The following is a 288,358-nucleotide window of genomic DNA, read 5'->3' as shown; positions in this document are numbered from 1 at the left end:
AGCGGCCAAATGACTTCCCTCAAGTTACGTGTGGGAGCAAGTATTTTTTTAAACTAATTTTTGTTGGAGTATAGTTGATTTACAATGTTGTGTTAGTTTCTGCTGTACAGCAGTGTTTTTGAACCCACACACTCAGAATGAGGAGTCATCATAGTCACTGCCCAAACCCTGTCTCTTCTTCACCACCTGGTTTACAGCTTTTTCAGTTGGTGTTAGACTGTTGGGGGCGAAAAAAAACTGCTTATGCAGAGTAGTTTACCGGATGCCAAGTGAGATGACTTGAGGGCACTTCTACCTCTGCCACTTCCTTCACTTTGCACCCTAGCTTTTTAGTTAAAAACAGGCATTCCTGTCTTGGCCTGTCTTGGATTTCTTGTCTCCAGAGAAAACTTTAGAGCGGCCCTCAGTTTGGAGCCAGTGCCACCCAGCTTTTTGCCTATTAATAGCAGGAACTTGCAGTTGGGAAACAGCGTTTGTGTGCCAGACACTGATGCGCCCTTCACACAGGTGCTCGTTTAATCCAACAAAGTTTCAGAGGTAGAAGTAGATACTGTTATTGGGGGAGCTAGGATTCCTCTCCAAACTCCAGAGCAAACGTTCTCAACCACTATACTGAATCCTGAATAATCCTCAGGAATTTTTTTCAGGCATCTTGTTTCAGCTGTTCTGTGTAAATCAACTTTTTCGCTCTAACTTGCACAAAAAATTAACATCTCATTTAGTTGGATAGTAAATGGCCATGGTGTTTGTTCCTGCTAACCATTGAATTTGGGGGGAAGAAAGAATGTAGGCTTGAATGACTCGTACTTAGAAAAGAAACATAAAGAATTCTTCTGGGGGAAGGTGATTTTTTTTTTTTTTAATTATTAGCACCTTTAATTATTATTTATTTATTTATTTTTTGGGGCTGTGTTGGGTCTTTGTTTCCGTGCGAGGGCTTCCTCTAGTTGCGGCAAGCGGGGGCCACTCTTCGTTGCGGTGTGCGGGCCTCTCACGGTCGCGGCCTCTCTTGTTGCGGAGCACAGGCTCCAGACGCGCAGGCTCAGTAGTTGTGGCTCACGGGCCTAGTTGCTCCGCGGCATGTGGGATCTTCCCAGACCAGGGCTCGAACCCGTGTCCCCTGCATTGGCAGGCAGATTCTCAACCACTGCGCCACCAGGGAAGCCCTGGAAGGGAAGGTGATTTCTTAAATCACTATGTCGTGGCCTGTCACTTAAACCAAAGTAGTTCACCATTACGCTTGTATAGTCTAAGCTATTCAGTGGCTGCAGGGCAGTATCTGCCATCATGTTCACAGCATCCACAAGGCAAATTTGTCTTACATTTTAACCTGTTCTCAGAATTCCCCCTAAGGATTGATGGCCTAGTTTGAAACTTTCTCCAGGATTTATGAGGCAGCCATTGTGCACTTGCAACATTTCCCTATAATAAATTAAGCAGTTTGTCCTATAATCAAAGCTAAATGGTTTTCTTTACTGTATTTAGAAAGTGTAGATCTGTATAGGCTCTTTTTTTTTTTTTTTTTTTTTTAATCTAGCACAATACTTAGCACGTAATAGAAGCTCGATTTTAACATTTGTTGAACTGAACTGAGGCACTCACACAGGATTATTGTTTTCATGGCTCTCTTCCATCAGGTGCCTTAGTCCACACTGCACTTTCCCCCTGCGGGAGGTTGTTAGGAACAGCTGGTTGTAATATTTCAATCTACTGAGGAGCAAATGCAACATATTGGGGTTAGATGTGGAACTCTTTAACCTCTGATCGAAATGAAGTCATCAGGTGTTCAAGTTTAATGAAACCTTAAAAAGCACAGGTCCAAACCTCCTTAATGCCAATTTGCATTTGGAATTTGTTCTGTGCTTTTCAAAAGACTTTTACATCTGTTATCACGATGGACTTTGACATAACCCTGTGTGTCATAACTTAAAGTGTGTAGTGTAGGAATAGATGTGAAATTCCAACAATCATAACTGTGAATATGGCCTGTAAAAGAATGAAGGCTATAGTGTGAATAGAAGGGTATCTTTGTCCCAGTTTCATTAAATTATATGTTAAAGAACTCCTAAACTTCTAAAGGATTTTTTTAATTTGTTAATTTCTCAAAAATTTTATTTATTCTGTGCCAGCTGTTCATCCAGGCACTGGGGCCATAGTGCCTGTCCGCAAGATAGGATAGGCGGGATCCTACTCCTTGATGGTCTAGGAACCTGTTGACTGGAGGAGACGCCACCTCCTGGTGTGTGCCTACTACATGTAGTGCCTGGCACAGGGAGAGCCCTCACTAGATAATTTTGCTGCTGAATAACGTTTGGGAGCAGGTCTGTCCTCTTAGATTGATAAGCAGATCTAGTGGCATTTTATCAAGTGCAGACATATGTCTGTTCATTTTTTAACATCCTCACTATTAATTTTACTGAGAGAGCCTTGTTTGGAGAGAGCTGCTAAAACAACTAAGATCCTGTTCTCAAAGTCATAGAACTACAGATTTTTTTCCTTTAGCAATAGAAGCATTATTTAAGTAGACTGAACCTCTGTACCAAAGTTTGCTTGGGGCATTCTTTTTAAAAATTAAAATTGCTGAAAGTTTCTAACCTCGGAAGGCTCTGGACTACCATTCATACTTTGTTAGAAACACGTAAAGCTGTGTGCAGGCAGAAGGAGAAAACCCTTTGCTTTTATAAAACACTTTGATGAAGAGACTGTCTTTTGTCAGAGGGCTGAGTTGGCACAGTGAGGACACTGACAGTGGTCTCTGGGGGTGAGATCCTTTCTGGGACAGCAGGAGCCTCCTGTGCAGGTAATGATGGTGCTAGCTCTGAAATGTGCCCCTGAGAACAAGGTGAAAAGACTTAAGAGACTGGGTTTTCTTTTAGACCAGCTGCTATTATAATTGTCATTTGGTGAGCTGTGCAAGCTTAGAGTAAGGATTTGGGTTTCTACTATATGGTTCAGCAAATGAAATCTTAGTTTAAAGGAATCCTAAGATTTCTACTTCTTTTTAAGAGGAGTACATTTTCCATGTGAGCAACTAATTTGCTGAATCACTGGTCCTTAAAACTGACACCATCATTTTTCTTGATGTTTATATTCAGGTTTTTCGCTTTCCCAATTATAGTAACGTTGGCAACAGGGGTTGCACAGAAGCATCACCAAATGACGCATTTGGTTTAGCAATAGGGAAAGCTTTCAGCCTTAATGTTATTGAATCACTGCTAGAGACTACAGCTAACATGGGAATATGTCGTCCTCGTATTTTTTTAAAAACTGAAGTAAAATAAGAAAAATGTAATAGCAGTGGGATTTAAAGATTTCAGAATTCTGGAAGGAAGGTCTTTTTTAAAAAATCACTTTACCGCTAGAGCTAATTTTTTGCCTAGAGCATAGGGCTGAGTAGAATATCTGTTTAAAGCTAACAGTTTACACTGTTAAAATAGATTATTATCACTTGCAAAGACTGATTAGTGGAAGAATATTAAACATGAAGGTATTGAAAAGTTGCGGTTCTCAAGCCTGCAGTTAATCTGTGGTATTTTTAGTGGCTGCCTATGCCAGTTCAGTAGGATTTAGAAAAGGCAACCTCTTAATGAAAATCCTTATTGTAAGGTGAGATGAACAGGTGCATAAGGCTTCAAAACTATATTGTTTCCTTTTCTTTTATGTGTTAATTAAAAATAAAGGACATTTATTCTCCCATGCCCCCCACTAATTTGTTAGAAAACCTTCTTGGGCTCACTGCCAGCTTTTGGCTCCTTTTGGTTATGGAAGCCAGATGCTACACAACAGGAAATAAACTTTTTTTTTTTCTTAAGACCAAAAAAGACTCTTGTCTTTAAACTAACAGATGAAGTAATATCCTGTTATACAGTGTGACTTCACAGACACTTTCTTGTAGTTGAGACTTGTTTTGCCAGAATTCTGTCCTAAACATCCCATGAAATATTCAGGAGACTGAGACTTCAGGTTACTGAGCCAGGCTGGGGCTTTGTTTAACTAGAAATAAGGATTGCGATAAGGACAAGTCTCAAATTCTTCTCTGTTTGCTATTTACTGGAAGAGTGCTATACTTGGCATCTCTTTCTGCAGCAGCAGGAAAAGGAAGGCTGCTCCTGGCTGGTACTAAGTAGCATGGGTAGTTTCCTGACTGAGGAAAATAGCTGAAGTGGTCTCAAGTTAGTCTTTATTCTGGAAGCGGTTTTGGCTCAGGTTTTGATTGCTAGATAAGAATATCTTTGGTGAGTCTCGGGTCCCTCCCAGTGAGGAATTACTCACTCCTTTACAGCAGGCCAGGAGAGACTTAAGTAATGTCTAGGTAATGTTTATATGCTTTGTCCTTAATAATTCAGCGTGGTGGTTCCTATGTGGGGCTATGTATACACATTGCATACCCTCTGAGTACAAAATAATTATTTCTGGAACGTCTCAGCTGTACTTAGTTCCTTTTTCACTTAATGAAAACAAGATATTAACTTGCTTGGGGTTGTATATGCTTTCACTGGCAGCGCAGGCAGTAAAAGCCAAAGAGCTCAACTCTAGTTTCTCATTGCCATCCAGGAAAACAAGTGAAAAGATTAAGTACCTCAACTAGGAAGATTTGTACTCTCTACCTTAAACAAAGAAGTATATGGACATCTCTGTCAATAGACTTAAAATTGTGTGGATATGGATAATAGAGAATTGTGATGAAAGTTAGAATTGACAGTGGTTTATCTTTTGCTTGTGACTCACCACGTGGATTTGGTCAGGTTGCCTAGCATCTTTGTGCTTCTCGTTTGAAAATCTCGGCTAACTACCTTGAAAAGATATAAAAAATTAATGTCTCTTAAATGCTTTGAATGGTTTGTAAAGGGTTTTATATCTTGTGAATACAAGATGTTATTTCATAGACTTGGTATCTGAAGTCTTAAGTACATTAATAGACATTGTTAATATTTAAATCACAAGAGAATGTATTTTAACACCTATCTAACAAAAGTATAAGGTTTTATTTTAAATGGGTGTAAAATGTTTTAAAACAGTGGTGTTTGGCGGGTTTTGCTGCTTTGTTTTTTCCTAAGGAGGGAAAACTAACCAAGCACAATGCTAATTATGCACTCAGACGGACAGCACCAGGTAACAAAAGTTGTTGCTTTTCTTTTACCACTTATTCTAGGTTACGTTTTAATATTGGTGTAATGAATAAATGTTAAACCTTGTTTGTCAACCTCTAAAAATTGTTTTAAAATCATATGTGGCGAGGTTCACTGTTTTCATAATGAGTAATAATATTTTTCGACACTAAGTGAAATGACTTTCCATCATACTTAGAATAAAATCTAAACTTTCTTTCCCATGGCCAATAAAATTTTGTGTGATCTGATCCCTGCGTACTCCTCCAACTCCCATACCACTCTCCCGCAGTGTGCTTCCGTCACACTGGCTTTATGTTGGGCTGTGCAGTGTGCCAAGTTCTTTCCCGTCTTAGGGCCTCTGCCTGGCGTTTACATGGTGAGATCCTCCTCCTTCAAGCTTTAGCTAAAACATCTCCTAAGGAAGACTTTCCTTGTGACCTCCCTTTCTGAAGTAGATCCTTTGTACATTATCACCACACCCAGAGGTTGTTTCCTTTTTCTCTCTCGCACACCACATGCCTACATTCAAAACATATCCAGAATCCTACACCTCTATTCATCTCCATCTCTGCCACTGTAGCCTAAGCCACCACCTTCTCTCACCCAGATGATTGCAATATCCCTGTCACCCTCCCTCCACCTTCGTCCCTTTCCATCTATTTACTCAACAGCCAGAGAGAGTGATCCTGTGAAAAGCCTTCACTGCGTTCCATGGAGCCCCTCTTTGTCTCCTACTGCCACACACACACACACACGCACACACACACACACCCCTACCCCTCAAGCCTCATTGGCCTCCTTATTAGCCCCAGTCATGTTTGCCAGGTTTGCCTCTGCCTGGAATGCTGGTCCCTAATGCCGGTCCCCTAAGTAGATCTACGTGGGTCACGTATTCAGTTCCTTCACATCTTGAGTCTTATGTCACCCTTGTCACCTGTTCTTTTTTTTTTATATAAATTTATTTTTGGCTGCGTTGGGTCTTCACTGCTGCATGCGGCCTTTCTCTAGTTGTGGTGAGCGGGGGCTACTCTTCATTGTGGTGCGCGGGCTTCTCATTGCAGTGGCTTCTCTTGTTGAGGAGCACGGGCTCTAGGCGCACGGGCTTCAGTAGTTGTGGTGCACGGGCTTAGTTGCTCCGCGGCATGTGGGATCTTCCTGGACCAGAGATCGAACCCGTGTCCCCTGCATTGGCAGGCGGATTCTTAACCACTGCGCCACCAGGGAAGCCCTTGTCGCCTGTTCTTAAATTTCAACCTCCCACATCCATACTCTTCCTGCCCCCTTCCTTCCTTTTTTGTTTTTTCTTTAGCACTTTTTGCTATCTAGTATATATTTTTTTCATGCTGTTTCTCCCAATAGAGTATAAGCTCCATGAAGGCAGGGAATTTTTTAGCTGAGTTTATTCCTATATCCCCAGAACAGTGTCTGCTATTATTGAATTATGCATACATGTATGGATGAACAGTGTTTATCACAGTTTGCAAGTTTATTTACTTACTTGCTGTCTGCCTTCCCCCATTAATCTGGGAGTGTCAGGAAAGCAGGAAATTCAACCATTTATTCATCATTCTAGCCAAATCTTAGCATGGTGCCTAGCAACAAAATCATTCATTTGTGAATCAATGAATACTAATAATAACTTTGCCTGTGTATTGCAGCTTAGTTTGTAAAGTACTGCCTTATGTATTATTTCATTTGATTTTCAGAATCATATTGACAGGACAGTCATCTCTCTACACAAAATACTAAATGTAGGGACTATATTGAAAGTGTTAACCTGGTAAATGGCAATCAGAACTGGACCCCAGACCTTCCTACTCAGTTCAGTGCGTTTCCCACTATATCAAAGGACCTCTCAAAGAAATTTACTATGCAGATAAGTGTTTCAGTCACCTGTGTTAGAACTATTGTCCTTTTTTGTATCACTAAATTTTTATTTCTGGGATTTATAACAAACAAATCCTGTCTTACGTGCATATACGCCTAAGAAGAGAGAGCTTTGAAAAATGAGGTTTAAAATAGAAATATGGTTCTTTGCTAAATGAAAGTATGAGCTATGACTGAGTTACCACACAAACTGTACTGCTGCTTTGCTTATCTGGTTTCCTTATCTTGGGGAAGGACATGAAGAGAAACAGATAAAAATGAGAGAGACCTTCGGCAATGTTCTTATCACTGATGTATCAATAGTTTTCCTTTTTGTGACTTAATTTTTAGTCCACTTAGGAGGCCAGGATCTGTAACAACACACTTTGCTTTGACAGTTGCATTCACAGCAGCCAGATTCCTGGGAGCTTTAGAGACTATTGAAAGGTTTGCCTGTACTTTGGCTTAACAGTCCATCCAGAAAAGTAGACAATCAGGATATGATTAAGTCCAGTCCATTAGCAAATAATTATGATCTTAGATGTCACAGTGCTGAATGATCATTCCTAAAGAAGTGAATATCACTATTCTTCACGTCTTACAAGTAAGGGTACATCAAGAGTACATTACCTGGTAAAAGGCTCTAATACAACTGAATTTTAAGTAGAATCCAGGTTTCCTTCTGTGCCATTCCACCTTCCACTGGGATCTGACTTAAACTTTATATGTTGGGTTGGGTCTTGTTCATTCTTAAAATAAAGGACTGGGTTATATAAAATGTTAAAGTGAGATCATTTGCACTTTTCTAAGATTTACTTGTTGTGCTAGATCTCCAACTTGCTGCTGAGCTTGGGAAGACATTACTGGATCGGAACACAGAGCTGGAGGATTCTCTTCAGCAGATGTACACAACCAATCAGGAGCAGTTACAGGAAATTGAGGTAATTTACTCAGCGGGAGAGTTACCTTTGAGGTGTGGTCTGTCGCTGCTCTGGCGCCAATCGTATTAAACTAAAATAACACTTGGAATTAAAAGCAGGGTTTAATTTCTAATATACACTTTTTTTAGAATAAAGAACCATTGGGAAGTGTGTGGAGGTTGACTTTTACTTTCTTTAAGCTTTCCCAACATGTAAGTCTGCTATGATGAAAGAAATTTCTCTCTTCACCCTTGGTGAAGTGTACTAGAAGTAAATGGTCCAGTACTTACAAGTATGTGAAGCAAAATAAAGCTGTGAATATTATACTTAGTTTTTCACTTTTTTCTTTTTAAAATGAATGATGCAGTATTTGAGATCTGCGAAGAGGTACAAGAGAATAATGCAGTGAACACCCGTGTGCCCACCAAGCAGATTAAGAAAGAAAACCATCCACATTGTTGAGACTCCCTCTATAACCCCTCCTTGGCTGGATCCCTTCCCCCTAACCAAACACCATCCTAAATTTGATGAAAAATTTTAAAATTGTAGTACCTCATTTCGTAATATGAAAGATGCTAGATTAAGGCTTTAAAATGGAGGTGCTGTCTTGTAAATAGTCCCATTAAAGTAGCCCAGTTATGTGTAGGCCAGGTGACTGTAAAGATGCTAGTTATGGATATTAACCAAACAATTGTCCATTAGAACACTTCATGCCCCAAACTACCCTCCCACCCCCAAAAAGCATTGCACTTAAACTACAACTCCTTCTCCTCAAATTGGTACAGTAGGGGCTTCCCTGGTGGCACAGTGGTTAAGAATCTGCCTGCCAATGCAGGGGACACAAGTTCGAGCCCTGGTCTGGGAAGATCCCACATGCCATGGAGCAACTAAGCCTGTACGCCATAACTACTGAACCTGCGAGCCACAGCTACTGAGCCCACGTGCCACAACTACTGAAGCCTGCAGGCCCCAGAACCTGGTCTCCACAACAAGAGAAGCCACCGCAATGAGAAGCCCACGCACTGCAATGAAGAGTGGCCCCCGCTCGCCACAACTAGCGAAAGCCTGCACACAGCAACGAAGACCCAATGTAGCCAAAAATAAATTAATTAATTAAAAAAGAAAAAAGAAAAAAAAATTGGTACAGTAGAACCAGGACTCTTATGTCTATGTGCAGAAAAATATAAAAGACCTTAGAACACAGAAGCCATTCATCATGATCAGAACTTACTGAGTTTTGATTATATATTGAACCAGGTGCTAGAAATGCAAAGACGTGGAATAACATTGTCCTTGACTTCAATCAAAATTATACAGATTTCAGTTTTTGAATACAAATAAGCCTATCATCAAAACTAAGACAAATTTATTTTCAGTATCTTTAATTTTACATAGTAGCCATAATTAAGATGCATACAATAGATTCCCCTCCCACCTTCATCAGGATTTATGAATTTAGCCAATGATGTGACTGAAATAGACCTTTATAATTCTCGGAAGGTGTATCTTGTAATGGTATTGAAGTCACCAGCTATCATTTTTGGTATATTCTATATCAGAAGAGCATAGAACATGCCATACCCAAAACTGAATAGAATTGGGCAGAAACCTAAAAATGCAGGAAAACCAGGCATTTTAAAACTATTAAAGTAGCCAAATGTCATACATGATCAAGGAACTCATCCCTGTTTTGCTTCATAGACGTCGTTTTTCAACTCATTGGAAAATTTCATAGAGTGGTCCTAGGGCATATAAATGGAGATTACCGTATACCATGAGGTACATTTATTTGTATTTGGGTAGAAACATAGTCTTAATACATTGTATTGATGTTTTCCATGAAGGCACCTATAAATCACTATAACTGAATACTATAATGCTTATTTTAGCACATTTTCCAAATATAGATGAAAAAAGTCCAAATATTTGTATAATTAGAGAATGATGCCTATTTGTTACTATAGGAGATGACAAACACAGTTACTTTATGATCTAAGTTACCTGTCTTTCTACCTTTATTTTCTTTTCTGTGGTATTGAAGATGATTAAACAGTTGAAACAGATGATTGACATTCTGAAAAAAATCCAAAGATCTTTGAAGAGTCTACAAATCTACAAATAACACTACACTATCTAAAGTCTTCTGTAAGATTTTTTTTTCCTTAAAAAATGTTTGTAATCAAGTTTTTACACGGATGTGGTTCCTTGGCCCCTGCAGTCACCTCTCCCGAACCCCCAATTCTTATAAGATGTTGAAAAGCATAATAGAAATGAAGTATCCAGGTCAGACCTTAATGATTAAATAAATATACAATTAAATATATGTATAAAGCTAATTAAATAAATTTAGCCTGGATTACTTCCAGAAACATTTCCATGGATCTCTTGTTTCTGTAATAGAGCACGTGGTCCACTGGTTCATAGATCCAAGCATTGTAGCCTTCAACATTTCACTCTTTATCCAAAGCTATTTTTGACTAAGAACAACACTGTCTTAGATTTCTTCTCTGCCATTACGGTTGGCTTTCTTCTTTCTTTCTTTTTATAAATCACGTCCTGAAAGTCAATAGGAATGGGATGAAACAGGGAGATGAAATGGCAGTTCTGGCTAAGCCCGCTTACCAGCCAGAGGCCTCCCACAGACCAGCCTTACTGCCTGTTTGGTTCACACCTGGGCCCAGGCAGACTTGCAGATCACAACAGACTTCCAAGGTCTCCCTCCAGTAGTCTACAACAAGGAAAGCCTGACGCTCTTGTAAAAGTAACCAGGCAGCTGAAGAACCTAATTCTGTACTAAAAGATGACCCTTGCAATAGGTATAGTGCCTCTTATCATTATATCCTTTCGGAACCCCCTAAACTTTATAAGGACTCTTTCCTTAATTCAAACCTTATGTCTTTTTTTTCTCTTTAAAGTAAACTTTTTTTTTTTTTTGGAAATAAACATACAGAAAAAGGCACAAATGCTAAGTATATAGTTCAGAGAATTTTCATAAACATACCCATGCAGCCAATACCCAGATAAGAAATGAGAACATTATCAGCTCTTCCAGTCACCACCCTAAACAGCACTCTAACACCCTAGATTAGTTTAGCCTGTCTTTGAACTTTACACAAATGGAATCACTTGTACAAGTTTTAAACTGACTGTTTAGAATGTTTATTGGGAGTTTTCCTGATTCAAAAAGTAATACGTGATCATTTTTTAAATTTAGCAAAATATAGTTGAAAACCAAAAAGTAAGCTCTTATCCTACCAACCCAGAGAAATTTTAAATCAGCCAGAAAATGGTCCTGGAACAAGCTACTCAGAGTAGATGAAGAATGTGCAGAACTGGTGAAAACGCTAGGATAAAATCCCCAAAACTATACAAAATTAATGCACAGAAATCTCTTGCATTCCTATACACTAATGATGAGAAATCTGAAAGAGAAATTAAGGAAACACTCCCATTTACCACTGCAACAAAAAGAATAAAATACCTTGGAATAAACCTACCTAAGGAGGTAAAAGACCTGTATGCAGAAAACTATAAGACACTGAGAAAGAAATTAAAGATGATACAAACAGATGGAGAGATATACCATGTCCTTGGATTGGGAGAATCAATATTGTGAAAATGACTATACTACCCAAAGCAATCTACAGATTCAATGCGATCCCTATCAAACTACCAATGGCATTTTTCACAGAACTAGAACAAAAAATTTCACAATTTGTATGGAAACACAAAAGACCCCGAATAGCCAAAGCAATCTTGAGGAAGAAAAACAGAGCTGGAGGAATCAGGCTCCCTGACTTCAGACTATACTACAAAGCTACAGTAATCAAGACAGTATGGTACTGGAACAAAAACAGAAATATAGATCAGTGGAACAGTATAGAAAGCCCAGAGATAAACCCATGCACATGTGATCACCTTATCTTTGATAAAGGAGGCAAGCATATACAGTGGAGAAAAGACAGCCTCTTCAATAAGTGGTGCTGGGAAAACCAGACAGCTACATGTAAAAGAATGAAATTAGAACACTCCCTAACACCATACACAAAAATAAACTCAAAATGGATTAAAGACCTAAATGTAAGGCCAGACACTATAAAACGCTTAGAGGAAAACCTAGGCAGAACATTCTATGACATAAATCACAGCAAGATCCTTTTTGACCCAGCTCCTAGTGAAATGGAAATAAAAACAAAAATAAACAAATGGGAACTAATGAAACTTAAAAGCTTTTGCACAGCACAGGAAACCATAATCAAGACAAAAAGACAACCCTCGGAATGGGAGAAAATATTTGCAAACGAAGCAACTGACAAAGGATTAATCTCCAAAATATACAAGCAGCTCATGCAGCTCCATATCAAAAAAACAATCCAAAAAAAAAAAACAATCCAATCCAAAAATGGGCAGAAGACCTAAATAGACATTTCTCCAAAGAAGATATACCGATTGCCAACAGACACATGAAAGGATGCTCAACATCACTAATCATTAGAGAAATGCAAATCAAAAGTACAATGAGGTATCACCTCACACTGGTCAGAATGGCCATCGTCAAAAAATCTACAAACAATAAATGCTGGAGAGGGTGTGGAGAAAAGGGAACCCTCCTGAACTGTTGGTGAGAATGTAAATTGATACAGCCACTATGGAGAACAGGATGGAGGTTCCTTAAAAAACTAAAAATAGAACTACCATACGACCCAGCATAATCCCACTACTGGGCATATACCCTGAGAAAACCATAATTCAAAAAGAGTCATGAACCGCCATGTTCATTGCAGCACTATTTACAATAGCCAGGACCTGGAAGCAACCTAAGTGTCCGTCAACAGATGGATGGATACAGAAAATGTGGCACATATATACAATGGAATATTACTCAGCCATAAAAAGAAACGAAATTGAGTTATTTGTAGTGAGGTGGATGGACCTAGAGTCGGTCACACAGAGTGAAGTAAGTCAGAAACAGATAAATACCGTATGCTAACGTATGTATATGGAATCTGAAAAAAAATGGTTCTTATGGACCTAGGGGCAGGACAGGAATAAAGGCGTAGATGTAGAGAATGGACTTGAGGACACGGGGAGGGGGGAGGGTAAGCTGGGACGAAGTGAGAGAGTGGCATGGACATATATACACTACCAAATGTAAAATAGATAGCTAGTGGGAAGCAGCCACATAGTGCAGGGAGATCAGCTCGGTGCTTTGTGACCACCTAGAGGGGTGGGGTAGGGAGGGTGGGAGGGAGACGCAAGAGGGAGGGGATATGGGGATATATGTATACGTATAGCTGATTCACTTTGTTATACAGCAGAAACTAACACACAGTTGTAAAGCAATTGTACTCCAATAAAGATGTTAAAAAAAAAAATCCCCAAAACTGACTCATTATGGAAATAGACAACTAGGAAACTGTGAAAGGATATTTTCTCAGTAGAACTACAAGTATGCTTTCAAAGACTGTTAACGGGTTTCAAACAGTCCTCATAAAAATTAGTATTTTGTTAGGCATTGTTTTTAATGTAAAAAAAATGATTAAATAAACGTTGAAAGTAATGATTGGCTTCAAAGATGCCTATAGCCTGTGTGGCTTTTACTCAGCATCTAATTTTTCAAGATTCCAGAGCAAGTTTTTCTCTCCTGAATGAGGGGATGGAGAGAAGCTTTGGAGAGTAATGAGATCTGACACATCAGACACAATCGGATTCTCGTAAAGTTTTCTACAATTGTGTGAGCAGCCCACAGCCTTGTGTTTCTGTTGCTTCTCTGCTTGGAAACCTGCATTATCCCCACAGGAGTCAAAGAAGTCTGGCCTTAGAGGTGTCCCTTCTTTCAGAAGCTCATGTCTTCCTTGGAAATTTTAAAGCATTTTGTGCTTCCCCTATGACATTTATCGATATTCTACTATATATTACACTTATGTCTTGATTTGTTTTATTCTCTTTCTCTCCCCCTGCCACCTCCCCATTTTCCGTTGCAACATTGAAGGCTGTTGTTGTGTTTATTCATGGTCTTTGGAACATAGTAGGTAATCACTGAATACTCGTTCAAATCAGTGTCTTAACAGAGGACAGGTAAGCAGTTTACGAAGCACTTCCAATAATTCCTAAACTGTGGGTTTCCACCTCTGGAGATTTTGAAAGGAGGTGGAAGGAGCTCTGGCCTCTGTTAGAATGTTCCGACTTAAGCCCTTAATTCTATAGCAAATAGCTGGACTTTAAGCCTGTGAATTACCTCTCAGATCCTGTTTGCTCCGCTGTGTAATTGTGGTAAGAATGCTTGCATGACATTGGTACAGAGTTGTTCTGAGGTGATGAGATTATGTGTGTGTATATATTTTGGACAGTATAAATGGTTGCACAGTTTATCCGTGTTTTAAGAATTTTAGTAATGAAAATCTTAATTCTGAAAAAAATAAATCCTTTTCAATTATTGGAAAATAGATCTTAAGAACAAGCCAAGCTTTTAATAGTGAGATTATAGGTGGTTTTTATTTTCATATTCATACTTTTTAATTTTTTCCTAAATTTCCTTCAGGGGCAATATAATATTTTAATCAGGGGAAAGAAGTTTTTCAAAGGTAATGGGAAATATTTCTTCAGTATTATGGAAGGTCATTTCGATACTAAATTCAGAGGATTTGGGCTGTAATCCTTAATATAAGGATAATCCCAACACTGCATAAAAGCTGAATTTCCATTCCATTCTTATGAGTTTTTAGTTCGGTTGTGTCTGTCTTTTCCAGCATTCCAGGTCAGGGTTCTACAGTTGCAAACAGGTGTTAATATAATCCTGCTGGCCTTTTTCAAAAGTTTGCCTCAATTGTAAAGGTGGCCTATTTATAGCTTTTTCACATAACCTGAACCTTTTACTCCTAGTTGAGGTGACATTCTGTACAAATTCTAAGACAAGTGGGAGATAACCCACGGAACTTAAACTTTGACACTCTTGCCTATAAGTTGACATTTTTGCCTGTGTTTTTGCTACCCCCATGTTCCCCTCCCTCCACTGTTTAGCTTAAATATCCCCTCATCACCCACCCCTGTTTAATATGACAAATACTTTTGTACTCGATCTCTTTTTGGCACTTGAATTTTGGGATCTTGGCAATCCAGACAGGTTCATTTGAGGCTATGATCAAAGATTCTGAATTGAGAAAACCAGAACATGAGAAGCATAGCCATACCTTTAAATGAAGGGTAGAAAATAAGCTAACCCATTTCCTTGTAGAATCAGAAAAAATTTGATTAAATACTAATTTGAAGTTTTGGAGGCCAAGCCTTAAAGCAGTGTCTGACTACATGGATTCTGATTCTCTGGCCTCACATCAGTACTTGCTGAGAGAGCTAAAAATTTTTCTTTTAAGTTGCTGACCAATTTAGTCAGATTCCTTTGTTAGGTAACCTATCACAGGTTCGTGGAGAAGTGAAGGGCTTTTCTGATTAGTTTTGATTTAATCATAATAAGATTAAACTCCTACCACGTGAAAACAAGCTTCCTGCCATTCTTTAGATTGTCCTTAAAACCAAGTCCTCTAAGACCAAAATATCACAAGTTCTTCCTAAATGGTTTCATTGTGTTTTTTTCCCCCTACAGGTTTTTATATATCAAATAAGGGGGACCTACTGCAGTTTTCTAAACAGCCTCTTTGTACTTATTTACATATTGACTTATTTCCTTTATGTCGGCCATGACTCTTAATTTGAATATTATATCTTTAAAAAGGGACATATCTTGGGGCCCATGTAAGAGAGACTGGTAAAAAATGTCTCTTTCAGATTGCTGAGGCATACCTGTGCCATGGGAATAAACACAGAGAAATTGTCCATAAATGGAGCAAGAGGGGAAAGAATTAGTATCTAATAGGGCCTTTTCCCAAAAGGGCTATAGCCAAAGCCATTCTCAAACTCTTTGAAAGAAGGCTCTCGACATTCCAGCAGTCTGAGTTGTGGTACCAAGCATGAGCTGTTGTGAAGAGAGGTCTAGAAATGGCCATTAGCCAATATTTGTTTAGTCCCTACTGTGTATCAAGAATTGTGCTAAATGGACTAGATGTGTAAGAGCCTTCCCTTCTTCAAGGAGGGTTAGGAAGACTGTGACGTTAACAAGTAAGCAATTTGGTTGTTTATTATTAAGTGTGAAGTGTTTTGAGGGAAATTAATAGAGTGCCTTGGGAGTGGTGTTGCTTTAGATGGGCTGGTCTAGAAAGGCTTCTGAAGCCTTTATGTTTGCATGGAGGCCTAAAGGATAATCTTGAGTTTTTTGGCCACCTTTGTGCTGTCGATCCCTTTGGCTATCTCGTGACTCTAAGATGGACCTCTTAAAATACATGAAATACATAAAATTACAGAGGGAATTGGTTATATTGAAATGACTATCAAAATATTGAAAAAATAAATTTGTGATATATTAATAGAAGTGTTTATTAATTCATTAAATACCAAGATCTAATAGCAATCTAAAAACTGTCATTTCAAATAGTGATGAGATAAATCAAGATTTCTGCAGCCACTATCATGTGCTATGGAAACATCTGTGATTCCTGTAAGTGATGAGGTCCTAAGTACTCCTCATACTACTGGTGGTTTGTTGCCTCCATTCATAATTGAAGAAAATGCTAAATTTCAATTAGAAGTTAGTGAAAATGAAGGTGTAACTTTTCTCCCATCCAAGTTCGTGGACCCTGTCAATTCAACCCGTGGACCTCAGGTCAAGAGCTGCTGGATTAGATGGAGCCAGCCAGGAAAGGCGAGGCCCCTGGGAGAAGGGAGATTGGGTAATAAAGGCCCTAAAGGAAGGGGGAGCTTGCCTTAAAGGGAGGCAACTCCGCAATTTCAAGATGAAGGTACCCCCTGAGGGTGAAATAAGGACTACAAATGAAGCTGGAAAAACCATTTAAGAGATGGGAAAATGTTAACACTGAAACATATTAAGGAATTGTTGGGGTTTTTAAAAGTGTGATTGGAATTGTGGTTAAAATGAGGTCTTATCGCTTAGAAATATATAAATATGTATACTTAAATTAAGATGTCTTGGATTTGCTTTAAATTGATTGGGGATGAGGGGAGTGGAAAAGTAGAGATGAAACAAGACTGACTGTATATTGATAATTGTGAAACTGGATGATGGATAGATGAGGGTTCATTAAACCATTTTTCTGCATTTATATATGTTTGAAATTATCCATTTTAACAAGTTTTTTAAATGCAGTAGATAAGATTAGCCATCTGTAGAGAATCGGTATTTGTGTGGGCTGAGAATTTAGGAAGGAGCACTCAATTATATAAGTAGTAAATACCTTCAGGGAATTATGATTGTAGGAACATGTCAAAATATAACATGATAAAGAATGCTGTTGTGATACAGTTAAAATATAGCCTAATTTTTGTGAATAACTGCAACTAAATTAAGTCTTAAGAAGGGAAATGGTATACATTAAGCGTAAGAATCATTGTCAATCCAAGTGAATGTTTATGTCTCCTGGACCCAAGAGAAAGAGACATTGGGTTGGGGGAGGGGAGGCTTCCAGAATTTTCCATGTCCAAGATCAACATTTCTCTAGTAAGTGTGATCCATGGACCATTTGTACTAACATCACCTGGGGTTTTTACTAAAAATGCAGAATCCTGGCTCTACCACAGTCTCATTGACTCAGAATTTTAGGGGAAAGGGGCCCAGATTCCTATACTTGAATAAATCCCCCAGTTGAATTTTAGCACATGTAAAGTTTGAAAACGCGTAACTGTAGATAAGGATGAAATAGCTACTCTTATCGAGCAATTTTACCATTTGCGAGATACCATGCTGAACCCTTCCCTCATATTAACCTCACAGCAACCTTGTGAGGTAGGTGATGAGGAAATCTCACCTTAGAAAAACTGAGTTACTCACGGGAGGTCACCCAGTTAGCAATGGCAAAGTAGGACTTCAAACCAAATTCCAACCCCACAGCCTGTGCTCTTAGCTTCTGTACTGCTGCCTCCCATCAGGTCATCTCTCTTCTCTGATCCTGTGCCCACCAAGACTTGCATGGGAATTGGCCTCCCACCTGCCCTCTGTGGGGCAGATGTGTCCTACGGAGGATGCGACTATTCCAATCACTAGGCAGACCCAGCTCCTGTGGTAACTTAATAATTAAGTGTCTGGTCTGTGCATTAGACTTTTTTTAGGTTGTTGTGAATCAGTCCCAAAGAATACTTGAGATCTTATACTTGACATAAAGTAGCTTGCAAAATTTCTGCAGCTATTATATACATTCCTATGTTCTAAACCTTTTTCTACTCCAGTATTCCAAAGAGATTGAAAACATTCCCTACCAGTGACAGGAATCTACCAGGACATTGCCAGCCAGAGGGCAGGATTACAGGCACACTTCTAGGAGAAGCTGGTGGGGATTGAGGGAGTGAAGAATAAACACAGGCTTTTACAGGGGCTATGCTGTGTGCTCACTCCACCTCATTTAATACTTTCAATCCTACAGGGTAGGTACTAACGGATCCACAATTTATTTTCAATTCTGAACCCAAAAAGCTCTATAAAAACAAGATTTTTTTCTTAAGTAGGCAACAAATTCATTTGACAGCAAACCCTGACCTGAACTCATGTGAGGCTGTTTATAATCTTTATTTATACTTTTGATGAGAATATTAATGCTTGATAACAGGTTGCTACCCAACCCTCACTGGGATGTTATAAAGTGTGTGTCGTCTTCCTAAAATTTAAAGAATTTTCCAAAACACTCTTGGCCAAGAGTTTCAGATGAGAAGGTATGAGAATTAGGTGTTTTCTCAACACATCGCTACCGAGCTATGTAACTAGTTTGAAAAAAGGCCTCATATACTTTTTTCAACTCTGCCACACCACTGCCATTTAAAGAGCCCATTGAAAGTCATATAGCCCTTTCTTTGAAAGAAGTCTGTGAAAGAAGTCTGTTAGCTTTGCAAATACTTGTATAGGTATATAAGAGAAGCCTCAAGAAAAGTATTTTTAAAGTCATGTCTGGTCTATTACCATTTGGTCATTGGTAATGCTTCAGACCTACCTTTTTCCTCTTTCTGGTTGTGCCCCAGAGAAATATTGTGACTATTTCATTTGGAATATATACTGTCTTTCGTCGTCTTCAGGTGGAGTTGAGTCGGAGGGGAAACAAGGAAACGTAACATTGAGGCATTAAGGTTGTGACTATTCCCCTTTATCCTTGGCCATTTAGAAAGCAGTCTTAGCAGTACCAAAATAAATAATCTGGCAAGTTTCTCACAAATAAGGAGGATTATGGTGACAACATTCTCACAGAATTAAAAATATCTTTGAATAATACTAAGTTAAAATATCTTTTTCTGGTTAAATCAATATTTTTTCCCTGTTCTTTGTCCAGGATCTCTCACCCAGAGGAAAAAAAATTAAATTTTTTTCAAGCGAAAATCATCTAAAATCCTCCTCTTTAGGCTTTTCTTATGTCTATAAAACATATTTTTGTTTAAACATTGATCATGTATTCCATGCTTTTTCTCTTGTGGGATTATCGTGTCTCACTTAGATTTTCCTGTCAGATATTAATTTTATGTGTGTTTTGTGCTTTGTAAGAGTAGAACAGCCTTATGATACACGAGATGTTGGTGAGCTTTAGGGAAACTAAGCATATAAAGGATGGCTTGTACTCAGTTCTTATTAAGGAAAGTAGTTTAATTGAGATTTAAAGTTCTTTTCATAAAATAAACCTGTGGTATTGTGGTATAATGAAAATCATATATTTGACCTTTGTCCCCATGTCCTGGTGTAGCGCTCCTAAATCCCTTGGAATTTCCTGAATGATAGGATGGAGACTGGTTGCCAGAGGGACCAACCACATGATTAGAGGGTTAGAACTTTCAGCCCAATCCCCAGCCTCTGGAGAGGGGTCAGGGACTGGAGATTGAGTTCACTCACCAGTGGCCAGTGATTGAATGGATCATGTCTGTGCAGTGAAGCTGGGTTTCCGGGTTGGTGAACACGTGGACGTGCTGGGAGGGTGGTGCATCTGGAGAAGGCAAGAAAGCCCCACACTGCTCTCCACCCCCATCCCTGCCCTGCGCATCTCTTCCCTTTGGCTGTTCCTTAGTTGTATTCTTTATAATAAAGCAGTAAGTGTAAGTAAATCCCTTTCCCGAGTTCTGTGAGTTGTTTTAGCGAATTACTGAACCTGAGGGGAGGTCATGGGAACCCCCAAATTTACAGCTGGTTGTTTGAATGTACGGGTGGTGCCTGGGACTTGCCAACAGCACCTGAACTGGGGGCAGTTTTGTGGGACTGAGCCCTTACAACTCCAGGCAGTTAGTGTCAGAATTGAATTGAATTGTGGGATACAGTTGGTGCTGGAATGCTGCAGGTATCTTATCTGTTTAACGTGTGAACTGGTCACAATCATCTCTTCCAGTATCTGACCAAGCAGGTGGAGCTTCTGCGGCAGATGAATGAACAGCACGCAAAGGTTTATGAGCAATTAGATGTCACAGCAAGGGAACTGGAAGAAACAAATCAAAAGCTCGTTGCTGACAGCAAGGCATCACAGCAGAAGATTCTGAGGTAAAGTTTTTAGAATCCATTGAAGAAGCCCTAGGAGAAGTCATGTAGTATAAACTAGAATAGAACATGGCTGTAGTGGGTTTGGGTCAATATGGGGTAAGGTTTAATTTAATTCTCTGTGGAGAATAGAGATTAAATAGAAGTCTTTTCCAATTATGGAAGCCCAGTTTGAGTGGCTGGCAGCTAATCTCTCCTCACTGCTTATGCCCTTAATTTAATATGACAAGCAGCAATTGGCTTCTGTCTTTTCCTCGCAGTCTGACTGAAACAATTGAATGCCTACAAACCAACATTGATCACCTCCAGAGCCAAGTGGAGGAGCTGAAGTCATCTGGCCAAGGGAGAAGGAGCCAGGGGAAGCATGACCGTGAGAAATCGGCACCCAGCTTCTCGTCTCTGAAAGAGCTGTATGACCTCCGCCAGTAAGAGCCTGCCTTTCTGTGGCATTTGCAAGCAGGAGAGCATCTCGTGTCACTGACACATTCTGGATTCCAGTAGATTAAAAGTACCCTTTTAGGAAATGCCACTTGGCTCTTAGACCACCGTTGGTTTGAACAAAACCACTTAATTTAAACATACAAATGATTGAGTTATTGGGTATTAGTAATTCTGTGAACACTTATTTTTGAAAGTCTCGTGAGTATTTATTTTAGTGCTTTTAATGTGTTAAATCTTATTTTAAAATAAGGTGCAGTACTTCTGATAGACTACAGATTTTGGGGTTGTATTTCACATTCCAGTGAAGAAAAAAATTGAAAATTCAGTAAAACAAAAATCCAGGCAAACAGAAGGTTTTTTTGCCTGCAGAAATGCCTTTACAATATAGAGTTCTGAGGTTGAATCTTTATTTAAGAACTATTTCTTTTTTTTTTTTAATTATTTATTTATTTTATTTATGGCTGTGTTAGGTCTTCGTTTCTGTGCGAGGGCTTTCTCTAGTTGCGGCAAGTGGGGACCACTCTTCATCGCGGTGCGCAGGCCTTTCACTGTCGCGGCCTCTCTTGTTGGGGAGCACAGGCTCCAGACGCGCAGGCTCAGTAATTGTGGCTCACGGGCCTAGTTGCTCCGCGGCATGTGGAATCTTCCCAGACCAGGGCTCGAACCCGTGTCCCCTGCATTAGCAGGCAGATTCTCAACCAATGCGCCACCAGGGAAGCCCTAAGAACTATTTCTTGAGCACCTGTTGTAAGGCAGGTGCTAATGCCAGATGTCAGGAGTGGTGAGCAAAACAGACAAAGTTCCTGCCCTCGTGGAGGTTTCAGTCTCATGAAGAGGCAGATAAGCAAATAATCACACAAATAAGTACAGTTACAAGTTGCCTAGGAGTCTGAAGAGGTGAGAGACCAGCCTGTGCGTTTGGTGGTCCTCAGCGTCGACCATTCACCAGGTCACCTGTGCGGCTTTTCACTGCCAAACCAGCGACGCCCTCAGGCCTAATCAGAATCTCTAGGTGTGAAGAAAAGGCTGCCCAGGTGTTTCTGATGTGTTTGTGGTTTAAAAATCACTGCAGCAGTGGTTCTGTCTTAGCTGTATATTATGAATCACATGAAGAGCTTTTTAAAAAAAAAAAAAAAAAAAAAACTCAAGTCCAGATGGCAGACCGGCTAGGTCAGAATCTATGTGGGCGGGACCCAGGCTTCAGTATTTTTTAAGACTGCCCAGGTGATTCTAATCTGCAGCCAAGACTGAGCACCACTGGCTGTTCTGATTTCCTCGAACAGTATCAGTCGTACAGCTGGTCTTTGGGAATGGATGTTCTGTAGTATTTTTAATGTTCAAAAAAAATTAGTCACAGAATGTGTGTTTTCTCACATGTGTTCACTTTAGCCACTGCTCTGGTGCGGAGCAGGCAAAACATCAGTCACGTCACGGCTCCTCAAAAATAGGTAGTTGCAAAAAATCATCAGTCTCCCTCTTTGCATTCTCAGTCGACCTGTGTAATAGATTCTTTCGACATTTTCCCCAGGCACTTCGTGTACGATCATGTGTTTGCTGAGAAGATCACTTCCTTACAAAGTCAGCAAAGCCCTGATGAAGAAGAAAATGAGCACTTGAAGAAAACAGTGACAATGTTGCAGGCGCAGCTGAGCCTGGAGCGGCAGAAGCGGGCGGCCGTGGAGGAGGAGTGTGGGCTGGTGCTGAAGGAGAACAGCGAGCTGCAGCGGCAGCTGGGGGCCGCGGACGCCTGCCGAGCCCGCGCGCTGGAGCTGGAGGCCGAGGTGGCGGGCATGCGGCAGATGTTGCAGTCGGAGCATCCTTTTGTGAATGGGGTTGAGAAGCTGGTGCCGGACTCTCTGTTTGTCCCTGTCAAGGAGCCCAGCCAGAGCCTGCTGGACGAAATGCTCCTGACCGTGCCCGAAGCGCACAGAAAGCCTCTCAAGCGCAGCAGCAGTGAGACGGTGCTGAGCAGCCTGGCGGGCGGCGACATTGTGAAGGGCCACGAGGAGACTTGCATCCGGAGGGCCAAGGCCGTGAAGCAGAGGGGCGTCTCCCTCCTGCACGAGGTGGACACACAGTACAGTGCCCTCAAGGTGAAGTACGAGGAGCTGCTGAAGAAGTGCCAGCAGGAGGAGGACTCCCTGTCCCACAAGGCTGTGCAGACCTCCAGGGCCAAGGACCCGGCTGCAGTGAGCGCCCAGCCTGAGCCTGGCACCCTTGGCTGGGAACCGGCCTCTGTCACCCCAGAGCCCATCAGTTCCCCCACCACCTCGACGCCACCAGAATACAAAGTGCTTTTTAAGGAGATCTTTAGCTGCATCAAGAAAACTAAACAGGAAATAGACGAACAGAGAACAAAATACCGATCTCTCTCTTCTCATTCCTAAGTGAACCGCCAGCTCCACTACTAATTGGCCTGTTTCCTATCACCTCTCTCTCCCACTCACACAAGTGTGTGTAGACCCCAAAGCCTGATGCTGCTCCTGACGTTTGCCTCATTGCTTTGCTTATTTAGCAAATGCATACAGCGAGGGAGGAAGGTGGCTACCGGTGGCAGTTGTATAATCGAGTTCCATTTAAGCTCCTCAGTAAATCCCATGACAAACTGGCCTCTGGCTGGCGTGATAATTAGGTTGTGATTCCTTGAAAAACCCCAGAACCAGTGGAGGGAGAATATGTGCTCCTGGAGAAGTAGGCCTGGAGTAACTGTAGTATATAGTGTGTGTGTGTATATATATATATATATATATATATATATATACGTAGTGTATATTATATAGGGGAAAGGGCAGAGCTGAAACAAAGCTAAGGCAATTCCTACTGCCTCCTTGCTTAACTTCTCAAAACTATGTAGAAGTCAGATGGCTGCCAAGTGAAAATATCTTTTGCAAACACTGTTGGATACTGTGAATTCATTAAGAAGAATGTTCAGGAGAAAGCAGGGGTCTAATCCAAAATACATGGCATTAACAAATACTCCAAGCCTTTGAGTTTGTTACATGGGCTACCAGTTGAACTGTGACTGACAGGTAATCCTAATACATTTCAGTCTAACTGAATACCAAACTAAAAGGGCAGGCTCTGGTTGGCCCAGTTAGCTTGTCAGAGCCCTGGAGGGCCTCTTCCCCACATTCAAATGTTTCTACTCAAAGCTGTAGTGGTTAGGATAGGCAAATCATTCTTTTCTTAAAGTCAGACTAAAGGGGCGAGACGAAACCCGTACCCGCACTGTGCTGTCTGAGCTGGCTCGCCTGCCTGCCAGCCTCAGGCCGCTCCGACTCACTTCTCAGCATTCCCGTAAATGTTTGTGACTTGCCGCAGGAATTCCTGTCCGCCACTTTATTAAACAGTGTTGCTGTCCTGACTGTGGAAATAACGCTCATCCTCTCACTTGCGTACTTTTAATTTAAAACTATTTAAGAGAACTGAGGTTCCATTTATTGTGTATATTTTTCTAAAAATCAAATAAAACTACCTATGAAAATGAACAAATGGATCAATTGCTTGTTATTTTAAGCTTAAGCCATTTCACTGTTATTACCAACTTTTCTTCTTCCAACAAATCTCTCTGGGAAGAACTGATTTTTTTTTCCATTTCCATTTTTTCCCATTCCTTGGAATTGTGTAATAGCACAAATTCTGTTCATACTGATAAATGTTCATTAAAATTACTATGTGATTGAAAAACATTTTCAAATTTATATGCTGTATACAATTTTCACTATTTTAGAAATGTCAGACTTGGTTCTGAATTAATAGCATTTGACTAGGTAATTCTCAAAACATTTGATCATCAGTCATAGGAAAGACATTTTACAGTATTCAGATGTTAAAATGAGCACTGAATCTAATTTTGCTCAATGGCAAAATTGGATTAATGGGTAAAACATTATTTTTTCAAACAGTACAAAGAGTTTGTAAAGTAAGTTGTCTCATCTTCCCTGACCTCCCAACCTTTCTCCCCAGAATCAACTAGTTACCGGTTTGTTGGTATATCCTTACAAGTGTGCTCATTATCATCCCTTTTTTTTTTGGCTGCGTTGGGTCTTCGTTGCTGCGCATGGGCTTTTCTCTAGTTGTGGCGAGCAGGAGCAGGGGCTACTCTTCGTTGTGGTGGCTTCTCTTGTGGAGCACGGGCTCTAGGCATGCAGGCTCAGTAGTTGTGGCTCGGGCTCTACAGCTCAGGCTCAGTAGTTGTGGTGCACAAGCTTAGCTGCTCTGCGGCATGTGGGATCTTCCCAGACCAGGACTTGAACACGTGTCCCCTGCATTGGCGGGCGGATTCTTAACCACTGCGCCACCAGGTAAGTCCCACCGCATATTTTTAAATAGGAGTATACTATATCTTCCATTTTTACTGAACCATGTATCTTTTTTTTTGAACCATGTATTTTATTTATTTATTTATTTATTTATTTATTTATGGGTGGATGGCTGTGTTGGGTCGTTTCTGTGCGAGGGCTTTCTCTAGTTGCGGCAAGCGGGGGCCACTCTTCCTCGCGGGGCGCGGGCCTTTCACTGTTGCGGCCTCTCTTGTTGCAGGGCACAGGCTCCAGACGCGCAGTCTCAGTAGTTGTGGCTCACGGGCCTAGTTGCTCCGCGGCATGTGGGATCTTCCCAGACCAGGGCTCGAACCCGTGTCCCCTGCATTGGCAGGCGGATTCTTAACCACTGCGCCACCAGGGAAGCCCTGAACCATGTATTTTTTTTAACATTAAAGTATAGTTGATTTACAATGTTGTGTTAGTTTCTGGTGTACAGCAAAGTGATTCAGTTGTACCTATATATTATTTTTCATATTCTTTTCCATTATGGGTTATCACAGGATATTGAATATAGTTCCCTGTGCTATACAATAGGACCTTGTTGTTTATCCATTCTATATATAATAGTTTGCATCTGCTAATCCCAAACTCCCGATCCATTCTCCCCCACCCCCTTTCTCCTTGGCAACCACAAGTCTGTTCTCTATGTCTGTGAATCTGTTTCGTAGATAAGTTCATTTGTGTCATATTTTAAATTCCAATATAAGTGATATCAAATGGTATTTTGTCTTTTTGTGACTTACTTCATTTAGTATGATAATCTCTAGGTCCATCCATGTTGCTGCAAATGGCACAATTTCATTCTTTTTTATGGCTGAGTAGTATTCTATTATATATATATACATACCACATCTTCTTTATCCATTCATTTCTTGATGGACATTTAGGTTGTTTCCACGTCTTGGCTATCGTAAATAGTGCTGCTGTGAACATAGGGGTACATGTATCTTTTTGAATTAGTTTGCTCCAGATACTTGCCCAGGAATGGGACTGCTGGCATATGGCAACTCTTAGTTTTTTTGAGGAACCTCCATACTGTTCTCCATAGTGACTGCACCACTTTACTTTCCCACCAACAGTATAGGAGGGTTCCCTTTTCTCCACACCCTCTCCAGCATTTATTTGTAGGCTTTTTAATTATGGCCATTCGGACTGGTGTGAGGTGGTTCCTCATTGTAGTTTAGATTTGCATTTCTCTAATAATTACCAATGTTGAGCATCTTTTCATGTGCCTATTGCCATGCCAATAAATTTTATGACCATTGCCAAACTAATAGAAGAAAAATGGTGTTTCCTTTTAATTTTGCATTTCTTTTATTAATAAGGTTGAATAGCTTTTAATCTGTTAAAAGCCATTTTTGTATTGTCCTTTGCCTCCTACTTTTCTTATTTAAGAGCTCTAGTATTTAGGAAATTCACTTTTGCAATTAGAAATTACAAATATTCTATTTATCTTAATTTTTACCTTGTTACTGGCATTTTGCCAAGCGATAATTTTATGCAGTTATATTAATCTTTAAAAAACACTTTCTTTTTGTGCTTGACGATTGTTTGAGCCATCTGAACTTAAAGTTTTTTGGTTTTGTTTTTATTGTGGTAGAAATGCACAATTACCATCTGGACCATTTTTAAGTGTACAGTTCAGAGGTATTAAATACATTCATGTTGTTGTGCAACCATCACCACCACCATCCATCCCGATAACTCTTCCTCTTTAAAACTGAAACTCTATACCCATTAAACAATAACTCTGGGAGGCGGGATCAAGATGGTGGAGTAGGACCCTGGGCTCACCTCCCACCACAAACACATCAAAACTACAACCACATATAGTTCTCGTTGAGAGCCATCTGAAGACTAGCACTGTGGCTCTTCTACAACCAAGGCTGTAAAAAAAAAAAACGAACCACACAGAGTCTGATAGGGAGAAGTGATGTAGTCCAGGCCTACACCCATAGCAGGTGACCCAGAAGAGGGGATATCACAGGGCAGGCTCAGGGCTCTGCCCTGGGGAGTGAGGTGTTCAAGCCACATATTAGGCACCCCAGCCCTGGGGTCTGACACTGAGATGAGCCCCATTAGCTGGCTTGAAAACCAGTGGGTCTTACCAGACGGCTGTAAGTAACCAGGATTCTGCTCTTGAACAGCATGCACACTTGCTTGCTCCCAGTCCCAGTGTGGAGGCTATAGATTGAAGACCACCTAGTGCTGTGGCTGGCCTGCCAGGACCACCTCAGGGCACCCCCGGCTTGTACCAGGCTCCTGCTCCAGCACCTCCTGCTTTGAATAAATGTCTGCTCAAGTCCTTTGCCCATTTTTGAATTGGGTTATCTTGTTGAGTTCTAGTTCTCTATATAATCTGGATATTAATCCCTCATTAGATGATATGATTTGCAAGTATTTTCTCCCATTCTGTGGGTTGCCTTTTTCCTCTGTTGAGTCTTTTGATGCATAAAATTTTTAAATTTTCACCAAGTCCAATTTGTCTATTTTTTGTTACCTGTGCCTTTGGTGTCATAGCAAGAAATGATTGCCAAATCCGGTGTAGTAACGCTTTAGTTGTTTTCTTCTAAGTTTTGTTTTAGATCTTCCATCAAGGTCCTTGATCCATTTTGAGTTACCTTTTTCTATGATGTTAGGTCAGGGTCCAAACTTACTCTTTAGCATGTGGATGTCTAGTTTTCCCAGCACCATTTGTTGAAGACTGCCCTTTCCCATTTGACAGTATATATGAGGGCTTATTTCAGGGCTCTCTATTCCATTGGTCTATTTGCCTTTATGATCACTGTAGCTTTGTAGTAAGTTTTGAAATCAGGAAGTGTGAGTCCTCCAGTTTTGATCTTTTTCAAGATTGTTTTGACTATTCGGTGTCCCTTGAGATTCCATATGAATATTAGGATGGGTTTTTCTATTCCTGCAAAAAACATCATTGGGATTTTGATAGGGATTGCACTGAAACTGTAGACATTTTAACAATATTGACTCTTCCAATCCATGAACATGTGTTTCCATTTGTCTTCTTTAATTTCTTCCAGCAATGTTCTGTAGTTCTCATTATACAAATCTTCTACCTCCTTGGTCAATTACTAAATATTTTATTTTTTTGATGCCATTGTAAATGGAATTGTTTTTGTAATTTCCTTTTTAGATTGTTCCTTGTTAGTGTGTAGAAATGCAACTGATTTTTGTATTGACTTTGTTTCCTGCTGCTTTGCTGAACTCATCGGAACAGACTTTTTGTGAAATCTTTAGTTTTCTACATATAAGATCATACCATCTGCAAACATAATTTTACTTCTTCTTTTCCAATTTTTTTCTTCTTCTTGCCTAATTGCTCTAGCTAGGACTTCCAACACTATGTTAAACAGAAGTAGTTATGGTAGGCATCCTTGCCTTGTTCCTGATCTTAGAGGAAATGCCCAGATATCACCCTTGTATAGACATTTTATGGTTGACTTACTTACTTCTTTAACATGCCATTGGAAGCCACTGCTTAGGATTTTTATTCATATCATGCTATCTTTGTCAGGTTTTTAAATTAATCCTTTGATAAGAATTTGGGGGCCTATTACATGCTGAAGTTTAACCCTTGTGTTACCTCATAAAGATCTGATATAATTCAACTATGATAATCCCTGGCCCTTTTCTTCTCTAATAATTGCTCTGTTGCAATTTCTTTCCAACCACTTTTAATAATTTATATTTTCCTTATAAATCATCTAACTAACTCCTCTAACTTTTCCCATCTCACTATCTATACAAGCTTGTGCCATTTTTCTTCACTGGTAACTACTGATCTATCTTACTTTACATTCATTTTTTTACCTCATTTTGTTTTTAAACTTTTCCTATGTTCTTTATCATTTTCCTAGCTATCTGAATTCAATGTTTAACTCATCTCTCTTTATTAGTGTGTAAGGCTTTGACTCCCCACTGAGCCTGACCCCCAACCCCTGCCAGTTCTGCTCTGATCAGTCTCTGCTGTACCACAAGGGGCCTCCCCTTGGTAGTATTTATTATATGATAGCTGGACACACTCCAGAAAAATTCTGGAAGTTTTTTTTACTCTACTCTTTTCAGACTCATATATGTTAACAATTAGAACCAAGAACATAATATACAATCAGCCTGCTAAACTACATTACCAAATATTAGATGTTTCTCTTTTCTTTCTTTCTTTCTTTTTTTTTGGGGGGGGGGAGGGGTACATACACATAGACCATCATCTAAACCTTCAGATAGTAGTGGCTCTATTGCCCAAAATAGACCATGGCAAACGTCTTACTGTAGCAAAATTTCACATCTAGCCCAATCCAGCTTACTCTTATTTTTTCATAATCCTCTAAGGGCTGCACTGTCCAGTAGTCACTACGAGCCACATGTGCCAAGTACTTTAACTGTAGCTAGTCCAATTGTGAGCGTTGTAAGTATAAAAGATACCAGATCTTGAAAACTTTGTACCATGAAAATATTAATATTTTGTATTACATGTTGATGTTTTAGCTATATTAGGCTAAACCAAATACATTAAAATTTAACCAGTTTCTTTTTACTATCTTAATGTGTCTACCAGAAACTTTTACAATTACATATGTGACTGCACAGCACTACCGGGCAGTGCTGCTGGCTCTCTTCCCTCTGGTGTACACACAAGGCTTTGAAACCACGGAGAGCATTGCCTTGTAACCATTTGAAGATGACAGCACCATGATGCCACGTTAGTGTTAGCATTTATTTTAAAAATACACAAAATATAAATTCTTTACATCAAAGTGTGATGACCTCACTTATACATTGTTCCATACTTACCTGGTTTTGCTTGCATCCTTATGCAAACATTAAGAATAAATGGATTTGATTCTGATTTTTTGCTGTGGTTCATGTAAACAGTTGAGACTGCTACATAAAGTAGGTTGTTTTAAAAGGTAAAATGGCCACAGGAAACCAACAGTAAAACAATTCAATTTGGTTTGTTTAACGAAATTGGCAGAAGTCTTAGCAGATAGATAGATAATTGAAGACAATATTGGCTTCTAGGCATTTTAAATATTAAAAACCTTGAGGTTTTCTTGTAAACATAACTTAGACCTTGTTGGCATTAAGTTTGAAAGTAAAATATTAAACCATGATTTTCATCATCCTGCCCATGTCAGTATACACTCTCTTTATTATGAGAATGAAACCAAATAATAAACAAAATACATCAGGAATTTCAAACTGTACTGCAGAGAAGGTCCCAGCTGGTCTCTCCTGGGGGCGGTCTAACTTAAGCTGACCCTGCCACTGGCTGGGTGTGATCCCCTCTGTCCACTGGACAGTGCAACGCCACAGGCCACGAGATGGTCAGTTCCTCTTGCTCCAAGTCTTCGGAAGCAATTGAGACTCTACTTCCACCTCTGCTGGCTCTGCCGTCCTTCCTTGGGCTTGAATTCACTGGGTTAGTGGTTTGCAACTATTGTCAAGACTGTACTGTCCCTTTAAGGTACCACATGCCACCATAGCTTACACAGCAGTCCTATGAATAGAGAAACATGTCAAGGGCGGACTTTAGCAGGAAAAGGAGCTACTTACATTCTGTGCAGAATATCAAAACTTGATTTATGATTAATGGAGAGAACACAAATGGGAGATCAAAATCTGCCTGACCACGACACTGTGGTCACCGCCCAGCCTCCTCCATGTGTGGGCCTCAAGCCCCTCCTCTCCTCAGGGGTATCTTAAGAGTGAGGGACTATAAATGAATGTGCTCTATAAACACAAAATACAAAAACTGAATAAGCTGACCAGAACAAAAGTGCTTCACAAATAGCATCAGCATCTATGGACCTGGAATATAAGAACACTAGAATATAGGGAATTTGTCATCAGCTTTCAGTGTTCCAATGCTTCTGCAAGTATGATATTTGTACCACACAGTCAATTCATAAAGGCATTAGGTAATGCTTAACAGGAATTAAGTATTTTCATATACTAGACAAATGATATATTCCTTTTTAAACTAAATTTTATTAAAAAATTGTTCTACTAAAAGCAAGTAGCACAAGAGTTAGTATGTGGCTATGGCAAAAACCATGAAAGTGGTACACTATTCAAAGGAGTGGGGTAAGGATTCTAATCTAGGCCCTGTCACTGTAAAGGATGACTATATTTTTTTAAGATGGAGCTTACATCTTATTCAATTTAGTCCTTTTGCATATACCAACCACACCGATGCCAATTATCTGTTGCTGAAGACCCGACTGGCTGGGGAGGAGTCCAGAGGAAGCCTGATTTATAAACACAGCAGTAGGAAAGGCACGAGACTAGGTCCCTTTCCACACACTGTCAGCCTCTATCTAAGACAGGGAGGAGCCAGTCGTGGGCACCCTGGTTCTTAAGCCTCACAGTCAGTCAGCAAAAGCCTGGAGCCTCCGGATACTATTATACGCAAAATGGATGTACCTTTAGCACTTTATCCAACTCCTGTTTACTCAGATCTTCTCCACACTCTTGAGTCAGCCGAGACTGGATCATGTTCCGGCGTACCCGGTAATTTTTGGAAAAAATTTCAAGCAAAACCTGTCGATGCTTTAGTAGCAAAAACATGTTATTATGGGAAACAATCACCTAAAAGAGAAACATCCCCAAACAAGAAACCCAAAGGCTATGGACCTAACTCCACGCTGCAGTCTTTGATCAAAGTCCTTGCTCAGGACTTCTGGTTAAAGACAAACACATTTGGCCAATTTGTCACCTCTTAAGACCCCAATAAAATGAAGAAATAAAGGTATATGCCCACAAGAACAACCCAGTGAAGCATTGGCAGAGGATGAGTGATTCAGACATACTTTTTCATGATTAAAAACAGGAGTGGTAACTGATTCAGCAGGCAGGTGAAGCCGCCATCTAAACTGCGTGAAGACAGAGACCAGGACGAGGAGTGAGTGGCTTAAAGTCCTGACACACAAACGAGACAGGATGCCATGAAAAGCATTACGTCCCAAAGAAAAACTAAACAGGAAGGATAAAGGATAGTCAAAATCCCCACCCCCTGCAAAGTACAAAAGGTGTTAAATGAGAGAAAAAAGATTTGATCCACTAGGTCCAACATATGACCTAAGAATGCCGGAAGAACAGAAAAAAACAGGTACAGGAATTACGAATCTATCACAGAACTTCGTAAGAATGACTCAACTGCCCAGTACAGTAATAATCCACACCAGGGTGCATCTGGAGTTGCACTGATGTGCTATATGCGGAGTGAGGAAAACCGTAAGTTTGGTTTAAAGGAAGGGTGTGGATCAAACTGAAAAGACCAAGGAACAGAGCGTCAGTGCACGACAACTCTGAAAGCTTGAATACAGTGGAAAACGATCTTAAATTCAGAGGAAGATGATCTGCCCTCCAAAATCCTAGTCCCAGACAAATAATAAAACCTGAGGACAAAAGAAAGCCATTTTAAGACATGGAAGAATGCAGACAACTCCTCTGTGCCCTTAGAAGCTAAAATTAAGCAACAAGGAAGACAAAAGGTTGCAAGCCAGCAAGAGACACGGAGCTGGTCCCGCCGGGGAGGCATCCGGGGAGTCAGACTCAAGAACGGTACTACTGTTGGTATCCATGTGTTCAGAAAACCATGCAAGTGAAAATAGGAAGCAGTATAAAGAAGAAATGATGTCAATTATATTTCAATAAAGCTGGAAAAAAGTGCAAAAAAAAAAAAGAAGAAATGTAATCGTAGATACTACTGGTATTTGGCTCTACGATGAACAAATTTCCAGTCATGATGCTATAAGCATTGATATATGATTTAACAAAAAAACTTGTCGTAACACATCCCACACCTGTCTACATTCTCCCATAGCTGAGAACTAAATCCTCATCCACCACAACAGGAAGCCCATTGATAACATCAAGTTGAGACATCAGAGAGCAGTATAAGCATATTTTGCATATATATAATAATTTTTAAAAATGGAGGAACTCTTTTGGTGGTTATCTTGTAGTTAAAAAGTGATTGCCTCTGAGGAGTGGGAATCAGGTCAGGCAGGGCAGGAGATGGTTTCCCATATAGCTTCAGTCTTACTTATTTTTAAGAACATGCACTTATACTTTTTTCCTTTTAATTATTGGAGTACTTCAGGAGTAGGAAACCCAGATGCCACCTATTCTGGCCAAAAGCACACAGAGACTGTTCCAGTTTGCTCTCCATCTACGGCACCATCACAGAAGGCCCTGCCCTTTTGGTATTCTCAGCCTGCCTGTCAGTCCCCTTCTAAGAGGTAAAAGGGGACACAGAACTCAGTGGGGGCCTTTGCTCACTCCCCTTCTCCCCACACCTGAGGGATAGGACCTGGAAAAGGACAGATCGACTGGAGTTTAGCAATTAAATCTTAATCTTTAAAACTCAGGCAAGCTCATGATTTAAGGAAAACTTCTGGACCTCAGGTGCTGCTGGCTGCATTCATACTCTGTTCACTGGACACCCGTGACCCTTCCTGTCTGGGTGTGACTAGAGGCAAAACTACCAATTTCTCTAACCTGAGATCTGATCCAGCACCTGAGATCTGATAAGGAATCCTTTTAATTCCTACCGCCATCAGCCACCTGAAAAATGTGGTCCATTACAGGTTCACAAGCCTGCCTGGGCATCAGAATCATCTAGAAAGCTTTGTAGAAACTTAAATACCTAGGACCCTACCCCATTCCTATGGAACTGAACTGAATCTCTGGGGTCAGTCCTGGGAATCTCTGTAGTTTTTATAAGGCGATTTTGATGCCGATGGTCCAGACTGGCATTTGGAAACCACTGGTTTTGGCTCACACTACTGGCACATCCAGCACGTCTGAAGTACACAGAGACACAGAGCCAGAATACTTAAAATTGGGAGCGGCTGGAAAATCTGAAGTGGACACAGCCGCACTTTGGGCCTCCCCAAAGGTCTAACCCTCTGCGGAACACCGACAGGCTCCCGGGGAGGACGGCAGCAAAGGTCACCTCACCTGGTCACTCATGTCTCCAGACTCCCAGAGGGCGAACACCTTCTGCTCATCCGGGGAAGCAGCCGTCTGTGGGGGAAACTAACCGAGGCCCAGGTGTGAGCTGGCCGATCGTGTTCGCCACCTGGGTCCTCCCTCCCCCGGGGCCCTCACGGTCTGCACCCGCCCAGCTCCTGCCGCGAGCAGCAGCACGCGCCCGGCCCGCGGCCTGCGCACGTGCTCGGGGAGGCGGGGAGGCGGCTGCTTCCGTTTTTCCCATCGGCCTGGCACGATCTCTCCTCTCTGCTTTAACATCCAGCGTCCTCCCACCCTAATATCAACCCTCCGATGTGTCCTGAGGAGCACTCCCGGCCCCGTAACTCCTTAGGAACATCCTGGGGATTCCTTTCAATCCCCCCAACAAGGGCCGTGCCTGTACGGCTTACAGGCCCTGCCCGACCCTAAGCGGCCCGTGCCTCGCAGTTCAGCAGCATCCGAAGGTGGGCCGAGGAAAGGGTGGCCCGGGCTCCTGGTTCCCGCAGGAGCAGGAAGGGGCGCCTGGTGGAGTGGCACCGCAACACAAGCAATAGCAACAGTTCCTACCACGTAAAGTCCCAGGGGGGGCTCTAAACATACAGTCTCGTTTGCTACCAGAGAGGAAGCGAGGTGTTGCTGCCTCCACTCTCCAAGAGAAAAGCCCGGTTCGGAGAGGTTCACTCAATGTCTGTGGTCACACAGCTAACAAGTGGCAGAACCAGGAGTTAAACTCAAGTCTTTGCGAGTGTACTTGCTCTCCCTGGGCCTCAGCTCCCTTGTATAAAGAAAAACAAGGCTGGACAGGTCTGAGGAACATTCCACCTTGGACATGACTATGACGCAGGATCCCGGGTCCCGAGGGTGGCCCACTCCATGCCCCTCGCCCTCTATCCACTCCAACAGCACAAGATGGCCTGGCTAACATCAGGCAGGCGCCTCTCCCTTGCCTGGCTCAGTCAGTCAGCCAAAGGCGAGCCTGCAGATAACCGGACCCGTTTGCTACGTGGACAAGGGTGGCTCCAAACAGGGCAGGGCCCCCAAACCCCAGTACCTTCTGTGGAGAGCTCACCAAGGAGGCTCCCTGCCACGAGGGCCAGATCCCCCGGGACACCCCAGCCAGCCTGGGACCCAGGGCCTCTTGTCCTAGTTTCTGCTCCTCACGTACACAGGGATGGGCCTTTGCCTCAGATCACCCAAGGCTGCAGGTGCTTCTGACCTTAGACTGCAGACGTCAGCGCTCCCTTGTTAAGAGGCAGACACAGCCCCACCTCACCCCACGTGCCACCAGGTCTGGACAGAGCCTGGGAGAGAAAATGACGAGCACAGCCCCCCTGGGGCCACAGCCTGGCACGCTTCACCCTCAGCGCAGGGAGGTGGTCTCCAAGGGTCCCTCTGCTCTTGCACTTCCTCCCCTCTAGGGCCCCTTCCAATGACGGGACAAGAAGCCCAGAAGCCGGGGGGTGTGGGGGTGGCCCGCCCTGCACCTGCAGGCTTGGCACCAGAAATGCTAATGGAAAGGCCACAGAGCCACGCTAGTCAGCCAGCCTCCAGGGCAGGGAGGCCCACCGGCAGGAGCCCAGGCACAGCTGGGGGCTCTGGTGAGAGGGCCAGCTCATCTCAGCTGAAGCAGAAAGGATTTAAGACTTGGTTGGAGCCACTGTACAGAGGTTCAACTTCCAGCTCTATCACTTCCTGGGTATGTGACCTTTAAACAAGTTCATTCTACTTCTTTGAAACTCGGGCTTCTTCATCTACCGTTGCAAGAAGATCAAATGATACTAGAAGTGAAATCATCTTGAAAAACGGCAAAGCTGACAGGAATGAGGGAGGTGCCGGCACAGGAGGGGGCTAGACCCCGGGACGGGGAGCTGGCGTGACCAAGGAAGGCCCTGCTGTGTGCCAAGCCAACGGGTGACAGCCTTCAGACTCCCACTCAGCCCTCACCAAAGCCCCGTGACACAAAAACTAACATTCACCCACTTGAGATGAGGGTGCAGAGCCGAGAGGCTGACCGGCCCAAGGTCACACCCAGCAACCACGTGGGAGCCGAGATTCACACCAAGGCCAACAGTCTCCCGAGTGCCCCTGCCCCGTGCACCCTACAAACAGCTGTTTCCCCAAAGCCGGCAGGGCTCAGGCCACTCTGGTACCAGCTTCTCTCCACAGCCACTTTCAGCCAGGAAAGATGCTACCTACCCAGGAGCCCTCCGAGGGGGCGTGTGCCGCCCGTCCAGCAGGCGCTACTTACAGGCACCAGTATCTGCTTGCAGCCAGCGGCCAGCACCGTGTCCTGCAGCATGCGGTCCGAGATGCCGCTGAAGAGCATGTGGCCGGGGGGCAGGCTGGCCAAGTGCAGGTTGAAGAGGCGCTTGAGTTCGCTCAGCGTGAGCACAAACTGTCTCTGAAAGGTGGCCTGCACGAAGGCCCTCAGTTCCCGGGCCACGGGGGTGCCGGCAGAGCCTGAGGGCGGGTGCCCGTTGAAGCCGTCCCCGCCTGCCGCCCGCCCAGCAGGCAGCCCGTTGGCCAGCCTGCCGTGGAGGCCACCGCTGGGCGAGGTGTCCATGGGCTCCTCGGCCTCCTCCGCGCCCCGCTCCTCCTCCTCCTCCCCCTCCTCGCTCACGGGCTCCTCCTTGATCCGCACACCGGGCAGGACCGAGGCCGCCCGCAGCTGCTCCTTCCTCCGCTGCAGCTCCCGCTCCAGCAGCGCGTGGTTCTGCTGGGCCTGTCTTTTGGCGACTTGGACCCGCTGGTCCCCAGAGACCAGCCCGGCAGGCCCTGCGGAGAGACACAGGGCTGCTCAGGACAGTAGGGACCGTGCAGGGAAGGGCCTGAGGTGAAGTCCCACGGCCCCTCTGCCCCACAGACGTTCCCTTCCATCCTGATGGGGACACCCTGCTGACCAGAGGAAGGGGACAGGGAAAATGCAAGCCAGCTGGCACAGAAGCAAGTGGCCCAGCCTGCCGTTCGCCCCCATCTTACCCAGAAGGAATGTGGCTACCCCAACAATGAGGGAAGAAATAGAACCAGGAAAAGCAGATTCCCACATTCAGAGACCCAAGCCAGGGTGGGTTACTGCTGAGTCCCTGCCACCAGCATCCCTGCCAACCCAAGCGGGCGAGAAATCTCAGCGGCCTGGAACCCAGACACAGCCCTGGAACCCAGAAGCCTCAGTCCCTGAGGCCAAGGCTCTGCCACTGGACAAGCCTCCAGCTGAGGGAAGAGGGCACAGAAGGGCAGCCAACAATGAGCCACAACCCCTCATATCCCCCCACAGGCTGAGCCCTGACAAGTTCCAGAAAAGTAGCCCTTCTGGAGCCAGTGTCAGGGTTAGGGGCCCACCCAGCCGACACCCCTCCACACCTGATTGTCCATCCGGCTTCTTTGGCATGGTTTCCTTCACAAGATTATAAACTTTTTCTAATCTGAAAAGAAGAGTGAACCCTCTTAACTTTAAACCGTGTCCCCTCACGTCACCTGCCTCCCAGCAGAAACACCCCCTTAAGCCCTGGACATCCTAGTCCCTAAGACGTCGCACGCCTGGAACTTCGACGGTCTCTCCCCGCAGCTCGGAGCCCCACGGCGGGGGTGGGGAGTGGTGGGCCACCCTCCCTTCCCCAGCGGGTCTCCCGCCAGCCTGCCTCGGGCCACACAAGCCCCCGCTCCTGCTCCTGAGCGCTTTCTCCCTCCTTCCCGACCCCCCAGAACAGACGCGGGTCAGTTCGAGTCAGCTCGGATCAGCAGGCGTGTCTGTGCCAGGTCTCTGCCGGGGGGATTCTGGGATCGAGCAGCAGGGTCCACCTGAGTGGAGGAGGGGTGCACACAGCCCCCAATTTGCATTCCCGCCCCGGATGCAGCCGGGCTGCACTCCCCGCTGGAAGCAGGTGGCTGGGGACAAGCTGGGGTGCCTCTGCCTGGCTCCCCTCACCCCGCCCAGCAAGCTCTTACTTGGCCTGGATGCCCGTCCACAGCATGTGCTGCCGCTGGACCACATCTGGGTGCTTCTTGATGAACTCCCCGTCATAAGGCAGTATGAACTCCCAGCCCTTGTTGATCCTCACTACGGCCATGTGCTCCAGAAAGTCCTTCACGTCTTCCGCGCAGAGCTGGCGAGAGGGGGCCAAAGGTGAGGCACACCCAGCCCGAAAGCCCCACCCAGCCCCCATTCCTCCAGTAGTGGGGCCGGGCCTCGGATCAAGAAGAACTTCACTTACTTTAGTCACCGCTGCCACCTCTTTCCTTACCACCCACCGGCTCTGCGTGAACTTCCACATCTAAGAGAGAAAAAGAAGCCTTGTTTCCAGGAGGCAGGGATCCTACTAGGACTGTCCCCAAAACCCCTGCTGTTGCCCTGGGAGCCTGGGCTGCGGGCACAAAGTGGCGGCTCTGAGCCGGCCTGGGTGTCAGGCAGACTGGGTCTGGGTCTGGGTCCTGGCTGAGGGCAGTCACTTCAACTCTGAGCCTCCATCTCCTCCTCTGCAAAGGACCTCCTGGGCCACCTCTTCCAGGAGGGCAGCTGGACCCACTCCACACCACAGAAGCTCCCTGGGGTGGCAGACACCTTGCCCGTATGTCACCTACAACAACTCAGATTTGACTAGCCCCTCTCCCAGACCCCCAGATGTGACGGTGTCTCACGAACAGAGGAGGGCTGACAGGCAGCTGAGGGTGAGTGGCACACGTGTGGAAGGCGAGCCTGGGAGTCGATGCCACTGCACCCTGACCCCCAGAGACGAAAATAAACCACACAGGCATCTAGACGCTACGTACCCACAGGAGCTGGGACAGCCAGCTGGGAAAAGAAAAAACGGAGGCACTCTCTGAAACAGCTTAAGGGCTGCCTGGTGTGATTAGGTCTGCGCATGAGCTCACCAAGGTCACCACGGACAGCTCCAAGGAGACAGACTGCAGCAAACTCAAAGCACACTGCCAAGGTCAAGGGAGGCAGCGCAGGTCCCAGCAGCTCAGGGGTCAAGCCTTTGGGAGGGACGCCTTGGCTGGGACTTAAGCTCTGGATAAGGCGGCGGGGGCGGGGGGGGGCAGATGGGGTGATGGGGTGGAGGCATGAGCCAGCTCAGGAGCTGCAAAAAGCCCACAGCAACAGTGCAGGAAACACGCATGAGGAAAGCGGTTGTGAACTGGGGAGCGTCAGCCCCACTCAAAGAGGGTGCTGTTTGGGGGTGTGGGTCCAATGGTACCAGACTGTCCAATTATTCATGACAAGACAGAAATCTAGTTTGAATCATGACTGTGATTTGTAAAAATAGACAACTAAGTCAACATTTTAAAAACACCACTCAGGTCAAATGGCTCCTTGGCCAGAATCTACCTATGGGACTCCAGTTTGCAACCTCCAGGCTAGGAACTCAAAGGTTCTTATGAAGCTGAAGACTCCAGGGTCTGAGAGGAAGGAGAAGAAAGGCCAGAGTCCAGAGCCCTCCACTCCCCCCAGCCCCACCCTGGCCACACATACCTGCCCTTTGCCCGTTGCCTGGGCGAAGGTCCGGGATACTCTGTGCTGCCCCAGTCCTCCTCCCATGATGCCCCAACCCGGGAGGCCAGAGAGCCTGGGCACTTACAACAAAGTCTCGGCCCCTGCAGAGCACCTCAGCAGGCACGCCGCTGTGAGGGCTAGAAGAGTCCTTGGGGTACAGGATGTCACTGCCAATGAGACAGGGTGGCAGGTCAGTCCCTGTCCTCAGCCCCTCTGCCCCCCACTCCCTCAGGCTCCGGGTGGAAGCTCAGGCCTCTTTCCAACATGGGAGGGTGCCGGCCTGGGCCCCAACCGCTCCCCTCAGACCCTCCCCTTTTCCCTGGGAGCCTGGCTCCAAGAGTTCTTTCTCCTACCCCTTTCCCAACGCCCCCCTCGCACACCTGCCCAGCCCCAAGGCCCCTGACATAGTCGGAGGGGCCCGGGGCTCAGAGACAGACAAGGTGAGCCCAGGACGCTGGCAGACAGCAAGTCCCGCCTGTAAAGCAATACACAAGGCCTTACCGCTGGCTGAAACGGAAGGGGGGAGCAGTGTGAGCTGAGGCAGGAGGGGTCAGGGACTGGGATGCAGACAGACCCCAAGCACGGGTGAGGCTGAAGCCTTTGGAGAGAAAGGGACCAGCACTCAAGGCTCAGGGACCTTCAAGGGGAAATGAGCAGGCACCAAGGCCTAAAAGCATCTCCTGACCCCAAGTCCAGACACAGACCCTGTTGCCCAGGAAAATACACACGTCCCCGGCCATCCATGCCCGGGGTGCCTTTGCTCTCCCTGCCCCACTCGCCTCCTCAATCCCACCTGGCAGCCAACTACTACTTTCCTTCAAGGTTGAGCTCTGTGTCCACTCTTCCTGTAAAGCTCTACGGGACAGGGCCCTGGCCCCATCTCTGCCACACGGAGAGGAGGTACCCACTAAGTACACAGTGTGGTCCGTGCACTGGGCTGTAACGGTGCCTGCCCCACCCCCATCCCCCCGGCCCCCTTTCCTGAGGACAGGGACAGCACTGAATGAGAGCACAGTGCAGGGCACAGAACAAGCCGTCCAGACACATTTACTCAACAGATGGGAGCATCCTGTATCACCTCCTCACAGGAACACAGAGGGACAGGGCATGGAAGGACCACTACCCAGGGGTGTGGCAGAACACACAGGGCCCAGGAGGGCCTGCCTTCAAGTCACAGGGACAGGCAGACCATAAGCTGAACGGGGCAGCAGCACCAGGGCATGCGCGGTGCTGGGGGAGCTCAAACCCCAGCTCTGTGGCTGCCCGGCTGCCAGACATGTGGCAAGTCTCCGTGCCTCCTCTGGGCGAGCAGCCTCAGGGGGCTAATGGGATGGTCCCTCCTGGATTTCATCCATCCGCAGCGTAAATACACATAAGTGTCCCGTTTAACAAGTGATGTGCCATCACGAAGGTCCTCGTAATTAAACACTTGTGTCACATAAGACAATAGCTGCAAGGACCCACAAGGCATGTTGGGCATCGTTTCCCAGGGAAAGGCCATCACCACGTGGCAGTGACATGACTTTGCAGTTTACCTGGCCAACCAACTGTGAAATGATGGAGTTTTTGCAATGAATAACTTTTTTAAAAATTTGGAACAATTTACATTTTGACAGATTGTTCACTTTACATCACACTTTCTAAAAAGTGAGTATTCAAGTATTTATATTATACAATTTAGAAGTAATATAATTCAAGTGTGCATAAGACATAGCCACACCGTATTTACCAAGGGTCTACCATTTGCCAGGCATTATACTGAGTACCAGGGATAAAGGGAGAGTCAAAACAGACAGTCCCTACCCCTAAAAACTGACAGTCTAGGGAGGAGGCAGGGTCTAGAGGAGGAATCACAGGAGGAGAGAAACTACTGAAGGACAGCAAGCCACAGATTCAGGACGTATGAACCCCAACAGGATACATAAAAAGAAATTCCCACTTAGGCCTATCTTAACGAGCGCTGGGAAGCCAAAGCAAGAGAAAATCTTAAATGCAGCCAGAGGGAAACAAAGGAACATGTATTAGACAGACAATAAAAACAATGGAAGTCAAACTGCAATGAAATTACATCAGTGTGTGGAAAGAAAATAATCAACCTAGAATTCTATACTCAGTAAAAAAATCCTTAACACAATATTGTAAATCAGCCATACTTCAATAAAATTAAAAACAAACAAAAATATCCTTGAAGAACAAAGGTGAAATAGACATTTCCAGGTAAAGAAAAACCAAAGAAATTCATCACCTGCAGACCTTCACTTTAGCAAAAGGAAATTATCACAGTTAGGAACTCAGAGATGTAGAAAGGAATGATGAGCAAAATAAAAAGGCAAATACGTGAGTAGATCTAAAAAATATTGACTGGATAATATAATGTCGTATGGGGTTTAAAATAGAATTAAAATATATAAATACAATGACACATGAGTTGAGAGGAAGATAAATATAAAATATTCTAAAGGTCGTTGAATCGTCATGGATGAGGGTAAAAAGCGGCAACTAATAATATTAAACTGTGAAATCTGCAGGGTAATCGCTAAGTCAAGAAAGGATAACTTCCAAGTTAGTGGGGAAAACGGAATAACAAGAAAAGAAGGTAAAAATGAATATAAAATGCAATGTAAGCTGGACAAATAAAAAGCACTAAGGTAGACTTAAACCCAAAACATCAGTACTTACATTCAATTTAAATGGATTAAGAGCTCCCAACTAAGGGACTAAAATGAACTTACCTCTTCACCACCCAGTTTCCTTGGACTAACATCGCCACCTTCTGGATGCCACGCAGAACAGCCACAGAGTCGATGGAGGGGCCCAGGAGGCTCATCAAGTTGGCAAAAGGCATGACCTTCACTGAGGAGGGCACAGGAGACATCAGACAAGGCAAGAGGGGCCTGGGCTCACATAACAATCCCAGCACGACAGTGCTAACAGTAACAGCTGGCTGGCTGGCTGCTTACTCTGGGCAGGCACCCGCCTCTCACTGAGCCCTGGAGGAAACACCCACTGGAAGACCAAGGCGTGCCTCATGAGGAAGACTCAGCCCAGGAAGGTTTCAAACTTCACCCATGATCACTTGGCTAGTAAGTGGCACGGCCAAGACTTGAACCCAGGCCATCTGGGCCCAAAGTTCATGCACTTCATCACCGTGCTCTGCTCTCCCCCACCCGAGCCCCTAGCCCGAGAGAAGGGGCAAGGCCTGGGGAGGCCCCGTGTCTTCTGCAGCAAGGCCAGCGGCCTGGCTCCCCCCGGGAGCCCCCCTCTCCACTCAGACCCCGGAGCCCCTGGTGCTGGCACCTCAGAAGAGCCCAGGGCCTGGGACTCCGCTCTGAGGTTCAAGGCTCACGTGCACTCTAAAGGTTCTGGCCTTCAGCATCCCCACGGTGAGGAGCCTGGCGAGGGTGCCACAAAGTAGTGCAAGTGAACGCGCTTCGTTGTGAAAATGAACGTAGCTCACGTTAACATGCAAGGCTCTGTACAGTCCCTTTAGAGGCCTCACCTCTGAATCCTCACCTCAGCCCCATGAGCTATCTTAGTCCCTTTTCACAGATTAACAATCTAAGGCTCAGGAAGGCCAGTGGCCTGCCCAGGCTCACACAGCAGGGGAGTGGCAAAGGTGGCAGGGACCCGCAGCCCATCTGAGGTAGCCTGCCACCAGCTCTAGTGCGCCTTCCAGACAAGGCCAGAGCTGTAAAGTTGGGCGGGCTCTGGGTAGTGGGGCCTCTGGTCTCGCCCCTTGGTCCTTAAGTCTGTCCTAACTCCACTTCCCCAGGAGGTGGCAGGGCTGGGGCCCCCCAGAGGGCAGGGCAGGGCTGCCCACCCACCATTCTTCATCAGGATCTTGATCTGATCAGCTAGGGGCAGGGTGCGCAGCTGGGCCATGGACAGGACATTGCTGGGGGCCACGGGTTTGTCTCTGTTGAAAACAAACGCAAAGGGTTAGGAGGCCAGGGGCGCGTTAGGGGTGGGAAGGGGAAGCGGGGTGAAGGCGTTCAGCCCCTCTACTCACTTCTCCTCCTCCTGGCTGGGAGGCATCAGCATCATGAGGTACTCACTGTGGCAGGAGAGAACGGGGTCAGCAGCTCCCAGGGCTCTGTCCTCGCCCCACCCAGCCCCCAACCAGGCTGTATCCAAGACCCCCCCCAAGCTCCCACACCCCCTCCTGGCCCTCTCCAGAGGATGATGGGCTCCTCCACATCCCTCCCCCATGTTACAGAAGGGGCCAGAGTCCCAAGGGAGGACCCACAACAGAGGGACCCTCCTGGGGCCAGTGTCGGGCTCAGTAGCCCTCAGCAGCCCTGGGCTGGCCAGTCTCACCTGGGTGATTTGACAAGCTCTGTGTTTTCAACCCCGCTGGAGCCCTGGCACAGCAGGTACTGGCGCTCATGCTCAGAGCGGCTGTCCTGTTGGGGAGGAACAGGGTGTGAGAGGAACCTCAGCCAACATTCCAGGCCTCCCTCTGTGATCCAGTTCTCACCCCTGCATCACCTTCTGCTCCAGCCACCCACTGTCCTGCTCTGAGGCCAGCCACAGGATCAATCCAACCTCCTGAGCACGGCACTCAAGGCCTCTGCGACGTGGCCTCAACCAACTACCCTCCTGCCTTTATGACTACACAGCCCCAGCACCCACACCTCAGTGCCCTGTCTGATACAGGAACAATGAAAGCAATGATAAAAATAACAACTAACATTCACTGAGCATCTACTATGTGTCAGGCTCTGTTCCAATGGCTGTATACATACTCTAACTCATCTCATCCCCAAAATAACTATGAAATCAGGTACTGTTATTATTATTCCCATTTTACAGATAAGGAAACTGAGGCTCGGAGAGATTAAGTAATTTGCCTAAAGTTACACACTAGGAAACAGCAGAGCTTCTGGAAGTCTGACTGACCCAAAGTGTAAAGCTCTGTCAACACAAATCTCTTTCAGGAAGGTTTCAGAATAATCAGGGGTTGCTCCTCCCCCAGAAAAACGCTGGGGAGCCCTTGTCTATGGTGTCTTTGTGAGCTAATATTCAATTGCTTCCCTTACTCAACACACAGTTTCGAGGACTGCGCTCTAAGTCAAGTACAGTAGAAATCACCCTTGGCAGGTGCACAGTGAACTCAGCCATCGGACAGATTCTCCATGGAGCAGCCGATGAAGCGTCTAGCCTTCATTCAGGGCCCACGATACTTAAAAGTACGTAACCAAACACAGCCTCACTGAGCCTGGCAAGATGTTCACACTCAGGGAGTGCCCGGGGGGCCACAACCCCCACCAGTGACGTGGCAGACTCACTCCCTTGGGGCACACACTAGGTGGGAAGGGAGGACAAACTGCTCACAGGGCTTGACCTCTCTCCCTGTGGCACTACCAAGTGGCTACAGCTGAATCTGAAAGAAGTTAGATGTGAGACAATGAGGCCACCAGGTAACACTTCCCAGGACTGCCCCAGGCACTGGGGCTTTTCTCCCAGGACCCCACCCTGGCCTGTGTCAGCACCGCCCAGGGACCCCAGCTCACCCTCAGGCCGTAGTAGTGCAGGTGGACCCAGGGCTCCTCAGCGTGCTTCTTCTGCAGGAACTCATAGGACTGCACGCGGCGCTGGCGGGCCTGCTCCGACTCAGGCCGGGAGAACCGCACCTGGTTGGGGGGCGGGGAGGGGCGGGTCCACAACCTCAGGCCTGGGGCGTTTCCAGGCTGCTGCCCCAGCACCCACCAGGAGGCCAGAGAACCTCACATCTGGGGCATTTCTCACTGCCACCCAATTCAGGCTGGGCAGAGGTTAGATTATCCCTCCAGGTAGCCCAGCAAGGAGGCTCTAAGGCATGGACTCTGTTTCTGTATGTTTCACCCCAGAGCCCACGTTCTGTGCAGACCCTCCCACCCCTTGCTGCTTCCAGGAAGCTGAGCTACAAAGCTGGCCCTGCTGCCTCCCAGGCTGCACTCTCTCTCGGGGCCAGAGCTCACCGTGATCTGCTTCACATCTTCTTCTGCCTCGTCCTGTGAAGAGTCTCCCGCTGCAAAAGAAAAAGCCTTGCTTGCAGCCTCTGTTGGAGGCTCCTCCACCCCACCCACCAGGCAGGTCTCAAGCAACGGAGCCTGTGAATTCTCCCTCTGGACCGAGGTAGCTGCGTAAGTCAGTGGTTTTCAATTAGGGGCAATTTTGCCCCCCAGGAGACATTTGGAAATTCAGAGACATTTTTGGTTGTCAAAATTGTGGGGGTGGGTGCTACTGGCATCCAGTGGGTAGCAGCCAGGGATGCCGCTAAGGATCCTGTAACCCGTCCCTTTAATACTTCTTCCCATGACCAACCTCTCCTGCTAACATATACAGACAGACAGACAGACAGCAGGGCTGGGGGTCCACAGCTCACCCTCGTTGGCTGCCTCCCTCTCACGGTGCTTGGCATCTGCCTTATCCAGGTAGGAGAAGCTGGGCCGCAGCTGCAGGATGCCATGTAAAGGTGTCAGGTGGAGCTCACCTGGCAGAGGAAGAAGGGCTTGGACCTGACTCTAGGAGCTGAGGCTGACCCACACAGCTTGGCTCAAGGGAGCTACCAAGGGCCCCAGACTCCCCTAAAGGCCTCGGCTCACTGCCAAACCGCCTCCCACCTCTGCTCTAGCCCCCAGTCCTAGAGCCTTGGGACCACCAGGCCGATGGCCATTCCCAGCCCGATCTGGCTGTGCCGGACACAGGAAGCACACAAACCAGATGAAGACATGAACGCAGACCCTTCCACTCAAAGTCACTTCCTTAAGGCTTGCCTGCAAAGCCTCCTCCTCCAGCATTCAAGGGCCTCCCAACCCCGGTCCCCACTGCCCTCCCGCACTTGCTTGTTCCAGCCACGCTGGGCCACTCATCCACACCAAACACGCCCTGCTCTTTCCCCCGCCAGGCCTCTGCCAGACCACCCTCACCGCCTCCCTAACCCCACACACACCCAGATCTCTTCTCCTCCTCATCCTCCCACCTCTTCCTGTCAAAATCCCACCCGTCCTGTTAAGAAGTTGGCTAGTGCAAACGGGGCTGGAGAGGAGGCCTGGCGGAGCCCGGTGGAGGAGTGTCTACGCCGTCTCTGGCAAAGATCGTGACTTTCTCTTGTGAATCAGACCTGTGCACTGGGAGGCAGTGCAAAGGTAATCAATTTCAATCAAGCCAATGTAGCCTTGAAAGAAAAGAAATCAGACAGACACTAAGGCTCTGCGGAAGCTCTCTGGGACTCCAGAGGGAGCAGAATGCTTGAGACGAGAAGTAAGTAAGTGACTAGGCCTGGCTACAAGGAATGTGGCTTTAAAGAACTATATCCTTGAGACTTGGGTTCAAAATAGAAGAGTATAGTTATTTGACATTACTTTTATTCTATCACGGTTTATTTCCTAAGTGCTCAAATTTCATTTATTGCTTTATAAACTCTAAATACTTATAGAAACCTTGTACTTTTTAATAGGTTTACTGAGATATAATTCACATACCATATAATTTACCCATTTCAAGCATACAATTCAATGTATTTTAACATATTCACAAACTAGTAAACCAGCACCACAACCAACTTTAGAACATTTTCATCACCCCAGAAAGAAACCCTGTACCCATCATCAGCAGTCACTCCCCGTTCTACTCTCCTCCCAGCCTCTGGAACCAATAATCTACTTTCTGTCTCTATGGGTTTGCCTATTCTGGACATTTCATATGAATGGAATCATGTAACATGTGGTCCTTTGTGTCTGGCTTCTTTCATTTAGCCTAATGTTTTCAAGGCTCACCCATGTTGGAGTGCCTATCAGTACTTCTTTCCTTATTACGGCTAAATAATATTCTAATGTATGGTTATACCATATTTTGTTATCCGTGCATCAGCTGATGGAATTTGGATCATTTCCACTTTTCACTACCATGAATAATGCTGCTATTAACACCTACATACAAGTTTTTGTGTGGAGACGTGTTTTCATTTCTCTTGCGTAGATGCTTTCTAGGAATGGAATTACTGGGTCCTAAGTACCTTGTATTTAAGACAAAAGTCTACCCTGTCCAAAAGGTTATGCTGTGTGTGTCTGTGTCCCAGGAGGACAATGACCTTGGACCTCCACCCCATCAGGTAAGGTAGTGTCAAGCTAAAAGTCCCTTGAGGTGGCCAAATTCCATTCCCCTGACAATCTGTCATTTCTACAACCTGTCTGGCCTCTGTGGGTATCTAGCATTCGGGGTGTCCTCTTCCTGTCCCAGCCCCCATTCTGCTTCCCTCCCACCCACTCAGCCCTCACAAGCCATGGCAGCCAGGGATGTCCAGCATGGGTACCTTGCCTGTAGAGCGCGGCAGCATAACGGGACGTGTTACTGGTGGTCTGGGAAGAGCAGAACGTCTGCTTGTCCATCAGCTTCCTACAAGCACAGGGAGGACAGGCATCAAGGGGAAGGAAGCTCCAGGCCTGGGCCTGTAGGCAGAGCCCGCTCCACCCCAGACATCTGAAATCCAACTGCCAGAGACCAAGGCCACAGGACAGGCCACAGGTGCCGCAGGAGGGGAGCTGGGGATGAGGAAACCTCATGTGCAGCCCAAGAAACAAGCAGTGGGTGGGAGCTCCCGCTCCCGTCGAGGGGCCAGCTTGCCTCTCAGCCCAGGAAGAACTCGGTCAGAGGAGCCATCTCGGGAGGGAAGACGCTTCCCACGGGGACGAGTCTGCGGCAGGCCCAGCCATGCAAAGACGGGACGCTGGTGGGGAGCCTGGCTGTAGAGCACAAGGCCTAGGCATCTCTGAGGGCTCTGGAAGGCTCCTACTTGAAGAACGTGAAGCTCGGAGGCCTCGGGGAACTCACGAGGAGTAAGTGCCGGTCTCGTCAGCGCAGGCCCCGTCCACGTTCAGCGCGATCTGCTCCCCTTTGCTGCGGCAATAGTTGGGGTTCAGCGTGTCGATGGCCATCTCAAGCTCCACCTGGAGGCACCAAACACCCCCACCGGCTATGAGGACCCCAAGGCACAGCCCTCAGGGGATCCCCTCAAACCCACCATGCCCACCTCCCGAACCCCAGTCCCTGCCCAGAAGCAGGACTGACACCATCCCTCTCCGAGGGCCCTTACGCTTCAGTCCACACAAAAGCCACAAACCCAAATTCCAACAGAAGAGCCAGAGTGCTTTTTTTTGGAGGGGTTTCATGTAGTTTTGCTTGCCCGCACCCACAATTCCACTCCCCAAAATCTAAATTAGGTGCCAACATTTAAAAATCAAGAGCTTTTCTCTTTTTCCTTATTTCCAACTTCTTTTGAAAAGTCAGCAGAATTGGCAATACTGGTACAGCTTTTTACATGGCAACAGGGCCTAGAGCTGCAGGTGCCCGAGGGAAGGCATGTCTCCTGTTCCCTGTCACCCTAGCCCTGAGAGGCACTAGATTCCCCATGTCGTGCCCTCTTCGCATTGGCCCTGCCCTGTCCTGTGAACGTGGGTCCACCCCACCCCAAGTTCTAATTCATCTCAAGCCTCACTCCTCCCTGGCCTCTCTGGAGCTGCCCACCCCCCTTCTTTCTGGAAGTCTTTCCTCCTGCAGCTTTCAAGGCCCTGCAAGCTGCTGGTTTTCTTCCTAACTCTCCAATCACTCCTCTGGGCTTCCACCCCCAAAAGGCCTGTCTCCTGGATTCTTTCAGCTCCCACCCTATCACCCCTCCCCTCCCTCTACCTCCATCCAAGAGGGTAGCCCCACCTTCTGCTGCTTGGGCTTGATCCTGGCTGAGAGGTGCGGAATGTCATCATAGGTCATCGAGACTGGACGCACAGGGTACTGGGGAAGGGAAGGGAGCCATCAGTCCACGCTGCCCAGCCCCAGTGAGAGCTGAGCTTCAGAGGCGCCGGCCAAGAATGAATAGCCACCCTCCACGCCCACCCCAGACCAGAGGCCCTCGCTGGTCTCTGCCTGCATCCCTGCATCCCATTCGCACTGGCTCCACCTAGCCTCCTTCCAAAGAGCAATTTTCAAATGCCCAAGGGACATGCCTAAGCATCAGACAGGCCCCAGCATGCATGGCCCCATGGGCCCTAGGAAGTCAAGCGCACTGCCATGGGAGTCAAGAGTAAGGGTCCGAAGTCTAACTGCTAGTTTACAGGCCAACCAGGTGGAGAAGGACAAGGGAAATGAGACCACAGGAAGCAAAGAGGGAAAACAAAACTGGCGAACACTGCTCACTGCTAAAGCCTGATGATGGATCTGTGGACAAAGGATGTCACCTGCCACAAAGGATGCTGTGGCCTTCAAACCCTCTGCCGTTGCAGCCACTCCCCCGACAGCGCACCCTAAGGGGACTCAGGATGGAGAAAACAGGAGACTGGCCCTAGATGGTTAAGGTGCATAACAAAGGAATGATTTCAATTAGCCCAGACTCTTGCCACTTCCCATACATAGAAAAGTGCTAAATTCTTTAACTCCAGAGTCTGGTTTTCTTTAACACACAGTAATCTTCTGATGTTCTGACTCCCTGGGGTTTTGCTGTTGTTTTGCAAAAACTCCTGTAAGTCCTGACTCCTCTCTTATCTCTTCAGAATAGTTCCTCAGAGCTACCTGAGAGGCTATCTCCCGGACTTAAGTCCTCAGTACGCCCGCCAAATAAAACATAATTCTCAACTGTTAGGTTGTGCTTTTTTTTTTTTCAGTCGACAGATCTATGGGAATCACTATCCCATTCTCTCTCCTTTTGCTGATGTGTGGACTTTTCCATAATAAAAAGTTGATGACAGAGAAGGGAGCTGGTCTGCCACTGACCTGCTCAGAGAGCTCTCTCTGGGCCCCAGTGTCATCAGGCGTGAAGTTATGTCACATCTGAGCGTACTGCTCCGAAATCCCTTCTTTTCTCTGAACAAAGAAGGATGCAGAGACATCCTTCCCCACGGAAGCGCTCTTCCTTTCTTTCTCCCGTGCTTTACGTATGCCACTGGGTGGATGGATGAGTCATGGTTTGGACTCACTCACAAAAGGCCGTGGCCATCGCTATGAAGGAGCCTGGTGGAGGTGTGGCAGTGCATAAAGTAACCCTCCTTTGGAGGCCATTTGAGATCAGCTGCATTCTAGCCCAAGGAAATGGCTGTTTCCTAAAAGCTCACTTAAAACAGCAATACAGTGACTCCTCCCTGCTTCCTGGGCTGAAGCTTGGGGCAGGAGCTTGGAGCTTAGGTCCAGGAACGGCCTGGAGCACAGCTGGTCTGGGCTGAGCCCTGAGCTGGGACAGGCTAGCCCACGACAGCCCGGGAGGCCCCTGGTCTGCCAAGGTCCAGGGCAGCTCTGTGATCTCCTGATCGCTGGGAAGGGTGGTGGGGAAGGGTGCCAGTTCTAGAATCAGACGGTCCTAACTCTGCCACTTGCTCCTTGTGTACTCAGGCAAGCTCCTCGCCTCCCAGGACCATTACGAGCAGGGAATGAGGCAAATGGAGCTGACACCCGGCACAGGGCCTGGCACACCATGAACACACATGGGTCACTGTCACCACCATCCGTTCCATCACTCTGCAGTCAGTCAAGGAAGCAGGTGCAGACAACAGCCCCCAGCACCACGGCCTGTAAAGGCAGATGCCAGGGGCCCAACACCAGGCCTCTTCCCAGCATATGCTTGGAGGGTGCTGCCACCCTGTTCCAGGCCCCTTGTGCAAGTTACTAGCCTCCCTGGGTCTCTTTTTCTTATATGCAATGTGGGGACAAAAATACTTAACAACCTTACTGCTGGGAATGTAAAGTGGTTCAAAAGAGTCTGTCATTTCCTCAAAATATTAAACATAGTTTCTATAGGACCCAGCAATTCCACTCCCAGGTATATACTCAAGAGCAATGAAAAACTCTCCACACAAACACTCGGACAGGAATGTTCATAGCAGCATTATGCATAATAGCCAAAACATGGCAACAACCTAAATACCCATCAACTGATGCATGGAGAAATAAAATGTGGCATATAGGTCCATACAGTGGAGTATATTCACCCATAAAAAGAAATGAGGTACTGATACATGCTATAACATGGAAAAGCCTTGAAAACATCACGTTAAACAAAAGAGCCAGACACAAAAGGCCACATATTACATGACTCCATTTATATGAAATGTCCAGAACAGGCAAATCCATGGACAGAAAATAGGTTAACGGTTGCCTAGGACTGCAGGGAGTGAGGGCAGAGCAGCAGCAGCAAACACTTCCTAAAATAGACTGCCGCTGGCTGCACAACCCTGTGGACAGACTAAAATCCACTGCATTTACACTTAAACAGGGAAGCTGCATGGGCGTGAATGAGATCTCAATAAAGCTGTTATAAATTACAATAGTAACCACCACAGGGATATTGTGGCAGGAGATGAGTTAACATATGCAAAATGCTTTGAATGGTGCCTGCAGACAGTCTAGGGTTAACACCTGTGAGTGACTTAGCCCAGCTAAGAGGGGAGGGGGCAGGGATAACAAGTGGGGGGATCACAGCTAGCAGGACAGAGGCGCGCCAGTGCTGCCTGGAGCTGCCCCAGAAGGCCGCTCCCTGAGTCTCGGTTACAGCGGTGGCAAGCATTCGCGGCGCTAACTCTGCACCAGGCAGGTGGTGTCCTAAGCACTTTAATATGGACTCAGCTGATCCCCGTGGGGACCCTATCAGGCAGGTATTATTACTATCACCACTTGACAAATAAAGAAACTGAGGCACAGAGAGATTTTCTTTTTTTTAAGGAACTTGCCCAAGGACTCACAGCCAAGCCTCAAGGCCGGGAGACTGTCCCCAGGGCCCAAGCTTTATCCACTACACTGTTCTGCCTCTTAGGGTTGCCTTGGTTTTCCCATCTTCAAAATGAGAGATTACTATTGACCTGCCCATAAAAGCAAAGAGACTGTCTACCAAACACCCTCTGTGCCAAGAATTCTAAGCAACGTGGAGGTTTCAAATTGTTCCTGGCCTACCACTTACTGTGTCTCCACCACCCACCAACACTTGCTTTTTTTCCCCCTTTACCTTTATGTCCTATAATTACCTGAAACAGATAGAGCTTCTCTGCCAGACTTTTGGCCAAGTACACGTCGATCTGGGAACAAAGGAAGAAGAATTAACCAGGAGACAGAACCCAATGCCCAACCTGCCCCGGGCACAAGCATGCTCCTCAGATTTCAGGGATAATGGTTCTGAGGCCATTTGGGGAAGAGGAAATAGCTCAGCTGATGCTAAAAATAAAGGGAACCAAATCTCCAACCTGGATATGTCCAGAGCCCCCTGCCCAGGTTCAATGTAACCCAGTAAAAATGTATTCCGAGGCTGCCCAGATCAGGATGCATCCCAGAGGGCCCGATTAAACGCGTTTCTGATGAGGATGGGGCAGGGGAGGGCTTCCTCCCTGTGCCCTCCATCACCTGTCCTGGATTGGCCTGTCTTCAGGTGATGTGACCTGGCTTTCTTCTCAACCCTCACCGCCCCGCCCCACCTCGCAGTTTACCTTCCTGCTTCCTAGCTCTTCCTGTGAACCATGTTCTCTCCCACCTCCAGGCCTTAAGGATGAGTGAAGGCTCAGCAGGCCCAGGGGAGGCATATGTGAGGGAAGCAGCATGTGCAAAGGCCCAGAGCCTCTAGGATATGTCTTGGTCTGGGCTGACTCTGGAACCACCGTCTGCATCTTGAGACCCCTTCCTTGTCAGTCTCGCCTCACAGATCCTAAGCTTCCCAAGGGCAGAACACCGCCTGGCTCCCTGCTGTCACAGCCCCCAGCACGTCAGGGATTCAGTGAACAACGGCTGAATGACCGAATCTGCATAAGCCCATGAAGAAGAGGGAGCTGTCAAACCCATTCATTCATTCAACAAACAGTCACTGAGTATCTATTAATTGCCAGGCACTGGACTTGGCTTTGCAGACACAGTGGTGAACAGGACAAAATCCCTGCCCTCATGAGGCTTACACTTTAGTGGAAGGAAACTTATGTGTAGGGGCTGAGAGGTGTTGTGGCCAAACGCAAGGTATGGCCAAGGTAAGGGGCTAGGGAGGGTGTGCAGGAGAACGTCACGTGAGGCAGGAGGGCCAGGGAATCCTCTCTGACAAAGTGATGCTGGATCAGACACCTGAAGGAACTGAGGGGTCAGCCAGGCAGGTATGAGGACGAGAGGACGCCAACAGGTCCCAGGCTGGCCTGAGGATGGAGGAAGGGACCCCGCCCCGGCAGAGGGTGGCGAACAGCAGTTACCTCCTGTATGACTGGGTCATCCTCCTCATTGGCCATACTAGGGGGGAGCCAGCCGCGCGGTCCTTGGACTCGATCTGCAAGGAGAGCAAGAGGCCTGGACCGTCAGTCAGTTATTCAACCAACACACCTAGGTACCCATTCTGCAAGCAGCCATGCTCTGGGAGGCAGAAGCCTGAAGCAAACAGAAACTGATCTTATTTCTACATCTATCGTAGAGTCAAAAATGGACAGCCCATTATACACCGCATCGGCCAAAAACCAAAAAAAGCAGGCAGAAACCACCAAGCAATGGGTGTAAATAGGTGGACCCAAGTCACCACATGTCAGCTACACCCATGGGAAAGAATAAATGACCAGTTTTAGGGGTTTTCTGACCACTCACAAAGAATTCACCACCAGGCAGGAGGATGGAGGGTGACTGGTCCACAGCCATGATGAAAACACTCGAGAAGTAATCGGGGGCCATGGGGAATCTTTAGAGGATAGCCTGATGCACAACAGGAAGAGCAGACAGTCCCAAAGACTTGGATTCCAGGGTGACTCCGTCTCTGATATTTGATTTTCAAGCTGACTTTAAACCCAACCCCGAGTGAGATGACCTCCTTTCTGTGGTTTTCTCTGTGTGCGTGTGTGCGTGCACATGTCTAAAAATGACCCTCTTCACATACATACTCTTCTCTTAATTGTCCCCATTTTATAACGAGGAGACTGGAACTCAGAGACGCTTTTGTGTGTTTTACCCAAAGCCACACAGGAAGCAAGGGGACCCACTGGACCTCAATGCCAGGCTATCCAACTTCAGGTCGCAGTTATAGGTAGGGGAGTTCAGAGGAAGGAAGGGCCTTCCTGCTGGGGGAAGGGGCATTTGGGCTGGGCCTTGAAGGACAGAAGGATTTGGACAAGCCAGGATAGCAGAGGGGAAGAGGGTCTCCAGGCAACAGGAAGCACTTCAAGTACCCGAAGGAGGGAAGGCGGCAGGTCGCCATGGTGGAGGGTGAGTACACCGTCCCTCAGGATCAGTGGGGAAGGGGGGGATTGGTTCCAGGACCCTCAAGGATACCAAAATCTGTGGACGCTCAAGTCCCTTACATAAGATGGCACAGTATTTGCATATAACCTAAGCACATCAATAATATACTTTAATAATATACTTTATTTACAATAATATACTTTATTTTTTTCAATAAAAAAATTTTTTTAATTGGAGTATAATTGCTTTACAATGTTGAGTTAGTTTCTGCTGTACAATGAAGTGAATCAGCTATATGTATACCTATATCACCCCCCTCTTGGACCTCCCTCCCACCCGACCCCCCCATCCCACCCATCTAGGTCATCACAGAGCACCGCGCTGAGCTTCCTGTGCTTTATTTACAGCATGCTCCCGCTAGTTATCTATTTTATGCATGGTAGTGTGTATATGTCAATCCTGATCTCCCAATTTGTCCCACCCTTCCCTTCCCCCCCCACACGTCCACACGTCCGTTCTCTACGTCTACGTCTCTATTCCTGCCCTGCAAATAGGTTCATCTGTACCATTTTTCTAGATTCCACGTATATGCGTTAATATACGATATTTGTTTTTCTCTTTCTGGCTTACTTCACTCTGTATGACAGACTCTAGGTCCATCCACATCTCTACAAGTGACCCAATTTCATTCCTTTTTTTAAAAAAATTGGTGTATAGTTGTTTTACAATGTTGTGTTAGTTTCTACTGTACAGCGAAGTGGAGTTCCCTGTGCTATACAGCAAGTTCTCATCAGTTATCTATTTTATACATATTAGCGTATATATGTTAGTCCCAATCTCCTAATTCATCCCACTCCCCCTTACCCCCTTGGTGTCCATACGTTTGTTCTCTACATCTGTGTCTCTATTTCTGCCTTGCAAACCGGTTCATCTGTACCATTCTTCTAGATTCCACAGATGTACGTTAATACACAATATTTGTTTTTCTCTTTTTGACTTACTTCACTGTATGACAGTCTCTAGGTCCATCCACATCTCTACAAATGACCCAATTCCGATCCTTTTTATGGCTGAGTAATATTCCGTTGTATATATGTACCAAATTTTCTGTATCCATTCATCTGTCGTTGGACGTTTAGGTTGTTTCCACGTCCTGACTATTGTAAATAGTGCTGCAATGCACATTGGGGTACATGTGTCCTTTGAGTTATGGTTTTCTCAGGGTATATGCCCAGTAGTGGGATCGCTGGGTCATATGGTAGTTCTACTTTTAGCTTTTTAACAAACCTCCATACTGTTCTCCACAGTGGCTGTATCAATTTACATTCCCACCAACAGTACAAGAGGGTTCCCTTTTCTCCACACCCTCTCCAGCATTTATTGTTTGTAGATTTTTTGATGATGGCCATTCCAAAGCAATCTACAGATTCAATGCAATCCCTATCAAATTACCAATGGCATTCTTCACAGAATTAGAACAAAAAATTTTACAATTTGTATGGAAACACAAAAGACCCCGAATAGCCAAAGCAATCTTGAGAAAGAAAAACGGAGCTGGAGGAATCAGGCTCCCAAAATTTAAACTATACTACAAAGCTACAGTAATCAAGACAGTATGGTACTGGCACAAAAACAGAAATATAGATCAATGGTACAGGATAGAAAGCCCAGAGATAAACCCACACACATATGGTCACCTAATTTATGACAAAGGAGGAAAGAACATACAATGGAGAAAAGACAGCCTCTTCAATAAGTGGTGCTGGGAAAACTGGACAGCTACCTATAAAAGAATGAAATTAGAGCACATGGTATACTTTAAATCATCTCTAAGTTAATTATAATACCTAATACAATGTAAATAGTTGCCAGGCACAGGGCAAATTTAGTTTCTGAGGTTAGTTGAATCCATGAATGTGGAGGGCTGACTGTAGTTCAGCTGGGATGACCCTTCATATTCCCAAAGGGAGGGGATGGGCACAGTTAAAGGCACCTGGGCACCCTCGAATCTCAGCAGTTCCCAGACCTCTGCTTTTAGGTAAGACCAGCTCGATTTTTGTCTTATCTACCTAACATTTGAATTGTTTAATATTTAAAAGAACATAAATATTTTCACCATGGGATTCAAGGGCATCTAAGCCCCCTGCCCCGGCCACCGAGCGGAGTCATCTCGCTTATTCCAGATATACATTCCAGACGCTGAGAATGCTCAGGCCAAAACAATGGCATCATCCTCAGTGCTTCTCTTCCTCTCGCCCCACACCAGCAAATCCTGTCAGCTGTGCCTTCTAAGTATGTCGGGAATCTGCCCACCCCCTCTGCCACCTCCATCTCCTGCCCACCTTAGAGCAGCAGCCTCTGAACTGGTCTCCCTGCTTCCACCTTTGCCTCCTACGGTCTTGGCTCACCCCACAGCCAGCAATCACATCACTCCTCTGCCTTCAAAGTCTTCCCATCTCACTCAGAAATAAAAGCCAAAGTCTTTTTCATCCCTTGTGAGGCCCTAGACGACGCCCTCCCTGACCCTTTTCCTTTCAGACCTCATCTCCCACAGGCCTCCTTCCCTCCCCGGACCCTCACCTCTGGGCTTTTGTAACTGCTCTACCGGCCCCCATAACCTCATGGCTCCCTCCTTCACCTCTTTCAGGTTTTTGCTCAGATTCTACCTCATAGCTAAGACTTTCCCTGTCCACCCAATTCAAAATCACAACACCCCGCCCCGCCAGCTCCTTCCCTGCTCTGGTTTTCTCCATAGCATGTATCACCATGTGACAGTTTATAGCTCTGTATTTATTATCCATCCTCACCCCCACTGCCAGTAAGTGGTAAACTACATGAAGGCAGAGATTTTAGTTTATTTTGTCCCTTGCTGTCTCCCAGTGCCTAGCACATAGCAGGCACTCAATATGTACGTGTTGTCTGAATAAGTAAACCACAGGAATGCCATTTAATAGGGAGCTACCATAGGACTCTGAGCAGAGGAAGAGAGTAGAGGGAAGCAGGCTACCTCAACAGTTCGGGATTAGAAGACTAGATGAAAATCATAACCCCCAAATGCCTGTTACCGCCCAGACCGAGGGCAATGCATGGGAGAGCCCGAGACCCCACCTCACCTGCCAAGGATCATAAACGTATGCGAAGTACCTACCTTCTCTCCAGCTGGCTCTGTGGACAACTGAGAGACTGGGGACTTCTGGGTGAACCAGGGAACAGACGTAGGTACTAAGAGGGTATGGCCTGGGAGGACCCCAAGACAGGCTTTCTCAGCTATTTCTCTACTCGCCTCTCCCCAGTCAAGAAGGAGCTCGGGGAGGATGGTGCTCCTCCCTCCAGATAGAATACACGATTGGGTTAATGCAGGGATTATCACCTCCCTTCATCCTCCCAGGCAACATCATCCAACTCAGGGGCTTTCAAATTTTTCAGCCTAAGGCCCACAGTAAGAAATCCATTTCATATAAATGACCCGGAATATACATACAATTACCTAACTAAAACAAGGTTTCACATAACCATTAATTGTCCCTACTATATCTGATGCAGTGATGTTTTTTATCCTCACTCATTAAAATTAAAAATACTGGTTACAACCCCCCTAAGCTGATTTCACATCCCACTAATAAATCTTGATCTGCAATTTGAAAAGTACTGCTTCAACAAGTCTTTCCTACCTCCAATCCTCCCAGAAACACCCAGAGCTGTCCTTGCAGAAAAACAGATCACATCATTCCGCTGCTCAAAACCCTTCAACTGTCACATAGAATAAAATCCAAATTCCTTTCCATGGCCCCAGGGTCCCATACAATCTTGCTGGGCCTACAACAAGCTAGGCCCCAGCCTGTCTCAGGACCTTTGCACACCACCTATTTTCCCCAGGTCTTTTCAAGGCTGGCTCCTTTGCACTAGTATCACCACCCCCACCCTCTCCAGGAACAGACAGGTTCCCAAACTATCCACCTTCAAGAGCCCCGCACCCATTTCCAGTCACTACCACATGCCCATTTTATTTCCTTCATGGTTCTTATCACAATCTGGAACTACCTAGTCTATTTGCCTATGTGTCTTCTGCACTAGAATGTAAGCTCCATGAAAGCCTCTCAGTGCTTCAACCATAAAATGGAGATGATTATATTTACTTCATCAAGTTGATATGGGGATTATTATCTTTTTAAAAAATTCATGTTGTTCTCCCGATATCTAGAACAATGCCTGGCATGGAGTAACACTCAGTATAGTACAAAGAATAACTGAGTGAATGAGTGCATGAAATCAGGCAGTTACAGACCCTTTACCCAGTGAGCCTAACTCAGCCCCATCCAGAGACTAGTGGTCTCATGGTTTGGGCCTTGTGGACACTTGAGGACAGAGGTGTGGCCTATCCTCTCAGGCCACAAGGCAAACTTCCCCAGCAGCAGTGACCACCTTGGCCTCAACAGGGTGTCCTGTGGCCACAAGGGTACTCCATGGCAGTGGCTCCACGGCACTGAGCACAGAAAACATCCCCTGCCAGGCGGCTGCTCAACAAACGGAAAGGGGACAAGAACACCAGGTGAATCTAAGGAGGGGTCCAGAGCAGAGGAGGTGCCTGAAAGCCACAGCTGGGTGCATCAGTGCTGCACCCAGCAATCTAACCTGTCCGCCAATCAGAAAAGCAGAGGCAACTCCAAATAATCTCCAGCTACTGGTGGGAGTGAGACAAGGTGAGGACAATATACAATGTGAATTAAGAGGAAAGGGCCCCAGGGCAAACAGTCTCAAGGTCTGGATTCTTATTGGCTGTATCCCCCCCCCCCCCCCCCCCCCCCCCCCCCCCGCACAAGGCATCTCCCTCTTTGGGTCACCTCAGTTTCCACCCCTGTTAAAAGGAGAGATGGCCTAGGGGCGGGAAGAATGAACTCAACTGAGTCGGACCCTCCCTTCTCTAAGGACTTAATATTCAATCTCATTTAATCTGCTCAAGAGCCCTATAAATCAAGCTGTACCATCCCCAATTAAGAAAGGAGGAAACTAAAGTTCAGAGAGTAAGTAACCTACCCAAGGTCACAGTGCTGGAGAATGGCGGAGTGAGGACACAAACCTGTCTAGCTGATGTCAAAGAGCCTTATGCTCATTCTTAACGACTATGCTGAAAGCTTTCTTAATAGAAGGCAGGATGGTGTAGTGGGTAAGAGCCCGGACTCTAAAGCGGAACTGTGCAAGTTCAAATCCCAGGTCTGCTGTTTGCTACCCGTGGCCCACCCGGAGTCGTTTGCACTTAGTACTAGTCACTACTTTTATCCCTAAAATGGGGATAACAAAAGTACCGACCTCAGAGGACTGTGGTGAGGATTAAAAGTAAGGTATAAATAACCCATGGGAAGGTTTGTTACTACGTGGCCCAATGTTTTCTTCCAATATAAAAGAGCAGGAAACACAGCCACGAAACTAACTGCAACCTGGGACTTCTTCCGTCTTACCCTATTGGGCCCTCACCACAAACCTATGAGGTGGGTAATTCTATTATCCCCACTTCACAGATGAAGAAACTGTGGCGATTGCTAAAATCTCCTCTTTCTGCCCCCAAGCCCAATGATTCTAAAGGTAACACAACAGAACGACCTTTTTTATTTATTGGTTTACGTGCTTACTGACACCTCCTCTGATCAAATGATCAGGGCCCTATCCGCCGCACGTAGTTGGCTCCCAGTTAGCCCTGAATGGTGGCTGGAATAAATGAATGAAGAATTCCGGGCCTAGCCGGACGGAAGCTAATCTGGGGCGAGAAGGGGGCCCGGTCACCCTCCCCCTGCCCATCAGGGCGGGCCGCCGGCCCCGAGCCACACTGTCCAATGGGTTTCGCCTCCCTCGCGGGTGGTCAGGCCCCCTTCTCACGCCCACCACGCAGCCATTGCCACGAGCCGCCACGCCGGCAGGACATCGGCTGCCTTCGGACAGGTGCTGCCGTAGGAGGCCCGCCTGAGCCGGGCGGAGCAAGGTGGCTGGACCCTGAGTCACCGCCGGCAGCCTCGGCCGCGGCCTCACCGACTGCCGGGCCGAGGCGAGGTCGGAGCCGGCGGCCAGCCCGGGTCTACTGGGCCAGGCTGCCCGTCCTTCCCGCCCGAGTCCCGGGAGGCCGCCGGCTCCTTGGCACCGGGCGGCGCGGGCCTCCCGGCCTACGCGGCAGCCCCGCCCAGGCCCACCTCGAGAGTGCGGCCCGGCTCCAGCCCGGGCGGGCGCTGCCACATCGGCACTCACCTCTCCGACGGGCCCGCGCGCGGGCGGCGGCAACGGCCCAGGTACCCGCGGGCTACACAGGCGGCGGCGGCCCGGCTCTCCTCTCAGGCAGCGGCCATGTTGCTTGTGGAGAAACTCGGCGGACACGTGGGGGGAGCGAGCGGGGAGGGCCCTCGCGCTTCCTTTTACCCACAATGCCCCGCCCAGGCGCGCGCGGGCCCGCCCCCTCCGCCGCTCCATTCATGCGGGCAGGCAGCCGCGTCTGGCAGCAGGGGGCGTTGTTGCAGCCGCGGGACAGAGATGAATACAGAACCAGGCACAGAGGCAGCAGCAACAAAAAAACCTCGACTTGGCAGCGGTGGGATTCGAACCCACGCCCCCGAAGAGACTGGAGCCTTAATCCAGCGCCTTAGACCGCTCGGCCACGCTACCCAGCTGTGATTAAGTTCTTCTAGGGAACTACTTAATACATTTATATGCAATTGCAGTTCATTTCTGTGAGAGTTTCTTTGTTTCATATGTGCTTTACCTTATCCCTATAGAACTATTTTAGAACATGCCAGGTACTAAAAAGAAAAATATTTGCTCAAATATTTAGACCCACACGTCTGAACAGGTCTTAGAATGAAAAGCACTTTAGGAATCTGTATTCTGAGTAGGACGTTTAACTCGGAGACCTCAAGTTAACTCACATGGGAGAAATGATGGATTTCAGCAGTAACCCGCACCAGGGGCTTCAGAAGCCAAACCACGGGAACTGGTGTGGGCAGTTTTCTCTAAAAAATTATGTGTTTTAATTTTTAGTTACACAAATGCTATGTGAATTGTTGCAAATATGAAAACTTTGCAGATACAATACAAATGTTCTTTACCTTTGGCATCTATCGTTAAGTCCGCAGAGGTAACCATTATACAGCTTAGCATACTGTATATCCTTCTGGATCTTCTACTGTGAATTTATATGGATATATATGGATATATTCATAATAGATATATCCATAGAAAATAGATGTTTTGTTTTTATTGTTATGGGTTTTTACATAAATATAAATATTATCATGCTGTTAGTATTTATCTGCAACTGTTTTTTCACCCGACTGTGTTTTTTAAATATCTATTCATGTTGATATATAGATATTTAAAAATACAGAAAAAGTACAAAGAAAAAATAATCATCCATATTCCCACTACCTAATATTGGTGACATTTCACTTCCAATTCTTTTCCTATGTATATGCTTTTTATTAAAAGTGTGAATACGTTGTCCTTTTAAAAATCTATTTAAAAATATTAGACAATTACATACAAAAAGAATTAGACTATTACAAATGAAAATAAAACCCCTTCCCAAACATCCTCCCTTTGCTATAACTATTATGAATTTGATGTGTATCCTTCCAATTCATTCTTATACTTTCATATCTATCTATCTATCCTTGTGTGTGTGTGTATACACCCATGAACAATACCTAGTATGATCTTCTTTTTTTGCTTGCTTTTCATTTACATAAACCTTACTACGTTGTACCAGTATCATTCTGCAACTTGCTTTTCTCCTCCAACATTATGTTTTTGATTTATTGTGACACATTTAGATCTAATTTATTCCATACTATGAATATGGACATTTAAGTTGTTTATATAAAGTTGTTATATTCAAGTTTCTGGTTAATATCCAGTTGGCAGACACCTTGATATTTGGGCATTCCATATTCCTCCTCTTCAGTTCCTCCTTAACCCATTTTTTTTCTCCAGCTACCTTTAAAATAAGTATTGATATGCAAAGACTTCATTGTACTGGGAGAGTTTGTTACTTTTAAAGAAATCTCGTTAAGAAATACAGAAGCAGCCATCTCTCTAGGCCAGGCATTGTTGGGGGACCTATAGTCCTTGAGATCAATAGAAGCATTGATCTACTCATGGTGTTTCAGTACCAAGAGGCATTGTGTTTGTGAGTTATGTGGTGGGTTTTCCAAAAGGAAATATCCCTATGGTGGAGAATAATTGCTGGAATCTCTGCCTAATCCCACTTTTCTAGGAATTGCCTGACCAGCCCAGAGGGTGGGTCCACCCTCTGGGTAGCCACCTTCCCCAAACCATGGCCGGTGGGCTCTATAGTAAACATAGGACAGAGGTTGGACCAATCAGATTCTCTTTTGAGAATCTGAACTGAGACATGGTGAGTTCCTGATTTGTTATTTTCACTGTGTTAAGTGTTGGAGTTAGTCTCTGAGATTGACTGACTGGAACTAGGGAGAAAGTGGAATTTGGGGTGGCCATATTCTGTGAGATGGACTGGAGAAGTAGAGAAAAATAATGATAAAATGAGAAGAAGAGCAGAAAGTCATAGAGAAATTCTGATGGTTTTGTGGCTCCCAGCTCAAGACTCTTCCCGGGGCCCAGTGGAATTCACATTCTTGGAGATATCCCTTTATCATTGTAATAAATTCCTCTTTTCTGCTAAAGATAGGGTTACCTGGTAGCTGTAACAAATGAACTATCCTTGCGTGGTAAGAGCTCAGAGCTAAAGATATTTCTGCCAGAACATTCTGCAGCAATTCAGGTCTGTCCCTACCAGAATGCTTAACAGGGATGCAGGCTGATCCTGGAAGACAGAGCCCAGGGCCTCCTTTTGGGCATTTCTTGCAGACCTGCAGTCCCATTACACAGCTGTCTTATGACAATCAGATGTGAAACTAATAAGCAGGAGAAGCAGAATGTTGCACCAGAACTCCTGGACTCACTGGTTCCCAGCAGCTTTATGTAAAAGGAAAGAGGGAAGGGTTGAAACCCTGACTGTCCCTTGGCATGTCTGCTCTGTCCCTTGAGGTGGAGGGGGGAAGGGCAAGCACCACAGATCAAACACTGCCCCTGTCACCCACCCTCAATCTGGAGGCTGTCAGGTGAAGGGTGTCTGTCTCCAGATCATAACCCCTCAGCTGTGGGCAGTGGGGATGGACATGGGGGCTCTGTCCTGGATCCCCTCCAATCTTCACTCCCTTGCCCCTGCAAAAGGAATATCATCCCAAACCTGGTCTGAGACCAAACCGCACTGCGTGACTCTCCCTCTGGAAAGAAATTAACATTCCTGATAAAATGCTTAACCATTTTTCTTATGAAATTTACTAGCATTAAGATTTATACCGGGAAACTAGTTTTCTACCCATCAACCAGCTGACTGTTGTTTGTCAGTCAAGAAAATAGTGGACTTTAATGGAACGTTCCCTCTCTCTCTCTCTCCCTCATCTAACAATGATGATTTAATCATTCTCTCGTCCTATAAAATGTCTCTACCAAAATAGAGGTCAGAAGAATGGTCATCCTTGTTGGGGGTGGGCAGGGGGGCCGAGGGAGCTTTCTAGAGTTCTGCAAATGTTCTAAAATTCAGCAAGCTCTACACTTAAGATTGTACAGTTTACTCTATGTAGATGATACTGTAATAAAAGGTAATTTTTAAAAAATGTCCCTACCAAGTGTGGATCTTTGAACTAGCCTCCCTGAGGAGTTACACTGGCACGAAGACTGTAATAAAATTTTGGCATAGGCTTGCAAAAAAACCATTTGAAAAGTTTTCCTTAACACTTCCCTCTAATCTTCAGGGCCCTTTTCCTCTTCCTCCCCAAAGGGAATACTCTCTGAGTGGGAATCTGTTGTTTTTGTCTTCCCAGAATCCTTCCCCCACTTTTCTGGTTCCAATGCTGATTTTCCTTTGAGGAAACACTCCTCCCTGCCGTCTTTTTTTTTTTCATTTTTATTGGAGTATAGTTGGTTTTCAATGTTGTGTTAGCTTCTGCTGTACAGAAAAGTGAATCAGTTATACATATACATATATCCACTCTTTTTTAGATGCTTTTCCTATATAGGTCATTACAGAGTATTGAGTAGAGTTCCCTGTGCTATACAGTACGTTCTTATTAGTTATCTATTTTATGTATAGCAGTGTGTATGTGTCAATTCCAGTCTCCCAGTTTATCCCTCCCCACCCCACCACAACCTCCCTGTGGTCTTCAAGGAACTGTCAATCAAAGTACAAAGTGGGCAGGCACAAGATCCAAATTAGGCCATTTGGAGGCTTTATCCTGGAAATCTGAATCTGGATAGCAGACACAAGGATTTAGCTCACTAGTGGGGCTGGGAAGGAAACTTCCAGACTGTTACCTTCTGCTAGATCCCCACATTTGCCCTGGGACCTCCCTTTCTGAGGCCTGATTATTTCCCTTTCACCTTCCAGTATATAAGCTACCTCCTTCTCAAAAAAAATTGCTTCTTCGCTAATGTTGGCTAGCGTTAATTTCTGTTACCTGCAACCAAGGAACCCCCCTGATCACCTAGGCCTCCCCAAAAGGAACCTTGTTTTTGCAGAAGAGACAGTTTAGTTGCTTTTGCAGAGCACACACCCTCAGCAAGGTGACCAGGGCACTTCTGTCAGAAACAAATGCTTAATTAGAAGGAGAACTGGGACCCTGGAGTGAACTAGGACTCTCCCTGGTGGACCACATGCAGTCATCTTACACCTTGGCCACTTAAAAGTCCACCCAAATTGACAGACCCGAGTGAGATTTCCTGTGTTGAGTCAAGTTAAGCTGAAGGCTCCACTACTGCTGGCACCCTTCCTTCAATACCTTTACGTTTCAGCTGTTCAAACACACTCCTGTGTCCTGTGCTGGTAGATCATGGGAATAATGCAGCAGCAGCCACAGTTGGCATCATTTATGTTGAAACTATGATGGTGTTTGAGCTTCAAACCTCCACCTTTCCTTCTTGACGAATGAAAACATTCTTATCAAATACTTTCGCTATGGGATACCTTTAAGCCTCATTTTTCTCATCTGTAAAATGGTCACAATAATACTGAGGTTTGTTGCAGGGTTAGAAGGTGACTGTGTATGTCCAGCCCAATGTCTGGCATGCCATATATCATTATTTCTAAGACATTTTTTTTTCACATTTTAATATCTCTAAAATTGACCTGCATCTTATGATCAATGGCATACAGTTTATTTTCAGTGGTTTTTTTTTTTCTTATTAATACAGAAAATAATGGTGCATCTTAAGATCAGTAGTGTCTTAGATTCAACAAAGCATAGTAGTAGATGCTCAATATATGAATTACCATAATGAATTTTTAACTTAGCAAATTTAATTTAGTATTTTTAGCTTAGTAAACATTTAAAATTCTTACTTTGAGCTCTGCAAGCTATCAATCTCTAGAGAGGAAACAGGGCCTCCTGCAAATTTGCCCCCTGCAAATTTCTCTTGCGGTTTCTTCTCTAGCTGGACATACCATATCAGGAAGGGAATTCTTGAAGATGCGGTTCAGCTTAGCCAAGTTGACATCTAGAACCACCACAGGCTATCACTGAAAGCCTAGTGAATGCTGGCACTAGCCTATGGAATCAGGCTTTATGAGATGGCAGTCAAGATAACTGAGAGATTATACCAATTTTCTAAGAGCCTGGCAAGAAGAGGAACAGACATAAAATGTAACAGGAAGCTGTGTTACTCCAAAAATATCGCAGGATCGGATGATGTGAAAACCTCCACGGAACATTGGACCATGACACCATTCGCATCGGGATGAGCTGCAATGAAGGAAACATCAAATCTACTAAAGGAAAGACAGTTTGCTTGACTCTATGTACGACTCAAAGTACTATAAAACATGGCCCTTCTCATTATTGAGCTTACCATCTCACTGAGGAGCTAAGACATACGCAAGTGAAAAATTAAATGCTGAAAACTAAACATGTGTATACAAAGTAATAATAAATAAAATTCTTACTTTGATAATTTTATCAAAGTTCTTCATGTGTATAATATCAATTCTACAAGGCTTGTTATCAAAATAAACAGTATGCCTACTCCTTCCACGCCAGGGAACCACTTTCAACTTTTAGCTGATTCTTTTTGTGTTTCTCTCCATATGTCTAAACAACATATTGTTGCTTTTCTTGTTTCCTCCCTCCCTCCCTCCCTCTCACCGCCTCTCTCCCTCTCTCTCTCTCTCTTTCAGCTTTAGGCGTTTCCTATTGACTTCCTGCTAAGGAAGATAAGAATTTAACCTTAATCATCCCACCTCTGCCATCACAAACACCTCAACCCTCCTAAAAGTGTTGTCTCGTAATTTCATTTGAACAATAATTAGTAAATGCTACTCACTAAGCTTGAGCTTAGCTATGTACTCAACTATGATTAGTTTTCCTTTTCTGGAAAATATTGTTTACCTTATTCTTTACTTAATAATTACCTTTAAAAAAATGTACCTACTTTCTATGAATTCATCCCTAATTCAACTTCAAACTGTCCCATCCTTGCCACACAGACACATGAGGTGTTCTATCGCTTCAACTTTTTGAAGACATGTCTCCCACAGCATCCTGACAGGGGCCCTAAACTCTAGGTTTATGGTAAGGCCACCATGTTGAGATGGCCCTTCACCCTCACCTGGGCACTGACTTTGTCTCACTCTTATTGCTGACCTCACACATTCTTGTTATTCCCCCCACACTGGCCCTCTTTTGATAGAGCAACTCTTCCAGTGGCTTCTGGAGGAACAGTATTTGAGAGGTTTACTTCTGAGAATTTACATGTCTGAAATTGTCTTTATTTCACGCTTATGCTTCATTAATAGTTTGGGCATATGATTCTAGGTTAAAGTGTATTTTCCCCAGAATTCAGAAGCCATCAGCTTCCAACTTCCAGTGTTACTGTTGAGTTGTCTGATGTTATCCTGATTCTCAGTCATTTATATGAAACTTGTTCTTTCCCTCTGAAAGTTTCCAGGATCTTTTCCCTGTCCTCAGTGTTCTGAAATTTCATGAAGATGAGTCTTGGCATAGGTCTAATTTTATCAATTGTGCTAGATACTTAATGGGCCCTATTGTTCTGGAGACACACATCCTTCAGTCCAAGAAATGTTCTCAACATTTTTTAAAGACTCTCTTGGGGACTTCCCTGGTGGTCCAGTGGTTAAGACTCTGCGCTTCCATTGCAGGGGGCATGGGTTTGATTCCTGCTAGGAGAACTAAGACCCCTGCATGCTGCACACAAAAAAAAAAAAAGATTCTCTCCCCTCTACTTTCTCTAACTCTGTTTTAAGTTAGGCTCCTAGACTTATAAAAAAAATTTTTTTTCTTTTAGTTAAGACTACTACATTTATTTTTTTCCAGTAGATACTACTTAGTATTAAGAGCTCTAATTCTTTGGAACTAATTTCTTTTATAATTGGAAAAACTAAAATTGTGCATGAAGTCAGAAAGAAATGTATGTAGGAAGAAAAACAAATGGATACCTCAAATGGCTCATAAAAGGAAAAAAAACCAAACTCAGTCCTAACCAGACTTATGAATTCCTTTTGGTGATCTTAAATACTGATAAGTATATCAAGGTAGGAGAAAAGAAAGCAAACCTTTTTGGAACCTTCATTGTATTACAATGAAAGCATTTGCTTACTTCTAAATGATTTGCATACTGGTAGGACTGAGTTACACTTCTTTACATTTTAATCTATATGCTAAATATAATTCAGTAAAAATATCTATATCTACATGTACGCTTAATTTCTAGTAGAAGGCTATATGAAAATTTTGACTTTGAAACTAGGATCGTAGAATTCTGGTTCTAAATTTTAAAAAGCCAAGGAAAGACCATTAAAAACTACACATACATAATCTTAGGCTCTTCTTAGCTAATTTCTCCACAAAGCAAAAATGGTAACAATTATAATGGTTCCATCGGGGAACAGTTGTACAGCCCAGAGTGCGTGCTCCTCTAGCTCCTAGAATTTCCTCTCCTATTCTTTAGCTTTTTTTGTTCTTTTGTTCCACTTCCTGGGAGATTTCCTCAACTTCATTTTCCAACGCTTCTAATAAGTTACTCATTTTTGTAAGGGTATATTCGATTTACAAGAGCTCTCTGCTGTGTGAATTCTTTTTTTTTTAAACATCTTTATTGGAGTATAATTGCTTTACAATGGTGTGTTAGTTTCTGCTGTATAACAAAGTGAATCAGCTATACCTATACATATATCCCCATATCCCCTCCCTCTTGCGTCTCCCTCCCACCCTCCCTAACCCACCCCTCTAGGGGGACACAAAGCACCGAGCTGATCTCCCTGTGCTATGTGGCTGCTTCCCACTAGCTATTTTACATTTGGTAGTGTATATATGTCCATGCCACTCTCTCACTTTGTCCCAGCTTACCCTTCCCCCTCCCTGTGTCCTCAAGTCCATTCTCTCTGTCTGTGTCTTTATTCCTGTCCTGCCTCTAGGTTCATCAGAACCCTTTTTTTTTAGATTCCATATATGTGTGTTAGCATACGGTATTTGTTTTCTCTTTCTGACTTACTTCACTCTGTATGACAGACTCTAGCAAGACCTGTATGCAAAAAACTATAAGACACTGATGAAAGAAATTAAAGACAATACAAACAGGTGGAGAGATATACCATGTTCTTGGATTGGAAGAATCAACATTGTGAAAATGACTATACTACCCAAAGCAATCTACAGATTCAATGCAATCCCTATCAAATTACCAATAGCATTTTTTTTACAGAACTAGAACAAAAAATTTTACAATGTGTATGGAAACACAAAAAGACCCTGAATAGCCAAAGTAATCTTGAGAAAGAAAAATAGAGCTGGAGGAATCAGGCTCCCTGACCTCAGACTATACTACAAAGCTACAGTAATCAAGACAGTATGGTACTGGCACAAAAACAGAAACATAAATCAATGGAACAGGATAGAAAGCCCAGAGATGAACCCATGCACATATGGTCACCTTATCTTTGATAAAGGAGTTAAGAATATACAATGGAGAAAAGACAGCCTCTTCAATAAGTGGTGCTGGGAAAACTGTGTGAATTCTTAGAATCACATCTTGATCCTTTTTTCATGGACACAACATTTTATCTAAGGATATTGATAGTTTTTTATTACTTGAAGTTTTCTTCTCCAGGCATATTGTTTCCTCCAAGATGCTGTCTGCTCTTGGTTCTATTTGTCTGTTATATGAAATGCCTTCCTTACATATGGATCTTTGGGTGGCTGTTCAAGTTTAACAACAGGGCTCTAATATGTTATCTGGGAATTTCTGTAGGTGTGGGCGGGACTTGGTGGGTGAGGCTTTTTTTGTGAGGTGCTCTGGCCAGCCTGTTTCATTAGGAGGAAGTACCTTAAGTCTTTTATCTTAGGCTAGTCAGATTCCTAAGAAATTTCTTCAATTGTCTACCTTCCCCCAGGAGGGACAAAGTCAGCTGCCAGTGTCTGGCAGCACAGGGGGAAAGAAGGCTGGTGGACACTCTACAGCCAATACAGAAACTTCCACCAACCCTCCTTTCAGTAGAGTAGCCTCACTCTCTACTGTGCCTGGTGTCCTAGGCTTCTGCAGGGTGATGGAGTGGCAGCTGGCTGGCTACACAGGGGAGCTGAGTGGGTCTAGAGGTCTGATGCTTTGTCTTTCAACTGAACCTACAGTTTTAGCCCCATTTCACTCCCCCTTCCAGAGGTTCCTGGTGCCAATTCTTCAGCCTTTTGGGGGGGGGGTCTTCAATGATGAAAACTGGGTTCTTAGATTTTCCTACTGCTGACCTAGGATCCAGCCTTCTTGGGTCTGCTAACTCAATCACAGTCTATCTGCTTTCCAGCATCCAAAATTTTGTTACTGTTGATGCCTCTTCCTTTTCACCCTCATGGGCTTATGCCATTAAGAAAATCTCTTTCCTGTCATTTTAGTGGAGACTTAGGAGCAAATGGACCTAAATATGTGTTCAATATACCATGTAGAGTTATGGTATATTGTTCAAATTTCTTAAAATTCTGAAAATTTTTAAAGAAATTCTCATATCAGTAACGAAGATTTTCTTAAGTTTTAGATCACAAAGCATCTTTAACATGCATTTTCTTTGAAACTGATGACAACTATGTAATGATAAAGATTATTGTTTTATAGATGAGAAAAACCAAGAAAAACGAAGAGGTACACATCCTTTATTTACAGCAAACAGAAAATGTATGTGCCAAATCCAGAAGTTTTTGTTTTATAAGAATTTATTAGAAATGTTAAAAATCAAGAAACCTTGCATAAAAAAATCCAATTTTCAGCAGCTTGAAAAATTGGAAAATGGGGCAACACTGGGCCCACACTCCCCATGGGGACAACCATTCGGAGCTGAATCTGGGCTGCCTCTTTCAGGTGGGGCTGAGCCCTCCAGTTCACCCCACCTCCACCCAGCTACTTCACTCATGTGTTACCAGGAGACATTTGAATTTGAGACCAGAAAGAAAGAAACCAAGAAAGAAAGGCAAAATGGAACTTAATATATATTCAAAAATAAATCTATAATGCAAGCCACTTCTCTGGGTCTACCCAGTGTCCACCTTGTCTAGGTTAAAGGGGTACCGCAGAGATTAGAAAAGTGAGTAACAGGCACAAATGCAGAGAATATGCATATTTTATCTCCTTTCCCCCACACAAGCTGCATATACTTGTGTAAACATTTGTTGATTTGTAAAACATGTCTAGTACTGCAGACAAATGTGCTGGGACGAAAGGAAATGAAGTCACTAAAACAGCAACAACACTAATTTACCTGGCTTGGTTCATCAAGGTTGCATTTGATGATAAATTCCCACAGGGCCTCAGGTGAGGAGGAGGGGATAAGGATATCCAGGTGCACAGGGGTTAGGGATTTTTCCTACTTACATCCTAAAGCCTGCTTTTTTTCTTTCTCAACCCTGCAGCAAAACTGAAAGAGACATTACACTCCAGTTTAACTTTAAATTTTATTCCCAGGATCCTCTAAATAAAAGCAGCTCTCAAATCCTAGCTCCAGCTTAGCCTCTAACCAGCAGGGTACTTGGAAAGAGTCTACCTTTCAGAACCTTGGATTCTCCATCTGTGATTGAAGATGCAAATTACATCTCCAACTCTGCTAATCTCCTGGACCTTCCCCTGTTTCTTGCACCTGAAAAGAGTTTCTGATGTCTCCCCAGTTGGGCTGGAATGTCCTGGGGTTTTTTTGCTTTTTGCTTTTTTTTTTTTTTTGGCATGTCTAGCATTTGTGGAAAAAGATGCCCTAACCAGCTTTAGAAGGCACAGAACTAGCTTTTGAAAGTGGAATAAGTTCTGCTGGCTCAGAAGGATCTCAGTATTTTGCAGATCATTTTGCTCTCAATGGTCCTTAAAGAAGCATTTGCCTAGCTATCCCAGCCTCCTGCAGGAGAAGGGGACTGCCCTGACATTAAGGCCATGTGAGTGGGTGGAATTACAGGGGTGACCGTTCAAGCCAATCCAGACAAGGAATCATTAACTGGTTGGAGGAACCAGAGCCACAAAGAGTGAGTGCTGTGACTAGGGCTGGATCTCCATTGTTCATGAATTTACTGAGTGCCTACTCTGTGCTAAGGCACTGTTTTTAAGCACTGGAGACCAAAATAAAAATTGAGATGACTCTTGCCCTCAGGGTTTAATATAGTGGCTCTTAAGTCAGGATTAGAGCAGGGGTTGGCAAACTATAGCCCAGGCAGGCTGTTTTGTCAATAAAGTTTTATTGGAACGCCAGCCATGCTCATTCGTTTGGGTATCGGTCACCGATGTTTCTGCACTACAACAGCAGGGCTAAGTAGTTGCAACAGAGACCATATGGCCCGCAAAGCCTAAATATTTACTATCTGGGCCCTTTTACAAAAAAGTTGTCGATCCCTGTGTTAGAGGAAAGCACTGACATATAACTAAGAAATGAGACAGGGTTCTCAGGGAACATAATGATTTGCATAAATAAAATCTCAAAGAGCAAGGAGGCTGGTTGAACTAACAAAAGCATGAATTTTATGAGGCTTGACACCTTTGAAGAGATAAATCAAAATAAAGTTGCTCCTAACTTACATTTAACAAATGCAAATTAACTACATGCACTGGTTTAAAACACACAAACAACTTAAGACAAGCCAACTACTTGATTCTGGACAAACAGAAAAGGGTGATCAGTTCCAACTTCTAAAGGAAACTGGTTGTGATTAGTCCAAATACAAAAACAGGGATACTGTCATTATAGGTGCTCTAAAGATTTTCAAGGGTAATTTTGACTCTGCTTGATTTTTCCTTTAGGGCACACACTGAACTTTGGAACCTAATGCATGCACAGGGTCATGACTTCACAGTACTTAACACTAACATGCTAAAGGACCTGTCTCAATGAACAGGTAAGAATGGTTTGTATGGAAATTCCCTGGAGGTCCAGTGGTTAGGACCCTGAGCTTCCACTGCAGGAGGAACCGGATTCAATCCCTGGTTGGGGAACTAAGTTCCCACAAGCCGAGTGGTGCGGCCAAAAAAAAAAAAAGAATGGTTTGTATGTTACACTCTGTTTTTTTTATGTTTTCATTTTTAAACAAAGGAAGAGAGGCTGCTTTAGCACTTGGGGTTGATCAAAGCAGTCTGTTTTCTTTGCTATTTGAAACACCAACTGAAATCAAACTGGTGTTAAATCTGAATTCCTTCTAAAGAGAATGCTCATTAAATACAGATAGCCATAGCCTGGCCCTGGGGAAACCACTGGAATTAATGAGTGTTTACAGTTCTTGCCCTTTCATTCTCCAACAGCTTAGACAAATCTCAAGGGACTGCTGCTGAAAGCATCCTGCTGCAAATAACAAGAAAATCACCAAGCTTCAAGCAGAAAATGCCAAGGACAGGGGTTGGGGAGCAGATTCTTCATAAGAACACCAGGTGCTAAGAAAATACGGAGGAATACGGTACCAAGAGTACTTCAGTATATTGTGGATGCTGCCATTGAGATGCAGGGTACATGTCCGCTTGGAGGACAGGCTCCAACTTTCCAAGCCACTGTCCTTACATGTAAAAGCTCTGAGGTGCGCCCAAAAAGGTGCACAGTAGCTGATGGAGGAGTTAGAGGTAGTAAAAGTATGCATATAGAAATCAAACCTGTTTTGTAAAGCCCACTGTAGACAGCATGCTTCAGAATGGAATTTGGCTGTATTCCAGAAAATAAGCTGCATTTCAGGAAGGACATTAAACTAAAATATTAGAAAACATGGGAATTCCCTGGCGGGCCTGTGGTTAGGACACGGCACTTTCACTGCTGAGGGCCCGGGTTCAATTCCTGGTTGGGGAACTAAGATCCCCCCCAAAAAGAAAAGAGTGTGCGGGTCCTCCCCCATGACAGAAGGGGGCCTGGGTGATGTACAGTCTCACATCCACCAAAAAATGCCAGCACACTTCCAAATGCTCTGAGAAAGAAGGCTTTGCACTAAGTCATGACACTACACACCCCATGGAAAGTTAATGTGCAGCTCTACTGTACCCCATCGCATCCTGACTCAGGAAACACAGGCTCTGTGGGCCTGAGATTTCAGCCCAGCCTGAAAAGGCTGATGAGCAAAGCCTTAGTATTTTCCATCCAGGGGAGAAAAGATACATTTTCTTACATCTCATGACAAAAAACAACAATAACAACAACAAAACACAGAAGAAGAACCTCAAAGAGATATGTTGGTTCATTAGGCTGCTTTTTCAATCCCCCTCCCCCAAAATGCTGCCCTAGGGGACAGCTGCAGTGTCTCCACTGGTAGCAAAGACATTTTCAAGAGTCAACAATAAAATACAAAAGTAGATTTACAACACGCTAAAAATATTTGCCTCCTCCGGCCCCAAAACAACCCTAAATAAGTAAAGAAGTCTTTTTCTTTCCCCCACTCCTAGCCCTTTAGCTTGGGACAGGCTGGCAGTGATTTTTCCAGCAAGTTATTCCTCCATCTGTGCCCAGGCCTCCTCGGCTTTCTCGTAGTACTGGTTGGCCAGCCGGCCCTTCATGGCTTCCATTGCTGCCTCGGCTGCCTTGGTGTACAAGTCGCCTGAAAGAAAGTAAAGTGGGGCACAAAGAGGTGAAGCACCTGTTATTTTTGCCACCCAGTGTCCCCGACCCCCTCTCTAGAAGATCACCCTGAGGTTACCCTTTCTTGCCTCTCCTTCCACATAACCTGGGTGGGGCTCTGGGTGGGCACGTGATTCAAGCCTGGCCAATCAAAGCACTTCCCCATTCCCCACCAGGCCACAGGGACTGGTCCACATTTAGGCACAGCCAATCAGAGTAAGCCATCTCAATAAGCACAGTGATTGGTTTAGGGATGGGTAGGTGATTCCAACTGAGCCAATGAGAATCAGGCTGAGGGCTTTTACAGGGCAAATTGGGAATATATGAAAGTAGAAAAGATAAAGTATAAGAAATAAAAATTATGAACAACCTCATGTCAGTTCTGGACAGGTTTTGCCACCAAACGAATTTATGCAAAACATATAAAAACAGTTGGTTTTCAGAGCTTTTTGGATTTAGAAGTTTCAAATAAAGGATTGTAGAGTTGCAGTATTATTTGCTTGATTTTGTTACACCACCTTAACAAAAAACTTTTAAACTTAGCCTCATCCTATACCTGTGAAATCAGGAGTTCAGTATGTCTATCATGTTATTTAAAAATATACATATAGGGACTTCCCTGGTGGTGCAGTGGTTAAGAATCCACCTGCCAATGCAGGGAACACGGGTTCGATCCCTGGTCCGGGGAGATCCCACATGCCGCGGAGCAACTAAGCCCATGCACAACTACCGAGCCAGCATTCTAGAGCCCACGAGCCACAACTACTGAGCCTGCACACCACAACTACTGAAGTCCATGCACCCTAGAGCTCGCACACCACAACTACTGAGCCCACGTGCTGCAACTACTGAAGCCTGCGTCAATAGAGCCTGTGCTCTGCAACAAGAGAAGCCACCGCAATGAGAAGCCCACACGCTGCAAGGAAGAGTAGCCCCCACTCATCGCAACTAGAGAAAGCCCGCATGCAGCAACGAAGACCCAATGCAGCCCCAAAATAAAAAAAATAAAAAAATAAATACACATATATATATTTCATATATATATATATAAAAGTGTGAATCAACTGATGAATGTATAAACAAAATGTAGTATCTATACAATAGAATATTATTCAGCAATAAAAAGGAATAAAGGACTGATACATGCTACAACATGAATGAACCTTGAAAGAAGCCAAGACACAAAAGGTCACCTATTATATGATCCCATTTATATGAAATGACCAGAATAAGTAAATCTATAAAGATGAAAAGTAGGTTAGTGGTTGCCAGGGATGGAGGGAGGGGGAAATAGGGAGTCGCTGCTAACAGGTACCAGGTTTCATTCTGGTGTGATGGAAATGTTCTGGAATTAGGTAGTGCTGATGATGGCATAATACTGTGAATATACTAAAAACCACTGAACTTTACACTTTAAAATGTTGAATTTTGGGCTTCCCTGGTGGCGCAGTGGTTGAGAATCTGCCTGCCAATGCAGGGCACACGGGTTCGAGCCCTGGTCTGGGAAGATCCCACATGCCACGGAGCAACTGGGCCCGTGAGCCACAACTACTGAGCCTGAGCGTCTGGAGCCTCTGCTCCGCAACAAGAGAGGCCGCGATAGTGAGAGGCCCGCGCACCGCGATGAAGAGTGGCCCCCACTCGCCGCAACTGGAGAAAGCCCTCGCACAGAAATGAAGACCCAACACAGCCAAAAATAAAAATAATAAATAAATAATAAATTAAAAAATTAAAAAAAAAATGTTGAATTTTATGTTATGAAAATGTCAGCTCAATTTGTGAATTACAAACAAACCTCCCAAACTCCTAATATTTGACTATTAAAATAAAAATGTTCGTCTGCATACCAACTGCATAAAGCCCTCTTCTAAGTCAGCATCATATGGGTATCCAGCCTGGCAAAAATACAGGGCCAGTACAAATCTTTCTCCCAACCAGAACTGAAAGAAGAGACTCAGTCTTGCATGTTGTTGTAATTCCCAGCGAGACAGGAATTATGTCTCTCACTGTCTAGCACTGTCCCACCCCAGGGGCAGGTCTACCAGGCCCTACCTGATCTCTGCGGGTTCTTCTCCAGCCCGCAGCCGCCTGTGAACAGCATCTCTGCCTCCCTGGCCAGAAGCAGATACCGGGGCTCATCTTGCATCCCATCATACTCCCCACCTTCATCACAGTCAGTTGTCTCCAGGGCAGTGTTGTACCAGAGTAGAGCCTCTGGCCAGCTTTGGGACCTTGCCAAGAGATACAGAGGAAAAGAGGGAAGTTACCATAGCAACAGGGCAGGAAGGAGGAGGCCCATCAGCAGGAAGGGTAAGTCAGGAATCCCAATGGGGCCACCACCTATGATTCAGGACGCATAGTACCCAATACCACCACATCTAAAGGGTGTCATTCACATTGTAGATTTACATACTTATTACAATAGTGGTCAAGCATTTTCCCTAAAAAAATTGGTACAGTACAACAATTTTCCAACAGATGGAAGTAGAGCATCTTGAGGAAGGGGAACACTTTCCTCATTTGCACAAAATCACCCTATGGGAATTCCCTGGTGGTCCAGTGATTAGGACTCAGTGCTTTCACTGCTGTGGCCCGGGTTCAGTCTCTGGTCGTGGAACTAAGGTCCTGAAAGCCGCACAGTGAGGCAAAAATAAAAAAAAAAAAATCACCGTATGGGTGATTTTTGCATTAGCAGTGGCTGGTATCCCAGCCAATTTGCCCTATGACTCACACAGGAGAGAAGGTGGTTGGGGGACTCTTTGTCGAGGCCTCCAGAACCTTCTCACAGCAGTCATTCAGCCCCATCTTTTGCTCTGCCTCTTCTGGCCAGCTCTGGCTCTACTCCAGCAAATGCAGAGTTTACCCGGAATAGCTGACTTCCCCCTTCTGGCTCTGCCCTCTACCCTCAACTCTTTCTCCTACTGCAGCACATGAATGGCCAAACCACCAAGGGCGTATGCTGAATTCAAGTTCCAGCTGAATCTGAACAATACAAAATAAAGAGCAAACAGGGCAGTGGGCTCTTTTCCTTGGGGAGTACTAATGCATATTACCAAACATGTGAGTAACTATTTAGAGTACATCAGGAACGAGCAAAGAGAGACACAGATAAGAAGGTCTATGGGCCTCATGAAATGTTCCAGGAGCAACAGCTATATATTTATGGACCTGGCTCTACCCTCCAGTCTTAGCTCCTGTCAACCTCCTCCCATGCCAGGCTCGTTGGGTCACGTTCTCCTCCCCGAACGTGCCAGCTCCTGTCTGCTCCTTGGCTTTTGTACTTATTGCTCCCTCTGCTTAGAACGTCCTTCCTTCAACTCTTCCCATACCTGGCTCCTCATCTCTCCAACCTCAGCTCAACTTCTTCAGAGATGCTGTCCCTAAACACCCTATTTCTTATAATCACCTCAATCTGTAATTCTCCTGTTTACTTATTTACTTGCTTATTATGGTTTCCCTGACTAGAACATAAGCCCCAAGAAGGTTGGGACCTTGTCTGTTCTATTCACTGCTGCATTCCCAGGGTCTGGCAAACAGCACAGCCTCTCTAAATGTCTGTTGAAGTGGCTGGCTAGGATGGTGTCAGGAGATAACTTCCCTTTTTTATAAAATAAAATGGAGTCAAGGTTATTTGAAAATTACTGGTGACACACTCAAAAAATCAGGGTTTTAACAGTGGATTGGAAGCCACTAAACTAGATGATCTCACTTCTTTCAGCTTTGACCCTCCCCAGTCTTGAAGGGCAAGGCAGAATCCCCCCAACACATTAAATGTAGAAGAAGGGAAAGGGCCTACTCTCTCCCCACCCACCCCTACCCAACTCTGCACCCAGCGGTTAGCATGTCTACCCTGCCTTGGAATTTCCAATGACTTTTCCTTGTCCTATGAGATGGTAACTTCTAAGGGGGTCAAAACCCCTTAAAATGCAAATAGCTGACCCTCAATTAATGCTCCCTGAATGGAAGAGGCTGGAGCTGGTTGGAATGAGGAAGAAGAGTAAGAAAAAGACTATAGCAGAAGCTACAGAAGAAAATCTTGATAGATTTAACTACAAAATATTAAAAACCAGCATGTCCCCAGACCCAATAAACAATGGTCATTGTGTGGCACATGTGCCATCCCCTGCCCCCCCAAATCTATGATAGCCATCTCTCTTTTTTTTTGGCCACACCTTGTGGCATGGGGAACTTCCCACACCGAGGATCGAACCCATGCTCCCTGCAGTGGAAGCGCGGAGTCTTAACCAAAGGACCACCAGGGAAGCCTTTTTTTTTTTTAATTTAACACTATCTTTTTTTTTTTTTTTGGTAGCCATCTCAGAAAATTTTTTTAAAGCCAACTCATATACCAGAGTTAACAGTGTTAATATATTAAAATTTTTTACACGGAATTCCCTGGTGGTCCAGTGGTTAGGACTCCACGCTTCCACAGCAGGGGGGCATGGGTTCAATCCCTGGTTGGGGAACTAAGATCCTGCATGCCACACGGTGGGAAGGGGGGGGGAATATATATATATATATATATATATATACACATGAATATATACATATATAATTCTTACAAATCAAAAACAAAAAACCTATTGTCTCAAATTAAAAAGAGAAAGTAGACAGAGGACATAAGGAGAAAACACATACAGCAAAGATTTTTTTTAAGGGCCTCAGATACAGATATTCAATGCCCAGCTCCAGCTCCCCACACCCATGCGGTGGTGCTTCCCCACTGCACTCAATGGGCACCACAGATGTTGGCATTTGATTGGACACAATTGTGTCGTGTCTGTTTTGTTTACCTCCCCTCCATGCCAGTGTAATTCTGAGTCCCCTAAGAAGCAGGCTAATGTACAGTCCACTGGAGGAGAGGTGAAAAGACCTAAGTTTTGGCTCCACTACTTACTGGCTACTTGACTATGGACAAGCCCCTTCACTTCTCAGAACTACAGTTTACTCATCCATAAAATAAGCCCCCAAATGCCTGCCCTGTCTGTGTCAAAGAGATGTGTTGGTTCATTCATTCAAACAACTACTGAGCCAGGCCCTGCACTAAGCACTGGGACTGAAGAGATGCAGGAGACCCAATTCTAGTTCTCAGTGAAATAAAATCACAGATATGAAAGTGCATCCAAATATAGGGGAGCATTACTGTTACAACGCAGTAGGTAGCTGACAAATGTTTGCATGACATGTAATTCAGGCAGGATGTCATGTATCCAGACGTTTTAGACCCTGAGAGCTTGATGTGACAGACCCACAGCCCTGACTTTCCTTCTAAACCCAGTGAGAGGGACATGAACACTTGACCCACAGAGGAGGGAATTGCCAAACTGCCCCAGTCCTGGAGGTTTAGACAATGAATGTGCCCACCCTGCTCCCTGCGCCTGAGGACAACAGGGGGAAGCAGAGATCCACTGGGAGCCACAGAGGGTGAGCAATGGGTCCCACTAAGAGTTCAATTCCCCCAACCGTCCTCTGCTCCTGGATTTCTGGGACCTCCCACTGGCCAAGCCAAAGAGCCGAGATGAAGCTGCCATTCTCCCCTCTTCCCACCGCAGAACCCAGTCCTGGCATCTCTGCCAGAGGGATAACCGAAATGCTGTTGACACCTGCAGGGTTGTAGCCATCAGGAGTCTTAAAACCACTCTGGAAAACTCACACCAGGCTTGAACTCCCCTGGAGCTTGCTGCCTTCCCTGCCCTCCCTCTCAGAAGTGAAAAATAGTAAGAATAAAAACAAAAGTAGGAAGAGTCAATTAAAATCACCCCTAATTCTAACATCTAAGGACAACCGCTCTGGACCTGATGCTACATATCCTTTCACACTCTTTCTCAGGCAAATCTTTACATAAAATGGCTAAGATGCCATTTACCTCTCACTTTATGTGCCAGGCACAGTGAGGATTACAGGCAGCAAATCATTTAACCCTCATACAATGACACACAACCACCCTAGGATGCAGGTTCTATAATAGCTTCCATTTTACACAGTGAAGAAACTGAGGCCAGGGAGGTAAAACTACTTGCCCACGGTCACTGGGCTGGTACTCAGGGGAGCCACATCTGGAACCCAGGTCTGTCCTAACACCGGAGGGGAAGCTCCCACCTGCAGCCCAGGTTCCCACCAGTGTCACCTGAGCCATGGCCACAGTACCTGTCTGGGCTGAGGTTCTGGCCAGTGTCAAAGGCTCGTGCCACCAGGATCATGGACTGTCTGTCGCCAGCTTCAGCTGCCTTCAGTAAGTAATCAAATCCTTTGGTTTTATTCTCTTCTGTCTCCTGTTAACACAAACCAAAGACGGGGAGAGAAAAGGAAATGAGGCTTACACGGGAGGGGCTGCCAGAATCTCACTCATCAATTTTCCCTGTTTCTTGAATTGTTTTGAGAGCTCCAGGCTGGGGCTGCGGTAGAATTGCACATCGTGAGAAAGAGAACAGGGCTTCCCCTGCTGCAAAGAGCTCCTGGGGGTTCCCATCAGGCAGGGAGAAATGGAAGCTTAGCTCACTCCCGCTCACTCTCCTCTATCTGCTCTGATTCCTCCAGAGACCACATCATCTCTCGCCTCCAGCAGGGGCTCCCTGCTTCCAATTCTTTTTACATTTTTTAGCACCTTTATTGAGATATAATTCACATAACATACAACTCACTCATTTAAAGTGTACAACTCAATAGTTCTTAGTATAATCACAGATTGTGCAACCAGCACCATAATCAATTTCAGGATATTTTCATCAAGCTGAGAAGGATTCAAAATACCATACCCTCTAACCATTACCTCCCAATTGTTCCATCCCACCCAGCCCTAGGCAACCACTAATCTACATTCTGTTTCTAGAGATTTCCCTATTGTGGATATTTTATATAAATGTAATCATATAACATGTGGTCTATGGACTTCCCTGGCGGTCCAGGGGTTAAGAATCTGCGCTTCCCTTGCAAGGGGCGTGGGTCCGATCCCTGGTCAGGGAACTAGGATCTCGCATGCCGCTTGGCTCAGCCAAAAAACAAAACAAAACAAAAAACATGTGGTTTAGTGTGACTGGCTTTTTTCACTTGGCGTAAATTTTTTTTAAATAAATTTATTTATTTTATTTATTTATTTTTGGCTGCATTGGGTCTTCGTTGCTGCGCGTGGTCTTCCTCTAATTGCAGCAGGCAGGGGCTACTCTTTGTTGCGGTGCGTGGGCTTCTCATTGCAGGGCTTCTCTTGTTGCAGAGCACACGCCGTAGGCACACGGGCTTCAGTAGTTGTGGCTCGCGGGCTCTAGAGCACAGGCTCAGTAGTTGTGGCGCATGGGCTTAGTTGCTCCATGGCATGTGGGATCTTCCCGGACCAGGGCTCGAACCCGTGTCCCCTGCACTGGCAGGCAGACTCTTAACCCCTGCACCACCAAGGAAGCCCGTATCCAGTCCCTCCTGATCTCATTCCCTGTCACAATTTCCCCCCAGCACTTAAGAACAATGCTTGGCACAGGCAGTGCTCAATAAAGGTCAGTTATTTTTACTTCTGTTGGAAATATTTTCATTTGTTAATTATTATCTGTATTACAACCTTATCTGCCTGAAAAGTTTGCTGTTGTGAATAAGAACCTAGGACGGTGCCCAGAGTGTAGGAGATACTCAAAAAGCATGTGCTGGATAAATGAATGTCTTAGCAAGACAACAGGAAAAGGCCCTAAGAATGGAGGCTTTGGGGAAAGCGGGAGATGGGCCAGCAGCCTTTCAGGGCATGTGGCCATGGTTTTCTTTGCTGCCAGATTCTGTCCTGGAGAGAAAGGCCTTTGGGACACCTGCAGATGAGAAAACTGAAATAGCTTCTACATCCCTTTACAAAGGTGCTCGGGTGCAGTTGGTGTAAACAGCCTGAGATCACAGGGAGAGTTACCAGGGAGTCTCAGCGAGAGTGGTCTCCCCAGTCCTGGCCCCTAACCACTCATCTTGGACCCTGGCATTCCTTTATTCAGGCCTCAAACCCTTCTGAGTGTCCTCTCTGTGCCAGTTGCTGGGAGAACAGGCCAAACGCAGTGGGTACACTGGAGCCGGCTCTGCAGGCTTGTGAGAACCGATGTGAAAGCAAGCCAGTCATAAAACACAGCCATTATTAAAAATTAAATTATGTACACTTACAATTAAATGAAAGGTAACAAATACCCAAAGGTCATCACTTCCTAATTATTTTACTATATTTTACTGTTGTCTGTCCTCTTGAGGTTATTTATATCTATTGCAGGGCTTCTCAACCTTGGCACTACTGGCATTTTAGATGACATAATTCTGTGTTACAGGGACTGTCCTGTGCATTGTAGATGTTTGGAAGCATCCCTGCCCTCTACCCACTAGATGCCAGTTGCACTCCCAGAGTTGTGACAACCAAAGATGTCTCCAGACACTGCCAAGTGTCCCCTGGAGAAGGAGGAGGCAAAATGACTGGTCGAGAACCACCAGCCTGTGGAATCTTCATGGTGGACATGCTATATAATGGTGTGCTGTTGTGCGTTTCCTCCAACTCCATGCTCAGTGATGTCATCTTAGTGCTTGCACATTGGCCGTGGTAGAAGCAGTTATACCACGAGATGGCAAAAAATATTAATAATGCAGATTAATTTGAAAGTGTCTGTAGCCATTACATTGTGACTAGCACAAGAAACTGGAGAGGGGGCTTCCCTAGTGGCGCGGTGGTTGAGAATCTGCCTGCTAATGCAGGGGACACGGGTTCGAGCCCTGGTCTGGGAGGATCCCACATGCCGCGGAGCGGCTGGGCCCGTGAGCCACAGCTACTGAACCTGCGCATCTGGAGCCTGTGCCCCGCAACGCGGGGGGGGGAATCGCGATGGTGAAAGGCCCGCGCACCGCGATGAAGAGCGGCCCCCGCGCCGCGATGAGGAGTGGCCCCCGCTTGCCGCAACTAGAGAGAGCCGTCGCACGAAACGAAGACCCAACACAGCCAAAAATAATAAGTAAATAAAAAAAAATTAAAAAAAAAAGAAACTGGAGAAACATTCTTCAGTATTTAAAACTATCGTCTGATTCAGCAAAGAAGTTGCTCGTATCAGCAGCAAATAAATGAAGTTCCAACTCTGACAAAGGACTTGCTTATTTCACTTTCATCTTACTCACTAAAGTAAGTGAAAGTATCAACCAGTATCTAATGTCAGAACTTCACGCCTCCATCAAATGCAACCAAAGGTGGGCTACAGACATGAGTTCCACAAAAATGAGCGAAGGAATTCTGTAAGGATCAATTGACTATATAGAATTCACAACAGAGTATTTTTATGATTTGTAAACTGTATGCTCCACATTCCTTATATCTGTAAATGTATAATAAACTTACAAGTAGATGTATAATAAATGTACATACATATATGTGCAAACATTCCCTCCCCACCTGCAAGAGCCAGTTGTTAAGCATTTATCAGCACACCACTGGCTAAATGAGATATATTCAGTCCACTCCTCAGATACATTCATGCTCCACTCCTCAGGGAGCATGGAGACGAGAGAAAGAGGAACAAATCAACCGCCTGTCAAAACCCCCTCCCCCAACCAAGCCTGCCCTTCACCATCTAAAACAGGAAATAAAAATGGTTGTAAGTTACCCCTGACCGCATGCCAAAGGATGTATTTGACTGAACCATATGAAACTGCCAATATTCTACCTTCATGACCTACAAAAATGGTTCAACTTAGTATGTCCAAGTCTGGTCACTGCAGCAATTTTTGAGATATCATAAGAATGGAACCAACCCAAGTGTCCATCAACAGGGCACAGGTTAAATAAAGTACCTGTACAATGGAATGTTACTCAGCTGTCAGAAAGAATGCGGAAGCTGTCTCTACAGCACTGAGGGAAAAAGTCTGCAGGACACTGCAGAAATAGGGTCTTTCCAAACAGACAGATGTAACTAGTTAAGATGAGGGCAGACTGGAGTAGGGTGGGCCCTAAACTCCATAGGACAGGTGTCTTCATAAAAAAAGAGACACAGAGGCACAGAGACACACACACAGAGAAAAGGCCATGTGAAGATGGAAACAGAGATTGGAGTGAAGTACCTACAGACCAAGGAACACCCAAGATTGCCTCCAGTCACTAGAAGCTAGAAAATCATGGCCTGTCAACACACTGATTTTGGACTTCTGGCCTCTAGAACCGTGAGAGAATGAATTTCTGTTGTTTTAAGCCCCCCAGTTTGTGGTTATTAGTTATGGTAGCCCTAGGAAATGAATACCCTCTTGGAATTACATGTGAGAAACTAATAACGATGGTTACCTGTTATCAGGAGAATGAGAAGGTGGAGGAAAAGGTGGGAGGGAGATTTTTCACTGTAAACCTTTTCACATTAAAAAAACTTTTCGTCACATGAATGTATTAACTATTTTAAAAGTTAAATAAATCAAGGACTTTTGGGTGTCTTCCCACATCCTCTTCCAGTCTGAGACCCCCAACCTGCTGGGCCATGGCGAGGCCCACAGAGGAGGGCTGGTGCCCTGTGCCCACACCAGGCCCAGCCTTGTCCGGCTGCAAGCCTGGCCCACGTGACAGAGAGCTGGAGACATTTACGCTGGGAGCACGTGCACACCAAGGGCGTCTCAGCTTCTCTAAGGAAAGGATCACACTCCCTAGGCCACGTCAGGTCCTGTCCACTGTGCCCATAGACCAGGGGAGTGATGAGAGAGCAGGCACCCTCACGGGTTCCCATCATACCCATCCTGCCCGGGACCCTCTCCAGCCTCATCTCCTGCACCTTCTCACGCTCCACACTCCAGCTGCACTGATCGCCTCCTGTCCTCTCACCCCAACCCTGTCTCCCCAGGGCCTGGGCCTGCGCTGTCCCCTCTGCCCACGCTCCCCCTCCCACACTCTGCCTGGCTGACTCCACTGGGCCTGCAGGTCTACCTTAGGGATCACTTTACTCATTCGTTCCACAGACGAATGCTGATTATCTAGTGTGTGCCAGGTCTGTTCTAGCCACTAGGGACAGAGCTGGAACTGCCAATCAAGAAACCCCAGCTACGGCCCTTCCTCATTTATTTGCAGTAGCATCTGCTGCTTCTCCCACCGCACCACGTCACAATTGCCTGGGAATGTGACTGTCACCTTCCACTCAGTCCCCAAGGCCAGAGACCAATTCTATCAGCGTCAACTAACTTAGAAGTGCCTGGTCCCAAACTGATGCTCGGGAAATTTCTGAGGCATAAACCCAGGGAGGGAAGGGTGATGGGTTGACTGAGCCCCCGGCCCCCTCACCTTCAGAGAGACGTCCGCCAGGATGTGGTGGGGCAGCTGCGAGTACATGAGTCCCAGGCCCACGATGGCCTCCAGCTCGCCCAGGTCGGCCGCGTGCTCCAGGTGGAAGATCGCCGATTCCCGGTCCCACTCCTCGTCCTTCTCGCAGAAGCGCCCGCCCTCATGGTAGCGCACCATGGCCAGATGAACCTGCCACACAGATGGCAGGTGGGCCTGGCTGCCTGGAGGCCGCAGCCGCAGCCAAGGGCCTCCCAGCCAGCCTGGGGGAGGAAGCGATTCTAGGGGGAGGCGCCGGGTTAATGCAGAGAGGGCATCACCATACCTTCCCCAAAATGGACTTCCCGATTCTCTTCTCAAGGTCCAGAGCGTTGAGCCTCTGCACTTCCAGGGCCACGGCTGAAGGCCTCGGCAGGTGGAGACGAGAGGAGTTGAGGAGATTCCACTTCTCCACACAGACCTGAAGGGAGGACCGGGCATTTACAGGCCAGAGAAGCGAGGGGCTGGGGATGGACGCACCCTCCCAGCTGTGAAAGTCGGCCTGGCAAGTTAAGGGGCGCGGACCTGTGCGGTGTCAAGTTTTCTTGGACAAACCCGGCTCCATTTCCAGTCACTTGAATTATGCCAGCTTGTGGGCACTGAGGGGATGTTGTAGCAACGGGACACAAAGGCTAGCACACTGCACTGCAGCAGTTCAAAGAAGTGCCTCCTCACTTATCCATCTGACTTAGGTCGGGGAGTTTCGACCCTGAGCTGCTCCTCTGCCAGCTCCCCACACAAGGCACCAGAAGAGTCTGACTTCAGACCTGGCAGCAAATCCACTGTGCTTTCCCTGTGCATCCACAGGGACCTTCAGGAGATGGGCTTAGAAAACACATCATGTCTCCCAGCTAAAAACATCCCTGTCCAAAGTTCTCGCAGGACAGAGCCAGGCTGCTGTGTGTGTGTGTCTGTGCGTACGCACACTAAACATCCTACAATGCACAGGGCATCCTCCACAAAAAAGAATGACCCAGCCCAGAATGTCAGTGGTGCTGGGATCAAACGACCCTGCCTCCGCACCATGCTGTGGCCTTGACCCGATTGAGAAATACCCTGTGGTAAGGAAATACTGTGTGATAAATAATCTGTGTTCTGGAAGCAGCAAGAGTCAAGCCTGCCCCGGGGATCAGGGAAGGCTCCTGGAGAAGGTGCCACTGGGGTCCAGCCTGGGAGAGCAGACAGGCTTGAGGAGATATGACCACAGGGGAGGAAGGACCTTGCAGGCAGGAGAGAGACTCGCCTTAGCAAAGGCTGGAGGGTGAGAGGTTCAAAATGTGGTTCAGAGTCAGCTAGAGAAGAGCGTTTCGGAGGCTGGTCTTTCCCACACTGGCCTGATGATAATCACCTGAGATACTTCTTCCAACTATTAGCCAGGTAACCTGGGGAGAGTCGCTTAAGACCCCCTTTTTCTAATACATCAAAAGAGGATGAATAACATTAGCCTGTCTCAGTGGGTGGCTGCAAGAATTAAATTTTGGGGGGCTGCACCACGCAGCTTGTACGAACTTCCCCAACCAGGGATTGAACCCGGGCCACGGCAATGAGAGCCCGGAATTCTAACCGCTAGGCCACCAGGGAACTCCCTAGACATAAACTAATGTATACTGGAAGGCGTTGTGAGCTGTGGCCTCCAGGACAGGCCATCCTGACCTTCTCTAATTCTCCCCGCTGATTCTGCAGCGTCACACCCAGGAGCTCAAAAAGTATTTGCCGAGGGGACTGGCTCCTTTGCAAAATCGTCCTTTAGGAGACATGCGAAGCACCTGGGCAGGCAGAAGCGACATGACGTGAGGGGGAAGAAACAGAAACAGAGTCTGAAAAAGGCAAGCTCGCAGCCACGACGAGGATTCCTGGGGGCACATTACCCGTCCGGAGCTGCCCAGGCTGTCTTCGTCCGACTCGTACCTCCGGTTACCGTTTGAGTGGCCCTGATGGAGACATAGATTAGAGTGATCCAAAGAGCAGCCTTCCTCCCAAGAACCTCCTTCGGGGGAACCGGTCCAGCCCTCCCAGGGGATCCTCCTCAGGGAACTGGCTCGGCCCCCCAGGAAGCTGGCACCTTCATCTGCCAAGCAGAGAGGATGCTGGGTAACAGGCAGGACTGATGTGCTGGGGCAGCCGCAGCCTCCCTCTCGCTCTCACCATGTGCATGGACGGAACCGACTCAAAGGCACAGGATCCCAGCAGACAGGCACCAAGAAAACTGGGCCACGTGCTTCGCTTAGCCACAGCTCCCATCGCCTGTCTATATATATTCGCAGTAACTAAGCCGAGACCAGAGGCTCCCGGCAAGACCGCCCGTAATGCTCGTGTTCCATTCTGGCACCTGGCAAAACCTCTAAGTGGCTGATGCTGCCTAAGACCACCCTCACCAGGATGCTGCTGAAAAGATACCGTAGGGCATCTTTCATCCTCTGGAGCCTTTCCGAGGGACTGCTGGAATCCCGTGCCTTTGAGCTGGGCCCTCCCACCTACCAGCACCATTCTGGCCCACTGCCCAGCATCCTCTCTGCTTAGCAACCAGAGGTCCAGCTTCACTGTAAGATGTGTCCGCCATGTTCAACCTTGTGTCTAATCCCCCATGCTTGTCCCCTTACTAAAACTTACTAGTCCACATTACCCTGTTTTATCTTCTGCCCTGCATTTATCTTTATCTGAAATGATTTATTTATTACTTTACTTTATGCTCTTACCACCCATTCACATTCCCCCCTCCGCCCCAGCCCTCTATCCTCCTGGACAACTAGGCAACAGGGGACTCTGTTCTCATTTCCTTGGGGTTCCTTACATGTTCTCGGGGCTCTGGGTCGTCCAGCTCACCCCGCTTCTCACTGGGTATCCGCTGTCTCCACTGTTCTCAGAGTCCTGCGGAGAAAAGATGGCCCTAGGGTCTCAGTGGTCCTCTGAGTACCTGGTGGTGGTGATATCTGGAATCCCAGTCATTTGCTTTCCCTCCTTTGTCCCATCACCCCACAACATTCTCTTCTTCCTACCCTTGCTGGTTGGGTGACAAGGGAGCAGTAAAAAAATAGTGGCGAAGAATGTGGGCTCTGGAGCCAGACTGCCTAGGCTCAAATCCGAGCTTTGTAACTCACCAGCTATGACTCTGGATAGCTGCTCAGCCTCTCTGAGCTTCGGTTTCCCTAGCTATGGGGATTCATTATAACTACCTACATCAAGCGGCTGTGAGGATGAAATGAGATGTCACGCTCAGAGTGTGGATCGTAGTAAGTGCCATTGTCAAGAGTGACTCACCCATTTCACAGGCAGAAAAACAAAGCCTGGTTTAAAGGATATGACCCATGGATAAAAATGCAGCATTGGAGACGCAGACCTACTAGAGAATGGACTTGAGGATACGGGGAGGGGGAAGAGTACGCTGGGACAAAGTGACAGAGTGGCATGGACATATGTACACTACCAAAAGTAAAACCGATAGCTAGTGGGAAGCAGCCGCATAGCACAGGGAGATCAGCTCGGTGCTTTGTGACCACCTAGAGGCGTGGGAAAGGGAGGGTGGGAGGGAGACGCAAGAGGGAAGAGATATGGGGATATATGTATATGTATAGCTGATTCACTTTGTTATAAAGCAGAAACTAACACACCATTGTAAAGCAATTAAACACCAATAAAGATGTTTAAAAAAAAATGCAGCACTGGGAACAATTATTTACTACAACTAAGCCCTCTGCCAAAACTGCACACATCACCTGGGCATATGTTTTATTCTTCTAGATCTGAGTTCTGTTGTGAAAAGGAACCTGGTATAATTTAGAATCTCTAAAACTTCAGTCACTTGTCTACCAACGTTAAGTTCTGGCCATATCCGCATGTCACCTGCATCACTGTTCAACTAAAACTTTTATTTTTTTCCTCCTTCATTCCACTGAGAAACATTTCAAACACACAAATAAGAACAGAGAATCCTAAAATGAACTCCTGTGCACCTGTTGCCAAGTTTTGTCAACTCTTAACACTAGGCCTTAGTTACTTTAGATCTTTTATTTCTAAAAGGAATTAAAACATTGCTGTTAAAATTTAGACCTCTTATGAGTCCCCTCTGCATCCCATTCTCTTCCTCCTTCAGATAAAACTCTTCTCATGAATTCATAGTTCTGTTTTATTATTTTTCTTTTTTTTTTTAAAGGGATTTTCAATTTTACTCATTTTTTTAAAAATTAATTTATTTATTTTTGGCTGTGTTGGGTCTTCATTTCTGTGCGAGGGCTTTCTCTAGTTGCGGCGAGCGGGGGCCACTCTTCATCGCGGTGCACGGGCCTCTCACTATCGCAGCCTCTCTTGATGCGGAGCACAGGCTCCAGACGCGCAGGCTCAGCAGTTGTGGCTCACGGGCCTAGTTGCTCCGCGGCATGTGGGATCTTCCCAGACCAGGGCTCGAACCCGTGTCCCCTGCATTAGCAGGCAGATTCTCAACCACTGTGCCACCAGGGAAGCCCTTATTATTTTTCTTTAAATAAACCATTTTATTTTACTTAAGTCAATATATTTTTAAAAGAAGCTTGGTATCACTACCATAAATGTAAAACCTGGATCAGTCTCCTAGACAGATGGGCGCCATGGAACATACACAGTGGAATCCTTGGTCTCTGGTCTGGCCAGGATCCACTCCACCCGAAGGAGCTGCGTTATTCTAAAAAGGCCCCTGCCCTGGTTTCTAGAAGCACCACAGGCTTCCTACTGCCCTCCCCCAGGTCTTTGTTCTGTGTGAGCCAAATAGCTGTTCTTTTTTTTTTTTTTTTTTTTTTTAATTGAGGTATAATTTACAGACAACCAAATTAAAGTGTTCAGTGTGCTGAGTGAAAGGCTTTTTTTGAAACTGGATCACAGGCTATACCTAAAAGCTCCAGGCAGCCCCCTCCTCGCACCCACTCTGCATGACCTTGGGCCCCACGTCCCACCCTTGGGAACCACTTCCAAGCCGGGCAACAGAGAGCCTCACTCAAACCCCAGCTCTGAACTCCCCAGGTCAGACCCTGGGCAAGGCAGCTAACCTCTCCAAACCTCAGCGTCCTCATCTGAGAAATGGTGGAGAATAAAAGCAAAGGGGGGTGGTGCAGTGGTTAAGAATCCGCCTGCCAATGCAGGGGACACGGGTTTGAGCCCTGGTCTGGGAAGATCCCACATGCTGCGGAGCAACTAAGCCCATGCGCTACAACTACTGAGCCTGTGCTCTAGAGCCCACGAGCCACAACTACTGAGCCCATGTGCCACAACTACTGAAACCCGCGCGCCTAGAGCCCATGCTCCGCAACAAGAGAAGCCACCACAATGAGAAGCCCATGCACCGCAACGAAGAGTAGCCCCTGCTCGCTACAACTAGAGAAAGCCTGCGCACAGCAAAGAAGACCCGATGCAGCCAAAATAAATAAGTAAATAAACAAATACATTTATATATAAAAAAAAAAAAAAGCAAAGGGCAGCAGTATAGAGGGTGGGTTCGAGGCCAGATGGCCTGGGTTTGAACGCTGGCTCCATCATTGAGTGACCGTGAGCAAGTGGCTTACCTTTCTGTGCCTCAGTTTCCCTGTCTCTAAATCAGGGATAATGAGGGCACTGTCTAAGCAGCTGCTAATGCTGGGGATAAGCAGGTGACTGAGGGGACAGGTGGGAGGGAGACTTTTCACCTTGTAATTTTCTGAATCTTTTCCTTTTCAACCTACTCTGAAATTCTAAAACTCATCCTAGCTCTAGAGTAAAACATAAAACCTATTCTAAAAGGAATAAAAACTATCATCTATTTATCTCATAAGTTGTTGTGAGGATTAAATGAGAATTATCTACCAAGCTCTTAAGACAGTGTCTGCCCATGGTGATGAGTCCATATGTGTCAGCTATTCCTATTTTTTGTTCCCACTCAAGAACTCTGAAAAGCTGTCAGGAGCGAAGTTGAACCTTTGGAGCTGAGAGTGCAGCTTAAGATGCTGTGGCCTGTGCAAGTGTGACGTTTCTGTGACGTCTGTTTAAAACATTCTCATGAATTTTTAATTTGACACCATAATATATGTTTGTCTGAATGCAAATATGTCATCTACAGCTTCTTACTGCTAGTCACGCAGAGGCTGCAGGAAACCTGTTCTGCTTATCCAAGCTGTAAGCATCACAGCTACCTGTGCTATAAGTTACACATCAGAGACCCAACGTAGCCCCCGTGCCCCAAGATAGCTTGGCCACACAACGTGCGGCCAAACCAAACCCAGGGCCAAGTCCAGCATGTACCAGAAGGTTGCATTATTGCTGATTTGGATTCTCTCTGCTTTAACCACCTCCAGGAACTGGAATAGACCCAGCTCTTCCCAGACAAAATGCTGCCCTGGGCAGGAGGCTGGGATTCCCCCCATGCACCTGTATCCTCCTGCCAGTGCCCGGAGCAGACCTGGGTTACCCACCTCTGGACCTGAGGTCTCATCCTCAGTTCCCGGGGGAGGGGGTCCACTCCTCCCCGCCCTGCTCCTCCACCCCCTCTACTCACCCGGTGGTTGTCCAGAGGGTCGTGGTCTCGGGGTGCCACGTTATCGAGGTCGCTGAACACAGGCCAATCTGAGCAGGGAGAAAATGGAGTAAGGCACCAGGCTCAATCGCTGGAACAGTTCACAAGACCCATCTACAGCCTACAGCTGCCACCAAGCCTTTTTTATTTTAAATTTATAAAGTACAAAAATGGGTGAAGAATGTATGTTGTCAGCACCGGGGGGGCCACAATTCTTCCTCGAGAACTTACCCAGAGTCTCTACTCGCCAGCTGTGGGGTCCTAAGCAAGCAGCTTAATAGGTGTGCCTCCTTGGGGTTGTCATAATTAATGCAAATACAATTGTGTCATGTATTGATAAGCACCATGTGCTTGACCTATGGTCAAACCTCAGTGAGGTGCAGTTGTGAAGGAAGGAAAGCCATTTGTATATTTGGGGCCCAATGAGTAGCTACAAATGGGAGAAGCCTTAGATGGCTTAAAAACCAACCACCCCAATCTTTATCTCCTGTCCTAAGCTGCCACCAGCCAAATCTGCCTTGTCGCCTATTCTCATGTGGTTTTTAAGAATGCTTTTTACATTTTTAGATGGTTGAAAAAAGTCAAAAGGAGAATAATATTTTGTGATACGTGAAAATTATATGAAATTTAAAATTCAGTGTCCATAGCGTTTTACTGGAACGCAGCCGCACCTATTTGTTTTAAGTATTGTCAATGGCTGCGTTTATGCTGCAAATGCAGAGACCACATGGCCTACAAAGTCTAAAATATTTATTACTCTCTGGCCTTTTAAGAAAAGGTTTGTCAACTCTTGCTTCAGACTATTCCCCAGGCCTTTCAGTGGTGATTTACAGGCGTCTTTAATATCTGACATTAAAATCCTCCTCTCCTGCTTCCCTGGGGCCTCCTCCAGCTGAATAAATGGCCCCATCATCCTGCCAGTTCTTCAGATCAAAACCCTGGAGTCAGCCTTGCCTCCCCTCTTTCCTGCAGACCCCGCATCCATATCATGAGCAAACTCTGTCACTTCAACTTCGGAAATAATGATGCCCATTTTTCCCCTTTGACCTGTTCATATGATGTTAATTGGTTTCTGAGCACTGAACAACTTTCAGATTCCTGCAAAAACCCTATTTGGCTGTGACAGACTATTCTTTTAAGGTACTAGTCTTTTTTTTTTTCCCCTCGATCAGGGATTGAACCCACGCCCCCTACAGTGGAAGTGAGGAGTCCTAACCACTGGATCGCCAGGGAATTCCCTAAGATACTAGTTTTTATTTGTTAATAACTTTATTTAGAATTTTTGCCTTGTATATTTATAACTGAGGTTGGGATATAGTTTTCTTTTTTGGTGTTTTGTCAAATTTTGGTATAAAAGTTTTTGCTAATTTCATAAAACACTCTGAAAAATGTTACCTTGTTTTCTACAACAAAGGCTGTTTTTACAGCATTTGGATGACTGCATCTTGAAAGTTTCTTAAAAAGAACTCACCCATAAAACCATCTGGGCCATCAACCTTTTTGGTTGGCATGTCTGATTTTCTAACATAAGTGAAAGCCAGTTTAGCCCTGTTTTACCTGTGCTCGTCCCCTCCAATCACAATGCCCAGGGGCCAAACCATCACTCACGAAGGTGGTCCAGTTTCTGGCTGTGCGGCGTGGCAGAAGATGGCGAGGAAGGTAGAGAGTCAAAGGTTATGTCACTCATGTTCTCATCTCCAGAGTTCTCTGAGAGGCGAAGGAGCAGGGGGGGCCGGCTCCCCGAGAGGGTCCTCACCCGGGGGCTCCCGCACTTTTCCTCTGTCCCCCTCAAGATGGTCTGGGCTGATTGCTGGAGAATTAACAGGGACATGCACATCACACAGGCACCCTCTGGGAAAGAGGGGCTCTTCCTGTTGCCTGTTGTTCCCTCAAAACCTGAGGCCCTTCCAGCCACAGCACCCACCTGTGCCTATTAAGGGACTGGCAGAAAACCTAAAACGAATCAGTGGGGGATTAACCCAAAGGCCTCTAAGAAGGGGCATCCGGAACAGGAGCTCAGAGGGCCAGCAGTCCCAGAAGCGCTGCCCACGCTTTACAGCCCTGAGCTGGGGGATACATTCCAGAATCCCAAGCTGGTCTTTGCCAATATTGTCTTATATCTGGTCCATGCAGTGGGGGTGGGGATGGGGGCACATTCTGGACACGGCGAGGTACTCAGTGAGCCAGGTCCAAGTCTGGTCCAGCCATTTGTCAACACATCACACAAACCACATTCCACACACCCCACTCGCTATCTGTACACACCTGGTCCCCTCACTCTGGGCAAAAATGCGCCCAAATCAAGCAGACCCCAGTTCCTCTATTAGTGGGGATACTCAGGAGGGCTGTGGGCATTGGCTCAAGAGGGACGAGGGACACAGACAGGACTAAGAGTCTTCCGGCCCCAATACTCTTCAATTAAGCATTGCAGGGCCTGAGCCACCAGCACACAGGAAACACAGTTTGCGGGTCCTGGCAGCAGAAGGGCCCTGCCAGTCCGAGCAGGTTCACACTGGGTACCCACCAGTAGCTTGGTGTTCTGAGTCACCGCATCCCTCTCTCTTGGGGAGAGGTCGAAAGGAGCGAGGCCCATGCTCTTGCAAATCCGGTTGCAGGCATGAGAGTGGAAGAAGAGAGCCATCCCACGGACACCTGCAGACACAACACAGCAGGGGGTCTGGAGCATTGCTCTGCTTTGGGACGGGGACAGGACGGTACTGAGCACCCTAAATGTGGCAGGGGCAGGTGTAAAACATGCTAAACTGGCAGGAGCCAGAGGCCCCAGGATCCCGTCTCCACAATCTTGGGGCGCCCCATATATCACCTCGGCCTGCTTTCTTGGGTGAACAAAGAGCCCGGAGATTTTGTGGGGAGTGTGGTCTCCATGGACACGCTGGCTTTCCCTGCCTACCTAGGTTGCCATCTCCAAAGTCAGTGCCCCTCTCGGTGTGGATCTGTGGGTCGGTGTAGAGGTCACCCACACCCTGGACGTCCACCACAATCAGCTGGTGGCCGGAACGCTCAAAAGTGAAGTGGCTGAAGGCCTGTGGGGTGACATGAAAGAAAAGGTGACCGCAAGAGACCAGGCTGTGGGCTGCACAAACGCTGGCAGGCACTGCTCTGAGAGGTTTCAACACCCCACCTCTGCCCATGCTGGGAGCCTTTATCTGCAGGGAGGAGTTGTACAGAGGCAAAGACAAGGAAGGAGCCCTGCTTAATTCGGAGGGACCCGAGGTCTGCTGAGACGGGGCACGGGCCTCTGCAGGGGCCTCACCTGCGGTGTCAGGCGCATGTTGTCATCGCGGACGAAGCCTGAGTTGGAGTTGTACTTGATGTACTTGCCCTCGATGTAGTGCTCTAGGTGGAAGAGGGGCCGGCCCAGCCTTTCCTTCAGCTCTATGACGCACATCTGCATGATGTCCACCTGGCGGGAAGGTGGGAGGGGGGGTCAGAGGGAGGACCCAGGCGGAACCCTCCTCTGATAAGAGGCTGGAGCAGAAAGGCTGAAACTGCTGATTGTCCCCAGAATCCATTCCCCTTTTCCTTTGAGAATGAAAACCCCTGCTACAGCCTGAACGTATCCCCCCAAATTTCACAGGTTGAAATCTCAACCCTCAAAGGTGATGGTATTAGGAGGTGGGGCCTTTGGGAGGTGATAAGGTCATGAGAGAGAAGCCCTCATGAATGGGATTAGTGCCCTTACAAAAGAGACCCCATAGAGCTCCCTCACTCTGCCCACCATGTGAGGACACAGCAAGAAGATGCCAGCTATGAACCAGGAAGAGGGCCCTCACCAGAACGTGACCATGCTGGCACCCTGATCTTGGACTTAACAAATTTCTGTGGTTTTTGAGTTACCCATTCTGTGGTATTTTGTTACAGCAGCCCAAGTGGACTAAGACAACCCCCCATCCCTGAGCTTTAACAGGATGCACAGCCATTCGGTAGGGATGGATGGCATCGCTTGGCTTCCCCTGGATGCTAAGTGTGGCCATGTGACTAAGCCTGGCCAATAGGAAGCAAGCAGCAGTGATGATGCCACTCCAGCCTGCCCTCTCCTTCCCTGGCCTTCCTGAGGCTGTAAGGTGGACATCTGCCAGTGAGCCAGATCCGACCATGTAGTCCAGGGCAACTCCCGGCAGGTGGCAGAGCAACAAGACAGAAGGAACCAGGCCTCTGGATGACTTAAGGAGGCGAAGCCCCAGCCCACCCTGAGACCCCACCAAAGCGGGATTGTTAGGTGAGACAAAAGGAAACCATTTCGAGTTAGCACACAACTGTGGGTCTGTCTGTTAAGCAACTCAACCTGTGCCTTATGCTAATACAGTGAATTTGCGCAAGTTATTTCACCAATCTGTGCCTGAGTTTCCTCACCTGAGGAATGGGTAAGAGGATGAAATCTGTTGGCACAGGAAAGAGCCGGTCAATGTTTGCTGATGTCATTATTATCAGCAGACACAATTCTAGAGTGATACATACCAAACCGCAAGAGTGGTTCTTTCCCTGCAAAGGGGAATTACAGGGGACTCAGACATTCCTTGCTAAATTTTGCACCAAGTATATGTTTAACTTTGTACTCAGAAGAAAACATGTAAGTACTGTGTATGTTTGTAAAGTAGAGCAGGGAAAACCTGAAACTCTAACTTGTGATCTGTTACACAAGATCATACCCACGGCACCCTGTTCCCTTGACGCCACCCACAACAGGAGCCAGGTCTGGGTTTCCCAAGGAAATGACCACCCAGGAAACTGCTTGGCTGAGTCACCAGACAGGCAGACAGCAACTGCAGAGGCCAAAGGGGCCCAGAGCTGAGAGGTGAGAACCTCCCCAAATGTGGTCTCAGTTCTGAGAACCAGCCAGGGGGGAAGGAGTGGCTGGTTCCCAGAGGGCTCCTGTCCCCAAAGTTGGCTCCATTCCTACCAGGAAGTCTGCTGCAGGGCCACCTGCTTGAGCAGAAGACCACTGGGTGAGGGTCAGTGGCAAGGACACATCCGCAAGGGGACAGCCAGGTCCTCCGCAAACAACCACATTCCTCTCCCTTCATCAATTCAACCACGTTAGTATTCACCGAGCACCTAGGCACTCGGACAGAGTTGAACAAGACAGATAAAATCCCTGCCCTCGGGGGAGAGAAGCAACTGAAATATTAACTACATGAATAAGACCCTTTCAGACGGTGCCAATTGCTCTGAAAAAAAAGAAACCAAAACAAACAAAGTGACAGGACAGAGGGTGCAGCGGTGGGTTACTTCCTTTAGGACGGTCTAGCACAGCCTAGCTGAGGAGGTGACATGAGCTGAGACCTGAACTGTGAGCAGGATTGAGGAGATGCAGTGATGCAGCCTGGCAGGAACAGTCAGTGCAAAGGTCCTGAGGCAGAAACAAGCTTAGGGAGGAAGGAAAAAGTGGCCAGGCCTGAGTGTACTGAATTACTCAGGAGGTCACAACCCCCGAGGGTGGGAATGTGGCTTTTTGTATCCACACCAAGGACACTTAATCAAGGGCTCTGCAAACAGTAGGCACTCAACAAATTCTGCTGGCTGCCTGGAAGTGTGGCTCTCCTAGGCACTCAGAAGATGGTACCTTATAGCTAGCAGGTGCACAAACAGTAGGAGAGCCGAGGTGTGAATTTAAGCAGGGCACAGGCTTGGGGTGCTATTTCCTCAAATGACTGCAGGCAACAGGAAGTTCTGCTTGGTTCAGGTCACCAATACCCTGGGGGCTCAAGTGAAGAAGCCAAGAGCAGGGGCTTGGAAAGCCTGGATTTGAGCCCTGACTCCATCCCTGCCCATTTGGGCAAGACACTTAACCCCTTTGTGCCCTAGGTTCCCCAGGGGCAGATAAGGAAGGAATCCATTCCCCACTCCCTCTCCTGCTTTTCCTCGGGAGCCACCAATCTCAGTCCACCTAGTCTGGGTGGAAGAACCCATATTGCTGGTGGGTACAAGGCTCAGGCCTGCCTAATCTGCATATTCCCACACCCTGGCCGTCATGATTGGCTCAGTGATAGGCACCTGACCTAATCAAGCCAATGAAACCCATGGGACTTCCCTGACAGTCCAGTGGTTAAGACTCCGTGCTTCCAACAAAGGGGACACGGGTTTGATCCCTGGTTGGGGAACTAAGATCCCACACGCCACGCGGTACGGCCAAAAAAAAAAAAAAAAAGAAAGAAATCCAGTTTTGAGACTTCCATTGAAACTTGTGGGAAAACATGTCATTCCATCAAGGTTGCCGAGAAACGGAAAGGGAGCCTGCAGCTACTGGGACCAACATGTCACTACAAGTTGAAAAGCCGCCTGAGAGTGATGCCAACACAGAACACTGAGGCTAGAGCTGGAGGAAGATTCCCAACAACTTCAGTTTGGTCCTGGATCCAGCTACGCCTGTAGCCAGCGCTATTTCTCAGTTATAGGAGGCAATAAATTCCCTTTTTGGATTAAGCCCGTTTGAGTGGGTTTCTGTCATTTGCAAGCAAAAATCCTGACTAATAGATCCCATCTGTAAGTGGAATAAAAACATTCCAACCTCAAACAACCTCAGACCTCTGTTTTCAGAAAGAAATAACTCTTGGCATGTAGAGTACTTGACCTATCAGGCCCAATACATGATGGTTGTTATTAGCTGCTGCTGAGACGGTGAAGAAGGAAGCCTGTGACAGGCACCTCCATTGCCCTCATCTCCAGATACGTCCTGGTGTCGGAGGGCGGCAGAGTGGGGTGCCACACACCTGCTTAGGGGGCTTGTGCCGATTATACTCCTCTCCCCAGAGCTTGGCTTCCATCTGCAGACGCACGTCCTCAAAGTACACGTCCCTGTCCACGGACTCGATGTAGCGCTTTGCCACGTAGTTGGAGGCCCCCTTCCACTGCTGAGTGTGCAGGAAGTTGGAGAGCTTCTTCCTGAGGGGAGAGGCACCAGGGGGCCCGTCTGGGTGCTCCGGATCCCAGCCCTAGTCCTCAGGACGGGAAGACCCTGCCTGACCCGGCTGGCCAGAGCCAGGAACAAAATGCAAGAGGTGGGAGGGGCTTCCCCACCCCACAGCATCCTTCAAGGAGCTGTGAAGGTGGCTTAAGGGACATACTTCCTGTTCTCCTCCAGCCCATCCCCCCGGCCGGTCCCAACGTATGGTCCAAGGGAGACCAGATGGAGAGGAGCTTGGGCTACAAGAAGAGAAGCCACTGTCTCCATTTCTTGACTGGAAATGTCACAGTGCCCCTGCTCTCAGGAGCCTGAGGGAGTCTGGGCAGGGCCCCCCGAGAGGCAGGCTGAGTCACTTACGTCCTGAAGCACTCCCTCATTGCTCCCCGGCCGAAGGGCTGAAAGACATCACACAGCGGGTTATCAGTCCCCACACCCCACCCAGAGGCTACCCTGAGCCAGGAGGAGATTTTCCCCTTGGATGTTACCCACCAAATCGATGCCCTGGACCTCATCTCAACCCTAAAATCCCTGGGCCCTCCTTCCTTTACTGCAGCACCAAGGCCTCACAGAACTTCCAGCCTGGAGGCTGCAGGACTGATGAGACCACCCTATTCCCCACCCTAGCTGAGCAGAAGGCTCCCCCAGGGGGTGAAGATATTATGGGGGTGATGCAGTGGGGTTAGAGACAGTACATGTCAAAGGATGTTTTTTGTAGCCCTGTCTGTAACAGAAAAAAAGCAAAACCACCCAAATGTCCATCGACAGTATAATGGATCAATCATTCAGGTATATTTGCTTGACAAAATATTATACAGCAATGAGAATGAACAAATTACAGTTCTAGAAAAGACACGTACAAACCTCATGGACAAAATGTTGAGCTATACATATACTGTACGGTTCCATTTATACGGAGTACAAAAATAGGCAAAACCAATCTCGGGTGATAGAATTCAGGGTAGTGTTTACCCTTGGGGGTAAAGGAGTAGTAACTGGGGCTGAGAGGGGCTTCTGGGGGTGCCGGTGATGTTCTGTGTCTTGATCTGGGTGCTAGTTATACACATGTTCACTTGGTGAAACTCATCAAGCTATACACTTTTCTGAGTGTGTGATACACTACAAAATGTTTCACAAATCGATCCTGCCCCTTACTATGCAGGAAGTTCTCTATTTTCTAGTTGATTCCTTTTTCTTGCAACCCACTGAGTTCACCTTGTTAGATGAAAAGTAATAGGTGGTGACCTGCAAGTTTTGAAAACTGATATACACATTCACGGTTCACTGATTTTCAATAAGAGTGTCAAGAAAAATCTTTTGATATATATGATTAATACATGAAATGCCCAGAATAGGTCAATATACAGAGACAGAAGATAAATTAGTGGTTGCCCATGGCTGGGGCAGATGAGGGAATTGGAGACTGACTGCTAATGGGTAGGTACGGGGTTTCTTCTAGAGATGGTGAAAATGTTCTAGGACTGATCGTGGTGATGGTTGCGTAACTCTGTGACTATACTAAAATCCACTGAACTGTACACTTTAAATGGGTATGGGGTATAGTGTGTGAATTACATCTCAATAAAGCTGTTGTAAAAAATAAAATAAATATACAGTACTATAAAAAATTCCCCAAAGTTAAAAAAACAAAATAAAGTGGGTGTGGAGGAGAGGAAGCAAGCCCTGACGTTGGCTCAAGAGAAATCCCCACTCAGCCCTGACTACACTGGGCTCGAGGCTCTGCTCACCTGAGACGCCATCTTGATCACAATTTCATCCTCCAGCCACTCCCCGGTGACAGCGTTGTACCTGCAGAGACCAGAACCCACCCCAGGGCGCAGAGTCCATTACCTGATCCTGTCACTCACTAGCTAAAGGCAGAAGACTTTTCTGGGCTGCCCACTGCCCTCGGGATCAAGTCTGCTCTCTACCCACAGGCCCAGCCGACCTCCTGGGTTGGGTCTGTGGACACTCCCCCTCCCTCCCAGGTCCCCACCACACTGGCCTCCTTCCCCTTCGTCAAAGGCAGCTATTCCCTCTCCACCATGTCCCCCAGCGCTTACTGTTGTGCAGTGGACGGGCTCGCTCCCTACCTATCTGGCTCCCCCACTGGAGTGTAAATCCACAAAGACAGGCCAGTGAACAGGACCTGGTACAGGGGAGGCTTAATAAGCGCATGTTGGATGAACAGTTGAATAAGTAAATATCCTCATTGTAACTGGCCTAGATAACGAATGGCGTGTCCCAGGATGGGAGGCGGCTGCATCCTCGGTCTTGCCAGTGTGAGGCCCAGCCCAGGTCCCGGTGCAGGCAGGGCTTGGGGAGGGTCCTGCTTCTGAGTCCAACCAGGAAAAGGGGCTGCTGGATACACACCCAAGGCAGAGAGGGATGGAGAGGGTTCCAGAACATTTTCATCTCTCTTTTCCCAGGGATCCTCTTTCCCAGAGCAAATCTGGCCCTAGGCCTGGCTGGGCCTTAACAGGTTCGCCTGGTAGGAAGCTCCTTGGCCCCGTAAATCCCTAAAATCTAAAACCTCCCCCAGGGCTGAGGTGTGTTCTTAGCTCCAGCAGATGCCTCCCTGGCCCTCCCTCAGGGGCGACAGACTCCAGAACCTCCCAGCTCGTGGGAACAGCCTTCTCAGAGCCTGAAAAACAAGCAGAGGCCTGGCAGTTAACCCACCCCAGGCCCAGGGTGGGGAGGAAGGCTTGTCAGAGCCACACACCTGCTGGCACCAGCCCTGGGCAAGTACTGTGCTCAATAAATAACAGCAATCATTGTTATTACTACTACGTAGAGGCCAAGGTAAAGGAAGTAGTCTTCCCTCACTTCCAAACAGACTGAAAGCTGAGAGGCGCCCAGAAGTTGGGGGAGGGCAGAGACATGCAACAATGGAAGGATCTCATCTGTCCTTCACAATCACTAACCTTACAGAGGACAAAGCCGCTCTAGGTTCACTGAGCATTCACTGTACGCTGAGCGCTTACACGGAACTCCTCCATCAACCATCACTCAGCCCTGTGAGATCCGTACAAATATTGTGCCCACTTTCCAGATGGGGAAACCAAGGTTCAGAGAGGTGAAAAAAACCTTCCTGAGAGCCAAGATTCAAACCCAGGTCGGTTTCAAACAGAACCTTGCTCTTAACCAGCCTGGGTACAACCCACGTGAACAGGACATCTGTCCCAGTAAAGGGCTGGCTTGCAGCAGAGCTCTTTAAAAACCAGGAATAGGGGCTTCCCTGGTGGCGCAGTGGTTGAGAGTCTGCCTGCCGGTGCAGGGGACACGGGTTCGGGCCCTGGTCTGGGAGGATCCCACGTGCCGCGGAGCAGCTGGGCCCGTGAGCCGCAGCTGCTGAGCCTGCGCGTCTGGAGCCTGTGCTCCGCAGCAGGAGGGGCCGCGATGGTGAGGGGCCCGCGCACCGCAATGAGGAGTGGCCCCCGCTTGCCGCTGCTGGAGGGGGCCCTTGCACGGAAGCGAAGACCCAGCACAGCAAATAAAAAAAAAAAAAAAAAAAAAAAAAAATAAATAAAAAAAAAAAAAAAAAAAAAAAAAAAAAAACAAACAAAAAAAAAAAAACCAGGAATAGAGGTGGAAGCCTCCAATTTAGAAATCTCTGGACATTCTGGCCATCAGTGCCTGACCTCCCTCTGCTGGCAGCCAGGGCAGGTGAAATCAGCTACTATGGTTAAGAAATAAACACAGTTTGGCACGGCCCCTGGTCTCTGGTCCCCAAGGAGCTCAGGGACACACAGAACCAGCCCAGCATGTGAGTCCTGCTTTTCCAAGGGCCTCCCTGGTGGCCTGGTGTCCTCAGCCTGGAGGCCAGATGTCACCGACCAGCCACCACGCTGCGTTTACAGGCAGGAAGGAACAGAAGTCCACAACCTGGCCTTCTGGGGCCCCGACGATGCTGACCTCAGCTGCCGGCACAGACCCCAGCGCCCACTAGGAGGTCAGCCTCCGAAACGGGGAAAGGTGCACGCCAGGCTCTAAGCCATCTCCTCACAAGGTGGGAGCAGGAACACATTGCAGAAAGGTGGAGAGGGCTCCACGGTTTCTGCCTGCCTAGCAACTGCTCCCCTTTCTTCTGGTAACAGCACCCCAATTTTCCTTTGGAAAACCGCCATCCTCCATTCTCAGAACATATGGACTGGGTGAAGCTGATCCCCCAGCACCTTCTGGCTTGTGGCATGTGATCTAGACCTGGCCAGTGAGAGCAAAGCTCCTGGCACAATGACTGGTTCAGTAACCGGCCTATAACCAAAGCCAGGCCAATGAGATTCAAATGTGGAACTTTTGTTTTAAAAAAAATTGAGAAAGAAAGATCCTTTCCCATTGAGTGAGATGAAATGTGGGGCTCCTAGGAGCCATCTGTGCCACTGACGTAAGACAGTCTGTCTGGGGTCAGAGCCTAAAGCATCCTTGGAGCATCTGGAACTAGCCATACGTGCAGCCCATGTCGATGAGCCCACCATTCCTGTCTATGCTTAAGCCACGGCGAACTGGGTTTCTGTCACTTGCACTTGAAACAGAGTCCTGACTAATTCAAAGACACTGGTCTGAGTCAGAAAGTTATCTTATTAACTACCTGGGTGACCCTGTTCAAACCTCTCTCTCCACTGGGGCAACTGAGGGAACTCACAGGGTTGACCTGGATGAGTCAGAGCTGGAGGGGTCTACACAGAGGTCACAGGACACAGGACAGGCCCCAGGGCAGATCCATGAGTCTTCTAAAATTATGAGTAAAATTAGACATATGTGTGCAACTTTCTGAGATGGCTTCATCAGATTCTCACAGGAGTCTCGAATGCTTGACACAACTACTCCAGACTTTTCTTAATGAGTAAATACATATAGAGCGCTTAAACAATGCCTAGCAGATGGAAAATTCAGTAAATAAGGACCCTCGTCATCATCATCATAGTCTTCCTTACTATTATGTTGGTGGTAGTGTTTTGTTGTTTTTCATTTTTCTTCCTGAAACCCCCTGAAAACACTCTTGCTTCCTTCTGCCTTTTCAAATAGGAAATCTAGACCCTCCCAGCTCTATTCGGTGAATCTTCCTGGGGCCAAGGCACTGGAAAGCTGGTCTGCTCTCTTTCCCTTTGATAGCAATTGTGGGGTCATGTGTTGAGATGATGGAGCCACAAGACACAAGTAGCCTGGATCCCTGAGCTGCCCTGAAGAGTTACTCAACTCTCACCCAACTTCATATGAGCAAGAAATGCACCTTTGTTGCATTAAGCCCTTGGGGTATTTGTACTTGCAGTACAGCTCAGCCTAGCCTGTAAAATACACACCTTACAGGATTAAATACACACTGTAAGGGTTAAATGAGATCATGCACAATGCCTTAAGCATGTGTAAATACTCAAATATTGGCTGATATTATTATTATTATATTCCCTTTTCCTTGATCTCCAAGGGTACTTAAGCCTCACTGATTTTAAGCAGAAGGAGGACCCAAACCCCAAGGACTCCTCGTGGACTGGGGTCATATAGCGTCTGCAGACAAGGCACTGACCTGTGACGCGTGGCGCATTCCGTGGCAATGTCCTCCAGGTGGAACTCGGCCCAGGGGTCAGGCATGTGCTTGGCCTTCTCGATTGCATGCTTCCAAGCTTCCTGCAGAAGCAAAGGGGAGTGTTAGGTCCAGACCAGGGGCTTCTGGGACAGTGCAGGGCAGCTCCTCTCACCCTGTGATTTCCCAGTGTCTCCAACCTCTGGGGAGGCAGACAGCATCAGTCAGAGAGAATCGTTCCCATCTATTATCCCTGTAGGAACATAGTTCCCCAAAGACCTCACACGGGCACAGCTCACATGGGCCCAGCTTTCCCACCGCCAGACGTGACCTGTCTTAACTACAAAACCGAAGAAGAAACATAATATGTATAGAAAACACATACTGCTTCACTTGTTATCAAAAAGTTGAGAATGAAAATAAGATGATATTCCCCCATCCCGCCTTGTTCAGACTGGCAAACATTTTAACAGCTGGTAATGACGAGCCTGACCAGGATGTGGGGAAACAGGTGTTCTCACATACTGTCAGTGGGTATAAACCGCTTCTAAAGGCAATCTGGCAATGTACTAAAATGGAAAAAGTGTATTCCTTTATTTTGACCCAGCAATTCTACATCTAGGAATGTATCCTCTAGAAGTACAAACATAAGTGTGCAAACATATGTGTACAAGAGTTATCACTGGTATTGTGCAAAACTGAATTCATCCCAAACGTCTGTGGGGAGTGGTTAATACACTTTGATTCTATTCATTTAAAATGCTAAACCACCTTATGGTGGGAATTCTGGATCCTATCAGGCCCAATGTCACCTTTTCATAAATATTGTATAAATCATAAATACACCCCATTTTACTGCCCTAAATGAGATTCATAGACAATTTAACCTTCTTAAACTCAAGAGTATATCAAACTATGCAAAAGATATGTTGCCTTTACATTAACAAAGTGCTAAGTTCTCAGTTAATTATGAACAGATTCCCATGAGACGTTCCAAGGTCCTGGGGGTGCAGGACAATTCCTTGTGCAGATCTGCTCTGCCTGTTGCAGGGTTCAGCATCCCTGCCCTCCACCCATTCGGTGCCTCAGTGCCTTCCATTGTTGTGCTGCCCAAAAACATGTCCCCAAATGTTCAAACCCTGTTAAGAACAGGGCTTCAAGGGTACCAACTGGGAAAGACGACCAAGGCACGTTATGGAGAGAACATGCTGATTCTCAACAGCGTCATAGTACGACCCCATTTTTTTGTTTTAAGAAGCTCATTTGGGACTTCCCTGGTGGTCCAGTGGCTAAGACTCCACGCTCTCAATGCAGGAGGCCCAGGTTCGATCCCTGGTCAGGGAACTAGATCCCACATGCCACAACTAAGAGTTCACGTGCCGCAACAAAGATCCCGAGTGCCACAACGAAGATCCGCACAGCCAAATACATAAATATTTTTTTTTAAAAAAAAAGCTCATTTTACTGCTTTTATAATCCCAAGGTGGACTCCTTTCTTGTCCCCTCCAAACAAACACTCCGACTCTCACAATGGGTAGCAATATCCTCTCCATCTTTTCCTGTAGAGCTTGAACCTTTGCCCGACAGCCTCTACAGAATCAGTGAGACCAAAACTCCCTTCCAGGCCACAGGCCAGAGCCACAGGGAGGGTCTGGATGGTGGGCTGGCCACTGTCTGGGCCTGGCAGATTCCAGACCTCCCCACCCCCCAATGGCATCCCTCAGCCTCCTGGACCAGCTCTTAGGAGCTCTTCCACGGACTTGGGTCCAAACAAGACAGCTACCAGAGCACGCCCCCGGCCTAAGCTCCATCACTGGGAGCCTGCTCAGAGGAGATGAGGCGCACACACACATGCACGCACACGACCCAGGGCTCCCTTACTGGGGCTTTCTAATCTCTGCAAAGTCTAAAAATGAAGCCCGTAATTTTTTCCTTCCTATTTGGAGCTAATTCATGCTTAATGAAAACACTTGGAAAATACAGAAGACAAAGAAAATTCAAATCTGCCACATGCCGTCCACCAGAGCAACTATCATCAAAGTTTTGGACTAGTTCTTTTCCAGATCTCTTACGTGCAGTTTTAAATAAAATTGGAATCACACTGCAAATATAACTTACAGCCTTTCAGGAGGGTGGGTCAATGGGACTTGGTTCTTTATTTAGTGATCTTGATTTTTTTCCCTGATTCCAAATGTTTGATCTGCTTATTACAAAAAAGTACAAGTACTACAGAATTCTGAATTAGAAAGCAGCAGTCCTTTCTAACCTCTATTCCTCTGCAAACCTCAGCTGACAGTTGATTTAGATATTCTGCAGGTTTCCTCCTATGCATTTGTTAACACACACATGAATTTAAGAGCACTGGGACAGTATTCTGTTCTGCATCTTACGTTTCTCCACTTAACACAGGATCCTGGACCCAGCCTTTCCATGTCAAACGTACAGACAGGCTGGGTCAACCTCGTTTCCCTTCCACGGTTGTAGGATATACAATTGTATAAATGTACCTTAAGCTGTTTCTCAGACCTCAGTTGATGGCTATCTAGATTCTCTCTAATAATCCCTCGTATAAACAGTGCTGAAGGGACCATCCTCGTATCTAAATCTCTGTGCACTTATGCAAGAGCTCAGTAGGACATACTTCTTGGAAGTGTAATCACTGGATCACATTTAAAGTTTAGAAATTTGCAGTTCTCCTCCAAAAAGATTCTCCTAGGTTACACTCCAAGAAGCAAAGAACAAATCACTCAGATTTTTTGACACAAACATCACAACATGAATTTACAAGTTAGCTGTAACAGCTGTGTTAACAATCCACTGGGGCTTCCCTGGTGGCGCAGTGGTTGAGAATCTGCCTGCCAATGCAGGGGACACGGGTTCGAGCCCTGGTCTGGGAAGATCCCACATGCCGCAGAGCAACTGGGCCCGTGAGCCACAACTACTGAGCCTGAGCGTCTGGAGCCTCTGCTCCGCAACAAGAGAGGCCGCGATAGTGAGAGGCCCGCGCACCGCGATGAAGAGTGGCCCCCACTCGCCGCAACTGGAGAAAGCCCTCACACAGAAACGAAGACCCAACACAGCCAAAAATAAACATAATAAATAAATAATAAATAAAAATTAAAAAAAAAACAAAAAACAATCCACTGCATGGGTTTATCATTATTGACTTCACTGTTCACCTGTGTTTCTCCACAGTGAGACTCTGAGCTTGTCACTGCCTTTTCCCTGTTATACATAACCCTGCAGCAGGCATGTTTACGACTAAAGCAGCTGCTGGATTTCTGTACTTTAAAAAAGTGCCACAGTCCCCTCTTGCATTCCAGCTGCTGAGTGGCAGGGATGGCCTTCTGACCCCGACCTGTCAAGGAGCCTGCTGAGTTCTGAGTAGTCAGCAGGCCGCCCTTCTGGGCATGTCTGTACAAGCGCCCTGTTCTCTGCCTGAGACACACGACTTTCTCAATGTACCTCTCTCAACCGGTGACTAAGACGCGCCCTAAGCAACCAAAGATAGGGCCCCCCATTCAATGAGGATTATCGACAGAAATTACCTGCTGGCTGGATGCTATGGCAGCAACCAAAAAAAACAGTCAAGGAAAAAAGTATTTCAGAATTAGAGGGCGTGTTATTTCACAGGCTCAGAATTACCTTTTTTTTACAAACCCAGAAAAAAAATCAAGCCACGCCTTACTGGCAATAGGTGGGTTTAATGCAACTGACTTTTTTTTAAAGCACAATATAAAAAGCCCTGTACTAAGATTCAGTTCCCTCAGCTCTGGTTCCCGCCCACTGCTGACCAACTGGGGGAACCTCTATTTCCTCATTTACAAAAGACAATGAAGAATATTTTGACTACTGGTGGTCAGCTTCTTTCCTGTCCCCACCCGTGGGGTAGACAGGCTCCCACCAGAAATAGTGGCTGACTGAGCATGCAGTGCTCATTACAGGTGAACAACCTCAGCTAAGCTGAAATCATTGGTACTATTTTACCCATCAGGTTAGGAAAAACAGGTGGTTACGGAGGACTGGGAAGTGAGTGCTCTCAGACACTGTGAGGAGAGTGGAAGCAGGTACTGCCACCTTTGAGGGCCATTTGGTTATGCCCGATGGTTGGCCAGCAGTTATGAACCTTCTTCACTGACTTCTGACCCAGCCATGCTGATCACCTACCCAGGTGTGCCCAGGTAAGCCAGCCCAAAGACGGTCGGTGCTCATGACGCTATGTAACAGGCAAGCATTACAAACAACCTGCCAGCCCACAGGGGGATGATTAGGTACACTTGGCATACTTGTATGCAGCCGTTAAAAAGATGATGGTACTGATATGGGCAATCTCTAAGGCCTACCGTTTGGGGGTAAAAAGCAAGGTGCTGAATAAAGCAAACAGCATGACACCATTTACTGGTGGAGGAAACTCACAAATCAGTACTATAGATTTCTTAGACTCACAGACAGATATCAGACCTGTGGTTGCCAAAGGGGATGGGGGGGTAGAGGGATGGAATGGGAGATTGGGGTTGGTAGATGCAAACTGTTACATTTAGAATGGATAAACAACAAGGTCCTACTGTATAGCACAGGGAACTATATCCAATCTCCTGGGATAAACCATAATGGAAAAGAATATAAAAAGAATGTCTATATGTGTGTAACTGAGTCACTTTCCTGTACAGCAGACATTGGCACACCATTGTAAATCAACTCTACTTCAATAAATATATATATGAAAAAAACCCCATAGATTTCTAAGGATATGCGTGTCTGTAGATATATGCATAAATGTACATTTATATATAAATGCATCTTAAAAGGTCTGAAAATTTTACAGCACAGGAAATATAGCCAATATTTATAATGACTTTATTTTTTTTAATTAATTAATTAATTTATTTATTTTTGGCTGCGTTGGGTCTTCGTTGCTGTGCGCGGGCTTTCTCTAGTTGCAGCGAGCGGGGGCTACTCTTCGTTGCGGTGCACGGGCTTCTCATTGCGGTGGCTTCTCCTGTTGCAGAGCATGGGCTCTAGGTGCACGGGCGTCAGTAGTTGTGGCTCGCGGGCTCTAGAGCACAGGCTCAGTAGTTGTGGCGCCTGGGCTTAGTTGCTCCGCGGCATGTGGGATCTTCCCAGACCAGGGCTCGAACCCGTGTCTCCTGCATTGCAGGTGGATTCCTAACCACTGCTCCACCAGAGAAGCCCCTATAATGATTTTAAATGGAGTATAATCTATAAAAATACTGAATCACTATGTTCTACACTTGAAACTAATATAATATTGTAAATCAGCTATACTTCAATAAAAATTAAAGATAAAAATAAATTTAAAAGGTCTGAAAAGTGATTATTCAAAACTGACACAATGGTTATCTCTGGGAATAGAAGAGGATAAGAGGCTGATCAAGGTGACTTCAGCTTCATCTACATTGTCTTCATTTTTTTACTATGAGAATGTCTTCAGGCATTGCATGTGTAAGTCAACGCTATTAAACAAAGATCACTGGGTTAGATGACCTTAAGGCCCTGACAGCTCTAACGTTCTCTAGTTTCAAAGAGCCTAAAACTCAGGTGAGTGGACTAATTATTCTTACATAAAACAGGGGCCTAGGGGGTTTCACAAAGAGGAAAACATAATCCTGGGAAGAGAACAGAATGGCTTTGGTTCCTCAGAGCCTGAGAGTATAAAATAAAACTAAATAAATAATTAATTAATAATAATAGTAAATTTCCTGAAATATGCCAGGAGTGAGACCAGATGTGTGGCTAATGTGTTTGCAGTCTCTTTGGCACATATGATGTTATCAGCTACTGCTGCCGTTTTTATATCACTATTCTTATTACTACTATCACAGCAATCAAAGCCTCCGGATCTTACATGAAGAAGCATCCAGTAGCTCCTTGAAGCTTCCTTTTTTTAAAAAATTAATTTATTTTATTTATTTTTATTTTTGGCTGTGTTGGGTCTTCGTTGCTGCGTGCAGGTTTTCTCTGGTTGCAGCGAGCGGGGCCTACTCTTCGCTGCGGTGAGCGGGCTTCTCATTGCAGTGGCTTCTCTTATTGCGGAGCACGGGCTCTAGGCGCGCAGGCTTCAGTAGTTGTGGCACGCAGGCTCAGTAGTTGTGGCACATGGGCCTAGTTGCTCCGCGGCACATGGGATCTTCCCGGGCTAGGGCTCGAACCCGTGTCCCCTGCATTGGCAGGCGGATTCTTAACCACTGCGCCACCAGGGAAGCCCGAAGCTTCCTTCTTGAAACATCAACTGTTACATTCAGTAAGCAGATGTTATAAAATATGTTTTCCCCATCATCACTTCTGTAGATTTTAAGAACTATAGCCCTAAGTCAGCCCTACTTACTCCTCCTGACCGACAGTAAAGGGCTTAAACCACAGCCAAGGACAAGTAAAAGAAGTGGGAAGAAGTGGGGATGCACAGTCATGCTCTGGGATGGAAAGAGGCCACATCACCGTGTGGCTGCCCCACTCTGGGCCACACGCATTTAGAGGTTTCGTGCAATTTCCATGGAACCCAGCACTGAATATAATAGCAAAAACCTGGAAATTTCCTAAGGATCCCACAAAAGGAAATACTTAAAGAAACTGTGGCATATCTATACAACGGGCTGCCATGGAGCCACTAAAAAAATGATGGACTAGATCCACATTTACTGATGGGGAAAGGTATGCACCATTTCTTGATTGCTGAGGAAAAACTGGTTATTAGAGAGCATATATAGCAAAATCCTGTTATTGTAAGGAAAAGTCCCTGTTTATTTAGTCGTGTCTGTATTTATACGGAAATACACACTAAGACCTTAACAGCAATTGTATCTGCACTTTCAAAGTTGTCTTCTGCAAGGAGCATACATTACTTCTATAAGCAATAAAACAAATAATTATAAAGGAAACAAAGTTAAGAATCCTCAAGAAATCTCCCTCTGTTGAAAACAGTAGCTGCAGCTCATCTTCCCTGACCAGGGGGATTCAGAGTCATGGCTAGAGAGGACGGGAAGAGAAGGATGGGAACAAAAAGCAGCAAAGCAATAACATTCCCTAGGATGACAAAGCGCCCTGTCTCCTGGAAGTCTTTCCTCAGACAGCATCCTGGCCGGCATCTCACGGTAACCTGGCCAAGGACGGACAGGCAGGTAGGATAGTTCCCAGTCCACTGACGAGGTACCCAAGGCTCAGAGAGTGAGGAGGTGATTTGCCTTCAGACCTACAGCAACCATGAAATGGAAGACCCAGGACTCAAGAATGTGGACCAGGGCTTCCCTGGTGGTGCAGTGGTTGAGAATCTGCCTGCCAATACAGGGGACACGGGTTCGAGCCCTGGTCTGGGAAGATCCCACATGCCGCGGAGCAACTGGGCCCGTGAGCCACAATTGCTGAGCCTGCGCGTCTGGAGCCTGTGCTCCGCAACGGGAGGGGCCACGATAGTGAGAGGCCTGCGCACCGCGATGAAGAGTGGCCCCCACTTGCCGCAACTAGAGAAAGCCGTCACACAGAAACGAAGACCCAACACAGCCATAAATAAATAAATAAATAAAATTAAAAAAAAAAAAAAAAAAGAATGTGGACCAAACACAGAGTTACCATATGACCCAGCAATTCCACTCCCAAGTACCTACCTAACAGAAAGGAAAACATGGTCACACAAAGATTTGTGTAGCATTATTCAAAACAGCCAAAAGGGAGAAACAACCCAAATGTGCATCAACTGATGGATAAACAAAATTGGTATATCCATCATCAATAGAAAGGAATGAAGTACTGACACATCAACATGGATGTGCCTTGAAAACACTACGCTAAGTGAAAGAAGCCAGACACAAAAGGCCACATATTGTATAATTCTATTTACATGAACTGTCTGGAGGAGGCAAATCCATAGAGACTGAAAATAACGTTAGTGGGTACTAGGGTCTGGGTGGGATGGGGATACTGGGGGGTGATGGCTAAGAGGTACGGGGCTTCTTTTAGGGTAATGAAAATGAGCTAAAATTGGCTGTGGTGATGTGGATGCATAATTTTATGAATACACTAAAAGCTATTGAATTGTACATTTTAAATGGCTAAATTGTATGGTATGTAAATTATATTTCAATAAAGCTGCTCAAAATTTACAAAAGAAAATTAAAGAAGGGGGACCCCTGTTAATGAATATCCAGCATATTCCATAAAGGACCACATGCTTCATAAAGATGAGTCCCTCCAGCCAGGCTTGACTCTCTTCAGCCTCCTCCTGTTTTCCAGACACCAGGTCACTGATGGCTTCCTGCCCAATGCCAGAGGCAATGTCTTTCTCCTTCATCTGTCCAGCAGGCCCTTATTTTGCTGGAGGTCCAAAGCTTTTTGGACCCAGGACACCTAAGCTTCTCTTTCCCATTCTGAATTCCCAGAGCACTGGGCAAAGTACCAAAATGGTCACCACCTCGGCGTATGCACAGAGTTTCCTGTGGTCAGTGGGCAGGGGCAGAAGCCCAAAGCTGCCAGGCTGGGGTTTCCCCGGGCTCGGGTGGGCAGGGATGGCTCTTTTCCCAGTGAGTCATCAGACGCTCATCCACTTCATTCTGGGGTGACTGCTGGACTTTGACCAAGCTGTTAGAGCCACACTGGGCGTGTTGAAAGTATCAGTTTAATCACCAAAGTCTACCAAGAAGGGCGTGGGAAGCAGGCGTGCCCATGCGTCACGGGAGCACCAATGCCGGTGCAACCTCTTTGAAGGGCAATGGGCAATGCTCAGCCAAGTTTTGAACCCACAAACATTTTGCTCCAGCCATTCTACCTCTGGGGATTTACCTGGCAGTCACACCCCCAAGTGGGCACCAGGACACACGCACATGTAAGAGACACACATAAGACATGCTTACGGAAGCGGTTTGTGGTAGCAAAAGACTGGAAACGACCTTCACACCCACCCATGAGGGACTGGCTAAATATATTACAGTGCTTCCAGATAATGCCATGATATTCGGCCATTAGAAAAACAAAACAAAATAAGCAAGACAACATACTGCACTCATGAAGCATCAAGCAATTAAGATCTCAGAGCCTCAGTTTTACTGTCTGTCAAAACATCAATCCTCATAGGACTGCTGTGCAGATTCAATGAGTTGATATGAGTAAAACATGTAGAGCGGGCCTGCCTGATCCACAGTGCCAGTTCTATAAGTTCTAGCTGATGTCAGTTCATATGTGCCAATATGGGAAGACAGCACAGGAGTGCAAAACAGGTTTGCGGTAAACTAACATTTCTGCGAAAAAGAAAAGGAAGAGAGTCACATACGTACATATGCTTATACTCACAAGGAACATCTGTGGAAGGACATCCCCCAGGGAAACAGGGATCAGGGGTGGGAGGGTTACTTTTCACTGTTTACCATTTGTACAGGTTGAATTCTTTCTACCGTGTAGGTATATTACTTACATATTATAAAATACATGTATTTTCAAGTTTGTTTAGATATGTGTATAGATTTATTACAGCACTGTTTGTAACAGGAAAAAAAGGAAACAACCCAAGTGTCCCTCAAGAGGGGGAACTGGTTAGGGACTTCCCTGGTGGTCCAGCGGTTAAGACTCCACGCTCCCAAAGCAGGCAGCCCAGGTTCGATCCCCGGGCAGGGAACTAGATCCCACATGCCGCAACAAAGATCCCAGGTGCTGCAACTAAGACTCAGTACAGCCAAATAAAGAATTTTTTTTTTTTTTTAAAAAGAGGGGGACTGGTTAGAGAAACCCATGTACATCTTGTGATGGAATACAACTTAATTCACTTAAAGAACAGGTGATCTATATGTGCTAATAGGAATGATCCCCAAGATATTCTCAGACCAGGAAAACAATTCTTTTAAATAAAATTTTCCACTTTATTAAAAAATTGAAAACATATGCTTATTCTAGAAAATGTAGACATGGCACAGAAGTAGAAAAAAAATGATCCTATCCAAAGACAATCTCTGTTGGCGTGTTGATGTACTTCCTTTTAGGGTTTTGTTGTGTGTGTGTGTGTGTGTGTGTGTGTGTGCACGTGTGTGTATTTACAGAGCTAAAATCATACTCTAAATTCTGCTCTTTAAAATTAACTCCAGAGCAGAAGCACTTTCCCACGTTATGATAAACCGTATAAACATCCTCTGGTTGGCTGCCTGATATTCTACCCAGGGGGTGGCCCCCTGCACGATTCTGCCACCATCCCCCTGGGAACTCAGGCAAAACGCCCTGGCCTTGACAGTGACAAACTCAACAGTTCACAATACACGCCTGATACCTGCCAGGGTGGCGGTGCCACCTTGGAGGAATGCCAGGTAGCCATTTTGGTTAAACAACTCAGTTGCCATGTCGACAGTAAATGAAAAAACACGTTCAATTTGTTGAGTGCCAGGGAGAGTGAGGTCTGGAAAACTGAGCTGCCATCTCCCTCTGAAGTCACCACTGGCAACAAGAACCCCATAGAGCCTCCCTTCGATCACCTAGGACGGTGGGCAGCCAAGAGCTACATCTCGTCCTTCAACAGCCCTTCCTCTGAGTACAGGGGATGAAGTGCGATGGGACACAGCCCCTAGCCTTGAGGTCAGGGGCTGACTTGTAAACAGAATGACATTCAAGAATGACAGATGCACAGAAAGGTCTGCTACGAGCCCCAAGGAATGCCAAGGCAATAGCCAGGGCAGGGCGTCTAGGGAGGCTGAACAATCATTTTAACAGACCCAACTCAAAGAGGTTTCAGGAAGAGGCGTGAAAAGAGAAGCCTGCTGCAGGAGCGGGGAGAGGTGCGGGGCCCCTGCGGACCATGAGCTACCATCGTCAGTGAAGATTTTGAACTTTCTCTTGCAGAATCGATGAGTTTTAAAGACAGCCAATTATTTTATAAATTTATTTATTTGTTTGTTTATTTTTGGCTGTGTTGGGTCTTCATTGCAGTGTGCGGGCTTCTCATTGCGGCACCTTCTCTTGTTGCAGAGCACTGGCTCTAGGCATGTGGGCTTCAGTAGTTGTGGCTCGTGGGCTCTAGAGCACAGGCTCAGTAGTTGTGGCGCACGGGCTCAGCTGCTCCGCAGCATGTGGGATCCTCCCGGACCAAGGCTCGAACCCGTGTCCCCTGCATTGGCAGGCGGAGTCCCAACCATTGCGCCACCAGGCAAGCCCAAGGACAGCAAATTACTGATGTTTGTTTAGGGGAGGGGCGGTTACCTGGCTGTGCTGCTTTATTTTTCTTCTTCTAAAAACATCCTTTTGCACACAGAAGGAATACATACGTGTAGTTTTAAAAGTTCCAATGTTTAAAAATATATACCATGTAGATAATCAAAGTCCCCCTTAACGCCACCCTCTCCCCCAGAGAGAATCACCATTAACTGTTGGATGCAAATTCCTTCTTTTTCTTGTTAGTAATTTTTAAATTGTTTTATAACATTCTATGAGTTTTTGCTATGCAAATACTAATACATGTATATCTATGTTTTTTGATACAAGTGGGATCATATTTCAACTTGCTTTTTTACTTCACAGCACATAAAAATAAAAATAGCTAACTTTTGTTTGTCCTTATTATGGACCAGCACTATCCCAAGAGCTTTTCATGGATTTTGTTTTCTCCCCACAAAAAATATATCTTGTGTATATCTTGGCACTGTTTTGAAGTCAATTCACATAGAAACATTTTTGTTTTAATGTAAATACAGCATTCTGTTAGGACCATGGTCTATAATTAAACAGGTCCCTCTCAATGGAACTTTTGAGCTGTTTCCATTTTTTCTTTATTACAAACAATACTGCAAAGCACATCTTTGAATATGTAAATCTGAATACTTGTACAAATGTTTTGTTACTTGTTCTCAACTGAGGGCAGTACCCCCTCATGCGAGCTTTGCAAATATACAGTGGGGAACATTTTGGGTTGTCATAATGAATAGGGGAGAATATGGCATTTAGTGAGCAGGGGTCAGACATGCTGAATGTCCTACAATATAAGGGACAGTTCCACCAAATAAAGAATTGTCCCCACCTGAAACTAATGTAATAGTCTATGTTAATTATAACTGAGGTATAAGTATTTTTTACTTTAATAACTATTGTCAAATGGTCCACAGTGGTTTCTGTTTTATGTAAATACCGACTATCTGTCCGTATCTGTCCTTTAGCAAGATAGCACCCAATGAAGTGAGCTCAGCACTCATCCCTCTCCTCACTGATTCCAAATAAAGCACCTGCTGTGTGCACGGCACTGGGGATGAATGTTGAGCAGGCCACAGGGTCCTGCCCTCATGAAGCTCACGTCCTAAGCCAGACCTACAGACAAACTTCCCTTTGCTGGATCACTCCATCCGTGTTTCCTTTAAAGGATTTACCATACTGAGTTTTGTGGTCAGAGACTGTGTCCATCCCTCCCTGTCTGAGACCCTCCAGCTCCGGGACCCACTCGATGTTTGCCAAAAGGCCAAACCAGGCTCATGGCTCCTCTGAACAGGCAGCTGTGGGTGGAGCCCTTCTGAGGGGTCTGCCCCACTAGGAGGCCTCCAGGATCCTCCTTCTCTGGAAGCAGCCCCCGTTCTGTGATCCCCGGCGCCCCACCATGCCGTGCCCTGGCCAGAGGTGACTGGACCAGAGACAGAGGACGCCTGACTCGGGCTGGGCCAAACAGATAGATTTTCTCCTCTTAACAGCTGGGATGGAAGAAGGTCAGATCTGTCTTTGCATGTGGCTCCGTCTGTAATGAGGGGACCCTGGGGCTGGGGGGGTCCATTTTCCCACTGTGTAGACTGAGGTGCAGAGAAGAATAAAGAATAGGCAAAGAGAGTTGAGGAATGAGACAGAGAGAGACAGTCCTGTGGCCTTCCAGCTTCCTGGATCCGTCCCCTGAGAGGCCAGACATTGTTTCTGCCCCTGGGTCTCAAGAAACACTTCTTGACTGCTAGAATAAATTTCCTTTTTTTTTTCACTTGAGCTAGCATGAGTTGGTTTGGGTTTCACAAGCTCTGACCCCTCCAGCCCCCTCTGGCACCTGGATCCCCTCACATGTGGTACACGAGGCTGCAGGGGTAAGTGTTTCCGCGAGCCTTCCTGACTTACTGGCACAGACAGGAGCGCCGAGCTGCTCCCCTGTCTTCCCACGCTGCCCTCTGCGGGGCAGAGTGTGTGTTTCAGAAGCCGCCTTAGGACAGGAAAGCAGGGCAACTCGCAACCTGACCCTTCAGGGGCCCCCCAACCTCAGAGGGGACCCACAGGCCTATTTTTGGAGCTGCCTGCCCGAGAGACCTAAGCTAGAACTCTGACTTGAAAGGAAAAATACACAACTGTCTGAGAACTAGAATTATTAATTTTCTAAAAACAGATTAATTCTGCAGTTAGAGAAGAATGACTTCAATTTCAAATCCCAAAGTGGTACTAGGCATTTTGGTCACAGTACAAACTGATACTTACTGTTTGTGAGGATTAAATTAAATAAGGATAACAGTACTGCATTAAAAAAATTTTTTCACCACCAGTTATTACACAAAAGTCCAATAACGTTCGCCTTTCTCCCTCTTCTCTATACCAGCTTTGCCATGGTATGAACACAAATTCCTAACAAAATAAGTCCCCTCTTCCTCAATCCAGAAGAAGGATGCCCAACTCTAAGCAGTGGCTCTTTTGACCACAACCAACATGAAAAACTACATTTTACATCCTTTCTCTAGACCCGCATACACACAAATGCAGGGATGAAATAAAAATACTTCACAACCGCTATGTCGGAGAACCTGGTCATCAACAACCGATTTGGTCACTGCGTGTGAGTGTGTAAACGTGTGTGTATGTGTCCCTAAAATATCTTTACAACTGTCAGTGCTCTCTGATATTTTTTCCCCCTCCCTCCTCCCTCTCCAATATTTTCTAGTCTATTCTGTTCTGTTCTGGGTCTTAAAAAATTGGCCAAGGTTTCCACAACCCACTAGTGGGTCCAGAGCAGCTATTTGTAAAACACTGCTCTAAAGTAATGAAACTTATATTAAAACAACCAAATCTTCCCAGCTTAACAGGCATAGCCTCAGATCCAGAATTTACGCACTGGCGAGAGTTTGGAAACAACCTCAACCAGCGACCCCAACCTCCCATCCCTATGGCAGGTGAGCTGGGCAGGGGGGAGTGGGGAAGGGGGGAACCACTCACCTTGAAATGGAAGGAGATGGCCGGGGACCCGCTGGAGCCGTAGCTCTCGCTTTTGGCTAGGTTGCTGTAGTAGTTATTAACCTTGGAATTAACATTCTGGTGTGCCCCCGGGTCCTCAGTGATGGGGCAGATGAAGTAACCGTCCTCACCATCGCTGTCGGCATCTGAATCACCAGCCCGGGAGGTCGGGCCGCCATCCACGCCTTCCAGGCGGAAGATGAGGTCTTCCTCTGCCATGTTCCCGGGACGCCCGTCTTACCCAAGGGCTGGACGGCACAGCCAGAGTTACCGGGCAAATGCAGCAGTGAGGGTCCTGCAAGGAAGCAAGAGAATGGGTGCTGGGGTCCAGGGGCTGAGAGCTTGCAGGGCACCTCACCCCGAATGCCCCTGGCACAGAAGGAGTGGGCACCCTCAGAGTGAAAACTACTGCTACCTTTAGGGGAGACACGGGCAGGCAGTGTCTAGGAACATTTTAAATGTACAAACCCCTCCACCCGGTAATTCCACTTTGAAGAACTCAGCACTTGAAACAGAAAATAAATGCTTCTTAAGCCACAAGGCTGATCTTTTTAGAACATAAATTAGATCAAATCATTTCTCTGCTTGACACCCTCCAGCAGCTTCTCTTCACATTCTTAACAAAATCCAAACGCCTTTTAAGGCTACCAGGCCTGTGTTAGTCTGGCCCCTGTCCACCTCTCCTCCGGCCTTGGCAGCTCTCCAGGCCCATGGGCTTTCTTTGTGTTCCGTGAACACTGGGGGCCCATTTTCCACCTCGGGGCCTTTGTACTTGTTGTGTTCCCTGTGCCTGGAACAACCTTCCCAATCTCCCAACAGTGGGTCTTTCTCATCATTTGGATCCCAGCTCAAAAGTCACCTCTCCAGAGAAATCTTCTCTGATTCAATTCAAAGAACCCCTCTCAAACATACACCCAGTCACTCCCTAGCACATCACTCTGTTTTATTTTCTTCAAAGAGATTTTCCCAAGCCAAAATCATCCCATTTAACTTCTTTATCATCTGTAGCCCTGTTGCCTTAAGAGTGCCTGGCATAAGAGCAGGCCCTCAACACACGTCCCCGGAATGGATAAGTGGCCTGAAGAGCGTTCTCTGTAGCACAATCAGTAACAGTAAAAAGAGGGAAGAGCCCACAATGACCATCAATGGAGGCCTGTTACATAAACTACAGTTTTTCTACACCATGAAATACTGTGTGACTGTTACAAAGAAAAAGGAAGCTCTAGATACACAAAGACGTGCAAAGATAGTCAAGAAAGAGTTCAGCAACATTGTAGGATACAAAAGTCAATAATATTTCCATATACTAGCAATGAAAAAACCCAAAAATGAAATTAAGAAAACAATTTTATCTATAACAGCATCAAAAAGAATAAACATCTTGGCTAGGGAATTCCATGGAGGTCCAGTGGTTAGGACTCCACGCTTCCATGGCAGGGGACACGGGTTCAATCCCTGATCGGAGAACTAAGATCCCACAAATCATGCGGCCAAAAAAAAAAAAAATAAAACATCTTGGCTAACAAAAGAAGTGCTTGACTTGTACAGTGAGAAACAAAACGTGTCAGAAGAAATGAAAGAAGACCGAAATAAGTGTAAAGATATCCTGTGTTCATAGATCAGAAAATTTAACATAGCTAAGGTGGCAATACTCCCAAAACAGATCTACAAATTCAACCCAATCACTATCAGAATCCCAGTGGCTTCACTGAATAAATTAACAAACTGGTCCTAAAGTTCACATGGAAATTCAAGGGACCCAGAATAGCTGAAAGAATCTTGTAAAAGTTACAAGAATCACACTTCCTGAATTCAAAACTTACTACAAAGCTAAAGTAATTAAGACAGTTGACAGTGGCACGAGGATAGACACAGAACTGAGAGTCCAAAAATGAACCCTCACATTTACAGCCAATTGATTTCTGAAAGGGGTACCAAGACAATTCAATGCGGAAAGAATACTCTTTTCAATAAATGGTGCCAGGACAAGTGAATATACACATGCAAAAGGATGAAGTTGAACACCTTCCCACATTATATACAAAGATTAACTCAAAATGGGGACTTCCCTGGAGGTCTGGTGGTTAAGAATCTGTGCTTCCACTGCAGGGGTCATGGGTTTGATCCCTGGTTGTGGAACTAAGATCCCCAAGCTGCGCAGTGTGGCCAAAAAAATTAACTCAAAATGGATCAAAGGTTTAAATATAAGAGTAAAACTCTAACACTCTCAGAAGAAAATATAAGAGAAAATCTTTGTGACACTGAATTAGGCAAAGCCTTAGATAGGACACCAAAAACACAAGCAACAAAAGAATAGATACACTGGACATCATCAAAATTAAAAACTTTTGTGCTTCAAAGGACACCACCATGAGAGTGGAGAGATAGCTCACAGAATGGGAGAAAATTTTTGCAAATCATGTCTGATAAGGGACTATGTAAAGGACTCATACTACTTAACAATAAAAAGACAAATAACCCAAATAAAAAATGGGCAAAGGGGGACTTCCCTGGCAGTCCAGTGGTTAAGACTCCACGCTTCCACTGCAGGGGCACGGGTTTGATCCCTGATCAGGGATCTAACACCCCACATGCCACGCAGCACAGCCAAAAAAAAAAATAGGCAAAGGATTTGAACAGACGTTTCTCTAAAGAAGATACACATGGCCAGTAAACACATGAAAAGATACTCAACATCATCAGCCATTAGGGAAATACAAATCAAAGCCACACCCACTAGGATAGATAGAATTTTAAAAGTGGAAAATGACAAGTGTTGGTGAGGATGGGGAGAAATTGGAAACCCTCATACACTATTAATGGAAATGTAAAATGGTGCAGTCACTTTGGAAAACAGCCTGGCAGTTTCTCAAAAAGTTAAACACAGAATTACTATGTGATCCAGCAACTATACTCTTAGGTATACACCCAAACATGTCCACAACAAAAACTTGTGACATATGGTTCATAGTAGTATTATACGCATTAGCCAAAAGGGGAAACAATCCAAACATCCATTAACTGATGAATGGATAAGCAAAATGTGGTCTATATATACAACGGAATGCTCTTCAGCCACAAAAAGGAATGAAGTACTGATGCTAAGTGAAAGAAGACAGTTCAAAAAAGACCATATATTGAATGATTCCATTTATATGAAAAGTCCAGAGAAGGCAAATCTGTAAGAAAGTACGTGAGTGGTTGCCTAGGGATGGGGGAGGGGAGAGTTGGGGGGAAATGGGGAACGATCACTAAAGGGTTTCTTCTGAATGGATGAAAATGTTCTAAAACCGATTGTGTTGGTTGCATGACTCTGTTAATACATTAAAAAACCACTGACTATATTAAATCCACTTTAAATAAGTGGATTGGTAGGTTTGTGAATAATAATTGGTAGGTTTGTGAATAATACTTCAATAATCTAATGTTTAAAAAAAGAAAAGACATGGGACTTCCCTGGTGGCACAGTGGTTAAGAATCCACCTGACAATGCAAGGGACATGGGTTCGATCACTGGTCTGGGAAGATCCCACCTGTGGCGGAGCAGCTAAGCCCGCGAGCCACAACTACTGAGCCCGCCTGCCACAACAACTGTGAAGCCTGCACACCTAGAGCCCGTGCTCCGCAACAAGAGAAGCCACCACAATGAGAAGCCCGTGCGCCACAATGAAGAGTAGCCCCGGCTCGCTGCAACTAGAGAAAGCCCGAGTGCAGCAACAGAGACCCAACACAGCCAAAAATAAAATAAATAAATGTTTTTTAAAAAGATTAAACATAATAATAAAAAAAGAAAAAAAGAAAAGACAAGAAAAACCGTTACATTTAAAAAAGCAAGTTGCACAAGAGCAGTTACATTATGGTGATCCTATCTGTGCTAAAAGAAAAGGTATGTCCCGGAAGGGCCCACAAGAGCGCTACCAGCACTGGGGTGGGCAGTGGGCAGTGGGATTGGGAGCTGGGGGGGGTGTGCAGGGAAGTTTTTAACATTCTGTACACTTCTATACTGTTTTAAGTTTTTACAAAGCTGGTTGCTTTCAATATAAAAAAATTAAAAAGTGAAAAAACTTAAAATTTTTTTAAATCAACTAATTCCAATTATTCTTAACAGCTGTTTCCATCGGGAGGCAGTTTTCTAGACCTGAGGCTTCAGCACTTTCTTGACAGTCATCCGAGCAAGAAATATATTTATATCCTAACCCAGTACCCACCTACAAAATGTTAAGTTAAAATTTCAGGAAACTGTACTTAGCCTTACTTTGTACAATGCCCTCAGCTATTTTCTATCCTACTTGTTTTTCTTTCTTTTTTACTCTTTATCTTTAATGCACCACCCACGGTGATTACTCAACTCCGTTTGAAAATTGCTGCTCTGGGTGTCAACCTCCGAGTTTGTTTCTGACCCTCTGGGCACGACAGTCACCGCCTGGATCCGATGCCAGAGCCACCTGATCCTGCTTGTTACCAAAATCGTCCCGGGGCCCTGTGCCCACTTCTCCCCCCCCTCGGCCGCTCCCAGCCCCAATGCCTACTCTGCCCTGGTCAGCCCTTGGCCAGAGTCCGTGCTGACCAAGAGACACGGTTGCCTGGAGCTGCCAGCAGCCCAGCCACGTTACTGGCCTCTGGGGCTGCGCTGGGGCCAGGGGAGGGGCCGGAGCCACAGCCTCAGCTACGGACCTCCAGGCGGTGTTGCCCAGCCGTTAAGAGCCCGGGCTCAGGAGCCAGGCTGCCAAAGGGTGCAAATCCTAGCCGTGCTGCTGGTGACCTTGACTCAATTAGTTCATCTCGCCAACTTCCCCATTTGTGAGGGGAGCTGAGCGGGAAAGTGGCCTGACTGAGGCTCCACAGGAGTTCACGGGGGAATTGGGACCAGAACCCCAGCCCTTGGCCACGTCCCACCACAGACCTGACATTTTCCTCGGCCCTGGGAAACAACATGAGCTGCAGACAAGCAGCTGTGACCCTAGTTGGCACAGTGCCTTGTACTCGGCAGGCACTTGATACGGATTCCAGAACTGAGTGAGGGGGATCTGTTTCACGGCTTTTCAGCTGTCATACATTTGCTTTTAAAAGGCAGCTGTGGCAACGCCTGCTAACTGTCGCCCGACAGCTATTCTCTCCTTATTAATAACAGAACCACTGCTTTTTAGCTAAGCATGCGGCCACTCATAATAAGGTCTGTGTTTCCCAGATTACTTTGCAATTAGGCGTGACCATGTGACCAAGTTCTGGCCAAGGGGATATGAGCAGAAGGGTTGTATGCAACTTTAGGAAGGGTTTTTTTTTTTTTAATTTATTTTATTCAAGTGTAGTTGATTTACAATGTTGTGTTAATTTCTGCTGTACAGCAAAGTGATTCAGTTATACATATATATACATTCTTTTTCATATTCTTTTCCATTACGGCTTATCACAGGATATTGAATATAGTTCCCTGTGCTATACAGTGGGACCTTGTTGTTTATCTCGGGAATGGTTTTTAAAAAGAGGGAGTGTACCTTTCTGCTCTCTCTCCTTCCTGCTGGCTGGAATGCAGGTGTGATCGCTGGAGCTCAAGCAGCTAAATTTATTCATGAGAAGGAAGCCATGTGCCGAGGATGGCAGAGCCATGAAACAGAGAGAGCCTGGGGCAGCATAATCTTACATCATGGGGCACCATAATTATCCTGGACTCACAATCTTCAGAGTTTGCTATCTAAACTTATATAATATACTATAATTTTCTTTTTTTCCTACTACTTGCTAATTCTATCTGGTCCAGTGCCCCTTCTCTCCCATGTCATAAAAAGTCACATCATATCTCTTATGACAAGTTGATGCCTGGGCAGGTCAGCCTGGGAAAACTGTGGTCTCAATCCAGAGTCCTAACTTGGTAGCTGCTTCCACATCTGCCCATGAAGACTGGCCACCTGGAGGATGTTGGATTCCCCTAGACAGGCAAGGAGCCCTCACTGGCCCATAACCCAGCCCCATGATGCCTGTTCCAACACCAGCCTCTTAGGAATCTCCATCTAACCTGGGCTTTGCTCGGCCCACAAAGGGCCTCTCTGTGAGCAGAGAGACTGAGACCAGGAGCAGAACCCCAGTTCCCAAGACATCAGGATTCTCTAGAAGCTTTCCTCTGCCCTCACTCAGGCATCCACATCTTCCCCTCCCAGTCCCTGACACATCCTGGGAAAATATTTCTATGGAGAGGTAGCTGAGCAGAGTTCTGAGTCAGACCCGAGTTCAAGCCCCAACTCTGCCACTTACTAGGTGTGTGACTTAACCTCTTGGCCTCGGGTTCCTCATTATAACCTGGGATGCAGAGCTGTACCCACCCCACTAACTTGACAGTGCTAGCACAGAACAAGCACTAAGACTATAATTATCACCACCATTTTAAGTACCATCAATAAAGGGGGCTGAATCCTGGGTCCCAGCCAGGCTGGTGACCTGGACGCCTGGTTAGCAGCCAAGCCAAGCTTCTTCAGGGGTCCTCAGGGAACAGGCTATCTTAGGCTCTGGCCACTGAACCACTGCTCTCACTGCGTCTTGCTGTAAAGGGCTTCTCTGGCAGCCCCTGGGGCAGGAAATGATGACAGCAATGCCTAGGTCAAGGCCTGTGGGCCAAGCCACAGTGACCACCGGCCCTTCTTGGGGCTCCCCTCACCCCCAGGAGCTGCCTTCCTGATGTAGAAATGATCTGGAATCTCCCACCCACCACTCCTGGGAGCCAGCACCCCAGAGCCAACATGGGCTGTGCTGAGCCACCAGTACACACACTAGTATATGGCCAGCACGGCAGAACTCAGTGGTCCTCACCTTCAACCACAATGGACCGGGTGACTTATGCACCACCTCGCGTCACGCACCTGTTTCTGTTTGGGGATCTGCTTCTCCCCCACTCTCCAGTCATGGGATTGGGGTTGGGGAATCCACCCCCAGGTAACGGGGTGTGTCACATGACCCCACTGAGCCAATCACAGCACTGGGCACCTGGCCATAGCGATTGGCTCAGAGATGGGCATGTGACTCAAGTCAAACCACTACGGCCGGGGCTTCCCTGGTGGCGCAGTGGTTGAGAATCTGCCTGCCAATGCAGGGCACACAGTTTCGAGCCCTGGTCTGGGAAGATCCCACATGCCGCGGAGCAACCGGGCTCGTGAGCCACAATTACTGAGCCTACGCGTCTGGAGCCTGTGCTCCGCAACAAGAGAGGCTGCGATAGTGAGAGGCCCGCACACCGCGATGAAGAGTGGCCCCCGCTCGCCACAACTAGAGAAAGCCCTCACACAGAAACAAAGACCCAACACAGCCAAAAATAAATAAATAAAAAAATAAATAAAAACTTTAAAATGACTAATACTCCCTAAAAAAAACCACTATGGCCTAATCTCAGGTAAGCCTGGGGCTTTAGCTTGAGCAACTGGAAGAGAAGGTCAGTCCTTTCCTGCAGGATGTTAATCTGAGACAGGGGCTGAGGCCACCAGAGAACAAAGCTGACTTTTGGTGAAGAGCAGAACAAGAGATGAAGAGAAAAATGAACAGTGATGACATCATTTGAGATTCTGAATCCAGACATGCCTGGGACTCACAGATACAGAAACCAAAGTCGTGGGGACAGGGATAAAGGGAGGGGCAAGTTAAGATATATGAGCTACTATGTATAAAATAAATAAGCAACAAGGATATATTTATAGCACAGGGAATTACAGCCATTATCTTGTAATAACTTTTAATAGCGTATAATCTGTAAAAACACTGAATCACTATGCTGTACACCTGAACCTACTATAATATTGTAAATCAGCTATACATCAATTAAAAAAAAAAGTTGGTGAAAATAAAAGAAACAAAAACCAAAGCTCAGCGTAGTGCCCGAGACACGGTGTTCTGCGGTCCCAGGGCCCAGTTTGAATCCTGGCTCCCCAACTAGGAGCCTGAAACAACAGACTCCATGGGGCAGGCTGGGACTTCCTTGAGTCTTTACCTGCACAGTGCCTGGCACTGAGCAGGGTTCATAAAGTGCTAATAAAATACCTTTCCAGGCTGAGTTTCATTAATTTGCTGCCGGTGGGAAGGGTAACAAAGTGCGACATCAGGAGTTACTAAGTCAAGCCTCCAGCTAAGAGTTCAGGTCAGTGACTTATTAACATATATACCCCCAGGATGTGGTGGGTGCTCATGAATAAACATTTATGAAAACTATTTCAAGAAATAATACAGTTCATGTCAGAGAAAAAGGACTGATTTACAGATGTCCCCACCCAAGAACCAGTCCCCATTCACGACCAAGTTCTCACTTCCCTGCCCCTGCACCCTAAGGACACTCTTTCTGGAATGCCTCTCCCACCTGCTGCCAAACCCCTGTTCCCTTCAAAATCCAGCTCAAATTTTTAACCCCTCCGGAAAGCCTTCTCTGGGTGGTTTCCTGTCTGTAAAACAGGGGACAGCTAACCCCTGGAGTTGTTAGTGAGATCAGGTCCATGGTGCCTGACAGAGAATTGTCCTCAAAAGCACCAGCTGCTCTTATGCTCTGACCATACCCCACTCCCCAATTCCTAAGTCACTTCCCTCCTCCCAGGCCCTCCATAAGCATTTCCGTCATACCCAGAGACCCAACAGTCTATGTCGTGGGCAGAATAATGCCCCTCCAAAGATGCCCACATCGTAGTTCCCAAAGCCTGTGAATACGTTCCCTTATGTGGCAAAAGCGACTTTGCAGGTGTGATTAAGGATCTTGAAATGGGACAGTATCCTGGATTATCCAGTGAGTCTTTATAAAAAGGAGGCAGGAGGGTCAGAGTCAGAGGAAGAGAGGGGACGATGGAAGCAGGGGTCATAGAGAAATTTTGAAGATGCTATGCAGCTGGCCTTGAAGACGGAGGAAGGGGCCACAAGTCAAGGAATGCAGGTGGCCTACAGAAACTGGAAAAGCATGGCAACAGATTTTCCCTACAGCCTTCAGAAAGAACATGGCCCTGCTGACACCTTGGCTTTTGAACTTCTCATCTCCAGAACCATAAGAAAAGAAGTTTGTGTTGTTTTAAGCCACTAAGTCTGTGGTAATTTGTTACAGTGGCCATAGGAAACACGTATAGTCTAGAACAGTGGGGTAATTTTGCCCCCTCAGGGGACACTTGGCAATGTCTGGAGACACCTTTGGCTGTCACATCTCTGGGAGTGCAACAGGCATCTAGTGGGTAGAGGCCAGGGACGCTGCCAAACATCCTACAATGCACAGCACAGCCCCCACAACAAAGAACTGTCCAGCCAAACTGTCAATAGTGCTGAGGCTGAGAAACCCTGTTCTAGAATGACTCTGGTGGATTCCAAGGAGACTTCCCCCAATCCACCCTCCCTCATCTCCTCTTTAAAAACACATCTCCACGCATACCAGAGACAGAGAAATTAGCTTACTCGCTGATGAGAACAGCAACCCGCAGCTGGACCCAGAGAGACAAGTCAACATTCACTCTGCTAAAGCTCATCGTTGCAATTCACTGTCCTTCATTCATATAAAACTGTTAAGGTGCAAAGGCTACTTTACTGTTTTAAAAATCAGAAAAATACATTTTAGAATACAAAGCACAATAATATAGTTACAGCTTCAATTAACAAAATGCACAAGAGGGCTTGAATTTTAATTTTTAATCGTTTGCACCCTTCTCATGTTCCCAGGATACTCTGTCCTCCTGATGGGTCAGATCAGAGAGACAAGTGTGTCTCACTTCTCAGGGCAACTCTGTGTTTACACAGCCTCTCGGTGGCCAGACCACGTGAGTGTCTGGAACAAAAGGGGCCGTGTCTTAGTCCTTCTAGCTACCAGCCCAGAGCACAATGCCTGGCACACACTAGGTTCCCTGTAAATGCAGGCTGCATGAATGAATGAGTAACTGAACAAAAGTGGGCAATTTCTGCGGGTATAATGAGCATTGTAGGCATGGAGGAATGGAGGGGCTATCGGGTTAGAACTACAAGGCATCTGGGGGTTACTTAGCCCAGAGACGCAGCTGAGATCCCGAGTGGGAATGCCTGGGTCATGGGGAGGCCCTCAAAAAGCAGCCAAGACCAGGATCGGGCCCAACAAGTCTTTTGGGATGAACAGATCTGTGTTCAAGTCCCGGCTCTGCCACTAGCTGAGTGACGTTGGGCAAATTACCTAACCTCTCTGAACCTCAGCTTCCTCATCTATAAAATTCATTCATCCACCAAAGTGGGGCAGAGGGAGCAAGGTGAAGAAGAGGTGAGAGAACTGGTCTGTGGCATAGAAGCCAGCTGTCCACTATGGATTTGTTCTCCCCTGCCCAAATCCTTTTCCGGCTAAGTGGGGCCATGTGACTACATTTGAGCCAATGGGATGTGGACAGAAGTAACCTGCACTGCTTTCAGGCCCTCCCATCCCCAAGGCCCATTTCCCATGACTTGGTCAGCCTCCCCTCCACTGCAATCCCACCCTGAGACATGTAGCCCAGAACAGATTCATAGCATTTCAGCACCACTTATAAAGCTCTTGCTCCATCACTCCTCTCGGCTCCCTGGAGGACAAGCGTTGCCCCCTCCCTTGGCTCGCCCACACTGTGCCATCTGCTTGGCACATGCTCTAGCCTGCTCTCCCTACCTGTCCCCTGGCCAACTCTGCTCATCCCTCAGGTCTCAGGTTAGATAGATGTCACCTCCTCCAGGAAGCCTCCCCTGAACCCCAGGAGGTACGCACCATTGGCTCCATCCTACAGGTGAGGAAACTGAGGAACAGAGAAGTTAAGTGACTTGCCCCAAATCACATGGCTAGAAGGTGGGGGAGGTGGGTCTGAAGCCAGTGCAGGTCCATCCAGGGCTTCACTCAGCCATCACTTGCTAAACCACTTTTAAAGTGTGATCCTGGGACCACTAGCAGCAGGAGCAGCCTCACCTGAAAACTTGTCACATGTGCAAATTCTGGGGCCCCACTCGAGTCCTGCTAAAGAAAACTCTGGGGGTGGGCCCAGCAAGCCATGTTTAAACAAGCCCTCCAGGTGATACCAATGTTCACTAAAGTTCAAGAACCACTGGCGGAGAGAATGTTCTGCAGCTGAGCCTCCTGCCTTTCAGCCACTCCCTGTGGGGTCCTTGCCAGGTCTAGAAAGCATCACAGCTGGAGAACGGAACAATGACCGCCCTCTGACTTTCCAGCCCTCTGAAATGCTTCTCTGGGTGTTCCACAGCCCTGGGACTTTGGGGACCCAGAGAATGTCATCTTCTACTTCATCATCAGCCTGTTAGTGACTCACTCCTTCCTTCGTTTGAAGCCTTCTTCTTGTGCCCATCAGCCTTGCCTGCAAGAGTTTAATCCAAGCTACTTTTATCCTGTGGTGGTCACTATAACCACTTTCTTCTAGAACATTCTCAGTTCACGGGGGTTAAGTCTGCAGCTTCTTGGTCAGCAAAACTGATCTCCCCAACGCAAAAATGTTTATTTTTGAATCAGTCCAGCCAACCACTATTACTTTGAATGCAATCCTGATCATCAACTTTTCCTGTATCAGCTTTAGGAATAGGACCAGAAAGAGTAAATCCTAGAGAATGAGTTTGAACAAATCCAAGTTTCTGCTGGTGACCCTCAGCTTTCTTCCACACTGCTCTCAGTGTCCTGGCACCTGGATGCCAATCCTGCCAAAGACTGGACAAGACTTCTTTGGGGAATCTGACCAGTGTGAGAAAAAAGGCCTAAAGATACCCTTCCCCTGTGGAACAGCCCAGTTAGATCACCCTGAGGGGAAGGCCACAGCCAACAAGCCTCTCTCATATCCAAAGACCTTCCAAAGAGCTTCCTGGAGCCCCATACTCTTCAGTGGACAGCCACAGACCACCAGAGAGGGGGAAAGGAGAGGCTCTGCTCCACAGTCATTCAGAGGCCCAGGCTCCTTCCAGCTTGTGGCTCTGTCCTTCTCCAGGCCCTCAGAGTCCTCTCAACTCTGCTGGTAAATGAGGAAAGTGGGGAGGTTTTTAGGGTCCAAGCTTGAGGGGGGCACACACTATTTCTGCTCACATTCCATCAGCCAAAACTCAGTCATGTGGCCCACCAAACTGTAAGGGAGCCTAGGAAATACATCCAGGTGATACCGCAAGAAGCAGAGGACATGGGTGATCAATAGCCATCTCTGCCACATAATTCATTAAAAATGTTTTAAAATCATATCAGTTATATATCCTTAGTAGTCAGCCAGAAAGTACTGCTCTGTCACCAAAAGCACACACACACAAAAAAAAAACCCACTGCAAATCACAGAACGTACACAAGTGATCATATGTAAACTGAAACCATTTCAAGGGATGGTCAGGCCCTGACTTCCTGCTTCCCCACCCCCTGCAAAAGATAAGAACTTGGGACCCCAGCCGACACCCCCTCTTTAAGAAGAACAGGAGAGGAGGGAGGATGGCAATCTCAACCATATTACATCTAATTTCCCATCATCAAGCAGCTTTATTGTGTTTGCTGAATAAATGCATTGACCAAACAATGACTGTAAGGTGCTGTGGAGGCCACAGAGAAGGAAGACGCCTGCCAAACTCTATCTCCTGAACCCTACCTCCCACCACTGGCATCCTTTCCATCACCTCCTCCAGGAAGCCTTCTCCAATAACCCTTCCCTCCCCCCCCACCCCCCACCCCCGAGTGGGCATTATCAGCTCCCACCTGCTTGCTCTGTATTCCCAAACTTAGTCCATCTTGCTTATTAGTATCTGCCGTTATACCACTCTGGACCTGTCTCCTCTGGAAAATCAGAGGGGTAGACAATTTCCTGGCTGAGCGGCCCCAAGGCAGGCAGCTTCCAGGGCCGAGGACCCAGAAGTCAGGCTCCCATAGAGCGTCCCCACAAGGCAGACTGAGCAGCGCCCCCCTGCCAGCAGCCCATCTGTCTCACGCGGGGCGCAGCTGGGCCGGTTTCCCGCAATCCCCCAGGCGTGTGCGGCGAATCTAGGCCGGGACTCACCCGGGAGGCCCCCGCCCCGCCACACGCATATTAACGCCCGGCCCCTTGGCGCACAGGTCCACGGAGCCTGCCAACACCCGAACTCCTGCAGTCAACAATGCAGCAAGGGCGCGTCTACACGGTCCTCGAGGTTCCCGGAACTTGGGCCTCTCGTTCAGGGGCCGGGGTGGGGGATGCGGGCCCTGCAGGGGAAGAAAGGCAGCGCTGCCCCCACCCTCTGCGGGCCTCCAGGCGCCGCGGGCGGAGGCGCCCAAGCTGCCTCTCCCCGACCGTCACGTGCCAAGTATTTTACCAATAGACACTGCCGATAATCTGCACGACTCCCCCATTTTACAGAAGCAAACACGGAAACCCGAAGAGCTTAACGCCCACGCTCTCCTTCCGCCTGGGGCCCCACTTCTAAGCCCCAGACCCTCCGCGCTCCGGGCGCCGGCTGCACCGGGGAGCATAGGCTTGCAGCGCCGGATCCCGGCCCCCCAGGCCAACCGCCGCCCCACCTACCTGCCTCGGGCGGAGAGGCACGGCAGCCGCTACCTACGGCCGCGAGGATCCAGAGGAGCTGGCAGAGGCTCGAGGCCCGGTGCTCCAGGGTGCAGGGCGGGCGGGCCCCCCGAGAGTGCCGGGGAGCGGCGAGCGGGGCGCGCGGGCTGGCGCTCCGGGGAGGCAGCGGCGGCCGCCGGAACGTTCCCGGGGCGCGAGGGGCGCGCGGAGCCGCTGGAACGATCCCGGGGCGCTGGGGGCGCGTTCCAAGGGCAAGGGCGCCGGCGACCGTCGGCTGGGCTGGGGCGGCTGCAGCGCGCGACGTTCGGGCGGCGGATCCGGACACTCGCCGAGCTGGGGCTGTGGCTGGGGCAAGAGACTGCGGGCAGGGGCGGGGCCGCGGGCGGGCGGGCGGGCGGGCGGGCGTAAGCTCGGCGCGGCGCTCACGTGGCCGCGGGCAATGACCATCACCGCTCCTGCAGCCGCCGTGTGGATCTCCTGGCCCTGCGTCTGCGGCTCCCGAGCCTGCTGAATACACAGCGTCCGGATCTAACGCGTGGGGCCGGCCTGGCACCTACCAGCGAAGGGGGCGCCCTCCCAGCGGGTAGTTTGAGAGGGGGCAGCTAACCCCTCCCTCGCCCACCGCACCTTCCCATTCTCCATCCTATGCCCGCCTAGTTCCTGTATTTGAGTCCTTTCCAAAATCAGTAGTGATCGGATCTCATTGTACGTCTCTATGCATAACTTTGCAATATTTTTATAAGAAATTGCTTTTTTTTTCTGATTTCTGCTTTGTGAAAACAGGCACTTATGACTGTGGCAATTATTTGTGTAATTATTTGTCTAATACGTTGCTGTATTCCTAACTCAGCGCACAGCCTGGCACATAGTTAAGTGCTTTAATAAATACCTGTAAAATGAGTGACTAAATATGGAAGGTATAAAGAAGAAAAGGAAATAAAACTAATGATAAGTACTGTGAACATGTTCATATTATATTCTTCCAGATATTTTTTCTAGTGAAATTTTAGAAATTTCCCAACTCTTATTTTAGAAATAAAAGTAAGGGACTTAGCTGGCAGTCAGTGCGGTGTGGCCAAAAAAAAATAAAAATAAAAGATATAAGTGATAACAGTAATATTTATCAAGCGATTTATCTCATTCCATCTTCACACCAACGCTAGTAGCTCTACTTCACAGATCATAACACTGAGGCTTATAGAGATACACTTGCCCAGAAGGTTTCCAAGGTGGCTCCTTCCTCTTGGCAAAGGGCATCTATCTATATTACAGGGCTCCTGCTGGTTTGGGGTCTGCTGAGTTACTCTGTGTAGTAAAAAAGGGGAGAGGAATTTGAAGGACCCCCGCAGGTGAGAGGAGCGGAGCAGCCAGGCGGGACCTGCCAGGGGCCGTGGGAAGGATGAGGACAGGAAAGGCTTCCAGTAGGGTGATGTCTAGCGGGGGCTGTTTAAATAGTTCGTGGTGGGGTTTGTGACCTAACCACTTACCTATGCCCCAAAGAGTTCTTCAGTGAAAGCCTCCTTGGACTGGAATGGTGTACGTGACCAAGTTCTCCCATGGAACTGGAGGGAGGGCTGAGTGTCCAGGTGAGCCCCAGGCAAACACAGAGAAACAGGTGTGTGCAGGCAGGCCAGAGACAGACACAGTTATCTGGGTATGCATATGGGAATATATACATTTTTCCTAACAAGAGTGGACTCATCTATTTCTCCTTTCTACTCAACACTAGGTTGTAAACATGTTTCTGTGGTCAAGGGCCACCTGTCATTTGTAATGCCTTCTTTGGTGAGCCTTTTTGGGGTTGTGGTAAAAGCTGATATTTACAGGGCATTTTTTTTGTGTCAGGTACTGTGGTAACTGCTTTACAGACATTATCTCTTTTAATTCTCATCACAATCCTCTTACTGTCCTCACTTCATACACAGAAAGACTGAGGCCGGTTAAGTGACTCTCCCAAATTTACATAGTAAGTTGCAGAATTTGACCCAGGTCTAGGTATATACTGACCCCTTTAATGTCCTGTCTGTAAGCCTTGCCTCTTCAGTTTTTGTGGCCCCTAAAAATTCAGATCCCGTTGGGAGAGTGAAGTCCTTCAGCTTACCAGCTGCAATGGCCCCTGCAGGGAGAAGGTTCAAGTTTATGAGGCTTGGGGAGTGGGTGACATTCAGGCGGCATCTCATAAGGTGGTGAGGGGAATGAAAAAAAAGAAATGGTCCTGAAACCCATCATTGAGTGTTTTAACTTTTTGGCCCCTGTACTACAAGTTTCAGAAAATATCAATACAAGATCTAGAAGATATAATCATCTTGGTTTGAAGTATTTGCTCCTTTAGTCACCTTGAGAAAACTCCTCTGGCTTTTGGCAAAAAACAAAATTGCACCTGAAATTTTCACCGTGGGAAAGTTGGGCAAGGACAAGGAGTCTGAGCTAGTCTGTCCAAGCCCAAAGCCAGACCAAAAAAAAAAAAAAGACTGTTCTACTTATAGCTCTGTGACCCTGCGCAAGTTATTTAGCTTCTCTTTTCCTCTTTAATCTCTTCTGTGCATGAGCATCTTGATTTGTCTTCAAGGAACCAGTCCACCCTATTCTCAGTTCATGAAAACTGCCCTCCCCACTCTCCTGGCTCTAAGATTGGACATATGATTAGACCTGGCCAATCAGCATATTCCATCCCTTTTGCCCCATTCATTGGTTCTGGGATGAGTATGTAACCCAAGCCAAGCCAATGAGATACTAATCTGGGTCTTTTATAGAAACCATTTAAAAAGAGAATCTCTTGGAAGCAACCTAAATGTCTATCAGCAGATGAATGGATAAAGAAGATGTGGTATACATATATACATATATGTGTGTGTGTGTGTGTGTACATATATATATAATGGAATATTACTCAGCCATAAAAAAGAATGAAATAACACCATTTGCAGCAACATGGATGGACCTAGAGATTATAGTACTAAGTGAAGTAAGTCAGACAGAGAAAGACAAACATCATATGATATCACTTATATGTGGAATCTAAAAAAAAATGATAGAAATGAACTTATTTACAAAACAGAAATATACTCACAGACATAGAAAACAAACTTAAGGTTACCAAAGGGGAAAGGGGGGGAAGGGAAAAATTAGGAATTTGAGATTAAAAGATACACACTACTATATATAAAATAGATAAACAACAAGGACCTACTGTATAGCACACAGAACTATATTCAGCATCTTGTAATAACCTATAATGGAAAAGAATCAGAAAAATAATATATATGTATATGTGTAACTGAATCACTTTGTGTGCACTTTCTGTAACAGTTGTGTTAGTTTCAGGTGTGCAGCAAAGGTATATATATATATATATATATATATATATATATATATATATATATATATATATATATATATATATATATATATATATATATTCTTTCTCACATTCTTTTCCATTATAATATTTACAAAATATAGAGAGCTCTTATAACTCAAATAATAAAAAGATAACTCAATTTCAAAATGGGCTAAAGATTTGAACAGACAGTTCTCCAAAGAAGATATATAAATGGCCAATAAGCACATGAAAAAGATACTCAGCATTATTAGTCATTAGAAAAATGCAAATCAAAACTACATCCACTAGGATGGCTATGATCAAAAGTCAGATAATAACAAGTATTGGCAAGGGTGTGGAGAAATTGGAACACTCATACACTGCCAGCAGGAATGGAAAATGGAAAACAGTTTGGTGGTTTCTCAAAAAATTAAACATGGGGTTACCATACAACCTAGCAATCCCACTCCCAGGTATATATCCAAGAGAAATGAACACATGTCTGCACAAAAACATATGCACAAATGTTCATAGCAGCATTATTCATAATAGGCAAAAGGTGAAAAAAACCCAAATATCCATCAACTGATAAATGGATAATTAAAATGTGTTATACCCATACAATGGAATATTACTCAGCAATAAAAAGGAATGAAGCACTGATAAATGCTAAAACATGGATAAACCCTAAAAACAGTATGCTAAGTGAAAGGAGCCAGACACAAAAGGCAACAGATTATATGATTTCATTTATATGAAATGTCCAGAATAGGGAAATCCTTAGAGACAGAAAGTAGATTAGTGGTGGCCCACAGCTAGGAAGGGAGTCTGGGGGGAATGGAGAGTGACTACTAAAGGTACGGTATTCCTTTTTGGGGGGATGAAGATATTCTAAAATTGATTGTGAGGAGGGCTGCACAATTCTGTGAATATACTAAAAAACAATGAACTATACACTTTAAAGGGGTGTCTTGTATGGTACGTGAATTAAATCACGATAAAGCTGTTACCCTCAGAAAAGGGCTCCTGGCATCCTCACGGTACTTCAGGGTGTGGCAGCAGAAGAGAGGTCACCAGGAATGGTGCTCTAGCCCAATCTAGGTACGTGGCTTCTCCCAACTTCCAGGGATGGGTGTAATCCTGCCACGGGCTCAGGGGGGGTTGGAGAACTGCTCTAGACACACATGCCAAGGGAATGAAATGCTTCCCAAGCGCTAGCTGCTCGGATTCCCTGTCCACAGGAGGCCGTGTCTGTGGGAGTTTAAGGCAGTTTTAGGTTCACAGCAGAATTGAGTGGAAGGTTTGGAGATTTCCCATATCCTTCCTGCCTCCACACAAGAATAGCCTCCCCCATGATCAACATCTCACACCAGAGTAGTGCATGTGTTACAATTAATAACGAACCTACACTGACACATCATAATCACCTAGAGTCCACAGTTTATATTAAAGTTCACTCTTGGTGGTGTACATTCTGTGGGTTTGGCCTAATTTATAATAATATGCATCAACTGTTACAGTAACATACACAGCAGTTCCACTACCCTAAAAATCCTGTGTTTCACCTGTTCATCCCCTGCATCCCCCTCCATCCCTGGGAACCACAGTGGGATGTTTTTAAGCAGAAGCTTTAAAAAAAGTCCTTGAAAGTCCTCCTTGGCTCCTTGGCTCAGGAGGTCCAGGGCCTACTGGGCACAAAGCCAACACAGGGCCATTAAATGACCCACCTGTAGCTACAGAAAGACTCACAGAAGCAATGAAATGACCACTCTTCTGTCTTTTGGATAGTGTCTTTCTTCCTTTCTCTTGCACAAGGCAAACCCCAGGATTAGGGTGGGGCATGTGTGGGCCTCTAGTTGCCCCTACATCTGCATAGGGAAAGATCTGGAAGGATACAGCTAAACTGTTACTCATTATAATGAGTTGTGGGATTCAGCTGTGAAGGAGGAAGGTGGTGAAGAAGAGAACTCCCTTCAACTTTATACAGAAGATTTGACATTTGAAAAAAAATTTACAAAGAGCATGCATTACATTATATTTCAAATCTAAAAAGACAAAAAAGCACCTTCCTTTACCAAAGTGTTGACAGAGCTTAACTGGGAGGAGAAATTAAAGGTGATTTTATTCTCTTATTTGTGCTTTTCTTTCTTAGCTTGGAGTTTCAACAAGGAACATGTATTTATTATTTTAGCAAAAGTTATTTTTAACTGTTACTTAAAAAAAAAAGAAAAGAAAAGAACAAAAACTAAACAGAGCCCAGTTGCCCTGGTTTCTGTAGCCTCCCCACCCTTGCCTGCCTGGGCCTAGGTTTTGCATAGGAACTGCCCTCCCAGCCTCAACCTTAAGGCATAAATCACTAGGAAAGCCGAGTCAGCACTACTGCAGAAGTCTGCAGGGAGACAGGCCTGCTCGCTGGAGCAGATGAGCTCATGGCCTTGCTTGCACTGGATTTTTGTCCTGGTGAAGCACCTCCGTCATGCAAGTTCTGAGCAGCTCTGCTTCTCCCGAAAGACCTGATTTTTGCCTGATCTGGCCTAGTAGGTGTTGGATAAATGTTTACTTTAATTAAATTATTAGAGACAGAGAGAGTTGGGAGGGGAAGGGTCACATTACAGAGTCCAAACTCATACTACTCGTCGCACGACAGGCCAATAAATTGAGAGACGAGGTATTGCGGCAAGGAATAGCAACTTTATTTGGAAAGCCAGCAGACTGAGAAGGTGGTGGACTGGTGTCCCAAAGAACCATCTTCCCCAAGTTAGAATTCAGGCTTTTATATTAAAAGGGGAGGGGGTGTGGTTAGTTGTTGTAAACTTCTTGGTGCTGGAATACTTTGTTGTCTCAGCTGTCCAGGTAGGTCAGGTCACGATGTTCCTGTAAACCTCCAACAAGACAAATGTTCTTTTCTGTTCTGCAACTTTTTCTCTCTATATGAATGGAAAAGTGTTAAGTTTAAAGGTCAGAGCCTTGAGAAGGGAGTATCCTGTATGTTTCAGACTACAGGCAACAATCTTTCACAAAAGGTGCAGTGCCAGCATGACTAAGCACAGGCAACAGAGCACAAAGGTTAGAGCTAAAGGAATAGATTCAATACGGAGTCAGGTTTGTTCTTCTCTGTTACAGTTGCTGCTAGCAAATGGTGCAACTACTGGAGAATGCTTTGAGTCATTTGTTGGGGGGATGACTCAAAGAGATCTCTGCTTCCTTCTTGTGGCCGCAGGGGGTGATCTTTCAGAAGAGCTGAATACAATTAATTCTCGGTGGCAGGAAATGGAAGTTTGTTATGTATTTATTGATATGTACTTGCTCTGAATTTACTGCATTTTGTTTCTATTTTATTTTTTTTTAACAAGGAAAACCACCATTTTGGTTCCCAAGTTTTATTCAAGAACTCACACAAAATATTGCAGATAACTGAGTTTTAATCATCTTCCTCCTCTTCTTCATCTTGATTAATCTGGAAGTAACGCAATTCGTAACTCTCTTTGCTGTTAGCAACTATGCGTAACCAATCAAGTAGATTATTCTTCAAATATTTTTTGGTGAGGTATTTCGAATACCTTTTGGAAAAAGGCACCTCAGAGGTTACAGTAGTCTTGCTTTTGCTTCTTTCGGTTGTTACAACCCCTCCACCAGGATTCCCAGCTTTTCCGTTCACTTTGATTCTCTCCTGAAGAAACTGCTCAAAATTGGCAGCATCTATGATTCCATCTTCTATAGGGTGGGTACAGTCAAGGGTAAACTTCGGGACCTGCTTTTATTTTGCTCCCCTTCGCCACAAACTTTTTCACGGGCGCCATGGAGGCAGCGAAGGCAGAAAGGGCTACTGCATTTTAAAACACACTGAAATAGTCTACACAGAAGAACACTGGGTTTTGGGAGGCTAGGGAATGCTGGCTTTGCCTGGGGGTAGCTAACACAAGTTACTTTGCCAATCTGAGCCTCAGTTTCCCCCTCTGTAAAAAGTAGATAAGAGTGATGATTGACGGAGCCTACACAAGGCAAGGATCTGTAAAAACGTTCAATGATTTTCCTTCCTGGACCCATGATTTTTACATCGCGGTGGCAGGGGCCGGCCATGGGGCCACCCGAAGCTGCAGAGGTTCCCTGAAGTAGGGCTAGAGAGTCCAAACAGGATGGGGACTCGGCCGGCTCCGCGCAAACCCGGGTTCCCGGCGGGACCCGCAGCCCAGCCAGGAGCAAGCGGCAGCGCGACACTGCCCCCACGTGGCCGTAGGCAGTATGCCACGCTCGCGAAAAATCAAATGCAAACATACATGACGATTGAATATTAATATTAACAATTGGGAACTTTGTTTTCCTTCTCAATGCTGCGTCCCGACTGAACTTACTACTGCCGATTACAAGAGCACTTTGACTCCAAAGCCCAGGAGGAAGCCAGGGGTTAATATGCTGTTAACTGGCGCGGTAAGCGTCAGGCTGATCTCGGGCATGCGTAAACAGATGAGGGCGGGGCTTAGAGAACGTGAGGCGCCGCGTCACTAGACTAATATAGTAAGAATGGAACAGTTCGCGAGCGGGCGGTAGCGTGGCCGAGTGGTCTAAGGCGCTGGATTTAGGCTCCAGTCATTTCGATGGCGTGGGTTCGAATCCCACCGCTGCCACACCTCAACGGGTCTCACTTTTCCATTTTTTAACTTATATATCCTCTCCCAATTACTCTTCACTTTTTCTGCCTTCTGACGTTTTTTTTCCCCCACAGTAGAAAATCCCCAGAGGGATCCTTCATTTCATTCACTTTCTCCTTATACAGGAATTTCAACCTGTAAAAGTTATTTCTTCCAGTTCAGCCTTTTTTTTTTTTTTTAATGGAATGGGGAAGGGAGGGGAAAAGGAAACTGCAGGACAAGCCACCTCACTCCCTAGCCTAGTACACAAACCCACCAATCCCGCTACCTTAAAAAACGAAAACAAAAACGTCTCCCTATTTCCATGGGAAAGCATCCTGAGATACCTTGAAAAGCTCTCAACAGTCTGTCTGAGCCTTTAATTTAATGCTTCAAGGCCTGAGGCCACCGGGAGTGGGCCCCTTTACCTCCCAAGGACAAAGATTAGGTGGAGGTGATTTTAATCAAGACGTCAGTTAGGAAGGGTCCCTTTCTGGCCCGCTCTGTGTCAGCGGAGAGCCCAGGCTGACTCCATAAATCCCTGTTGGTAGAAACTGTGTCAGGTGACTTTATGGGGGGTCTGGGGTATCAGGAGCCCTGCCCCGCCCAGGTGTATCAGCCTTGAGGTCCCAGCTTCATTGATCCACTTCCTACTTGGTTTTGGTGCTTGTTTATTTACTCATTCAACAACCATTTATGAAGGGCCTACTATGTGCCAGAAATTAAGATCAACCTGAGGCTACAGAGCAAAACAGCAGACATGTCTTGGCCCTCATAGAGTTCACAGCCACTGTAATTTAATTATACCTGTGAGGAGTGTCATGCAGAATGCGGAAGCTGACCCAGGGACAACGGAAAAAGTGACGTTTAGCTTGGACTCGAAATTGAGAGGTTAGCTAGTGAAGGTGGGAGAGGGGAGTTCCAGGAAGAGGGAACAGCATGTGGAAAATCCTAGAGGCAAAGGAGAGCCTGGTGAGTCTGAGATGCTGGGAAGGTAATTCAGGGCAGCTGGAGAGAGAGCATAAATGGATAAATGGCTAGAGATGAGACTGAAGTGTTAGGCAAGGAGGGCCATGAATGCCAAGTTAAGGCTTTGAACTTGGCCCTGAGGGCATGGGAAATCATCGAAAGCCAGAGGGTAGCATGTTCCAATTTTGGATGTTCCCTCTGGCAGTAGGAATAGGAGGTTCCATTCAAAGCCTACTGTAGTTGTCTAGGAGAAAGGAGAGTGGCTTGTACCATGGTTGTGACAGTGTGTTGGACAGGGAGACGTTTTGGAGGTGGATCTGACAGAACTCAATGACGAAGACATGAAAAAGAAGAACGCATCGAAAGTGATGACCAGGTTTTGGGCTTGAGCCACCGGATGGCTGGCGGTGCCTCTCGTCTCCCTAGGAGGGAACACAGGACGAAGAGGACGTTTGTGGAAAAGATGATTTCAGTTTGATCCACACTGAGTTTGAGATTTAGGACATGGGGTTGAGTAGACTGGACATAGAAGTCTGGAGGCCAAGAGAACACTCTGAGCAATTGATACAGATTTGGGAGGCACTGGAGATTGAGGTCATGGGAATGGATGAACTTGCCCAGGAAAAGCATGCAGAGGAAGTAGAGGGACCAAGATGGAGTCCTGCGGACCATCATCCTAAAGGGAATGCAATGGAAGAGAAGCCAGTGAAGGAGATAAAGAAGGACTGGTCAGAGACTCAAGTGGAAGACAGGTGTGTTGTCATATAGATTGTTGTCAAGAAGATTATGGCAAGAAGGAGGGAGTAGCCAACTATGTTGAAGAGACTTGGCAAAATAAAGACTGAAAAATATTCTTTGGTTTTATGATTTATGGACAAGGTCACTGATGACCTTGATTAAAACCATTTTGGTGTGAGTTGAAGAGAAGAAATGGAAACATAAGTGTGGACATCTCATCACGAAATTTGATGAGTGATGGTAGCAGTAGCAGGAGGGGGAATGGGGAGTCAAGAGAAATATTTTTAAGATGAGAGACCGGATGGTGTTTTAGACGCCTGGCACTGGGTCTACAAAGGGGAATAGCTTCATCACTCATAATGGAAAGTTTATGAATTCACCTTACTGGTCCATTCTGACTGGCTATTTCACCTTGAGCTGCCCACAGTAATGACTCTGTTTTCTGCATTTATAATGCTTCTGCTTAGTGTCTCCAAGAAAGCTAGGACCTCTTCCTACTTGCTGTCTCAAAATTAGAACACTCCCTAACACTATACACAAAAATAAACTCAAAACAGATTAAAGACCTAAATGTAAGGCCGCATACTATAAAACCCTTAGCGGAAAACATAGGCAGAACACTCTCTGACATAAATTGCAGCAAGATCTTTTTAAATTCACCTCCTAGAGTAATGAAAATAAAAATAAACAAATGGGAACTAATTAAACTTAAAAGCCCTTGCACAGCAAAGGAAACCATAAACAAGACAAAAAGACAACCTACAGAATGGGAGAAAATAGTTGCAAACAAAACAACTGACAAGGGATTAATCTCCAAAATATAAAAACAGCTCACACAGCTCAATATCAAAAAAACAAACAACCCAATCAAAAAATGGGCAGAATATCTAAATAGACATTTCTCCAAAGAAGACATACAGATGGCCAAAAAGCACATGAAGAGATGCTTAACATCACTAATTATTAGAGAAATGCAAATCACAACTACAATGAGCTATCACCTCACACCAGTCAGAATGGCCATCATCAAAAAATCTACAAACAATGAATGCTGGAGAGGGTGTGGAGAAAAGGGAACTCTCCTGCACTGTTGGTGGGAATGTAAATTGGTACAGCCACTATGGACAACAGTATGGAGGTTCCTTAAAAAACTAAAAATAGAGCTACCATATGATCCAGCAATCCCACTCCTGGGCATATATCTGGAGAAAACCATAATTTGAAAAGATACATGCACCCCAATGTTCATTGCAGCACAATTTACAATAGCCAGGACATGGAAGCAACCTAAATGTCCATAGACAGAGGAATGGATAAAGAAGATATGGTACATATATGCAATGGAATATTACTCAGTCATAAAAAAGAACGAAAGAATGCCATTTGCAGCAACATGGATAGACCTAGAGATTGTCATACTGAGTGAAGTAAGTCAGAGAAAGACAAATATATGCTATCACTAATATGTGGAATCTAAAAAATGTACACATGAACTTATTTACAAAACAGAAACAGAGTCACGAATGTAGAAAACAAACTTATGGTTACCAGGAGGGAAAGGGCGGGGATAAATTGGGAGATTGGGATTGACATATACACACTACTATATATAAAATAGATAACTAATAAGGACCTATGCATAGCACAGGCGACTCTACTCAATACTCTGTAATGACCTATATAGGAAAGGAACCTAAAAAAGCATGGATATATGTATATGTATAACTGATTCACTTTGCTGTACACCTGAAACTAACTCAACACTGTAAATCAACTATTTCCAATAAAAATTTAAAATAAAATATCTATGAGAAGGTATACAAGAAAAAAAAAAAGAACCTCACGGAGGGTGGGTTATCTGGGCAGCCTCTAAAACCCTCATGGGCACTTGGTTCCTCTGTTGAGTGAAAGTGCCACCTCCTTTCCCACTGGGTAAAGACACTTGAGGGGAAGGAAGCTTTCTGGCATAGTGACCCATGCTGCCCCCATGCCCAGGGTTTAGACAGTCTACTTTCAGGGGAAGAGGTGACTTAGAGAAATCCAGTGAACAAAGAAATTGATTTTGCTTTTGGGTTTCACAAGCTGAGGTTCGGCAGTAGACAAAAGATCTAGAAGATTATGTGAACAGTGAAAACCTGTTTTCCCTGCCCTAAGAACAGATTTCTCAGGATTGGTAGAGAAAGTCAGAGGAGAAGGTGAGTTTACATGCAAGCATGTTACTGAGAAGAAAGAAAGCCCCAAATGGCCTGAGGTTTGTGGATCTGAGACTGAGAAAGATCCCAGAGCTCAACCCAAGCACTGACGTGGCTAAGGTGCAGAAAAGCAGAAATAACCATGTGTCATGTTTAGGCCAGTGGGCCTTGGGCAGGTCCTCCAAATTACCCCGCCTGTAGAGAAGTGACCCCCACCCTCCTCTACTCTTTGAAGTTAGGCAATCCCAGTTTCTTCATTTATAAAATAAGAATAATAAGCCCTATGTAAGGGTGGGCCTGAGAATTAAGTAAGAGCACACAGATGAAAGCTCTTTCAAACTGTCAAGCATTAAACATAAAGGATAAAGCATAAACAAAGCATAAAGATTATTGAGCTTTTAAAAATTATATACACACATGCAAATTCAACATAGCAAACAGGAGCACACATTTTTGAACTGCTTCACGAACTTTCTTAATTGTTCAGCAGAGGACATACTGCTAATGCCCACGCCGGGAGATGGACATGTTGGCCCTAACTAACAGATTTGCTCCTCCCCGTCACAGATTTCTTTAGGCTTGTGACGGTTTTCTTCTCTGCTAGGATCCATAGTTTTATCAGCCAATTCCACGTGTGCATATTATGATATATACACAGAAGTATTTACCCACTAATATTTTGGTATTCACAATTGATACCAAGATGATAAGGAGGCGCTGTTTCTGTGGAGAACAGCGCTGGATTAAGAAATTTTGTGATTTAAACATTAAAGATTACGGTGATCACTACTGGCCCCCTCATTAACAAATTGAAGCAATAGTAAAACAAAAAATATGACCAACTAATTTCTAATAATTCCCATTATTTCTATATTGGTACTTTTTAGAGAGATCCAATTCTTTAAAAAGGGGTTTTTTTTTTTTTGAGGTTTGAGACGATCTCAGGACAAGCACAGAGAAGCTCGGGCAGCGAGGAGGGTCCGTGTCCCTAGAGAGGTAGCAGCAGCCGGCGAAAACTTGCAAACGTCAGCCCAGCCCGCACGAGCGGCTGCAGCTAGGCCCCTAGGAGGTGTGACTGGAGGGAGGGGAGCCAGACGGGAGGGGGTGGGGCTAAGGCTGAATCACAAACAGGAGAGGAGAGGGACCGACCAAGAGAGATGAGCAAGTCTAGTTACCAACGGAGAAACCAAGGCGAGGGCTCAGGCGTTCGGCTAGAGCCAGAAACGGGGCGGACCAGAGCAGGGGAGAACGCGGCGGCGGGCCAGGCCTGGGCAGGGGCGGGGAGAAGGCCTGGAAGGCGGAGCAGGCTGTGAAGATAGGACCTTCTCGTAGGCATCCCGGCCAGGTCAGAGGGAGACCAAGGCCGGAGGGAGGGGCAGGGGCGTGGCCAGGGCTCAAGAGGCGGGGCAGGGGCACTTCGAAACCCAGAGGGCGGGACAGGGGCGGGGTTAGAACGCCGGAATATCCAAGCGGAAGACCTGCTGGGCAGATCCAAGCCCAGAGGGTGGGGCAGGGACAAACCCAGGACTCAAGCGAGCGCCCAAGTCCGGAGGGCGGAGCAGGGTCTGGTCCAAGTCCTGAAGGCGAAGCAGGGGCAGGGACAGGCCGGCGACGATGGTCAGACGACGAACGGCCGCGGGCCTAGGAAGTGCAGGGCCAGCACGAGCAGGCCAAGGAGCAGCAGCAGCCCGAGCAGCAGCCGCAGGAGCGTCCGCGCTGTGGAGCCGCGGGTTCCCCGGCCCGTCGACTGCACGTATCGCTCCACGGCGTCCGCGAAGCTGAACTTGTCGGGCACGTAGCCAAGCTGAGCGCGGGCCTTAGCGATCTGGAAGGTGTGCGTCACGGCCACGCTGCGCACCTGCGGGGAGAGGCGGGGCAGCCGAGGGACGGGACTAGTGGGCGTGGGGAGCAACCTCTACCATGTTTCACTCGAATGAGAGAGGGTAGGGATTTCCCTTCCGTCGCACAGAGATTTAAAAGGACCTCTATGCTGGATCTTGCGTCTGCGACACCCTCATCGGGGAAGACTTCCTGTCTCTCTTCCACCTCCATTTTCCTCGAGGGGGCGCCTCCAGGATACACTTTCTGCATCTCCCCACCCTACTGAACTCCTCAGTCCCCCAAAAGTAAAGGCCCCACCTCTGCACTCCCCTTCCCCGGCCCTAGCACGATGCCGGGGCTCAGGAGGCCCTTGATACATTCCGCCTGTGGCCTGAGTGCAGCTATCCGGAAAACTGTCTCCAGGAAACATCCTTGACTTTTCAGCCCACAGCCCCAGATGGAGTCTGGACAGGCAGGCTCCAGGGTGCAGGCTTCACGCCCTGGCTGATTAACTGAGCTTCCCTAAGAGAGGAATTCAATTATGCATAAGTGATTACTCTCTCCAGGGTTTGAAGCTGCGTTTCCTGATGCTAGATGGCCTGGGTCCCACAGGCTTCAAAGGTAGTGCTGACAACAACAATTACTGAATAAGTACTCTGTGCCTGTCATGGGCTAAATTCTTTCTAGGCCATATCTCATTTAATCTTCTGAAGTGGTAATACCACCATCTCCTCTTTTGAAAATTGAAGATCAGAGAGGTTAAGTGACTTGCCCAGGGTCACACAGAGGAGCCAAACTCTAGCCCATGCCCTTCCCTGCTATGCTAGGATTGAGAAGATACCCTCCCACCTGACTCATTTCTTCACCTTTTGTTCCTCAGCTGGACACTGGGAAGGAGTCCACTAGCTGCTGGATTCTGCTGTGGCCCTGAAACAGCCCTTGGGGTCAAGCCCCTGGTCTTGGATGCTTGAGTGAGGAGAGAGGGAGAGGGGCCAGTTCTTGTCCTTTTTTGCCTCAGCTAGTAAGTTCAGGGCTTTGGCTGGTACAGCTGTGAACTAGATAGGCAGGGTCCTGGGACACAGCATTCTCAGATCTCAGGCTTAGATGTCACCTCCTTTGGGAAGCCTCCCTAACTTCCTCAGAATTGGCTTAGGTGCCCCTTCTGTGTACTCTGAAGTTCCTCATTATTTCCCCCAGTATAGCCCTTGCTGGGCTGTCTTCCCCTTTGGGCTGTGAGCTCACCGTTAAATGAGATCATAATCTTTTTGCCCTTCCTAACTTAGCAAAGCATCAGAGACAATCAAATGAGAGAGTGGACTGGAAGGATTTTGCAAATAACACCAAACACCACGTGTTGCTTTACTCTTTACAATCTGCATTAAGACATCCTCTCTTTTAAACTGTATGTGCGAATAGAAAGCAAGGACTGTCTTGCCTCCACTCCTCAGCACAGTGCCTGGCATACATTAGGTGCTCAATACATGTCAAATGAATGAAAAAAGGCTATGAAGTCAAACTAGAGGGCTAGTTGGTGTGTCATAGACTGACCAGAAGAGGGCGCCCGAGCTACAGTGCCCAGAAACTTCCCAGCTAACTAGGGATCCTTTGCCCCCCGAGTTGAACAGGGAAACCCACAAGTGAGTGGAGAGAGAGGGGAGCCAGCTCCCTACCCGACCAAAACTCAGCAGCACTTTGGCAGCTATTTTATGTGACTATGTTTCCTGACATTTCACAGGCTAGTGGTTAAGCTTGAAATCATTTAGGTCTCCTCTGGGTTCAAATCTCGATGCTGCTACATAAGGGAATGGTCATGAACAGGTTATTTCACCCCCTCCCCCTCTCCCCGCTGAGTGTTTCATTTCCTTCTCTGTACATGGAGGTGATAACAGAATCCACAGTGTATAGTAGTTGTGAAGATTAAATGAGATAAACACAGTGCCTGGCATTTCACACTCAATAGATGGTCCCTATTTTCACTATTCTCTTTCCTCTGCTAGTCCAGACGGTTCAAAGGAGAGACCATAGGGAACTGCTTCTTTCTGTGGCCCGTTCTCGATTCTCTGAGGTGGAGAGCACTGAGCTTGGAATGTGAAGCCAATTCCAGAATGGTGGGACCCTGGACAAATCACTTATTTCTCTAGTGCTCAGTTTCTCACCATTAAATGAGATCATAATCTTTTCGCCCCTCCTAACTTAACAGAGCATCAGGGACAATCAAATGAGAGAGTGGACTAGAAGAATTTTGCAAATAACACCAAACACCACGTGTTGCTTTACTGTTTACAACCTGCATTAAAACACCCTCTCTTTTAAACTGTATATGCAAATAGAAAACTGCATCATCATTATTTGAGAACGGTGTTCTTAACACAGTAGGTACTTAATATATACTTATTATTCAGTGAGCAGGAACTGTGAGCCTCGAATCAACAGGCTCTGTGTGTGTGTGTGTGTGTGTGTGTGTGTGTGTGTGTGTGTGTATTGATGGTTATTGGGAGTAGTGACATTCCAAAAAGTGAATTTCATGGAACCTGCCTTTGGGAGCCTCCAGTCTGGCTGGGAAGACAAACTGCTTATGAATGAAATGACAGTGATCAAGGATGGGCTTGGAGCTGTTGCCCTTCAGGCCAAGAGAGCACAGCCTCAGCAAAAGCTCAGAGGTTGGGATGTTATACAGGATCTGGCCCTAGATTTGAGCCCACATGGGAGGTTCTGAGACCTCAGACAAGCATCCAGTTACGGTGTCAAAAGGTGAGGGTTTGTGGCAGTGGAGAAGGGGCAGGAAGGCAAGTGAGGGGCACCAGGGCACAGGGGCTCCCCTCACAGCAGCTCACTTACCTCACTCCGGGTGAGCAGCGGGGGGAGGCTGCAGATGGGCTTCAGGGCCAGGTGCAAATACTCCATCACTGTGGCTGTGTGGGGAGAGAGGGACCAGTGACCAGGGGGCCTGCTCTAGGCAAGCTCCAGGGAGGTTCTCAGGGACAAGTCAGTTGGGGGCATTATTTGCTTTGCTAGGGGGAATCTTCACTTTGCCAACTTTTCCTGTCCTTGGATTCCTTTAAATCAGCAGTTCTCCGCACACCCTGGGGTGCCTTGTTTGGCTGTGAAATATGTCACAAGTAAGTTATTATTAATATTCAAAGACTGACATTTTAAAATAAATCTGAGCAGATTCAAAGTGATCTCTACAATCATGTCTCTCTCACTCACATCTATCCCGATATGCTCTCTTGAGTCAGGGAGAAAGAAGTTGGAACAGTGGTTCAACTCAACCTGGGTTGCACTTCGGACCACTTTTTAAAATGTTCCTTCTTCCCCCACCCCCTTGCTTCCTGCGGATGCTGAGGTAATGGGTCTGGGGGTGTGGCTGAGGCATTTCTACATTTTAAATGATTCCCAGGTGATTCTACTGTGCAGCCAAAGTTAAGAAGCACTGAGTTTACAGTCAGCTCACTGGGAATTGGGAATTTATAGACAGTCCTCCAAAACTGCCAGAACCTGCGGTTGAACTTTTCTCAGCTGGGGGCCAAGGAGTGTCAATCTTGGTGGTAATGCTGTGCAGGGGAAGTCATCCTGTGTGGGCGCCCTGGGGGACAAAAATTTGCAAACCCCTGCTTTAAATGGCAGGCATCCCAATGCCTTATTTTTTATTTTTATTTTTTGGCTGCGCTGTGCAGCACGTGGGATCTTAGTTCCCAGACCAGGGATCGAACCCACATCCTCTGCATTGGAAGTGCGGAGTCTTAACCACCGGACCACCAGGGAAGTCCCCCAATGCACTTAAAGTGCAAGAGATCCAGCTGAGGTTTTCCAGGAACACAGTTATCTGTGACTTGAGGGCCACCTGCCCCCTCGGGCTGATCACTCCAAGCCTGAAGCCCGTGCAGCATTCCAGCTGGAAGGAGGCCAGCATAGGGAAGCTGGGGCGTGAGAGTAGAGACTGACCTTCAGGGTGAGGAGCAGAATCTAGGGTCAGACAGAACCCTCACATGTCCAAAAGCAGCCTTAACTCCAGGGCGACCTTGGGGGATGGGGCAGCCCCAGGGCTCCCCCTCCTCCGCCTGGCATAGCGCATTCCAGCACAGACAGCAGGACTGGGCGTGGGCTGCGGAGTCAGCCGAGCCCCGTGTGAATTCTGCCTCTCCCACCTTCTCACTGGGGCACCGTGGGCAGGTTGCTAACCTCTCAGAGCCTCAGTTGCCTCATCTGTACAATGGGCCTAACCACACCCACCTTGCAAGTGCGATAGGGTTTAAACAGGGCCAGGACTAGGGTGAGGGGAGTGAGGTGCCCCGAGTGCAAAATTTAAGGAGGCACTTGCTCTCAGGGCTGGGCAAGTGCAGATGGGGCTTGGAGCATTTGACTCCTGAGAGTGAGGGTTTCCTTAAATTTTGTGCTCTCAGTGCCCCACTCGCCTCAGCCAGGTCCTGGCTCTGGGTTTAAAATGAGGTAATGCATGTACATCTGGCACATGGAGGGTTTTCACATACACACTCCTTTCCTCACCTGACAGGTAAACCCAGGAAGTAGGAACCTGGATCCAGGGCTTGCTGTACCCCAGCTTCTCAAACTGCAAGGAAACATGGCTTGAGGTGAGAACGGATCCTTGGGGGGCTGGTAAAGGCCACATGTTGCCTTTACCCCAAGGCCAGCAGAGCACCTCCTGGCCCCTCCTCAGCTGCCCACCAAAGGGGGTAGACCCCACAGCCAGCCCCAAGTGTACACCAGTCTTTAAATGAAGCCCACACTGTGACCTGGAAAACTAAGTAGGAACTGACTGCATGGGGTGCAGTCCCATCATTTAGTTATTTTTTACATCTGCGTACACCCAAAGACACTCTAAGGCACTTATATAGAATCTGATTATTCTCTAGAATCTACTTTTCTGCTATTAAATTTAAAAAAAAAATGCATACGTATGGAGGGTGGTGGGAGAAGCATGAAAAGATGGGCTGGAAAAGGATGAACTGAGGTCTTCACTTGTATGAAAACTCTCCAGGTCAAAAAGACAGATAATAACAAGTGTTGACAGGATGTGGAGAAACTGGAACCCTCTTACACTGCTGGTGGGAATGTAAAATAGTGCAGCCGTTTTGGAAAACAGTCTGGCAGTAACTCAAAAGGTTAAACATAGAGTTACTGTATGATCCAGCAATTCCACTCCTAGGTATATACCCAACAGAAATGAGAAAGTATGTCCACACAACTATTTACACACGAATGTTCATGCAGCATTACTGATAACAGCCCCAAAACGGAAAACCCAAACTTCTATCAATTGATGAATGGATTAACAAAATGTGGCACAGCCATTGAATGAAATATCTTTTTGGCAGTAAAAAAGAATGAAGTACTGATATGACACATCCGCAACATGGATGAACCTTGAAAACATGCTAAATGAAAGAAACTTAACACAAAGCCCACATACTGTATGATTCCATTCATAGGAAATGTCCAGAACAGGCAAATCTACAGAAGCAGGAAGTAGCTTACTGGTTGCCTATGGCTAGGGGTGGGGTAGGGTGAGAGGTAAACAGAAGTGACAGCTAAAAGGTATGGTTTGGGGAGGTTCTTTTCTGGGAAGGTGATGAAATGTTCTAAAATGTGTTTTGCTGATGGTCGCACAACTCATACTAAAAACCATCGACTTGTATGCTTTCAATAGGTGAACTGTACGGTCTATAAATTATATCTCAATAAAGCTGTTAAAAGTTGACACGCAAAGGGCCTGAATGCCCCCAGGATGTATCCTCCAGCACGGGGTTTCTGGTCTACCCCGTCCAGGAGTCTGTAGGCTGCTGGCAGAGGAGGCCAGGACTCTCAGAGGGGCTGCAGCGTAGGGGCCCGAGGGCCAACACCTCCCTTTGTGCTTTGCCTACCTTCTACTTACCTCTTTCAGGGCCTCACCGCATAGTACGGGGGCCACAAGCAAAATCCCACAGGGCAGGACATCGACATAAACCAGGAAGCGGGCTGGGAGGGACTATGGCAAACTGGGGGAGCCCACAGCTCCCCAAAGGGGCAGCCGCCACCCAGCTCCAGCCAGTTCCAATGTTGCCCAGTGGACACTGTTGCCAGAGCTGGTCTTTAATGTGAAATCCTCTGATTGTTTTGGAAAAGGTGACAGGGAAAGAAGACGTGGGGATCCCTGAATTCTCACTTGGGATGGGGGCGGTGTCCAGGCACCTACCAGTGGGGCCATCCACTCGAAGAGGTTGACGCTCTCCCCATCATTGATGTAGTACGCCTGCCCACTCTGAGGGGGACACGAGGGGAGGGGGACGGTCAGGCACACGCCCGCCGCCTGACCTCACCCTCTCCGATGGCTCCCAGCAGCTGCCCCAACTCCCCACTTCTCCTGAGCAGCCCTGGAGACGGACCTGAACAAGTCCCTTTGAGTTCTGGGGCTGCCAACTGACTAGCTGTATGACCTCAGTGGAGTCACTTAACCTCTCTGTACCTCAGTTTCTTCATCTGAGAAATGGGAGCATAATAATGGCATCTCCCCCTTGGGCTGTTGTAAAGGTGCAGGTGACAATATATGTAAAACGCTTAGCATGCGGTGACTGTAATTCCGGGCTCAACAACACCTACCTCACAGGATCATTTCAAGGAGCTAACGATGCTCTAAAAGGCCACTTTCCCCCCCACCCCATCAGGCAGCTTGAATTGGGGAGCTATGTCGTGTGTGAGCCAGGAATCCCCGAGGGATGGGGGACACGCCTGCAGCCCGAGGGGTAAGGTCGGGGGAGCACTGCAGGAGACTCACAGCCACGTAGCCCTTGGCGGCGGTGAGGGCCTCGGCTGCTAGCACGTGTGCCTGCACCAGATTGCACACGTGGACCCAGTTCATCCTCGTCCTGCGGTCCCCAAATCGGAACATGAACAGTCTCTTCTTGATGTGGCCCTGGTGGTGAGGGGAGAGGGCGAGAAACACAGACCAAGCCTGGAGTGGCTTTAAAATCCATCTACATGCAGAAGGCTCCCAGACCAGACTCCTCTGTCCCAGCCCCACATGCCTTCCAGAAGTCTCCACCTGGCTGCCGGATAGACAAGGCAGACTTGTCCTGTCCTGTGAGTGCCTGATCCCCATTTGGCCGCCCCTCCCCCACCTCAGCCCACAGCACCCAGGGCTCAAGCCTAAAGCCTGCAGCCAGCTTTGGCTGTCCCCTCCCTCACTCTCCACACCCAACCCGTCTGCAGACCCAGTCGTCTCAGCCATTACAATCTGTCCAGAATTCGGCCACTCCTCACAGTACTGACTTCCGCCCTCATCTCTCGCCTGGACACTGAAACAGCCTCCTAACTGGTCCCCTGCTTCCACTCCCGGCCGCTGTGGCCTGTTCTCCATGCAGCTGGGGGATCCTTTTGAATCCTAAGTCAGATCTTGTCTCTTCTGCTCAGAAACTTCCGGGCGCCCATCCCACCAGGTCAGGTGGCAGAGGAGGCCCTTCTGCTCTGGCCCCAGCTACTCTCTGACGTGTCTCCCACCGACGCTTTTGCTCACTCTGCACGAGCTACTCGGCCTCCTCCCTGGAACGTGCCAGCAGGTCCCCACCTCAGGGCTTCGGACTAGCCTTTCCCTCTGTCTGGAAGGTTCTTCCTCCAGATAGCTGTGTGATGCACCTGGTCACCTCCTTCAAGTTGCTCAATATCCCTGCTTGAAGAGGCTCCCCGCCTGCCGGCACCCCCGGCTTCCCCCAACCCCACTCCACTTTTCCTCTTTCTCCATAGTCCCTGGCACCTTCAAACGTTCCTTGTATTGTATCATGTTTATTCTCTCTCTCTCCTCCTGTGAGAATATAAACCCCACAGGGGCGGGAATCATCTGTTTTGTTCACTGACCTGTGCCCAAACCTGGAACAGTTTTTCATTTCCAGCTTTGTGCCCAAGCTGTCTCCTCTATTTGGACCACTTTCTCTCTACCACCCCATTTCCTTGGTTAGCTCCTTCTGTATCCAAACAGCACAGCCATCACTTCCTCCAGGAAGCCCTCCTGGACCTCCCCTGCCAGGCCCTCTCTGCTGTGCTCCCATCTTCTCCCTCTCACCTCTACACAGCCCTTACCACCCTGAATCTGTGACTATGGCGTCTGTCTCCCTGACTAGGTTGTGAGAAATTTGAGGACAGGATCTAGAGCCCCTTGTAGCTATATCCCTGGCAACCAGCCTTCTCTGGAGACAGGTTTTCTGCGTGAAAAGCCTGGTGCTGGCAGCATGAGATGAGCCATCTGGCCCTCAAGGCGCTCACGTCTGAGCAGGGCAATAGTTTCCTCTGCCTCTTCGGGGTCATAGCTCCATGTCTCCTCTACCGGTACCCAGGCCTGGCTGGCACACCCCGAGAGCTCTGTTCCTGGTGGGCCTAATGGGGGCAGGACTTCTCCCAGAACTGAGGGTCCCCCGCTCGGGACACTGCCCCCAGACTGACGCGGTGACCGTGGGTCCCCATTCGCACACATATCAGCCAGGCTCCTCCTGTGCCTCCGGCCTGGGGCTGGGACAACATACCGCCACGCGGGGCAGGTGCCTTTGCTCTTCGGGGCCGTAGATCCCTGGGGGCCGGAGCACACATGTCCGCAGAGCGCCTCCTCCTACAACACAGGGGAGGGCAGTCAGGGGCCTGGGGAGGGGCGGATGAGCAGGGAGAGGGACAGAAAGGCTGTCCGCATCTCCTGGTTCTTACCCGGAAAGGTTAGTGGGGAAGGCAGGGTCTTGGGGTTTCCTCATTCAATTAATTATTCTCTCAGTCGATCAGTCAGTCATTCAACAAACACTGTTCAGAATCATCCCCCACCCCCAGCCCCCTCAGCACTGGGCCCTGGGATGGATGCTGTGAAGAATCCAAGGATGACCAAGAAATGGTCCCTGCCCTCACTGTGCTCTCAGGCCAGTAACAGAGGCAAGACCTAGATGCAGGTATCTGCATGGCCCGTGAGAGTTTAACCAGCACTTGACAGACATCTCCTTCGACTCCGAGGGTCCTACTGTGTCCATTTTACAGATGCGCACAGACCCACACGCCCTCATGCCAATAGCTATAGTTCTTTCCTTTTTCTGGTCATCAGTTAGATAAGGACCATGATGGCTCTCAGAGAGGTCCTACTATGTGGCTGGTGCTCTGGTAAGCCTGGAATTTTTCCCTCAAAGCAACCCTATGAGGTGGGAGCTGTTACTATTCCTGTTTTATGGATAAAAGAACCAAGGCTCAGAGAAGGGATGTGATTTGCCTAAGGGCACACAGCTCAGCCTCTCGGAGCTGAGATGGGGACCAAAGTCCAGGCACTTTCCACTAATACGTCTGGTGATACAGTACTAACAAATAGGCCCTCAGCTCTCTCAGCCTGGGTCTCCTCACCTGGAAAATGGGTGTTTTGTAACTGGTGGTAGCAGTCATACTTTCCAGACAACCAATGGAGAAATGAAAAGACTAGAGCCCTCAGTATGAGAGCTGGGGGTCTGTTCCCCTAACTCTCACTGCTCTGTGCCAGCAGAGTCCCCAGACCAAGACACAGCTTGGTCCAGGGCTTCCCAAATTCTCTGCTGAGGGGCCCCCACTGGTGGAAGTGGGAGCATGTCTCCCTAGGGGAAGTCTGGGGGTACAGCCTGAAGGGCTGCTCCAAACATATTCAAGTCTTAAGAAAGCCTACAAATTTTTCAATTTATTCTCATAATTCATTTTTGTTTAAGATTAAAATTTTAAAAAATTACTATTTGTAAATTATTTGTTCCCCAACCCCAAGTCCTTAACTGGGATGGAGCCTCCTGGAAGATGTTCCACTCCTCCAAGGCTCAGGTTTCCCTAGCGGCTGTGCCTCCAGTTTGGGGAGCCTAGTGTATGCCATCCTCTGGGACCGGAAGCCCACCTTCCTTTGGGGGTCCCTTCCGCTTTGCACCAGGTCTAGCGGGGGACTGTCAGTCTAGATGCACCTCTCTGCCCTGAGATGGCAGCCACGGGACCCAGGCTGGGCCAATGCCATGTTCTCACCCAGGAATGTGACTCTGTGCCTCACTGACACGGGATCGAAAATCATAGGACTGGGTTCACCCTGAGAGACTGATCACCAGCTCCTGCCTCCCAGGTCCCTGGAACTGCCCCGACCCTGTCCGTTCTAAGCCCTGGTGGTCATTTTTCTGGAATATATTTTCCAGAAGCTATCCCACATCCTTCCAGTATAAATTCCATTTTCTCCATAAATTAGCCAGGGTCAGTGTCTCCGGGTCATAGCCAAACACTCTGACTTCTCCCCCTCCAAAACCCTCACTTTACAATGAGGCCCAGTGTATTGGGTTGAACAGCGGCCCCCCCAAAAGATATGTCGGTGTCCTGGAACCCGTGGATGCTACTTCATTTGGAAAAGGGGTCTTTGAGGATATAATTAAGGACCTAAAAATGAGATGATCCTGGATTATCCGGGCGAGCCCTAAATCCAAGGTCAGGTATCCTTATAAGAGACTCACAGAGAAGAGACAGATGGAGAAGAGGAGAGGCCATGTGAAGACAGAGGAGGAGACTGGAGCGACGCAGCCACACACCAAAGAAGGACCCCCAAGCTTCTGGGGCCACCAGAAGCCGGAAGAGTCAAGGAAAGATTCTCCCCTCGCACTTTTGGAGGGAACGCAGCCCAAATGACACTTTGATTTCAGACATCTGACTGTAAACTGTGGGAACTGCGAGAGAAGAAGTTTCTGTTGTTTTAAGCCACCAGGTTTGTGGTAATTTGTGCCCGCGGCCCCCGGACACTGATACACCCAGAGACAGGAGGACACAGCACATTCACGTGGAGCTGGGGTCTGCACGCCTCAGGACTCTGCTACAGGGACCAGGGTGCTCCATGCCAGGTTAGAGGCAGAGTCTCAGGGACCAGCTTGGGTAGTAGGGACTGGAAATCACCCAGGGTGACCGTGGCTGGACTCCTGCAAGGCAGGTATCAGGTGAGCTTTTCTGTAAACAGCCTGCAGCTAATTTTAAACTCTGGGTCACCTGGGCATGGTGGGGGGAGGTTGGTTGGGCTACAGCTGACACTGGCCAGTGGGGCGCTGGGTGGCCACGTCACAGAGGGACTGCGCCCAGGGTATCCATGACTCTCCTGACCATGGAAAGCTGGGGATGCTTGTATAAATAATTCTCAGCCAGAGGATTAGGTGTCTGGCTTGTAGGCTGCTGGTCCAGCCAGGGGAGGCCCTGGTAGAGAAGAGAATTCAACTGCAGAGGGTCAAACTCCTGGGAAACACAGATGGATGTTCCCACTGGGATAAGGGGTTGAGGCTTGACAGGCCCAGGGTGAGAGGGTGGGGTAGGGAGGATTTTAGGGAAAAGAGTTCATGCTCAGAGACCTACTCAGCCATAGCTACAGTGGAGCACAGTGGTTAAGCCCCAGGCTCTGGTTTTAGACTCCCTTAGGGGGAGAGGGGGTTTTCAAATCCCACCTCTGCCACCTAAGAGCTATGTGACCTTGAGCTAAGTCAGTTAACATCTTAGCCTTAGTTTTCTCTCCTGTAAAATTGGGGATTATAATTTGAAACAACCTTTGCTCTCCAAATCCACTTGGCTCCTGAGTTTAGACAGTGAGGGAAACCAGGTTTTCTGTTTCTTTTTAGTTTCTGAATTTCAGAAAGCAAATAATGATAATTTAGATAGCAGGAATTTATCTGAATCTATTGATATTTGACTCCTGAGTTTGGAAAGCAAGGGGTAGCTAAGGTTCTTACCTCATATGGATGCTATGAAGAGTTATTGAGGCTTTTGCAGGTAAAATCAGCATGTAAAATAGGGCTTGGCATGTAGTAAGCATTCAATAAACACAAAATGTCCATGTTGGTGTTTTGTTTTGTTTTTTTTTTAACAGTGCCCATCATTATTTTATTCTCTCTCAAGCTCTTTGAGGTAAATTCCACTATCCATTTTTTCATAGGTGAGGAATCTGAGGCTGGGAGAGGGTAAGTGCATTGCCCAAGATCACATAGCTGAGAGGCGGTGGAGCTTGGATTTGAACTCAGTTCAGTCTGATGCCAGTACGTGGGTGCTTAGCCACTGTACCATGCTGCCACCTGTCCTTAATCTACTATTATTTCTCTATCACAATACAGTAAGAAGAGGCAATCCAGTAAGGCAGCCGAGGCCAATTTTTCTGGGAGTTACTGAAGGGCCCCTCACTTGCACAGCCCTTCCAAAGCGCTATACTTCATGCATATTCATAAGTTTGTACTCTTATAAAGAGGGTCCCCAAAACTGGATCCCCTCCTATGTGGCAGAAAAGAGAGCTAGACGTGGACTAGCTCAAGTGTCTCCCCACCAGGCCATGAGCAATGTGAGGGCAGAGACTGGGCCTGACGTTTTCTGGGCTGTATCCCTGGTGCAGTGTGGGTGCTCAGAATTTGTTGGACGATGAATGTCCAAGGCCCTGGGGAAGCGTTCTTTGGAAGGAAGCTGGGAACATACCAGCTAAAAGCTAGAATCGCACATGTGCTTCAGGGAGGGAGCAGTGGGCATGCACGTTGTCTGTGAGCAGGGCCCCCCAGTACTCACCTGGGAGAGGCGTCCCGTTGGCCATGAGGATCAACTGGTCGGCAATGGCTTTGGTTCGGGAGTAGTGGTCCATGTGCTATCAGAGGACGGGAGCACAGAGCCACCGAACAGGGGTCAGAGACACTGCTGGCCACACCTGCCCGGCCCACCCAGCCCTCCCGGCCCCAGGGCTGTACCTCTGCTTCAGACCACATGGGGGTTCACTTCTGGGACCCCCACTGGGAAATGGGCAGGCCCTGAGCCCCACTGCCCCTCCTCTCCCCCTGGGTGGGAGCCACAGGAACAGAGGAGAGAGTTCAGAGCAGTAAAAACGACCAGGGGCTCCTTGATTCGGGGAGGCTCCCGCAAGCCACAACGCCTGCTCTGGGATGTGAACGCTGGACGTGAGTTGATGGATTGTTCACATGGAGTCCTTTAGTGCTCACGGGGCATTTTCACATACATCATCTCACTTCCTGGTCTCCACGTCCCCATAGGGTGGTGCTATCACACCCAGATGAAGAAGGAGAGCCTCCAAGTGAAGTGGTTTGCTCATGGTTCCACAGTAGAAAGTGGCTTTGCTGGTTCAAGGCCAGGTCTACGTGATTTCAAAGCTCCTACTGGCACGACCAGCCAAAATAGGAGAAGGCGTTTGTGCCACGCCGTTTTGGGGACCCTTTCTTCCTGCGTCTTACCCTGAGTTGTGAAATTGACCCCGGCTCCGCCCATCCCTACCCTTTGGGCTGTGGGTTCCAAGTCCATTGGCCCTGCCCACCTCTCCTGGAAGCCAGGTACCTTCTCCAGTGGGAAATATGGCACAGAGTCCTCATCGCCCTGTTCTATGGGCGTCCCGCCGAATGCGACATTGACGGTGCTGGTGTAGACAAGCCTGGGAACGCGCCGGTGGACACAAACTACAGCGACAGGTCACACGGCAACACACACACACACACACACACACACACACACACAGTTGATGTGAGCAGGGAGTTGGCTGAGGAGGTACCCGTGGGGACCTCCTTGGGTGAATCCTCCACCCAGCCTCCTGCACACATCCTGGCTCGGGAGGGAAGAGCCTCCTTCCCTTAACTTGGGGAGGGGTCAAGTCCCCGCTCCCTGGGCCCTTGGGGGCCGGGCCGGCTCATTCTTCCTTCTCAGTGTGGCTGCGGCCCCTTAGCTACCTTGCCAGGGACAGGTCAGAAGAAAGTCTCACTCAGTGGGGACATAAGGAAAACACACTTTAGAATCAGAGAGAAAAATGGGATGCAGGACAAGGCAGGACATGCCCAGAGAGCCCAGATGTGAGTTTTCTAATTTGGTGCTTCAGCAACTTTTCTTGCTCCCAACCCCTAACCCCTCTGTGCAAACTCCACTCCCTGTGTCCCCAGACACACTGAGGCCACGCTGAGCCCCATGCCGGGGCCTGGGCAGGCCTGCAGAACAGGAAGGATGTGCTGCCCACAGGCCCTCTACTGGGGAGGGCGGGGGTGGGGGGAGGCTCCCACCTCCGTCCCCCTGCCCTGTCCCCCAGAGCCGGGCCTGCGCAGGGGTGGGGAGAGAAGCACAAACACACAGCAGGTCACACTCTGCTCTGAGCGCCTACCATCAATCACTAGTTTGGTGCCTCCAACATTTATAGACTCAATCTGCTCTTTTTGCAGCTAAAAGACAAGATGGAGGTGGGAGAGTCGGGGTGCTGTCTCATGCCTTGTAGCTGAGGCCGTGAGGCTGGGCTTGGGTGGCAGGGCGGGGGGCTACAGCTCAGAGGCAGGGATCCCGAGGGGCCCATGGGCAGTGCGGGGGTCCTGGGCTCTAGTGCCCCTTTCTGCCACCATATGCCTGGGCCACAGGGAAGGTTCTATCCCCCCTCTGGCCATCAGCTCCCTCATCTATGAAGTGAGGGAAGACCCCTTTGGGTGGTCAGCAGGATTTAATAAGCCCCATGAGAGGACATGGTACAGGGCATGACACAGAAAAGAGCCTCAGATGTGTTAGATTGTTTCCTGGCTCTAGAAGTCTCAGTTTCCTTATCCGTAAGATGGACAAGTAATACTGTCCCTACCCAAGTGAGAGGGCTGGGCTTTGAAAAATAAAAACAACTGGGCTACAGTGAGAGCTGCTTGTGCGCCAGGGATGGGGCGAAGCCTTTACATCTCATTTAATCCCTACACCCACACGGGAGGTGGGTTCCATATTGATTTTCAAACTGTATTTATTCTTGTTGCGGTTGTTTTCAATAGGTAATACAATCGCAAGGTTAAAAATAGCTCAAACAGTAAAACAAGAATGCAATGAAGAGGAAATTTCCCTCCCACTCCTGATTCCAAGTCTCCCTTTTCCCTCCGCAGACTGTTACCGGTCTCTGTATTTCTAGAGATAATCGACACATCAATATCAGCGCACACAATGTGTGAGTATATAGCTTTTTTTAAAAAAAAAAACAGTGTCAAACACTGTTTTCGTACCTTGGAAATAGTTCTGTTATCAGTACATATCGAGTTACCTCATTCTTTTGAATGGCTGCCTAGAATTTCATCGTTTAGCTATATCACAATTTATTTAAATAATCTCCAACAGATGGGCATTTCAGTTGTTTCCTGTTTTGTTATTAAAAACAATGCTACAAATACATAAGTAAGTGTAGTTTCTGAGTCAAAGGGTATTGCATGCTTTGATAGATACTGTTATACTGCTCTCTGGGGAGGTCGTGACATAAGTTCTAATAGTGTCCTCACTCTACAGGTGAAGAAACAGAGGCTCAGAGAGGTTAACTTTCCAAGCCATACAGCTAGAAAATGGCAGAACTGGCATTTGGTCCCATGGGTGTAGCCCAAATCCTCCCTGGAGTAGGTGACGAGCATGATGAACACCGGGCACGAAGGGGGCGGGCAGAGCCGGGACCTAAGCCTTGCACGTGAGGCACTCACCTGCTCGGCACCAGACATTCCGCAGGAGGCCATGTGGAAGACGCAGTCCACCCCTTCGAAGGCGCGGTGCAGGGCTTCTGCATCGCGGACATCAGCCTGAAACAGAGAAGGAATACACGGAGGTAGGAGGTCTGGGTTCAAGGCAATCAGAGGTAACAGCTGTGCCAGGTCCCGGAGCTGGCCCCCTGACCTGACCCGGGCCCAGCACCTGCAGGGCCCGGACAGGCTGTGGGGCAGGATTTACTAGATGATCCCACTGGGCATCTTCATCATCATCGGCCCCATTTATGGAGCTAAGTCACAGAGGCTGTGCTCAGTGTTTTACATGCACTGTCTTCTCAACTCCCCACGAGACCCTTGCGAAGCAGATATGGTTAGTGTCCCCTTTCTGTGGATGAAGACGTGAGGCTCAGAGGTGCGGGACCCTGTGGCCAAGGCTGCCCAGCTGGGAGCTGGAGTTGGAGCTTAAACAGTTTGACTCCGCAGCCTGTACTTTTCAATGCCAGGCACTGGTTACACATCAGACACCATCCCCTGACCTCCACCACCAGCCTGCCCCCGCCATCACTGCACCTGGATGAACTCGGTCCCCGGGCACAGCACCCACTGGGGTCTGCGGAGGTCGAGCAGGATGACAGAAGTGCCGCTCCTGGCCAGGCTGGAACCCAGGCTAAAGCCCAGGTAGCCTCCTCCTCCAGTCACCAGAACCTTCTGCTTAGAGGCCTGCACAGGTGTGGCCTGAGTCTTCTGCTGCAGCGCTGGCGTTGGGGCTGTCACGGGCTCACTGGCTTTCTGCCCAGCCCCGGATTCCCGTCTGGGCCCAGGCCCTACCCCTGACCCAGATAAAGGTGCAGCTCCTGAAGCAGGTACTGACCCAGCTCCTGGCCCAGGCCCCAGAGCTGGTCCAGGCGCTGAAGCAGCGCCAGGCCCTGGTCCAGGCCCCAACACTGCGCCAGACCCTTGTCTGGGTCCCAGAACAGCACTAGGCTCCTTCCCAGGCCCTGACACTGCTCCAGTCCCTGGCCCAGCTCCTGAAGCAGCACCAGGCCTTGATCCAGGTTCTAGAACCACACCAGGCCCCAGCCCAGGCCCCGGAACAGTACCAGGCCCCAGCCCAGACCCCAGAACTGCACCAGGACTCGGCCCAGGCCCCGGAAGAGTACCAGGCCCAGGTCCAGGTCCTGACACAGCACCAGGCCCCAGCCCAGGTCTGGACACAGCAGCAGGCCCTGGTCCAGGTTCTAGAACCACACCAGGCCCCGGCCCAGGTCTGGACACAGCACCAGGCCCCGGCCCAGGCCCTGACTCAGACCCCAGGCTTGAGACCCCACCCCAGGCCTGGCAGAGAGGGCAGCTCTGCTCGCCCTGCCCTGCAGCTTTGCAGGCCTCTGGGGAGGAGCCTGCCAGGTTGGGCTTCATCTTCTACTGAGCCATGTGGACCCGGGATCTGTCCACCTGTAGGAAAAAATAGAAGAACGTATGTTCTAGAGTTGTCTCAACTCATGTAGATTATCAGACCCCTGCGGGCTTAGGGGACCTCCTGGTGGGAATTAGAGACCCTCTGAGTTCCCAAACGTGTCCCTTTCAGAATCTTGAGAACTTCCAAGGTGGCTGCTGCCTTCCTCAGAGAGAGTCAGAGACAAAGCAGCCAGGCCTTGGGTTTCACAGCTCAGGAAACCAAGGCCCAACGTCACACTGCGTGGCTGAGATTTACACCAAGAATTCCTGGCTTCTCTACCAGTTCCTTAAAATCCCAGTTCCCATGTAGTACCAGAGGGAGACAGATCAAATCGTGCCAAGGGGAACCCCACCTGACTGGGGGTGGTGACTGCTTTCTGATGGGGAAATGGGGAGGGCTTCCTGGAGGAGGAGAGAAGGGAGGAATCCACATGGGATCCAAAGGGCCTTGGAAACTTGCACAAGTGCTGCACCGCCTCTGCCCTGGCAACTGCTGCCTCTGCTTCTCCCAGGTCCCCCAGCAGTGCAGATGGCTGGCACCACAAGGCCTACCAAGCCCCCTGTGGGCTTCAGGATCAGGTCTATGGGTCTCGGGGGCCAGCACTGAGGATCTCATCCTCCTCACTCTAGACTTAAAGCGAGCCAGGCTGTCAGTCACTGTTACCATCGCCTCACCCCCAGCCCCCCACCTCCTGCTCCACCTGAGGATAAGGCTGGCCCAGAGGCCGGATCACCATTATCATCATTAATAACAGCAGCAACTGTGTACTGTCAGCCTGCCGTGCGCCAGGCCCCGTGGATACAGAGAGAGGTAAACTCTGCCCTGCGTGGCACACAGTGGTTGTGAAAAAAAAAACAGGTGCAACTGGGTGACTGAATGACTGAGTAATGAGCCCCACAGGTGTTGCGGGTGGTGGTCACGGGTCAGGGACCAGGACAGCTATACAGCATCTTCTAGTCTCCTCTGTCACTGCCCTGCTCTCTGAAGTTCTGAGTGAGGGATATAGTCATGCCGCATACAAGCACTGACACTCATGGGTGCAACAGGGAGGGGAGACACCCCAGACGTTAGTCGTCACAGGGGATGAGTCTAATTCCTCCACTGGGAGGGGGGAATACAGCCACAGAGTGGAGCCCTCCTCTACCCAGGCCCGGGGACTCTGTCCTGGGGAAGGGTTTGTGGCACCAGAACTGTCCTTCTATCCTATGGGGCTGCTTCCAGCGACAAAGGCTGGGACCCTGCCTCAGGTCCCATTTGCTGCGTGTGCCCTTGGGCAAGGTCCTTATCACCTCACTGCACCTCAGTATCCACGTCTGTCAAATGAACCCCCGTAACTCTCACAGACGGCAGAGTCCTCACAGACCACTGGCATGCACGCTCCAAGAAGGCTTGGATCACTATAGTGTCCATGGCACCCAGTCCTGTGCCTGGCACAAAGCAGGCCGTCAGTAAACAGCCGCTGAGTGAATGAAACCACTCAGGACTGTTCTGCATGAGGGAGCCTAGGGCCAAGCACCCGGCTGACCCCCGGCACTGCCGCATTTAATCCTCCTGGCGGTCCTCTGCAGCGGGGGCTACTGTTCCCATCATCTGGGGAGGGAAACTGAGGCTCAGAGAACATTTGCGAACTCTGATGGAGTCTCAGCGAATGGCTGGCCCTGGATCCAGGTCGCTGGGGACCCAAAGCGGGGTTGGGTGAAAGGAATCGGTGGAAGATGGTCAGGGACCCCTTCGGGCAGGCGCGCCCGCCTCGATGGGGTGGCAGGAGCAGGTCCCCAAGCTGAGAGCGGCAGCCTGGCAGCTCGGGGGCGGGTCCTCCCTGCTGCCGCGTGCGCCCGCCGCCCCGCGTCCCCAGCCTCGCGCCCTGGCTCCGCTCACCCGGCCCGGCTCCCGCGGCGCTGCGTGATCCCGGCTGCAACCCCGCGTCAGTCAGTCTCCGCGCAGAGCCCGGCGCTAAGGGGCTGCCCCCTCCTCGGGGCGGGGCCGGCCTGGGCTCCGGGGACCGCCCCGCGCCCGCCCCACGCCCGCCCCGCGCCGGTTTCCTGCGTACCGGCTGCACCCACTACCCCCTCCGCCGCAACCGTCGTCTCTAAGGCGGGGACACGCACGCTCTCCCAGAGGGGAAAGTGAGGGCGGTCGAAGGGTGAAATGGGCCACGATGCTAGTGGGGAAAGGGCGCGAAGGTTCTGCGTGCTGGTCCGGGTCCTGCCCGCATAGACGGCCTAGAACCCCAAGAAACGGTGTTTCTTTCTCCACCCACCTACCCATCCATGTCCTCTCCCACGTGGTCCCGTCTGTTTAGCCTACCTCTTGCCTTCTTTCCTCCTGCCCTCCTTCCCTCCCTCCTTCCTCTCTTTCATCTATTCATTATCCCACCTATTCTTCCATCCACCTCTGTCTATTCATCCATCCTTCCACCAATTTTAAACTATTTTTTTGTCCATTCATCCATTCATCTATTCACCCGTTATTCTGTCTTTCCACCTATCTATCCATCAAGCCTTCCATCCATCCAGTTCATTTCATATCTTTCTTTCCTGCCTTCCACCCATCTATCTACCCTTCCTTTCTTACATCCTTCCACCCACCTCTGGGTTAGCCATTCTCCAATGCCATCATTCCACATTTAATAGGTGATTTTTCAGTGCTGTCCTTTCCCTTGCACTGGGGACCCAGATGGATCGCACCATCCCTGGAAAATTCATTTGTAAGTGCCAGTGGCAGAGGGCAGGCATCTGCCCAACAGTGGGCACAGCTTCAGAGCACCAAGGGCTGGTTACTTTGGTTTGAAGAGGGCTACTGGAAAGGCTTCACCTAAATGAAACTCCTCTGTGGACATAGGTGGGTGTGGGGAAGAGAAAAACCTCAGCCAGCACATGCGATGTGCCAGGTGGTAAGGTATCTTGCTTAATCCTCACAACTCTGTTTTAGCCCAATTTTAGAGACAGTGAAGCAGGTTCAGAGAGATAAAAAGGGGCTCAGAGTGTAGTGGGAAAAGGCCATGGGGTCAGCCCTGGGTTTAAATCTTGGCCCTGCTACTTTTTTGTTGTGTGTGTTTGGGCAGCTACAAGGCTTGGTTTCCTCATCCATTAACAGGAACTGGTGTGTACTTTACAGTTGTGATGTTGCAAGCCTTGTGGCTCACAAGGTACCATATGCAGAATGCTGAGTATTGTGCCTGCCCAGTTGGTGCTCAACCAACGGTAGCTGTTTTCATCATTATATGAGAGGAGGTTGGGATTCAAACCCAGTACCTGTGATTCGCTGCTTTGCAAACCATGTCTCTGGTCTGTCCTTCCATTCACAAAGACCAGCCTCTTCCTCTCCCACCAGCAGGGCTGGAGAACTCTTGTTCCCCAGGCCCAAGTGTCATCTGGCTGGTATCATCTCATTAGGAGAAGCATAGTTTACAACACAAGTGTTATAGCTGAATTGTGCCCCCCTCAAGTTCATATGTTGAAGTCCTAAGCCCCAGTACCCCAGCATGCGACCTTAGCTGGGAATAGAGTCGTTGCAGATGTAATTAAAGATAAGGTCATACTAGAGTACGGTCCTAATCCAGTATGACTGGCATCCTTATAAAAAGGGGAAATTTGGACACAGACATCTGCACAAGGAGAGCATCATGGGAAGATTGGAGTTATGCTGCCAGAAGCAAGGAACTGCTAGAAGCCAGGAGAGAGGCCTGGAACAGACCTTTCCCCGTGCCTTCAGAGGGAGCATGGGCCTGTCTGTACCTAGATCTCGGACTTCCAGCCTCCAGAGCTGGAGACAATACACTTGTGTTATTTCAGCCACTCAGTCTGTGGTACTTTGTTATGACAGCCTGAGGGACATACTACAGCGACCACAGGCATGGATAGAGATGATGCAGAGGGCAGCTGTCCAAGACAGTGACCAGACTGAGACCCACTGTGGAAGGGGCTGTGATCATTGCTGTCTCCCTGGGCCAGTACAGAGCCTGGCCAAAGCCATGGCTTGTCAAGTCTCAGTAAACTGTGTTTTTAAACAATCTGATGAATTTTTACTTATGTATATATCAATGTAACCACCGCCAGATCAAGGTATAGCCCCGTTGTGGCCCCAACACACAAGGTAATCATTATTCTGACTTCTGTCACCAACAATAGTTTTGCCTATTCTTGAACTTCATATAAATGGAATTACACTGTATGTACTCTTTTGTGTCTGGTTTCTTCTGCCCAATATTGCTCATAAAATTGATGCAGCTTGTTGAATATAGCTGTAGTTCATTCTTTTAAATTGATGTGTAGTATTCCACTGCACAGATGTATCACAATTTATTTGTCCATTCTACCATTGATGGGCATGTAAGTAGTTTCCATTTTCTGACTCTTACGAATAAAGTTGCTGTAAACATTCTTGTGTATGTCTTTTGTCGAACGTGGGCACTCATTTCTCTTGGAGTGGAAGTGCTGGCAGAGAGAAGGCACATGTTCTACTCCGGTGAAAATTGCCAGACAGCTTTCCAGCGCGGTTGCACCAAGTTACACCGCTCCACCCTCCACTCCAGCAACACGTGAGGGTTCCGACTGCTCCCTGTCTTCAACTTGCCGGTCTTTATTTTTAGCCACTCTGGTGGGTGTGTAGAGGTTCTCACTGTAGTTTTAATTAGCATTTTGCTGATGGGTAAGGCTGTTGAGCACCTATTTTCATATACCTCTTGTTCATTTATACCTGTCTGAGCCTTTTGTCCATTTTAAAAAAATCGGATGTTTATCATTTTCTTATTTATCATCTTTCTTTTTTTTTTTTAATTACACTTACACTATACTAGGTGTGCTTTATTTATTTATGGCTGTGTTGGATCTTCGTTTCTGTGCGAGGGCTTTCTCTAGTTGTGGCAAGCGGGGGCCACTCTTCATTGCGGTGCACGGGCCTCTCACTATCGCGGCCTCTCTTGTTGCGGAGCACAGGCTCCAGACGCGCAGGCTCAGTAATTGTGGCTCATGGGCCCATTTGCTCCGCGGCATGTGGGCTCTTCCCAGACCAGGGCTCGAACCCGTGTCTCCTGCATTGGCAGGTAGATTCTCAAACACTGAGCCATCAGGGAAGCCCTATCATCTTTCTTATTCGGAGTTCTTCATATATCTAGATACGAGTCTTTTAATAAAGTTTTATCACACCAAAAATTTACACAGAGAGAGAGACACAGACACACACACCAATGATCACATCCATTTAAAAGTAACTTTGATCGTATTAATTAAATAAAAGCAATTTTTCCTGTCTTAGAAATGACCCCAGCTGACATAACACATGACACAGACATTTCATATGTACACAGTGGGGCTGGCCCCGCAGGTCCAGCCCGATTTTCACATGCTTGAGCTGAGCGTTCTCTCCGGACTGGGCTCCAGAGCAGACTTCAGTTCAGTTCAGACGAGCAGGGGCGGTGGGTGGCGGTGAGACTCACTTGTTTCTTCTTCCTCCAAGATGGGCTGACGGTGAGTCTGCATCGCACCCGTGGATCAGGGTGGTGGGGAAACACAGAGCAAGAGGACCGGGGCAGAAACAATCCCATCTGGCTGGTCTCCAGAGCTGGGCTCTCACAACTAAGCTTCATGCTCACTGTTTACTATGTGTCTGCCACGTGGCAGATTCTTGGGACCCAGAGATGGTTAGGACACCAGCCTCATCCTGAGGGAGCTCACGGTCAAGGAGAAGAGACAAGGGAGCAAGGAAGCATAATGTGGAGTGCAAAGTGTAGTTAAGTGTCACCTCTATAAAGAGGGATGTGTGGTCAGGATGCTATGGGGGGAAGACTGGCATCTCCCAGCTCTTGATGGGTCCCAGGGGCATCTCCACAGTGGAGCTGATGCCACTTGCACTGTGCCTTCATGGGCGAGAAGGAGTCAGCAGGCAGAGGGTGGCAGAAGGATGTTCCAAGCAGGGGGCTCAGTGCAGGACTTCCAGCAAGTGACAGTCCTGTGACTGAAGTGTAGGGTGTGTTGGGGACAAGGCGGGAACATTAGGGTGGACCCAGGGATAGAGAGCTTTCCTCTCTCAGCTTCCAGGGAGTCCTGGTGCCTGGAATCATGCTGATCTGTGGGTTACAGCTTTCTAGGGCACCTTTCCCTCTGGGCCAACACTTACTGAGTGGTTCTTCGTAGGATGGCCTTTCTATTTAGAGGAATCATTGTTTCTGATCCCTCCCCAGAGTCACTGCTGTCCACAAAATAGAGCATGCTGCCTGGCCCTTGACGGGCACTCAAAAGTTGATGAGTTCATCCCCTCCCCTTACCTGAGAACACTTTTCTAAAACGGAGCGACCTTTGGTTCTGTGTTGTTTTTCTTCTGGAGTTGGGACCTAGTGAACAGGAGATGAAGAAAGATGGACCCTCGATGCCCAAATTTCTGGGCCTGGCAGGGAGAAGCAGGGCAGGAGCTCTTGGAGCAAGGGTGTCATGACCGAGTGGGCACTGACGTGACGGGGCCCCAGGGTCTGGGTGGGCTGGAGCCACGAGGCAGGTGGGAGGGGCTGCTTGAAGGGCATACCTGAAGGACTGGGCCTGCCAGAGGAAGCTTCTGGCCTTGGTGATCTCCTGGGCCAATCTCCTTAAATCATCTCCTTCAAATAGTGGCAGCATGGGGTCCTTGAAAAGGGGAAATGAGTATGAAGTTAGATCCATTAAATGACTGGGTGGGACTTGAAAATCCAAAATCTCAGGAGAAAAGTTTTAGAGTGAACTCAAAGCAGCCTTCCTCCCAGTGCAGGAAATCTTGTGGGCCTCAGCTTGCATGTTTCCCGGGACAGGGAGCTCACCACCTGTCAAGGCAGTCATTCTGCAAAGAGGACACTTTGCAGTGAGATGTCTGAGAGTCAGTGTAGGGAGGGGATGGTGGAAACTAAGAGGGTCTCTGGACTTCACTGAAGTCAGCACAGCTCTGCCCAGTAGAACAGAAGTAGTATATACACCTTATCTCACTGTTAATCAGTAAAACCTATACAGCCCCTTCTCTATTTCTTCTAGTAAAACAGCTCCACAGACATGCCTTTTTCTTATGTCAACTAATGAAATTCTAGAGCCTAGCCTTAAAAGTACAAGTTCTCACAATTAGCAAGAGAATCTAAGAAAGAGATGAAACTGTTCCTTCTCCCTGGGAGCAGTAGTGGCAAAGGTCCCACTCTGCACCCAGAAACTATTCAAAGAATCTGATTTGATAAGGTATGAAACAGAGAACCTTCCCAATATCGTTGTTTGTTTTCCTGTCTAATAAGGATATGGGTGAATATTCATTACTTTTACTTATTCTGATCTCTGTATTATTTGTAATATTTGCCCCTAAAACAGTTACTCAAAGAAATCATGCAAAGCATTGACTTCAAAAATTATGCAATGTTCTGTAAACTTTAATTCCCCCCCACCAAAAAAAAAAAAAACATCTGGTATTCTGGTTGGTTGTCTTACTGGATGATTTGTTGGCCTGGAAATGTTGTAATTCACAGCAGCACATTCCTAGAAGGTATGAATATGTACATAATTTTTCTATCAGATTGTAAGATCTTATCCTGCATGCATTATAAAACCTATGACTTTACTGTATTATTTTTTAACAGATCATTTGAATATCTGTGCTTCAATGAATTTAAGGCGGGAAGACAGAAATATCCAAGAATTAAAGCACAGAACTTAGGAGCATGGGTGTCTGGGCTCCGGCTTTACCATTTACTCCGACTTTAGGTGTATTCCGAAACCTGACTGACCCTGTTCATTCATCTGTTAAATGGGTATAACAATGGCTGGAAGGCTTAAAAGAGGTAATTTACATAATGCAACAAACCTGTAGCATGTAGGAAGTGCTCAGTGAATGTGAACTGTTCTACTATTAAATAATGCCCCTAACCCTGCTTCTTTCCCAGCCTCTAGGGGAGGCAGCTTAAAAGGAGAGCAGCAGGGAAACACAACCTTTTTGAGTCAATACTTTGTTTTACAAGAGAAGCAGAGATCTTATCAATCAGGAGGAAAAAGCCACGCCTGTTGACATTTTATTGAGCTGTTTCAACAGAACTCACCCAGTAGCTCCACAACCTACCCTTTGGTCGATGAAGCCCCTGGTCAGCAGGCCCTGTATTTTGAAGAGCGAGTCCTCACTGACAGGGCAGTGATAGCGGCCCCCAGTAAGAGAGGCCAGATCTCTCAAGAAGTTAACCGCTGTCCTGCGGGGAGGAACAGAGGGCTGGGGCCAGGCCTACCGAGGTCTCTGTGAGCCCCCAGCCCCTGGGGAAGTCACATGAGTGGGGTAAGGGGTCTTGGACCTTGAGGTCTGTGCCACTGAGACTGTGTCAGCATCACCAAGCCCACTCTCCCAGCTGGTATTTGGGTGGCAGTGGCTACTGCTGTGTGAAGTGGATTCACCGTATGAGGGTCACCCTCAAAGCACGGGGCCCCATTCCTTAACTGAACATCTATCCAGTGCCTACTATGTGTCTGGCCTGGCAGGGACACAGTGTGACCTTTACGGAGCTCACGGTTTAGACAGAGAGATTAAATATGAATGTTCTGAAGGAGCTGAATCTCTCCTAACACATGTTCTTCTATAAAAATAACCATAGCTACTTTAAACTTTTCCCCCGTAAATATTCACAAATGTGCCCCCAAGGAAGACGAAATGGGAGAACACAGCATGTGACTGTGGGAATTGGTGCAAATCCATTTCCACGCTGGAGAAAGTCAGGATGCTGATGGGTGGGCAGGGGCACAGAGGGGCTCTCTCCGGTGCAATGCCTGCCCAGGGCCTCCTAACTGCTCACACACAGGACTTGGGCCCAGGAGAGCTCAGCGTCTAACGTGAGTCCCTGGATTAGGTGAGGATCAGCCTTGCCCCTCAGACACGTGGCCGTGGGGAAGGGATACAACTCGGCCGCCTCCTCACCGCCCACCTGTCTGAGCAGTTCAGGGAAACGGTGTGCACTTTCACATCTCTCTTCTCCTTGAGTCTCTGGACTTCACTGAGGATAAGGCTGCAGCTTGTGTCTGGCTTCCCGTCGGTCAGGAGGTACAGTCCTTCCACATCAGGAAAACTGAAAGCTTTCTGAAAGAGCATGTAGGTTGTCTGGCTCAGAAGAGGGGCCAACCAGGACTCAGAAACCACTGGCCTGCTGTCCCCAAGTCAGGTTGGATCTCACCGACTTGTCATTAAGACTGAGAGCCTCCTCTTTCAGCCTATGACAGACCAGGAAGCTGCTGAGGTTTAGGAGAAAGAGCTCAGCCCACTTCCTAGCTGGTTAACCCCAAGCAAGTCACTTAACCTCTCTGGGCCTCTGTCTTCATCTATAAAGTGAAAACAGCGAGAATCTCATTCTCACTGGGTTGCTGGGAAGATGAAATGATTTAACAGTAAATTCTAAAGTGCTCTTTGTAAACTGCAAAGCATGGTGCAATGTCAGGATAGGGGTGATGGTATTTCTGCTTTGCCACTGGGTCGGGCTTGGTGGTGGAACTTGCCAGCAATGCTTGCAAGACTGAGGTGCTCCCCTGAGCATGCAGGTTGGTCACCCACTGCATAGCCTCATGACAGGCTGCGTCTGTGGTCCCCACCAGAGTGTCCTGCCACGGCTGTAGGCCCTCTGCAAAGCTGAGCAGGTTAAAACTGTGGAGAGCAGAGAAGAGGTGGGGGGCGGAGAGGAGGTGAAAGAGATTGGTTAGAACACACCAGTCTATATTGACCTCAGGATTGGTTAGAACACACCAGTCTATATTGACCTCAGGGGAAGTAACCTCCATGAGGACTCACACCTATCCCTGAAGACCCTACAGCAAGCCCTGTGCCCCCTGTGGACCACCTGAGAATGAGAACATACACAGTGAAAATTCTGGATGCAGACAGAAATAGATTTAAATCCCACTTCAGCCACTTACTGGTTATGCAATCTCGGGCAAATGATTTAACCTCTCTAAGCCCTTGTTTCCTTTGCTGAAGAATGGGGATAATAATAGGATCGTTGTGCAAACTGAATGACATCACGCATGTAAAGCGCTTGGCACAAGGAAAGTGTTCTATAAGTGTCTGCTCTTTTTAATATTAAGGCAAGAAGGAGTCCCAGCCTAGGACCAGAGTCTCCCGCTATCCCCTCAGGGTCAACCCTTCTGGGTAGAGAGAACAAACCACCCCAAACCCCCCCTCTTAAAACATCAAGTTCAGCTGAAATCCACAATTCAAGGCCACCTGGTGGGTCCTCTGATCTGCTTGCAATTGTCCCTGCGCCTGAGATGGATTTGTAAAAACCACTTTGCTTCAGAAGGCAGTGTTCTTCCCTGCTCTTCAGAAGAGCACTTTGGAAGCCTCCAGGCCCTTTGGAACTGTGAGGAGGGAGTGACCTTGGCCAGGGGAGCCGCAGGAACTATCCCTTGGATCTCCTGACCCCCACGCCCCAGCACCCCTGCCTCTTACCTGTCACAGTGCTTCCACAGCTGTTCCCAGATCAGCAGAGCGAGCTCTGTCTTCACCTGCTGCAGGCAGGGGCCCATGGATCCCGACGTGTCCAGCAGGATGCACACTTTGCTCTCCAAAATGGCACCAAAGAGTCGGCGGCTCCCTGCTCCGAGGCGGGTGGAGGCAGAGGCAGGGGAGGAGTGAGGGTGGTTTTCCTCACTGCAGCTATCAAATCCAAGGTCTTGCCACACCCACTGCCTGAGTGATCATGGATCAGATGTGAACCTACTGGGAGACGGCCTCTGTGGTGTTGCTAGGGGGGTCATTGCCCAAGGGCAGAGCCGGTGTGAGGACTGGGCTTCGGGAGGTCAAGGTTTCAGCCGTGGCTTTGCCTGGGATGACTTGCCCAAGTGATTATAACTTCCCTGGGCTTGAGTCTCCTCACCCCTAAAGTTAAGTGATTGGGTTAAGCGGTGTCACAGTATTGTTTGGGGCTGGAAATGATGTTACAGAGCATGGAGTCTGTAGATTGGTTGACAGAAGTCAAGTGAGCATGCACTGTGTGCCTGGCACTGAGCAAAGTGCAGTGGAGATGAGAGAGTGTCCCTGCCCTCACGGAGCTGCCAGTCAGGCAAGGAAGACGGATGTTATACCAACAGCTACCGCTCTGCTGAGGGTTATGACAAAAAGTTAAGGAGTACATACCTGGGAGAATCTGAATTTGATGGATGTGGGGTGGGGAGCAGACAAGCTATGCCTGAAGGATGAGAGGGCGTGTGTGTGGAGAGAACAGACTGTGAAAGGCTCTGAGTGGGAGAGAGGAGTATGTCATGCTTGAGGGACAGAGAGAAAGCTGGAGAGGTTGTTAAAGGATTTGGGATTTATCCCAAGGGGAAACAGAGAGGGCCAGCAACTTGCCCAGGGTCACACAGCCTGGCAGTGAAGCCGAGATTCACATCCAGGTCCTCTGATCCATGCTTTAAGGCAACCGTTAACCCCAGCCCTTCTGGTGCCCCAAGGCTAAACAGAGGTAACACAGGGGAAGCCAAAGAGCAGAAGATGGCATGTCCAGCATTCCCGAATCACACCTCAGACCTCACTGGAGGCAGGAGCAGAAAAAATGGAAAACTGCTGCAAAAAGGGCCCACTGGTCTCCAGGAAAAGATGGCCTGAGCTGGCTGGACCCACTGCCCAGGAATCTTCCAGGACTCATCTGGGCTGTTCTCTGGCAGTGCTCATGGCAACATGAGGACATGAGGGGAGCCATCCTGAGGCGTGTGGGACGTTCCGCGGGGACAGCCAGCCAGCTGGCCGAGGGGCCTCCCACCACAGAAGGCCAGCTGATCCATCCTGGGAACCAGACAGCGGAAACACCCCGCAAGCCACCGAGCCCCGCCGTTATCGCCTCCCTAAACTAACTCTGCTTTCTTTGTCCGTCTCCATCATCACTACCCTTCCCAGCTATCCTAATCTTTCCCCTGGATTCCTACTAGGTTCCCCTGATTGCACTCCGTCCCCTCAGCAATTTATACTCCACGCAGCAACCAGAGGGATTGTTGCCGATGCTAACTTCATCACTTTCCCCTTATTTAAAACCTTTCAGTGGCTTCCCATTGCTCTTAGGATAAAGTCTGGGCCATGGCCTCATCTCCCTGGAATGGTGGCACCCTTTAATCTCAGCCACCCTGCTTCCTTCAGTCTTTGTACTCAGCCTCCTCCCCCGCTTAGCACCTCAGTCATGCCCTGAGAGTCTTCCCTCTCTTTCCTCAGGTGATGTCTATTCATTCTTCAGATCTCAGCTCAAATGTCACCTCCTCGGGGAAGCCCTCCGTGATCTCTCTGTGCAGGCCCCCTGCCCCTCTCTCACTGCACCATGCCTGTCTCCTCCCTACACTTGTCACCATTGCTCTCTGGGTAACAACTGTCTCCCCTAGACCATATGTTCCATGAGCTCAGGGAACCTGTGAAATGTTTCCCCTACCACCTCCCCAGCACGGAGCGGGAGAACATCACTTATTTGTTGAATAATGAATGAGTGGCTCAGTACAGCATCCCCTGGGTACGTTCGGAGGCGTTAGATGGTGTTGGGTGTGTAGCTGTATGTGAGGTGGGGGAGCGACTCGTACTACACAAGGAGCGGCTGCACGGCTGGCCTTCACACTCTCCCCAGCGGGAAGTGTGTGTTGGGAATGGGGAACGCACACAACCTCGTGGCCCCGCCTCAGCCTCTGACCTGACAGCTGCACCCGAGCTTGCCGCCCACTCCAGAGGCTTTGGAAAGCAGCAGTCAGCCCAAGGACTGTTTATACCAGGTTCTACTGCAGAGGACTGGACCTAATGAATTTGCTCAGGAGCCTGAGCGGCCCACCCTGGGATCCTTCCTCTATCGCCCCAGGAACCCTCCAGGCCCCAAAGCCTGAACTGAGCCTCCGGTTCAGTTCTAGCTGTCTGCCCGGCCTTTTGGACTTGATGCTTCAGACCATCTCCTAATCCCCAGCCCAGCCTCCTCTGGGATGTGAGCCTGGCTCTCCTCAGCCAGCCCTGCCATTCGCCTCTTCCAGAGGGGCCTTGGTGCTCTCTGTAAAGAAGAACAGGGCCGTCTTCTCTGTCTGGAGCCCCTCCCATCTCTACCTCCACGGACTGGTTCTACGGGGCCCAATCGACACTAAATTGAGGCTCCTGAGGGGCAGCAGCCCTTCAGTCACACCCAGGAGGAGAGGTGTGGGAGGCGAGGTGTGGGAGACGACCTGGCAGAGCGGCCTGAACAGGCCTGGTTCTCCCTGGCGCTCTGGCTCGTGCTCTACCTCCCTGTCATCCGGCACCTTGCCTGACCTCTGAACCCAGAAGTCACGTTGCCCCTGCCTGACAGTCTGTGAGTGACTAGCCTGGGAAGGACGGACCCTGGGGTCCCTGGGGTTGCCCTCCCGCTGCCCATCACGCTCCTCCGCCCTCCAGGATAGCAGGCAGGCTCACCAGACAGCAGCCACTGCAGCCTTTGGACATAGCACCGCATCACCTTCTCCAGGTGTGTGATGTACGCTTCGATTTCCCTGGGTGTACACTGAATGTGTCTCACCATCCCCTGGATTAAGGCAAGCAAAGGAAAATTCCACCCACCCCCCACCCCGTCAGCTATTTCTTCACCTCCCCATTACCCCCTAAAATAGCTTAGTCTACTGTGGTTCACAATTTTCAAAACATTGTTAAATATACATTTTTGTCTGTTTGTTTAAAAGCTTTTTTCTTTTATTAAACTACCAAATGCATAGTTCTCGGAAGGTGTGTGGGAATTGGGATGATGATTTTTGTGGCAGATGTGGTCACTGTAATAAGAAAAAACATAGTATCTCTAAATTTTAAATAGAAAACCCTTAATGGTAGGATGGGAGGTCGATAAATTTCAAACTAAAAGATGACCTCTGATGGAGGAGGGGGGCAGCATGATTAAACTCCCATAAAATTTTTCTGGTGGATAATTTTGAATTTGGTGGTTATTTTTAGCTTTATAGCTGACAATGTCATATCAAAGGGCAAGGAGAGAAAATGGGGTCTCTTTTTTAAAAGCACGATTAGATTTTCATTTTTTACTAAATTTACCTGTTTCAGTGTCAAAGCAATAAAAAAAATTACCTCAAAACTAGAAAATAGAGAACCCCCTCACCTCCTGTCATAAGCGCTGTTCCCGGCCATCCTGATGGGACCATCATCAGTATCAGGGTACAGAGTTCTTATTAGTGAGTATTCCAGCCACTGCCCTACATTCTCAGCAGTTGTTTCTAATTCTCACACCAATGAGCCCCTCTAACCCTAGAGCATGGTCTCAGGCACTCTGAGGGGCTGATTTTTCTTCCAACAGGATTCTGCATCTCCTATTCCTTGAGGGCAGTCCCCCTTTGGGGGGTGGGGTTCTTAGAAGCAGGAATTGAAGCCAGGGGCACACATTCATGTGGAGTTTTCCCCAACACACCCAGCCATTTGTGCCTGAGAAGAGACAGGAGCTGGGAGAAAAAAAACCAACACCAATCTTGACTTACGTTGATCTCTATGCTGGGGAAGATACTGCAGTATTTGGCTGACGCCGACGTCTGTATTGACTTTTGATGAGTGCAGTTGGGACCAAGGTATCTGGAGATCTCCATCTTCAGTTTTTTTAGTCCATAATTTGCTACCCACTTTGGAATAAAGGAAAGAACTATTATCTTGGGTAATTCAGGCTTAATGGAATGATTGACTCATCTTTTAAAACCTCATGTTTGAAATCTGTCTTGTATTTGGAATGTGGGGTTCCCAGGTCCTCACTGAGCCTCCATCACATTCAGATTCCTGCCCCTGTGCGGGGGAGAGATGCACAAGAAATACGGGAACAGGGAACAAAATTTATTGAGCACTTACTTCTCCCTAGTCTGGTGGATACTGTTGCCTCCCCAATTTCCATTTCAACCCTCTCCCATGAAATTTGAATGGAAACCCTGATTGTTCTAAAGTTTAGACTCTAAACCAATGAGGATAGTCTCAGGCTCCTTGTCACAATGAGAGATACAAGAATGGCTCGGTTTAAAGCAATCAGAGCATGGCATCCAGGGTCAGAACCAAGCTCAGACTTCTATTGACCAGTTGTGGGAAGAAAAGATGTTCTATCTTCTGGATCTGTACAAGAAGGGGGATTTCTGCTGCTTACATCCAAAAGGATCTGACGCCACTAAGTACTTTACACAAGATATATTTCAATTAATCAGCAATCCTATCAGGTACAATTGTTTTCATTTTATAAAGGAAGACATTGAGACTGAGTGACTTGCCCAAGGTCACCCAGCTAGGAAGTGGCAGACCCAGGTTCCCACGTAGTTCTATTGAATCCTTATCCTGACACTTTAAACAGTCATTCTAAGCAGGTTTGGCCTCAATTCCAGGTATACCCCACACCCTCTTAGAAATAATGGTTGGTGGAAGGAATTACTGCGTGGGGGCATGTGCTGGTGCAGACAGCATAACACCTCTCGGCTGGAGCAGACTGTGTCCTTTCTGGGCAACTCAATAGAAGAGCTAGTCCTTCTTAGGCCTCTTCCTTGAGGGTACTTCCTGTACACGAAGCCTGGGAGAAACAGAGCAGGGTTACTTTGTGCAATTCTCTTACCCTAGCCTCCCTTTCCCATGTCAATTTCTCTGTCAATCAAGTCAGCTGTAACATTCCTTAGGTGCAATTTGCTGAGAGGTAGGAGGGAGGCTGTTGTGCTGATCTGGGGAAGCATGCTGGGATCTCCCTTCTCTACATGTCAATGAGTTGCTACCGGGACCTGTGCCATTTCACAGCAATCAATCCGGCTGGCCCGGGAGACTCATCTCCACTCCCTTCCCATCAGTCTGAGGACACTGCCCCTCATGCCACGGAGCAGGAGAGCCGCACCCAGGGACCTGGGGAGATGCCGACATCAATTCTTCCCATTCTCCTGCCTGTGTCAAGACTTTGCAAGCTCATTTCCCTGGGCTGGGAGATGTGAGTGGTTTGAGGATAGGCCTGCTTGGGGTGCACTGCTGCCCATGTCCCGGGACTGCGGGAGATTTCTCCTTTCCTTGGGGCCTGACCACCTTCCAGGTCCCACGGGGAAAGGGGGCTGTCCAGACATCTGTGCAGCCTCCGACTTACCCACGTTATTCCCTGTCTCTGTATAGAACAGCGAGAGAGAGGTCTCTGCGTCCCTTGATTTGGTCTTCCTCCTCCGATCTGCAGTCCCTTCTTTCACTGGCTGGGCTGTAACTAGAGGACATTTGGCCTGTCGGCTGGAGCAGCCTTGAGGGTTTATGTGGCGAAGCTGTGCAGCTTGGCTTAGAGACTAGTCAACTTCAGCTACGCTCTGCCCTTGAACTGGGGCTCCCAGGTGGATCTGAGGTCCTTTGGGACTACCCGGGTCCTCTGGCCTCCCCTGGATCAGTAAAGCCAGAGCTGCTGATATTTACCAGGCTTGGTGCGAAGTGCTTCCCGTAGCCTGTCTTGTTTTATCCTCAGAGTACCCCAGTTTACAGATGAGGTAAGTGGGACTCAGAGTCAGTAAGAAGCAGAGTAAAGATTCCATCCAGGTCTTGCTGACTCCAGAGCTCTGCTCTGAGCCGCTCTGCTATGTGTCTGACATTAGAAGACACATGGTCTTAGGTTCTATGAGCTGAGTACTTTCATAAAAATACTGGTGCTCTGTCATGACCAGCTGACACTGGACATTCTCCTTAGCCCCTCTGAGCCTGAATTTCTTCATCAGTAAAATGGAGGAACTAATAGATTCCCTGCCATACAGGATGGATTGCTATAAGCTTTAAATGGGACGATCTTAGCAGAAGGGCTGGCACACGACTGCTGGTCACTTTAGTTACCGTCATCACGAATCCATGCCTCAGCCGTGCTTGTCCGCCCTCCACCCCTGTGGCCGTGCCTTACCTGGGGGGACGCCCGCTTTGCCACTGAGTGGACTCCACAGCAGAGCTTTCAAGGGGGGACTCTTCTCTCTGGCAGGGTCATCTTTAATGCTCTAGAAAACAGCAGTCTTTTCCATCAGAGGTCTGTTCTCGGTGGGGGGCAGTACCCCAGTCCTCCCAGCCTCAATCTGTCAAGTAGGAACCTTTGCATGGAGAGGCCTCAGGAAGTAGACTTCTCACACGCTCGCCCCATCTCCTGCTGCACATTCAGAGAGGACTCTGGGGTTTGAGGTGGAAAAGGGTGTGTGTGTGTGTGAGTGTGTGTGTGTGAGTGTGTGTGTGCGTGTGTGTGTGCAACTAAGTGTGATTGTGTGTGTGCAAGTGTGTGAGACAGCGTGTGTGCATGTGCGTGTGTATGTGTGAGAATGCGTGTGTGTATGCGTGCTGCATTGTGTGCGTGTGCGTGTGCACGTGCGTGTGTGTGCATAGGTGTGCGTTATGTGTGTGTGCATGAGTGAGTGTGTGTGAGAGTGTGCATGCGTGTGTGACAGAGTGTGCGCGTATGTGTGTGGAGAGTGTGTGCGCATGTGTGTGTGTACACGTGTGTGCATTGTGTGTGCACGAGTGTGCATGTGCACGTATATGTGTGTGCGTGGGTGTGCGTTATGTGTGAATGTGTGCGTGGGAGTGTGAGAGCGTGCATGCATGTGTGAGAGAGTGTGCATGCATGTGTGTGCATGTGTGTGTGAGAGTGTGAGTGTGTGTGTTATGAGAGAGGGCCTGCTAGGACAACTGTGGGGATTTGCCTGAACTTTCTTCACCAGTTACCTGCCCCTCTTCCTACTGGACTGGGATTTCTGGGCCTCCAGCATGACAAGCAACCACTCCGGTAACTTCTGTGCCCTATGGGGCACCTCGGTTTTAAGGAAGGGGTTCCTTCATTACTGGGCACAACCGGAATATGGTGATGGTTAAACAAAGTCACCCAGGGCCTGGACCAGCGGAGGAGACCTCTGGGTGGCGGCTGTGAAAAACGCCCAGAGCTGCCATCCCAGAGAGCCACCCCCCAGCAACCCAGCTTCCCATACCTGCATGTCAGGAGGCCTGCTAGAGGCCCTGGCGCAGCCCAAGCCCCCTCATAACTGAACCAGCTCGGGAACCACTGAAGGCCCAAGAGGCGGACTCTGAGACCGCGGGGTTTCACCTCAGAATTTGGGAAGACGGGAAGGCGTGATGTCTCTGGGCCGGCTCCCAAAACCTGGTGGAGTTCTGTGCACGAGGGCAGTGCCCGTGTGGACAGAATCTCTTGGAAGTGCTGACCCCGGGAAGGGAGTTAGCTGCACACTGTTTGGGTGGATTTCTTCATTCTGAAAATGTGCTGTGTTCACAAGGGCCTGTCAGTCGGTGAAATGCTGAAGCGCTCGCAGATCTCACTGCCCTTCTGCTCACAAGTGCTGTGGAGTCTGAGGTCTCCCCCCAGACACACCTCTAGAGGCCCCTTCTGATTGCCGAGGTGGGTATTTTATGCGGGACAGATTTGACAGGCTGTGAACGGGGATCAGCCCCGGGCAGGCCCAGGTCCGCCCTCAGGCTCCTATCAGGCCCCCGAAAACCTCGGGCAGCAGCAGAAAGAACCCATTAGACGCCCTAAGCTCCTAATTCCTTTGCCCCGAGAGACCCTCCCGGACAAGCCCTCTTGCCTTACAACCAGCACGTGTAACAGAGGGTGCCAAGTCCATGGAGCCCTTGGTACCGCAAAGCTGGGACAGCCAGGCAGAGCCAAAGATGGGGTGGAGGGGTGGCCGGAGCTGAGAAGCAGGCCCCCGGGGGTCCCCTCCCCCTGCAGGCCAGGACACTGACCACTGAGGACCCTGCTCCCACCTCCGCTAGCCCTGGGGTCTGGGGCCCTGGCCCAGGCCGCTTCAAGATCTAGGAAAGACCAGGAGACAAGGCAGAAACAAAATCCCCTGTGTGTTATTAGGGAGGGGAGTCAAACCATTCTGGCCACAGAGGGTGCTGTGGGCTTGGAGGGACCGAACTTCCCGGGCTGACTTCTCAGCTTGAGCATCTTCGGCTTTTCTCTCAGGAGGGCTGCACTTTCCTGTTCTTTTCCAGACTGGTTCTTCAGAGAGGACACGAGTAAGGCACACTGCAGGGGGATTGGGAGCGTCAGCGGCACCCGAGCCAGCGTGTCTCCACGCAGGGCACACGCGCACGCACACACACAGCAGGAGGCGCTGGGGCCACTGGGGCCCCTGTACTCCTCTTTCTGTCCCTAGAGTGCTGCCTGGGGCCAAGAGCACTGTGGATCAGGCCTATTAATTATAAGTACCATGGGACTTCCCTGGTGGCGCAGTGGTTGGGAGTCTGCCTGCCAATTCAGGGGACACGGGTTTGAGCCCTGGTCTGGGAAGATCCCACATGCTGTGGAGCAACTGGGCCCGTGCGCCACAGCTGCTGATCCTGCGCTCTAGAGCCTGAGAGCCACAACTACTGAGCCCACGTGCCACAACTACTGAAGCCTGTGCGCCTAGAGCCTGTGCTCCGCAACAAGAGAAGCCACCGCAATGAGAAGCCCGCGCACCGCAACAAAGAGTAGCCCCCGCTCGCCGCAACTAGAGAGGGCCCGCATGCAGCAGCGAAGACCCAATGCAGCCAAAAAAAGTAAATAATAAATAATAATAATAGTAAGTATCATGTATGGAGGGCCTGGGATGCATCAGGCACTGGGCTAGTTACTGCCTGGGGGTCTCAAACTTCCTTGCCAACAAGACATGCAACTATACTGGCAGGGCAAGTGCTGTCTTATCCCCATTTTACAGGTGAGGAAACCAAAGCTTATGAATTTAAAGGACTTGTCCAAGGCCATTCTATGAGTAAGTAGAGGATCTTCCATTCAATCCCAAGCAGGTCTTGTTCCAAAGCCAGTGTTCTCTCCATATGTGGACCCAGCATCCACATATGGTGGTCAGCTCACCATGTGCCCAGGGCCGACCCTGGATGCTGGCAGAATAGTGGTGTGATGCTTGGTTCCTTTGCCTATATATTTCTCAACTTCCTGAAAGGTTCTTCAATAATTATTCTCAATCAAGGCACTAGAAGACACCACTCAAATGTAACTAACATCATAAGAAGGGTGGATTAAACCATTAGTGCCCATTAACACCTTGTAAATGAGTTTATCAGCTGAGGGAACAGGACTAATGTGCACCTGAGAAGCAGTTTAATAAAGCACCAATGAGCGGCCCTCTCTGGGAGGACAGCTCAGGCACGGCTAGGGGAGCCACGGGTTTGCCAATCTATGGCCCTGCCCTCCCAAGAGCTCACCATGTAGCTGGGGAGACGGGCAGTCCTGACAATGGTCATATTTGAAATGTGAGTCACGTCCACCTACGTGTTCTCTGTCCATCCCCATGGCTTGAACTGCCCCACACCTCTATGTCCAGCCCTCATCTTTATCCACCTGCCTGAAGGATACCCCCACTCATTATCTCACAGGCCCCGCAAACTCACCTTTGTTCTAGGCCCACCCTCCCTGAATCCCCACCTGTTTTCTCTCTCTGGGTCAATGGCACCACTGTCTACCAGGTCCCACAGCAAGGAACTTGGGAGTCATCCTAGGATTTCTTCTTCTTCCTCACCCCATTCATTCAATCAGCCACATGTTTGGTCAATTCTTCCTTAAAGACATGTTCTCATATTTGTTCCCTTATTTCCATTCTCATTGTTCCCGATGCGATCTGGTCCCGCTCTCATCTCACCTTGAACTGCTCAACTCCCTCTCTGGGGAGGTAACATTTTAGTGAAACTTGAATCATAAGGAGCAACCCATGGATGACCTGGGAGGGGAACAGTTGGTGAAGGAAGTGGCAGGTACAAAGGCCTTGAGTTTAGGAATGAGATTGATGTGTTCAAGAATGTACAGGCCAGGATGTAGAGCACACGGACCTGAAACCAGTGACTTACAGGAAACTCTCACATTTCATTGGAAGCCTTTGGTGTCTGTGGATCAGCACAAAGGTGGAAAGCTGATGTGGGATGAGTCATGTCCCCCAGAAAGACATGTTGAAGTTCCCCGGTACCCATAAACATGACCTTACTTGGAAGCAGGGCCTTTGAAGATGTAATTAAGATGTAAGTTAATGAGGTTGTACTGGGAGGGTGGGCCCTTAATCCAATACAATTGGTGTCCTTATAAGAGGAGAAGAGACACAGACACACACACAGAGGGAGGAGAGCCATGTGGAGATGGAAGCAGAGATTGGGGTTGTGCTGCCTCAAGCCAAGGAAAGGCAAGGATTGCTGGTGCCAAGGACTCCCTCCTTGACCAAACTTTAGTCATGTTCCTCTGAGCCCTCTTCTTGACTGGGCTTTGACTTTGGCCTGCTGAACCCAGTTTTAGCAAAGAATCCCGTTGAGCCTGTTTAGCAAGAATCCCCCTGCCCTCGATATCTAGTCAACTTCATCTTAGTAATTTTCCATCCACTGACCCTCTCACTCTGCTTATTGGCTATAAATGCCCAGCTATCTTTGCTGTATAATCGGAGTTGAGTTCAATCTCTCTCCCCGATTACAGTCGTCTTGAATAATGTCTTCCTTGCCATTTTTAGCAAGCGTCCAGTGTAATTTCATTTCTTTAACAGCAACCATCACCAGAAGCTAGGAAGAGGTAAAGAGGGATTCTACCCAGAGCCTTCGGTGGGGACATGGCCCTTTTGATACCTTGATTTCAGACTCTAGCCTCTGGGACTGTGAGGGAAGAAATGTCTGTTGTTTTAAGCCACCCAGTTTGTGGTACTTTATATGGCAGCCCCAGGACCCTAATACAGAAGCCAGCGCAGTCATTTGCCCCACACCTAAGGCATACCTTTTGGGAGTAGTTGAGAGCCTTTTCCATCTCAGACGTGATGGCACTGATATCATCGCTTTCATAAATACCTGGAAACAAAGCACATCATGATTGACCGTGGGGAAGGGATGGAGATTCTGGCAAGTGTCCACATCTGTAAACACGTGGGCCATGTGGAGGTGACCTCAGTCCAAGGGGCAGGGTGGGGTCTTAATGGGCTTAGCTGACTAGCTCCCCCCCATACTTTCTGGTGGTAAAGGGGATGGACGGGTACAGTGAGGATACCAAGAGCGGGGCTGGCCTTGGGACCCAGCACCCCGGCACCCAGCCAAGAGCTCTCACCCACAGGAAGCGTAGGTCAGGGGAAAGGTCCTGCTCCTCCAGTGAATAAAAAGATCCACCTTGGGGTTAATTAAAGTAGCTAATGTCTGTAGTGAATAATGTCTGTAGTAATATCTCAAATGTGACTCATTTGAGAGGGACTAGAGTGTAATGACTAACAAGGCAGACTTTGGGTTCAAATCCTGGTTCTACTACTTACTACGTCTATGCTTTGGGTTCTGTGTCTCAGCTTCCCTGTCTGTAAAATGGGGATAATAATAATAACACACTTCATAGGGTTATTGTGAGGAATGAATCACAACATATGTAAAACACTTAAAACCGTGTCTGGCATATAATAGCTATTCTATAAATGTTTGCTATTATTAATAATAATCAACAGTAATAACTTAAATGTATATGCCTAGCACTTTTCATGAGTTCCACCCCTGGCTATGCCACTAATTTTGTAACCACAGGCACCTCATGTTCTTGGGAGTCATTTCTTCATCTATAAATCAGAGAGGTCAGAATGCACTAGCATGTCCCAAGCTTCAGTCCCTCCTGAATCACGTCACAATTTTGCCTTGTCTGCATATCACCTAAACCATAATTTACTTAACATATATTTTTAATCAATTCACTTTCATTTACTTAAAAGTACACACATATATAAAATTGAGATATAATTGACATATAACATTATATTACTTTCAGGTGTACAACATAATGATTTGATATTTGTATATACTGTGAAATGATCACCATAAAAGTCTAATTAACATCCTTTAAAAGCATATTTTAAAGAGAAAATTTATGTCACTGCTGACAATGAATGCTAGCATTTTTTAAATGAAATATTACAACAACATATAACCATTTAGGGGAGGGAAAAAAATTTTCCTCTACCCTCCTAGATTCTCCAGCTGGGGCCTTGGAAATCAAACTGACAAAAGACAGATTAACAAGAGAAAAATAGAGTTTATTAATGCATGCGGTGTGCATACATGGGGGAGAAACTCAGCGATGAGTTACTCAGAGGGAGTGGTTGGAACTTGGGGCTTCTGTAGCATCTTACCAAAGAACAATAGAAATGACAAGACAAAGAGAAATGACAAGACAAAGGAAATGGGGTTTGGCTTTGAGGGCCGGCAAACTGTGGGAAGGTAAATATTTGGGGGGAACTAATGGAAGACAAGGGTTTTTTAGGTGAGGGTTGTTACGTAGATTCCTCTTGGTGCTGTGAAGAGCCCAGAGCTGCCAACCAGAGCTTAAGAGTCTAAGAGTCATCCTTCATCTCCTGGCACAGAAGCAGGACATAGAAATTTATGTCCTGCTTTTAGGCAAATGGGGGAAGGGGAAGCAGAGAGGTTTTTTGGCATCTGCTGTTTCTTAATTGTCTTCAGCTCAAAATAATCCTTATGCCAAAGTGGCATATATTGAGGTGGCATATTCTGACCTCCTACAGCTATGACAAAAAATTGTCGCTTTGTGTTCCATGTACAACTATCTTGCCAGCCACCTGCTGCGAACATATCACCTTTTGGGAAATGCTAAACTAAGGGACCTTTAGGGCCCCTTCCAGCCCCGACATTCTAAAATATTTTTAAGTAGTTTTACTTTTTTTCTTTTTCACTTTAAAACAATTATGGGAAGATATACATAACATAAAATGTACCATTGTAGGGCTTCCCTGGTGGCACAGTGGTTGAGAATCTGCCTGCTAATGCAGGGGACACGGGTTCGAGCCCTGGTCTGGGAGGATCCCACATGCCGCGGAGCAGCTGGGCCCGTGAGCCACAACTGCTGAGCCTGCGCGTCTGGAGCGTGTGCTCCGCAACAAGAGAGGCCACGATAGTGAGAGGCCCGCGCACCGCGATGAAGAGTGGCCCCCACTTGCCGCAACTGGAGAAAGCCCTCGCACAGAAACGAAGACCCAACACAGCCAAAAATAAAAAAATGAATAAATAAATAAATTTAAAAATGTACCATTGTAACCCTTTTTGAGTGTACAGTTCAGCAGCATTAAGTACATTTACACTGCCGTGCAGCCATCGCCACCATCCATCTCCAGAACAGTAATTTTACATTTGCAAATGTGACTTTCACAGGCCGCTTTCCTGGAATATGGCTATAGCATAGGGAGCTATGTTGGCACTGAGACAACTGTCTGGGAAGAAAGATGCGGAGAGTCCAGCCAACTCTTACACACCTGTGTCTCCAAACCAGTGGAAGCGGCCCCCAGCAGCCCGGGTGACCTCCCGGTACGCGGCGGCCGTGTCACTGCGGCTGGTATAGCAGGCAGGGGGCGTGGTGTCCATCTGTGACTCGCCCACATAGAAGAGACACACGTTCAGCTGGAAATCACAGCCCACACGGGCCTCGGCCATGTAGGCGCTGAGCATAGCCTGTGGGGAGACAGGGAGGAGGGGCCCACAGCTGAGGGCTCTCCAAGCCGCTGATCTTGGGTCAGTTCAGCCTAATTGCTTTCCTGAGGACCTACTGTGTACCTGGTCTAGTATGTGGCACTGAGGATGGAAAGGTGAAAGAGCCTGGGTCACCATTTCTCTCACTATCTTAATAGGGCCTGGCCGGGGAGCGGGGTCTGAGATCCTAGACCAGTATCCTTGACATCCCGTGGAAGCTTGTTAGAGATGCAGACTCTCAGGCCCCTTTGGAACCAGGTCTAACAACATCTGCATTTGAACAACATCTCCGGGTGATTCTTTGGCACGATAAAGTCCAGACTGGAAAATCATGCTGGAGAAACCAGTTGCTAGGCGTCCACCTAGCAGAAGATGTGGGGTCACGAAGGATAAGGGATGCCCAGGACGTGGCCTACCCACCACGTCCTGGTCAGGGATGCCCCCGGTGAAGAGGTAGATGCCCTGTGATTGCTGTTTGTCTTTGTCCTTGAAGTCCACTTCCACAGCCTTCCGCAGGGCGCTGAGGACATTCCTGCTGCCTTGACACTGCAGGCTCAGGACCCACCTGGGGGGCAGGGAGGGCCATGCTGAGAGGGAGGGCCAGGCTGAGGGGGAGGGCGGGGAATGGAAGGCGGTTGTTTCCTGATTCATGCCTGAGTCCGTCGGAGGGCAAAGATTCTAGAGAGAGCTACTTTCTAGGGGAGGGGGGCCAGAAAATAATAGCACAGGGGAGGCTGACGTCAGACCCAGCAGGTCACCTACCGCCAGGCGCTTTGTAAGTTGCTATGGCTCGCGGCAACCATCTCGGGCCTCCAGCTTTCAATAGTGCTTCCAAACCTTGGAAAAAAGGAAAGAGGGCTTGTTCTTAGGGGGGAAATACATGCCCCAGCTCTTTGGGCTCCCCAGGATTTTAAGGGGGCAAGATTTGGATTACACCGCCAAAATGTTAGGATGCCACTGTCCTGGGCCAGCCACAAGATCTCCTTGCTGGTCATGACACGTCTCAGCACATTCACGGTGGGAGCAGTGCTGTGCCCTCAGTGGAGACACAGCCAACACCAGTTTGGCCAGACTTCCCTCCTGAAGAAGGGTCACTCCCTTCTCTGTGTGGACTTCCTTACCCCCAGGGAAGGAGTCGTTTCTCCCTTTTTAGCTCTGATTCATCCTCACAACACATTTTTCACTCTCCATCTGCACTATAGCTTTTCTTTTGTATATGTATCAGCTCATTTTCCCTATGAGACAGAACTTAAATCTTTGAGAAGAGGATTTATCCCCTTTATCAAGGAAAAGATGTCCCCTCTCTGGCTCAAGAGCAATTCCTCCACCTGGGCTCTTGACTTCACCACCACCAATCTCTTCTGAGACCTTGCCCACAGTGACCTCTCTCCCACACACATGCCCAGCGTCTACTTCCGTCTTCCCCATCGCCTCTCTTAAATATAACTTCTTCGTCTACCAGCTACTTCTCTCTCTTTCCTCTTCCCCCTCACAGACGTGTTCCCTAGAAAAACGGTGTTACCACCTCCTCCTCATCTTCTACTTCTCAACCCACTGCAGTCAAGCTTCTTCCCCGGTTCTCTGATAAATATTAACAAGGACCTCCTTTCCCCCTCCCATGGAAATATCTCTCTTATAGTTGGATAAAAATTCTAACAATATACAAAGAGTGAAAATTCCTCCAATTTTATCCCCCCCCCCCAATTTCTGTTAACTCTTTGTTCTATATTCTTTTGGATTAAAAAAAAAAATAAATGTGTAGGACTTCCCTGGTGGTCCAGCGGTTAAGACTCCATGCTCCCAATGCAGGGGGCCCGGTTTCGATCCCTGGTCAGGGAACTAGATCCTGCGTGCCACAACTAAAAGATCCCACGGGCTGCAACTAAGAGCCAGCGCAGCCAAATAAATAAATACATATATTTTTTAAAATGTGTAGGTAAATATATATTCACAGAAATGGAATTACATAACCTATACTATTTGTTTCCTTTCATTTGGACTTACTGAGGACTTTTTCTGAATGCGTTCACATAAATCTCCCACATTCTTTTGAATAGTTGCATAGAATATGCATAGTTGCATATTCTATTCTATTCAATAGAATAGAATTCTACTGTCAGGATTATTTTACCAATTTCCTCTTGCTTTTTTCCAGGTTTACCAATCATTAGAACTCTGCACTGAAAGGCTTAATCAAAGGAACAAAGAACATACACTTAAAAGATTTAGTGCTTGCTTCAACAGCACATATACTAAAATTGGAACGATACCAAGAAGATTAGCATGGTCCCTGCGCAAGGTTGACACGCAATAAATGAGGAGTTTGAGATTAACAGATACACACTACTATATATAAAATAGATAATCAACAAGGACCTACTGTCTAGCATGGGGAACTATACTCAATATTTTGTAATAACCTATAAGGGAAAAGAATCTGAAAAAAGAATATATATACATATGAAACTGAATCACTTTGCTCTACACCTGAAACTAACACAACATTGTACATCAACTATACTTGAATAAAGAAATTTAATACAAGGGCTATACCAAATTACACTTCCACCAATACTTTCCAAGAGTGCCCTTTTCACCAAATTATCATCAGCACTGGGTATTATCAATCTTTTAAATACTTGCCAAAATGAATTGCAAAACACATTATATCTCATTGTTTTCCTATCAGGGAGCGCTATTGCCAGATCCAGTGGATTCCTGCATTCTTCCCCTTCCTTTTTTGCTTCTGCAGGCTCTGTTTTTTTTCCCTTGGGAAAGGGTAAACACCTTTCTCTCCTGGTTTTCCTCCTGCCTTTCTGGCTGCTCCTCTCATTTCTTTGGCGGTTCCCTTTCTCTGCCCACACTCCAAATGGCAGTTCTTCCCAAGTTCTGTCCTTGGTTGTCACCTCTCCCCCTTCACATCTCCACAGGTGCAATTCATGCCCTCTCATGTCTTCAACCAAAATGCTGATGGCTCGCAAACCCGTATTTCTTGGCTAGAGCTCCTAACAGGAGAATCCCCAGACTCCTGAGGATCTCAAACTCTATATGTTTACCTTCCAAGCTCTGCTCCACCTGGCACATCTTCTCCTCACCATTCCCTCATCCCCTACAGCCAAACAGTGACTACATTCTGTAGATTCTAACTCCCCCGCATCCCTCACAGGCCTCACTGTCTTTCATTCCCACTGCCTTGGCTCAAGCCCCCACTACCCCTGCAGTGGTCTAACTGGTCTACCCTCCAGTATCGCATCCCTTCAGTCCATCCTTCCCCTTGTAGCTCGAGCGTTTCAAGATTATTACTCTTGCTTAAAATCCTTCAATACCTATACGTCCTATAGTATAAAAACTCCTCTATAAAGCCTCCATCACCTGGTGTTTTATTTTGTTTTTTGGTCATGCCCAGTCTCTCCCTCTCACCCCTTATTCACACGGGACTATTCACACTGACAGCTCCCCAGGGTTCTGTAGTCCGTCACACCTCTGTGCCTCTGCTCGTGCTTCTCCCTGTACCTGGAATGCCCTTTCTCCCCATTTCCCCCATCACTCCCATGTGCTAGGCAAACACGTACTCATTTGTCAAGACTCAGCTAAAGGGTCACTTCCTCTGTGAAGATTTCCTGACCTCACTCTACCCAGATGGAATACACTGACCCTGCCTTTGAGCCCTCACAGTCCCATATCCTCCCTTTTACTTATTTCTTCAGAAAACATTTAATAGCACTTATATTTTGACACGCCTGTCTCCTACTACTAGGCCATAAATTCCTTGAGGATAGGTATTGTGTGTTTTAACTTCTGTATCCCTAATGCCTGGCATAGTGACGGTGCATGGCAGGCTTTCAATAAAAGTTCGTTGAATGAATGAATGGATGGATGAATGAATGAAAATATTGTCCAAAATGCTTCTCTAAGCATTTTTTCTGTAGAATTTATTAGGGAAAGATTAGACTCTGGTACGGTTTAATATATAATATTAACTGCTGACTTATTAGGTTTAGAACACTCCCTATTTCATGTGAAATTGCATAAAAAAATATATATAGGGCTTCCCGGGTGGCGCAGTGGTTAAGAATCTACCTGCCAATGCAGGGGCACGGGAAGATCCCACATGCCAAGGAGCAACTAAGCCCATGTGCCACAACTACTGAGCCTGCACTCTAGAGCCCGCCAGCCACAACTGCTGAAGCCCACGCACCTAGAGCCCGTGCTCTGCAACAAGAGAAGTCACAACGAGAAGCCCTTGCACCGCAACGAAGAGTAGTCCCCGCTCGCCGCAACTAGAGAAAGCCCACACACCACAACTAAAGAAAGCCCGCACGCAGCAATGAAGACCCAATGCAGCCAAAAATAAAATAAATTAATTAAAAAAATATATATATAACTATACATATATTTAAATTATATATAATTATAGATTAAAAATGTAAGTAACTACGTAGACAGAACTATAACTTAAATATATATAGTATTATATATAGTGATATATAATTTAAATGTATATGTAGTTAAATACTTGTTATATATGGAATATTTACATTTTAAATTTAAGTTTATTTATATTTAAAATTTATATATAAAATATATAATTTAAATATATAGTTATATAGTTTTAATTTATATTATATATACTTATATATAATTTAAATATACAGTTTTATATATAATTAAATCATATAGTTTTATATATAACTGTATAATTTAATTCTATATAGCTATACATAATATACAACATATAACTATATACAAAAATTATATTGATATATCTATGTATAATTAAAATTTATAATTGGAATTCTGAGTGTTTGAAATACTGTGGCTTGCTAGAACTGAGCTAGGAACCAAGCCTGGGGGCCCTTCTTTTTCTCTTTTGTGTTTATCAGCTTGGTAGCCAAATGGGGCAATGGGCTGAGTTACTTTATCCTGGCTGATCAAGCAATGTGTTTTGGGGCCGCTTATCACCTTCGCCCCAGTGGGACTGTCCTGCAACCATTTAATTATTCAATGCCCCAAACAAGATCCTTCAAATCAGATAAACTGACGGCCCTCCTAGGATGCTGGGTGCCCATACATCTGTCATCCTGCCAGAAGCCTCAGCCCAGCGATGGCATCCGAGTGCACACGCCCTCCCCACCACGGGAAGTGGGAAGCAGGAAGCGGGAGCGTACGCGATGATGTTGAAGCAGTCCTTGTTGGACAGCTGCTCCTCCAGCAGAAGTCTCAGGGAGTGCTGGATATGAATAATGTACATGGAATTGGTCACAGAGATATCGAGCAGTATAACCACCCTAAAAAGAAACACAAGCTTTAAGAGGAGAACCAAACCTCTCAGATAATGTTTATTTTGTTCCATTTTACTATTTAACGTTTTTTCCAGGGGAGTTCTGCATGCCAAGTTCATAGCTGGCCAAATCTCCATGGTCTGAAGTCAACACAGGCAAGTTTACAACAGTAGAACCTTCTCTCCAGGAGGGTCTATCATGGTATAAAGCCTCGTGGTGGAGATGGTTTAAGGACAGGGCTGCATATAATGATTTCGTACATTTCCTTGTTTTAAATTACTAGCATTCAATATTATTATAGGTTGGGGTCTATGAAGGGAAAACAGAAACAAGCTAAGCAAGTTAGATGGGGAATTAGGCATAACTGGGGCCTCTGGGGAAATGTATCTTATTATTTTCTCTCTCTGTTTTAAGATCTCTAGTGCTATTCAGCCTTCTCCTTTTATTACTTCAAATCTTATAGCCCCATCTCCTCCCCCCGATTCTCATTTTGAGGCAGCTATGGATAGCAAAAGAAAAGCCCCTGGATAGAGAGTCAGAAGGCCTTGGTTCAAGTCCTACTTCCTGTGTGGCCTTAGGCAAGTCACAACACCTCTCTGGTCCTTGGCATATTTAACTATAAACTATTTATAATGAGACTCTTCACAGGGTTACTTTGAGAATTAAATGATATAATAGATGAATAGTATTACAAAGCATAATACTTGGTAAGTGGTAAGGCATCAAGTAAGGTGTGGAAGTGATAATGATATTTTGGATACCTATTGGTTCTCCCTACTCAGCATCCATTACCTCTTCTCACAGCAGCATCTTGATTTTGGGGGGGCGAGGAGGGGGAATACCTCTGACTCTAACAGTCCATTTGAGTTGGGTAGAGCTGACGCCAGCCCAAACTTTAAGAGTGGACATTTGACCCCAGGCAATCAGAACATCAAACCCTCTTGGCCCTAGTGAATAGCTCAAGGATGGACCCTTGCCCCAAGCCCTGGGAGTGCTAGACTGAAGGAAGGAAGTTGGGAGCTTTGGGTGGCTATCTCGCTACCTGGAGGGGCAAGCCAGCCTGAAAACAAAGCGAACAGAGAGGAAAACAGAGCTGAGGGGTGGAGAGAGATTCCTGACATGCATGAACCTCTGGATCAAGCCATGCCTGAAGACAGCTATCAAATCTAGTCTAGAATTTTCAGTTACCTTAACCAGACTTCCCTAATTTGCTTAAGTCAATTTGCACTTAGTTTCTGTTGCTTTTTAACAGAAAGATTCCTGAGTGACATTGTTGATATTGAGTGATGCTATTGTTGATGTTGGGGATGATGGTGGTGACTTTTCCCTCCAGGGGTTCTGCTGAGTGATTACTGATCCTTAATCTAAATGATGCTACCAACAGGGAATTCATGAGTTGGTTAAGTGCTGTGTCACACATGACACCCACGAAGGACAACAACACTACTGGGGGAAGGTACCTTTTTTCGCAGACGGTGCCCCAGATTCTTCTGCTGGCCAAGGAGAGCCACTCGATCCGTCTCTCATACATCCGCGTAGCTCTGCTGAGCTGTTTCTGCAAACTCATGCGCCACACACAGTGAGCGACTGTGCAGAGCATGGCCAATTAAGGGGTCTCGGGGAAGGGGGTGTACCCCACTTGGTTTCTGGGAATGCTGTGTCAAGGCCATGGCTATCCAGGCAGTACAAACATTCCGCTAAAGCATGGACGAGTCTGCCACAAGATCAGGAAGGGAAGAGTCAAAGTATTTCATTGCCTCAAATGGGGAGGAGGTAAATATTGACCCAAAGGATCAGAGACTTTTGATCCAGGTCCCTGCTTGGCATCCAGGTCCCTGCCTGGGGAGGAGGTGGAGAAAGCTCCAGAGGGGCTTGTGGGTGGAGCACAGCCTCTGTTTATAAGAGGGAGTTCAGTCAGGGGCTTGGTGCCTCCACATTCCAGCCATCTCCCTCCCCGCACCCCATATTCTGATTGATGGGGCCCACCACTGACCTGGTACTCATACAGGAGGGGCAGGTCCACGTGAATATTCTTCATTGTCCCATCATGCCATTCAAATTGTACCATTGCCTTCTGCACTCAGGTGTGGCCAGGAGGGGAGCAGGTGAACAGAAGCACAGGTGGGGAAGGATTTTAAGTTTAAATTGGCCACTGGGCTCTCCAAGTGAGATGCAAGAGAGGGAAATGGGCTCTTAGCACATCTGGGGTTGGATTATGCCCCTCTTCCCCACACACCAGGCCATTGCCTTGTCTGGAGCTGGCAGCAGAGGGCCTTCAGGATACAGTCCCCTGAATGAACTGTGCCTGACAGCAAGCCAGCTCCCTTCTCAGGAGGCTCTTCTGAACATCAGAGTCTTTACTACAAGATATGGTTGAAGGTTTGGTAATAGCAGAATTGCAGACCTTAAAACATACTAGCCATGAGTTCTTAGGTTTGGGAATCCAGATGGGCCTTCATGGACACTTTGAAAATCAAATTTGTTCATTTTGTTCTTTCATCCTCCACCAAGTTGTCATATCTCTAACTATCACTCCTTCCATCTAGTCATCCATCCATGGGCTGCCAGGACTCTACATCCCCACACTCTCTCTTTCCTTTCATTCTTCTGCCTTTCCACTGATCTTTCTTTTCCTTCCTTTTCTTTTTCTTTCTTTTTTTTTTTTGACCGCACGGTGCGGCATGTGGGATCCTAGTTCTCCAACCAGGGATCGAACCCATGCCCCCTGCAGTGGGAGCGCAGAGTCTCAACCACTGGACCACCAGGGAAGTCCCTCCACTGATCTTGCTATTCACCCATTACCATTATACCGTCCTTCCATTCTTCCATCCTTCCACCCTTCCTTTAATCTTTACTTTCATTCTTTCGTCTTTTTTTAAAAATATTTATTTAATTAATTAATATATTTATTTGGCTGTGCCCGGGTCTTAGTTGCAGCACATGGGACCTTCGTTTCCACGTGTGGGATCTTGGTTGCGGCATGCGGGATCTAGTTCCCTGACAAGGGATCGAACCCAGGCCCCCTGCATTGGGAGTGCAGAGTCTTAACCACTGGACTACCAGGGAAGTCCCCATCCTTTCATCTTTTTTTACTTTATCCTGTCATCCATCCTTCCATTTTCCCTCCCATCTTTCCATCTGTTCACTTTTCCATCCATCCATCCATCCAACCATCCATCCATTCTTTTACCTATTCATTCATCATTTCCATCCATCCGCTCATTCATCCTTTTCATTCTTCTTTCCATCCTTCCTTCCACCCACTCAGCCACCACTCACTGAGTGCTTACTTGTACTAGATATCGGGGATAGAGGGTTGGAGAAGAGCTTTTTCTTTTAAAGGGCTCATACTTTGGTGGGGATTAGACATGTAACAAATACACACATGAGCGCATTACAGGAGCGATAGTAGAAGTCTGTACAAGGTACAGCGAGGACACAAAGAGAGTGTGTTCTGAATGGGGAGGAGGAAAACCTCCGTGGAGGAGGCGACTGTGGTGCCCAATATACTCCCTCTTACCCCAGTCTCCCAAGTTTCATTTTCGTATCTTTGAAAAACAGCAGTTAGAGTAGATTTGATGAGAGTTCTAGAGTCCTGGGTGGAACGCCTCCACCCCACTCCAGGCCCTCAGGCCCTTGCTCCTTGGGCTCTGTCTTATGACTTCTATTTCCTGAACATTTCAGAAAGGAAATACCACACAGGAGCTCCCCTGCAAAGGACTGGACAGAACTCTGAATCTGAGTTACCTCATAGATAGTTGATGATACTGTCTTCCGGAGAATAGGCACAAATTCCTCCACGGGAGAGAATGCATTGGGTGCCAGAACCTGATAAAGGCTTAGCTTCTTGGCTGTAAAAATAAATGGTGGGGTTTGAGGCACTACTCATGAAGCCCCAAAGGGTTCATTCCTTTCAGTTAGTCACCTGGGTCCTGGGTTCTTCCCTCTTTGGGTATTTACCTTTCAGGCTATTGGTCTTTAGCCATTCTGCAGAAGTCTTGTCCAAGTTTGGGAACTCAATTGTGAGGGGATCCTCATGCTTTGGGGGTTTAGGCAAGAGACTCGTGAGTGGCCTCTTTGCAATCTCTGTGGAAATCTAATTGAAATGAAAAATCATCCTTACATAATCATATTTTACAGCTGGAAAGTCCACAGTCTCCCCCACCCATCCAAGGGAGCATCTTAAAACATTACCTGGTAAACTAAAGGCAGTTCTGCCTTCCCCTCCCACTATCCCCATCTGCTTCTCAGGAAATTTCTGGAATTTCCAGGAGAAGAGAGAGATATACCCAGAAACTCACTTCCTCTTTCATTTGTCCGTCCTCCTCACCCCTTCCCACCCTTACCATTAAGATAAGCACCTCGGACTCGAAGATGACAGGTGGCCCTGCCCAGGGCTCAAAACATGAGGCTCCAGGGAACTGAAAAGTAACTCCTGCACCAAATCATTTAGGGAGCCCTGATCTAGCCCAGCCTCCCTCGTCCACATTTACAACCAAAAACCTGAGGTTCTGAGAGGTTAAATCACATAGCTCGTGTATGAGGAAAACACAGAACAGCAATTCCCAAACTTCAGACATTCGAGCACCTCCTTCATGAACTTTGCTGTGAGTACCACTGTACTGTTATTTACTTAATATCTAAAAAATCAAACATATAACATTAAATCTTTTTAATTATTAATTTTAATAATAGTAATTGAAATTAATGTTAATTTCAATTTTAATTTTTGACTTCCTTTTTTGTACTTAAATAATTTTAGAAAGATCTATTTCTGCCATAATGAGCTAGTTTTAAATGCATAACATTGAAAAGAATATTAATCTATGTATCACCTTATAATCATCTTGCAAACTACAAGTAGTACATGTGTTTCATTTTGGGAAACATCTGGCAAGGTTTTGGCATCAAACAGACCTGGGTTCAACTGAGACTAATCAGCTTCCCTCTGTGATCTCAGGCAAATTATTTAAACTCTTAACTTCAGTTTTCTCATCTGTAAAATGGGGGTAATAACATACCTACCGCAGACTGTTGTTGTAAGGATAAAATAAGGCATTTAAAGAATTAAGCATTGTGCCCATCTTATAGTGAGCACTCAGCAAATGAAAACTATTATAATCCTAATAATTATTGTTATTGTTTTAGATAATCAGTAGAAGAGCTGAAACTAAAATTTAAAGTCCCAGTCTAGGTGCTGTGTTTCTTTCACTACATCCAGCCAGGTCAAAACGTCTGGTACCCCAAATCCATACATTCATTCTGTGAAGCTATAAACGCATTCCCAATTCTCTTCGGTACGCAGCTTTAACGGTGATTGTGTCCATAAGCTTTCTGAGTTACTCTGCTGATGTTAAATTAAGCGTCCCCAAGCAGGGCCTTTGCCCTGAGTGAGATACTGGTGGAAAGACCGTCTTCAAGACAGCCTACCCTGTGCGGTTGAGGTTTTCATCGTTCTCCAAACTGGGGGGAAGGGAGGGGTAGTGGTACGGCGAAGGGGTGGCAGGAACCTGCTGGCCTTTCTCTGAAATAAATCTTTCAGTTAGAAAATCCACCAGGATCCTTCTATCGGAGGCCTAGGCAGCTCACAGCTGTTGGGACAGCGGGGGGCGGGGCCTCGCTTTGTTCCATTTTCGGGACTTGCGTGACAGGTGAGACAGGCGAGCACGGTGAGGCCAGCTGCGCGCCTCCGCGGAAGGTCTGAGCTTGGGGCTCTCACCGCCTACCTCGTGCATCAAGCCGGTCGGCTCCTCCCAGGGGGCGCTCTGGTGCAGGGCTTTGACGTGGCCCCGGAGGCTCTGGGCCTTCTGGATTTCTGCCAGGAGCTCATCCACCTCCCGGCTGCTGTAGATCTGGGGGTGGCGAGGGCAATCAGTCAGGCAGAAGTCACCTGGCTACCGGCAGTGGCCAAGGCGGGAAAGGACAGGCAGCCACGTGAATCCCTAAGGCGGAGCGTCAGGCTCTTTGAAGCGGACGTTATAAACCGGGGTCCATGTGCAGGACAGAGCCTGCGAAAGTCAGTGTTCCATTTGTACAGCATTGGCTTGCAGTGTTTTTAAGCAATTGAAGGGCTGTCTAGCCTTAAAAATGTGAAGAAACACTTTACACCTTCTAGGATGACAATAATAATAATAATAATGATGGGGGGAGGGGATCGGGAGGGGGAGCGGGAGAGAGGGGGAGGGGGAGGAGGAGGAATTGGAACTGTGGGATGAGGGTGGAACTGTAAAATGGTGCAGCTGCTGTGGAGAACTGTTTGGTGGCTCCTCAAGAAATTAAACAGAATTACTACCTGACCCAGCATTTCTACTCCTAGCTTTATACCTACAGTAATTGAAAACAGGGACTCAGATACTTGTACACCAATAATCATACCAGTTCACAACAGCTCAAATGTCCATTGACTGATGAATGGATAAACAAAGTGTAGTATATCCAGAAAATGGAATATTATTCAACCCAAAAGGAACAAAGTTCTGATGCAGGCTACAACATAGATGAACCTTGAAAACATGACGCTCAGTGAAAGAAGATGGACATGAAAGGTGTATGATTCCATTTATATGAAATATCAACAACAGGTAAATCCCTAGAGACAGAAAGCAGATTGGTGGTTACCTGGGGCTGCAGAGGAGGGGGAACAGGGAGTCACTGCTTTAGTAGGTACAGAGTTTCCTTTTGGGGGGATGGAAATGTTTTGGAGCTAAATAAAGGTGGTGATTGCACAACATTGTGAATGTACTAACTGCCCTTGATTGTTCACTTTATGTTATGAGAATTTCACCGCAATTTTTAAAAAATGTAAAGAAATCACACACATACAAAAATCCAGGTTTCTGGCTCTTGTTGAAAAATCAGAAGACCTGGCAACACTGGTGGTCACACTCCTACAGAACACCCGGCTGGGGCTGCGCGGAGGTGCCTCTTTAGCTGTGGCAAGTGCTGTTTCGTTCACCACACTCCTTACCGCTCACTGTTGTGTCCCCATCAGAATCAGTTGTCATTTTTTGTCACCTTTGCACTGTTGTTTTGCCCATAATAATGAAGACAATGAAATTTGTTTTACCCATACCTCTACCAAGAGTGGAAAAACAACAGATAAGCCAAGAGGTTCACAGGTTTTAACAGAAAATATTTCTTAAACCAGCCAGTTTCATTCACTCACTGTACTTTCCTAGCCACTGGAGTCTGTGACTCTTCTAGAGTCTGGGCAATGAGGTAACAAGAAGGGGTTCTGCCCAAGGAAAATGTTGCCTGACTTTGGCTCCCTCGTGGGAAATGTCCGACTTTTCGACCCTTGAACGTACTTGTGAGATGCAAATATTCATGTGCTCACGGCGATTAGGTTAGCAGGCAAGGCACAGCCTATTAGCTGAGCAGACGGCTGGATTCTCAATCTGCCAAGTGGATCTACCCACACATTTGTTAACTGTCACCTCCATTGTGGACACGGAGTATGCGATGTTATTATTAACCGGGACAAGGATACTAATGGATGGATTGGTATTGAATTACTTGCTCATTCAGAATTGATTGCTGTGCGTCTCCTGCAGTAGGTGGGGTCCATCTAGGAGAGAGAACTGAAGCAACTGCTTCAGACTCAGAGCGCTGGTGGGAGCAGAGGTGGGCCGGGGCCCATGTTGATGGCAACTGGATAGGGATTCAGGGTTCTACCGGCGTGTAATCAACTCATCATACACACCGACAAAAGGATGTCTTGTGACTTCATGTTGTTTCTGTTCTTCCCACATATTCATTTTAACCTGATTTTACCTCTGTAAACCCACTGAGTTGGGGAGGGGGGGAAAGCAAGCACACACACAGCATTGTCTGTCTGGCCCAGATTCCCCAGGCACAACCTTGGAGGCAGGCAGGGATGGGAGGAGGGGGCAGTGTGTTGGCCCAAGGGCTTACCTCTGTCTCTGGGCTGTAGCAGTGGTAGTAGCCCCCAAGAGCTTCTGCAAGGTTCTTCAGAACAGCCTGCGGGGATGGTGACAGGGTGAGCCGTCACTAGGGCCATGCCGGTACCTTAACAAACTTTCTCCTCGTCTGAGCCTCCCAACTGAGCTTACCAACAGGAGAACTAGGTATAAGGAGAGTGGTGTTCTGGTCCGCAGCTTGGGGGCCTCAAAGGCTGGCCCAGCTCTCTATAGCCAATCCAAGGGAAGCCTTGGAGAATCTCGATACTTACAGGGGGCACCTGATCATTGCATTTGTAGGTGACGATGTGGGTGATGAGGTCCCTTCCCATGGTGGACTGTTGGATGTACTCGGACAGGATTTCAGAAGGCTGATCTGGGCTGTGGAGAAGACGGAAGAAGAGAAGGGGACACCTCAGCCTGAGGACGTTCCCCAGCAAAATGGTAATTCCCAAGGAACATCTACCAAATCTCATCAACCACCTGTGTCCCGGGTCACCTGTGTAAGATGCAGGGCTGAGCGGGCCACAGGCCTGGCCACCCTGGCTGCCCTGCCCCAGCATCTGTGGACAAATGGCCTGGAAACACAGTCCTTCTCTCAAGCGTACGTGAAGAGACTTGATGGTCTTTTCTCTAACAGTGGTTTGGTTCTCCAACCCCTTCATGTTATCAGCTTAGGAAAGGAGACCTACCAGCTTCCCATTATGGTCACCAGAGAATTCAGCCCCTTCAGAGCGAAGATTTTCTTCAGAGCTTGAAGCAGATTGCTGCCTCTGTCAGGCTGCAGTTTCTTTACCCAGAGCTTGAGTTCCTGGAGGCTGGGGGAGAGGATAACAACCTAATAACTCTTACTAGGGGCCAGGCCCAGGACAGGTACGAGCTGGTATAAATCTAACAATCATTCTTTGAGGTGGATACCTTTATTCCCATTTTATAGATGAGGAAACTGAGTCTCAGAGTTAGGACTTGCCCAAGGTGATACTGTAAGCAGCTGGCAACGCTGAGATTTCAAACCAGGTGTGACTCTAGGGCCTGAGCTTCTAGCGACTCTGCTACATGGGGGTCTGGGGCTAAGCTCCTTTCCCCTCCAACTCTCCTGGGAGGCAGACCCCAGCCTGAAGCACAGAGTTAATCCCTTAACCCTAAGAGGGCTTGAAGAGAAGGCACTGAGGCTGTGTGGCTACATTCCACGTGGGTTGGGATGCACACCACTCGCGACGGGGAAAATGACATAACACAGAGCTTTCTTGGTGGCACTAGTGAGACAGCCCTTCTCTTTCCATTTCTCTTTCAGTCTGACCTCCCCCTGCAAAAAAGACCCCTCAGCTCGTTGCCAGTAAGTCTGTCTTTCATTATGATAACTGTTTGAATCTCCCTTTTAAACAAAGAGAACAAATCCCAGGCCTGGCGCCCTCTCTAGCCAATAGGTTTCAAGCTGAAATTTAATAACATTGTTTTGTCTGCTTTCATTCTATTTATTTTTATAGCGACTTTCTAATTATGGCAAGTGATACGGGCTTCTCAGTTATGGTATTGATAGTTGCCTTCAAAGTAAATATAGCGTTGATATTTTAAAAAATCGATAATAGTACAAGTGGCACAGAGTAAATAATAGTTCAGGTGGCAGGGATATGACAAAAATCACAAGGGAGGACCAGGAATAATTGCAGTTGGGGAACTCTTGGCTAGATGGTCTCAAGGTGACTTCCAGGTCTGACATTCCAGAGCTCGGGGGTTGAACAAGAGTGGAAATCACAGTAAAAAACACTCTTACCCACTGAGTACCTGCCCCATGCCAAGTACTCATTTTTCACTCATCTTCACAACAACTCTGTGAGAAACAGTTGTCCTTGCCTCATTCTGCTAATAAGGGAGTTAAAGGACCTGTCAAGATCCCCCAGTAACTGTCAGAGCCAGGATTCAAAGCCTGCGCTGCCTGAACCGGCACTTCTCTACCCGGAAGGGCTCCTCTTTACACTAGTGCCGGGCAAGGGGACCTCCGTCCCAGAAACCCAAGCATGTGGTTTTCCCTGGGATCCGCTCTGGGCTTTGGAATCCAATCCTGACTCTGCCATTTTGGAAAAGTTCCCTAACCTGAGTCCCAGTCTCCTCATCTGCAAAACAGGGATAGTAATCCTATCCCATGTGTTGGCTATAAATATTAAGTAAGAGAGTACATGTGAAGTGCCAAGCATGGCACCTAACACATGGTGGATGATCAAGGCTATTCCCTTCATGGAAAAGAGATATCTATTTACTGGCATAAGTAAGTAGAAATTCTTACCTTCCCCCTCTCCCCACCTGCAAAAAACCCTCCTAACCAGAAACTCCCAAAGGACTAGCTCAGTAAATTACAGTATATCTACACAGGGGAATACTATGCAGCTATTAAAAAGAATGAGGTTGATCTCTGTGTACTGAGAGAAAATGACAGTCAAGATTAGGTGCAAAGCCAAGATGCAAAACAGTGTAATGTGCTCCTGATTATGTTTAAATAAGAGAGGATAAACACACAGATACATGTATGTGCAAAGACTGTGGAAGTTGATAGAAGAAACTGTTATTGGGAGGTGAGGGAGAACTAGGTAAGAGGGAGACTCATCTGCTATTATTTATCCTTTTATTCTGTTCCAATTTTTGAAAATGAGCATGTATTATTTTCATAATAATAAAACTACCTTGCTAGTTTTCTGGGTAAAAATGGTGTCTCATCTTTTCATTTTGTGGTGCTTGTGGGGTGACTTTTCCAAAAGTTATTGGCTCCCTGTGTTTCTGCTTTTGTGAATTGTCTCACTTATCTGTTGAGGGTCTTGCACTTTAATCATGCAATAAAGACACTAACACCTAGAGAGGAAGATGACCAGGTAGACATCCGGGCTAAGGCTGAGCAGTCACTCACCTGGAGGTGCCGACTTCCACCGGGCTGGGCCACAAGGTGCCGGTGGTGGTACCGAAGGACAGGACGTACAGCTTCTCCTTGTGGCTCAGCTGTTCATCAATGAGGCTCTGGTGGGCAAAAGGACATCGCTGGCTGCCAGAGCCACGGGCCACGCGGAGCCTGGCTCCACCTCTCACGCCGTGGCTGGGCCCTCCGGGCTGGGGTGTGAGCCGCGCTGAAACAGGGTCGCTTAAGGCCCAGCTTAGTAGCCCCACATTGACATTTGCTTGCTGCCCATCCCAGCCTGCTCCTGGCTGTGCGTGGTGGGTATGGGGCCTGGGTGGTCAGCCCGCAGCTTGGCGGGCCAGTCCGGGAGCTGAGCTCTTACTCCCGCTGACCGCAGACCACGTGCTCTTCTGCCGCAGCTGCTGTGCACTTGGGTCACGGGTGCAGTGGGATGGGGACCCACCTCAGCGTGTGCTGTGGTTGGACCCTCAGCACTTCACTGTGGCACCCAGGGAGGAGAACGGAGGTTGGGGGCAGCGGTTTCTGTCCCAGGCGTGTGAGTTGGGGATAGAGCGATGGGTGCGAGGCCAACACATTGTATGCTCTCAGGCTCAACCTGGTGAGTATCCAACAATAAGATAACTCATCCCTCTTCTTCCCGGCCAGCTACAAACTTCACCTGTTGCTGCCAACACGAGCCTTGCCCTGGCTAAGACTGGACCAGCCCAGCTGGGGGATGTTTGGAAACCGGGACCTGGGACCTGTCAGGAAGGGGGGCCTGCACTGACACCTGTTCCCTGACACCTGCTGAGACCAGGAACAAGGGACAAGTCTGGAAACTGGTCCATGTTGATTGCTCTAAAGGGTCCTGGGACCAGCTGTTGCTGCTAAGGTCTCATTCAAAGCTCTAGAGGTTCCTCTAGGAAAACAGACCCTCCATATCACTTCACAGAGACTATAGAGGTTTTTTTCGATGCCAGACTCTGTACTGAGCACTTAATTTGCATGAACTCCTTTTGTCCTCTGGTGACCCTGTGAGGTGGCGACTATCATCATCCCTGTTTTACAGATGAGGTAACACGGTCACACAGCCGAGAAGTGGTGGAGGTGCCTGGGGTTTGACCCTAGAGTTCTTAGCTTCTGAGTTACGGCCAAAGGAAGCAGGATAGCTCCTTGTCTGGAAAAGGCTGGAAGCCCGTGCTGTGCTGAAGTCAGTCCAACTGATTACCACCTGCGTGCCCTCTTTCCGGGCTCTTGAGACAAAATCAGGTTAGTAGGGACTGCTGTGGTGTGAATACTAGAAGCTCACACTGCAGCTGAGAAAGACTCTGAGGCTGGGTTTTGCAGAACTCAACATATATTTTTTTTAACTGTAGGTGCTAATTAAGTGTGAACTGTTCTTTGCAAAACACTCCATTTTGCACTTGCTATAAACAAAGCCCATTAGCAAGCTCACAAGGGGAGGGTGGGGTGGAGGTGCCAGTTCCAGGTCCTTCTCTGTGCCAGAGAGACTTACCATGAGGTCATTTTGGAACTCTTCCTTCTGAGGGCCACTGCTGACAGCTGACACATCAATGAGGATGCCAACTCTGGCCCCCTTGATGAGGCCAAATGCCTAAAACCAAAGAGGGCGTGCGGAAACAACCAGCACAGCTCTGTGCTTCTACAAACCTTTTACTGGGCAGCTCTGCGTAGCAGACGTTCAAGCGCTCCCCGACCTCAGCAAGAAGCTGCAGAAGGAAGACCCATTTTATAGAAGAATGCTGCAACTACTGAAGCCCTTGCGCCTAGAGCCCGTGCTCTGCAACAAGAGAAGCCGCCGCAGTGAGAAGCCCGCACGCCGCAACGAAGAGTAGCCCCCGCTCGCCTCAACTAGAGAAAGCCCGCGCGCAGCAACAAAGACCCAACGCAGCCAAAAATAAAATAAATAAATTTAAAACAAACAAACATGCATTCCTTTAAACCTAGCCATTGAAATTCTAGAAACTCATCCCATAGAAATAACTGGAAAAGTAAATAAGAGGGAATTGGAGCCCAGTGATGCCAGACAGTCCCAGTTTTTCAAGAGAAGACTGAAAGCAGACATAAAAGTGAAATATCAGGATTTTAAAATCTTGACAACTAATTCAAAAAATAAAACTATGGAGGCCAAGAAAAACATGGTTGTAGGGCCAGACCTGCCTGCGTGCCACCGGTTAATAACCGCTGCTTTTATCCTCTGCAGATATGGAAACGGACACCCAGAGAAGTGAGGCCTTGCTGACAGCAGAGTCGGGAACTGGGCCCAGTGATGGACTATGCATGACCCCAGGTGCCTCAGCACCCGGAAGACTCATGAGCTGGTTTACAGGTGATTGCTTCCCTGGAATCCAATCAGGGCTTGTTTCCTGGCTCCTAGGTAACTCCATCAGAAAGGGGTAAGGGGAAGAAGGACCCAACCAGCAATCCCTGCCCCCTTTGTCAAAAGTGCCAGGACAGGTGTGATGTGGGTAGGCAGGTGAGAGCAACATTCTCTGAATGGATGTTTGTGGAGTAGGTGAGGATTTCATCCCTCTCAGTTCTCTCTGCCTGTGTTACCACGTGCAACCAGAGGGGGCATGCCACAGCTGGAGGTGTGCATTTGCTGACCTGTCTAAGCAACTGAAGATGGTTCTGGATCTGAGATATAGACTACACCCTGGAATCGGCCTGGATAGTAGAGGTGGGGCTTGGGGGTGGGGAGCATGGATTTCAGCATCTTGCCTGTTCCAGGGTTTAAGAAAAGAGTTGAGGATTGCCTAAGGTGAAAGCAAATGGTGGGCCAGAAAAGCATCAGTGGAAGAATATACGCTAAAACAAATAAGAAAGCAAAATAAAGGTTAATTTGCCCATGATCACTCTTCTACTCTTTGGGTCTGAGGAAAACATTTAATCAAACTTTCAAAAGTTATGTCCAGATGATCAGCCTTAATCATAAATCTCATTAGGGGTCTGAGGTTAAACGGTCCAGGGGATTTCTGCTGTTCTCACCCAGGATCTGTTTCCTCTTCTGGTAACAGCATTCTGGCTTTCCATGTGCAGCCATCTGTCTCCCTTTTCTCAGTCCATGAGGTTTGGGGGGGACTCACCCAGTCTCCCCCAACTTCCCTCGCCCCCTGTCTTTCCCCAGGAGTGAGCACTTGTTCCAGGCCCAATCAGTTAGTGCATCTCATCCTCTTGGCTATGGTGACTGGTCTAAACTGGTACAGAGAGTGTCAATCCCAGGACTTGGGAGGGTGTACTAGGAAAGCAAGGTGAGATCCTTTTTGACATGTCACTTTAGCTGGTGACATGTAAGCTTAGAGCTGCTGGTGACCATCTTCCCAAGACTGGGGAGAGCCTTCCCGAGAGTAAAACCAACCCAGGGGAAAGCAGAGCTCAGAGACAAAGAATGACATCATTTGAACCCCCGGATACAGCTGTGTTTGAGTTTTTCATTTCTGTAGGTCTAGAAATTCCCTTTTTAGCTTTGGCTAATGTAAATTGGAGGTCTAGCACTTGCATCTGAAAGGGTTCTAACAAGTACAGGTGGAATGAGTGAAAGGGGGCAAAGAATGAAATCTGTTACCTTCTTGCTGTTTTCTGTGAGCCACTGAATTCTCTGTTGATAGAGTTCAATAGCTCTGTCAAAACACCAGGAAGGCTTGTCACCCAAAGTCAGCTTCATCACTGAGCAAAACAGCCACTTACATACACGGAAGGAAAGTGCAGATGGGACTTTCTTTCTTTTAATGTGTCTAAGGCATTGGGAGAATATAAGGCAAAATCTAGCAAAGGGAAAACTGAAGGTCTTTGTTTTCTGGGATAAAGGATGGAGGGGATTGTGAAAGGGATCAAGTGTGTGTGGGGTCCTTTTGCTGATGCAATGTTCATTATAAACGGCTGAATTTAACTGAATTGCCCTCACTGAGGCAGGTGGGATTTGGGGGCCCAGAGAAGGGCAGGGAAGGCCTTTGGATATAAACTCATGGGCATGGGGCAGTGGGCAGAGTCATAAGGCATGCATGAGTGTGGGTGCAGGTAAGGGCATGGGCAGGTAATGAGACGATGAGACGAGCTTGTCTTTGAGACCCAGCTCTGCTGTTTACTAGCTGTGTGACCTTGGACAAGTGTGGTAAACTCAACAGCTTCATCAGCTCCAGCATGAAGATAATAAGACTTTATCCAAGTCAATTTGCCAAAAGTTAGTTTACTGAAAACTAATTCTCTGAAAATCAATTTGCCAAATGACCAATTAACTGAAGAGACCTGAAACATTCCTTAAATTGCTGGATTCACAATGAAAACCAATCAACCAAAATATTGCAGAAATCTTTAAAATCTGTTTAACCTTCCAACCCAATAAAATTTGCTATAAAAGTTACAGTTACAATGATTTGATAAATTTGGCAAATTGGTTATTTAGTAATTAACTTTTGGTTAACAGTCTTGAGAGTAACACTATATTTTGAGTTGTTGTGAGGATTAAATAAGATAATGTGTGCAGCCCTTAGCAGAACTCCTGACACATTAAGAAATGTTGGCTATTAATTATTATTCTAACCTTTTAAGAAACCTCAGGCAAGCAGTAATCATGGCCCATAGATTGCTACACGGGGCATGGATGGTGCCGTCAAAATCTGGTTTGGGGGACTTCCCTGGCGGTCCAGTAGTCAGGACCCCCTCGCTTTCACTGCCAAGGGCCCAGGTTCGATCTGTGGTCGGGGAACTTGGATCCCACAAGCCTCTTGGTGTGGCCAAATAAATAAATAAATAAACCAAAGAGAAGCTTTAAAAAAAAAAATCTGGTTTGGAAGTGGGGAGCCTGAATATTTTTCACATACTTCTGTAAAAGTATGAACCCAATCAATCTGTCATCGAAAGTGGTCCCTCTTAACCATTACCCATCAGACGAGGCTGTGAAGTTTTATGTGTTCATCCAAAGGGACCATGGATTTTAAAAGGCTGAGAAAAACTGATATGGTCCAACCTCGTTATTTGCAAAAACAGGAAATTGGGGCTAGAAGCGGGAAGAAGCCTGCCCAAGGTCCCACAGAGACTGTCGTTTGAACAAAGTCATTTTCAGGCTGCTCAAACCAGGTACTTCTTGAGCTCTTGGGTTGTTGGGAAGACACTGAAAAACATACTTACTCAGAAAGCTTGGATTCGAATTGGTGGATGGTCTGGGTGGAGATGTGCATTTTCCTCGTGACATTGCTACCCTCCTTCCTGAAGAAGAAAAGTCTTATGAAAGGGTCTCTTGGGCTCAGGGGGATGGACGTGTCTTGCAGGCTTGGGGGGAGAGGGGAATGGCTTCAGACTCACAGCATGGCTGTGCCCTGGCTTATCAGGTCAGCCAAGGTGAGTTTCATTGACTTTAAATTGTGCGTTAAAAGCCAATCTTCTGAATCCTCCCAGGCTGAAGGCAGCTGGGTCTCATCGCCCTGCAGCCTCTGCAAGACAGAAGCCAGAGTCAGCCAGAAACCAGTGGAAAGAGAGGGTGAAGCTGAGGGTGGTTTAGGTTCCCTGCACGTGGACCCCTAAGGGGTGCCAGCCTGACCGGTCCCACCCGAGAGCAGTCTGTTCAAGAATTCGCCTTGCTGAGGCAACAGGCAAACGCGGAGGCCTGTGCTCGGGGCCAGTTGCCCGGAAATACCCGTTCCCATCCCTCACCTCATCCCCAGTATGTGTCTAGAGGAGTCCAGCGCCACTCGCCACATCCTGCCTTGGGAGAGACTGAATACACAAACCCGCGGTGGCTAGACCCTGTACGGCAGCAGAACTCCGGCCCACAAGTGTAGCAAGCAGTCCAGGGAGTCAGACCACAACCTCTGCAGCAACTGGACTGGGAAGTCAGGACGCTGGCAGTGACTGCCAGCTTGCCTACTTTTCATCCCCTTTTCAGCTCAGGACCAACCAGAGAAGGCCAAACATGCCCCCAAATCAGTCACAGGAGACGCCGGCTTCTAGTTAGCCTGCCTCTGGCTTCCTTCAGGGGACACCTGAAGCTTTCCCTTTTTTTCACCATAAAGCTTTCCTTCTCCCCTGCCAACCTTTGAGTCTCTGTCGAACACAAGTGGTGGTGGCGTCTTTGTTTACTCCTGTATTTGCATTCCCTGCATCTTTTCAGGTATATGAGTTCTGCCTCCCTCTCAGTCTGAGGGATCCTCCACAAACATTTGTTGACTGATGGAAGAGGGAATGGGTTTCCCTGTCCATTCCAGAGGCCAGAAACAGGAGCAGTGGGTAAAAGTTTTAGAGGAAGAATTTCCGAGCCATCACAGGAGTCTGGCCAGGAAATGAACAAGCCCCCTTGCTTGTGCTGAGTGACACCAGTGTCACTTACATAGTACTAAGCTCAGGACGTGGGTGGTGGCCTTGGTGATGGAGCTGAAGTCGTTCACAGCAAGCATTCAACATTGGTGATACATTCTGAGAGCCAGAAGGTGGAGAGAGCTGACCTAAGACTCTGAGCCCACTTTGCCTTGTTCTGAGCCCTGCTTTGAACTAGGCACTGTCCCTGGTCCTAGGGCTACTGTGTGAACAAGATAGAAATGTTCTCGCTTTCTCGGAGCTCACATTCTAGTGTGGACAGATGGTCAGTAAAGAAAAGCAAAATCAATGATGTCCATAATTTCAGCAAGGAACAACTGTATTAAGAAAGCGGGGCAGGGCAGTGTGATAGAAAATGACTAGGGTGGAGACGGGGAGGTCACTTTAGCTGAGGTGGGGGTTCAGAGGAGGCCCCTCTGAGCTGTGATCTGAAGGTTCAGAAGGAGCCAGCCCTGTGTGTCTCTGGGCACGCACAGTCCAGGCAGAGGTGGGCTTGGGGGCTGGGGCAGAGTGCTGGAAGAACGGAAGGGCGGCCACGGTGGTTGGAGTGTAGCGAATGCAGGGTAAGCGTGACGTGAGAAGAGGCTGGAAAGGTGTGCAAGGCCTGGAGCAGACAGGGATGCTGCAAGAGCTTCCGGCACGGCCGCCATTGTCTGTGTGAATCCGTGGGCCTTACATGTCGTCAGGGTTGGCTGTGACTCAGGGTGTGGGACATGGCCTCACAAGGGGAGAGGCTGGCTCAGTCCCATGGTGAGAGAAACCGCCCTGCAGCGTCCAGTGACTGTGGAAAGGGCCTGCGCGCTGCTTAGCCCACCGCGGCCCCTGACTACACCCAAAGATGGCTTTGCCTGTCTCCTGTGCACCTGCTTGAACCCTGGGTGGGTACTGCTTGGGCTTGGCTTTGTCAGGCTGTCCCTGTAGACAGTGAGGTGATAGACAAGGGGTTGAAATTATCTGCTGTGGCTGACCGAGCTGCATTAGACAGGATTAGATCGGACAGAGGATTCGGAAGGAGGAAAGGGCAGAGGAAGAGAGGGAGGGGAGAAGGGAGTGCAGTCCTGGGCCCCCCACTTACTAGCTTTGTGATGCTGGGCAAGCCCCGTGTCTCTTTCTCTACCTGTAAGATGGGCGTGTGACGCTAAGATCTAGAGCGTGGCCTCGAGTGCTGCTGCATAAATGGTTCTTAACAGTGATTCTTGTTTCCCCTCAGGTTGGGTCATAAATAGAAGGTAACAAACAAACAAAAGCAATGAAAATAAACTGCTGCTATCATATTCCAGCTAGATAGTATTAGATGCCGTAAGTTCTGTGCCTGAGACCTTCTCACCCTCTGTTTCAAAAGGAAATTAGCAAGTGTTAAAGAAGTGTGAAAACACGAATAATTAGAGCAAACTCTTAAGAGTGCTTATTATGTGACAAGCACTTTCCGTATATTAACTTATTTATGTCTACAAAATAGGTTCCATCGTTATTAACCTCATTTTACTGACAAGGGTGCTGAAGTATTGAGAATTAAGCAATTTGTCCGGTCACACAGCCAGTTAGTGGTGGAGCTGGGATTTAAACCCAAGCAGTATAGCTTGAGCCATGCTCATAATCACGATACTATATTGCCTTTACATTACCACAAAACTGTGACTATCTTCGTGAAGGACCGAGAGAGAACTGACTGAAAAGACAACTTCCTCAGTATGTGATTCTCTGCTAATTAATGTCCTGCCCCAGGACAGCACCGCCTATAATCTTAGCCCCAGCTGCACACTTAGGAAAATGCTGCTCTGCAGCATATAAACACTAGGTGTCACTCTTCTCATCTTTCGGGACAACCACCTCCCTTTGGTAACACTGAACCTGGTAGACTTCTAATTCACCTCTCTTCCATTTTACTTGCATTTGAAATGATCCATCACGTTTTAGGACATGGATTTTGTATTATTAATATTTGAAGAGCCACCATTAAACACATGATAGATTTTGACTGTAGGACATACTGATTATATACTGAAGGATGTGCTTTACATACAGAAGAATAAGATCTTTGTTCTGGGGCAATCCTTTCCCTCTTTCCCACTGCTATTCATTTGTGAAGTAAAGGAGGCCCCAATTGTGGCTGATAAATAAGAGTGGTCCTTGTACACCTGGAAAGTCGTGTATTTGATAAGAAATTAGGTGAAATAAAGACTCATAGTATCAACATCTAAAGTCATTGAAAGAAGCCTTCAGAATTTCCAGACTCTATTTCCATGACATTTGCTCATTTCCTTTTAATTAAACTTGCTTTCCCATAAGTGCCAATACTGGAGAAAAGTAAAACACAACTATTTTCCTGATTTTTAATTGCTAGCATTAAAACTGTATTGTTTTTGACTGATTATCATTTCAAAGGACCATTGTTAAACTCTAGTGTAGAATAGGTAGACGGTTATGGGCCAGACTTGCACGGACAACCCCTGATGACAGCAGTTTCTATGGTAGAGTGAATTGCGAGTTCTAGACAATCCACTCACCACCACGGGAAGAGAGCTCATCAACACATTGAGGGTCAGCCTAAGACCACGGTTCTGGTTATTCTAGAGGTTAATTCTCCTGCCATAACGTTCTCACTCCAATGGCACTTCCTGAAACTGATTTTTGGATCTAGATTTTAGGGAATCCTACAAGAAAAACAAATCTCAGGGAGGAGAATCTTAGAATTAAATTCCTTAGTCTTCAAGCTTTGATAACAAGGACAGTGATTTCACAACCCCCTGAATATTTAATGATATGGCCAAGAAGGCTATACAATTTCTATAAACAGCATAGAGATTCTTCAGTCACTTCTAAAGGCAGGGGATCAGAGATGAGTGCGTAATTAATCCTTTTCAGTCCTGAGATCCTACGTGAAGAAATAAATACCCAGAGTTTAACACATTCTGCATTCCCAGACTATGATTTGTAAGCAATGCCACTCAGTTAAAGCAATATGGTTTTTACCAGTAAGTCCTTTGTCTGGTTAATATGTGTAACCAGTAGTCCATTGTCTAGCTTTTGGCCACGTTCATTGATATTCTTCTGGTTCAATTGCTTCTTTGGATCTCTGTCATTGTTTCTCCTCATGCTAAAAAACACAAAGTAATTTGATCAATGCCCCAGCACCAGACATTGACTCCACGTTGTCAGGGCCTCCAGAAACATTTTATTTCTGTGTAGTAACTGGGAAAGTTTCCTGTGTAGATCCCGATAAAATGTGGACTCCAGGTTCATAAGACATTTTATTCTATTGTTTTGGTAGTTAGGTAACTGAAGCCCTCAGGTATAAGATGATGCATCGACCATTTACCCAGTCTCACTTAAAGGCAGGTATTTCCCCCTCAACTTCCGTGAACAAAATATTGTTGTTGTTGTTGTTTTCATTTGGAAAGTCAGAGAAGATGCTTACCAATGATTTTCCAGAAACTTATTATCTTGACCATGGAAGATATGACTAGTTTGTGTGGCCATTATAAAAACACCCAATGCTTTTTTTCCTAAGGAGGAAAAGAATACCAGAAAAGAAAAGGGTAAGTGCAGCATATAGACAACAGCTCAACTGTTCTTTCATTCATTCATTCAATAAATACTTATTGAACACCTACTAGGTATCAGGCTTTGTGCTAGATGCTGAGGATACAACAGTGAACAAGGTAACAAAGGTTTCTCAACTTCAGCACTTTCGACATTTTGGACGAGCTACTGCTCTGTCGTGAGGCTCTCCTGTGCACTGAAGGATGCTTAGCAGGACGTCTGGCCTCTACCTACCAGATGCCAGTAACATCCCTGCCCCCCTGCAAGTTGTAACAACCAAAGACGTCTCTAAACATTGCCTAATGCCTCCTGGGGAGCACAATTGTCCCCAGTTGACAATCACTGAGCTAGACGTTGTCCTTGTCCTCCCAGAAGGGGAGAGTGATGTAAATATAGTAATAACAAATTGTGGGAAGTACTGTGAAGGAAGTAAACAGGATGATATGATAGTAATCACGAAAGGAATCTGCTTTGCATAGGTCAGGTGATCAGTGAAGGTGTCTTTTGAGCTTAGACCTTTTTTTTTTAAATAAAGTATTTTATTTTACTTTTATTAATTGATTATTTTTTTTGGCTGCGTTGGGTCTTTGTTGCTGTGTGCGGGATTCCTCTAGTTGCAGCAAGTGAAGACCCAACGCAGCCAAAAATAAATAAATAAATAAATAAATAAATAAATAACACCCCCCCCCCCCCGCCCCAAATCCAGGGAATTCCCTGGCGGTCCAGTGGTTAGGACTCCACGCTCTCACTGCTGAGGGTCATGTTCAATCCCTGGTTGGGGAACTAACATCCCACAAGCCGCACCATGCGGCCAAAACCCCCCACAAATCCAAGGTCACACCCCCTCTTCTCCCTCCTGCTTAAAGCTGTTCAAAGGCTTCCCTTTATTTCTAGGATAAAGACTAAGATCCTTAAGATGGCATTTGAGGCTCGCAAGCTCTGTCTGCTGCCCAGCTACCTTTCCAGCTTTCCCACTCCACCACTGCTCGCTGCTTCAGTGTTCGACAACCCCGTTCCCCTTCAGTTCCTAGAATGCTATCCAGCTCCTTTAATCGCAGGGCCTTTTCATGTGCTGCCTTTGCTCTGGAACATTCTCCTCCCCTCCCCCCAACCACTCATCCTTGACATTTCAGCTCAAATGTTACTTCCTCTAGGAAGTCTTCCCTACCATCCCACTCTATTTCAGGTTCCTTTGTGTTATGTAAACTGTCATAGAACTGTGCTCCTTTCTTTAAAAGTAATTACCTTAATTGAGAATAATACATTTATTAGTGTGATTTTTAAGAATTGGCATCTTTCTCCCATTAGACTGTAAGTTATGCGAGAGCAGGGACTGGCAGACGGTAAATATTCTGAGGAGGGGAGGTAAACCTCCGTTCTTGAAGAACTGACTTCGCTTTCTGCTCTTGGGTTCCATGAGATACTTGTTCCTTCTAATTCCCTTCCGTTTTGCTTAAGCGACCTCATTTATTTATTTATTATAAATGTATGTATGTATGTATTTATTTATTTTTGGCTGCGTTGGGTCTTCGTTGCTGCACGGGCTTTCTCTAGTTGCAGCGAGCGGGGGCTACTCTTTGTTGCGGCGTGTGGGTTTCTCATTGCAGCGGCTTCTGTTGTTGCAGAGCGCGGGCTCTAGGCACACGGGCTTCAGTAGTTGTGGCACATGGGCTCAGTAGTTGTGGCTCGTGGGCTCTAGAGCGCAGGCTCAGTAGCTGTGGCACACGGGCTTAGTTGCTCCGCGGCATGTGGGATCTTTCCGAACCAGGGCTCGAATCTGTGTCCCCTGCATTGGCAGGCGGATTCTAAACCACTGCGCCACCTGGGAAGTCCAAGTGGCCTCACTTGTATTTCTTGTTACTTGCAACAAAAAATATATTGTCTAAAACACCGCAAGTGAGAAACTCCAGATAGAGTTGCAGCTTCAACATTGGAGCGTGCGTTCTTATGAAACCATTAAATTAAATAGCCTAATGATGGTTCGGCAACTTGCTTTTCTCTTTGAGGTCTTTAATCTTTTATTCAGAGGAATTTTCTTTTGAAAAGCACCAAGATAATGTGGCAATGTCTCAAAAAAAGAAAAAGCGGTTTTACTTCAGTATGCTTTGCTGGGAGACTCTTGTGGCAGAGACTGCTGGAATAGAAATACCTCATCAACACTGGACGCCCCGCAGTCTCAGTTCCCTCTTTTCAGTGAGTGATTAACAACCTAATGAATTCAGAGGCTTGCACGACTGGATTCTGGGATGACTTGTGTTGGCCAATGGAGGGGTGTTTGGGTTGCATAAAACTAGCAAAACAATGTGGTGTGCTAGAAGGAGCACAGGACCATTGGTTTCTTCATCTGCAGAATGGCATGGGGATAATAGTAACTGCCCCGCCTACTTCAACTCCATCATCAGGAGGATCAAATGCAATTGAGAATGTACAAGAGCTTTGTAAAATACAAAGGGCTATAGGAATGCAGAATACCATTTCAAAATCTGCTGCATCTTCAAGCACTTCAGCATATGACACAAGCACTCGTTCATTCCGCGCACACTTATAGAGTGCATGCTAGGTGCCAGAGAGAGCTGGTACTGGGGAGGCAGAGCTGGACAGCCCTTACCCTCAGGCCTTTGCTCAAATGAAACCTTATCAGAGAGGTCTTCTTTGATTACCCCATCTCAGACAGAACCTCCCTGCCCCTGTTTTGTTTTCTCTGAGGCACGTTTCATCATCTGATGTTCTATATATTTACTTATTATCTGTCTCTGCCCCACTCTCCCTCATCCATCAATCCACTAGAAGTAAGATCCATGAGGGCAGGGACTTAGTTATGTTCACTGTTAGAACCGTTTTATGTAAACATTGCCTAGAAAATAGTAGTTGCTAAAAAAACATTTGTTGAATAAATGTACTCAGGGCAGGTCCAGAGTTTAGAGAAAGGTGGGCCACATTACCTTGGGAGACTGGTCACAGGAGGGGAAGAGAACATGCAAGCCGGTCCTTAGGAGATGGCATCTTGTCAAAGGGAGAGAGGTAGCCCTGATTAGTGGATAAAAGAAAATCTTCAGCTAACTTCCTGATTTGCTAACAGCTGGATCTAGGATTCTCTTAAATATCCAGGATAAAGCCACCCCCAGGGTTTGTATTTTTAACTGCCTAATAACCTCTAGTCTTTTCCCCCATCCAATCCATTTTACAATCTGCTGCCAGAATGATTTTTCTGATATGCAGAATTGCTCATGTTACTACTTGTTTAGAACCCTGCCATGGCTTCTCAGTACCGTGGACAAGCAAGTCAAACCTTCACAAGGCTTTTCATTCCATTTGGATCTATTCTTTGCTTACCTCTCTACCTCATCCTGCATCCTTCTACACACCCTGGTAACCCCTACCTGCACACACCTTGCTAATTCATACTCTTCTTTGTTCAAGTTGGACCTACTTCTAGAATTGCCCTTTGCCCTTTTTCTTTGACAAGAAAACCCAGGAAGCCTTTCCTGAACCCCATTTGCTGCCCCCCAACCCCCAAGGAGGAAACCATTCCCTCCTATTGCTGCCTCCTGGCTGTCTCTTACCAAGTTGTCACAGTCCTTCTCAGGAGCAGCCTCATTACTTCCTTGTCTACTGTTGTACCCCCAGCACGTAGCACAATGTCTGGCAGGTAGGGACCAGGCGCTTAAGACCCAGGCTCCCTAAATCTTTCTCACTTAGTCCAGAGCTTAGAGTCTGGGCCTCCCCCCGCCCACTCTTTTACCACCCTGTCAACCCTTGTGACACTCAACCTCACCTGCATTTCTCCATTTATTTCTCCATCTTTGGGAGAAGGGCCCCTGGTCATCCCAGGACTCTTTTCGCTGGTTCCCACTTCTAGTTCCTCCAAGCTCCTCCAAGCAACTCAACAGTGAAGGTTGCCCTGTCGGGAAGTGTTTGCTGGTCTCCAAGGTAACAGACTGCACCATTGCAGCTTGAGGCAGGGACAGGGAAAAATCTTCCTCACCCCTGGGAAAAAATTACCACTTTGTTGTTCATAACAACCTCTCCCTGGGCACTCTGCTTTTCTCTGCCCCCGCAAAGGCTAGGGAGCAGGATTTGGACCTCTTTTCTATTTTTAGAACCTTTGGGTCAGCAGAAAACTGTGGTTTAGACCAGTGGAGCCCTGGTGCCTGCTGCCTTCCTGTGGTAGGAACTGAAGAAAGCAAGCAGAGAACCTGCGACATGCGTGAAAGGTGGTAACCTTCTCTTCCTCCTCAGAGCCCCCCAGACACACTCCTTGGGAGAGGTCCGGCAGTCCCTCACCCCTGCCAGGTCCATCTCCACCCAAATCGGGCTAATACAGCAGCAGACTCAGTGACCTCTTAGCATAAGAAGAGATCATCTACTGCAGTGCTTCCCAAACCCAGGTGCCCATCAGAATGATCTGGGTTGTTTGCTAAGAAAACATACGTACATTCCCATCTGGGAGATTGATACAGAACTGTAGCAAAGTGTAGGAACATGAATATTTAACAATGGCCCCAGGTGATTATGATGTAACCAGCCCTTAGCCCACAGTCGGGGACCTTTCTAACTCCTTCTATGGAAATCAGGAGAGATGAAGTGATGTGCTCAATGTCAACTAGCTTGTAGTGGCTAAGGGAACTGCACTTAGTTTTTCTTATCCAGGTCATTTCTCAAATCACGACCTTCACTTTCTGAATCTTTAATTTATAATTTAGAACATGTGCTACTTGTGGTAGTCACTGTATGGTAGAGAACCCCTTCAGATGTTGACCCCACTGCCTCCCATAGGCCAGATCAGAAACAACAAAACCCTTCAAAATAGACACAGCTTACCTACCACCAGTCGCTCTGGGCAGAAGAGTCATGGGGTGTAAATCGTGGCATTTGGTCAACACCAACAAGGCAGGAGAGGAGGGAGATCAGAAAGAGGTAAGGAAGTCAGAAGAGGGAAGAGTCACAAGAGGCTGAGAGCAACCAACCAAAGGCTACTCTGTGAGCCAGAGGTAAGTGTCCTTGTGCCCACCTTACTGGAAATCCTGGGTAGAGGGGCTGGCTAACTTTGAGACACCATTTTTGGAGACACAGGGGCTCAAGATAGATGACTTATCACCCTCACAACGTCCTTTGCTCCTGGATACATGGGTTTTCAACATTTTACAAGAAGTAAGACCCAACATTGAAAAGTTCTTTGTTACTGCTTTTTTCTACTTGAGTTTACGCGACACATGTTCTGGATGTATTTGTGCCAGATGGATAAAGCAGAGTAAGATTTTCAGGCTGTATGACCAGCCACGGAGAAAGCTCTGTGCTGGTACCATCTTTCTCAGTTCTCCTCAGGCTGTATATAGCTCATGATTGGCCCCATGTAAGGAATCAGAGCACAGTAGGAATTTCTTTTCCTCTTACCTTAGGTTCTTGGGACCTGATGGGTCACCTTACCTCTGGTCTTTATTTAAGGAGCTCTAAACTGTTCCCATTACTCAAAATATATTTGCTATGATCTGAATGTTTGTGTCCCCGCCCCACAATTCATATGTTAAAAACCTAACCCTTAATGTGATGGTATTAGGAGTTGGGGTCTTCAGGAGGTGATTAGGTCATGAGGGCAGAGCCCTCATGAATGGGATTAGCACCTTTATACAAGAGAGCTGACAGAGCTCCCTAGCCCCCTTCCACCATGTGAGGATATGAGAAGTCTGCAACCCAGAAGAGGGCCCTTGCCTGACTGTGCTGGCACCCTGATCTCGAACTTCCAGCCTCCAGAACTGTGAGAAATAAATTTTTTAAAAGTGATGTTGCAGTGAATATTGTTTTGTATCTTAGGTTCACAGCATGCTCATTTCATGGCAAAGCCTGACTTGAACTGGCATGAAGCTAGTTACAGTCTTTATTTGTTCCCTTTAATGTGAATATTTAGATGTTTTGTGATTACGGAATACTGCTTCATTCTCTGATGGGGATGTTACATAATATATAGTGTAGACACCTCATTGATCTTTTTAAGTCTGAAAAAAATTGAATTCCAAAGATCTTTTAGCTTTTTGATAAATACCGTAGTGATGTGTCATATTTAGTCCCTATTATCTTCAGGTGTTAAAATGAGCAGATAATGGTGACTTTGATGGTTTTGTTTTCAGCATCTAAAATTCCTCTTTTTTGGGAGTTCCTTGGTGGTCCAGTGCTTAGGACTCTGCACTCTCATTGCCAAGGGCCCAGGTTCGACCCCTGGTTGTGGAACTAAGATCCCATAAGCTGCTCATGCCACGGCCAAAAAAAATCCTCTTTCCCTTTTTTTTTTAAATTGAGGTATAATTGACATATAACATTACATTAGTTTCAGGTGTACAACATAATATGTATATATTGGGAAATGATCACCACAATAAATCTAGTTAACATCTAGTTAAATTTGTTTTTTATAAGCCACCTAAGTCTGTGGTGTTATAGTAGTCCAAACAGGCTAAGACAATATTATTGTGTGATATATTTCTTTAGGTATTAATTTGTAATTTGCTCTATTTCTTCCCTCCATTTCAAGCAGTTGCAGGTGCTTTTTAAGAAGCGGCTTGAAGTCAACAGTTTTTCCTGTCTTTTGTAAAAGCCTAAGCTACCTGAAAGATTATAAAGTGACATGCCAAAGCACAGGAGGTGAGGGATGTGTTTAATGTCAAGAGGAAAGTGGGAAGGTATATAAAGATTCTTTTAGTTAAAAGAGACAGAAACCCAGTTCAAACTGGCTTAAGGGAAAAAGGGAATTTATGTGATCAGATAAAAGAAAAATCCAGGGATAGTTCTGGCTTCAGGCATGGCTTGATCCAAAGGCTAAAATGTTAACAGAAATCTGTCTCCACTTCTCAGCTTCTTTTCTTCTGTGATGGCTTTATTCTTAGGTAGACTCTTTAGGAGTGGTTGGTAAACTTGGGACATCAGCACTAAGCTTTCCCCTCCATAGCTTTTAGCACCCTAAAGGAAGGAGAAGAACTCTTTTCCAGGAGTTCCAGCGAAGAAGTCCCAGGCTTCGCTTGGTCACAGGACATGCTCATTCTTGAACCAATCACTGTGACTCTGATTGGCCAGACCTGGTTTCTGCACCTAGTCCTGGAGCCAGAGGGTGAAATCAGCCCTATGAAAAGAGCTGTTTTTGTTGTTTTATTTGTTTTGTTTTGTTTAACCAAAGAAGGGGACACTAGGCAAACAAGACTGAGGAAAGCCAAAGGGGAGAGAACAGTCCCCAGATAAACAGAGGTCAAGAAATCAGATCTGAAAAATCAGAGGGAGGAGGGACCTGCCCCGTGTTTGGTAGCAACAGTGGTGAGATGGCAAGACCTGAGAGGAAATGGGTCCTCAGTACATACAGGAAGAAAGTCCAGAGGCACAGGGGCTCACAGCTCACCAAAGGTTACCATGCCCCAAGCGTGGGATTGGGTACTGTAGAACTACTGCACCATTCGGCCTGGAACAGTTGATGTTTCAGCAGCAGTGGGTATAGGCAAATGACAAACGACCAGAGGGGACTTTCTAAAGTTTCAGCCATGGATCTCTGCACAACCCTAGCGTATCCCCAATGGCCAATAGATTTCCTACCAACAAGGAAGAAGGGATCTAGTTGATTTTTTAAAGTGCTACAGGGAGAATAGGAGATAGCTTCTTTGGGAAAATTTCCCTGGGTGCTCAATTCTCAAAAGGGTTCCGATAAAACCAATGGATAACATGGTATAATTCACCAGTCAAGGAAGTAAGCCCTATAAAATACCACTGAGCAATGATTGCAGAAATCTTGACAATGAGCAGGGAATGATGGCAGATTAAACAAAACTTAATGATAACTTACATAATTTTTTTCTTTCAACAAAATATGTAATATTCACAAGTAGAGACTACTTTTTATGGTTGTTTGCATTCCACATCAAGAAGAAGCAAACCATAGATTTAGCTGCTCATGTCTGAGCCAAGGAATCATGCAACTGGGACAAGCTATTTTTATTTCGTTTAGACTAGCCAAACTGGCAATGTGGGACAGCAGAAGCAGTCCTAGATTTGAAGTCAGGGAACCTAGGTTTGAAACCCAGATTCCCTAATAGAACTTTGGGTAAATTGCTCACCCTTCTGATCCTTAGTGTTTTCTAGTCTATACAATACCATCTCCTACTTCACAGGAGGAGTATTAATTAAGATGACATATGGAAAAACACAACATGAATTTAATGTTAGTTTCTTTCTCTAAACTCTTATGAATGCCACTATTTTTTAACCACAGTTTTTCAAAAAATATGAATTGCCTTAATAGAGTAGTTGATATGCTTCAGTTAGAATGTCAGATTATTATGATACTTGGGAATTTTCTGTCATCTAAGGGCTAAGTTCAGAGCAGCATTATTTGTAATAGCAAAGACTTGGAAACAAATGTACAACAACAGGGGAAGAGAAATATATCTATATCTCTACAGTGTGTAATAAAGGTATCTATCTATACTATACAGCCATTAAAAATGAGGAAGGGGCTTCCCTGGTGGCGCAGTGGTTGAGAATCTGCCTGCCAATGCAGGGGACACGGGTTCGAGCCCTGGTCTGGGAAGATCCCACATGCCACGGAGCAGCTAGGCCCGTGAGCCACAATTACTGAGCCTGCGCGTCTGGAGCCTGTGCTCCGCAACAAGAGAGGCCGTGATAGTGAGAGGCCCGCGCACCTCGATGAAGAGTGGCCCCCGCTTGCCACAACTGGAGAAAGCCCTCGCACAGAAACGAAGACCCAACACAGCCATAAATAAATAAATAAATAAAAATAAATGTACTAGGAATTTGAAAGATTTACATAAACTTGGAGGTGATTTCCTATAAAAAAAAAAAAAAAAAAAAATGAGGAAGATCTATATTTACTGACACTGAAAGATATTCATCCTAAATTAAGTTAAAAAAGAAAGTAGTGGTAGTTATGTATAATATGATCTTGCTTTTGTTAAAACAATTGAACAGGACACACCCATCTCACACACACACACATATAAACACACCATACACACACACACACACACACACACACTGTAAAGAAAGCAAAATGTCTGAAAGAATACCTAATAAACTGTCAACAGTGGTACTCTCTGGAAGGTGGATTGTGTGGGAGGGAACTTTTAATTTCCTATATTCATTAAAAAAAATTTACAGACAGGTGTTACTGTAAAAAAAAAATTCTTTTGTCCCAGTTTAGGGTCATGTTAACTTCCTTCTCCATAGTAGCACTTAGGACAAGAGAAAAAGTTACTGGGACTTCCCTGGTGGCACAGTGGTTAAGAATCCACCTGCCAATGCAGGGGACACAGGTTTGATCCCTGGGCCAGGAAGATCCCATGTGTCACGGAGCAACTAAGCCCGTGCGCCACAACTACTGAGCCTGTGAGCCGCAACTACTGAAGGCCGCACGCCTAGAGCCCGTGCTCCGCAACAAGAGAAGCCACCGCAATGAGAAGCCAGCGCACCTCAACGAAGAGTAGCCCCCGCTCGCCGCAAATAGAGAAGGCCCCCAGCACAGACAAAAAAAAAAAAGTTACCAATGACCCAGAAAGCAGAAATGAGGTAAAGTATTTGAGTGGTGTGTGTGTGAGTGGGACTGCAACACACAAGTCCATTTTGCTCTCACTAATTAATTAGCAAAATATGTAGAAGATGAGGTAGTAAAAAACTTTCTTAGATATGTGGATTATTTTTTTTCCCCTAGAGTGGAGAGTGGAAGGGGTTTTTTTTTTGGTGGTTCTTCAACTGCATTTGTATTTTGCCATAGAAAACAAAGCAATGTAAAAGAAAGGGTTTTTATTTTTTATTTTTATTTATTTATTTATTTTTTTATTAAAGAAAATACTTGAATTGTCTTATACAACTAAATTAAGTATTTAAACAACATGAAAAGAGTGCCAGAGTCAGGACACGGTATTTATTTTACTGACTTGCCCCAACAGATAATAAATAGAGATTGATTTAATGGTGACCAAACACATTGAAAGTATCTACTAAAATGTGCCGTAAGATGGCCAGTTGGGGATAACCACATCTAAAATGAGATCAAATCCTTGAGTCTGTTCCTTTTAGCAGAAATAATTAAAACCATCTTGGCAGAACCAAGTCTCTGCAAAACATACCAAATGTATGGACGGCTTCAAGAGAACGGAGAACCCACAAGCTTGAAGAAACCTCCAGAGAGTTCTCTTCAGGATCGACACGGTACTTGCATCATCCTGGTCCTCTGTATAAGTATCAATATTAGAGCACTGTGAATTTAGTAGTAAAGGGTCTTGAGTCCAGAGAAATCCTAAGGAGGTCAGCAAGACTGGCATATTATACAGTCAAATACTTACCAGTAAAATAACCACACTTACTTATAAAGGCTGATGATCTATGCAAGCTTCTGCTTTGAGGAAAAATTTCACTGAAACAATCCTGGAAGACAGGTGACTGGGCCTTTCGCATCTCCAGGAAATATAGTTTCATAATTTTCCTTTATAACCTAGCCCCAAATTTAATCATGATAATTCATGTGTAAAGCACTGTGTCAGGTCTCTGGACTACGAGAAAGCCACATTCCTTGAGTTCAAGAGTTTATGATCTAGTTATAGAGAAGTATTTAATAACATCAGCAGCTAACACTTGAAGGCTTACTATGTACCAAGAACTTTCCACACTTTATCTCATTTAAACCAACAATAACCCTATAAGGTAGGTACTATCAGGCCCGGTCTACAGATGAGAAAACCAAGGTGCACAGAGGTTAAGTGATTTATTAAGTGATTTATTGTGGAACTGAGACTTGTATCCAGGCAGTCGATTCCCCTCTAGTAAGTTCTGTTACAGAGGTACAAGCAAAAGAGAAACAAAGCACAAAAAATTAGATTATTTCAAATATAGGAGGGATTAAAGAAACTGCAAGGGGGAGGTCATACAGGCACAGCTAAGACAGAGAGCAAGGTGTAGTAAAAGAATGGCGAATAGGCTGGTTTATCAGTAAAAAGCGAAAAGAGAGAATGATGGGAAATGAGGCTGAGGAGACAGCTTGAAGCCAGCTCATCAAGGGTTTTCAGTATTATGCTAAAGAAGTTTGGATTTCATTCTGTAGACTGCTGACGTGACAGGAACTCGAATAAACAAGTGAAAAGTTTCTTTTGTGTTAAGATTATTTTGGCAGAAATGATCTGGATGAATTGAAGTAGGTGGAGATTAGTTGAAGAAAGATTCGTTTAAGTGGCTATAGACTTTGAAGAACTGTCCTAGGCCAAAAACTGTCCAAGGCCTATTTGTCAAAGACATTCTTTTCTACATTGAGTGTTCTGAGACCTAGTTATGTGACTCTGGGAAAGTCAATAAGCCTTTGAGTCCTTGATTTCTTCATCTGGAAAATGGAAACACTGAACATGCTTTTAGATTTCACCCAGCTCTGAAATGTTACAAGTCTCATGAAAAATTTCTTCTTGAAATTTAATCTTGGGTGGTCTTAGTCTTTGGAACTGGGGCTTCTTTGTAGAAACCTTGAATGTGCTTCAAAATACATCCCAGCATTTTTTTTTCCCTGCTGGGAAAAGAACCAAAATTCTAAAAAAATAATACAGCATTATGCTTTCTATCTTTAATACAATTTATAAATAACTACTTTTATTTTGTTGCTGGGTAACTGTGACCCAGAAGAGTTGACTTTGCATAAAAGGAACCCACAGTCCACTAGTCTTGGTGTTTTTCCTATAATCTTCTCATACAGTGGTTAGAAGAGAGTTGATGGAAGAGTAACTCAAAATAATTTTTTCACCCGTGTTATTGTTTTTAAAGACAGTCTGTTGCCTTTTCCTACAGTATTACCAAAGAGAAGAAAAGTGTTTCCTTCCCCTCTCTTAGAAGTTCAGTATTTAGTCAACCATTACAATTTCCAGTTGACCTATTCATTAATGTTTATAGAAAAGAACTCTTCAAATACCTCTAATCCGTGTCATAAATCAGGGTAAGATTTGAATGGGGAAAGGTAGGGTGACCAACTCATCCCTGTTTGCCTGGAACTTTCTCAATTATAGCACTGAAAGTCTCATGTCCCAGAAAAGCCCTGTCTCAGGCAAACCAGGATGGTTGGTCACCCTAAGAAGATGACGTTAAGGTCCAGAAGCCAAGAACACCCAAATCCTACCTTGTCTTAAACTCCCGACTCTGCATGAGGCTCCTGCAGAGGCCATATAAAGGAGAGACAGCAGCAACGGGTAAATATAGTGTTTCATTTGATTACTAGTTATTATTAGGCTAGGTCACTCCTGATACTCCTAGAGAGAGTTACAGTAAAGCTGTGATGGAGCACACAGATAAGTCTAGAGACCAAAGGGTTCTATATTGCTCCTTCAACCCAAATTTTAAAATCTTACAAGCTAAGAGGACTTTGGCCTGAAATAAAGTACAAACAGAAGAATGAAGCAAAGATGAAAGGGCTTAGGTCGATGTGCAAGGAAAAAAGGAAAGAAAAAGGAGAGCCTTGGCTCAGTATCTCTCTCCTAGTCCATGGAAACATGATGTAGAAGAGAGTGCCACATGTGTGTGGTCTTTTATTGCTGAGTGCCTCTTCTTATTGGTAAACATAGCCTAATCCATGTTCTGGAACATTAATAGCAACTCCCCCTGAAGGGGGAGCTAGGAGTGAGAGTGGAAGAAGAGAGGGGAGACATTCCCCTGGCACAATGCTAACAACAAAACTAAACCAAGAGGCATGGAAGTGTCACTGTGTGAATATGTGAAACCTCTACAAGAAATTCATTTCTGAAATAAATTTTTAAATTCAAAGCTTATTTCAAAGTAATAGAAGCCTTTTTAGTTTCTTTAGTAGACAATTTATTTTGATAAACTTGCTCAATAACAAAAATACAAGTGAAGAAAATTATGTTCATTTTATACAGTTTGTATTAACAATTTGTTTTGAAACTATTAATCGAAAAATGTCATAACCAATTAGAAAACAATTCTTAATAAAGTTTGGGGTAATATACAGGCCTTGATGACAAACTTTAAAATCTCTTGAGGTGATATAACTAATAAGTCCTATGTAGGGAAGCCAACCTACACAGGTCACTTTTTTCCTTCATATATTTTTATCCTTCAAAAATTAGTTCTGAAAGACAGCTTACTGCTTTGAATCGTGAATGTAAATTTAATATTTTAAAGAAGATCAAAGTGGGTTGATAAAACAGTTACTACAGAGTAACTGTGGATACTAGTCTTTTAATAAAGACAAAATAAATGCAACATGTTCCTCCCATGAAGCCCACGATGCAAAATAATAGCTAAGAGTAGTATATTCAAAGTTAGTTTCCAATACTTTTTCAGGGTCTTTCCTCTAAATCAATAGGTTGTATGTCACCAGGACTGTTCATTGTTTTACTTAAGAGATTAAACAGTGAATTCACAGAACATCAAGTGGGGATATCAAAGATTTAGGCAAAAGGGTAAAAACCAATGAAGTGTTTTGGTCATCTAGAACATTAAGAAGAAAAAAAAAAAGAGCCGTCCTTCAAAAACAAAACGAATGAAACGGAAAATAGGCTTATAAGAAGTAGAAGAGTCAGAAAAATTACATACACACATTAACAACATAGAACATGGATTACCTTTGGAAAGAATCATACTGAAATGTTTGCTTTTAATGAATTGAAGATTTTTCATGTTTACAGATGTTTAGGCATGTTCAATAGGAGCTTCCAAAACTTTCAAACTAATTAAGTCTTGTGCAAATAAAACCTATAAATATTTTTCAGCAGATTTTACAGTGATATTCTTAGGTATGAGAAGAATGCACACACTCTAAAAACAATGTAACAGACAAAAATTTGACAAATGATTGCACCATTTAACAGTGTTTTATATACAGTTTACAAGATATGATTTCCTGCTATAAATTAATACTGTACTATATAGTACTTATTATAGTGACCTTTTTAAAAGCAACTGCTGACAGTTGTCTATCTTTTCACTTACAGGATTTATAGAATTTTATCTGAATGAGTCCATTTCAATGTTTGGTCTGGAAGAGTACAAAGATCTGACTTCACATACTACTTGATGGGATGGTTTTAATCCTGGGTTAGAGTGCTGACTGGTTAGAGGGAGCTTTCCCCTATCAGCCCTTTGTGCACTGGACCTCCAAGACAATGATGAAATTAAAGACAATTTAATGGTTTGTGTAATAGATACAAATAAAACCGTAAATTCTGCAATCTTATATGCAATACCACTGTAAGTGAAAGACGTAAACGGTGGGGAAATTCTTAGCAGCTGAGAAACTTTCTCTCCCCATGCTCATGATCCAGTTAAAAATATTTTGAGAAACTATTTACAATAAAATTCATCTTTTGGAAGAGAAAAGCTCTTGGTCATATCATAAGTTAATTTGAACCATACTTTGCTAACCCTTTATTTCAGTGGTATAATGGTGACAACCGAAGCTTTCCTTCAAAGTGATCCATTTGACTGAGGTCCAATCAGATCGCAATGGGAACTGCCATCCCAAATGTCCATAGCACATGTCCAGTGGTATTCTTAGAACTGACCAGACATCATAATACTTGGGGAAAATTAATCTCCCTCAGGCATTTCCTAGAGGTTTCTTTGGACTCTGGGAAGGAAATGTGTGACATGCCCCCAGCACACTCAAGGAACTCACCCCAGTGGTGGTCTACCTCTTACCTGACTCCTGAGTGAGCTGAAACACTGGGGTTTTCTTCCACAATAAAATACTGCTGAATTAGCAGTAAGATATGTGAATGTTAAACAAGCCAGTGTGAAACACATCAGGCTCCTCCATTTCATACCTTGAATATCTGAGGAGGCAGCCCCTTAAATGAAGTAATCATTTAAAAAACAACAACAGTGCATTCATTTCAGTTTGTGTGAAACAAGGGACCCTAACTCTTCTGATAGGGACGTTTCGGTTGCCGTTGCCATGAAAGACTCCATTGCCATGAAAAACCCTCCTGCCCCACATTTCAAACAGGTGATTATCTATTGTGTTCACCTGGAAAAACAACTAAGCATTGACATGAAGACATGGAGATGTGGAGAAGAGAAATACTATATTTTAAAACTATCTGTGGGCTCAAGGGTTAGCTGCAATGCTTCTTTCTGGAAGAAATGTAAAGCTGTGGGTTTAGTACAGCCCTTTAAAGTAAATGCAAAAATGTTAGCTTTTAGCAAACAAAGGCATATAGCATTTAAAGAAAATACTGTATTGCTCGGGTTTTTGGTAAAGGAGATTATTAATAATGCTTAGATGGAAAGAAACATAAATTTAATTTTTATGGCAGAGTGAAGTTAGTGTTATAAATAGCCAAAATATTGTAAATTGATATTACTAGTGAATTTTGTATTTATGTAAAGTTGTGTGCTTAAACATATAAAATGCTTTATTAATGTAACAGAACGAGCCAGTAGAAAAAGAGAACCTCTGTACAACAGACAACAGTTGCCAATAATTTAAATAGTGTCAGATTCCCCAAATTATAAGGTTTGACATGATCTTACCTTCTACTATCATAAACAAATAAATTAACCCTACAAAGAATTTTAGCTTAACTTAAAATTGCACCTAGAAAGGTATGGGATTATTTGTACCTATTACAAAAACCTGTTAAAATCAAGGGCTGCTACAAAGAATGAGGTAAACTGAAGACTCTCTCCACTATGCAGCCTTCAGATAAATGGCTTTTTTTCTATTGAGTTCTAGGTTTGCACACCACAGTGTTTTGCTAGCAAAGCATTCAGAGTTCTCTTCCAGGAACTGTTTGCATGTGTGTGTATATAAATTTACACACACACATACACACACACACATATATACACACTGTATACTGCATCAGCAAAATATATATATTATATATATATTTATATAAATATAAGGAAAATTTCCCCCACCCAACCCCCCGCCCCCCAACGACATGTTTCTTAGTGTTTGATTTTTTTTTTTTTTTTTTTTGTACACAGAGAATAGGGAATTTCAGAATTTTTACATACATTTTAGCAAACGAGTTTTGATCTATTGGCTTCTTGGTGCGGTAATGCAATGGCAATCCATTCTGGTGCCAAAGGCTCATACCATTACAAGGAAGCTGTGAACTCTAATTTCTTAGGAGGTGAGGCCAGCCCCACATGAACTTCTCTTGCATCCCTCTGGTCCGCCATGATTCATAAATACTTAGACTTATTTTTTCCTCCCTCAAATGAATCATTAGACATTAAAAATGGAACAACAGAGTCACAAAGGGCCACATGCTTTTCAGTATAAAGCATTCTCCTTCACTAGGTTGCTATCACAGTGCAGACCTGACTGCCTGAATATGCTCAGGAGATTTAGTCAATATTGTCTGTATTTGGTTATGGAAAAGGCTCTCCTTATTTTTTGTTTTTAAATCCAAAGTGCATAGTGAGAACAAATCAAAGCATTTTTTTTTCTTTTCAGCATCAGTTTCATCTAAGCATCTTCCTATGCGAGGACTACTCAGATGCCTTGCCTTTGTCCTCCCCACCCTCCAAAAATAAAAAAATAAAATAAAATTAAAAATAGTAAGAGTCAAGCAATTCAGACATTCATCAGCCTGGTAAACAAACTTTGCCGGCAAATAGAAGTCCTACTATTGTAAAGAAAATTGATAAGACAAAAAGTACATATGATGACCCAACTACTGTGTTGTTGGGTAATTTATATGGTTGACCTCCGACTTCATTGATGTAAAATCCTATTGGAAATATTAGGGCAGCCATACAGAAAAGGATCACTGTAAAACAAACCAGAACACAACATTAGTAACATGGTTTGGTGATTAAGAAAACAATGAAAATTTGGCACAAAGGAAGTTTATAAGAAGGGTTGTGGATTGATGACATGGTCAAATCTGTTACAACATGGGTCACTTATCAAAAGATTTGTGTATACTACAGATCCCCAAAGCCTAACAATTAAATACAGTAAAAGTTAGCTTAGCCTTTTACATAGTTTTGAACATCAGCATTAAGGAAGGCCTCCAAACCTACTAAGTACTCGTATATACAATTCCTGACCATTTAAAGTAGTGACTAAGGGCTCTGGCTAGTGTCAGACAGGGGCTAAGTTCTGGCTCTACTACTTACTAATGGTGTAATCTTAGGCTTCTGAAATTCTGAAAATGGGTAAGTATATAGTACAAGGATAAACAAAACAATGTCAAGTCCTTCGCACAGTGACAGGCTGATAGTAAGTGCTGAATAAATGCTGTATATTATTATTAGCCTAGCATTATTTTGCCAATTCTCTGCTCTCTCAGTTGGTACTAGCTATAAGGAATTGAGAAAAGGTGCATACAAATATAAATACTATTTATCTTACTCTGATTTAAAATCAGCTAGTGGAAAGAACCACGGACTTCTGGGATGAGGAGCAAATTGTCAAATTGGTTATCTCTCATCATGGACAACGTTCCAAAAAAAAAAAAAAATCTCCCAGGTTTCTGACTACAGAGTTTAAAGTGGGGGAGAGTGGGGAAATCTTTTGAGTTTTGTATGCAAACACAATGAAATATATTATTTGCTAAAATGCTTCTAGAAAGATATCAGAAAACCCAGTGTCTGGGCAGAAGTAATTCCACAGTTGGCTGTTTTAGGAAACCATGTGCTCCCCTGTGCCACCAAAGAAACACTCTTCTTAGGGAACACAAATTACCTACAGATAGGCTGGCGTTTCCAAGAAAATATTTTATGCTTTTTGAAAGCATGTTGGTCAAATGTTCATAGTCTTTCAAATTTCTTTGAAGGCAGAAACATTTCTTCAGTGTAATGTCATTCTATAGTCATTCCCAATATTAACTGAATGAGAAAACTTTTCTCAGTTAAACCAATCCCTAGCAATACTGACAGAGTCCTGGATAAATATACCAGCTGACACTTGTCCTAAATTATTTTTGTGTTACTCAATCTACAAAATTTAATAGGAGAGTCCTGAAAAAGCCAGTTAGGAATATTTCCTGGAAGGAAGCTCCAGAAAAGCTGTAAAAAGTAACATTTTCTTAAGTAATACACTAGCTTAAGAAACACACCAGCACTCTCGTTTGCTTTGCACCATTTAGGTGGATTATTTTATATTAAGCAGACATAGAATCTGTTTCATTTTGGGCATATGACCACACCAAATAATGTTACATAAGCAGATTTAGATTCTTTTGGATACCTACTACAGAACAAATGAAAAATTCACGTATTCAGTATTACATATTTTGGCCTTTCTGTTGTATAGTTAGCAATAAATAACTTTATTACTGCTGCCAGTGCCCCCTGATCTGTGGTATCTGTCACCAATCTCTAATGGTTCTTATGCCTTAATATGGTTTGGTAAGCAAAATGAAACCACAATCTAAATAGCTATAGACAATCTAATAAAAACAATGGGAAAACATTATTGTCTTAAAAACAATTTGTTCTTTAATGTGGATTAATCTCTAACCTCAAGAAACACTAAAATAATTTAGAAGTCCTTAAAAGATATGCAGATATTACTGTTGTTCATTCTGTTAATTGATGTGCCAACTTAATTCCTATCCTTTCCTATTTTCTACTGTAAAATAAAAATCTATCTTTTATAATGGAGTAATCATTTAATGACTATATTTAAAGCAGGGTTTAATATTTTACAAGTGTTAAATATTTTCCAAATTGGTTAGGAAAAGCTTAATCAAATTTTAAGGAAGCAATGAACTTCTAATTCTATCCAATATTTGTTTTTAATCCAAGGAATCTAGTTCTCTATCCTGGGGAGATTTAATGTTGGTGGGTGAGGTTTTTTTGTTTTTGTTTTCCTGTTTTTTGTGTTTTTTTTTAGCTATTGAGACCTGTGAAGTTACTATAGATCTTAAAATACTGTTATTGGTGAAAATACATATCAACTTTTGACAATTAAGTTCTGGGTCCTAAATAAATAAGTCTGTAAAGACATAACTTCATATCCTGTATAGCATAGATTTCTTGGTGGTGAAAGTCAATCAGGTGTACTGGTAGACAAGTAAATTAGGGTGGCAAAAGCAAGGGCAAGAGTCAGACTTGAAGAAAAAGGCACAGCTTTGTCACCCTTGCCCCCATAGGTGAGCCCCCTCATGTGTGGCTCTCCTTTGAGCATTTCCACTGTGTAAATCCATCAGAAAATATTAGCTTATATTCTTACCAAACTATAGCTTAACTGGAATAGAAGTGCATAAAATAGAGATGAAGTACATTTTCAAAGGCTGAATGGAAACACTAGGGGGAGCCCAATCCCTCTTATGACTACCACCCCAGTAAACTAGCTCTGGGAATGCAGCTCTATGCTTCCTTAGATGACATCAACACCAAGATATATTGTTGAACGAAAAAACCAAGGTACAGAATAGTATAAATAGAATAAATATGTATTTATAGGACACTCACACATATACATATATGTTTCTATGCACAGAACACCACTGGTAGGAAACCCCAGAAACTGGTGAGAATGGTTGCTTCCAGGAAAGGAGTATCGGACGACTGGGAGACAGGGCCACAAATGAGACTTACTTTTCACTTGGTGACCCTTTCATAGGCTTTGAATTATGTATCATGCACATATTATTTTAAAAAGTTAAATTATTTAAAATGGAAAATAAAGGAAAAACATTCTGCATTTCAAGGTAGCTATATATTAAATATGTACTTAAATATTTTCTCTTGAAGAGAAATGAAAAACAAGATAATCAAGTTCTTTCCCTTTATTGGGTCATAAGAACCAATGGCTCATGTGAGCACCTTAATGCTTTTCTCTGACTCATATTACTTTGCTAAATAATATTTCAGATTTTTGGTATTCAGAGCACATGCACTCCCAAATTTCAACTAAATCCAGAAACTAAATCCTTCTTCTTTGATTTTATTTTACTCCTAAAGAGTGAATTCTAAAGAGTGGATAAGTAACTGTATCTGTGAGTAAAGATTCTCTTTAAATTCCTCATCAATACCCTTTAATTTAGTAGCACTGTCTCTATAGCTGCCTCTAGACCCTACTATTTAGAAAAGAACTGTCTCAGGAGGTCTGTTAGACCTCAAAAAAGATCAACTTGTTTCACATTTCTTAACAAGGACGGAGAAGCCTTTTTATGTCAACTGCAACTTGATCTAAATTTTAAAGTTAAGGGAGAAATAGAGACAAAAATAAAACAACAGATCCAGAAACATATACATTCTCTAAAGAGAGTTTCACAGAGAGATAGGGAGAAACAGAGACTCATGAACTAATATCCCTATCCTATGATCTTTAAGAATAAACTGAGTTTTAACATTAATAGGGATACATGGGATTATGCCTTAGCCCGTGATATAAGTTCTACACGACAATAACAGGTGAAAGTAAGCTGTGTTATAATATTCATTTTTTGAAAACTTAAGAAAACCTGAGATGATTAGAAGACACTGAATTAGAAGTTAAATCCCATAGTATTTGGCACAGGGATAGTTATCCTGTTCTTTAGAGCAGGGTTTCTCAACAGGGCCCTACTGCCACTTGGGGCCAGATGAGTCTTTGTTGTGGAGGCTGTTCTGTGCATTTGCACGCTGTTTGGCAGCATCCCTGGACTCCACTCACTACACGCCAGGAGCATCCCCTTAGTTGTGACAATCAAAAATGTTTCCAGACTTTGACAAATGTTCCCTGGGGGACAAACCTGCTTTAGAAAGAAGCAAGCAGAATTACAGAAATCTTTCCTTTGAGCATTTTTTTTTGCTTTTAGCTTGGGAAAAGCCTGCGTTGTGTTCTGAAATTAAACCAGTTTTGCAAAGTACAAGAGAATGTGTAATATATAAATATTATCACACCCTTGGGCATAGCTTAAATGGCATAAGAAATGTTGAGAAACGATTATTAAATAACCAAATGTGTTGATTTTTCAATGGTCACACCACAACTTACGGTAGAAACTCAAATCAATGATATTAAAAAGCAAATCACCACCTTAAACTAATTTGTATTTCTGTATATTTTCTTCTAGATTTATCTTTATTTGACAGAAGATACCAATACCTTTAAGAAGAGGAAGACTCAGGTTAGTGGTAGCTCTGAGTCACAGACCTGGAACACTTATGTCACAATGTGAGCAAAAATAAAATTCATTAAAATAGCACGTTATACAAAGCAATTAAGGTTTGGATGTCCTGGTCTTATGGTGAGAATTCTGAAGAGCTGATGGGACCGCGTAGAGTCTATCTGATGGCCGTATGCAAGTGGTGCCCTTTGATGATTAGAGAGTCCTTATTACTGAGTCTTGATTCCAGGGTGAGGGCCTTCTAGACAAATTTAGTTAGCACAGGTTACTTACTTCCAGTGAATGCTATCCATCGAGCATATTTTGTGGCTTCTCTTCGCCAGTGGGAAGCCACCAGCAAACCACATGTGACAGTCAATGAAATGATTCCCATGATGATAAAAAACAGTGTGGTGACCCACTCTGGGGGAAGCCGAGGTGGGATGCATGTCCGGTCTCGTCCATGGATTGTTTGACACTGTCGCACAAGGCCCACAGTGAGTGCTCCTGGAGAGATGCAAAACGTGGGAGTATTTTAGTGGGTTTGGCACACCCAGGGAATTGTCCCTACCAACACCCCTTTAGTCCTTTTCTCTCTGAGTGGGTCATTCAAGCACTGAATTCCACTGAGTCCTATTCTTCAGCATCCTGCTGTAGTCCACTATGTAGTAATACTTTGTTTAAGGTACAAAGTGAACTTAAAAAAAAAAAAAAAACCTCACAAGTCATAGAAGGCAATTCATTCAGTCATTTATTAAATACTTTTCTGGGTACTTGTGTCTGGCACTGTTCTAGGCTCCAGGAAAATAACAGTGAACAAGAGAAATGAGGTTCCTGCTCTTGCTGAGATTACCATACTAGCAAAAAGAATTGGAACTTTTCTATTCCCAGATCCAAGACTCAAATGTATATGATGTTATTTTGGCTGAGGAGAAACACACGTTTTAAAAATTTGAAGGCAAACTTGAAATATGTCTAAGTGTAATACATAAATAAAATTAAATAATGGATTAAACACTGGAACTAATATTATTTTATTAAACTTAAAAGGTCTAAGAAAATTACAATATAAGTACTTTTCCACTAAATTCAAGAAAATGCTGGAAAAACTAGTAGGTTCACCCCATTTGGTAAGTTCAACAATTTCTGTACGATGTACAAATGCTCACAGTGCCAAATCATTACTAGTATGCTTCAGCAGAAAAGCATAAAGGCATCGGTGCTAATTTTTAAAGTGCCCCCTCTTCCATTTAAATAAATGAAAGTGGTTTTTGTAAAACATCAAGTGCTATTTTTAAACAAACATGTTCTCATGTCAAACCCAAGGAACCTCTCTATCAAATTTGGGGTGAATTAATTTACAGAAACCTAGATAAGGAAGATGAAAGAATTGTTATTTTATCCTTTTCCCCAGTATGAAGAACAATTAAAATGTTACTTTTGAGTAAAAGTTGCTTGCTTCCCCCTTTAAAGGCAACTGCAAATGGGAAAACAGTTGCCAAAAATACAAGAAAAGAAATTTCTGGAGCCACTGAAAACAACAGATTTCTGCATCTTTTATTGGTCTTATTTTCTCATTATGAACAACAACAACTACAACAAAAAGACATTAACCTCAAAATCATAGCACCTGCCATGAACAAGTGCCTTTTTTGAGGACAGTCAGTAAAACTCCCAGAGGCATTTTGGGAAGCTGCCCTTGGTGGGAGAAGACAGACCAGGGCTGGACCTGTACATACAGATGTATATGTGGGTAGGTGCGGCTGTTGGAGGGAGGAGGCTTTCCTGCAACATGCCTTTGCCATTCATACATTTGTAGAAATAAGCAATGTGTTCAAAGAAAATGAAGAGAAAAATCAGTTCTGCTCTCAGAATTGAGTTGTGGTCTTTTTTCCTCTAATGCTAACTCTGACTATAACTTTTCAAAAGAGTGGAAGACGATAACGCAAACAAGTTGTACCTTTTTCTCTCAAATCATCTAATAATTAGGCCCTTCTTGTGATCTCCGCATAGGTGCAAACAGCATTATAATTACAGGACCATCGCCAGCAAGATGGAGGCCGATGAGGGGCGGGAGAGGGATAGAAAGTGAGCAAACTGTCACAGTAAGTAATGCCACACTACCCCTCCTCCTAGCTGCTGTTTGGAGTGGAGTGATGCCACAGGCCAGAGAAGTAAATCAGTTCAAAGTTTCTGACAGTCACTAACACTTTTAGTATCACGGTAATTGCTTGAAACCAGAAAAGGGGCGACAATAGGGGTGAGTAGGTACCAGGGAGTTGCATAATTGCTCTTAAAATGAAACATTAAAAAGTTTCCTTGAAAAGAAAACTTGAGGGAGAGGGCGTGCCTTATTATGATAAGGCATTTTATGGTAATTTTGGAAATAAAGAAGGCATTCACAGCAGTGCTCAAGCTCTTCTAACAGGAAACCACTCCTGATCACTCAGCAAAAATCTTCTAACAAATTACCCTCTGTAGTCACTATCTCATTTATAAAAGCTATCAGTACTGTGAGAATAGACAACAGGCAATGAAAGACCCTCCGGCAAAATTCAATATTATGGGTTCTGATTATAGTAACAATTCTCTTCACAAATTTAAAATACAAAGAAACTTTCATTGGTAACTCTATAAATAGCTAGCGGACTGAGATTTACTTTTTTTTTTTTTAAATAAATTTATTTATTTATTTTTGGCTGCGTTGGGTCTTCGTTGCTGCACGCAGGCTTTCTCTAGTTGCGGAGAGCCGGGGTTACTCTTTGTTGCGGTGCGCGGGCTTCTCATTGCGGTGGCTTCTCTTGTTGTGGAGCACGGGCTCTAGGCGCGCAGGCTCAGTAGTTGTGGCTCGCGGGCTCTAGAGCACAGGCTCAGTAGTTGTGGCGCACGAGCTTAGTTGCTCCGCGGCATGTGGGATCTTCCAGGACCAGGGCTTGAACTCGTGTGCCCTGCACTGGCAGGCAGATTCTTAACTACCGCGCCACCAGGGAAGTCCTGAGATTTACATTTGAGAATTATTTTTTGCTGGCAAATATTTGAAGTTGTAGGTTCAATAAACCATAACTAAAACATTTCTCCTTCAAAATATTTTTGAGTATCCTTATGTTGCCTCGTTTACTTTCCATTTATGGACATGGCAAGGAGGGCTCAAATTTAACTTCCTGTGCCTATAGGTTGTTAAGCTTTCTGAGTAGGATTGCTTTTTCCTCCTCTCCTGGCTGGCACACCACACCAAGTGAATACAAAGAGAACAAGTAAGAAAATGAAAATTATACCTATACTTTCTACAAATCAATGGAAATAACCTGACAGATGTTCCGCTGTAAAAGAAGAGTTATGCGTCTGTATTTACGAAAGTCCTTATCACCACAAATCAAGACCAAATATTCAACAACTACATTCTGGAAGAAAAGAAAGCTAATGCTAACTAACAAGAAGGTGTACTGTATATAAGAAAATCAATTCATAAATATTTTATTGAGTGTCTCCTATGTGCTCACATTTTTGTAGTGGTCTGAGATTATAAAACTAATACTGTCACACTTTCAGTGAAAATAGAGTTTTCTTAAATTATGCAAAGGCTAGTGCAAACAGTGGTTGGTCAACATTGTCGCTAAAATCCATTTTCTTAAGATTCTACGGCAATATAATTTATATCAGAGTTACATATTTTCCATAAGCTGTCTGGGTGTAGGGATCTGCAAGGGTAATTGTGCTGCTACCATTGAATCTTGTAAATTCAGGTAACTGTTAGTACCCAAACTTTCACCAGGTCTTTAAATTTCATCTTTTACCTCAAAGAATTATCTCCTGCCTGTAGATTCAAATCTATCACTCACATTGACTAGCCAAGATCCTTTACATCCTCCAAATTCTCTGAACACATTTAGACTGTATCACATAATCGTGCACTTGATTTTAAGGTAACTTCTTTCAACCCCAAACAGAAAATGAGCTTTTCAGGAGGGAACTGAACCTTCTGCTTCATTGGAAACCCTTAGAATGGCCTGCAGCAGTGGGCACAAAGCAGGAATTAATAAACATTTGGTGAACTTAAATGAATTAAAAACAAGCTAAATTTAAAAATCATGCTGCATTAACTAGGTTCTCCTATAGAACTGTCTCAGTTTGATTTGTTGAAGCACACTAAATTAAGCATAAATTCAGCCATTCACTAATTTTTACTTTATCCAACAGGTCTTTTGCCTCTTGAAGGGGCCTGTAATTCCATTTTCCAAATAGCCAATCCATCTTTACCCTGCAGCTATTTCCTAGGTAACCAGTCTAGCCAAATAAAAACTTGCACACAATAGGAAAAAGGAAAACCAACTAGGAACTATAGCATCCCACATGCCTCTTAGTATCTCACCTGTGTATCAAAACACAGAAAAGGAAGTCATAATGAATCTTACCCTGTTAAGTGGGGAATCTTAACTAAAGAGGCTTTTGACACCCATCGTCTACAGATCCAGACACTGCTGAAATGATTTAACACAGTCTGAGCATGTCTGTTGCCACAATGAGGATGATTACAAGGCATGTCATCACTACATGTAAAAGCTGTGTCACAGAAAATTTGAAACACAGTAATTGTAATGCAGAAAGGCACACATTCCCGCCAATCTGTCAGAGCAAATCATATGCAGTAACTGCTCACTAAACTGACCACGGAGAGGGTTTTCCAATATAGGGCTGAATTTGAACAAAATCGTGAAGTTAACATTTGCTATTGCCCTCTCCCTTCTCTCCCTTGAGTTTTCTTCCTCCTCATGTTCTCTTCCTCTCAGGGGGCTCTCTTCGTTAGCTGTAGGTATTGTGAACTGGCCCACCCAATCCCTACAACTGATGTGGATCTCTTACTCTACTTTCTCCCTGGGGATATAAAAATCTAATCTTGGCAAGCTATCCTACTGGTAACACAAACCAAACACGTTACCACAAAAGTCTTAATGACTGATAAAGGCTTAACATATTGCCCTCTCTAAGAGCATCTGTAGTTAAGTAAGGGACAATATTCCAACTTAACTGAATTATAGAGTTTCAGGTTTCAGTGACAGGTTGGCTGAGGAAATTTAGGAGAACCTGGAGGCAGGTGAGAAGGGGCCTGGTAGGGGGCCCCAATGTAGGCAGTGACACATACCTTCCGGTGTAAGTCATACCCTGGCAGCTCATACTTTAAATGAGTAGAAGCACAAGCACAGAAAATAATAGTCTATAGGTAACTTAAAAACTTCACATATTTAATTTTTTTCCTCCAGAAGCACTGCTAGTGATGATTATTTTTTATCAGCTGTGATTTCTGGGTTCTACCTTAAGATGAGGGTGCTTATAAATAGTGAACTGGCCAAAAAGAGTCAACATGTAAAACAAGGAAACTTAATGAACCATACATAGGCAATGTCTGAAAACCCAAGTAACATAATAGGTTTATTAGGCCAGTCACTAGTGTCCACTATAGTAACAGTGTCCATTCCTGTTACTTCCACCTGTTCTTATACCTCCCTGGCACTTCCTGACACTGGCCGCTATTTTCTCCCCATCCATCACTTTCCTATTGTCTTCACTTCTTTCCTTAACCAGCGTAGAGCCCTTGATCCATCATATTACCACCTAACTTCTATCCTTTCACTGCACCCACCTGGCAGAAACCATAACCCTGATTCAATATAAGTTTTGCCCCTCCTGCACTTACCTCCAGTATGCTGAATGCTGATGAAGAAAATCATACTTCAGAGCAGAGGCGTGCCACTAGAAATTCCTAAGTTTCTATCTCATGACCATCACCACTACCCAGAAGCTAATTAGCTTTCCCTAACTCAGCGCTTCCCCATTCTCTACTGTGGCCATTCCAAGTCTGCTGCACTCTCCCTCAATATGAGAACCATTCACCACCCCTATCACTTAAGTAGGTGCCTGTGTCTGTTACTTTTCAGAAAAGATAGAGGCCATCAGACAGCAACCCCTCAACTGTCCACCATCAAAACTTATGAATTTATCTGCACACACTTGTTCTTTCATCCTATTGATCTCTCTCCCTTTGTTTTGGATCCCATTCCCTCTCACTTTCTTTGGGAGCTTGCCCAACTTATTATTTTCTTTCTCTTCTGGATTGCAAAATTGTTTGAATAAGCTTAAGTCTTCCCTATTTTTTTTAAACTGTTTATTTTTTATTTTATTTTATTTTTTGGCTGCACCGCGCGGCGTGTGGGATCCTAGCTCCCTGACCAGGGATAGAACCTGCGCCCCTTGCGTTAGATGCGTGGAGTCTTAACCACTGGATTGCCAGAGAAGTCCCCTAAGTCTCCCTTATCATAAAACAAAACTATCCCATCACGTCAAGCCATCTTCTGGTATTGACATGTTTGTGTTTCTGTCCGCTCCGCCTAGTAACCTTTGTCCCCTACCCTGTCAAGAGTCCCTGTCCCCACTTCCCAGAGTCTTGTTCACTCTTTAATCTACTGCAGCTTGGCTTTTACCCCAACCACCCCACTGACACAGCTCTTGCCAGGCTCCCTCATTCCATACTGCTGACTCTAATGGGCATTTCTAAGTCCTTTCCTTAATATTTTAGCAGCATCTGATACAGCTTCTTCAAACACATTTCCTTTGGTTTTGGTGACTCCATGTTCTATTTATTTTCCTCATGCCTCTTTAGTTTTTCTTTCTCTGTCTTTTTTCACAGACACCTTTTTCTCTGCCATGCGTTAAAATTTGGCATTCTTTAGGGGTCTTTGTTGGATCTGGTTTTTCTTCTACACACTCTCTCTCCTCTAAGTCCAAATGGCCTACAAAGGTCTGGATGATATTGCTTTTTTTTCTTTTTTTACATTTGATGCTCAAATTCTTAAATTAACTCTTAAATCAGCTCTAACACACACACACACACCCCAGGCCTTCGTATATGCCGTTCCCTCTGCCTAAACTACTCTTCCAAACTTCTTCTCCTGGTTTCTACCTATGATTCAAAACTCCAGTCACAGCTTAGAAGTCACTTCTGGGAAGTCTTCCTTGACAAGCTTATGCTCCCATTCTGGGCTGACTGCTTCTCTATGCTTCCATGGCCCCGATCAAAGCATTATAACTGTCCCTCTATTGAACTAGAGGGGGTGGTGGGAAATCCCAAATTTGTAGCCAGTAGGTCAGAAGTGCCCCGCCCCCCAAACTTGTGGCAGTGTCTGAATTAGAGGCAACCTTGTGGAGGACAGAGCCCTTAATTTGTGGGATCTGTGATAACTCTAGGTGGCCAGTGTCAGAATTGAAGTGTATAGCAGTGTACTCAGTTGGAGTTAGAATACATACATTTATACAAAAACTTGTATATGAATGTTCATAGCATTATTCATAATAGCAAGAAAAGGGGAAACAACCTAAATGGCCATCAACCGATAAACAAAATCCATACAATAGAATACTATTCAGAAAAATTTTTTAAAGTACTGATACAGGCTGCAATATGGATGAACCCTATGTTAAGTGAAAAAAGCCAGACACAAAAGGCTACATACTGTATTATTCCATTTATATGAAATATACAGAATAGGTAAATCCACAGAGACAGAGACATTAGTGGATGCCAGGGGATGCGGGAGGAGGAATTAGGAAGTTTGGGGTTTCTTTTTCCTGGGGTGATGCAAATACTCTGGAATTAGATATTGGCAATGGCCACATACCACTGTGAATATACTAAAAATCACTGAATTGTACAGTTTAAAATGGTGGATTTTATCTCAAATGAAACCCAACAGCTTAGATTTACCAACGTAATTTCAACAGTGTATCAAAATTTTTGCCCCAAATATCCCTCTATTCTCTCCCCTTCTTTTGTAAAATTACATCTTTATACATTATAAGCCCATCAACACAATTTTATAATTACTGCTTTACTTTAAAGAGAAAAGAATTACTAGCAAAAAGATATTTACACTGACTTTTTTTTTAAACATCTTTATTGGAGTATAATTGCTTTACAATGGTGTGTTAGTTTCTGCTGTATAACAAAGTGAATCAGCTATACGTATACATATATCCCCATATCTCCTCCCTCTTGCGTCTCCCTCCCACCCTCCCTATCCCACCCCTCTAGGTGGTCACAAAGCACCGAGCTGACCTCCCTGTGCTGTGTGGCTGCTTCCCACTAGCTATCTATTTTACATTTGGGAGTGTATATATGTCCATGACACTCTCTCACTTTGTCCCAGCTTACCCTTCCCCCTCCCCGTGTCCTCAAGTCCATTCTCTATGTCTGTGTCTTTACTCCTGTCCTGCCCCTAGGTTCTTCAGAACCAATTTTTTTTTTCTTTAGATTCCACATATATGTGTTAGCATACAGTATTTGTTTTTCCTCTTTCTGACTCACTTCAATCTGTATGACAGTCTCTAGGTCCAGCTACCTCACTACAAATAACTCAATTACGTTTCTTTTTATGGCTGAGTAATATTCCATTGTATATCTGTGTGACATCTTCTTTATCCATTCATCTGTCGATGGACACTTAGGTTGCTTCCATGTCCTGGCTATTGTAAATGGAGCGTCAATGAACATTGTGGTACCTGACTCTTTTTGAATTATGGTTTTCTCAGTGTATATGCCCAGTAGTGGGACTGCTGGGTCAAATGGTAGTTCTATTTTTAGTTTTTTGAGGAATCTCCATACTGTTCTCCATAGTGGCTGTATCAATTTACATTCCCACCAACAGTGCAAGAGGCTTCCCTTTTCTCCACACCCTCTCCAGGATTTATTGTTTATAGATTTTTTGATGATGGCCATTCTGACCAGTGTGAGGTGATACCTCATTGTAGTTTTGATTTGCATTTCTCTAATGATTAGTGATGTTGAGCATCCTTTCATGTATTTGCTGACAATCTGTATATCTTCTTTGGAGAAATGTCTATTTAGGTCTTCTGCCCATTTTTGGATTGGGTTGTTTTTTTTTGATACTGAGCTGCATGAGCTGCTTGTATATTTTGGAGATTAATCCTTTGCCACTTGCTTCATTTGCAAATATTTTCTAGCATTCTGAGGGTTGTCTTTTCGTCTTGTTTATGGTTTCCTTTGCTGTGCAAAAGCTTTTAAGTTTCATTAGGCCCCATTTGTTTATTTTTGTTTTCATTTCCATTTCTCTAGGAGGTGGGTCAAAAAGGATCTTGCTGTTATTTATGTCATGGAGTGTTCTGCCTATGTTTTCCTCTAAGAGTTTTATAGTGTCTGGCCTTACATTTAGGTCTTTAATCCATTCTGAGTTTATTTTTGTGTATGGTGTTAGGGAGTGTTCTAATTTCATTCTTTTACATGTAGCTGTCCAGTTTTCCCAGCACCACTTATTGAAGAGGCTGTCTTTTCTCCATTGTATATTCTTGCCTCCTTTATCAAAGATAAGGTGACCATATGTGCATGGGTTTATCTCTGGGCTTTCTATCCTGTTCCACTGATCTATATGTTTTTGTGCCAGTACCATACTGTCTTGATTACTTGCTTTGTAGTATAGTCTGAAGTCAGGGAGCCTGATTCCTCCAGCTCCGTTTTTCTTCCTCAAGATTGCTTTGGCTATTCGGGGTCTTTTGTGTTTCCATACAAATTGTGAAATTTTTTGTTCTAGTTCTGTGAAAAATGCCATTGGTAGTTTGATAGGGATTGCATTGAATCTGTAGATTGCTTTGGGTCGTATAGTCATTTTCACAATGTTGATTCTTCCAATCCAAGAACATGGTATATCTTTCCATCTGTTTGTATCATCTTTAATTTCTTTCATCAGTGTCTTATAGTTTTCTGCATACAGTTCTTTTGTCTCCTTAGGTAGGTTTATTCCTAGGCATTTTATTCTTTTTGTTGCAATGGTAAATGGGAGTGTTTCCTTAATTTCTCTTTCAGATTTTTCATCATTAGTGTATAGGAATGCAAGAGATTTCTGTGCATTTTGTATCCTGCTACTTTACCAAATTCATTGATTAGCTCTAGTAGTTTTCTGGTAGCATCTTTAGGATTCTCTATGCATAGTGTCATGTCATCTGCAAACAGTGACAGTTTTACGTCTTGTTTTCTGATTTGGATTCCTTTTATTTCTTTTTCTTCTCTGATTGCTGTGGCTAAAACTTCCAAAACTATGTTGAATAATAGTGGTGAGAGTGGGCAACCTTGTCTTGCTCCTGATCTTAGTGGACATGATTTCAGTTTTTCACCATAGAGAACGATATTGGCTGTGGGTTTGTCATATATGGCCTTTATTATGTTGAGGTAAGTTCCCTCTATGCCTACTTTCTGGAGGGTTTTTTATCATAAATGGGTGTTGAATTTTGTCAAAAGTTTTCTCTGCATCTATTGAGATTATCATATGGTTTTTCTCCTTCAGTTTGTTAATGTGGTTTATCACATTGATTGATTTGCGTATATTGAAGAATCCTCGCATTCCTGGGATAAACCCCACTTGATCATGGTGTATGATCCTTTTAATGTGCTGTTGGATTCTGTTTGCTAGTATTTTGTTGAGGATTTTTGCATCTATGTTCATCAGTGATATTGGCCTGTAGTTTTCTTTTTTTGTGGCATCTTTGTCTGGTTTTGGTATCAGGGTGATGGTGGCCTCATAGAATGAGTTTGGGGGTATTCCTCCCTCTGCTATATTTTGGAAGAGTTTGAGAAGGATTGGTGTTAGCTCTTCTCTAAATGTTTGATAGAATTTGCCTGTGAAGCCATCTGGTCCTGGGCTTTTGTTTGTTGGAAGATTTTTAATCACAGTTTCAATTTCAGTGCTTGTGATTGGTCTGTTTATATTTTCTATTTCTTCCTGGTTCAGTCTCGGAAGGTTGTGCTTTTCTAAGAATTTGTCCATTTCTTCTAGGTTGTCCATTTTATTGGCATATAGTTGCTTGTAGTAATCTCTCATGATCCTTTGTATTTCTGAAGTGTCAGTTGTTACTTCTCCTTTTTCATTTATAATTCTATTAATTTGAGTCTTCTCTCTTTTTTTCTTGATAAGTCTGGCTAATGGTTTGTCAATTTTGTTTATCTTCTCAAAGAACCAGCTTTTAGTTTTATTGATCTTTGCTATTGTTTCCTTCATTTCTTTTTCATTTATTTCTGATCTGATCTTTATGATTTCTTTCCTTCTGCTAACTTTGGGTTTTTTTTTTGTTTTTCTTTCTCTAATTGCTTTAGGTGTAAGGTTAGGTTGTTTATTTGAGATGTTTCTTGTTTCTTGAGGTAGGATTGTATTGCTATAAACTTCCCTCTTAGAACTGCTTTTGCTGCATCCCATAGGTTTTGGGTCGTCATGTTTTCATTGTCATTTGTTTCTAGGTATTTTTTGATTTCCTCTTTGATTTCTTCAGTGATCTCATGGTTATTTAGTAGTGTATTGTTTAGCCTCCATGTGTATTTTTTACAGATTTTTTTCCTGTAATTGATACCTAGTCTCATAGCGTTGTGGTCAGAAAAGACATTTGATATGATTTAAATTTTCTTAAATTTACCAAGGCTTGATTTGTGACCCAAGATATGATCTATCCTGGAGAATGTTCCATTAGCACTTGAGAAGAAAGTGTAATCTGTTTTTGGATGGAATGTCCTATAAATATCAGCTAAGTCCATCTTGTTTAATGTATCATTTAAAGTTTGTGTTTCCTTATTTATTTTCATTTTGGATGATCTATATACTGACTTTTATATCCACCCTTGTAGTTACCTTTATTGTGCCCTATTTCTTTGTGTGGATTCGAAACACTGCCTAGTGCCCTTTTCTTTCAGTTTGAAGACTCCTTTCAGTATTTCTTGTAGGACAGGTCTGTTAGTGATGGATTTTCTCAGTTTTTGTTTATCTTAGAATATTTTGATTTCTCCTTTGTTTCTGAGGGATAGTTTTGCAGAATTTTTAGTTGACAGTCTGTTTCTTGCAGCATTTTGAATATGTCATCCCACTGCTCTCTGGTCTCTTGGTTTCTGATGAGAAGTCAATTGTTAATCGTATTGAGGACCCCTTGTACATGAGGATTCACTTTTTTCCTGCTGTTTTCAAGATTCTCTTTATGTCTTTGGCTTTTGACTGTTTGACTACGACGTGTCTAGGTGTGAATTATTTTGAGTCTATCTTACTTGGAATTTGTTGACATTCTTCAATGTGCAGATTAAGTTTTTCATTAAACCTGGAGAGACTTTGGCTATTATTTATTCACATATCCTTTATGTCCCTTCTCTCTTCCCCTTCTGAGACTCCCATTATGCATAGGCTGGAATACAGTATTCCCCTCTTATCCACAGTTTTGCTTTATGCAGTTTGTACCTGCAGTCAACCGCAGTCCAAAAATATTAAATGGAAAATTCCAGAAATAAACAATTCAGTAGTTTTAAATTGCAAGCTATTTTGAGTAGCATGATGAAATCTTGCACCATCTGGCTCCAGCCCACCTGGGACGTGAATCATTCCATTGTCCAGTGCATCCACACTGTATGGGCTACCTACCACCTGTTAATCACTTATTGGTCATCTAAGTTATCCAATGGACTGTTGCAGCATTGCAATGCTTGTGTTCAAGGAAGCCTTACTTTACTTAATAATGGCCCCAAAATACAAGACTAGTGATGCTGGCAGTTAGGATATGCCAAAGCAAAACCATACAGTGCTTCTTTTATGTGAAAGGTGAGAGTTCTCAACTTAATAAGAAAAAAATTTGTATGCTGAGATTGCTAAGATCTACAGTAAAAATGAATCTTCTTTCTGTGAAATTGTGAAGATGGAAAAAGAAATTCATGCCAGTTTTGCTGTTATACCTCAAACTGCAAAAGTTACGGCCACAGTGTGTGATAAGTGCTTAGCTAAGATGGAAAAGGCATTAAATCTGTGGGTGGAAGACATGCTAATTGATGGCAATGTGTTAAGCCAGAAAGCACTGAGCCTATAAGAAAACTTCAGCAAAGGATCCCGTGAAACAAGAGATACCAAGCCATTTACTGCAAGTAAAGTATGACTACACAGCTTCAGGAATAGGTTTGGACAAAAAATATAAAAACTACTAAAGAAACTGTATCTGCCAGTGAAGAAGCTGCTGCCACATTTCTGGCAGAGTTGAAGCTAAAGAGAGAGATCACATTCACATAACTTTTATTCAATATATTGTTATAATTCTTCTTTTTATTTTAGCTATTGTTTTTAAGCTCTTACTGTGCCTAATTTGTAAATTAAACTTTATCACAGGTATGTATGTATAGGAAAAAACATAGTATATAGGGTTGGGTCCTATCTGCAGTTTTAGGCATCCACTGGGGGTCTTGGAACATATCCCCTTGCAGTGGGGGGGATAAGGCAGGCACAACTGCATTTCCCTTATTGAAGTAAAAGAGCTCTTTAAATATTAAAGAAATTAACTACTTGTCTGTGATTTGAGCTACTGATATTTTATCCCAGATATTTTGAGAACTCCTGCTCTAGAGATAGGTTTACCTTCAATACTTGCTTCTAGTCATAGAGATGATCAGACCTAAAGAGTAACATCCAATTACATTTGGCAAGAAAGGTGTTTCTTAAACAATGGAATTATTTTTTTTGGAGTTTAATATTTTAAATCACCAAGTAAATTTTCTGGTGCTAGAGATATAATGAAGTATGCTCTTTAAAGACCACAGGGCAGAATGTTGATAGAGGAACACAAGCAGAACCCAAGTCAATTCACTTCACTTACTGTAGCTTAAGAGGGGTTTTCCTTTTAACTTCCAAAATTAAACTGTTTGAAAATACTTCCACAGAGTGCTTTCTTTCCAAGGTAAACTCTCTAGCCACAAAATAGATACATCAATCAATAAAACAGAATAAAATACACCTCAACAGGCCAAATATATATATGATGGCATTAGAAATCAATGGAAATAATGGACTATTTAGTAAACTGTTTTGGATAATTGGTTTACCATTTAGAAAAGAATTAAGATAGATTCCTACTTAATACCATGCATCAAAATAAGATGGCAGAAATATAAAAATGAAAATCATAAAATAAAAAGGAAAATAGTCTAGTTGACTGTGTGGTCTTAGGAATGGGGAAGACCTTTCACCTATATATACAGTCAGATTCTATAAAGAAAAAGACCATGACTGTAATTTAAAAGTAAACAATAACCATCGTGCAATACACATGAAGGGGTAATATTCTTTATATATAGTGAGTCCTTTCAAATCAATGTGAAATCAAACACCAAAATTGAAAAATGGACAAAGGATATGAATAAGCAATTCATATAAGATGGCATACAGGATATCAAAAGGATATATATTTTTTAAAGTTCATGCTTTCCAGTAATCAAAGAAATGCAGACCAAAACAACAAACGTTTAAAAATATCTGTATCTTCCAATCTAATACATATAGGAATTTAGAATATGGTAAAGGTGGCATTTCAAAACATCAGGGAAAAAATGTGCTAGTCAATGAATAGCACTGGGGCAATTGCCTATAGTTGGGGGAAAAAATAAAAGCTAATTATTTAAAATTATGGATAAAAATAAAATGCTATATACAGCTAAATGTAAAAAAAAAAAAACAAAAAACTATAAACTTGAAAGGACTTTCAAAAGAAAAGAAAAAAAAAAGACACAAAACCCTAAACCCATGAAGAAAAAAAAAAGATAATCAAAACTTTAAACTTCTTTACGACAAAAGAAACCAAAAACAATATTGAAAAATAAATTTGAAAACCAATGTGAGGCTGGGAGAAAGTATTACAACTATATAACAGTTTAATGTCTGGAATATATGAATAGGTACTAGAAATCAATGAGAAAAAATTAAAAACTTCAAGTATACAAACAGAAGAGTGGCCAGTAAGATGAAAAGATGTTCAGGGAATCCCCTGGCAGTCCAGTGGTTGGAACTCCGTGCTTTCACTGCCAAGGGCCCGGGTTTGATCCCTGGTCAGGGAACTAAGATCCCACATGCTGTGGGATGCAGCCAAAAAAAAAAAAAAAGTTCAACTTCATAATAAAGAAATAGAAATTAAGACAAAATACCATGTTTTGGTCATTAAATTGGCAAAAACTAAGATTTATATTAGCCAGTACCAGAAGAGTTATAGAGAAATGACTATTATTTTACACATTGATGGGATGGTGGGAAGAAAACTGGTACAGTATTTTGGGAGAGCAATTTGAAATAATAATAATAGCAACAGTATCAGTTAATGCTTATGTAGTACATGTCCCAGGTAGTATTCTAATTGCTTAAGATAAACTAGCTCATTTCATCTCTTTACAATACTATGAGGTAGGTACTATTATTTCTCCAGTTTATAGATGAAAAAACTGAGCCACAGAGATGTTGAGTAAAATCATACACAAAGATGTTGAACCTAGGAAGTTTGGCTCTAGACTCTGCTATTATCCACTACGCTATATTATTCTGCAGTGGCAGCCCTGGAAATACACTGCTCAGATCTCCCTGGAAGACACCTCAAAGTTTAACTCCAAAGTGCAATTAGCCTACAGCTGTTAGTGCCTTTAAGATTCACCTAATTTTTCAAGATGGAGCCACTTTTTTCTCAGACAGCCTTGGTCAATAACTGAGCATGAAGGAGTTCTAGGGCCTAGCCATTTCTTCCCAACACAGTACTACTCCTCTAAGAAGTAATCTTTACTTCAGAGTGTCCTGCTGAGTTGGCTGAGACTCTGATAGATCTGTATCATGATCTGACCACTTCCCTCTCCTTCAGCTTCTGCCCCTCGTCATTCACAGGCACTAACCCTTGAATACTATTTGCAGTTCCAACTCCATCTCAGTGTCAGCTTCCCAGAGGATCCAACTGACTCAATTGCCTTTCTAACAAAATTTTAAGTGCATATACCCTTCTATCCAGCAATTTCATTTTTACATATGTAATCTAGAGAAAACCCTGCACATATGGATAAAGAAACAGGTACAAAGATATTCACTGCAGAACTGAAGAGGATGATTATAATTTTTGTGACTTTCTGTTTGAATAAAAATAAAAAATAATATGTTCACTGCAGTATTACTTATAATAGTGAAAAAAAACTAAATACTGATCAATAGAGGAATGGTTAATTAAATTGTGGTACATACACACCACAGAATACTGAAAAAATGAGATAATTCTGTGCATACTGATGTGAAAAGATTTAAGACATCATGAGAAAAAAATAAACCATAGAACAGTATGTATCATGAGATCCACTTATTTAAAAATATTTATTTCTGTAAGTACACATATATGTAGATGCATAGGAAACTGAGTAACCACTGTTACTTCTGGAAAGGAAAGATGGAGCTGGGGGTAGGAAAGTTAGAGATGGGCAAGAAAACCCTGTATTTTCCCTTTTTGTTGGCTGCACCTCACGGTTTGTGGGATCTTAGTTCCTGGACCAGGGATTGAACCCGGGCCCCGCAGTGAAAGTGCCGAGTCCCAACTACTGGACCATGAGGGAATTCCCTCATTTTTCATTTCAAAATTTAGAATGCATTCATATACAGTTGATCCTCATTATTTACAGATTCCATACCTGCAAATACGTCCACTCATTAAAATTTATTTGTAACCCTGAAATCAATAGTTGTGGCACTTTAGTGGTCATCCAAAGACATAGCACATGTGCGGGATGGCAAAAAAACTGAGTCAGCTGACACACACACTTTCATTTGAAGTCAAACCAGATGATGCTCTGCCTTGTTTCAGCTCTCATACAGAAAACAAGGGTCCTTTCCATGGTCTCTTTAGACCGTGTTTTTTACATTTTTGTGCTTTTTCCTGGGGATTTTGCTGTTTAAAATGGGCCCCAAGTGTAATGCTGAAGTGCTGCTTAGTGTTCCTAAGTGCAGGAAGGCTGTGACGTGCCTTTCAGAGAAAACATATGTATTCGATATGCTTCATTCAGACATGAGTTATGGTGCTGTTGGCACGATGTTATTATATATTAGTAGTAGTATATAATATATAATATTATATATTAATATATAGTTGATTCATTGAATCCTTAAGGTGTCTTTAAACAGAAACACTCACAAAACTAGGTTACGTATTGATTAGTTGATGAAATGTGACCATAGGCTCGCAACAACCTAAGCCCTGGGGACAATAATCCACTATTTACTAATCCAGCGTTCACAGTGACTTTATAGAACATAACTACAACATGAGAATCAAGTGTGTTATTAAAGTTAAAAAAAAAAAAAGCACAAGAGCTGTGTTAACCAGAGTCCTTTAAAAACAGAGCAATAAAATCATCAATAGGGATCAAGTGTCCTTTTAGCTCTCCTGTGCACTCAAATTCCACACCCCTGAGCTGCCTGCTTTTTACACGGTGATGATACAGCTGTTTGGACTTTTATTAACTCAAATTTTTCTTCACAAGGCCCCACAAAAGAATTAAAGAAATCAGAACAAATTACTATTGACACCCTGGGTTCATCCAAAGAGACTTAAGATCTTACTACATAAATGACCCCTTGGTCAGCTTGGACCTAAACTAATATGATAGCCACTAGCCACATGTGGCTATTAAGAACTTGAAATATATCTATCATAAAAATTTTTAAAAAACACTAATTAAAGTCCTTTTAAATTTAAGAAATGCAAAGAGCAGACAAATTTTTATTTTCAGGATCCAATAACTACTCATTTTTATCAGTTTCCAAACATTTTACTACCCACCAATGCCCACAGCCAACAGTAGAGAATTCAATACATTTTATTTACAAAGATCATGGAGATCTATTCCAAATACCGCTCTTCTGGGAATTCCCTGGTGGTCCAGTGGTTAGGACTCGGCACTTTCACTGCCGTGGCCTGGGTTCAATCCTTGGTCGGGGAACTAAGATCCCTCAAGCTGCGCGGCGTGGCCGAAAAAACCAAAAGAAAACGAACACTGCTCTTATGCCTTTCCCACTCTGGTAAAGTGTCACAAGAAAACATGTTGCATTCTTCTCAAATACCCAAACTTCACACTATGAATTAACTACAGACGTTAGAATCTTGACTGTGTATAAGAGATTACAGCGAAGACCTGATTCTTTCTTTTCACTTAGTTATATTATTGCTATTAAACATAAGGTCATCAGATGATGCAGAATAACTTGCTAAGCTGTTTGAAAAGTTATCCTTATTTAACATGAGGGCCAGTGAAAGGCAGCACAGAATACTGGCTAAGAGCATAGGAAGCTGGAGAGCGAGTCTGTCTGGGGCTCTGTCACTTACTAGCTCTGTAGCTTTGGGCAAGTTATTTATCCTCTCTCACTTTCTTCATCTGTAAAATGGGGATGATAAATAGTACCTACCTTATAGGGTTACTGAAGATTAAATGAGTTTAATCTTACAAAAAGCTTAGAACAATACCTGTCACACAGAAGGGCTTAATAAATTAGTTACTATTATTAATATTGAGAAGGTGTTTCAACAATACAAACAAAACACTTCTGGCTACCTAACTTGGGGAACAGGTAACTAAACAATCATGTATTCCTTCAATGGGTTGCATTGTTTACAACTATTTTCTATACTATTTTCAGACAACTGATATTTCAGAATTTCTCAAACCTACCTCAACTGATCATATATTTGAGGCAATCTAGGCATCTTAGCCTGTTTCCTTATTTGTAAATAGAGATCTTCTATTATCTATTATACAGGTTGTTGAAAGTATTTAGTAAGATAAGTATAGTATAAACAGTATAGTGCCTAGGTGTTCCTCCCCACTTAGTTCCAACTGATTCCTATTTATCCAAATCTACAGAAAGCTAAGCAGGTTGGTTTCCTTTGCCCTGAGGCAGGGCCCTACATTCACTTGGTAACTTCTGGTGCTCAGGTGAAAATATACACCTTCCACAGAGCTGGCCTTAGAAACACCAATCTGTAAAATGACGGCAAGCATCATATGAATTGTAATCAAAGTCCATAAAAACTTGAAGAGTATGGAGAAAATGAATGTAATTATGTTTTAGCAAATCACAGGAACTATCTTTTGAGTTAAAAGTCAGGTAAATTTTAAATACGTATAAAGTAAAATACCCTGTATATGAAGTTCATTATTCCGTGAAGTGAGACAGGGTAAAATCGTCAAAAAAGGTGTAAGTAAATCTACAGATGACAGAGTCATGACGAATTACCAAGAGAAGAAACATGTTTTTAGGACTATTCCTTACTTTGAAAACTGTCAGGTAACTGCTGACTGGGTCTGCCAGTCATGCCACCTAACTTAACCGAAGCCTAACGCTGCTCAGTGGGGCTTAAGTTCCTCCTTGATGACTCTGTTGCATCTCCCACAGCAGCTGTTTTGGACCTTTCCACTCTCCTCAAATTCTCTCTTGCTTGCCCAGAGTAGATAACCTTTCTTCCCACTTAAAGGAAAAAATCAAGGTCATGCTAATGAAGCAAACTTATTTGCCCTCCTCTCCACCTGAAAACATCTTTGAAGCTCAGTGTACAATCTCAGAATTTCTCTGTACCACCTCTTCCGGTTTTTGTTTTTTGAGAGCTTAATAGTATCTTTCACAGTGATTCCTTTTTTTTTTTTTAATTGACGTATAGTTGATGTATTTCCTGTTTCTTTTAAAGGAGATGGACTCCTTCTCCTTCCCAAAGCTTAACCCTTAACTAATTCACTTCCCACCCTTTCTTTTGACTTCAATTACTCCCTGGACCAGTGTTGGTCAGAGTGTGGTCTTAGTATTTAAATATAGGAATCTCTTAAATGGGTACGTGTGCCTGTGTGTGTCTTGGGGGGGTGGGCGTGGAAGTTACTTGTTTTAAAATGCTGATATCTGGTACCCAGACCTACTGAATCAGGTTCCCCTTATACGGTGCCAACAACTTGCATTTTAAACAAAACCCCTTTTTTTTTTTGGCTGCATGGCATGTGGGATCTTGGTTCCCCGACCAGGGATTGAACCCACAGCCCCTGCAGTGGAAGCACAGTCTTAACCACTGGACCACCAGTGAAGTCCAGGCAAAAGCTTCTTGTTATTCTTGTGCACACTAAAATTTGACAACTGTCTTAGACTATTGATCTTTCTTCTGTCTACAAGATGTTTATGTCTTTATATAAAAAACAAAACAAAGCAAACTATACTTCCTTTAAATGATTATCTCAGATTGCCACATTGCCTCTCTTCCTTTAGCTCTGTGGGGGAAATTTATCTCATTATCCACTCATTCCTCACACCCTTTGTAATATGATTTTCACTTCATTGCTCTATATAGGTTGCTCTTTCCAAGATCATTCTTGTCTTCTCCAGTCCTCATTTTCTTCAGCTTTTCCGAAGCATGCAACACTGGTAGCTCCTTCTTCCGGGCTCTGTCTTTGTTATCTTGAAACCATACTCCTGTTGTTCTCCCATCTCTGGGGCTGCCTCTTGTGTTTAGTTGGTTCTTTCCCCTTAAAGGCTGTATATCTCAAGGCTCTTAATTCTTTACAGAATTTTAGCCTCATCTTCTACCTGCTTGGGTGTCCTATTGTTACTTCAAACACACAATGCATATAAGATGTAACCTTCTGATTTCCCATTTTCCTTCCTTCATTCAAATATTTACTGCCCATCACTATATGCTAGGCACTGTTCTAAGTATTGGACATAAAATGTTGTAAAAGGAGACAGAGGCAGACGCTTTCGATAATGAAACTGTCACTGCTTCAATCACCCAGTTTGGAAATCATGGAACCATCTTGTTGCTTGCCTCATTCTGTCCCTTCTAATATATTAAAAATCATTCTTTCTTTGTAATTTTTATTTGTTCCTTCCATTTCCACTGCTATCATCCCTATCTAGATCTTCATACCCTAATGTTGAAATTATTCTAATAATTTCTTTTTTTTTAATGTCACCTTTTAAAAAAATTTTTATTTATTTATTTTTGGCTGCACTGGGTCTTCGTTGCTGCACGCGGGCTTTCTCTAGTTGCGGTGAGAGGGGGCTACTCTTCGTTGCGGTGTGTAGGCTTCTCATTGTGGTGGCTTCTCTTGTTGCAGAGCACAGGCTCTAGGTGTGTGGGCTTCAGTAGTTGTAGCACGTGGGCTCAGTAGTTGTGGCTCACGGGCTCTAGAGCGCAGGCTTAGTAGTTGTGGCACACAGGCTTAGTTGCTCTGCGGCATGTGGGATCTTCCCAGACCAGGGCTCAAACCCATGTCCCCTGCATTGGCAGGCAGATTCTTAACCACTGAGCCACCAGAGAAGCCCTCTAATAATTTCTTAACTAGTCTCTCTCCTTCTAGTCCCTTCTTATATTTCATTCATTCAACACATATTTACTGAATGGCTTCTATGTGCTAGGCACTCTTCTGGGTAATGGGATACAGCAGTAAGGCCAACAGCATCCCTTTTCTCATGAAGCATATATCTTAGCGGAGGGAGACAGGAAAAAAATAAACAAATAAACAAGGTAATTGTAGATAGTTAACAAATGTTACTATGACATTGGAAAATGATATAGGGTAAGGGGTTAAAGAGGAGGAGGAAGGAAATCTTAGATTCTCAGGGTGGTTATAGAAGGCATCTCTGAAACGGTGGTTATCTGGCTTAGATTATAAATCCTATCACACTACTGTTAAATTAATATTCTCAAAACACCACTTTCATGTTATCTCTCTGCTAATGAACTTTTAAAGGCTATCTATTGATTATAAAACAAAGGCCAAAATTCCCACCTAACTTTCCAATTTAATTTTCTAGAAAATCTCCTACAGATTCTGCTTCAACTCAAAGTTACTAAGTGGTGAAAAGGATATGCCTGGCATAGTGCTCTTTTTTTTTTTTAATGTATTTATTTTATTTATTTTTGGCTGCATTGGGTCTTCGTTGCTGCATGCAGGCTTTCTCTAGTTGCGGTGAGAGGGGGCTACTCTTCGTTGCGGTGCGCAGGCTTCTCATGGTGGTGGCTTCTCTTGTTGCGGAGCATGGGCTCTAGGGTGTGCGGGCTTCAGCAGTTGTGGCTCATGGGCTCTAGGGCACATAGGCTTAGGTGCTCCGAGGCATGTGGGATCTTCCCGGACCAGGGCTTGAACACCTGTGCCCTGCATTGGCAGGCGGATTCTTAACCACTGCACCACCAGGGAAGCCTTGGCATAGTGCTTTTTTCCCTTCAAGATACCCAAATGAATACATACTCCCAACAAGTATTATAATGTCCTTTTTACAAATAAAAAGGAAAGAAACTTGCCTAAAATCATTCAGCTAATAAGGGACAGGACTGGGCCACAAATAACAATAAAAGCTGCTATTTATTAACATTTATGTGCCAAACTATGTGTTAAGGGACTTACTTGTTTGTCTCATTTATTCTTCATCACTGAAAGAGACAGGTATTATTATGACTAGGAAACTGATATGGTTAGGTGTGGTTTGATTATTAGGAAATAGAAGCTTAGAGAAGCTTAAGTAATCTTCCTAAATCACTAAGTGGTCAAAATAGGATTAAAACTGAGACCTGTCTGATTTAAAAGTCTATTAGACAACTATGCTTAATCAACTCAATGTTATGTGGAACAAACTCCAACCGTGGATCAACACAATGATCTTTTCCCATATCTCCACTTAGTCTGCTGAACTCTACTGGAAAAAAATATATAACCAGCAGACTGGGATCATTAAAAAAATTTATGCCCCATAGGCCCAGCTAGGCCCTCATTATGACCTAGAAATCTTCTTACTTTTCTAGCCAGCCCTCTCTCTCCCATTCTCTATAGCAGCTGTCTCAACCTTTTCCACTCTCCTCAAACTTCCTACCTTATCATCCTCTTTTCACTCGTAACAAATGACCCCTTCTGTTATACCACAGAGAAAATATAAGCCATCAGAAGTAAACTCCCTCAACTTTCTACCATCAGATCTAGAAACTAACTTGATCTACTTGCCCCTTACTTCCTTTCCTCTTGTCACAAAGGAAAACATACCTTGTCTCCTGAAGTCTATCCCTCTGCTATGCTCTGTCTACCACTCTGCTTTGTGTCATTAGGATCCTTACTCAATCAAGAATTCCTTCTCTTTGGTGTATTATCAACCCCTCCCTTTCTACTGACTCCTTATTACCATCAAGATAAGCCCAACTCCTCTCAAGCTAAAATTGACACACCCTGGACCCCACATTCTTTTCTATGTAACTAACCTCCCTCTCCCTTCCACTGGCAAAATTCCATCTCCATTGCTATCTTACTTCACCTAGTCACTTCTCAACCCACTGTAAATGAGGCTCCTACTCTACCACTTCACTGAAACTTCTTTCATCAAGGTTATTAAAAATCTTTTAAAAACCGATTTCATTTTACTTTGGTAACACTGCTGACCATTTCTTTCTTGAAGGCATTTTCTCCCCATGGTTTCCACAATATCAAATTTTCTTTTGGTTTTCCTCTTAAGTCTAGCTCTTTCTCAGCCTCCTAAAAATGTTGGTAATCTTCAGAGGTCTGTCCCAGGTTCTGTTCTCTTTTTTTCCCCCCTCACTCCTTGTACTCTCCCTGGGAAATACCATCCCTACACAGAGCTTCTAAAATAAATCATGTATTAATGACTATTCTTTATCTTCACTCCAAGTCTGATTTATCAGTTTCAGGTTCACCTATATGCCTGCCCAGCAGGCATATTCTCCGGTTTGACAAGCTCTTCAAATTCAAAATATTAAAATTGGGATTAATATTAAAATGGCCCCCTAATGCCCTGACAATCAAGTCCAAGTTCTTCACATAGCTTAAAAGGTTCTTCAGAAAACATGTTTGCAGTTTCTTAAAAAAACGAATCATGCAACTACTATATGACCCAGCAATTGCACTCCTGGGCATTTGTCTCAGAGAAATGAAAACTTAGGTTCATACAAAAACCTGTACATGAATGTTCATAGCAGCTTTATTTGTAATAGCCCCAAACTGGAATTAGCCCAGGCGCACTTCAGCAGGTAAATGATTAAACAAACTATAAAAAGAAATTAACTATTAACACACACAACTTGGGATGTCTGATCCTGACTGTGGTGGTGGACACATGAAACTACCCAAGTGATAAAACTGGGTAGCACTTATTAATACATAAACACAAGTGAGTACAAGTAAAAGTAAGTAAATCTGGATAAGATCTGTGAAATACATTGATGTCAATAACCTAGTTGTGAAATTATACTATAGGTTTGCAAAAATGTAGGTATAGAATAGGAATAGGCTAGGAATAGAAATGAACTTCCTCAACCTGATAAATATCATATATATATATAACATATTATAACAGTGGGATGTATGTATATATCCCACCGTTAACATACTTAATGGAGAAAGACTGAATGCTTTCCCCCTAAGATCAGGAATAAGGCAAGGATATCTACTCTTGCCACCTCTATTCAACACTGTTCTAAAGGTTCTAGCTAAGGCAACTGGGCAAGAAAAATAAATTCATGGAAACACTATTAGAATAAATGACTTTAAAAAAATTGCAGGGGGCTTCCCTGGTGGCGCAGTGGTTGAGAATCTGCCTGCTAATGCAGGGGACATGGGTTCGAGCCCTGGTCTGGGAAGATCCCACATGCCGCAGAGCGGCTAGGCCCGTGAGCCATGACTACTGAGCCTGCGCGTCTGGAGCCTGTGCTCCGCAATGGAAGAGGCCGCAACAGTGAGAGGCCCGCGCACCACGATGAAGAGTGGTCCCTGCTCACCGGAACTGGAGAAAGCCCTCGCACAGAAACGAAGACCCAACACACCCAAAAATAAATAAATAAATAAATTTATTTAAAAATAAAAAAGAATCACCTGGGGAGTCTTGTAATAAAAAAAAAAAGATTGCAGGATATAAGATCAATACATAAAAATTAATTGTGTTTCCATATACTAGTAATGAGCAATCTGAAAATAAGAAGGTAATGAGGGACTTCTCTAGTGGCGCAGTGTATAAGATTCCACGCTTCTAATGCAGGGGGCCTGGGTTTGATCCCTGGTCAGGGAACTAGATCCCACATGCATGCCACAACTAAGAGTTCGTATGCCACAACTAAGGAGCTCTGGAGCTGCAACTAAGAAGCCCACGAGCCACAACTAAGGAGCCTGTCTGCCACAACTAAGACTCCATGCAACTAAATAAATAAATAAATAAAAATTTTTTAAAAAGAAGGTAATGATTGCATTTACAATAACAGCAAAAAGAACAAAATACTCAGGAATAAATTTAACAAAATAAGTGGTAACTTCTGGTTTCTAGACCAGTATGTAAGGAGCTTTGAAGCTGTCATTCTTGCCCACAGAACAAGAAAAGTGATGAACAAACTGAATATCAACAACTCTTCTTAGATCCATCAGAGAACTGAGGACACAGGGCAAACCACTACCTCCAAAATTAGAGAAACAAACAGGCAGATATAGAGAATTACAACCTACTGGAGCAGAAACCTTGAAACTTCCATGGGGACTGATACCAGCATAGGAAAATCTAAACTGTAACTTATGAATTCTTGGAGGCTCAGTGTGATCAAGTTTAAGAGTTAAAAATTCCAGGAGTGTCTAGTTTTAGAAGGTCTCCCACACTTTTGTGAGCTTTACCTCTGGGAGCTCTACAAGGTTCTCACAGTGGAGATAACAGAAAAATTTCCTTTTGCATCCAGCATGTAAAAGGAGAAAACAGCTATTTTAAAATAAACCCAGAACATTCTATTCTTAACGAGGCTTGGCCTCAAAAGAAACCATTTCACCAGAGCCTAACAGACTGGGGTTTTTACCAGAGCCTAATGGAGCTGGAGAAAGAGAAAGAGCCAACTCCAGCCTTTTTTAGCCTTAATGTCTCACCTAAGGAGGGTAGGGGGACTGAGAAATACTTGCAAAGGTCACAGCCCAGGGGCACAGGCTCACTAGAAGACTCACTAAAAGACCTGACCACAGAACTGTAAAATGCTCTCCCTCCCTACGTACCTTGACATCACCCAAATAGGGTTCCTGTATAATAGCAGAGGAATACAACTGAAATAACTGCATGTATCAGATCTTATTTAAGAAGTCTCTAGAGAACCTCCAGAAAACACTGAAGACAAAAGACGAAAAAAAAAAAAAAAAAAAAAAGACAAGACACCAAAGGAAATTTTAGCCACCAACACTACAGCTACAGTAAATACAGCCAAGCCCCTAGCCAGATAAACATAAAACCTCACACTAAAAGGTCTATTTATCTTAGTTTCCTTTTACCCAATATATCATGTGCAGCTTTCAACAAAAAATTACAAGACATACTAAAAAGATAAACACAGTTTGAAGAGAAAGAGTGAACAAGCAACAGAAGTAGACTCGGATAAGAAAGACACTGGAATTGTCAGACTGGAAATTTAAAATAACTATGATTAATACACTAAAGACATATCTCATGGAAAAAGTGGACATCATGCAGAAATAGATGGGCAATGTAAGCAGAGAGACAGAAACTCTAAGAAAGAAAATGCTAGAAATCAAAAACCCTGTAACAGAAATGAAGACTGCTTTTGAAGGGTTCATCAATACACTAGACACAGCTGAAAAAAGGATCAGCAAGCTTGAAGAAATGTCAATAGAAACTTCCGAAACTGAAATGCAAGGAGAAAAAAGAAAGAAAAAGACAAAACAGAATATCCAAGAACTGTGGGACAATTACAAAAGGTAAAACATAGTGTTGCAGGAATACCAGAAGGAGAAGAAAGAGAAAAAGGAACAAAAGAAATATTTGAAGCAATGACCAAGAATTTTCCAAAATTAGTGACAGGTACCAACCACAGATCCAGGAAACTCAGAACATCAAGCAGGATAAATACCAAAAAACATACAAGTATATATATTATATTCAAACTGAAGAAAATCAAAGAGAAAATCTTGAAAGAAGCCACAGCAAACAACACCTTACTTATAGAGGAGCAAGGGTAAGAGTTATATCAGGCACCATGCAAGAAGACAGTGGGGTGAAATATTTAAAGTTTGAAAGAAAAAGCCCCATCAATCTAGAATTCTGCATCCAGTGAAATTATCCTTCAAAAGTAAAGGAGAGAGGGACTTCCCTGGTGGTGCAGTGGTTAAGAATCCACCTGCCAGTGCAGGGGACACAGGTTCGAGCCCTGGTCTGGAAGATCCCACATGCCGCGGAGCAACTAAGCCCATGCACCACAACTACTGAGCCTGCGCGCCACAACTACTGACACCCATGCACTCGAGGGCTGGTGTGCCACAGCTACTGAGCCCATGTGCTGCAACTACTGAAGCCCACTTGCCTAGAGCCCATGCTCCACAACAAGAGAAGCCACCACAATGAGAAGCCCACGCGCTGCAACGAAGAGTAGCCCCACTCGCTGCAACCAGAGAAAGCCCACACGCAGCAACGAAGATCCAATGCAGCCAAAAAAAGAGTAAATAAAGGATAGTCTTAAAAAAAAAGTAAAGGAGAAATAAAGACTTTCTCATACAAACAAAATTGAAAGAATTTTCCACCAGTAGACCTGCTTGCAAGAAATATTAAAAAATTCTTCAGAAAGAAGGAAAATTACATAGATCAGAAATTTGAATCTACAAAAAGAAAGGAAGAGCATGAAGGAATAAATGAAGGTAAAATAAAATCTTTTATTTTTCTTATTCATGATTGATCTAACAGAATACAGTCTGCTCAAAGTAATAATAGCAATGATGTATTCAGCGAAGTGAATGACAGCAATGTTACAAGGAGGAACTGGGAATTGAATAATACTTTATAATAAGGTAGCTGCACTACCTCTGAAGTGGTATAGTGTTATGTGAAAGAGGACTTGGATTAGCTATAAATACATACTGCAAACTTAAGGTCAGTCACTAAAAAAAAATTTTTTTTTAAGTATAACTCTTTTACACTGAACACTACAAAATGTTGCTGAAATTAATGAAGTTTTAAATAAATGGTAAGATATCCCATACCCATGGATTGGAAGATAATACTCCCCAAATTGATTTATAGATTCAGTGTGATCCTTATCAAAATCCCTGCTGGGTTTTTTGTTTTGTTTTGTTTTGTTACTGTTGCAGCAATCGACAAGATGACCCTAAAATTTATATGGAAATGCAAGGGACTTAGAATAGCCACAAAAATCTTGAAAAAGAACAAAGCTGGAAGACACACTTCTTGACTTCAAACCTACTATAAAACTACAAGTAATCAAAATGGTGTAGCAATGGCATAAGGACAGACATATAGATCAATGGAGTAGAATTAAGAGTCCCAAAATAAACCCTCACATTCATGGCCAATTGATTTTTAACAAGGATGCCAAGACTATTCAATGAAGAAAGAATAGTCTTTTCAACAAGGGGTGATGGGACACATGTGAAAGAATAAATGTAGACCCCTGCTTCACACCATATACAAAAATTAACTCAAAACTGAAGAGAAATCTAAATGTAAGAGCTAAACCTTCTAGAAGAAAACTTAGGAAAAGACCTTCATGACAGTGGATTAGGCAATAGTTTCTTAGATATGACACCAAAAGCACAAGCAATAAAAGAAACAATAGATAAAAGGGACTTCAAAATTAAAAGTGTCTGTGCATCAAAGAATACCATAAAGAAAGAGAAAAGCTAACCTACAGGACAGGAGAAAATATTTGCAAGTCATATGTCTAACAATGAGTTATCTTTTATAACTCAATAATAAAAAGACAATTCAACATAAAAATGGGCAGAGGATCAAACAGACATTTTTCCAAAGACAGAAGAGAAATGGCCAAAAGCATATGAAAAATGCTTACCATTATTAGTCATCAGGGAAATGCAAATCAAAACCACAATGAGAACTACTTCATATCTACTAGGATGGCTATAATCAAAAACACAAATAACAAGTATTGGTGAGACATGGAGAAACTGGAATCCTCACACATTGTTGGTGGGAATGTAAAATGGTGCAACCACTTTGGAAAACAGTCTGTCAGTTCCACATAAAGTTAAAGATACAATCCAGCAATTTCACTCCTAGGAAAGCAAGAGAAATGAAAAGATATGTCCACATAAAAATGTGTACATGAACGTTCATAGTAGCATTACTCATAATAGCTACAAAAGGTAGAAACAACCCAAATGTTCATCAACTGATGAATTGCTGAACAATATGTAGCTTATCTATACAATGGAACATTATTTGGCCATAAAAAGAAGTGAAGTACTGATACATGCTATGACATGGATAAACCTTGAAAACATTATACTGAGTGAAAGAAGCCAGTCACAAAAGACTACATATTATATGATTCCATTTATATAAAATCTGCAGAATAGGTAAATATATAGAGATAGAAGGTAGATTAGTAGTTGCTTAGGGCTGGGATAGTTGGTGGGGGGGTTAATAGCTGAAGGGTATAGGGTTTCTTTCTGAGGTGACGAAAATGTTCTAAAATTGACTGTGGTGATGGTTGTACAACCCTGTTAATATTCTAAAAACTGTACACTTCAAAGGGATGCACTATGTGGCATGTAAATTATACACCTCAATAAATCTGTTTTTTTAAAAAAAGGAGGAAGAGAGATGGAAAAAATAAGCTCTTCATGATCTAGTCCCCATTTCCCCACCATCATCTGATACCACTCCTCCCTTCAAACTATTGTTATCAGGCACACTGAGCTTTCAGGTTCCCTACGTATAACTTTTTTTTTTTAAAACCTCTGAGGCTTTAAACTTGCTTTTCCTTCTACATGGAACATTCTTACATTCTTCCCTTCTTTGGCCAATTTATTCCTTAGATCTCAGGTTGGATGTCATTATTCCATGTAGCTAGCCATTTCTAACATTCCAAGTCTGAATTACAGGCACCCCAATGTGCTCCCACAGCAATATGCATTTACTACTATTTCAGCACTCTTCTTACTGAATTCCAATTAACTGTTTAATTGTTTGTAGTTCTCACTAAAACTGGGTCTTATTTATTGCATCGTGCTCTAGAGTAGGTAAAAAATACTTTGCAAAGAATGGAATAAATTAACCATAAGCCAGAATCACTTTTGTGATCATTAGTCAGCTCAATAGAATACTTAAAAAAAAAGTCCTGAACTACTGGAAATATTTAATTGTAAAGAGAAAAGCACTGGCGCACAATTTGCCTAGAAATATGCATGAAACACTTAATGTTCCGAAACTCTAAGTTTTCAAATGGAGAAATACTGACCTGCCTTAGCTGGTTAAGCTTTATACAGACATACACGTTTAACCTGACTGTTTGGAAAATACAGTTTTGATTTTCACATACTTTTTTTTTTTTTTTAATGATTTTCACATATTTGACTGTATTTGAATCTTTTCCTGTGGTGATGCATGATAGGTTCTGAATCCCAGTGAGTATCTATCTACAGGTAAGTCTGCAAAATAAAAGACCCAAGAGAATACTAAGGCTCAGAGTACTCTTATCAATTCTGAGTCTGGGTCAAGTTTGAATAGATAGTATAGATTCCATATATATGGAAGATTATATATAACAGTTCCTAAAAGAAAGAGGTTCAGTAGAGTAAAAGGTAATTAAAAAAGGAAAGTCACGGATATAGAAAAACTAGTGGTTACCAAAGGGAAGAGGGGCAAATGAAGGGTATGGGATTTAGAAATGTAAGTCTAAAACAACGTGGTGTTGTCCTTTGTATAGATTTCTTCTAACTTAAGAATGGACTTCAGAAGCAATTTTGCTAGGAAACGTTCTGAATCTGGGGGGTTGGGTAGAGAAACATGGGTTTATGGGGAAGGAATCTGAGAAAATGGTCTTTTTAGCCAAACATTAATGTTTTGTGTGAAGTTGTTTAGCAATCCTGTAATTTAGAAATTTCTGTGAGAGGTCCAAATAACTGCTGAAAAGCCTTTAAGAACACAACAGCATTTTCTGTCCAGAAGATTTAATTGTCTGAAGTTCCAAGTCAATTGATTGCCAAACTACATTTTGGTGATACAATGAAAGGAGAGGTAAAAGCTTTAAAACTGGAAAGGAGATTGAAGAAAGGAGAATTTTCTCAAACCATAAGATCTATGATAATGACATTAAAGTATGTTAGATTTTTTTTTTCCCTAGGCAGATGATAAGGCTAGAAGACTATAAATGTCAACTCAATTAAGAAAGAAAAACAGGCAACCCTGTTTCATGTTATGAATCATACATGTATCTAACAGCCTTGAGAAAGAGTACTTTTGAACTTGAAAGTATTTAAAATGCTACATTAAACAATCTGCCTTTTATAACTTTTAAAAACATGAACATGGCAGAAAGTGTAAAGGAAACAATGCTCTGATCATATGCACTCATTCACATATACGATAGTGAGGGAATGCTAAGCAGACTGTAAATGTAGAACACGAAATATATAATTTATGGCCTTTGGGAAAATAAGGTTTTAGAAAAGGAAAAATTAAAGGAAATATGACTGAGAAGATTATATATAACAATTCCTAAAAGAAAGAAGTTCAGTATAGTAAAAGGTAATTAAAAAAGGAAAGGGCTTCCCTGGCTTCCCTGGTGGCGCAGTGGTTGAGAGTCTGCCTACCAATGCAGGGGACACGGGTTCGAGCCCTGGTCTGGGAAGATCCCACATGCCGCGGAGCAACTGGGCCCGTGCGTCACAACTACTGAGCCTGCGCGTCTGGAGCCTGTGCTCCGCAACGGGAGAGGCTGCGATGGTGAGAGGCCTGCGCACCGCGATGAAGAGTGGCCCCCGCTTGCCGCAACTGGGGAAAGCCCTAGCACAGAAACGAAGACCCGACACAGCAATCAATCAGTCAATCAATCAATAAATCTTTAAAAAAAAAAAAAAAAAAAGGAAAGAGTCACAGATATAGCAAAACTAGTGGTTACCAAAGGGGAGAGGGGCAAATGAAGGGTATGGGATTAAGAAATATAAGCTGCTATGTATAAAATAGATAAACAACAAGGATATGTTATATAGCACAGGGAATTATAACCATTATCTTATAATTTTAATGGAATATAATCTGTAAAATACTGAATCAATATGCTGCATACCTGAAACTAATATAATATAATCAACTATACTTCAATTTAAAAAAAGTTGAAGACACCCTTCTGATATTTACAAAGTATTAATTATGTGCTTCTGATGTTAGGATCCTCTCTTTTTTTTGGCCATGCTGTGCGGCATGTGGGATCCTAGTTCCCTGACCAGGGATCCGATCCGCACCCCCTGCATTGGAAGCATGGAGTCTTAACCACTGGAACTCCAGGGAAGTCCCGGATCCTCTCTCTTTAAAGTCCAGGGACCAGCAGCTTATCCATGACATTGCTGAAATGATTATAATCAAACAAATATCATAACTTCTACTACTTAAAGCAACTGAGTAATCACAATAAAGGAAAATTACATTTGTATGTATGGGTATATATGTATATGCATGTATGTGTTTGGTGTAATGCTTATATTCTAAAACTGAGATAAGAAGGGAAAACTCCAGTAGTTTAATTTATAATAATAATTTTTATTGATAGTCAACTACGGTCTTTGTATTTTCTGCATAAAAGGTATACAGCTCTTAAAATGGATGGGCACAACCTAGGAAAAGAACTGAAATCAATAATTTAGAACTACAGAAACTTAATGACATAAAATATGATAGACTTTAAAAGCTGAAACTGCATCCAGATGTTCTTCCAGAAAGTTATGGTTAGCTAGCCATACTAAAACTCCTGGAGACTGTTCTTTGTTGTTTCAGTCAGACAAGAATCTCCAAATGAATACAGAAATTTTCATATTGAGACAAAGGAATTGAAGGCAAGGGCTTGAGGCAGGAAACAAATTAGAAATTCAATCTTCTTGCCACTGCACAAGTAGAGTAGATATTTGGCGTCTGTCTTTCTCATTTCCCAAACAGAATCTCAAGTGTTTGGGTTCAGAAAAATCTGGTTTTGTCCTAACCTCTCCTTTAAAACCTTGACATTAGAATAAAGGGTGCTCAAAATAAATTTTGTTTCCCTATCACTCATAAATCTGGAGGAGGAAAAAGGATAAATAATAATAGCTGTCACTGTATTCTGGGCACTTATTTAGTGCCATTCATGGCATTATTAAGTGCTTTACATATGCTCATTTAATTCTCAAAACAATACAAATGAAGGAACTGAATAACAGGCTAAAGGAATAGGTACCAGCTTGAAAAAGGTCTGATTCGACACTGTGCTCAAAGTTTACTATTTAGTAATATTTTGGTAGAACAGTTTAATTTTTTTTGTATGTTTGTCCAGAGAGTTAAAACCTTAGAAACGGGCTTCCCTTGTGGCGCAGTGGTTGAGAATCTGCCTGCCAATGCAGGGGACACGGGTTCGAGCCCTGGTCTGGGAAGATCCCACATGCCGCGGAGCAACTAGGCCCGTGAGCCACAATTACTGAGCCTGCGCGTCTGGAGCCTGTGCTCCGCAACAAGAGAGACTGCGATAATAAGAGGCCGGTGCACCGCGATGAAGAGTGGCCCCCACTTGCCGCAACTAGAGAAAGCCCTCGCACAGAAACGAAGACCCAACACAGCCATAAATAAATAAATTAAAAAAAAAAACAAACCTTAGAAACATCAACAAAGAGGTCTCATAAACCCTGTTTCCACAGACAATGGCACATTCTCCACAAACAACTTTGCACAGGAAATACTAAATTAATTTTCTCCAGGTGTTTAGAAACTCAGTTAATCCAATAAAAGACTGTAACACTATTTTACTTTCTTAATCCTAATAAAAAGAAATTTTTAAAAATTAATCTGATTGCCAACCTTACTTCCTTTTAAAATTATATTGAAATTCTGGGCCTAGATCTTCTGGACAATTTCTCTGGTATATTATTTAAAATTACATTTTAAAGCCATGCACTTTAAAGATAGTAATTCATGAGTGATTAAAAAACAGACTGAATTCCATTTTGATTCTGCTAATTCAAGAAGTTCTTTAAATTCTGTAATTTATTTAAAAAGTAAGTTTGGAGATTTACGACACGAAGTACTTTAAGCAAGATCCAACTAAATTCTTGTACAGTTTAATTCTTCCTATCATTTTTACTCTGCAAAATCTCAAATAGCAGCTTGTGTACTCCAGTTATTTACATATTTTCTCCCTTAATCATTCGGTTTTCAAAGGACAGAGTTCATTTAACAACCAGTTATTATGTCTTTGTTTCGTTGCTATTTTTATTTGCCTTCTTTAATGAATGAATCATTTCAAAATCACAATTTATAAAGTGATACATGTTTCTACTATCTCTCATGGAAAAAATGCAGGTCCAACAATTGCATTCTTTATCACTCTCCCCGCTACATGTCTCACCACCAAATCTCCAAAAGATATGTTAAATTACAAATAGATAAATGTCTTTAAGAAGGCAGGTCTCTCATTTACAACTTTCAGGCTCAGTTATCAATAGACTATGCCCGTAAGTAATCATGACTTTGACACTAGCTATAATTCAGCAGGAAACTAATTATTGGTGAAGTAGGAGGAATGAGAATCAAGAGAAAGATCTGTCAGGCCACCTTAATTCGTAAAGAAAAGGATGGGAAGTGTCACATACCCTTTAATTTAGGAAGGCAGATTTCAAAAAGGTAGGCATGATTGCACGGAATGAAATTCTTGAAGGAAAAGAGATGCGAGAGGTTAGGAAGCTCTTGAAAATGGGGTTCTGACTAATATTACAGATGATGCCAAGAAAAGGGAGGTACTAAAGAAACCAGGGACTCACCCGAACAGCACACTATAAAAATAAAAAAAGTAGTGCGGTATGAAGAACAGAGCATGCGCTTTTAAATCCAGTTCTACCACCTAATTAAATGATGCCAAGCAAATCCTTCTCTAAATATGCTTCTTCGTCAGCAAAATGGGAATAACATTTCTTGTGAAGAGCTACTATAGGGGGTTTGCTAAGTTCAATATTTCTTTGCTGGTCTCTTTGCCCTTAGGCCATATACTATTAAGAAAGCACTATGTTCAAAAGTTACTTAATTCTTTTTTCCTTGATAGTTACATTATCAATTTGACATATAGTCAGGCTCACTGGTTTCAATTTGTATTCGATACTAGGATTTACTTTCTTGCTATCATTTTTAATTTATTTTTTTGGATATGTGACACACATACGCAGTTCAAGCAAATCTTCCTCTTTGCCCTTCATTACAGTAGTGGTACTATTCTTTACATAGGGTAAAAATTTGACCATTTGTCCACGGGCTAGAATCTATATTCTAGTATGGTGACATTTATATCTACAACCTAAAACTACATAGCATTTATGATCAATTTTAAGATAACTGCCTATGGCTACTGAAATGATTACAGCAAAGAATCTTCAAAAGTTAGTCCCATTAATTTTAGTTGACACACAGTGCTATGTGCCAAGCACTGTTTTATATACATGAATGTTTTAACCTTCAAAGAGACCTCTGAAGTATGTCGGCCAAGATCATGCTGCTAGCAAGTGGTACAGGTAGAATTTGAATCCAGACTCCAGAGTCTGTGTTATTAGCCACTTAACTATAATGTCTCCTGCATCCTAACCAATCACACAGATGTTCTTGCCATATGGGGACTACAGAATTTAAACCTTTTCTGGCTTACCTTAAAAAAAAAGTGTGACTTAGGAAAATTACTGTATCACAACTTTTCCCATTATTAATAAAAATTTAAAAGATAAGCAAATATGGACTAAGTCTCTTTTGATTTCTCTCATTCAATTAACATTTATTAAACACCTTTGGGAGATAAAGTGAATCAATTTGCTCTCCTTCCTTCTCCAAATCCCACTGAAATTACCCAAGCAATATATACGTAGAAAAATTCTATAACAGTATGGGAAAATGTCAACAACAAAGCAGAATCACTAAAGAATTTCTGGAATGTAGAAGAGAATAAGTTCACAGAAAAGGAGTAAGTGCCTATGTTGCTTATAATAATACAGTTAAAAGACAGTCCTCTTCCTCAGAGAAGTGGGTGGATTTTCCTTTTTAGTTTTTTAACTCAGAAAAACCCCAAGCTCAGAAGATTGGAGCCCTCAACCACAGTAGAGGGCTTTGGGTGATATCTAAGGGGAAACAAGAAGTCAGTGGGAACTGCACCAGTGTCCTGACCATTTGGGATGGCTGATGACATTTGCAAGCCAGACTTTTTCACCTGGGTGTGAACTGCTTGAAGTCAAGTTGGGGATTTGCCACATCAAGTTCCTAAAGAGGGAGGGCAGAGGGCAGTAGGAGGCGATATATGAGGGATAAAGTATTTTTGTTAACTCTAGGCTAACAAAGAGAACAAAAGCACCGGCCAACAATTTACAGAGGTAAAAATTAAAAATAAAAAAAATAAAAGAAATAGCACAGTAGGGAAAATCCATAATGCACCCAACCCCCCTGATAACTCTGAAGACATTCACAATAACATTAATTAAAATCTTAAGGGGGGAGGGATAAATTGGGAGATGGGGATTGACATATATACACTACTATATGTAAAATAGATAACTAATAAGGACCTACTGTATAGCACAGGGAACTCTACTCAATACTCTGTAATGACCTATATGGGAAAAGAATCTAAACAAAGAGTAGATATATGTGTATGTATAACTGATTCACTTTGCTGTACAGCAGAAATTAACACAACATTGTAAATCAACTATACTCCAATAAAAATTTTAAAATAAAATAAAATTTGAAAGTCAAAACAATAAAATAAAATGAAATCTTAAATACAGGGTGGTCCACTTAAAGCAGACATCTTACCGGCTACTGGTGTGATTGTAAATGGTTGATGGATGATAGCTACCTACTGGATGGTTAGTAGGCAGATACTAGAAATAGTCCTCTAAAGCTCTGGGGGTCAGTCCTATATCAGCGACACTTCAACATACATGAGTTTGTCTTCTGATCCTAACACATTAAATGTTACTGAGAGTGGGAGTCCTAAAGGTGATCTAACATGACTGTCTACATCTGTTTTAAATAAGATTCATTGCTATGGTTTTTTAAGTGATTCAATTAATGATTTTAAAACTTTAAACTCTCAAAGTAATTATTTTATCTACAGGATAAGAAAATATATAGAGTTTCTCATTTTATGCTCATAATAAGCAAATGAATAGGACTGTAACAAATTATCTTATAGGCTACCTGTGATTATCAATCACCCTTTACTTTTAGAACCCTTTATACTTGGTTACTGACTTCAACTAATGAGGTCAGGGTCACGACTTACATACTTAGCTGGTTAGGGAGAAATCTACTTTAGGACGGCAGACTACATCCATAACCCACTTAGCAAATGTTAGCTAGAGTAAGAAGGCTGACAGAATATTAATGGTTTAATACAATATGTCATCATTACTGGAAAATCCCCAAATACATGTTACCTTTGATATGCAGAACAGAACTTGTATATAAACATTTAAATAGGCTGCCTGGTACTTTTTTCTCTTAGTGCACTAAGGTGGAAGGAAGAAGGCCGCAATCCAGGTTAAGCATCAGGGGCATCGTACAGCGTGTGTGGTAAAAATGATAGGGTCAACCAGGTCTAACACAGTGATATATCCTAGTTTAAAAAAAAATCAGGACTTCCGTGGTGGCACAGTGGTTAAGAATCCACCTGCCAATGCAGGGGACATGGGTTCGAGCCCTGGTCCGGGAAGATCCCACGTGCCACCGAGCAACTAAGCTCATGTGTCACAACTACTGAGCCTGTGCACTACAGCCCGTGAGCCACAACTACTGAGCCCACGTGCCGCAACTACTGAAGCCTGCACAGCCAGAGCCCGCGCTCCGCAACGAGAAGCCAGCACGATGAGAAGCCTGCGCACCGCAACGAAGAGTAGCCCCCGCCCGCCGCAGCTAGAGAAAGCCCGCGTGCAGCAACGAAGACCCAATGCAGCCATAAACAAATAAATACATTTATTTATTAAAAATACAAAAAAAAATCAGATTGCTTTTGGTGACTATATGATGGGCAAATAGCCAATTGCAACATTATATTTTATGTATCACAATGTGATAACAGATTAATCCATTTAGTTGCTTAACAACAACAGCTATCTATCATAGGTGCCGGTACTGTGGTAGGTGTTTCAGGTATATTAACTTTGATTCGTACAGCCACTTTGCAAGGTAAGAGGTATTATCCCCATTTATAGATGAGGAAACTAAAGCTCAGAGGCCAAACAACAAGTCCAAAGCCACATAGTTGGGAAATGGCAGAGCCAGAATTTGAACTGAATTCTGGCTTCACCCCCATACTCCTTTCACTATAACTTTCTTAATAAAATAATTTTCTAAGAATTCAATATATCATATACCCACTTTTATTTTAAATCAAGAGATGGGATTCATGAGGGTGAGGGAGGAACACAGAACTATTTTTTGGTTGGGGAAAATAAAGAATAAACATTTAGGTAATTTTTCAAGCACAAACAAAACATCTACAGCAAAGCCTAAACTAGAAGCCAAGTTTCAATAGAGGTACTCCTCAAGTTAAAAATACTTAATTTGTACCATTTTGTACCCCAATTGGCATATAAAATACTGTTTTACTCCTCCTTCCATCCATTCACAGGGCCCCTCAACAAACAGTAACCATACTAGCCAGGACTAACGACCCCTCCCATGGGGCTTGAATGAGGAGCATTGGATCTAGCCTATTCTGTATCACTTTGCTTCCCCATGGGGAGATCATTTATCCATTACAAGTTCCTTATCTTCCCCATGTCCACTCACCACCATCATGCACCATACATATCACATGCACATTCATGCACTCATACCAATCTTCCTCATCTCCACTGAGTTAATTCTATCTCAGGTTATTCCACTTCAGGAAATCTCTTAAACATACATTTTCTGAGAGTCCTTTTTCTTCCTTTGACAGGGCAATTTGTAAGTAAAAAAATGACCCAAAATATTGTTGACAAATGTAAGAAGAATCTCAGTGAAGCACCTATATCACACAGAAGAAGAAATGTCATAAGTTTTAAAGTCAAATTGACAAATTAAAGGATCAGAGAAATAAGCCACCATTTCTTATTCCTTTTTAACTTTTTAAAAGCTATTTATTAGTAATACAACTGTATTGCTTTCTACTATTTTTTTTTTTGATGCAGAAGTAAATGTTTCAGTTATAACATGGCCTTACAGACTAGCTTAGGAAACTAATTTCTGTATTGACCCAGAGAATCAACTAATCAACCTACAAACTAACTTTCATCTTATAATATCTTTTCAAAGTTGGGAATAACTAGATGGTTGCTGGACCTTACTTTCCAAAATAAAAACCAATTGATAATCTGTCAAAAAAATTAAGAATGAATTTTGTGGACATGCAGTTATTGAACAAAAATTTGGCATATGTAACAATGTAAGTATCGTGTTTGTGAAAATGAGATAAGACAACTAGGAATGCCAAATAGTCGTCTTTCCTGACTAGCTCCTTTCTGCTTTGATATTCGAATTCTACTCTCACTTCAAACATAACGTCTAAACCAAAATCATCACTTTTGCCCTTAAAGCAGCTCACTCTCCAAAGTTCCCAGTTCTATTCCCTACTCCAGGTTCAAAATCTTAGTGTCAACCATAACACTTCCTCTTTCGTGCCATGTGCAAGCTTGGTGTGAGTGCTACCTAAGGTATGGAGACCAATAAATTTTATGCCCTGTTCTTAAGAAACTTTAAAAATCTACACTAGAGGGACTTCCTTGGTGGCACAGTGGTTAGGAATCCGCTTGCCAATGCAGGGGACACGGGTTTGAGCCCTGGTCAAGGAAGACCCCACATACCATGGAGCAACTAAGCCCGTGCGCCACAACTACTGAAGCCCGCGCCTAAAGCCCACACTCCACAACAAGAGAAGCCACCACAATAAGAAGCCCCCACTCTCTGCAGCTAGAAAAAGCCTGTGCGCAGCAACAGAGACCCAATGTGGCCGAAAATAAATAAATTTATTAAAAAAAAATCTACACTAGAAAACAGGGCAAGTTAACACACATATAACCATGATATGGATATGCTACCATGAAAAACATGCAAGAGGGAAAAATCACTTTAGGTAGGGGATCAAAAAAGGTTTTTATGAAGACAGCAGTTGACACACGCTTGGAAGATGGGTAGGACGCTGATACAACAGGAACTGCGAAGAGTGAGAGGGCATTTCAGACTGAGAATAAACAACATAAGCAAAGATTTAGAGATGAGACTATAGATTGTATTTAGGAAACATAAAGTAATACAGAGGGGCTGGAATGTAGATCCACATAGGGAAAATGTAGGATCTAAGGTTGGAAAGGTAAGTAAGAGCCATATTGTGAAGATCCTTGAGTGCCTTCTGTGCTATGGCAGATGAAGAGTTGCTGAAGGTTTCTGGTTCAAGCATATGCAGTGGTTAAGAGCCAGGACTCTGGAGCTAGAGTTCCTGGATTCAAATCTCAGCTCTTCCACTTACCAGCTATGTGACCTTGGGCAAGGTACTTAATTTCTCTGTATCTCTGTGGGGCTAATAACAGCACTTAGGGATGCTGTGAGGATTAAATTAGTTCATACATGTAAAGTGCCTAGAAAAGTATCTGTCATAAAGTAAATGCTATATAAGTGTTTGCAATTATTACTATCCTTATCCTTTAGAAAGATAAATTTAGCAGCGATGTATAGAAATGAACTGAAATGGAAATTTCCTTGTCTTCTATATACGTTTACTCATGCCATTCCACTTTCAAGCACTGCCCAAGTCTTCCTAATTATTTAAATACCATCATTGGTACTTCCCTGACGGTCCAGTGGTTAAGACTCTGTACTCTCAATGCAGCGGGCATGCGTTCGATCCCTGCTCGGGGCACTAAGATCCCACATGCCGCATGACGCGGCCAAAAAAAAAAAGAAAGAATTGAGTTTCATAAATACTCATCATTAAATGTATAATCTATTAAGCTCAAATTCTACCTCCTCCTCAACCACCTGGGCAGAAAGTAGTTTCAACACCTATGACACTTATTTCATATGTATATAACTTTATCTTCCCAAACACAGTACAGGTTCCTCAAGGATAAAATACTTTTTCATTTGCTTAAATGCAATCCCTCAGAATATTTAGTACAGTTCCTTCCAGACCACACATACCTTAATAAGCATCTGTTGTGAGACTGTCTGGAATAAAGTACAGTGGTATACGAAATAACTACGGGAAGATTTATGGAATACTCATAGTAAATTAAAGATTTATTTTATTAAAATGGATGGTACTTTATAAATGAAAAGGTCATATAAATGAAATGGCTTTGGAAATCTCTGCCTTAATTTGAACATGTCCTATCTATTTTTGAAAAAAATTTCTATTATTATAGCTGAAAGTAGACCCAATAATGTTCCATGTGAATAACTTACTGTGAATAGACCACAAGTGGGGAGACCTAGTGAAATTCTCCTCTCCCATTTTCTTACTTGACCCAACCAACTGTATTTTCTTTACTCTTTTTAAATCTCTAACGATAGCAGTATATGGTCGCTGGTTGAACAGATCTATATTAAAAGTCAGCAGCTGCCTTTTTGCTCAATATACACAACAGCAAGTGTCAAAATACCAAATGTGACCTTTTATTTATAGCAAAGCTAGTATAAAGAGACACATAAAAAGTGCAGTCTTTTCCTCCCAATTAAAAAAAAAAATTCAGCAATTCAAAGAAATGTTTGCTTCAAAACTGAAGTCATATACTGAAACTTCACGTAAGCAAATTATACTTGCTGGTTTATATATACTCATAAATACATGTAAGTATCATTTATAGAAACACCCAAATCTTTATTTTGTCAACTCTAAGGCAATAAATCCCAAAGGACTACTGCGTTCTACTTGCCCATGTCATATTCAGTAAGGATATGTAATTTAGCTGTAATTTACAGCTAATGAGAGAATACATAGTAAAGTTTACAGAGGTATATTATTGAAAAGTGATTTTGATCCAGATATTTACTTTCAGGTACCTTGATTTTTAAGGATCCTTAGGTTCCCTCATGCTCTTATCTAACCTCTCTAGTATTTCAACAATAGCTTTGCTAAATATTACTTTTTCATCAGTCTACAGTCAATAAAGAATAAAATAATGTTGCCACTACCCCCAATCTGTTGTTACCAGTGGACCAGGTTTTGTAAGTATCAAACTTTTCAGCAGCTAGCTGCTAGCTGGGCAAAGAATTCTAAAAAGTACTTAGAAAAAATGTGTAATTTCAGAGCTTGAAAATAGAACATTCTGATAACCAAAAAGATATGAATGTCATGTTTACATAAATCATCATAAACAAAGTTGTAAATATGAAATTTATACCTATACATTGTCATTGCTGTCACCGTACAACCTAATTTCTTGCGTTGCTTAGAAGATATAAAACAAGGTCACTATGTAAACAATTATCCATTCAGGTTGCATGATTAAGCTCTTATTTATAATTCAATAATAACAATTTCATAAACAGTAATACTTTACTACACATCTAAATTTCCCCTATAAGATTATGTAATATGGCCCACTGCTTAAGTATGCATTGAAATGGGGTATGAAAAAATTCAAAGACTCACAGTTGCATTGAGGAAGCTAATGACAACTAGAAGAAATTTTATTCCATAAACAAAAACTAAATTTTCAGTTGTACTATTTGGTATTATACAGTTGTACTACTTGCTATTCAGTTGTACTATTCTATTAAGAAACAACTATCTCATATATTTCAAACTTATTTTCAGCCTTTGAGGTGAGACTAATTGACTCTCTATACTCCAACTGTAAAGCTTTACAGACCACTATATTCCTTTAAAAATAAATTCCGAGACTTCCCTGGTGGTCCAGTGGTTAAGAATACGCCTGTCAATGCAGGGGACATGGGTTCGATCTCTGGTCCGGGAAGATCCCATATGCCACGGGGCAACTAAGTCCATGTGCCACAACTACTGAGCCCATGCGCCTAGAGCCTGTACTCTGCAACAAGAGAAGCCACTGCAATGAGAAGCCCGTGCACCGCAACAAAGAGTAGCCCGCCACTCACCACAACTAGAGAAAGCCCGCACGCAGCAACGAAGACCCAGCACAGCCAAAAAAAAAAAAAAACTTCCGAAATAAATGATTTTCACAGTGCGCTGCAGATATTACTCTAATCTACAGAAGAACAGAAAGTTGGGGTCTGAACCTGCCTAACAATTGGAAGTGCTGCAAGAGGTATTAAGCACATCTGAATGATATAATTTTTATTAATAAAAAACCCTCAACGACAACTTGTCTAAGATCAATTACATGGTTAGCAAATAGTGGGACTGGGATTTGACTACATGTTGATTTAGCCCCAAAACCTGTGTGCCCTTTCCACTATGCCAGGCTGCCTTTCACTTAGAAAACCTCTTTAGTCTGTTCCAGAAACATATAAACCCAATGCATTCCTTGGTTTTGGTACTTACGTGTATCCCATTAAGCTTATATCACCACTACAACTGACCTCAAAGTCTGTCTTCCCAGAGACCTCCCCTCCCCAAGTAGGACTTCAGAAATATTCAATACAGACACATTGTGTTGCCTTAAATCTTTTTTAGAACAAGGCAAGATATAAGTAAATAAATAACACAAATAATACAAAAGGGAAATATTTTAAAATTCAGATGTTTTGATCTTTCATATAATAATACTAACATTTAAGCATTTGCTATGTATTAGACCATGTGCTAATTCTTCATATGCCATATTTTATTTTCTCACAAGCATCCTTTGAGATAAATATATCATCCCCATTTTACAGCTGAGAAATCGTATTACATGCCCCAAATCATAAAACTCATAAAAAGGGAATCCAAGAATCAAATCTAGGTATGTCTGACTCAAATCCCATAGGACCATTTTACTACACTGCAACTCCAATACAAACTCAGTATTTATGAGGAAAGGGGTTAAACAACAACACTATTTTAGGACACACTAAGCTGAACAGTGGAGGACTGACGTATATGACTCTTACTATGCCAGCTTTGAAAGGGGCTCAGGCAGTCGAGCGAGGAAAAATTCAACAAGTCTGGTTGCATCTAATAAATGCAACGGCAGTCATCACTCCATAATATCTTTTTCGGAATTTCCTTCCTCTTAGATTTTTCCATTCTCTCATGGCTTCTGTCCATGTTCTTGGTCCCAAATTCCCCTTCTCCAAAACTTTTAGGCCAACTAGCTTACACCCTTCATCCTGAAGTGGCTACATCTCTGTTGATAATGGTAAAAACAGAGGCTTTCTGGAACTAAGGTTGTAAAGGGAATAAATACTTTGTTCAGGAAATATAATCTCATATTGGAAAATCTGGCCTATGCTCTGAAATTCACAGTACTATAAGTGATTTCAAGTTTCAAGTATGACCTGTGAACACTGTAAAAAGACTGGTCTTTGATTCTGGGGGTTCTTTTTGGCTGTATTGGGTCTTAGTTGCGGCACGTGGGACCTTTCTTGAGGCATGCAGGATCTTTCGTTGTGGTGCGTGGTCTGTTCATTGCAGTGCAAGGGTTTCTCTCTAGTTGTGGCGTGCAGGTTTTCTTTCTCTAGCTGTGAGGTCTTTGAATTTTTATTCAAAGTTCTTATTTGATATGTTGAAATAAATAATACTGATAATGCTACTTTTTTAAAAACCAAGGAGGACTTCCCTGGTGGCGCAGTGGTTAAGAATCCACCTGCCAATGCAGGGGACATGGGCCCGAGCCCTGGTTGGGGAAGATCCCACATGCCACAGAGCAACTAAGCCCGTGCGCCACAACTACTGAGCCTGTGAACCACAACTACTGAGCCCGTATGCCACAACTACTGAAGCCCATGCGCCTAGAGCCCGTGCTCTGCAACAAGAGAAGCCACCGCAATGAGAAGCCTGCGCACCACAATGAAGAGTAGCCCCGCACAGCAACAAAGACCCAATGCAGCCAAAAAAAAAAAACAAGGAAAAAATTTTATACCGCTTTACCATTATGAAGAAATGTTATTCTTGGAAGGGAAAGAAATTTACTGGCCCAAATTTCCATCAACTGATGAATGGATAAATAAACGGGGATATACCACACTATTTGGCAATAAGAAGAAATGAACTGCTGAAACTTGCTCTAATATGGATAAACCTTGAAAATGTTATGCTAAGTGAAAGAAGCCAATCACAAAAGACCACATATTGTATGACTCCATTTATATGAAATGTCCAGAATAGGCAAATCTACCAAGACAGAAAGTAGACTGCCTAAGAACCAGGAAGGTGGAGGGTGATGGCTAAGGCATCTGGGGTTTCTTTTTGGAGTACTGAGAATATTCTAAAATTGACTGTGGTGATGGTGGCACAACTTTATGAATATACTAAAAGCCACTGCACTGTACACTTTAAGTAGGTGAATTTTATGGTTATGTGAATTATATCTCAATAAAGCTGTTTTTAAAAAAGAAATTTACTGGAAAAAGACTCAAAAGGCCATTGAAAAAGTTTTGTTAATGCTTTTTAAATTAAAGAAAAGCACAATCTCAAGATTTTTGCCCTCTTAGGTAACCCAATTCTGTCCTTCTCTGTAAGTCATGTCCAAGATGATTAACAAGACAAAGTTCTAGATAGGTTTGTTTGTTTAACAACTGATGTTACAGAGCTCCTTCACACCAAACCAACTTTGTGATTATTGAAGTTGTCATAGTTCAGGAGAAAGGGCTTATTATTTAATAATTTTCCAGTATTTAATAAACGGGTCTGCTTGGGAAGCTTGTAATTTTAATGTTTTAAACCAAAAGACTCCCAACTTGTAGGCTAGGATCTACCTAAAGATCTTGAACTCTTATGTGATAGATGTCAAGCCCACAGTCCCCTATCTGAGGTTTACCAGGATTTCCTGTGGAGAGAGGAGTGGGTAACAGAATGGGAAATGAAACCCTCCCCAAAAAGTCTTTTATTTCCCCAAGCATCTGCCAGTCTTTGTACTTGAGGAAAAAGAAAATTCTTCCTTGCAAAATGCCAGCCATATCCTGGGTTTCAACCAGGTAATGCTTTTTTCCCATTTCTGATGTTTCTATCCATGAGGGGCGGGGTAGAGGTGTGGCTGTTAGAATATCTTAGTTTATCTGTGTCCCCTCACTCAATCCTTCTCAGATCAGGAGGAATGACTTCACCTGACTGACAGTTCAGGAGAAAAGACTGGGCATAAGTGGTCCAACTTTTTGCCCTTGGGAGCAAGTTGCCTAAAGGGAGCATTCATCTCTTCTGTTCTTTCATGCTGGAAGTCTTATAGGGCAGGTCCCAAGTCCTGCCTGGGATTGGACAGTTAAGTCTGTTCAATTTTGAGGCCCAGTAAGAGGAAGCGACTTCTCCAAGGATATAAGCCACATTCTCCAATATCCTCTTTATAAATAATAAATAATATTTTGGCTCCTAATTATCTTATTCTTTTTTTTTCTCAATTAGTTCAGAATATAAGTAGGGAAGAGGGTGTTATTGAGACTCCTTAAACACCCTAACATCCAATCTAAACAATTTTAAAAAGAACAAGAATGAAAATAAAAAAATAAATAAATAAGGTGGCAGTCATTATATCTTTAAAAGTTTGTGCATAATCCGCAAGCTATTAGAACAAACTCAGGAAATGCTATCACACACAGATGAAAATTAAAGGAACATGCTTTCTCTGTATTTGGGCCAATACTATAAAAACTGCCGGTATGAAGCACGGTCCATAATCTTATGGTAATATAGTTTATTAGTTGGGATTTTAGGAAGTTCTTCTACTCAGCTTTTTGTTTTGGGATATTTCATTTCCTTTTGTGGTAGTTCAAGTAGAAGCTGAGGAGTAGAGACACTAGAATATGGAGATGAGAGACTGAAAGAGGAGAAACAGTGATGGAGAAGTCCAAAGCCAAGAGGGAAGACAAATTTATTTGACTTACACTAAGCCTGGCTATATTATTCTTGATGTTTCTTCATTTCCAAGAACATCTAATAAAGAAACTGTTTCAGTTCTCACAGTAATAAGTTCTGAGCTTTAGTCTCAAAATTGGGATTCTGACACCTGTTATAAACTAGAACAGCAATATAACAATATCTAACTTTTACTGAGCACTTCCTATGTGTCAGGCACTGTACTAAATGTTTTACATGGATTAACTCAATCATCACAACAACCCATTGAGATGGGTACTATTATTACCCTTATTTTACAGAAGGGGAACTATAAGAAGAGAGGCTAGGTAACTTTTCCAAAGTAACAGAGTTAGTAAGGGATAAAGTTTGGATCTGAATCCTAAACTTTCCCTTACTAGTTTACTGCAGTGGTTTTCAAACTACATTCTACAGAACCTTTCAGCTCCAGGAGTTCTATTTTCAAAATATATTTTGTTTATTTAAAAAACTGCAGTAAAAACATCACAATCAAGACTTTTGTACAATGTATAATGCACCAAAGGGAATCAACACATTAACTTTTTGCTACCAGGTGAAGTCACTTTTATGCAGATCTTAGCATAACGCTAGTCCTGTCACCTCTGAGATCTTAACTGAACTTCCTGTAAATGTTTCATTGATTTGGAAAGTATAACTCTGCACTGATTTTTTTTTTTTTAAACTCAAGACTGGATCTGTCCAGGTAAAAGTGTACAGTGAGTATACAAGCTCAAACACTAGGCAAAGTTCAGGTGCATCTTATCACAATGCAAAAGCACAAGAGTGAACAAAGGAACATACCATCTAATTCATTTTACATTTTGGGGGCTTATTGTCTGACATATTTAGCCGTAAGAAATACGGGTTAGGGAATTCCCTGGCAGTACAGTGGTTAGGCCAAAAAAAAAAAAAAAAAGGGTTAGATACGATTTTGAAAAATTTCCCCCTGTTCTTACTATCTCCTCCTATTCCTCCTTCTAGCCACAGAATATTTAACTGAAGGGTATCTCGAGATGGCAGGGGAAACTGTTAGGAAAAAAAAATCACCTCCTCCACCCTACTTCAGCCACACATCACCACTGTCACACTATGGACCTTGTGCCCACAATGCCCTACCCTTCCATTCTGCTGTATCAATCACTCCCAGTCAAGTCTTCAGCTCCATTGGGTCCAGGTCAACTATTCCACTGACCATATACCAACTGTTATTCAATGACCAATATACCGGCTTTTTCCTTTTTCACTTTTACTCTTTATCCAGCTAAGATTTCATGAGCCATCATTACAATATTTTGACTAACACCCTAAACACCTTTGCTCCTCTGTCATTCTGTTGCATGTATCTGGCAAATCCCAACCCTGAATGAAGCCTTCTATTGGCTTTCACCACACACTGGTGACAAAGTAGCTGAGCACTACCAGAGACAGTCAACAAAGCAGATCCGTTATCACACTGTATGTTCATGACCACTGACTTCAATGAAGTTTCCACACTGCTAGATAATCCTACTGTCTCTGGTTGGCATGCTTTCTCTCACAACTATTTATTTATTTCAAACATTTTCTACTTCTTTCAAACCTTGGACTTCTGTCCCTCCCATCTCCAAGGCAACTCACAGCGGATGACTTTGCCTAATTTGAAGGAGTTGTATTCATCCTATTCTTGCTTTCTTTCAAATATAATAGAGCATAACATCTTCTCAGGAATGTTATGCTATTACTTATCTCTCTCTTCCCTCTCTCAACTCTATCTTTCCCATGAACATTTAGTCTATTTTATACATTGGGATTCCACTTGAAACTTCTTTACAAGAAAAGATCTGCTAGAACAGTGAACCTCTTTGCCCCTAAGTATGTTAAGTCTCAAAGAAAGTCTCATAAAAGGAGTCATTGCACACATAATCAGGATAAAAACAACAACAGGTCATGAACTGGACATCACACATATAACTACAAACTAGTACTAACACTGACATCACCAGCATTTTCAGAAACAAAGCCCATAGTTTCACCAAATTCTAAATCACTGATATTTTCTTTATATGCTTTACAGTTTAAAAAATTGAGATATAATTAACATATAACATTGTGTATGTTTAAGGTGCACAAAGTGTTTGATACATTTATATATTGCAATATTACCACTGTAGCATTAGCTAACACCTCTGTAGGGTCACATAACAATCATATATGCTTTACAATTAAGAGCTCTGCTAAGACTATATAGGCAAGAAAAGGAGCAGAAATTTTTAGAGTGTTATTTTAATAACCAGTAAATCTGACGGCATGATTTTGTGTTACTAGGTCTAGATGGGGGAGAGAACGGAGGAGGAAGCAACAAATGTCCCAGCCACAGCTTTTTTTAAGGGCTAAAAATATTGCAGGATAAATACAGAACCATAAGTAATACTTAAGAAGTAAGTTTGACAGCATAGTGATACATTCTTACAACAAATTATTCATGGAGGGAGTCTGACATTCCCACCCCCCATTATTCCCTTCATCTGCACTGAACAAGCAGTTAGAAAACAAGCTCATTCCTTTATTCCCATCAGCTCTCCTGGCAGCTGTTACATTAATTAAAGGTTTGGTCTCGCAGGTCTGGGTGAGTGTGAGTGAGTGAGTGTGTGTGTGTGGGAGGGTGGAGGGTGGCCCAAGCTGAGAAAAATCGTGCAAGGGCATTCACCTAGGACACCCTTCAGAAAGATGCCTGCCTCTTTCCTGAGGGCACCACTTTGTCTCTGCTGTCCACAGCTCCGTGGTGTTACAGCAGGCACTGCTACTGGGCTGCCTGCAACTCTAATGTGTTATTTAATCTTGAAACTACGATTAGGATCGCTAAAGCGTTTTGTGATGCGCTGGAACGAAAGATGCTCCATAAAATGAAGTTTATTATTAAGGTTATTACAGCTCTGGGGCCTAAAATAAAGCAAAATTATAACCACACAGACGTCAAAGGGAAACTCGGAAGCCACATGCATCTCAAACACTGCCAAGTGGGCAGGGGCTGGGCGGGGGCGCGGGCAGGGGGCTCTCATCCGGCGCCCTCCACCGGCACCACCGCTCCCGGCACCATGAACCCGGCCCCGCCCGGACCTCTCCCCCGGACGCCGCTTCCTGGGGAGGGGTGGGGGGACGTCAGCGGTCGGACCCGACTCCTCTTGGTCTCTCATCGACCGTCAGCTCTCGGGTGACTCTCACACTCCATAGGCTGCCTCGCTCCCGGCCCCAGCTTCCCCGGCGGGTTTTTAATTTCTTCACAGGCGCCTCAGTTTCCTCCCGTCTCCCACCTTGACTTTTGTTTAAGTCTAGGACGAATCTCGTTCCTCCATGGTCCCCCAGGTCGCCGGGTGTCTCCCCTCACTCTCCCTCCCCGGTCCAGGACCGCCAGCCCTGGCCAGGTCTCCTCGCCCCTCCGCCACACTTTGCACTCAGCCTGGGGCGCAGCTCCCCTCCGTCCGGGGATCCCGCTAGCGACCCGCGCGTCCCCTTCGCCATCCCCTCTGCCCCTCGGCCGCCCGGCCCGGCAGTCCGGATCGCCTCTCCGCCCCCTTCTCCTCAGGCCGGCCCCCGCCTCGCACCCTCTAGCCCGGTCTTCTCCTCAGCCGGGTCTCCCTTCCCCTCCCTTCGCCCTCAGCCAGTCGTCCATCCGGCCCCGCGCGCCCGCCGCTCACCGGCGGACTCCCCGGTGTTGATCCAGTCCGGGTTGGCGATGCTGGCGATGGCGAAGATATCGGCGGCCAGAAAGAGACATCCTGAGATGATGGTCAGTTTATCCATCTCCCCGCCCCGCTCCCCCCACCCCCCGAGCCCCGGGCAGGCCGCGGCCTCACGCCTCCCGCCCCATGGGCCGCCGCCGGGGCCAGGAGACCCCGCGCCGCCGCCTCGCGCCCCCTCGGCCCCCGCGCGCCGCTCGCGCCCTCCGCGCGCCCGGGACCAGCAGCCGCGGCGCGGCCCGCACAGCCGGAACCGCCGCCCGCCCCGGAACTGCTCGGCCCGCCCGCCCCTCACCCGGAAGCGAAGCCGCGGCGCTGGCGAGGCCGGCTCCGGCTCTGGGCTGGCGACGACCCTGGTCCGCCCTATCGGTCCTGCCCTGGCACGCGGCCCCGACCCTCCGGCCCGCCCGCCTGGGGCCCCGCTCCGCCCGACTTCTCCTCGGCCGCCCGCCTCGCTGTCCTGGACAGGGCAGAAGCCGCCTGTCTTCAGCAGGAGGAGGCCCCGAGCCCGCGGAGGGAGTCGGTGACAACGCCTTGTCACCTTGTGTTATCATTGCCTCTGCCCTGTCAGCCCCGGGACTGCCCCTTTTAGGAAATGGCTATGGACACCTGCTGTGCGTCAGGCACTGTAGGCGTAGGTGCTGGGGCTGCTGGAGTGGACCTGAGAAAGTTTTCGTTCTCAGGAAGCTTACCTACGGGTGGGGAAGAAACGGAAACTGTTAAAAACTGATCTGATCTTTAAAATAAAGATAATGTTAGGTATTGATCTATTAAGTTGGGGGTCGGTCTGATGGGGGGTTTAGGGGGCGGCGGTGGTACATAGGATGGTCAGGGAAGGAAGGTTACACGGAGAACGCCAGGTTCATAAAAACCTGATCTATGAAGATCTGGGCAAGACTGTTCCAGACAGAGGGAAAAGGAAGTGCAAAGGACATTAGGGGAGCGGGCAAGAAAGAGGTTGGCCTGTTCAAGGAACCGCAGTATATCCTGTGTGGCTGGAGAGTGGTAAGAAAAGACAGAGGTGGGCAGAGACCAGATGTAGGACTTTAAGAGCCATGATAAAGAGTTTGGATTTTGTTCTAAATGCAAAGGGAAGGCACCGGAGGGTTTAGAACAGGGGAGTGACAAGGGCTTATTTAATCTGTAAACAGAGTGTCGATTGTAGGGGGGAGGGGCAAGAATGAAAGCAGGGATAGCAGTTAAGAAGCACAGTAGTCCAGGAGAGAGAAATGTAGCTTTAGGTAGGACGAGAGTAGTGAAGATAGGGGATGATGGGCAGATTGGATGTTTTGTAGGCAGAGGGAAGGACTTGCTGATAAACGGGGGAGGGGTTGAAAGAAAGAGAGGACTCAGGGAATGACTCCTAAATTTTTTGGCCTGAGTAATGGGGTGTTTGATGACACTATTTATTGAGGTGGGATGTGGGGAGGGGCTTAGCTTGGATGGAGAAACAGAAAATAAACAAGACATTGGCCTAATTTATTAGCAATACAAATGGTCTACCACATACAGTTTTGCTATCTAGTGGAGATTTCCTTTTCTTCCATGGCTCATGGACTAAATCACCATTAACCCTGACTTTGAGTCCAGCTCTTTCTTTCCCAGTTAGTTCCCCATGAGACGCTCATTTTCTCCATAAACGCCACCTAGGTCACCTCTAGAAAGACCTAGAAGAGTGACATCTGTCTCTATTTTTGGAATGCCTACATGTCCACAGAACTCAGCAAGTTTCAAATTCCACCAATCCAACAGCCTTGCAGAAGTGCACAGAGTTATCAGTATCACCACATAGATTGGGTAAGGAAGTTTGATTGCTAGCCTGTAGACTTTCCTGTCCAAACATTGGTCTCTTGTGGAGGGGGGGTAGTTTTTAAATTATTATTATTAAACCATTCATTTTTCCTCTGCCACAGAAACTGACACAAGCTGATTTATATGTTCCAGGGACTTGGACATAATGCGTATCACATTACTGCAGGAGGTTTCACCGTTTATTGTTGTTTAAACACTGGAGAAGTTTGGTGGAGTCATATTCTTGGCTTCTTTTTGGTGTTTCTGTTGCCAAGTAATAGAAGAAACTCCAGCTATACAGTTCTGAATTCTCAAATAATGTCCACTGATGTTCACTACTGGGCAGTTGATGAGAATCCTAGGGTGAAATGTTGGAACATTTGCCTATTCTAACTCCAGCTAAGTGGAACGATGACTTGATTCTTGTGTTTAAACAATACAAGTATAAATCCCTCCTTCTACCCAGGCATCCCTTCCTGGTCCCTCCAGCCTTTGCCCCTCCACAAAATGTTCTAGATCTAAGATTAAAGCATAAAAACAACCAGTACACAGTTAAAAGAATTTAAAACATTTTTTACCAGGTTAATAGCTGCATATCACTACAGACAATAGTCACCTATCCCATTCCTTACCAACCAGGATGTGGAGTGGGTGGCATGGGCAGGACCAAATACTCTGTTTACAGATTTCCCATTAATCCCATTAATTTGGGGCTGTTTTTAGCCCCAAATCTCATTCTTGCTTGCCAGTGTACCTAGTGTTTCAAAGTCTCAAGGCTCTCAGGACGGGACAGATCAATTCTGTTCTCCTATGTATCTCAATCTAGATTTTAGAAGAGGCAAACCCTAGGAGTTAGGGACAGGTGGTGTGACGGAGTAAAAAGAATACAGAACCATATTTTAGTCCCGCCTGTGCTACTGACTTGAACTTGGGAAAGTCATGTCACCTCTCTGGGCCTCTTTCCCCTATCTGACCAACAGACTCCCAGAGTCAGGCACTCTGCTTCAGTGATAGAACTTCCCCAACTTCTCACCCCTAAGCAAAGCAGCTAGGGCTTTTCTATTCAGAGAGAGTCTGAGCCATGAGGCTACTTAAGGCAGAAAATCCTTGAGGACCCGGAAGAACATAGAAGGCCCCCAGGAGGGAGCTATGCTGGCAGCCTGAAGTCATAAATAGTCATTCTGTGGTTGTTAAAGGGCCGTGAACACAGCGTGCTTTATCGTGATGGATGGTAGGCTTCAGCCCAGCAGAGGCTGAATCCAAATGCG

General features: G+C 45.1%; 6 protein-coding genes, 3 non-coding genes and 1 pseudogene across 14 annotated transcripts in view; 3 read left to right on the top strand and 7 right to left on the bottom strand.

Moving 5' to 3' along the window:
• Positions 1-24,388, top strand: part of CDR2 (cerebellar degeneration related protein 2) — a 25,381-nt gene extending 993 nt beyond the window's left edge. Inside the window, exons 2-5 of one of the 3 annotated variants that reach the window (XM_036826312.1) lie at positions 7,806-7,918; positions 20,314-20,462; positions 20,720-20,884; positions 22,429-24,388. In XM_036826312.1, the coding sequence (XP_036682207.1) occupies positions 7,806-7,918; positions 20,314-20,462; positions 20,720-20,884; positions 22,429-23,287 (1,286 nt within the window). In that variant the 3' untranslated portion in view covers positions 23,288-24,388. The remainder of the gene's footprint in view (positions 1-7,805; positions 7,919-20,313; positions 20,463-20,719; positions 20,885-22,428) is intronic. The other 2 variants (XM_036826314.1, XM_036826313.1) reach the window with 2 other exon arrangements.
• Positions 24,389-30,363: 5,975 nt separating this feature from the next.
• Positions 30,364-61,235, bottom strand: POLR3E (RNA polymerase III subunit E). 4 transcript variants are annotated; one of them, XM_036825860.1, is made up of 21 exons: positions 61,095-61,235; positions 53,891-53,964; positions 52,694-52,744; positions 49,404-49,481; positions 48,525-48,640; positions 48,007-48,089; positions 46,078-46,185; positions 45,671-45,720; positions 45,224-45,343; positions 44,028-44,113; positions 43,720-43,764; positions 43,535-43,626; positions 42,443-42,563; positions 39,796-39,877; positions 38,431-38,490; positions 38,165-38,322; positions 37,580-37,641; positions 36,468-36,994; positions 34,208-34,285; positions 31,667-31,792; positions 30,364-30,740 (listed from the first exon to the last, which is right to left on the bottom strand). In XM_036825860.1, the coding sequence occupies exons 2-21, from the start codon at positions 53,924-53,926 to the stop codon at positions 30,684-30,686; spliced, it is 2,136 nt and encodes a 711-aa protein (XP_036681755.1). In that variant the 5' UTR covers positions 53,927-53,964; positions 61,095-61,235; the 3' UTR covers positions 30,364-30,683. The 4 variants fall into 4 exon arrangements, with proteins under 4 accessions (XP_036681755.1, XP_036681756.1, XP_036681757.1 ...); XM_036825861.1 differs by lacking the exon at positions 61,095-61,235 and adding an exon at positions 49,884-50,028; XM_036825862.1 differs by lacking the exon at positions 61,095-61,235 and adding an exon at positions 49,925-50,028.
• A 188-nt stretch (positions 61,236-61,423) lies between these two features.
• Positions 61,424-61,505, bottom strand: TRNAL-AAG. Its single transcript has one exon. It is a non-coding gene; the product is annotated as a tRNA-Leu (tRNA).
• A 9,546-nt stretch (positions 61,506-71,051) lies between these two features.
• Positions 71,052-132,336, bottom strand: EEF2K (eukaryotic elongation factor 2 kinase). Its single transcript, XM_036825192.1, is given in 19 exon segments — positions 71,052-74,950; positions 77,023-77,201; positions 81,118-81,242; positions 86,213-86,401; positions 86,535-86,669; positions 88,117-88,179; positions 89,040-89,083; positions 89,086-89,116; positions 92,742-92,809; positions 94,368-94,569; positions 95,284-95,411; positions 95,671-95,803; positions 96,034-96,183; positions 99,491-99,662; positions 100,042-100,079; positions 101,430-101,490; positions 105,206-105,306; positions 119,345-119,657; positions 132,316-132,336. Coding segments are annotated over 18 exon segments (2,166 nt in total). The 5' UTR covers positions 119,582-119,657; positions 132,316-132,336; the 3' UTR covers positions 71,052-74,840.
• A 7,223-nt stretch (positions 132,337-139,559) lies between these two features.
• Positions 139,560-139,938, bottom strand: LOC118881793 (annotated as a pseudogene).
• Positions 139,939-140,681: 743 nt separating this feature from the next.
• TRNAL-UAG lies at positions 140,682-140,763 on the top strand. Its single transcript has one exon. It is a non-coding gene; the product is annotated as a tRNA-Leu (tRNA).
• Positions 140,764-146,283: 5,520 nt separating this feature from the next.
• On the bottom strand, positions 146,284-163,339 carry SDR42E2 (short chain dehydrogenase/reductase family 42E, member 2). The gene is made up of 12 exons (XM_036826778.1): positions 163,285-163,339; positions 162,494-162,678; positions 161,921-162,016; positions 160,597-160,654; positions 159,789-159,907; positions 159,015-159,090; positions 154,997-155,079; positions 153,259-153,396; positions 152,680-152,745; positions 150,993-151,056; positions 149,325-149,398; positions 146,284-146,523 (listed from the first exon to the last, which is right to left on the bottom strand). The coding sequence occupies exons 1-12, from the start codon at positions 163,337-163,339 to the stop codon at positions 146,284-146,286; spliced, it is 1,254 nt and encodes a 417-aa protein (XP_036682673.1).
• A 5,449-nt stretch (positions 163,340-168,788) lies between these two features.
• VWA3A (von Willebrand factor A domain containing 3A) lies at positions 168,789-213,986 on the bottom strand. The gene is made up of 34 exons (XM_036826777.1): positions 213,971-213,986; positions 213,612-213,699; positions 213,167-213,290; positions 209,186-209,313; positions 209,012-209,089; positions 207,450-207,504; positions 205,380-205,478; positions 203,879-203,985; positions 201,672-201,797; positions 201,252-201,360; positions 200,975-201,040; positions 198,787-198,912; positions 197,021-197,156; positions 196,808-196,911; positions 195,054-195,134; positions 194,521-194,615; positions 192,947-193,066; positions 188,541-188,615; positions 188,199-188,343; positions 187,565-187,760; positions 185,050-185,120; positions 182,179-182,331; positions 180,205-180,295; positions 179,422-179,532; positions 178,772-178,869; positions 177,812-177,949; positions 176,751-176,859; positions 173,796-173,940; positions 172,850-172,994; positions 172,285-172,436; positions 171,438-171,561; positions 169,899-169,996; positions 169,645-169,710; positions 168,789-168,853 (listed from the first exon to the last, which is right to left on the bottom strand). The coding sequence occupies exons 1-33, from the start codon at positions 213,984-213,986 to the stop codon at positions 169,659-169,661; spliced, it is 3,561 nt and encodes a 1,186-aa protein (XP_036682672.1). The 3' UTR covers positions 168,789-168,853; positions 169,645-169,658.
• Positions 190,007-190,112, top strand: LOC118882148. Its single transcript, XR_005016699.1, has one exon. It is a non-coding gene; the product is annotated as a U6 spliceosomal RNA (small nuclear RNA).
• Positions 213,987-229,680: 15,694 nt separating the features above from the next.
• MOSMO (modulator of smoothened) lies at positions 229,681-285,365 on the bottom strand. Its single transcript, XM_036827166.1, has 3 exons — positions 285,258-285,365; positions 235,069-235,281; positions 229,681-230,499 (listed from the first exon to the last, which is right to left on the bottom strand). The coding sequence occupies exons 1-3, from the start codon at positions 285,361-285,363 to the stop codon at positions 230,315-230,317; spliced, it is 504 nt and encodes a 167-aa protein (XP_036683061.1). The 5' UTR covers positions 285,364-285,365; the 3' UTR covers positions 229,681-230,314.
• Between the last annotated feature and the right edge of the window lie 2,993 nt (positions 285,366-288,358).

This window comes from Balaenoptera musculus, chromosome 15 (assembly GCF_009873245.2).
Source record: "Balaenoptera musculus isolate JJ_BM4_2016_0621 chromosome 15, mBalMus1.pri.v3, whole genome shotgun sequence".
Lineage (NCBI taxonomy): Eukaryota > Metazoa > Chordata > Mammalia > Artiodactyla > Balaenopteridae > Balaenoptera > Balaenoptera musculus.
Note: the sequence above shows the minus strand (reverse complement) of the source record. Positions and strands in the feature narration are given on the sequence as shown.

Coding starts and splice junctions, on each gene's coding strand:
- POLR3E (XM_036825860.1), bottom strand. CDS start 53,926: ATGGCCAATGAGGAGGATGACCCAGTCATACAGGAG. Junction 48,641..49,403: donor TCAAGCCCAAGCAGCAGAAG/GTGGGGCTACCC, acceptor TGGTGCCTCCAG/GTGGAGCTTGAGATGGCCAT. Junction 30,741..31,666: donor AGTTGGATAAAGTGCTAAAG/GTACATCCATTT, acceptor CTCTATTCATAG/GACTGCTGTGTAAGCTATGG.
- SDR42E2 (XM_036826778.1), bottom strand. CDS start 163,339: ATGAAGCCCAACCTGGCAGGCTCCTCCCCAGAGGCCTGCAAAGCTGCA. Junction 152,746..153,258: donor CCGCCAAGGGCTACGTGGCT/GTGAGTCTCCTG, acceptor TGTCCCCCTCAG/AGTGGGCAGGCGTACTACAT. Junction 146,524..149,324: donor CGCTGCTCACCCGGAGTGAG/GTAAGTGAGCTG, acceptor CTCTCCCCGCAG/GTGCGCAGCGTGGCCGTGAC.
- VWA3A (XM_036826777.1), bottom strand. Junction 201,798..203,878: donor GTGGAAGTCGGCACCTCCAG/GTGAGTGACTGC, acceptor CCTCTCCCCCAG/CCTCCAGGAACTCAAGCTCT. Junction 187,761..188,198: donor GCATCCCTGACCAGGACGTG/GTGGGTAGGCCA, acceptor GTCTCCCCACAG/GCTATGCTCAGCGCCTACAT.
- MOSMO (XM_036827166.1), bottom strand. CDS start 285,363: ATGGATAAACTGACCATCATCTCAGGATGTCTCTTTCTGGCCGCCGAT. Junction 235,282..285,257: donor CAACACCGGGGAGTCCGCCG/GTGAGCGGCGGG, acceptor GCATCTCTCCAG/GAGCACTCACTGTGGGCCTT. Junction 230,500..235,068: donor ATGGATAGCATTCACTGGAA/GTAAGTAACCTG, acceptor TTTGTTTTACAG/TGATCCTTTTCTGTATGGCT.